At 47.0% G+C, this 288,358-nt stretch overlaps 2 protein-coding genes and 1 pseudogene across 3 annotated transcripts; 1 reads left to right on the top strand and 2 right to left on the bottom strand.

Moving 5' to 3' along the window:
* Positions 1-47,019: 47,019 nt before the first annotated feature.
* LOC306944279 (annexin A4-like) lies at positions 47,020-52,130 on the bottom strand (the record flags this gene model as incomplete). Its single annotated transcript, XM_079532763.1, is given in 9 exon segments — positions 47,020-47,076; positions 47,640-47,713; positions 48,201-48,321; positions 49,813-49,895; positions 49,898-49,925; positions 50,176-50,189; positions 50,192-50,269; positions 50,582-50,657; positions 51,792-52,130. Coding segments are annotated over 9 exon segments (870 nt in total).
* Positions 52,131-87,761: 35,631 nt separating this feature from the next.
* On the top strand, positions 87,762-90,763 carry LOC306944277 (T-cell-interacting, activating receptor on myeloid cells protein 1-like; the record flags this gene model as incomplete). Its single annotated transcript, XM_079532761.1, has 6 exons — positions 87,762-87,783; positions 88,012-88,288; positions 88,370-88,570; positions 89,828-90,093; positions 90,175-90,487; positions 90,619-90,763. The coding sequence occupies 6 exons, from the start codon at positions 87,762-87,764 to the stop codon at positions 90,761-90,763; spliced, it is 1,224 nt and encodes a 407-aa protein (XP_079388887.1).
* Positions 90,764-94,301: 3,538 nt separating this feature from the next.
* On the bottom strand, positions 94,302-278,587 carry LOC306944276 (osteoclast-associated immunoglobulin-like receptor; annotated as a pseudogene). Its single transcript has 5 exons — positions 278,566-278,587; positions 278,457-278,492; positions 278,060-278,338; positions 277,747-277,978; positions 94,302-94,395 (listed from the first exon to the last, which is right to left on the bottom strand). The product of its transcript is annotated as an osteoclast-associated immunoglobulin-like receptor (transcript).
* Positions 278,588-288,358: the final 9,771 nt, after the last annotated feature.

Below are 288,358 nucleotides of genomic sequence, written 5' to 3'. Positions count from 1 at the left end.
CCATTCCTGAGTTGGTTTCCTCAGCTTCACCACGGCCTAGGAGAATAAGCTTGTTGGACTAGACACTGTTCAGCTTTCAAACCCCATTATTTTAAATGAGATGCCACGCTCCAGGAAGCTGAGGTGCTGAGCTTCTTTTGAGTCAACTGGCTCGTAGCTACGGTGAGATATTTCCTTTATTGCAGTCTAAACGGAGTAGGATGGGCTGCTGCTTTCCTTCTGCAGTGCAGAGCAGCCCATCCATCCCAGCACCACCGCCAGTCGCCCACACGGCCCAGTGCTGGGGACGGCGGTTCCGCCGGTGCCGTGACTGGACTCAGCTGAAAGCCACTCCGCCCCACCCTGGCATGAAAAGCAGGAAAGTGGCGAGGCGTGCGGAGGGGGCGGGAGTGGAGGGGTTGGTCCAGATGTTGCTGTGTTCCCTTCAGTGGCCCAGGCCAAGCTCGCTGAGCTGCTCCTCCTTGGAGCAGGGGGAGCGGTGCAGGTGCGATGAGCTGGCCATGCACAGCACACCCTTTCCTTGCTTTTTGCCTCTCCGCCTTCCATGAGCAAACAGCATCTCCAATCTTTCCTTGCTCAACAACCACTCAGCTCAAAAAGAACTGGCAAGCTTGCTTTTAGAATTACTTTCTCTGTACGGCCTGATGCTGTAAAGCACGAGCTCTCCCAGCGATGACCTGCCTCTGACGTGCTCAGCCTGCAGGGAAAAGCTAATCCTCTGTGCCTGCAGGGAAAAGCTAATCCTCTGTGCCTGCAGGCTTTGCTCCCGTTCCCAGTGTAAGAGTCAGTTTAGAGCTCAGCTCAGCTTCACTAACAGCAGAAATCCAGCCTCTGCCAGCCGTGTTTTTCTCTCTCCCGAAACACTGGACTGCTGCAAGAAGCAACGTTTCAAAAGCTCCTTTACTGCACAAAAGCTAGGACATAAGAACAGATTTCCAGACCAGGCATACTTTTCAGGGAGGCACCAGACAAGTGGAGACAACGGAAAGCACTGGCAAGTCAAAGCTGTGTTCAGAGCTTGGATGCAAGATCTAACGTCAACTTTTCCCGCGCAGGTTAGCTACGGCGATGATAAATCATGGCCAAAAGCTTCCCTGCACCAGATCACCAAATCCAAGAGGTCAGGAGCTGCAGAGATGGAGATCCATCTCAGCCCAGGAATCCTTCCGTTCAGCTCACAGGCAGAAGGCAGTGGGGCTCTCACGTCGCTCTGCTCCCAGGCTGGCTCCCCAATACAGCGCAGAGACCGACTGGCATCATTTGCATTTCTCCTTTGCCTACTGGCAAGCACGCCCAGTGCAGGGCACGTCTCATCCCACCCTCAGTCCTTGTAAGAAACACCAGGGCAAATCCGCCTGCGCTAAGCACAGCCCTTCCTTCCACTGAGCAACAAAGAAACCGTTCTGCCCTTGCTCCTGACCCTTGTCCTACCTCCGCCTGCCCTCAGAGCACAGCCGTCTTCTCTTGTGGAGGGAAAGGGAGAGGAAAAGGGAGAGGAAAAAGGGAGAGGAAAAAGGGAAAGGGAAAAAGGGAAACAGGGAAAGGGATTTATGAATATGTCAAGCCTGAGTCATGGCAATCATAAGCCCTGTGCACATTCTACGTTTCTTACACCCTCCACCCTTCTCACAGCCATACACGGGGCTCTGGGGAGCCGACGTCTCCGCTGTTGGGGGTCCTGCTGCCGCCTCGCGGTCCCTTCAAGAGCCCCCAGCTACTGCCCTGAGCCCTCCAGTTCCCCCTGCTGCCCCTGGAAAACCTCAGGATGCCAGCAGCACCTCGTGCCTTAGGATGCCCGGTGGATTTCACAAGGATGCTCTCATCTCCCGCATTGTGGTCACTGGCAAAAACATCCAGCGGCGCTGACCAGAGCTCAGCGGTGACATGCAGGGAAACCTGCTGTGCTGCAGCGTGAGCCTCCGGTCCCGCTGCTGGGCACCGCCGGGTGCAGCCCGGCTCCGTCCTCTCCGCAGCTCCCTGCAGGGACTGATGGCCGTGCCCGGGATCCCCCCGAGCCTCCTCTTGCGCAGGCTGAGCTGCCCCAGCTCTCCCAGAATCCCACCCCAACCATTTCCCACGCGGCGTTGAGGAGGGGCAGGGATTTGGGGGGAAGGAACGGGGCTGGTGGTTGCAGTCCTATGACAGCGGTTTGTGCCGCCCCGTCCTTACCCGGCGGTGGGCACGGGGACGGGGACGGGGACGGGGGGGTCTTTAGAGCTGCAGAATTGACTGCACACAGAAGTGCTGAAAAACGAACGCTAAACATTTAATCATTGAACATACAGAGCAATAAACAGAGAAATGACCGTATTCCCAACCAGCTCCCACCCGAACAATCATCCCCCCTCACGGCTTCCCTCCTCGGGGCCAACACGAAGCGGCTCCACGTCGGCTTCACGCGGCTCCGGGAGCTCCGCACGGGGACACACAGACGGAAACCGGCACTTGGGGACTGCGGCTGCGGGGCAGCAGCTCAGCACAGCGCTGCCGATGATTGGAGCCGGCGAGAGCCGAAGGCTCTTGCGGACTCCGTGCCGGGCTCGAACGCGTCTCGATCCGTGCGGTCGCTCCCTCTCTTCCGGGGCTGCCCGGCTCAGCCAGGAGCCGCTCCCGGACACCGGCCGGGTCCCGCCGCTCGCGGTCAGCCGCCGCTTCTCGCAGCCCGGCGGCGCCCCGCCGCAACGACGGAGGACGGCTCGGTTCCGACGGGGGACGGACGGGGCCGGCGGCGGTGCCCCCGCGCCGCCTTCCCCTGACCGCCCGGCGTCCCCTTCCCTGAAGCTGCTCCGCCCATAAATGTTGGCAGGGGTCTAAAGCCACAGCCACCAGTCCTGCTAACGCAGGATTTGGTGGAAGAGGTGCAGCATTTGGCACTGGGGTGCAACTTCTCGTTGAAAGGGTGAAATCTTTGGGCCTTGGCTTCAGGCTTTTGCTAAAGGGGTTCAGCCTCTTGTTCCTGGGGTTATGCTGTTTGGCACCATTTGACCTTGGGCTTCTGCTTTTGGTTTTCATTTCTCCTGTCTTCCATCTCTATGCCTCTCCAGAGCCCCCCAGCAGAGACACTTTTTCTTTGCTGCAGCCTTCACGGACAAACTCCACTGGGCAGAAGAGATCTGTGCAGACACAGCAGCAGACGTCTGTGTGCAGAGGGGCGCTGCTCATCCCGTTTCTCTTCCCATCTACGTCTCGTCCCACTCGGTGCCTTTTGCGGGGCGGAATCTCTTTCCGTCTCCTGAGTCGTGCCTCCCCTGGTCAGCAAAGGGCCGCTACCGCAATGGAGTCATCCAAACTCAGAGGAATAATAGATGACCATTTATTGAGAGCTTTCTTAACAGCCAGCAACAACCAATTGGTGGTAACATTGGCCAATGGGCTGATTGCAATGAATAATATTAGATGTAACAATTGTAGGCAATGGCTGTGACAAAGAGCCAAAGAATACCAGATGACAAAAAGGCAGAAAAGGGGGAAAGAGGGACAGGCAGCAAAGCGCTCGTAGATCCAGCCACGTCCTGGTGTCAGGTGCGGATCTCCAGTGTGTGATGGGTCGTCGTCGGAGGTGGTGTTCAGCCGACAACGACTCACGACGACAGTAGAAGCTCACTGAGAAGTCCAAAGTGGTGGCACTCAGCCGCCTGTCAGCACTGCCCCACAGCTGTGCCTGTGCGCCCCGGGGGGCAGGAGCACAGGAGAGGCCCCTTCCATGGGGACAGAGCCCTCTCCCCGTGCCCCACCGCGCAGCCCCGAGCTGGGAGGGGCTACCGAGCCCGGCGGTCAGATGGGCAGCAGCCCATCACAGACCACACGCAGGGTGCTGCTCGCAAAGTACGCCAGGGAAGCGTACGTTGCCCGGGGCAGCACTCGAGGCAGGAGCCGATAGAAGAGCTCCTGGTCGAAGTGCTGGGCGTACAGCACTGCAGAGCCCAGCACAACAACGAGGAGCAGCTGGAGGCAGACCAGGATGAGGCAGATCGTCCTGCGGGGCAAAAGAGAAAGGGGGCCGGGAATGAGGCGTCCCCCCCCACGGCAGCACAGCCCCACACAGTGCCGAAGGGGCCGTTTGGGAGCCCCGCCGGCTGCAGTGGGGGTCCAGGCCATCAGCCCCCCGCCGGGAGCCCGGCTGCTGGCGGCTGGGCACGGGGCAACGAGGGGACACTCACTGCATCCAGAAGGCGAGCCCTCGTCTCCTCGCCCGCTCCTCCTTCTCCTGTAGGTGAACACGGGGCAGGGACGGTGGTCAGGCCCTGCTGCACAGCCGGGGCTCGTGCGGGACAGCAGGAGCCGGCAGCGCAGCAGCACAGCCCCGGTGCTGCAGGGAGCCCCGTCCCCGGGGAGACCCTTGTGGGTGGGGTGAGGGTGCGGTGGGCTCTGCCCCTTACCAGCTGTGCCTCCACCAGCTCCGGCAGCACAGCCCCAGGCACGGGGGCTGCCTCCAGCTCCATCTGATGCTGCTGCCTGTAGGGCACAAGGCTTGGTCGGAGGGTGCCGGCCTCTGTCACCGCGGGGGCTCCCCAGCGGTGTGTGCCCACCCCAGAGCTGGGATGGGGCTGCTCCGTCCCGCCACGTGCCGAACGGAACCCGAGCCCCAAGCCCAGCAGCGCTGCAGCCCCATTGCTGCCCCGGGTGCTGCAGAGACCCCGGGGTGCAGGCGTGGGCTGCAGGGCCCAGTCCCACTCACCAGGCACTCTCCACCTCCAGCTCCTCCAGCTCCTCTTGCAGGCGCTGTTTCTCCTGGCGCAGCACCTGGCAGACAAAAGCGTGAGCGCCGTGCCCGCTGCATCCCTCCTCCAGGTCCCCAGCCTGGGGGCGGGCAGCCCCGATCCCCTCGCCCCTCCACACTACCTCAATCTCCTCAGTCTCACCCTGCAGCTGCTTTTCCAGCTGGGCGACGAGCTGCTTCTCCTGCAAGACAACAGCTGGGCCATGTGGGATGGCTGTGCTGGGACCCGTGGACCCAAGGGGCCGGGACCGAGGTCCTCCTCACAGCCAGAGCCGTGAGGACGCCGAGCTGTGAGGACGAGCCCCCGCTCCACCCTACCTGCTCCAGCTCCTCTCGCCTAGCAGCCACTCTTTCATCCCGTACTTTCCGGCACTCCTGCGGGCAAGGAGGAGAGGCCATCAGGGCACCGGCGCTCCCACGGAGCTCCGTGCCGCCGTCCCCTCCCACCTCCTCCACCGGGGCGACCGGCGCCCGCAGGGCTGCAGCTGCAGCCCCGCACGGGGGGACTTCTCCCACCCCACGCCCCACGGCAGCACTGCTGAGCCCGCACACCCACACCGGCCCGTGCCGCTGCATCCGCTCACCTTCATCATCTGTTCCTTGGCCGCAGCTCTGTGGTTCTCCACAGCCCGCTCATGAGCCTGTGGGAGGAGAGAGGAGCGGCGCTGGCACCGAGGCGCTGCCGGCAGCTCTGCATCCCGCCGGAGGTGCCCGGCCCTCTGCTGCCGCGCCACGGGCAGGGCGCCCTCCAGCCGGCAGCTCGTCCCGCCGGCCCTTCTGTGCCCGCCCACCCAGAGCTCACCTGCATCAGCTCCTGCAGCAGCTTCACGCGCTGCAGCGCTGTTAAATTTCCGCTGGCAAACTGGGCCCGCATGGCTGCACCGCTCGCACAGCTGCTCGCAGACCTGCACACCCGCAGAATGGGGCCGGCAGGGTGAGCGCTGACCCACTGCCCCCGCCCCGCCCCGGGGCCTCTGTGAGCTCAGCACGGCATTGTGACATCACCAGCACAGGAGGGTCCTTGGAGATCATTAAGAACCACAGCATGGATGCGTTGGGAAAGTCCTGGAAGATCATAGAACCATAGGATGGTTTGTGTTGGGAGGGTCCTGGAAGATCATTAAGAACCACAGAATGGATGGCTTGTTTGGGATGGCCAGCGTTGGGAGTTCCTTGATGATCAAAGAACCGTAGATTGGTTTGTGTTGGAAGGGTCCTGGAAGATCAGAGAGGCACCGGATGGCATGGGTTGGGATGTTTCTTAGTGATCATTGAACTATAGAACGGTTTGTGCCGCAAGGGTCCTTGAAGATCACAGTTTGTTCTGTCTGCCGGAACATCTGCTCCCTCTGATGGGATTTCTGGAATCGGTTTAGAATTGACGTCCTCTTGTTGCAGATAAGATGGCAAAACGGATGCCTCAGCATGACGTAACATCAGTGGGAGCCGGTTTGGGCAAGCCCCCTTAAAAGGTTGGAAATTGACAGCGAGGATGACTATTAGCCTTCATCTCATGACCACCAGAGATGTGAATTATTTCTTGGAATTTCTGCCCATGTCCTTGGAATGTGATGGATACGTACATGCTACGCCTATAAATCTGCAGTCCCTGCTTCTCTGGCTGTGCGTGTTGGTGGAGCGATCCCACGCACCCGGCTGTAATAAAGGCATCACCTGCTTGACACAACACATGCCGTGTCCCATTCCTGAGTTGGTTTCCTCAGCTTCACCACGGCCTAAGAGAATAAGCTTGTTGGACTAGACACTGTTCAGCTTTCAAACCCCATTATTTTAAATGAGATGCCACGCTCCAGGAAGCTGAGGTGCTGAGCTTCTTTTGAGTCAACTGGCTCGTAGCTACGGTGAGATATTTCCTTTATTGCAGTCTAAACGGAGTAGGATGGGCTGCTGCTTTCCTTCTGCAGTGCAGAGCAGCCCATCCATCCCAGCACCACCGCCAGTCGCCCACACGGCCCAGTGCTGGGGACGGCGGTTCCGCCGGTGCCGTGACTGGACTCAGCTGAAAGCCACTCCGCCCCACCCTGGCATGAAAAGCAGGAAAGTGGCGAGGCGTGCGGAGGGGGCGGGAGTGGAGGGGTTGGTCCAGATGTTGCTGTGTTCCCTTCAGTGGCCCAGGCCAAGCTCGCTGAGCTGCTCCTCCTTGGAGCAGGGGGAGCGGTGCAGGTGCGATGAGCTGGCCATGCACAGCACACCCTTTCCTTGCTTTTTGCCTCTCCGCCTTCCATGAGCAAACAGCATCTCCAATCTTTCCTTGCTCAACAACCACTCAGCTCAAAAAGAACTGGCAAGCTTGCTTTTAGAATTACTTTCTCTGTACGGCCTGATGCTGTAAAGCACGAGCTCTCCCAGCGATGACCTGCCTCTGACGTGCTCAGCCTGCAGGGAAAAGCTAATCCTCTGTGCCTGCAGGGAAAAGCTAATCCTCTGTGCCTGCAGGCTTTGCTCCCGTTCCCAGTGTAAGAGTCAGTTTAGAGCTCAGCTCAGCTTCACTAACAGCAGAAATCCAGCCTCTGCCAGCCGTGTTTTTCTCTCTCCCGAAACACTGGACTGCTGCAAGAAGCAACGTTTCAAAAGCTCCTTTACTGCACAAAAGCTAGGACATAAGAACAGATTTCCAGACCAGGCATACTTTTCAGGGAGGCACCAGACAAGTGGAGACAACGGAAAGCACTGGCAAGTCAAAGCTGTGTTCAGAGCTTGGATGCAAGATCTAACGTCAACTTTTCCCACGCAGGTTAGCTACGGCGATGATAAATCATGGCCAAAAGCTTCCCTGCACCAGATCACCAAATCCAAGAGGTCAGGAGCTGCAGAGATGGAGATCCATCTCAGCCCAGGAATCCTTCCGTTCAGCTCACAGGCAGAAGGCAGTGGGGCTCTCACGTCGCTCTGCTCCCAGGCTGGCTCCCCAATACAGCGCAGAGACCGACTGGCATCATTTGCATTTCTCCTTTGCCTACTGGCAAGCACGCCCAGTGCAGGGCACGTCTCATCCCACCCTCAGTCCTTGTAAGAAACACCAGGGCAAATCCGCCTGCGCTAAGCACAGCCCTTCCTTCCACTGAGCAACAAAGAAACCGTTCTGCCCTTGCTCCTGACCCTTGTCCTACCTCCGCCTGCCCTCAGAGCACAGCCGTCTTCTCTTGTGGAGGGAAAGGGAGAGGAAAAGGGAGAGGAAAAAGGGAGAGGAAAAAGGGAAAGGGAAAAAGGGAAACAGGGAAAGGGATTTATGAATATGTCAAGCCTGAGTCATGGCAATCATAAGCCCTGTGCACATTCTACGTTTCTTACACCCTCCACCCTTCTCACAGCCATACACGGGGCTCTGGGGAGCCGACGTCTCCGCTGTTGGGGGTCCTGCTGCCGCCTCGCGGTCCCTTCAAGAGCCCCCAGCTACTGCCCTGAGCCCTCCAGTTCCCCCTGCTGCCCCTGGAAAACCTCAGGATGCCAGCAGCACCTCGTGCCTTAGGATGCCCGGTGGATTTCACAAGGATGCTCTCATCTCCCGCATTGTGGTCACTGGCAAAAACATCCAGCGGCGCTGACCAGAGCTCAGCGGTGACATGCAGGGAAACCTGCTGTGCTGCAGCGTGAGCCTCCGGTCCCGCTGCTGGGCACCGCCGGGTGCAGCCCGGCTCCGTCCTCTCCGCAGCTCCCTGCAGGGACTGATGGCCGTGCCCGGGATCCCCCCGAGCCTCCTCTTGCGCAGGCTGAGCTGCCCCAGCTCTCCCAGAATCCCACCCCAACCATTTCCCACGCGGCGTTGAGGAGGGGCAGGGATTTGGGGGGAAGGAACGGGGCTGGTGGTTGCAGTCCTATGACAGCGGTTTGTGCCGCCCCGTCCTTACCCGGCGGTGGGCACGGGGACGGGGACGGGGACGGGGGGGTCTTTAGAGCTGCAGAATTGACTGCACACAGAAGTGCTGAAAAACGAACGCTAAACATTTAATCATTGAACATACAGAGCAATAAACAGAGAAATGACCGTATTCCCAACCAGCTCCCACCCGAACAATCATCCCCCCTCACGGCTTCCCTCCTCGGGGCCAACACGAAGCGGCTCCACGTCGGCTTCACGCGGCTCCGGGAGCTCCGCACGGGGACACACAGACGGAAACCGGCACTTGGGGACTGCGGCTGCGGGGCAGCAGCTCAGCACAGCGCTGCCGATGATTGGAGCCGGCGAGAGCCGAAGGCTCTTGCGGACTCCGTGCCGGGCTCGAACGCGTCTCGATCCGTGCGGTCGCTCCCTCTCTTCCGGGGCTGCCCGGCTCAGCCAGGAGCCGCTCCCGGACACCGGCCGGGTCCCGCCGCTCGCGGTCAGCCGCCGCTTCTCGCAGCCCGGCGGCGCCCCGCCGCAACGACGGAGGACGGCTCGGTTCCGACGGGGGACGGACGGGGCCGGCGGCGGTGCCCCCGCGCCGCCTTCCCCTGACCGCCCGGCGTCCCCTTCCCTGAAGCTGCTCCGCCCATAAATGTTGGCAGGGGTCTAAAGCCACAGCCACCAGTCCTGCTAACGCAGGATTTGGTGGAAGAGGTGCAGCATTTGGCACTGGGGTGCAACTTCTCGTTGAAAGGGTGAAATCTTTGGGCCTTGGCTTCAGGCTTTTGCTAAAGGGGTTCAGCCTCTTGTTCCTGGGGTTATGCTGTTTGGCACCATTTGACCTTGGGCTTCTGCTTTTGGTTTTCATTTCTCCTGTCTTCCATCTCTATGCCTCTCCAGAGCCCCCCAGCAGAGACACTTTTTCTTTGCTGCAGCCTTCACGGACAAACTCCACTGGGCAGAAGAGATCTGTGCAGACACAGCAGCAGACGTCTGTGTGCAGAGGGGCGCTGCTCATCCCGTTTCTCTTCCCATCTACGTCTCGTCCCACTCGGTGCCTTTTGCGGGGCGGAATCTCTTTCCGTCTCCTGAGTCGTGCCTCCCCTGGTCAGCAAAGGGCCGCTACCGCAATGGAGTCATCCAAACTCAGAGGAATAATAGATGACCATTTATTGAGAGCTTTCTTAACAGCCAGCAACAACCAATTGGTGGTAACATTGGCCAATGGGCTGATTGCAATGAATAATATTAGATGTAACAATTGTAGGCAATGGCTGTGACAAAGAGCCAAAGAATACCAGATGACAAAAAGGCAGAAAAGGGGGAAAGAGGGACAGGCAGCAAAGCGCTCGTAGATCCAGCCACGTCCTGGTGTCAGGTGCGGATCTCCAGTGTGTGATGGGTCGTCGTCGGAGGTGGTGTTCAGCCGACAACGACTCACGACGACAGTAGAAGCTCACTGAGAAGTCCAAAGTGGTGGCACTCAGCCGCCTGTCAGCACTGCCCCACAGCTGTGCCTGTGCGCCCCGGGGGGCAGGAGCACAGGAGAGGCCCCTTCCATGGGGACAGAGCCCTCTCCCCGTGCCCCACCGCGCAGCCCCGAGCTGGGAGGGGCTACCGAGCCCGGCGGTCAGATGGGCAGCAGCCCATCACAGACCACACGCAGGGTGCTGCTCGCAAAGTACGCCAGGGAAGCGTACGTTGCCCGGGGCAGCACTCGAGGCAGGAGCCGATAGAAGAGCTCCTGGTCGAAGTGCTGGGCGTACAGCACTGCAGAGCCCAGCACAACAACGAGGAGCAGCTGGAGGCAGACCAGGATGAGGCAGATCGTCCTGCGGGGCAAAAGAGAAAGGGGGCCGGGAATGAGGCGTCCCCCCCCACGGCAGCACAGCCCCACACAGTGCCGAAGGGGCCGTTTGGGAGCCCCGCCGGCTGCAGTGGGGGTCCAGGCCATCAGCCCCCCGCCGGGAGCCCGGCTGCTGGCGGCTGGGCACGGGGCAACGAGGGGACACTCACTGCATCCAGAAGGCGAGCCCTCGTCTCCTCGCCCGCTCCTCCTTCTCCTGTAGGTGAACACGGGGCAGGGACGGTGGTCAGGCCCTGCTGCACAGCCGGGGCTCGTGCGGGACAGCAGGAGCCGGCAGCGCAGCAGCACAGCCCCGGTGCTGCAGGGAGCCCCGTCCCCGGGGAGACCCTTGTGGGTGGGGTGAGGGTGCGGTGGGCTCTGCCCCTTACCAGCTGTGCCTCCACCAGCTCCGGCAGCACAGCCCCAGGCACGGGGGCTGCCTCCAGCTCCATCTGATGCTGCTGCCTGTAGGGCACAAGGCTTGGTCGGAGGGTGCCGGCCTCTGTCACCGCGGGGGCTCCCCAGCGGTGTGTGCCCACCCCAGAGCTGGGATGGGGCTGCTCCGTCCCGCCACGTGCCGAACGGAACCCGAGCCCCAAGCCCAGCAGCGCTGCAGCCCCATTGCTGCCCCGGGTGCTGCAGAGACCCCGGGGTGCAGGCGTGGGCTGCAGGGCCCAGTCCCACTCACCAGGCACTCTCCACCTCCAGCTCCTCCAGCTCCTCTTGCAGGCGCTGTTTCTCCTGGCGCAGCACCTGGCAGACAAAAGCGTGAGCGCCGTGCCCGCTGCAGCCCTCCTCCAGGTCCCCAGCCTGGGGGCGGGCAGCCCCGATCCCCTCGCCCCTCCACACTACCTCAATCTCCTCAGTCTCACCCTGCAGCTGCTTTTCCAGCTGGGCGACGAGCTGCTTCTCCTGCAAGACAACAGCTGGGCCATGTGGGATGGCTGTGCTGGGACCCGTGGACCCAAGGGGCCGGGACCGAGGTCCTCCTCACAGCCAGAGCCGTGAGGACGCCGAGCTGTGAGGACGAGCCCCCGCTCCACCCTACCTGCTCCAGCTCCTCTCGCCTAGCAGCCACTCTTTCATCCCGTACTTTCCGGCACTCCTGCGGGCAAGGAGGAGAGGCCATCAGGGCACCGGCGCTCCCACGGAGCTCCGTGCCGCCGTCCCCTCCCACCTCCTCCACCGGGGCGACCGGCGCCCGCAGGGCTGCAGCTGCAGCCCCGCACGGGGGGACTTCTCCCACCCCACGCCCCACGGCAGCACTGCTGAGCCCGCACACCCACACCGGCCCGTGCCGCTGCATCCGCTCACCTTCATCATCTGTTCCTCGGCCGCAGCTCTGTGGTTCTCCACAGCCCGCTCATGAGCCTGTGGGAGGAGAGAGGAGCGGCGCTGGCACCGAGGCGCTGCCGGCAGCTCTGCATCCCGCCGGAGGTGCCCGGCCCTCTGCTGCCGCGCCACGGGCAGGGCGCCCTCCAGCCGGCAGCTCGTCCCGCCGGCCCTTCTGTGCCCGCCCACCCAGAGCTCACCTGCATCAGCTCCTGCAGCAGCTTCACGCGCTGCAGCGCTGTTAAATTTCCGCTGGCAAACTGGGCCCGCATGGCTGCACCGCTCGCACAGCTGCTCGCAGACCTGCACACCCGCAGAATGGGGCCGGCAGGGTGAGCGCTGACCCACTGCCCCCGCCCCGCCCCGGGGCCTCTGTGAGCTCAGCACGGCATTGTGACATCACCAGCACAGGAGGGTCCTTGGAGATCATTAAGAACCACAGCATGGATGCGTTGGGAAAGTCCTGGAAGATCATAGAACCATAGGATAGTTTGTGTTGGGAGGGTCCTGGAAGATCATTAAGAACCACAGAATGGATGGCTTGTTTGGGATGGCCAGCGTTGGGAGTTCCTTGATGATCAAAGAACCGTAGATTGGTTTGTGTTGGAAGGGTCCTGGAAGATCAGAGAGGCACCGGATGGCATGGGTTGGGATGTTTCTTAGTGATCATTGAACTATAGAACGGTTTGTGCCGCAAGGGTCCTTGAAGATCACAGTTTGTTCTGTCTGCCGGAACATCTGCTCCCTCTGATGGGATTTCTGGAATCGGTTTAGAATTGACGTCCTCTTGTTGCAGATAAGATGGCAAAACGGATGCCTCAGCATGACGTAACATCAGTGGGAGCCGGTTTGGGCAAGCCCCCTTAAAAGGTTGGAAATTGACAGCGAGGATGACTATTAGCCTTCATCTCATGACCACCAGAGATGTGAATTATTTCTTGGAATTTCTGCCCATGTCCTTGGAATGTGATGGATACGTACATGCTACGCCTATAAATCTGCAGTCCCTGCTTCTCTGGCTGTGCGTGTTGGTGGAGCGATCCCACGCACCCGGCTGTAATAAAGGCATCACCTGCTTGACACAACACATGCCGTGTCCCATTCCTGAGTTGGTTTCCTCAGCTTCACCACGGCCTAAGAGAATAAGCTTGTTGGACTAGACACTGTTCAGCTTTCAAACCCCATTATTTTAAATGAGATGCCACGCTCCAGGAAGCTGAGGTGCTGAGCTTCTTTTGAGTCAACTGGCTCGTAGCTACGGTGAGATATTTCCTTTATTGCAGTCTAAACGGAGTAGGATGGGCTGCTGCTTTCCTTCTGCAGTGCAGAGCAGCCCATCCATCCCAGCACCACCGCCAGTCGCCCACACGGCCCAGTGCTGGGGACGGCGGTTCCGCCGGTGCCGTGACTGGACTCAGCTGAAAGCCACTCCGCCCCACCCTGGCATGAAAAGCAGGAAAGTGGCGAGGCGTGCGGAGGGGGCGGGAGTGGAGGGGTTGGTCCAGATGTTGCTGTGTTCCCTTCAGTGGCCCAGGCCAAGCTCGCTGAGCTGCTCCTCCTTGGAGCAGGGGGAGCGGTGCAGGTGCGATGAGCTGGCCATGCACAGCACACCCTTTCCTTGCTTTTTGCCTCTCCGCCTTCCATGAGCAAACAGCATCTCCAATCTTTCCTTGCTCAACAACCACTCAGCTCAAAAAGAACTGGCAAGCTTGCTTTTAGAATTACTTTCTCTGTACGGCCTGATGCTGTAAAGCACGAGCTCTCCCAGCGATGACCTGCCTCTGACGTGCTCAGCCTGCAGGGAAAAGCTAATCCTCTGTGCCTGCAGGGAAAAGCTAATCCTCTGTGCCTGCAGGCTTTGCTCCCGTTCCCAGTGTAAGAGTCAGTTTAGAGCTCAGCTCAGCTTCACTAACAGCAGAAATCCAGCCTCTGCCAGCCGTGTTTTTCTCTCTCCCGAAACACTGGACTGCTGCAAGAAGCAACGTTTCAAAAGCTCCTTTACTGCACAAAAGCTAGGACATAAGAACAGATTTCCAGACCAGGCATACTTTTCAGGGAGGCACCAGACAAGTGGAGACAACGGAAAGCACTGGCAAGTCAAAGCTGTGTTCAGAGCTTGGATGCAAGATCTAACGTCAACTTTTCCCGCGCAGGTTAGCTACGGCGATGATAAATCATGGCCAAAAGCTTCCCTGCACCAGATCACCAAATCCAAGAGGTCAGGAGCTGCAGAGATGGAGATCCATCTCAGCCCAGGAATCCTTCCGTTCAGCTCACAGGCAGAAGGCAGTGGGGCTCTCACGTCGCTCTGCTCCCAGGCTGGCTCCCCAATACAGCGCAGAGACCGACTGGCATCATTTGCATTTCTCCTTTGCCTACTGGCAAGCACGCCCAGTGCAGGGCACGTCTCATCCCACCCTCAGTCCTTGTAAGAAACACCAGGGCAAATCCGCCTGCGCTAAGCACAGCCCTTCCTTCCACTGAGCAACAAAGAAACCGTTCTGCCCTTGCTCCTGACCCTTGTCCTACCTCCGCCTGCCCTCAGAGCACAGCCGTCTTCTCTTGTGGAGGGAAAGGGAGAGGAAAAGGGAGAGGAAAAAGGGAGAGGAAAAAGGGAAAGGGAAAAAGGGAAACAGGGAAAGGGATTTATGAATATGTCAAGCCTGAGTCATGGCAATCATAAGCCCTGTGCACATTCTACGTTTCTTACACCCTCCACCCTTCTCACAGCCATACACGGGGCTCTGGGGAGCCGACGTCTCCGCTGTTGGGGGTCCTGCTGCCGCCTCGCGGTCCCTTCAAGAGCCCCCAGCTACTGCCCTGAGCCCTCCAGTTCCCCCTGCTGCCCCTGGAAAACCTCAGGATGCCAGCAGCACCTCGTGCCTTAGGATGCCCGGTGGATTTCACAAGGATGCTCTCATCTCCCGCATTGTGGTCACTGGCAAAAACATCCAGCGGCGCTGACCAGAGCTCAGCGGTGACATGCAGGGAAACCTGCTGTGCTGCAGCGTGAGCCTCCGGTCCCGCTGCTGGGCACCGCCGGGTGCAGCCCGGCTCCGTCCTCTCCGCAGCTCCCTGCAGGGACTGATGGCCGTGCCCGGGATCCCCCCGAGCCTCCTCTTGCGCAGGCTGAGCTGCCCCAGCTCTCCCAGAATCCCACCCCAACCATTTCCCACGCGGCGTTGAGGAGGGGCAGGGATTTGGGGGGAAGGAACGGGGCTGGTGGTTGCAGTCCTATGACAGCGGTTTGTGCCGCCCCGTCCTTACCCGGCGGTGGGCACGGGGACGGGGACGGGGACGGGGGGGTCTTTAGAGCTGCAGAATTGACTGCACACAGAAGTGCTGAAAAACGAACGCTAAACATTTAATCATTGAACATACAGAGCAATAAACAGAGAAATGACCGTATTCCCAACCAGCTCCCACCCGAACAATCATCCCCCCTCACGGCTTCCCTCCTCGGGGCCAACACGAAGCGGCTCCACGTCGGCTTCACGCGGCTCCGGGAGCTCCGCACGGGGACACACAGACGGAAACCGGCACTTGGGGACTGCGGCTGCGGGGCAGCAGCTCAGCACAGCGCTGCCGATGATTGGAGCCGGCGAGAGCCGAAGGCTCTTGCGGACTCCGTGCCGGGCTCGAACGCGTCTCGATCCGTGCGGTCGCTCCCTCTCTTCCGGGGCTGCCCGGCTCAGCCAGGAGCCGCTCCCGGACACCGGCCGGGTCCCGCCGCTCGCGGTCAGCCGCCGCTTCTCGCAGCCCGGCGGCGCCCCGCCGCAACGACGGAGGACGGCTCGGTTCCGACGGGGGACGGACGGGGCCGGCGGCGGTGCCCCCGCGCCGCCTTCCCCTGACCGCCCGGCGTCCCCTTCCCTGAAGCTGCTCCGCCCATAAATGTTGGCAGGGGTCTAAAGCCACAGCCACCAGTCCTGCTAACGCAGGATTTGGTGGAAGAGGTGCAGCATTTGGCACTGGGGTGCAACTTCTCGTTGAAAGGGTGAAATCTTTGGGCCTTGGCTTCAGGCTTTTGCTAAAGGGGTTCAGCCTCTTGTTCCTGGGGTTATGCTGTTTGGCACCATTTGACCTTGGGCTTCTGCTTTTGGTTTTCATTTCTCCTGTCTTCCATCTCTATGCCTCTCCAGAGCCCCCCAGCAGAGACACTTTTTCTTTGCTGCAGCCTTCACGGACAAACTCCACTGGGCAGAAGAGATCTGTGCAGACACAGCAGCAGACGTCTGTGTGCAGAGGGGCGCTGCTCATCCCGTTTCTCTTCCCATCTACGTCTCGTCCCACTCGGTGCCTTTTGCGGGGCGGAATCTCTTTCCGTCTCCTGAGTCGTGCCTCCCCTGGTCAGCAAAGGGCCGCTACCGCAATGGAGTCATCCAAACTCAGAGGAATAATAGATGACCATTTATTGAGAGCTTTCTTAACAGCCAGCAACAACCAATTGGTGGTAACATTGGCCAATGGGCTGATTGCAATGAATAATATTAGATGTAACAATTGTAGGCAATGGCTGTGACAAAGAGCCAAAGAATACCAGATGACAAAAAGGCAGAAAAGGGGGAAAGAGGGACAGGCAGCAAAGCGCTCGTAGATCCAGCCACGTCCTGGTGTCAGGTGCGGATCTCCAGTGTGTGATGGGTCGTCGTCGGAGGTGGTGTTCAGCCGACAACGACTCACGACGACAGTAGAAGCTCACTGAGAAGTCCAAAGTGGTGGCACTCAGCCGCCTGTCAGCACTGCCCCACAGCTGTGCCTGTGCGCCCCGGGGGGCAGGAGCACAGGAGAGGCCCCTTCCATGGGGACAGAGCCCTCTCCCCGTGCCCCACCGCGCAGCCCCGAGCTGGGAGGGGCTACCGAGCCCGGCGGTCAGATGGGCAGCAGCCCATCACAGACCACACGCAGGGTGCTGCTCGCAAAGTACGCCAGGGAAGCGTACGTTGCCCGGGGCAGCACTCGAGGCAGGAGCCGATAGAAGAGCTCCTGGTCGAAGTGCTGGGCGTACAGCACTGCAGAGCCCAGCACAACAACGAGGAGCAGCTGGAGGCAGACCAGGATGAGGCAGATCGTCCTGCGGGGCAAAAGAGAAAGGGGGCCGGGAATGAGGCGTCCCCCCCCACGGCAGCACAGCCCCACACAGTGCCGAAGGGGCCGTTTGGGAGCCCCGCCGGCTGCAGTGGGGGTCCAGGCCATCAGCCCCCCGCCGGGAGCCCGGCTGCTGGCGGCTGGGCACGGGGCAACGAGGGGACACTCACTGCATCCAGAAGGCGAGCCCTCGTCTCCTCGCCCGCTCCTCCTTCTCCTGTAGGTGAACACGGGGCAGGGACGGTGGTCAGGCCCTGCTGCACAGCCGGGGCTCGTGCGGGACAGCAGGAGCCGGCAGCGCAGCAGCACAGCCCCGGTGCTGCAGGGAGCCCCGTCCCCGGGGAGACCCTTGTGGGTGGGGTGAGGGTGCGGTGGGCTCTGCCCCTTACCAGCTGTGCCTCCACCAGCTCCGGCAGCACAGCCCCAGGCACGGGGGCTGCCTCCAGCTCCATCTGATGCTGCTGCCTGTAGGGCACAAGGCTTGGTCGGAGGGTGCCGGCCTCTGTCACCGCGGGGGCTCCCCAGCAGTGTGTGCCCACCCCAGAGCTGGGATGGGGCTGCTCCGTCCCGCCACGTGCCGAACGGAACCCGAGCCCCAAGCCCAGCAGCGCTGCAGCCCCATTGCTGCCCCGGGTGCTGCAGAGACCCCGGGGTACTGTGTTCCAAGCAAAGAGGACTTGCCAGAGGCAGGACTTCAGCTATGGCAAGAGGTGGAGGTGCTGCGTTCTTTCAGCATGTGTCTCTTCAGGGCCAGAGCCGGTCTAGTGTGAGATTGAAATATGGCTAGCCGGGCCTGGAGAGAGAGGAGGTGACGTAGCCCAGGGTCATGCTTCTCCTTGTGTCTGACTGGAGGCTGAATGACTCATTGCTAAGCAGAAATCCTGGACACTGGGGTTTTGTTTTGGGCTGTGCTGATAAATGCAACTGAAATCCTTTTGTATTGAATAAAAACCAACCTTTTAAAAATGTTGCTGCCTCTTTCCGTAGCTAGTCAAAAAGTCCCTTGCTTGGGCTGGCAATTGTGGGGTGATGAACCGGTCAGCTCTCCGCTGAAATTATGCTGGTTTTCCTCTGTTTCCTTGTTGGTCTTCCCAACGGGTGGCCTTTCAGCCCATCTCTAACTGCTGGCGTCAGGCTGTGAGCATCCCTTTGCTCTCCAAGGACCGCTAGCAAAAGCACAAAGGAGGGGAAGCAGCCCAGGAGGAAGAAAGGCATTCCTGCACTCAGCCCCTTGACTTGCCTCTCTTCCCTGATGGCTTTTTAAGCCTTAGGCTGTACTGAGGGTTGCCATTTGCCCCAGGAAGCCCAGCTGCATGCGGCAGCCATGGCCTGCACGTCAGCCTGCCGATGAGGCATGAGGAGTTGAGGTGTGGGTGGGATGGTGTGAAGAGCAGCACTGGGAGTGGGGAGGAGGAGAGGTGCTGGAACAGCTGCCCAGAGAGGCTGTGGATGCCCCATCCATCCCTGGAGGTGTTCAAGGCCAGGTTGGATGGGGCCCTGGGCAGCCTGGGCTGCTATGAAATGTGGAGGTTTGGTGGCCCTGCGTGTGGCAGGGGGTTGGAGATTTGTCATCCTTGAGGTCCCTTCCAACTGTGGCCGTTCTGTGATTCTTGTGATCCTTTGCTGTTTCATGTTCCTGCTGCTGCTGCATAGGTTGATGTTGGTTTACTGTGTTTTCCTTGTTGTTTTTCTGTTGTTTCTGTCTTGATTTCCTGCTCCTTCTGCATTGCAATGCATTGGGTTTTTTTCCAGTTTTGTTGATTTTCTTTTCCCTTCTGTTTCTGTTCTTTGAAGTCCTTTTTCCTTTCCTAAGCACATTCCCTTCTGTTTGCGAGGATTTCAAGTGATTTAGCTTTGCTTTCCTTGGCTTTTTAGTACTTGCTCATTTATTTTTCCTGGATTTGCTTGGCTTTGGTTTGCTCTTTGGTTTTGCATTAGTATCTTGGCCCTGCATTGCTTTTAAATTTTCATTCTTTCTTTCCATTGCTATGCATTGGTGAGCGTTTTTATCAGTTTCCTTTGCTTGGATTCTTTGCTTTGGCATGATCGTGTATTGAATTCATCGGCTTTCCTCTTGTACCTCTCGACTTTGTTTTGCTTTGCTTTGTTTTCCTTCTTTGTTTTGTTTTGCCTTTTTGGTTTTCCTGCAGCAAGCCTTTTTGCTTTGCTTTCATTGTCTTTGTTTCCTATTTGTTGGTTGGTTGTCTTTCCTGCTCCTTTCTTTGCATGATCTTGTTCCTTGCTAGAAGCATTCTTTCACATTTCAGAGTATGTTTCTTGGCTTTGCTTTGCATCCAATCTCTGCACCACAACTCTATGTCAGACTTTATTTTGAGGTGGAGGAATGTACATAGGTCATAGACTTGTACAAGAAAAGCTATTGTACTGTGCCCAGGAGGAGATGAAAAAGAGCCCTGAGGAGCCAGGAGCACAAAGGCAGCGTGTTTCTGCAAAGGGCGCAGCGTAAGCACATGTGAACCTTGAAGGAGTGCTTTGTACCTCTCCAGGAACTGCTTTTGGGTGGGGAATTTTCTGGAGTTGTTTCCAGTTGTTGCTCGGAGGAGCTGAGGCTTTTCTCCTTGTATCTTTGCAGGAAAGCAGAGCAGAGGGAGCGTCTGTGGTGAGATGCTCAGGTGAAATTGCCTTCTCTGCACCAGCAGCCTGTTTGTGTCCATGTGATGCCCGGTGAGGAGAAGCCTGCAGTTCTGTGAGTAAGCCTGGCAAATGGAATAATGATTGTGGCCTTCTTGGCAAGTGTGTGAGGAGGGGTCTTTGGACAGGCTGCTTGTTGGTTGGTTGGTTTGTTGTTTTTGCAGGGAAATGCCATTTCAGTTGTAGGAATGGTTGGTTGGTGCTTGTTTGAAAAAGATTGGTCATCTAGACAAGCAGTGCTCTTGCACCAGAGAAGTGAGAAATCTCCTGTGCATCCAGTCTTCCCCACAAACCTTCCACTGCCTTTCCACAATGCCTCTAAATGCCTGTAGAAGTGGTGGGGAGATAGATGGGGAAGAGATGAGGTGCAGTTTCTGTGCATGCTCTGTGCACGGAGCAGGCGTCACCTACTGCGAGCTGGGAGCCCTGCAGAGCATCATGGATTTGCTTTCCTTCCTTGTTGGAGCACGGTGCTTTTGTAGGTGCTGTGTGCATCTGAAGTAACTGTGAACTGTGCTGAGACACCAGCTGTCCTAGAGAGAGCCCCAAGGTCCTTAGTTTAGTGAGGGCCTTTTTTCTCCATCTCTCAGTTGTTTTTTCTTCTTCTTTTCTCCCTGTTAGTGTGACATACCGGCCTGTCAGATAATTCAGCAGGGAGTGGTGCCTTCTTGCGAAGCTGTGGCAGGTGGGTGCATGCACTTCACTGGTGGTATGACAAAGCTCAGGTAAGAATACCTGAGTGTCTGAGAGCAGCACCCTGCTGGCAGAGCTCAGCATTTACAAAGGCCCTGTTGGCTTTTAAGAGTTTCCATTCAACCTCATCCGGCCATGCTATGGTTGGGCAACACTGCTTTCCTTCTTCCTTTAATCGCAGCAGAGCCCTGTGCAGCAATGACTGCAGAATGCTCAGGGAGAAATCCAGGGGCTCAGGCACTTGCTGTGATTCAGGGCTGCAAATGGCCTTTGCTCTACTGAATTTCAACAGACCATTCCTGCTGGTTTTTTTGGTTTTTTTTTTGAGAGTTTAAATTGATGTCAGGGATAGCAGAGCTAAGACTTCAGTGTGAAAACCAAGAATTTTGAAGCTGATGAGTTCTCACTGAATTGCTGGCATATTAACCATGCGTCACTCTTGAAGGCTGCCACTCGTGGAACGCAGAAGAAGACTCGGCACAAACCTTATGAATCTCACCTTCCCTTCCTCCTCCTTTTTATTAGTTATGAGCTATTTTGTTCAATTTGATGAATGCCCATAATTGCTGAAGTCAATGTGAAAACATGGTGTTACCATCTGTAATTCACATTTGTTCAGCAGCCAAAAGCTGAATCTTTGGCAGCTGGTGGCAGACAAATTTGACACCCTGCACCAGGGATGTCCGTGCGTCACGTGAGAGGTCCTCCCTGATCAGGCCCTTGTCCTCTTCTCGGGCAATTCCCTGTCTTTGCAGGTGACATTCACTCTCATTTGTTCCATCCAGATCCAGCTCCAGTTCACTCAGCCTCCAGAAATCTGCGAGCTACTGAGCAAGCAGAACCGGCTCCTTGAAATTCACCTTTGTGTGGGAACTGCTGAACCACGGCCTGAACCTCGATGGAGCACCTGAGGTAGCAATGCCTCAGCCAGGGAGCGCAGTGAAGGCGATTCGCTGTGCTGCTGGAAGGGGGGGAGCCTGGCTGCACCTCCCCCAGACCCAATAAGAGCTGACTGCCAGTGGGGAAGGGTCTCCTCTGCAGATCCCTCCTCTGGAGTTTCTAACGAGCCCAGGATATGGGTGAGCACCCCGTCTATTCTCTTTTGGTCTAACAGCTGCTTAGCTAAACTCTCTGCTATATTTCATAATTATAACATCTGTACATTCATTGATTGTACACTTGGTGAGCCAGGCAGGCCAAATATACTAAAATTTACATCATGTCCTTTCTGTGGAATTTCTATAAATGGGTCGGGGGGAGAACATCACCCCTTGGATAAAATGATCCCGGGCAGATCCCAGGGTTCCTGGGTTCTCCTTATTACCAATTAGCACCATAGTTGAGAAATGGGGTCCCCTGCACGCTATGGGGAACATTTCCCCATTCTGCATGATGAAACGCTTTCAAGGATTACAGAGAAATTCTAAGTACAAAAGAAAGGCAGTTAGCTGCCTCCAGATAAATGCTTTAAATCAAGCTGAGATAAGAGCTGACACCTTAGAAAGTGAAAATCAACTATCAAAAGACCATATTGAGAAACTGGAACAGGAACTTAATGTATTCATAGGCAAAAGACCAGCTTGACGTTCCCCAATAGGCCAGGTCTGCAGTATTTCAGTAGATAATAACCACAGCTCTGCAGGAATGGACCTGGCTAAACAGGAAAACAAAACCTCCAGGTCAGATTTAGAGGCTCCGCTTATGGCAGATTCCTTGAAACCCCGTCCCATTATAACCCAGAAGACAAAGTACAAGGCAGACCGGCGGGGTGCCCCCTGCCCAACAGCCCCCTGCCCAAACGCATTCACACGTGACGGCGAGGCCATGCACCAACAGAACTGATGGATGTGCTGCAGCACTTCGGCAGAGGACGAAAGAGTGTGCCCACGTGGTTTATGGATTATGGGATTCAGGGGCAGAAGGTGACATGGTGAATGGGCCAGAGGTATCAAAGCTGGCCACCATGATGGTAACCCTGCCCTCAGGCAGAGACTGTATGCTGCTGTTCATATAGCAGTGAGAACCAGTCGATAAAAGACTGGTGAATGGCAGCATCCACGTGGTTTGGCCAAACAAATCAGGCATTGCATTAAGCACAGGATTTGGTCCTCCATGGAGGACCTTCAGAATTACATTCATGAGCTGGGCGTAAGAGAAGTGATACAGGAGGACAGATATGGTGAAGTTTTCGGCAGGTCCCCAGGGGGTGCTTGTGTCCCCTCCGCATGATGGTGACACCTGACGCTGGCTGGTGGTGGCACAGAGTCCATCACTGTGCGTCCCTGTCCTCGTGGCAGACGATGGTGACAGCGCCAGAGGGCTCCGGTGTCAGCGGGTCCAGCTGTAGGCAGGGCTGGAGGGGTGAGAAAGGACAGCGAGACGCTCAGTGACAGCACGGGGACAACACGGGGCTGCCTGTGCCTGCCCCCATGTGGTGGTCAGAGCACAGGGAATGGTGTCACCTGAGAGATGGTGACACACAGGTGGTGGTGACACCGGATGACGGTAACAAGAGTGACAGCCAGGGATGGGGACACTGCGTCACGGCTGTTGCACATTGAGGTCATCCTGTGTCACGGTGTCACCTGAAGACAGTGACACTCACTGACACCCAACTACATCCAGGGAAGGTGACACTCAACGATGGTGATGCCAGCGACCCCATGTCACACCCGCACCAGACCCCACGTGTCCCCGACTGTCCCCAACCCCCTCCCTGCACCCCTCCTCGTCACCTTTTTAATGAGGATGGCACCGCGCTGCCCTGTGCCACCATGGCAGGGGGGACAGCGTGGGACAGTCATGAGCAGCCAGGGTAACAGCGTCCAGGAGCTGTAGGACGCTGATGGGGCTTCAAGGTTTACTGCTACGGCCCAGGTTCCACGGTGACAGTGAGAACTTCGGGGACAGGCGGTTTTCCCGGTGGTGGCACCGCCGGCGGTTGTCCCAGTGACACCTGGTGGCCCTGGAGGGAGTTGTTTCCGTGGGGCTTTGCACAGGGATTTGTGAGAAACATCCATTTCTGAAAGAAAGTGGCAAAAAGAACAACAACAAAAAAAGAACAAAAATGACGTAGTATTGATGTTAATGGAAACAGACATTTTTGGGAGCGATCCCAGGGGGACAAAGCAGAGTGATAACATGTTGCTGTGTGACGCTGTCCTCAAAATCCTCATTGGAGATCTCTGGAGGACTCCAGGAACCCCTGGGGACCCCCTGGACACCCCAAGACACCTCTGGGACATCTCCAGACCCTTCCAGAAGACAACAAGACCCTCTGAACCCACCTGAGGACCCCCCCAGATCCTACAGGATCATTTCGGGACACCTGCAGACCCTTCTGGATGAATCCAAGGACCCTCTGGATCAACATGAGGACCTCCTGGACCGTCCAAGTCCTCTCTGGGACATCCCCAGAGATGTCTGTGATGACTGGATGACTCCAGGACCACTCAGACCCACATGAGGACTCTCTGGACCCTAACAGACTCTACTGGGACAACTCCAGATCATCCCATTGGCTCCTCGGAGCTCCTGGGCCCATCCTGGGAGCTTCCAGATCCTTCAAGGGACTCCTGGAACCATCCTGGGGACCCCCTGGACACCCCCAAGATCCCTATGGGACATCTCCAGACCCTTCTGTATGACTCCAGGGGTGGACAGGGGGCTCGTGGGGAATCTATGGGGGAAAAGGTGTGAGTGGAGCTTCTGTGAGGTGGAAAGAGGGTCTGGAGGTGGAGAAAGGTTGGAAAGGGGAAACTGAGGAATTGGGGGGGGCTTCTATGGTGTGGAAAGGGGGTCTGAGGATGGAGAGAGGGGGTTGTGAGGGGGAAGAGAGGAGAACGAGGCTTCTGTGAGTGAAAAGGGGGCCTGGGGATGGAGGGGTACGTTGTGAAGGGGAACTTGAGGGGTTGGAAGGGGGAAAGGGGCTTTTGTAGGGCAGAAAGGGGGGTCAGGGAGTGGACAGGGAGTTGTGTGGGGGGAAAAAAGGGGTGAGTTGGGTCTCTACTGGGAGGAAAGGGGGTCTAGGAGTGGAGAGAGGGTGGAAGAGGAAATCTGGAGGGTTGTGGGGGGCTTCTGTGGGGTGGAAGGGGAGTCTGGGGGAGACCTTAGGGGAGTATTGGGGGGGAGAAGAGTGGGATGTCTATAAGGTCGAATAAGAGTCTGGGGGGAAACTTAGTGGGTTGTGAGGGGAAAAGGGGTAAACAGAGCCTCTACAATGCAGGAAGACATCTGGGGTTGGAGGGAGGGGGGGGAGGGAAGAGCCAGGGGTTGTGGGAGGCTTCTATTGGGCAGAAAAGGGGTCTGGCTGGGGGGATTGGAGCTCAAAATGGGGGAACTGACTCCAGGGGTCAGCGAGGAGCAAACAGGGGCGTACGGGAGACTCTAGGGGTCAGAAAAAGGGGCCAGGAGGTGGGGGGAGAAGGGAGGATACTGGACCCTGGGGGTCAAATAGAGGGGAATGGGGGGTGGTAGGAGACTAGGGATTAGAACGGGGGAATTGGAGTGGGGGCACTTGATGGGATGAGGGGATTCTGGGGGTCAGCTGGAGGGGACTGGAAATGGGGGAGGACTCTAAGGGACAGAATGGGGACACTTGTGATCAGAACGGGGCACTGGGGAGGGATGAGGCAGCGGGGGAGGACCCTGGGGATCATAATGGGGGAGGCACGGAGGGGAGGGGTGGAAGAGGACTGCAGTGATTAGAATGGGGGAACTGGAGGGGAGGGGGACGGGTGGGGAGGGTGTAATCCCGGGGGTCAAACAAAGGGACGGGGGGGGTGCGGGCGATCGGCGGCAGGGGGGGAGGGAGGGCAGCGAAACACACGGGGTGGGGGAGGCGGGGAGACGGGACAGCCGCCCTCGCCGAACGGAAGCCGCGAGCACCACAGAGACCCCGCGGGGCCGACGCAGAGCGGCAGCGGCCCCCCGGCACCTGAACCCCGGCGCCCCCCGGACGCCCTCCTGTAGAATCCGAGGCGCCGCTCGGAGCACCGGGCTGCCCCGCGCCGCTTCCGCATGGCCGCCTACCGGGTCGCACGGCGATGACGTCACTCGGCGGGGACGGCGCGTCGCTGTAGTGACGAAGAGGCGCTGAGGTGCTGTCGCCATGGAGACGCCTCCACGCATGCGCTGTCGGCTGCACGCGCTGCAGGGGCCCGCGGTGCGGGACGTGGGGTGCGGGGCACGGAGCTGGGGACCATCCCAGCCTTACGAGTGGCCTCTGCCAGACAGGGACAGACACGAGCGGTCCCTGCTGAGCGTGGGGACGAGGACACGGACACAGAGCGTGGCTTTGCTGAGGGCTTTATTGATCCCTGGAGGATGTCGGAGACCGTCAGGGTCTTCGTTTCCTTCAATGGACTCCATGGGTCAGCAGAGGATGTCAAAAACTGTCACTGACCGAGGAGAAGCCTCGTCCCAGCATGGTTTGTGCCCCAAGACTGGGCAGGAGAGGGGCTGGCAGCAGCCCAGGGCAGGACGTTGTCCCCTGGGGACAGCAGCCACAGCCCTTGTCCCATCTGCACAGTGACCCTGGGCCATCCCTAGGGCACCTCGGGACCCTTCTCCTCGGCACAGCCCCACAAAGTGTGAGGGAAGGTCTGGGGTGGCAATGGTCGCCCTGGAATGGGGCAGGGATGGTGCTCTCATCCCATCCATCCGCAGCGCTCGGGGCTCCAGAGATCCCCAGGGTCCCTCAGTGTCCCTGTTCCAGAGCCACCCTTATCACACAGACTTCTTCCTTATGTCCAATCTAAAGACTCTTTATGTCCTTCCTGATGTCCAGTCTAAAGGTGAAGAGGAAAGGTTGTGAGGGGGTTTCCCCAGTGAGAAGTACAATTTCAGAAAGGGACGCGTGCAGAGAACCCAGAGGGAAAGCAAGGAAACCTCACAATGACTGCTACAAAACCAGTGCTACAGAGAGAATTCACTGCCAGAAATAGCTGACAGTCCGGTGATAGAGATTCACAGCATTAGCTGCAAGGTTGTCTTTCAATTAAAAACAGTAATTAAAAATCATCTGATTTTTGATCTAACTATTATAATAATATTAGTAGGGGGCATTGCTAAATGGTGCTGCAGTCTCCTACTCGTAACATCCTTGCTATTTCATTCTGGGTGCCCTCACTGAGCAGCATCTACTGGAAGTTCTTCCCTGGTCAACTGGCTGCCGTAGTTTGAGCCCCGATGGCAACGACATGATGGCAGGCTTTGTTTTGCTGTTTTCTCTCCTCATCAGAATACTCTGACTTTTGAAGGAAGCAGCTCTCCTCCCTCCCTCCCCTCCCTCCCTGCCTTCCTGCCTTCCTCCTTTCCTCCCTTCCTCCTTCTCTCCCTCCCTTTCTCCTTCTCTCCCTCCCTCCCTCCTTCTCTCCCTCCCTCCCTCCCTCCCTCCCTCCTTTCCTTCCTTCCTCCTTCTCTCCCTCCCTCCCCCCCCCCCTCCCTCCCTCCTTCCCTTCCTCCTTTTCCTCCCTCTCTCCCTCCCTTTCTCCTTCTCTCCCTCCCTTCCTCCTTCTCTCCCTCCCTCCCTCCCTCCCTTCCTCCCTTCCTCCTTTCCTTCCTTCCTCCTTCTCATCCCTCCCTCCCTCCCTCCCTCCCTCCCTTCCTCCCTTCCTCCTTTCCTTCCTTCCTCCTTCTCTCCCTCCCTCCCTCCCTTCCTCCCTTCCTCCTTTCCTTCCTTCCTCCTTCTCCTCCTCCCTCCTTCCTTTCCCTTTCCCTTCCCCTTCCCCTTCCCCTTCCCCTTCCCCTTCCCCTTTCCTTTCTTTCCTCCCTTCCTCCCTTCCTTCCTTTTCCAGCTGACTGACGGCTGCTTTGTTTGTGGCCACAGCTCCTGAGGAGCGCTGAGAGGAAACAGGGGAATGTTGCACCCCCTGCAGGATCTTGAAAATCAGTGACGCAGGGCAGGTGCTGGAGAGGAGCTGCAGGGTGCAATGAAGGCAGCCGAGCTCTGTTTCTGGTAGCACGATGGACTGCGCCTCTGATAAGGCGACTGCAGTCACAGTGAGCAGTGGCAGCAGGCACACCAGGTTTGCAGCACTGCCTTCCATCTCTCTCCACTTTCAGATTCTCGATCCAGCCCACAGAGCCAAAAGAAATGGAGGGGGAAGAAAATGTGCTAATAGTTCTTGCTTGGTTCCTATTGCAGAGCAAACGATTGCCTGCTGCTCAGAGCAGGACGGCGCCTGCTGTCTGCTGAACCTTATGCAGGAGCACTGGTGCTTTTGCATCATGCACTCCCACCCTTGTCCCCTGCCCAAGACGGGACGTAGGGCACCCACAGCCTCTGGGCACCCTGGGCCAGGGCCTCGCTGCCTTTGGGAGAGGAATTTCCTCTGCACATCTACCTCAATTTCCACTCTTTGAGTTTAAAGCCATTGCCACTCATATTATCGCCGTCTGCCAATGCCAAGTGGCACACAAGGTCTGGCAGCGGGTCAGGTAATGACGCGACAACAGCACGTGGACAGCTGTGGTGTTATTTTCTGTTTATTGGTACTGAGGAGGCTGGTAATCTCAGGTACATGACAGCAGTGGTTCTGTGGATGTCCGATGGTGTCCCAAAGCCACTTTCTATTTAGCGGTGCAGCAGAGCATGGAAAACTCCAGTTGATGCCAGCAGTGGTTCTGTGGATATCAGTGTCTGTAAACCCACATGCTGGGGGTGCTCTCACCTCCTGATGGAGAGCGGAGAGGAGCGGTAGGGCAGATGCAGTGCTGGGGTGTGCTGGAGGCTGCTGGACCAGGTCTGTTTCCCCCTGGCAGTGGTATTCCACTTATCTAATGAAGCCCCTGAGCTAACACCCCGGGGGGGCCACTCCCACCGCCTGAAAGATGCTTGAGAGGAGGGAGAGGATGGTGCTCGGGGCGGCTGTGGGCTGCTGACCCGCTCACGCTTCCCCCAGGCCGCAGTTGTCAGTCTGTTGGATAATTCCCCCTGGCGAAGACCCTGGGGGGGCTGCTCCCACCTCCTAAAGGATGGTGGAGAGGAGGGGGAGGGCAGCAGGGAGGCCTGGGGAGACCTGGGGCGGCCAGGCCTGTCATGCTGGGGCAGCCACTGCCGTCCCTTGAAAAATGGTGGAGAGGAGCGGAAGGGCAGTGTGGATGCCTGAGGGGGCCACTCCCATCCCCTGAAGGATGGTGGAGGGGAACGGGAGGCTGGTGACGGTGCCTGGGGAGGCCGGGGGCTGCTGGGCCGGTCCTGCTTCCCCCTGGCAGCGGCTGTCCTGTCAGACTGTTTCCCCGAGCCTGCACTCTGCACAGATCGCCTCCATTCCCTGACAGGTGATGGAGGGAACGGGGATGGCAGAGGTGGCACTGGGGGGGGCTGGGGGCTGCCGGGCCTGGTCTGTTTCCCCCTGGCAGTTGTTTTCCAGGGGTGTGATGATGCCCCCGAGCTGACACCCTGGGGGCGCTGCTCCCACCTCCTAAAGGATGGTGGAGAGGAGGGGGAGGGCAGTGGGGGTGCCTGAGGGGGCCACTCCCGTCCCCTGAAGGATGGTGGTGGGGAACGGGAGGCTGGTGACGGTGCCTGGGGAGGCCGGGGGCTGCTGGGCCGGTCCTGCTTCCCCCTGGCAGCAGCTGTCCTGTCAGACTGTTTCTCCGAGCCTGCACTCTGCACAGATCGCCTCCATTCCCTGACAGGTGATGGAGGGAACGGGGATGGCAGAGGTGGCGCTGGGGGGGGCTGGGGGCTGCCGGGCCTGGTCTGCTTCCCCCTGGCAGTAGTTTTCCAGGGGTGTGATGATGCCCCCGAGCTGACACCCTGGGGGCACTGCTCCCACCTCCTAAAGGATGGTGGAGAGGAGGGCAGCGGCGGTGCTGGGGGGGGCTGGGGGCTGCCAGGCCTCTCAGACTTCCCCGAGGCAGCGGTTATCCAGGTGCTGGATGATGCCCGCGAGCCCACATGCTGAGGGGACCGCTCCAGTCCCCTGAAGGATGGTGGTGGGGGACGGGGGGGCGGTGTTGATGCCCGCTGCGGCCAGGGGCTGCTGGGCCTGTCGCTCATCTGCCGGGGAGCAATTGTTTCGCTGCTGGCCGATGACCGCAAGCCTCCACCCCGGGCGGGTTCCTTCTGTCCCTTGAAGGATGGTGGAGGAGGACGGGGGGGCGGCGTTGATGCCCGCTGCGGCCAGGGGCTGCTGGGCCTGTCGCTCATCTGCCAGGGAGCAATTGTTTCGCTGCTGGCCGATGACTGCAAGCCTCCACCCCGGGCGGGTTCCTTCTGTCCCTTGAAGGATGGTGGAGGAGGACGGGGGGGCGGTGTTGATGCCCGCTGTGGCCGGGGGCTGCTGGGCCTGTTGCTCATCCCCCACGATGCGGAGCCCGGGCTGGGGGGCGGCGGGGGTCGAGGCGGGGCTAGCTGAGCCCGGCGGCTGTTCAGCCTGGCAGGGGCCGCTCTGCTGGTGCCCTGCGGCTGGTGGGCAGGTTGTTCCCGCACAGATGGTTGGTGGTTTGTCCGTCCGTCGGGCCACTCGAGGTCAGCAGACTCCTCCTCTGACTGCGAGCTGTAGCTGCTGCTATCGTCCTGCGCTCCATCAGCTGCAGCGAGGCGCCTGCGGAGAGAGGAACGTGCTGAGGGCGCAGCAGAGCCCCTGCTCTCCTTCCTCAATGGCAAAGAGCCGCCCTCAGCTCTCAGCCCATCTCAGGCCCAGCACTAAGAACGGGCTGCAGGAATGGCCGCGCCATTCCAACATCTGACAGCACTGATCTCAGACCACGGTAGCCAACGGCTGACCGGCCTCTCTGTGCTGCTTTAACTAGAAATGCCTCCTGGCTCACGGCAGCCCTGCAGTAAGAGTTGGGCGGGATGGGGGTGGGGGTGAACAACAACTCACTGCTTTCTCTTCCTGCACCACCAGAAAAGAAGACAGCACAGAATCATCGCTAGCAACAGGGAAACCGGGACAGATACGGCAAGTTCCAGGTACAACTTCCTTGCATCTTTAACTTGCTCGGCGTTTGCACGTCCTTCATCATCCACACCTGGAAGAATAAAGTGGTTGTTGCTGTGTCTTGTGCCATACCGGCAATCTCGCAGGAGGTCTGACATGGCCACAAAATGCTCTTTTCATGTCGTAGGCCTCCTGGAACAAGTGAAAATCCTCAGGCTGCAATGCTTTCCCTGATTCCAGGGGAAGCAAAGGGAACTCCCAAAGGCGCACTCTGGAGAAGGGAACTCACATCAACGCACTCTGGAGCCTCTGTTCTGCCTCTCAGCTTTGTTTACACTGGCTCTGCCATGGTCCAAATGTTCCTGGGCCATGGATTTGCTCCTTCTTCTCCATCATGCTCTAAGACTTCTTTTGCGCTCACCCATCCTTGCCTCGTGAGGCTGGGTAGTGCTGCTGCAGGCACATTGTGACCGCTTGGGGCACGTTGTCTGACTAAAGAAAATTCCTTAGAGCAGAAGGAGAGCGTGTGAATCTCTTTAACCAATTGCTGCTATGAGTGACATGGACAAGAACAAGCCCTGAGCTCCCCTCTCTCACTGGGAACCCGCTCCTCGGAGGCAGAGTCAGGCCCTCTCCGCAGGCACCTGAACCTGCCTCTCCCTTTTTGCCTTTCTCCCGGCGTGGGCACAACTTGCATGCTCCTAGTTTCCTCCCCTTTATGAACTCCTGCCTGATTGTTGCTCACCCGGATTCTTCAGAAAAGAACCATGGATCCAGTTGTGTTGGGCTGCCTGGGGCTCTAACAGCACAGTGAAGAATGAGAGAAAGGCAAAGTCTCAGCATGGTGCAGGCAAAGAGGAGGCAGGACGGGAAGGCTCCCTCTATGCCCCATCTAGGAGCCAGTGCGTCCCTCTGGAGCTCAGTTTGCAGGAGGGATCCCACTGCGGGCTGCTGGTGTGCCACGTGCCTCAAGGGGGGCACAGCAAGCTCTGGAATGCAGGGACTGTGGGAGGGAGGTACGTCGGAAGGTCCTATTTCCTCTCCTCACCTGCTGAATGTGGTTCCCCTGGCCAAAGTTCCTAAATCCCTGGGAACTGAGTGTGATGGGAGGGGAGCAACCTCTGACCACGGCCACGGAGCTCTAGGAGGGGCTTTACCTGGAGCGCCAGTCGTGTGCTTGGCCACTGTTTCTCCCGGAGGGACGTGCGGCATGCGACGGCTGCCTCCCTGAAATGCATCCCTGTGCTCAGGCTCTCCGTCTGTCTCTTTAGAAAGGAGGTAAGAGAGTGGGGTTGTAAGTAACTGCTTCTCATCAGGAAGATGGTATCTGCAGGAGACACCAGTTCTCTACACACATCAGTAAAGTTCAGGAACAAAGCCTGGGCTTTTTGTGGTGCACCTCATTTCTATTCCAAACTGTGTGTCATTCTGTGAGACAAACTGAAGTGCTGCACACTTCCCAGTTTGCGAGCACAGACAGCAAGATCTGTCCTGCTGGGAGACAGCAGATTGCAGGCAGGCTTCTTGTGCGATTCTGGCAAGTTGCAAGATGATGCCACCAGCCAGTTCAGATCAGAGGGCTCTGATCCATCCTTTCCTGCTGTGCACATTACAGTTTCTCCCTTTATCTATCTAGAAACTCAGCTTCCCGAGTCTTTCAGTGAACAGAGAGACACACACACACCGTGTGCTGCCTTCTCCTTCATGATTTTCTTCAGGACATGGGAGAGCCTCTGCGGATATTCTCCAATTCTCGATGCCTCGTTCCATCTCTCAGGACCTTAACAGAAAGCACAAAAATACATTTCAGACAAACAAAGTATTGAACTGAATGGTCTTTTTGGTGAAGTCAATAAAGACAACAGCCACCCCTGGGACGCCTGTGGGGCTCCAGCACAGGAGGCAGCCAAGGATTCTTGCCCGGCCTTCCCTGGAGGCACTTCTGCACCCAAAGGGTGAGGAGAACTTTCCATCACATGCTGCAATCTACACAGCTGCGTAACAGAGTTATGCAAGTTGCAGAGGTGCCAGGTGGACAGCTGGTTGGCGCTCAGCAGCTTTCCGGATACTCTCTCTGGGTTGTGTGAAACAATCCTCAGAGACAGCATGGAAAAACATCTGGGTTTTCTTACTGGAGAGATCTCTGATGTACAGAGACGAAGCCAACAGGACACTGGGAGCACGCAGTACCCAAGAAACAGGGACTACCCAGGCTTCTCATAGAGTAGAAATCACCGGGCAGTGAAAAGCTGAACACTTCCTCAACTACCACAACCACATATGAGCAGAGAGCGTGAGATGAAGGCTGCTGACTCACCTCTGGCATCCAGCCCAGGCTCAGCAACAGGACTCCGCTCTGGTAATTCATCAAGAGGACCTGCAGGCACAGAGGTGATCAGACACAAGTGAGGACAGCTTCCACTGCACCTTGGGGCCTGGTTTTTCTGCAGTGACCTGCAAGGACTGGTGGCAGGTCAGGGAAAGACATGGCCCAAACGGCAAACGTAGAGCTTCTCTCCTCCAAAGAGTGGCAAGGGCTGCTTTCCCACTGAAATGGGAAGTTCTCCAAGTAAAGAAATACTCAGGACTGTTCTGTGTACAGAACAGGGCCTTTAAGGCACAAAGAGACTTGAAAGACCTTTGGAGGTTCCTGAATAAACTACGACAGCGCTAATTTTTCTGCCTTCAAGGAAACAGACACAACTTACCTCTGGGGTTCCCCTCAGGCACAAAAGCAGTGCCCACCCAATCATCTGGATAAGGAGCATCAGGGTCATCATCTAGAATCAAGAACAGATGAGACTCGTTCCCATTGCATGTCGAGATCTCCTTTTCCCCTAGTGACTGGGGAGGGGCCAGGTAACGGGATGGGAGACTCAGGCCGTGATCGCCAAGGCTGCAGAGTGGTCAGGGCAACCTGGAGCCTGGCTCTCAGCAGCTTTCCAAATGCTCTCTCCAGGCCACGTGCAACGCACCACTGGGACCACACGGAAGGGCACACAGCCCGTCAGGGTTTTCTTACTGGGAAATCACTGCTGTATCTCACACTAAAGCACCAGCGGAAATGATGCCTGTTTGTCGCTCTGGGCTCCGGCTGGCAGGCTCTGCTGGGGAGCTGGGATTTGTCTGCGGGAAGCACCAGGAAGCCAGAGCAGAAACGCTCCCGCTTTTCCCAGCACACATCTTCTGAGCTCCCCCAGGACACCCCAGGCGAAGAGCCGCTCAGCCAGCAGCAGAGCCACGGCCCGGCATGGCCTGCAGAGCATCGCTTCCTCATGCCCTCACCCGGCTCCTGCAGTGCCGCCCATCCCCCCCCCAACACCCCCACGGCAGGCAGCCCCGGGGCGGCGCGGCACACGCGGACAAGAGCCCAGATGTCTTGCCCTCGCCACCACTCGATTTCGGCCCCGTCTCTGTCCACCCACCTGCTGGTGCTCGCCACGGAGCAGCTCGAGTCTCCTGGGAACACATGGCCACCAGTAGGAGGAGGAGAGCAAGGCGGGTGGGGGCCGCGGCCCCCCACACTCGTGCCATGCTGCCACCACCAGCGCTGCAGCCAAGCGAGTGCCGCTGGCTGGCATGGAACGCCTGGGGCATGGGCTGAGCATTGTGAGCTCACGGCACGAGGCTGAGCATTGTGAGCTCACACGACGCACGGCTGTTCCGCCACCAGGGCCGGCTGCCCCTGGGCTCGCTGCCTGCGCCGCCGTGCTGGGGGAGGATTCCCAGCCATCCGAGGAGCAGTAGGAGGCCACTGATTGTCAGGTGGACGGCGCGGAAACACGGAGTGCTGGAACGGCTGGGTTGGGAAGAGACATTAAAAACACAGATGCTGTCAAAGGAGAAGGAAAATCACTGCAGTGGTGTTTGTGCTGCTTCGTGCAAATCAAGAGATTTACTTTGCTCTTTTAATGCCGAAACAGAAGCCTGTTTTTTAGCGTTATTTCCCCTTCAACCCTCCCCACCCCACCACTCTCCCCTCCCCTCGCCCCTGCCTCTCATTTTCTCCTTCCTCCTTCTCCCCTCCCCTTTCCCCCCTTTTCTCCCTTTCCCCTCCTCTTCCCCCTTGCCTTATGCCCAACTTCTCGTGCCCTTCAGGCTTTGCCTCCCCTTGCTGAGTGAGGCCATGCCCGGTAGATTCCCTTCAACCTCCTCTGCACTTTGCCTTCCTCCAAGAGATGCCTGCTTCTGGCCAACAATCCTGCCCCTGCCCAGCCCACAGCCCGCATCTCCTGGGGAGACGGCAAGGTGGCCTGCAGCTACCCACACCTCCTCCCGGGCACGGCTTCTCAGCTTGGCTTCAAGCCCACAGCCCAAAGCAGCTCTTCTTACCTTTGGGCCCAGCTTCTTCTCCTTCCGCGCAGCTCCTGTGGCAAGCCGGCGCTCAGCTCTTCCCCATTCCTCCATTCCTGCAAGGTTGCATTGTTTCATTCTTTGCCTTGCCTTGCTTTGCTGTGCTATGGTTAGCTTTCCTACTTGCTTTCTCTACATGCATTGCTTTTCACTTTTTATTCTCTTTTTTTTCCTCTTTCTTTCTACTTTCCTTACAACCCTCTCCGTTTTTTGTTGTTGTTGCTTGTTTGTTTCTTGGTTGGTTTTTCTTTTTTAGTCTTTTTATCTTTTCTCACTTTTTATTTTATTACTTTTTCCTCCAGCCACCTGAAGTTACTTTATATCCACCCATTGGCCCCCTTTATCCCCCTTATCCTTTCTATATCTGGGCCTTTACCTATGCCTCCTCTCCCCACATTACCCTATAGCCCCTCTGTAGCCCCATATTACCCTATACTTTACTAGAGCCTATGCAAGCCTCCTGTAGCTCCCCTACAGCCTTTTATAACCTCATATCTGCCTATGTCCCACCTGTACCCCTCCACAGACCCCTATTGCACCTGCTTCTCCATATCACACCTATAGCCCTCCCACTGCTCCCTCTAGCCCCATATCCCCTTCTAGCCCACCTATTCACCCCCTACAGACATCTATACAACCACCTCTAATATCCTCCCCGAGTCTCCTATATCCCTCCCAGCAGCTCTCCCCAGCCCCTGGAGCCCCTCCACAAACCCCCTCAATGCTCTCTATAGCACTGTGTCCCCCCTAACCTCTTCACAGCCCTCTGTTGCCCCAAATCCCCCTAGACCCACCCCTGGAGTCCCATATACCCCAATCCCCTATCATAGCCCACTCCAGCCCCGTGTGCCTCACACCCCAACAGCCTTCTGCAGCCCCCTGCCCCCCACAGCCCTCCCCAGCTCCCCACAGCTTCCTAGCCCCCCTCTATTTCCCCGTCAGCCCCCTCTATATCTCCCAGAGTTCCCCGGAGCCCCATATCGACCCTACATCCATCCCACATCCAAAGCCCATCCCATATATATCCCACTTCCCCACAGCCCATCCTGTCTCCATCCACATCCCCACATCCCCACATCCCATCCCCACATCCCAGCCCCGCTCCCAGCCCCTTACCCCACACGGAGGTGGCTGATGGCTGCGCAGGGTTCCTTCCCCGGCCCGGTGCCGCTCTCCGTCCCTCCCGGCTCCGGCGCCGCTGTACTCAGCACCGCTCCCATCGTACCGCGGTTCCGTCTCGCTGCTGCCCGGAGCTCCGGCGCGCAGCGGCTGTGGGACCGGCACTGCCTGATGGGAGAGCTGGCTGCCAACGGCCGTTCGCGCGCTGCGCCTCAGCCAATTGGAGCCGACGGCGCTGCCGTTGACCAATCAGAGGCACGAACGGGCCGGAACTGGTCCTGACCAATGAGAGCCCGGGGGCGGGACGGAGCTGCGGTGGGGGAGGGGCTCGGGGTGCTCCCTATTGCTATAGGGGGATGAGATGTGGGGTTGGGATCCGGATCAGGATTTGGGAGGAGGGATTGGGATTGACAGGTGCGAGATGGGCTTGGGGTGAGGGATTGGGAATGAGATTTGGAATGGGTGTTGGGATGCTGGATGTGGGGTTGGGAGGTTGGATGTGGGGTTGGGATGTGGGGTAGGGGATATGGATATGGGATGGATATGGGATGGGATATCGGGAAATGGGATCTATAAGGGATGGGCTCTGGTAGGGGATGAGCTTGGAACGGATGTGGCTTCATAGAACCACAGAATCACGGAACTGCTCAGGCTGGCAGATCAGTGCTGCCTCTGAACTCGGTGCCGTCTGTGAACGTAGCGAGGGCGCACTCAGTGCCCTGCTCAAGATCACTGATAACGGTGTTCAACAGGAGCGGCCCCAGTACCGAGCCCTGGGGGGCAGCACTCGTGAGAGGCTGCCCCCTGGAAAATCCTGCTCTGGGTGCGCAGAGTTGGCCGGGTCCTATCTGAAGACAAAACTGCCAGGAGCCAAACGGTGTGGGGGCAGAAGAGCCGTGACGTGGGAGGCATCTGATGCCTGTCTGTCCGTCTGCAAGGCAGGTCCAGCCACCCCTGCTTCCCCCCTCCGTGGGAACTGCCCCTGCTGCCGCTGCTGGAGTCTCTTCTGGCCACAGTGACTGATGCGATTGCGATTCCCCTCCATCCGCCCATGCCCTGCCTGCTGCCCATCCCCATGGCAATTCACGGCGCTGGGCAGCACAGGCGAGCTGTGTGAAATAGCATCCTGCTGCACAAAGGACTGCAGGGAGAGAGGAGGGCTGGGGCTGCTGGTGGCAGCTGAGGGACACCGTGGGCCATCCGTGGTGCCCCATCCTGCCCCAGAGGCAGGCGTTGGGAGCTGGGGGGCTGTGACACAGCACAAATGACTGCAGACAGAAGGACGTAGGAAAGGGAATGCAAAGCTTTTAATAACCTATCCGAGAACACAATGAGAAACAGAACCGACAGTAATCCTACAATTCCTGTCCCACCACAGCTGAGTGCCCAGACAACGTCCCATCCCACTGCAATGCGGACTTGGGAGGACTCGGCTCGGTTGTGGAGGGGAGGGATGGGGCCGCTGGCGGTGCCCCTGGAATGCTGCCACTGCTGCCTGGTGCTGCGGGCCGGCGAGGAGTGCAGGGTTACGGGTAGCCATACTGGTCGGCGATGGCCATGTCTATCTCCCGCTGCACCAGGAACTGCACGGGGCTGATCTTCATCTGCCGGGCCACCCGCTGCCACTCTTCCTGGGCCAGCTTCTTCATGTGCTCCTGCTCGGGCCGCTGCTCGACTGTGATGGGCAGCGACTCCTCCAGCGCTGTGGGTGCCGCACCACCACCTGCCCGGGGCCCCATGCAGGGCACAAAGTCCATGGGGCGCCATGGCTGAGGCTGTGGTTTGCGCTGCTGTGACAGTGGGTCCCTCTGCAGCGGTGAGCTCCTCCGCAAGGACAGGTGCGGGCAGCTCGGCGCCGTTTTCTTGGCAGTGCCCTCCTCTTGCGCCATGCTGCCTGGAGGTGCCGGTGCCACCTGGTCTGTGCTGCCAGGTTGGGGCCGGGGAGCAGCGGGGCCAGCACCGGCTGTAGGCTGGGGCTGCAGAGAGGGTGGCCGGCGCAGTGGGCCCACCGCAGTCACCCTCTGCCCCAGCGGGTGCACGGCCTGGATGTATTCACACAGGTGCACATGCAGTTCGCTGGCAGTGCCCGCTTGCCCGCTGCCGCTGGCTCCTGCGCCAGCCCCAGACAGCTTCCCTTGGCACGGGTGTTTGTGGCCTTTTCTCACTGTTCTTTCTCTCTGCGGTGGCAGCTTCCTTTTCTTGGCTGGGGCGCTGCTGGTGGGCTGCTCCTGCTGGGAGCTCTCCCCTTTCTGGGGGGTGCGGGCAGGCGCAGGGCGCTTGGCCCCCCTGCTTGGTGCTGCCCCTGTTCTTTTCTGCCTGAACCACCTGGGGCTGCCTTTGCTGCACCTCCTCGATGGGCTGTGCGCTTTGCGCTGAGGGAGGTGCGCTGACAGCCAGGATGGTCGGCTGTGGGCTGAGCTGGGCACTTGGTGGTGGCACGATGGGGCGCAGCTCTGACACCCCGCACTGCAGCTCAGGCAGGAACCCGGGGGATGGTGGAAGCCCTCAGAAAGGGTCGGTGGGCGTCCCAGAGGCAGCCTTTGTGCTGAGCTCTCTGCTGTCCCTGGGGTTGTCAGGGAGCTCAGCAATGAAGTATCCTCGGGCGGAGCTGCTGGGGTTCTCATGGGGGACCTCAACAGCTCTTGCCACGTCTGAAAATGCAAGAACATCCCCCAGGACGGTGATGATAACCTTCCCAAACCCACTTGGTGCAAACACGCGCCTGCAGCTCTGCAGACCCCAAACTCACCATTGATCCAAGAGAACAAACCCTGGATGTCCGTGATGTCCTCCGGCACATCCAAGCTGCTCGCCACTGCTGGGAAAAGCAAGAAAAAAAATCCCAAAGAGTCAATGCCAGCTCTCCCTTACCACATTCACAGCAAGGGATCTATTATAAATCAGGGCAGGAAAGGTAACTGTCAATCCCAGGGATTAAGACCATAAGCAACACGCAGCAGTGAGGACAGTCCCAGGAAAGAACAAGCAGAAAGCATAACTAGAAAGACAGTGCACCAAACCCAGATGCCTGCTGTGTGTCTGTACCTCTCTTGGGTGCTGTGCCACACTCCTGGCTTTCCACATGGCTGCGCTTCAGAGGAAGGCCACTGGCATCAGCTTCTGACAGAAAGGAGACAAGAAAGACATGAAGAGCATCTCTTTGGAGGAAGATTTGAGCACTGCCAACCACAAACTTCTGGTCTTCAAGAGCAGTTTTGTCAATTTGCCTTTCTGCTGCTGCAGCCCTGTGCCACTTCTGCAGTCAGCACAGAACTGCAGTCCTTTCCTCTCCCCTCTATCACACTCAGCCCTTCATGCAGCCCTGATTAGAGGCAGTACCCACACCACAGCTCATAAGAGCTTCTTACCTGTGGCGGCTTTCCTTTTCTTCCCTGTCAAATTCTGAATTAGTATGTAAAGAATAAAACTCCCTCGTCGGAGGAAGAAACAGAATATGCTGCTTGCTGGACACGAGAGGTCAGTCTGTTACTGGCAAAGAAAGATTCAGATCAGGAAGAAGAGGAATCAGGAAACAGAACTAATCAATGGGATCCCCTAGAGCACCTACCCCCTCCGTATGACCCTGGTGTAGTACAGGAGGCGTCAGGCACTTCCCCAGAAGAGCAAGAGAAATCTCATGGAGTCATTTCACAGGAAGGAGGGCACACTGGTCTCAGAAGAGAGTTAGAACAATGTAAGAGGGATATCAGAAACTTTCCTTTCCCTGACACCGACCACACTAACACCTCCATGTACCCCCTATGGGAGGTCCCACTGGGACTGGGGCAAATAGGTTCTGTAAACTCCCCACTCACTAGCGGAGAGGTCAGGAATTTTAAAAAGGAAATGAAATCCTTAATTGAGGATTCTATAGCAGTAACAGAACAGTAGGACCAATTTCTATGTCCTAACCTGTACTCATGGATGGAATTCATGTCCATCATGGGTATATTGTTTTCCGGAGAGGAAAGGGTTATGATCAGATGAGCTGCTATGCAAGAATGGGAAAAGAATAATCCCCCTGGACACCTTGGGATGATGCCTGCAGAACACAAATACCCACTGGAAGACCCTAATTGAGACTGTTATAATGCTCAACATTGGCAAAACATAGAGGACTTGCGAGATATAATAATGGCTGGAGTTAAGGAGGCAGAACCTCAGTCCCGGAATCTCACTAAGGCATTTGAGGTTCAGCAGAATAAGGATAAATCGCCTGGTGATTTTCTAGAAAGGCTTAGAGACAGGATGAAAATACTCAGGAATGAATCCTGAGGATCCTGTAGCCCAAGGGCTCCTTAAGGTGAATTTTGTCACTAAGGCATGGCCAGACATACAGAGAAAACTTCAGAAGACAGAAGGATGGAATACGAGGCCCCTGGAGGAGCTCTTACAAGAGGCTCAGAAGATATATGTTAGGATGGAAAACGGGGAAGAAAAACAGAAGGCTAAGTTGATGGTTTCCACAGTGGATCGTGTAGTGAAACAAAGATTGGATAACAGGGAAAGAAAAACTGAAGAGAGGTCGGGTCCTGGAGGATGGCAGAGAGGAGGAAAATTCCGAGGATATCGATCCAGACCTCAATCAGAGAATAGTGAAAGGAGGTGTTCCAAGTGTGGTAAGCTAGGACATATAAAGGAAAACAGAGTGGGAGAGAGGAGAAGATACAAGCTGCTTTAAATTCAGAATAGGGGTGTCAGGGGTCCTGAAAAATTGGTCCCACCAAGAGCCCTTGGTAAATATAAAGTGGGACTGAAGGGGAGGAGGTTGTATTTTTAGTCGATACTGGGGCAGCTCCATCTCTGCTAGCTTATAAAGTGTCAGGACTCGAATTAACAGATGAGACTCTAAGGATAACGGGGGTAGACAGGACTGGGATGACAGTGCCACCTTTTGAAAACACTGAACTGAGATTAGGGAATAGGACAATAACAGGACGGTTACTGCATGTGCCTGATGCAGAGACTGATTTGCTTTGGAGAGATCTTATGATGAAACTGGGAATGCAAATAGCAACCTGTCAGGAGGGAATTACAGTACCAATGAATGTGTTAACTGAGGCAGAGGAGAAAGAGATAGATCCTGTGGTCTGGGCAAAGGTGGGGTATGGGGGGGGGCTGAAAATAGCCCCTTTAAAAATAAAGTTGCAGGGAAAATATGAGACCATAAGACAGAAGCAATATCCACTTCCTTTTGAGGGACGTATCGAGCTTGAACCTGTGATACAAGGATTATTGAAAGATGGGTTGTTGGAACCATGCGTGACGCCCTTCAATTCCCCATTCTGCCAGTAAGGAAACCTCATGGCTCCCATCAACTGGTCCACGAGAAAAATTAATGAAATAGTACAAACGACATCCAGTGGTTCCAAACCCATGTACCTTGATGAATAAAATCCCAAATGAAGATAAATGCTTCAGCGTTAAAGACCTAAAAGACGCCTTTTAGTCTTGTCTCCTGGATCTGGAGAGCAGAGATATATTTGCCTTTGAGTGGGAAGATCCTGAGAGGGTGAAAATAACAGTATCAGTGGATGGTTCTGCCTCAGGGGTTTGCAGAATCACCGGATCTGTTTTGGAGCAAATATTGGAACACTTTCAGCCACCAGAGGGAGTACCACTCCTACAATATGTAGATGATCTCTTCTTGTCAGGACCAGAAAAAGCAGAGGTTAAAAAGTCTACCAATTAACTGCTAAATTTTGTAGGGAAACAGGGACTGAGAGCCTCAAAGAATAAACTACAGTATGTGGAAAGAGAATTTAAATATTTGGGACATGTAGTTTCTGAGGGAAAGCGTAGAATCACCCCAGAGAGAATTCAGGGAATCGTTGAACTACCCTTGCCCAGAACAAAGGGGGAACTGAGAAAATTCCTAGGGGTGGTGGGATACTGCAAGCTCTGGATAGAAGCATACACTCAGAAAACTAAAGGACTGTACCTTAAATTATTAGATGAGGAACCCAACATCCTTGAGTGGACTGCTGAGGAACAGGAATTAGTAGAGGAATTAAAATCCAACTACAGCCCCAGTCCTGGCTCTCCCTGCATTGAACAAACCTTTCCAGCTCTTTGTTAATATAGATCAAGGGGCAGCCCTGGGAGTGCTAACCCAAGAATGGGGAGGCAAATGTCAGCCTGTGGCACATCTGTCTAAGCTACTGGATCCAGTATCTCAGGGCTGGCCAGAATGTATTCAGGCAGCAGCAGCAACTGCCCTTCTGGTAGAAGAGAGCAGAAAACTGACCTTTGGGGGATGCTTGACAGCCACTACCCCACATCAAGTGAAGAATAATTTAATAATTTAACTGAGTATCAAATGAAAGTAAGATCTGATCTGCAAGATACCCCCCTTGAGGAAGGAAAGCTTTTATTTGTTGATGGGTCTTCAAGAGTGGTGCAAGAAAAGAGACACAACGGATGTGCTGTAGTAGAGGGAGCAAGAGGGGAGGTGAGGGAGATGGACTGGCTGCCTAATGACTGGTCAGCACAGACATGTGAATTATGTGCCCTGCACCGAGCACTTCATCTCCTGAAGGGAGGAGAATATTTACCAATTCAAAGTATGCATATGGAGTGGTACACACTTTTGGAAAAATTTGGGAGGAGCAAGAGTTAATCAACAGTAAAGGAAAGGAATTGGTCCGTGGAGAACGGACAAGTCTTAGAAAATTTACTACTACCCACTGAAATTGCAATAGTGCATGTCAGAGGTCACCAGAAGGGGAATTCAATCATTGCCCAAGGCAACCGAGCAGCAGATAAAACAGCCCGTGAGGCTGCTTTACAATCAACAATTACTATGAATTATCTTGTGCCCGAGGTACCACCTCTTCCCCCAAAACAAATATTCTGTAAAAAAGAAAAGGAAATCCTTAGGAACTGAGGGGCCACGGAGTCCGAGGATCATTTCACATGGGAGAGAATATTAAACAATACAGTGACAAGAGAAATTTTAATCATCCTGCATCAAGGCAGTCACTGGGGAGTGCAAGCCCTGTGTGATGCTGCGCTGCGAAAATACATAAGCATAGGGATATGTACTCTGAACAGGTCTGCAGGGGGTGTGTAGTGTGCCAGAAAGTGAATAATAAGGCTATCAGACACCAGCCTAAAGGGGGAAGAGAGTCAGGGATTCGACCACTCCAAAGTATTCAAGTAGATTTTATGGAACTCCTGAATGTAGGGAAAATCAAGGACTCATTAGTGTCTGTAGACCACTTAACTGGTGGGTAGAAGCATTTTTGTCAGTATCTGCCACTGCAAATACAGTAGCCAAGGTAATTTTGGAACACATAATCCCTAGATATGGAGTGGTAGAATATATTGATTCAGACCAAGGTAGTCATTTCACTTCACACACATTACAGAAATTAATGCACACTTCAGGGATTAAATGGGAATTTCATACCCCCGGCACCCATCATCATCAGGAAAAGTAGAAAGAATGAATCAGAGAATACAGAAACTCCTCACAAGTTGGTCATAGAGTCTCGACTCCATTGGACCAAATGCTTGCCTCTGGCACTTCTCTGAATCCGTACAGCACCAAGAAAGGCTTGTGGGGGTTTCCCCATATGAAATGTTATTTGGGTTACCATATCTGGGAAAGGAAAATGAGGTACCGCAGTTTGAAACTAAAGATGTGTTCCTTAAGAACCACAGACTCGGACTGTCTTCCTCACTATCATCTCTCAAAATCCCTCCCGCTGTGTATGGGAACTGTGGAGTCCCAGCCTGAGACACTGATTGAGCACCTGGGGAAAGGAGCTGGTCAGCCCTAGGAGCACAGCTATAGGCTTTTTAAATTCTCAGAGAGGGAAGATTTAGATGGGATGTCAGGAAGAAATTCTTGATCCCCAGTAGGTGGTGAGGCCCTCCAATGTGCCACCCAGAGAAGCCATGGATGCCCCATTCCTGGAGGTGCTGGAGACCAGGTTGGATGGGGCCCTGAGCACCTGATGGAAAGGGTGGCAGCCCTTTCCCCTGATGGAAAGGGTGGCAGAGAGCTGGACTGGGATAGTCTGTAAGGTCCCTTCAGAGCTCAGCCATTCTAAAGCTCTATGAGATAACTCTGACAGAAAGCAGATTTTGGCAGGCTTGGGAGTGCCAGATGCAAAGCTGAGGGTAGTAAAGCCATCTGTCTACGTACCCATGGTTTCCAGAGACCACTTGGGCATCCAGATGCCATTTTTCCATGATTTTCTCAATGGCGTGCTGTGTCAACTGCAGAATTTCCTGGCAACAAATAGGGAATGGAGAGACAGCAGTGAGCACAAATACTGGAGATCGGTGTGACTAGGGAGTCCTATCCAAGAGCTAAGGGAGGGCACCATGTCTTTCCAGAAATCCGGCAAGATCTTCCAGAAAGTGTGCCCCCATGAGCCACGGGACTCCAGAGACACAGCAAAGATGGACCTTGGGCTCTGCCTGACCCTCTTGCTGCCAGCCTTGTGCCATCTCCAGAACAGCCTGGACAGGCAGTCAGATCATGCCCTGAGCCAGCCAGGCCCTGCAGTGCTCCAGTTGCAGCTGGCCCGGAGAACAGCCCTTCCAGCTAAGAAGCCTGACCCACAAGCCTCTTGGAAGGGACCATGTCCGGCCTCCAAGCCAAGCCCAGCAGGTGCCTGTCGGGCCCAGCCCAGGGGGAATTCACAGTGCTGCACAGAGCACCCTGATCCCAGCTGCACTGTGCAGCCAGCACCAGCAGCAGCTCTCAGTGAGGGGAGCAGAGCGGCTGCAAGATACAAGAGAGGCTGAACCTGAGAGTCAAGTGTGGGGTGGGCAGCCAGAGCACAGAGCTGTCTCTGGAAAGGGCTGAGAGGAAACAGGGGAGCAGTACCATTACCTCTCTCTTCAATCCGTGGATCTTATTCTCTTGGAGGACATCAAACACTGATTCAAGAATGAGGTCCTTCCTGGCTGACAATTGAGTAGTTTTCACATTCAGCTCCTGCCTCTCCCCTCCGTCCAAACCGATGAGCTTCTGAAGGCAAAGCGAGTCTTCAGCACTGCCCACCCCACAGCTCAGAGCTCCAGTGCCATGAGGTGAAGGATCCTGGGGCGTTGTGCCCTTCCTTATCCCCCAGCCCCTTTTTCTCCTTTGCTTTGCCAAGGGCTGCCTTCCACCATACAGATGGGAGGCACAAGGTGTGCAAAGAGCATGCAGCCAGCTAAGGCCACACTACAGAGCCAGGGGTGCAGGGCAAGGAAGTGTTTTTACCCCAGAGATGGGAGCTCATGCACAACAGGTCCTGCTGACGCCATCTGGAAGAGAAAGGCATTCGATGGGAGGAATCACAAGGAACGTGGCCAGAGCTTCCAAAGGAGCTTCCCAGGGAACTGCTGGCAGAATTTCCTGCTGCTTCCCAACAGTTTGCAGAGCACCACTGCTCAAAGTTGTGCTCTTAAGCCCTTCCCGTGCTGCAGAGCATCTGCTACTTCTCTGTTTGCTTTCCCCTCCCCTCCAGATTCCCCAGTGCCATGGATGTGCTAAAGGCCCCTTCTTCCCACTGCTGTCTTCAGCTCGAGCTCTGAGGTGGGCACTGGGAAGATTCTTCCACTCCGAAGCCCATCCTGCTGCCAAGGCGACCCCCAGCCCGGTTCAAGGGAGTCCCCAGGTTGGTCCTGTGGCACCCTGGAAGGATCTGGAAGTTCCCATTGTGGGCCCAGGAGCTCTGAGGAGTCCCCAGACTGATCTGGAGATGTCCCAGTAGGGTCTGGTAGGGTCCAGGGAGTCCTCATGTGGGTCTGAGTGGTCCTACACTCATCCAGAAGGGTCAGGGGATGTTCCCAGAGGTGTCTTGAGGTGCTCGTGTGAGTCTGGGAGGTCTGGCCACCCGTCTCACCATCCGCTGTAACATGATCACAGCACTCTCATCAGTGCTTTGGACTCTCACCCACAAGACACACTTTGTCAACTGTGTCACCGAGGAATCATAAGAATTGGAATTGTTGGGGTTAGTTAATATGGACTATTGTTCGTACTCTAAAGAACCCATCCTTTGTTCAGTGTATTACTTTTAGTTTAGCTGCTTTTAGGATTGTTTTTGAACCATGCTTCTTTATCTATTAATAAAGAAGGGGGAAATGTGGGATAAAGAAAGTCATTATCTTGCTAACGAGTAAAAAAGCTCAGCAGTAACTTGAGCCAGATGTAAACACACATGAGGCACCTGTTTTCTACATGTAACCAGTTGTTGATGTGCAGGTATAAAAGGTTGTAAGCACTACAATAAAGGTATTTCGTCCTTCCATCTGCACCAGCAAGGGAGCCTGCGCCTCTCTTGCCACACCAGCAAGGGAGCTTGGAGTCCTCTTGCCACAGAGAAGAGAGGACAGAAGAAGAGGAGAGAAAAGATAGAGCAGAACAAAGAAAAAAAGAGAGGAGCTTGTAAGGGGGAAGAACAGAAAGGCGATGAACGAGAGGGGAAAAGAAAGAGAGCAGAATAGAAGATACAGGTGAGAAGAGCAGTTCTAAAAAGGACAAGAAAAAAAAAATAGAGGGCAGGGAGAACAGAGGGAACAGCAAAAGAGGGAAGGGCAGATGGAGGAAGAAAGGAAGGAATGGTGCAGAGAAAAGAGGGAGAAGAGTGTAGAAAAAAAGAAAGTAGAGGAGAGGAAGAGAGAAGGCCAGAGTAAACTGAGTTACTGAGAAAAGAAAAAAAAGTAATATGAATAATTTCTAAGTTCTATTAAAGTAAAATTCTTCTTAAGACAGATTTCTTTTTGCAGTGTTCATATCCTGGACAATTTAGGAATATTCAGATACATTTTCAGTACGTTTTTGTAAGGTCTGCTTCATCCCAGCTGCTCTGAAATACCCAGGAGTCAAGGGGGAGATCAGTCCTTAAAGGCACTCAGAAAATCCCACTTTTTGTGTTAACATCGACAAGTTTACCTTCATGAAGGAGTAGAGAGACTTCCCATACGTGGTCAGGAATCCTCTTCTGATATCCAGCACATCAATTCTGGAGCAGGACACCATCGCTCTGATCAGAGTGCTGCCGGCTACTCCCAGGCCCTGGAAAGCAAAGCAGCCACGCGCAGCCAACACAGAACTGCTGGAGAATCACCCACAGACACAAAGGTCTCAGTGCCCAGTCTTGTGCAGGAGCTGCTCTTAATTACAGCATTTTTGCATTAATGGAGCAATCCATTAGCAGCAGCTTGCTCCTAAGTATGACTGTTACCTGCTGTGCAGAAAAGCCTGAGCTTTCCTGGAAAAGCCAGTTTCCATCTGAGCTTCCATCTCATAGAATCATAGAATCACCAAGGTTGGAAAAGACCTAAGAGATCATCCAGTCCAACCGTTCACCTATTCCCAATAGCTCCCACTAAACCATGTCCCTCAGCACAACATCCAGCCTTTCCTTGAACACCCCCAGGCTGGAATCATCATGACTGCCATGATGCTGCTGACTCAAGCTTGAAAATGCAAGAAAGAAGCAAGCAATCTTACTCCATAATCTGTTTACCTTCATGGATTTACACAGTCTTTCAGCAAAGCACGCAGGCTCGTTTCGCACGCACTGTACTGTAAGGAGAGACAAGAACAAGAGAATTAAGGTCAGTAAAGCAGGAGGTTTTCCACAAAGCTGCAGCACTTCCTTGGTGCAGGTGTTTCTTCTGTCAAGAGGCAACGCCAGGTTAACAAACAGCAGCTGCAGGGCAGGCACCTAGTCAGTGATGTGCTGCGAGCTGATGTCTCTGTGCCTGCACACAGCAGGATTTGCATGAAGGCTTTCGTGCCTCCTGACAGCAAACCTCTGCTGCCAAAGCTCCCTTTGGGCAAGCACACCGTGCCATAATGCACAAAGCTTTCTCACCTGACTGGGTCTGCAAAGCACAGAATCATAGAATGGTTTGGGTTGGAGGGGACCCCTAAGATCCTTGAGTTCCAACCCCCTGCAACCTCAGGGACACCTCCCTCTACACCAGGGTGCTCCAAGTCCCACCCAGCCTGGTTTTGTGCCCACAGACAAAAACAAACCACTTCTGCCTCCTGAAACCATGTAACAGCCGCTCTAGGGCAGACACAGCACCTCTCATCGTTTCATTCCTTTGCAGACAATGTTTAAAAGCAGAGCGCTCGCGCACAGCCAGCAAAGCATCTTCCAGGTCTCCTGACATCTCAGATTTAATGCTGTCTGTTACATCCTTGTCAGCAATGCCTCATTACCATCAAAAACTAGGGGGAAGAATCCATGGGCAGAAAGTCAGAGAGATTCAAAGGACCACTTTGCAACAACAAGCTCCTCATGTACTGCATGAACATTCTATCATTCCTGCAGCACTGCCAGCTAAACCAGGATCGTCCCACGAAAGAATTCATCTCCATTGCTAACAGACTTACTAATTGCCTACCACAGCTATTACCATCTTCAAGACCTGCTACTTTGTGGTGCCAATCAAGTTTCTTAGCTCCTCTCCTCCCTGCCCCAATGGCAGTCACACTTCATGATCTTTGCTTTCCATGCTGGTACTTAGGTTTCTAAAGCCCCTTTCAGTCTCAGGAGGGAATAAAACAGCCCGAATGAAATGGATGCAATGGGGTTCTCTCCACGACACCTCCTGCAGAGGAGTTCACATCCAGTGAACACCTACAGAGCTCCTACAAAATCATCACACACAAAGAAGGAAGGAAAAGAAACCCAGGACACTGTGCAGGGGTGCTGCCTCTCAGCAGGTGATCCCTGTTCCGTGTACAGAGGACGGACATAAACTGCACCTCATCTGTTCCCCATTTCTTCTCCCCCACTCCTACAGGCACTGACAGACACTGTGGATGACAAAGTAAGGCTTATGGAGAAGACTGAAGTACAGGAGATCTTTAATTCCTCAGAGCTAGAGCACTGCTGGCCCGCACTTGTCCAGATCATGGATATTTCCCAACAAGCACCAACCAGGCATGGCAACCCACAACCAAAATGTCACTGCCCCTGCCAACCAACCAGCCTGTCTAGAGACTCTCATTAGAGACTTGCAAACAAGACTAGAACCATTACTCCCATTTCACAGGTTGGCTTCTCTTCGCCATGCATGCACAAGAATAGACTGGGAAGCACATTACTACACACCTGAGCATCCTGCTGAGCACATCCACAAACATTCCTTCATCTCTGTTTCCTGCAAAGACACAAGGATAGAAGACTCCGTTCACCAGAGCATCTACTGGAAGCAACTCCTGGGAATTCCTCATTCAGGATCAGCTGCTGGAGATGCATAATGGAGTCCTTCAAAGGGAAGACTAGCTCACTAACACAGCAAAACACAGCTCAGGTGTGCTTTGGGCTTCCTTCTAAAAACAAGCAGCAACCCACTTTACTGGGATGTTTAAAGAAGAGCCCACAGCACTCATGCACACCCAGAGTCAGAGTCCCCTCCCTGTAGAAGCTGGGCTTGAGGAGCAGCCATGGGACACACGGGGTGAGAAAAAGCCAGCCTGGAGCTCCTCACCACTGAGTGCAGAGCTGTGCCCACAGCTCTGAAGGTTCACCCCCTTTCCCCTCAGCTTGGCTCATTGTCGCGAGGGACAGGAGGACCCTTCAAAACATGGAAGATGTGTCAGATATGATGCCATCCTCAAGGGAGCAGCCAGATTCTAGCAAGAACACACACAGCATCCATTAGGAGCAGGGCCACCGCCTGGGTGCTGCCCACAACATTTGCCAGCCATAACCTGCTACGTGCAGAACTGGGCCCAGGGCTCTCAGCGTCACTGCAGCACTCCAGCCATTATTATCGGTGCTGCAGCCTCCAACTAAGAAGCACAGACAGGAAGAAACTGACAAGAGAGCCACACGTCCCACTGACAGACAGAATGCTCCTCCCTGTTTTATTTACACCAGTTCAGCTGCTGGTGAAATTCTAGTCTAGCTTCTCTCTGGACAAACAGCAACACCCAGGTTGGCCAGTCTGTCACACCTGAAAGCTCCCTAGACTCCTTCCTCTTCACATTTGCCTGCACACACACACACTGACTGTCAGACAGCAGGACAAGGCCTGGCCTGTCACACTACTAACAAAGCTCGTAGTTCTCCTTAATGCAACCAACTTCTTCATTGGTGCGAGAAGCCACAATTTCAACCAGGCAGCCTTCACCTGTTCCTGCTCCTTAGGGAATCACCAAGGCAAGATTTAAGATACCAGCAACTGCTTGTGACGTGCAACCAGGTATCTTCAAGAGTTAATAATAAATAAGAAGACATACATAACAAAGCAGCAAGCCCTTGGCCAGAACGTAAGCCATACGAAAGGAAGATTTCCAAACCTTCACAGCCCTCCTTAGTTCGTGCACACCATACATGGTGCTGGGAGTCATCATCCCAATGATCGCCCTTACAAAATTCCCCTCAGCTCTGACTTCAAGTCATCAATCCAATCCTAGAAAGCCAAGAGAGGAGAAAGGAGTTGGCAGAAAGTACGGCCTTTGAGGACAGAAGGAACTGAGCTGTTCACCACTTCTCTTCAGGCTCCAACCCTCCTTGCATTAACAACTGCTCTGAACTGAACGAGAACAAAACAACCTTGGTCAGGTAAAGTCTCTGCTGATCTTCCTCTTATGGAGACTGGGTCGTTTTTCGCTTTTCACCAAGTGACACAACCACATTCACACATCTCTGCAGACACCTACCCTGCCAGGAGTGTCTTATAGGTGATCAGAACTTGCTGACGTTGGCAAACATTGAATTTGGTCAAGACATTGATGATGGCATCTTCATCCATGCCTGCAAGAAACAAACGGAAGCTGGTCAGGCTGCTTGCACAAGAATCAGAAGTGCCCTCTACTCTTGTGCCACCTCCAGTCCCCTACACAGCCAGTTCTCAACAACTCCAGGACTACAGCTATGCACATAAAGCTGCCAGGACCACACCATGACATGAAGGGCAGTTCTGTTTCCACTTTCCAGTGATTTTTAGGGCAGTTGTGCAGCAGAGCATAGCAAGCAGCTATGCTTCCCTCTAACAAGCCACCAGAGCAGCCATTCCAAGTGCTGGGGAAAAAATAAAAGTTGACCTGTGGAGGAAGATCAGCTTACCAAATGCCTTCATGGCCTTCCTGAGTGCCTGTACTTCTTGCTTAGCGCTGAAACTTGAGATCCCCTTGATTGTTGTCTAAGGCCACAAGAAAAGGATTTAGCAAAGGCAGACTTGCACCAATGCACACATAGAGTTGAACTGAAAACAAAAAAACACCCAACATAAAAGATGTGAACACAGAGATGGTAAAACTCCACCCACACACGTGATGTGGTATCAGGCTTCAATCTCACGCAGCAGTCTACTCTAGTGGGACTTCCCAAGCACATCAGAAAGAAGCCACAGGGCACAACTACAAGGAGAACATTTCTCCACATTGCTGTCCATTAAGTATCTAGTTTCCAGTGAAACAGCTAGACCACCTGGTATCTGTGTTCAGGCCCACCAGGCTTTCTTCCTAGCAGTTCTCCATGTCAGTCATAAAGCAGCGTGCTCCCATCACAGCCCCACTCCTGACTTCTCTTGTAGCAGATTTATTCTGCACCATTACTTTTGTTCTGTGAGGCTGCACCTAGAGAACAGTGTCCAGGTCTAGGCTCCCAGGCTGGACATACTGTAAGGAGTCCAATGGAGGGCTACCAAGATGGTGCAGGGACTGAAACACCTCTTCCATGACAAGAGGCTGAGACAGAGGGGGCTGCTCAGCCTGAAGAAAGGGAGCTCAGAGGGATCCCACCCACGGCCATCAGTCCCTGCAGGGAGGGGCAGAGAGGACGGAGCCAGGCTGCATCCAGTGGAGCCCAGTGCCAGGACCAGAGGCTGCCACCAAACATCAGGAGCACTCCTGTGCTGTGTAAGCACTGGCACAGGCACCCAGAGAGGCTGCAGCCTCTCCTCTTGGAGATCTCCAAACCCATCTGGACGTGGTCCTGGGCAACACTTCAGGTGGCCCTGTTGGAGAAATACACAGGTTGGAAAAGTGACCTTAAAGATCACCGACTCCAACCACGACCTGACCATACTACCCCAACTAACAACCCTCCTCTAAATCACGGCCCTGAGCACCACATCCAAATGGTTTTTAAACACAGTCAGGGATGGTGACTCAACCCCCTCCCTGGGCATTGCAGTGCTTAACAACCCTTACCGCACAGAAGTTTGTCCTGATATCCAACCTCAACTTACCCCACGTCTGTGCGTCCTGTGGAACCCCACAGATGTGACAATGAGGTCTGGCTTCTAGGTGCTTCTCAAAGGAAACCAGCGCACGGCGTCAGGAGGGGAGGAGGAAGCAGCCGATCCTGCCACTGACACTGCCATCGCGCGTCCCTCCCCAGGACTCCCACATCTTCCAATCCCCAGGAAGAGGACCGCACGGAGCGCGGCGGAGAGGAGCGCGGCGGAGAGGAGCGCGGCGGAGAGGAGCGCGGCGGAGAGGAGGCGCGGTAGCGGGCGCGTACGCGGGCACGGGCGCGGTCTCGCTGCGGTCCTCCGCGTCCCCGCCATCCTCTTGCAGCAGCTCCAGCCGGGGTCCGGCCCTCCGGGGCCCCGGAAGCGGAGCGGGTGCACAGCGCGCGGCGGCGCAGCAGGCAGCCGGGACGGGAACATGCGGGACGGGCGCGGAGATGACGCAATGACGGTGCGACCGCGGAAGGAAAGGGCCACGCAAGGAGCGCCCGCCCAATTCCGAGGACCGACCACTGGGAGAGCGAAAGAGGTGGGGCCGAGTAGCCGTGATGGCGCTGGCGCGACGGCGGAGCCGCGGCGCGGAACTGCCCCGCCGCGCGTCCCCGGCTAACCGCGAGGTCCCCGCGAAGTGGACGCCGGGCGGTCAGGGGAAGGCGGCGCGGGGGCACCGCCGCCGGCCCCGTCCGTCCCCCGTCGGAACCGAGCCGTCCTCCGTCGTTGCGGCGGGGCGCCGCCGGGCTGCGAGAAGCGGCGGCTGACCGCGAGCGGCGGGACCCGGCCGGTGTCCGGGAGCGGCTCCTGGCTGAGCCGGGCAGCCCCGGAAGAGAGGGAGCGACCGCACGGATCGAGACGCGTTCGAGCCCGGCACGGAGTCCGCAAGAGCCTTCGGCTCTCGCCGGCTCCAATCATCGGCAGCGCTGTGCTGAGCTGCTGCCCCGCAGCCGCAGTCCCCAAGTGCCGGTTTCCGTCTGTGTGTCCCCGTGCGGAGCTCCCGGAGCCGCGTGAAGCCGACGTGGAGCCGCTTCGTGTTGGCCCCGAGGAGGGAAGCCGTGAGGGGGGATGATTGTTCGGGTGGGAGCTGGTTGGGAATACGGTCATTTCTCTGTTTATTGCTCTGTATGTTCAATGATTAAATGTTTAGCGTTCGTTTTTCAGCACTTCTGTGTGCAGTCAATTCTGCAGCTCTAAAGACCCCCCCGTCCCCGTCCCCGTCCCCGTGCCCACCGCCGGGTAAGGACGGGGCGGCACAAACCGCTGTCATAGGACTGCAACCACCAGCCCCGTTCCTTCCCCCCAAATCCCTGCCCCTCCTCAACGCCGCGTGGGAAATGGTTGGGGTGGGATTCTGGGAGAGCTGGGGCAGCTCAGCCTGCGCAAGAGGAGGCTCGGGGGGATCCCGGGCACGGCCATCAGTCCCTGCAGGGAGCTGCGGAGAGGACGGAGCCGGGCTGCACCCGGCGGTGCCCAGCAGCGGGACCGGAGGCTCACGCTGCAGCACAGCAGGTTTCCCTGCATGTCACCGCTGAGCTCTGGTCAGCGCCGCTGGATGTTTTTGCCAGTGACCACAATGCGGGAGATGAGAGCATCCTTGTGAAATCCACCGGGCATCCTAAGGCACGAGGTGCTGCTGGCATCCTGAGGTTTTCCAGGGGCAGCAGGGGGAACTGGAGGGCTCAGGGCAGTAGCTGGGGGCTCTTGAAGGGACCGCGAGGCGGCAGCAGGACCCCCAACAGCGGAGACGTCGGCTCCCCAGAGCCCCGTGTATGGCTGTGAGAAGGGTGGAGGGTGTAAGAAACGTAGAATGTGCACAGGGCTTATGATTGCCATGACTCAGGCTTGACATATTCATAAATCCCTTTCCCTGTTTCCCTTTTTCCCTTTCCCTTTTTCCTCTCCCTTTTTCCTCTCCCTTTTCCTCTCCCTTTCCCTCCACAAGAGAAGACGGCTGTGCTCTGAGGGCAGGCGGAGGTAGGACAAGGGTCAGGAGCAAGGGCAGAACGGTTTCTTTGTTGCTCAGTGGAAGGAAGGGCTGTGCTTAGCGCAGGCGGATTTGCCCTGGTGTTTCTTACAAGGACTGAGGGTGGGATGAGACGTGCCCTGCACTGGGCGTGCTTGCCAGTAGGCAAAGGAGAAATGCAAATGATGCCAGTCGGTCTCTGCGCTGTATTGGGGAGCCAGCCTGGGAGCAGAGCGACGTGAGAGCCCCACTGCCTTCTGCCTGTGAGCTGAACGGAAGGATTCCTGGGCTGAGATGGATCTCCATCTCTGCAGCTCCTGACCTCTTGGATTTGGTGATCTGGTGCAGGGAAGCTTTTGGCCATGATTTATCATCGCCGTAGCTAACCTGCGTGGGAAAAGTTGACGTTAGATCTTGCATCCAAGCTCTGAACACAGCTTTGACTTGCCAGTGCTTTCCGTTGTCTCCACTTGTCTGGTGCCTCCCTGAAAAGTATGCCTGGTCTGGAAATCTGTTCTTATGTCCTAGCTTTTGTGCAGTAAAGGAGCTTTTGAAACGTTGCTTCTTGCAGCAGTCCAGTGTTTCGGGAGAGAGAAAAACACGGCTGGCAGAGGCTGGATTTCTGCTGTTAGTGAAGCTGAGCTGAGCTCTAAACTGACTCTTACACTGGGAACGGGAGCAAAGCCTGCAGGCACAGAGGATTAGCTTTTCCCTGCAGGCACAGAGGATTAGCTTTTCCCTGCAGGCTGAGCACGTCAGAGGCAGGTCATCGCTGGGAGAGCTCGTGCTTTACAGCATCAGGCCGTACAGAGAAAGTAATTCTAAAAGCAAGCTTGCCAGTTCTTTTTGAGCTGAGTGGTTGTTGAGCAAGGAAAGATTGGAGATGCTGTTTGCTCATGGAAGGCGGAGAGGCAAAAAGCAAGGAAAGGGTGTGCTGTGCATGGCCAGCTCATCGCACCTGCACCGCTCCCCCTGCTCCAAGGAGGAGCAGCTCAGCGAGCTTGGCCTGGGCCACTGAAGGGAACACAGCAACATCTGGACCAACCCCTCCACTCCCGCCCCCTCCGCACGCCTCGCCACTTTCCTGCTTTTCATGCCAGGGTGGGGCGGAGTGGCTTTCAGCTGAGTCCAGTCACGGCACCGGCGGAACCGCCGTCCCCAGCACTGGGCCGTGTGGGCGACTGGCGGTGGTGCTGGGATGGATGGGCTGCTCTGCACTGCAGAAGGAAAGCAGCAGCCCATCCTACTCCGTTTAGACTGCAATAAAGGAAATATCTCACCGTAGCTACGAGCCAGTTGACTCAAAAGAAGCTCAGCACCTCAGCTTCCTGGAGCGTGGCATCTCATTTAAAATAATGGGGTTTGAAAGCTGAACAGTGTCTAGTCCAACAAGCTTATTCTCTTAGGCCGTGGTGAAGCTGAGGAAACCAACTCAGGAATGGGACACGGCATGTGTTGTGTCAAGCAGGTGATGCCTTTATTACAGCCGGGTGCGTGGGATCGCTCCACCAACACGCACAGCCAGAGAAGCAGGGACTGCAGATTTATAGGCGTAGCATGTACGTATCCATCACATTCCAAGGACATGGGCAGAAATTCCAAGAAATAATTCACATCTCTGGTGGTCATGAGATGAAGGCTAATAGTCATCCTCGCTGTCAATTTCCAACCTTTTAAGGGGGCTTGCCCAAACCGGCTCCCACTGATGTTACGTCATGCTGAGGCATCCGTTTTGCCATCTTATCTGCAACAAGAGGACGTCAATTCTAAACCGATTCCAGAAATCCCATCAGAGGGAGCAGATGTTCCGGCAGACAGAACAAACTGTGATCTTCAAGGACCCTTGCGGCACAAACCGTTCTATAGTTCAATGATCACTAAGAAACATCCCAACCCATGCCATCCGGTGCCTCTCTGATCTTCCAGGACCCTTCCAACACAAACCAATCTACGGTTCTTTGATCATCAAGGAACTCCCAACGCTGGCCATCCCAAACAAGCCATCCATTCTGTGGTTCTTAATGATCTTCCAGGACCCTCCCAACACAAACCATCCTATGGTTCTATGATCTTCCAGGACTTTCCCAACGCATCCATGCTGTGGTTCTTAATGATCTCCAAGGACCCTCCTGTGCTGGTGATGTCACAATGCCGTGCTGAGCTCACAGAGGCCCCGGGGCGGGGCGGGGGCAGTGGGTCAGCGCTCACCCTGCCGGCCCCATTCTGCGGGTGTGCAGGTCTGCGAGCAGCTGTGCGAGCGGTGCAGCCATGCGGGCCCAGTTTGCCAGCGGAAATTTAACAGCGCTGCAGCGCGTGAAGCTGCTGCAGGAGCTGATGCAGGTGAGCTCTGGGTGGGCGGGCACAGAAGGGCCGGCGGGACGAGCTGCCGGCTGGAGGGCGCCCTGCCCGTGGCGCGGCAGCAGAGGGCCGGGCACCTCCGGCGGGATGCAGAGCTGCCGGCAGCGCCTCGGTGCCAGCGCCGCTCCTCTCTCCTCCCACAGGCTCATGAGCGGGCTGTGGAGAACCACAGAGCTGCGGCCAAGGAACAGATGATGAAGGTGAGCGGATGCAGCGGCACGGGCCGGTGTGGGTGTGCGGGCTCAGCAGTGCTGCCGTGGGGCGTGGGGTGGGAGAAGTCCCCCCGTGCGGGGCTGCAGCTGCAGCCCTGCGGGCGCCGGTCGCCCCGGTGGAGGAGGTGGGAGGGGACGGCGGCACGGAGCTCCGTGGGAGCGCCGGTGCCCTGATGGCCTCTCCTCCTTGCCCGCAGGAGTGCCGGAAAGTACGGGATGAAAGAGTGGCTGCTAGGCGAGAGGAGCTGGAGCAGGTAGGGTGGAGCGGGGGCTCGTCCTCACAGCTCGGCGTCCTCACGGCTCTGGCTGTGAGGAGGACCTCGGTCCCGGCCCCTTGGGTCCACGGGTCCCAGCACAGCCATCCCACATGGCCCAGCTGTTGTCTTGCAGGAGAAGCAGCTCGTCGCCCAGCTGGAAAAGCAGCTGCAGGGTGAGACTGAGGAGATTGAGGTAGTGTGGAGGGGCGAGGGGATCGGGGCTGCCCGCCCCCAGGCTGGGGACCTGGAGGAGGGCTGCAGCGGGCACGGCGCTCACGCTTTTGTCTGCCAGGTGCTGCGCCAGGAGAAACAGCGCCTGCAAGAGGAGCTGGAGGAGCTGGAGGTGGAGAGTGCCTGGTGAGTGGGACTGGGCCCTGCAGCCCACGCCTGCACCCCGGGGTCTCTGCAGCACCCGGGGCAGCAATGGGGCTGCAGCGCTGCTGGGCTTGGGGCTCGGGTTCCGTTCGGCACGTGGCGGGACGGAGCAGCCCCATCCCAGCTCTGGGGTGGGCACACACCGCTGGGGAGCCCCCGCGGTGACAGAGGCCGGCACCCTCCGACCAAGCCTTGTGCCCTACAGGCAGCAGCATCAGATGGAGCTGGAGGCAGCCCCCGTGCCTGGGGCTGTGCTGCCGGAGCTGGTGGAGGCACAGCTGGTAAGGGGCAGAGCCCACCGCACCCTCACCCCACCCACAAGGGTCTCCCCGGGGACGGGGCTCCCTGCAGCACCGGGGCTGTGCTGCTGCGCTGCCGGCTCCTGCTGTCCCGCACGAGCCCCGGCTGTGCAGCAGGGCCTGACCACCGTCCCTGCCCCGTGTTCACCTACAGGAGAAGGAGGAGCGGGCGAGGAGACGAGGGCTCGCCTTCTGGATGCAGTGAGTGTCCCCTCGTTGCCCCGTGCCCAGCCGCCAGCAGCCGGGCTCCCGGCGGGGGGCTGATGGCCTGGACCCCCACTGCAGCCGGCGGGGCTCCCAAACGGCCCCTTCGGCACTGTGTGGGGCTGTGCTGCCGTGGGGGGGGACGCCTCATTCCCGGCCCCCTTTCTCTTTTGCCCCGCAGGACGATCTGCCTCATCCTGGTCTGCCTCCAGCTGCTCCTCGTTGTTGTGCTGGGCTCTGCAGTGCTGTACGCCCAGCACTTCGACCAGGAGCTCTTCTATCGGCTCCTGCCTCGAGTGCTGCCCCGGGCAACGTACGCTTCCCTGGCGTACTTTGCGAGCAGCACCCTGCGTGTGGTCTGTGATGGGCTGCTGCCCATCTGACCGCCGGGCTCGGTAGCCCCTCCCAGCTCGGGGCTGCGCGGTGGGGCACGGGGAGAGGGCTCTGTCCCCATGGAAGGGGCCTCTCCTGTGCTCCTGCCCCCCGGGGCGCACAGGCACAGCTGTGGGGCAGTGCTGACAGGCGGCTGAGTGCCACCACTTTGGACTTCTCAGTGAGCTTCTACTGTCGTCGTGAGTCGTTGTCGGCTGAACACCACCTCCGACGACGACCCATCACACACTGGAGATCCGCACCTGACACCAGGACGTGGCTGGATCTACGAGCGCTTTGCTGCCTGTCCCTCTTTCCCCCTTTTCTGCCTTTTTGTCATCTGGTATTCTTTGGCTCTTTGTCACAGCCATTGCCTACAATTGTTACATCTAATATTATTCATTGCAATCAGCCCATTGGCCAATGTTACCACCAATTGGTTGTTGCTGGCTGTTAAGAAAGCTCTCAATAAATGGTCATCTATTATTCCTCTGAGTTTGGATGACTCCATTGCGGTAGCGGCCCTTTGCTGACCAGGGGAGGCACGACTCAGGAGACGGAAAGAGATTCCGCCCCGCAAAAGGCACCGAGTGGGACGAGACGTAGATGGGAAGAGAAACGGGATGAGCAGCGCCCCTCTGCACACAGACGTCTGCTGCTGTGTCTGCACAGATCTCTTCTGCCCAGTGGAGTTTGTCCGTGAAGGCTGCAGCAAAGAAAAAGTGTCTCTGCTGGGGGGCTCTGGAGAGGCATAGAGATGGAAGACAGGAGAAATGAAAACCAAAAGCAGAAGCCCAAGGTCAAATGGTGCCAAACAGCATAACCCCAGGAACAAGAGGCTGAACCCCTTTAGCAAAAGCCTGAAGCCAAGGCCCAAAGATTTCACCCTTTCAACGAGAAGTTGCACCCCAGTGCAACGCCACTTTCCTGCTTTTCATGCCAGGGTGGGGCGGAGTGGCTTTCAGCTGAGTCCAGTCACGGCACCGGCGGAACCGCCGTCCCCAGCACTGGGCCGTGTGGGCGACTGGCGGTGGTGCTGGGATGGATGGGCTGCTCTGCACTGCAGAAGGAAAGCAGCAGCCCATCCTACTCCGTTTAGACTGCAATAAAGGAAATATCTCACCGTAGCTACGAGCCAGTTGACCCGTCGCGCCGGGAGACGTCACACCTCTGCACGCCCGTTACCTGGACTCGCCCTCGCGGAGGGCGGGCACCCCGCCTGACCCCGTTCATCCAATCGCCCCTCCGCCCAAGCTTTAAGTGACGGCCAGGGCAGCCAATTGCCTCCGCAGAGACGAAGCGGCGGACGAGGCTCTCCCAGAAGAAGGGGCGCGGCGTGCACATAGCAGGCGGCAGCGGCAGCCAACGAGATGACCGAACGGGCAGGGCTTGCCAATAGGAGAGGCGGGGTGCGGGGTGCGCAGGAGGCCGTGCGGGGCCGCAGCGCGCGCCTGGTGCGCGGTTGTCCGGTACGGCTGTGCGGGCCGGTGCTGAAGGCTGAGAAGGGCCCCGTGGTGAAAACGTGAGGAAAAGGCTTCGCAGGGATTAAGGATTGGGGAGAGGGGGGAGTTAGAGAAAGTTTGTAGAATCAAAAATGTTAAAAAAATAAGGGATGGCAGACACTGGGTCTGGGATAACGAGGGGATGAAGGCCGTAAAGAGAAGGGTTTGAGAACGGCCTGAGGACGCCTGGCAGCGAGGCGATTCGATGGCCGCAGGGCGAGCTGAAACGGGGCTGGAGGGGGCTGCCCCTCCCGCAGGGTCAGAAGTTAACAGGGAGAAAGACTGCGAGCCTTCGCGAGGAAGATGAGGATTCTTCAGCCCACGGCCGCCAGGAAGACCCTCACCACTCACTGCACGCGCGAGTGGGGGCCGCGTGCTGATGGGCTCAGAATGGAATGAATGTGATCTGAATTCCTGGGAACTCCTGATCACGTATTACTTCAGCCTCTACCTGGAGCACGCTTTTTCCTGACGCTGTGCGACTTAGGAGCAGCTCTCCCCCTTGCACCCAGCATTGCAGCCCTGATTAAACATACCTGCTTTTGTAATACTCTGTGGTCATAGGGTCTGATTCCACATATCAGTGCGCGCCGCTCCTCGGGGCAGCGCGTGCCAGGGCCCTCCTTGGGAAACATTTCTTCCTGCTATGGAACCCACCGAGCGCTCGGGCTGGCACTCTCCAAATAAACACGTGGTGCTGACAGACTTATTGCGGGCCAGGCGACGAATCCACTGCTGGGACGGCAATGCCTGTGAATGCTGAGGTGTCAGACAGCTGTCCTTAACTGCTGTGAGAAAAATGTTGTGCAAGTTGTAGGGCATTTTTGAGTTACGTTCTCACCTTGGCCTACGCAGCTGAATTCAGGTATGGTTTAGATTCTGAAGATCTATTCAAAAAGGGGATGTTCTTAAGAGCTAGCACAAAAAACACAGGAGGAAAAGAACATAATGAAGTTAATCTAGCTGTACGTTTCTTAGGGTCTCTCTCAGGTAGTGCGTCTGCAGTTACCAAAGAATGGGTGTGAGGGTTTTGTTATCTGGGGTATCTCTACAACTTTCTGAGGCTCCAGTCTGAAAAACAGACTAGCAAACAGGCTTTTACTTTTTCTCCCAGCTGCTTTGGTTAGAAGGTGCAGCTGGAGGCTGTAACCCTCAGTTGCTCGTTTCATTCAATGTGCAGCTTTTGTGGTGATGCTCGCAGAGAATGTATTGGTTTTTCTTTATTAAGTTCTCAACACTGGGAATTGGCTCAGGAAGTGGATTTGCTGTCTTTTCCTTTCCTGTGGGTTTGTTTTGTCTGTTTGTGGAGGGAAGGATGGTGGGCTGAGGGGAAGGAGGGAGGTTGCTTGTTGGATTGTTTTCCCTTGTTTTATCTGGGAACGTTCTCTTTGCATTGCAGGGTATTTTTAATTTTAGCCAGAAAGCTGTTTGTTTCCCTGCTGTGTGGTGGAGAAAACCAGGTGTAGATGGTTGTGCTAACTTGGTGTAGTGCTATGCATGTGAACAACAAAGGCAGCAAACCGGTTCTTCCAGAATGGCTGTGTGTAACTCAGCAGCTGATTGCTGTGAAGGATTCCCCTGTGCTCAGTGTGTGCAGTGCCAGCACAAGAGCCTCAGGGTGGGCGCTGCACCTGTTTGGGTGACAGGCAGGAAGTTTGCATCCCTGTATTGTCAGAGAGCTTTACTGAGTCTTTTTGCTCTAGTTGTTATTTTTTGTAAAGCATGAAAGCAGTCCTGTGGAAAGTGTGATAAATACCTTAAAGAAAAAGAAGGTTTAATTCAATAGGAAGCAGAAAGATCTAAGAGCAAGCAAAGTTGACTGCTAGGCACATGCAGAAATAAGCTACTGCCTGCTGCAGTTATTGCTGTTAGATCTGAAGTGCCTACTGAGGTTAGTGTGCTTTCCATGTTCTTTTTTGCTGGTTTTATTTTGTCCTTAAGTAGACACTTGATACCTTTCAGTTTGAGAAAATAGCATGAAGTACCTCCGTATTCTTATCCCACTGGAGATTGGTGTCTAAGCCAGCATTTCTTTGTGGATGGGAAAAGGGAAGTACTTTGTCACGCTGGCTTCTGAAAACGTGGCTTGGCAATTACTGTGCAGTTCTTAGTAGTCTTGTACTGTCTGTGCCGTAGTCCTGCAGAGAGGTGGCTTATACAGTGCCATTAAGATGAAGGCAAATGCCTTGATTTTCATTCTTCTGCTTGTCTCTGCATATGTAACAGCATTCAAAAAAATGGCTGTCACGTCGTCTGAACAGCTCAGAGCACCTGGGCAGCTCTTCCCGTTTCCATGTTACTTCAGACTGTCCTGAGGTCACGTTCCTACTTTCCTCTTTTCTGCTCACTCACACTAAAAAACCTCAGCAAACAGCTCTACCTCCTGTAGTCAATTATTCCTTAGGGAGAAGCCCTTCTGTGCTTTCTCTTGCTGGTCTCTTTACTCTGTCTGCCACAGAACTGATGTTTTAAGATGTGCTTTAGTATAGTTCGGTAATCTTCTATGGGTAGAATTTGTTTTGGAAACGTGGTTACTTTACGTTGGAAATAATTTTTGTATGTGACATTAATTTGCTCGGACTAGAAATCACAGCTATTTTTACTGAGATGCAATTATTTTCTTCTGATCTCTGTTCCATTTCATCTCAGCACACGCAGCGTAGTTTACTCAGCCAGGCTGGTTGTACTTGTGAGTGGACGGATGCTTAAAGGAGGTGGAAGCTCTGCAGCTCTGACAGATGGCCCAGGAAACCTTACTGTCATCAAAGCTGTGGTAATGTACATCAACAGAAGGGGAATAGACAAAGGAAATGTGCTGTTACAAAGAGCCAGCTTTGGTTTATGCCGTATCTGTGCGTATCCTGTACAGTGCTTTTGTAGCCGTGTTACCAAGACCAGAAGTCTTTTTTTCTACCTAAACTCATAAATGAACTTGAATTTGATTACACGCTGGAGGAGGAATTTGTGGGTTTTTTCTAACAGCAGTATTAAAAATACACAGAGTTTGTATAATAGCAATCATCACTGAGATAGTGGGATAAATAGTTGCGGGTTGATCCTGTGTTGCTTCTACATGTACAGGATGTTTTTCAAATGAAGATTGGCATCTGATAGATTCCAGCAATGTCTGTTCTTTCTGTTCCTTTCTTTATTCAGACACTTAATCGCTCTCAATCTGTCAGGCTTCCCCTGCCTCATTTCTGATCTTCGCCTCAGCGAGCAGCTTTCTACCTCAGAGTCTTTTGTAAGTATGCCTTGAATGCATTTGGTTGCTCTTGTAAATTGAGTTGCACTGCTTCTTGTGCATGCACGCAAATTATGACCAGATACCGAGAATTCAGAACTGCTCGCCTCCAGTGCTGGAGGCTCTGTGCCTGACAAAGTCTCAAACATCCTGCTTTTCTTCTTACCATACGACACAGTGGTACAATGAATTTGTAAGGTTGGTACCTCCCAGTCTATTTGGTTTATCCTTGGGGTTTATTCCAAGGCTGCGTGCTCTGACATGCTGCTATGGTTTGAGTGTCGGAAGTGGTCGTGACCTTTCTGCTGGCATCAGTTCCTTCCCAGGGAATAACTGCAGCTGACTGCAGTGTTGGTTTTGTTGTTCCATCCCCACAACAGATATTCTGAGAGTCTGTTTTTTTCTGTTCCTATTATTAGTATTACTGCATTATTAGGATGGTGGCTCATTGAGGTACGTAGATTGCTCTGAAAGGAATGCCTCCTATTTATTTCCACAGAAATGACAAGAGATACATAAAGTGAATTCTCAGCTCTCTCAACAAAACTCTGTTTTTCAACATGGTCACCACCATTAACTATCCTTTTCTTTTTTTTTCTTTTTTTTTTTTTTTTTTCCTTTCCCTCCAGTGTTGAGCCTGCGTGCTGTGCTTGTTTAAAAAGAAATAATAATTAAAATAAATTTGTTTGGCTGTCTGGGTGGCTCGCCCTGCATTGCTGTTGCCACTGCTGAAGCCTCACTGTGCTCACATCCACGTGTTGGGCTTCATAAATATTCTGCAGGCATTGATGGATGTCAGTGGGTGCGATTTTTTCAGTGTGGAGGAGTTCAGGGACACCCTGTGCTCCATGAGCACTTCCATGTCAGGTGCTGTGCTGTCGTTCTGGCCCTCTGCTGCCGTCTGCCGCATGGCTGCAAAATGTAACTGAATGCTGGCAGGAAGGTTCAACCTCTGCTGTCATCCCACCAGCGTCCACCTGTGATGTTGTGGGCCAGCTTTATAAAACAGGAGGCATTACTTTTGGATCAGCCTGTGTGCAATTATGAAAAATTAAGGTTTATAACGACTGGCTGAGTAAATTGGTGGCTGCTAATGAGATCCACAACTCTACAATAACAGTAGTTAGACACTGATAGTTTTTAAGGTCAGTTTAGATTATGTGGCTGTGTTCGGTTATTTTTTATTTAATGTTGTGTTTCATTGCAGTATTTCCTGAAAACTCCTCAGGTGTGGCACTCTGAATCTGCAAGCTCTGGTATTCTTGAGCAACTGCATCCTGTAGAAGTAAGTGGATTAGTTCTCATACTCAATTGTAAAACTGCTGTTAAGAATCGGTATTGCAAGAAAGAAGTCTTCTTTTGTTTTATAGTATGGAATTATAAAGTCAGAAGTAGAATCCTGTATGCGGAAGTAATGTAAGGTAAGTTGTACTCGTCCCTTCTGAGAGGAACTTTGGGGTCTTTGGTGTGCGTTCATAAAGTGCTGATTAGTCTGGTGATGCAGATTGTTTTGGAGGTCTCAAACACTGCAGCCTTTTAGCGTGACAAAGCAGCTCCATCTTCGGGCCCACCTTACTGCCTTTTCATCCTGTGCACTGAATTGCAATGGCATGTCAGTATCGGATCCCTCAGCACTGTGCTGAGCCTCACCTTACTCATACTCACCCATTGGACGTTACTCAGCTTTAGCAATCGTGTTTCTGCTACAGAAGGGCTTGCCGGATATCTGTAGTATTGATCTGGCCCGAAGGTGACAACCTTCCAACCTGCTGGTCTCTGCCCATGTTCTCTGTCACAACATCGGATGTGTGTGCTCGCTGGATGCACTGATAAGAAATGTTTTTGAGAAGAGAACCTCGTGCTTCCCAGAGCAGTAAGACTGTGAGGATTTGGGAGGCTCTTCACAAACCTGGTTAGAGTGTGCTTTCCCAGACGGCGTGCTGTTAAAACAGCCCTTCTCAAAAGCAGAGCGTTGTGCCTGGTGTGACTTAAATCCCACCCACAAAGGAGCATTCCCTGCAGTCTCTGATCTCAGGTGCATGTTTCCCCCACTGCTGGACTTTCATGCCTTCACTGTATGTGTTTGGCTCTCTTTATTAGCTCTGTTTGTTCTACTAGCTGTATGCAGCAAACGTATCGAGAGGTAATGAAAAGATCTTTGAAAATAGCTTGGAGATATTAACCTGAGGCAAGAAGGTGAATTTTACTGCCTTAAATTAGGCTTCAGAGGATGTCCTTGAACTCAGAAGCTTGGGCTTTGTTGTAGCCTGATATTTACTGCTGGAACTTTCTTTAACTCTAGGACTGGAGGGGGAGCTTTTCTTCACACCTTGCTGTGTATGAAACTTGAACTACACTCGAGAAGGGCAGAAATGTAGCTGACCAGAGCCTCCAACAGCTCAGCCTTTTCCTTCAAACTATGAAGAAGGCTTTAATATTCGTAAGTCAGAAATCTCGTATCAAAACTTAATTCTCGTATAGACACAGCCTTGCTCTGGGGGACCGTGGCAGGTGTGGTCTTTGAGTCATCATAGGTTAGGACACGTGAAGTAATCTGAACGTGTTTCAATTTCTGTGTATTTTTCCCCGTTTCTCTGATCATTTCTCTGTATTGCTGCATCTGGCAGGGATTGCTGTCCTGGCCCAGAGCTCTGTTCCCTCATGGGCTGCACTTGTTTTGCTATCCCACCATTTGGGTTGCACAGGCCATCCACGTCCAGTGTTCCCATCCTCCTGGGCCTCCACACACATGGCAGTTAGCAAGAAAGAGCAAAGTTGTTCAACCTTGTCCTAAAGTTATCAATCTGTTCATCCAAGCTGTGCCTTGGTCACAGTGGCAACGTGCCGTTAGCAACCAGTGCCATCACTGCATCACTGCACTCAGGTCACAAGCTCTGACAGCAGGCACTGGGGATAATTTCAGGTGAGGCCGTTCTTCACATCCAGGCACACAGATGGTATCTTTTTCCAAATGGACCGTGGTGGTAGGCGGGTAAATCCAGTCGTGCAGGATCTGCAAAATAAAATTATGTAGTACGTACATATTTCTCCAGAGCGGTGGTGATCTGAGGTGGGGCTCCGTTTCTCATAACTGTTTTTAAAACTGGCAATATCAGTAATTGTTCTGTTGTGAGTTGAATAATTAAATCTTGTTCACCGTTGCTGAACAGAATTTGATTTATCCTTGATAATCTACATCCATTACTCCTCTTGTGACATGAGTTTTCTTCCGCCAAAACCCAAGGGAACCTTTTTCTTTCCCTGTTTTTGCCAGAAGCTCCAATTGGCACGTGCCCCATTTACAGACATGTTTAACTCTGTTTCTGCTTTTTGCATGGGCCGTAAGTCTGAGGCCCTTTGAAGAGCCTTTGTTGCTAATTCAAAGGCAACCTGCGTTTCGTTTCCCCTCTCCAACTCTTCCTTGTCACTTTGTATATAAACGGGGTTAAAATTTGTCCTCGATATGGAACATGCTGTCTCCAAAAACCAAACAACCCAATACACTGCTGTGCCTCATTCTTATTACAGGGTACTGCAAAGTCTGAAATGTTGTGTCGAGTTTTGGGTAGTATTCCCCAATGCCCAAAATGCCTCTGAATTCCTAAAAATGTCACTGTTTGAGACTGCCCTTGAATTTTAGTGGGATGAATGCTGGCAGGAAGGTTCTACCTCTGCTGCCATCCCACCAGCGTCCACCTGTGATGTTGTGGGCCAGCTTTATAAAACAGGAGGCATTACTTTTGGATCAGCCTGTGTGCAATTATGAAAAATTAAGGTTTATAACAGCTGGCTGAGTAAATTGGTGGCTGCTAAAGAGATCCACAACTCTAAAATAACAGTGGTTAGACACTGATAGCTTTCAAGGCCAATTTAAATAATGTGGCTGTGTTGGGTTATTTATTTATTTGATGTTATCTTTCACTGTTGTATTTCCTGAAAACTCTCCAGGTGTGTCATTCCAGGCTTGATTTTGAGCGGATTTGTTTTCATGCTCCATTGTAAAATTGCTGTTAAGAATTGGTATTGCAAGAAATGATTCTTGAGGTCCCTTCCAACCCGGGCCATTCTGTGATCCTGTGACTAGGAAAGGCGTTACAACAGAGGTGTGATGATGGAAGGACTGGCACCATAGAGAGGTACTATGAAGGAAGGGAAGAAGATTGCTCACCCATATCAGAAGATTCCAGGTTCACAGGAAGAAGCATCACCAAGGAGGGATCTCCAGAAAGAGATCCTTCCCCAGCTGCAGTCAGCCCTTACATGAGGTCTGAGAGAGGTGCAGCCAGGCTCCAACCCTTCCTGTCACACAGCTGGATTGCCTTCACCTGTTGCTTCCAGGGCTGAGCAGCTCCTTTCCGCAGGTGCTGAACCAGTGGTTCAGGCTGGGACTCAACAGATTCCATGCATATGTGAAAGATTTCAGTTGTGTTTTTTTTTTTTTCTTGGAAGATTGAAAAAGCAAAAAAGTTCTCTGCCCTTGCTGCTGCCCTTTGTTTCCACCTCCACCTGCTCTCAGCGTGCAGCCAGGAGAGGAGGGGCACTCAGGAGCACAATGGGAGCCCTTCATATCTCCTCAGCTCCTGACTTCCAGCTCTGCAGAGACATTTCTTATCTCAGTGACAGCTGCTGCCCCCACAGCTCCCCTAACCTGGCCCTTGCGGGGCCCACCGCCCCTCTCTCCCCCCACGCACACAGATGGGCCCGCTAGGCACAGGCATTGCCGTCCCAGCAGTGGATTCGTCGCCTGGCCCGCAATAAGTCTGTCAGCACCACGTGTTTATTTGGAGAGTGCCAGCCCGAGCGCTCGGTGGGTTCCATAGCAGGAAGAAATGTTTCCCAAGGAGGGCCCTGGCACGCGCTGCCCCGAGGAGCGGCGCGCACTGATATGTGGAATCAGACCCTATGACCACAGAGTATTACAAAAGCAGGTATGTTTAATCAGGGCTGCAATGCTGGGTGCAAGGGGGAGAGCTGCTCCTAAGTCGCACAGCGTCAGGAAAAAGCGTGCTCCAGGTAGAGGCTGAAGTAATACGTGATCAGGAGTTCCCAGGAATTCAGATCACATTCATTCCATTCTGAGCCCATCAGCACGCGGCCCCCACTCGCGCGTGCAGTGAGTGGTGAGGGTCTTCCTGGCGGCCGTGGGCTGAAGAATCCTCATCTTCCTCGCGAAGGCTCGCAGTCTTTCTCCCTGTTAACTTCTGACCCTGCGGGAGGGGCAGCCCCCTCCAGCCCCGTTTCAGCTCGCCCTGCGGCCATCGAATCGCCTCGCTGCCAGGCGTCCTCAGGCCGTTCTCAAACCCTTCTCTTTACGGCCTTCATCCCCTCGTTATCCCAGACCCAGTGTCTGCCATCCCTTATTTTTTTAACATTTTTGATTCTACAAACTTTCTCTAACTCCCCCCTCTCCCCAATCCTTAATCCCTGCGAAGCCTTTTCCTCACGTTTTCACCACGGGGCCCTTCTCAGCCTTCAGCACCGGCCCGCACAGCCGTACCGGACAACCGCGCACCAGGCGCGCGCTGCGGCCCCGCACGGCCTCCTGCGCACCCCGCACCCCGCCTCTCCTATTGGCAAGCCCTGCCCGTTCGGTCATCTCGTTGGCTGCCGCTGCCGCCTGCTATGTGCACGCCGCGCCCCTTCTTCTGGGAGAGCCTCGTCCGCCGCTTCGTCTCTGCGGAGGCAATTGGCTGCCCTGGCCGTCACTTAAAGCTTGGGCGGAGGGGCGATTGGATGAACGGGGTCAGGCGGGGTGCCCGCCCTCCGCGAGGGCGAGTCCAGGTAACGGGCGTGCAGAGGCGTGACGCCACCCGGCGCGACGCGCAACGGCCGGGGTGAGCGTCACGTGACCCGGGGAGCCGGTGGTACGGGGCCGAGGAAACGCGGGTCCTCGTGGGGCTGGGCGGTGGGTCTTGTGCTGGAGATTGCAGAGCTGCTGCGCAGTAATGACATCACTGATGGAAGAGCAGAGTACTGGGTTGAGAAAGCTGCCAGGCTCTTCCCTGGGAATCCAGCTGCTTACAGACTGAAGGTAAATTCCAGCTTCTGACCTCTGTTCTGTGTCTAGAAGAAACTTTAGTTGCATCAAGTGATGGGAAAACAGTAGTAGTAATAGTATCCAAGAGGTCAAGATTAGATAGGTGATATTGCCTCTGTGTATAATCAATAGATATCAAGATGTTATAATCACAATATAATCGTATAATCAATAGATATCAAGATGTTATAATCACAATACAATCAAGAGAGTTAGACAAAGATCACAAAAAGAGAATAGGTGGAAGAGCTTACCCTTCGGCTGAGCTCACCAGAAGACACCAAGAGAGGTGATCTCCAGAAGAGATCCTTCCCCTCTGGTAGCCAGCTCTTCAATAGGTCTAGGAGGGGGGGAGCCTGGCTCCATCCCTTCCAGCAGCACAGGTGAATTGCCTTCACCTGTGCTCCTCTGGCTGACTCATGGCTCGCCTCAGGTGATTAATCAGAGGTTCAGGCCGTGATTCAGCAGTTCCCATACACTCTGTTATGTGACTACTCTGCTTTCTGGGTTTTTTTATTTGAGTTAAAAACTGTCAAGTATAGGAGATGCTCTTATTCCCTAATGCTGTGAAAGTGCTTTCAGTCATATGATCTCACTTTTGTACAGGCGTTAGTTTTCTGGAGCACAACAGCAATGAAATTGAAGTCTTGAGAGGCTTGTGCTTCGGGGTTTTTTTGTGTGGCTTTTTTTTTTTTTTTTTTTTCCCTCAGTCAAGCTGCTCTGTATTGAAGTGTGTCAAATCATCTGGTTCAAATTTGACAACTTAGCATCTACAAGATGCAAACTCTACAGTTTTTTGTTTTTTTTTTTTCCTTTTCTCACTTCTAAAATGCTTTCCAAACTCTCTGTAGCACCTTTGAGCTTTGCAGAGCAGTTTGAGTAATGTAGTCAGTAGTGGCGGTGAGAAAGCAGTCAGGTAATGTAGTTGCTGAAGAGGCTTTCGTGGAGAATGCAGTTTTAACATGTTGCCTTTGTATTTGATAGGAGCAGTTACTGGAGCGTCAAGGCGAAGATGACTGGAATCAGCTCTGTAATATGATTCAGACCGAGCTCTGTGCGAGACCAGACGATCCCTACCTTAACATCAGACTGGTTGCTCTCTACCGTTCAAATAACAGATTAAGAGATGCTGCGCTTCACTGTCAGGAGGCGGAGAAGAAAATACCTGTAGGCTCTAGCTTGGAATGGTGTTAGTGCGTCATAACGACGTTCGAGGTATTTAATCATGTTTTGGTCCTGTCCTAATCTGCCATGTCCTTGAAACTAGTGTTATTCTCTTAGTATCGTTACAATGATACAGCTAATTCTCAAGTGGCTTAACTCCTTCAAATGCAGCATCTGCTGAAACCCATGATTTGCTTAGGATTTTCTTAAGCCTTCCAGAGTTGAAAAATATGTTAATGTCTCACCTGGGGAACTGGATTACGTAGCAAGGTGTTCTGGAGAACCTCTTGCCTTCATGTAAGGATGGTGGTTTCTCATTCTCTGATGAACTTTGTTCTTTAGGAATACCTTGAATCAGTACGAGACTTGGAGTCTGATAAAAATAATTGGAGAGCTGTCAAGAAGGATCATCTGCTGGCCTATTCTAGCTTGGTTAAAAATACACTTGCTTCTAGAGATGTTTGAGAAAGCAGAGGGGCCCTTGAAAGGTATTGTTTTAACTGTTCTGTTTAAAAAAAAAAAAAAAAAATTGAATATTTTTTCTGGGTCACAGAACTTCTAGCAGGCATCATTTTCAGTGATTAGCCATTTTGTGGATGGGAGAGGAGTTCCTCTGTACTAATTGCAAAGAAAAAATGTTGCTAGGCGTGATCCCCAAGCTGTGTGTCTGAGCTACAGGCCTCAGAGAAGACTCGGTGATAGGGGTCTAGTATAAGTGGGAGGCCAGGACTTGGTTGAAAAGGAATCTTTCCTATGTTCCAGTTTTGATCGTGTGCTTCACTCTGTGAGACCGTGTGCGAATGGACCTGATGAGCTGTCTCGTACCTTCCTTGAAATGAAAGGACATTTCTACATACATGCTGGAACTTTCCTGCTGAAAATGGCACAGAACAGCGAGGCACGATGGAGAGATGCGTGTGAACTTGCAGCCTTGTGTTACCTGAAAAGTTTCCATGTAAGTCCCATATTCCAAAAACTAGCTGCTGTTTAAGGCTGTCTCCTCGCCAAATCTTACTCTTCCATACTTGTTTAAAAGATTTCAACGGGTGTGAAGAAAATCCCATCCGTTTCACTTGTCAGAAGTAAATGACTCTTAAGGGCTAACGAGTATATTTTCCGTAGTACGGCTGTTCCCTTCTCTGTAATGCAGCTAAATTAACTAATATTAAGGTTATTGATACGGGAGGGAGGGGAATGACCTGAGTAGCTCTCACATACTTATTGCACAGACAGCAGAGCTTGATCAAGCTTAATTCTTTGCTTTATGGAATACAATCAGTTTTCCTTTTGCACAAGTGCTTGCGTTCAAAACATCGCTTTCTCTTGTGCACTCTTACAGCTGTTTGCAATTATTCAGTTACTCACCTCATGTCCTTTCCTGAAAAGAAACAAGCTTGTTTCCTAACTTTTAAGACTAAATGAAGCGATTTGCTTTTTATTGTCAAGAAGCTGTAGCAATTCTTTTCTTTCTTCACCAGATTCCTAAACCAAAGTCAAAACTAACGAGAGGAGATCGTGCTGGGCAAGATACACTGGAAACGTTGGCCTGCGACCGAGAAAGCCAGTCTGGTAATAAAAAGTAATAATTACAAATGTTCCATAGTTCCGTTTTAATCTTATGAGCTGCTAATGTCAAGAGTTAAAGGCTTGTTAAAGAGCACGTTTGGTGTCTTGGAACACACCATAAAATGTTCTGCGTTTTGGCTGCGTATAAAATGCAGAACAGTGGTTTGATCCTGACACGTACTGGGCTTTTTCTTTTTGTCTCCAGGACGTTAAAATAGAATTTAACTTTCAGTGTCTCCTAGTCTGCTGGTTTCTGCCTACTAATACACTATTTGTAAGCTTTGCTAGTCCCAAGTGTAAAAGAAAATATTGCTCTTTCCTGTCACTTTTGTTCCCTTCTTTGTTCCAACAGGTTTTCTGCTTTTTTTTTTTTTTTTTTTTTTTTTTGGTAAAGGTGAGGTAGTCATTTTCAGTCTTCACTATCCTATGGGCTGGAGATGAAAACAAAGAAAACACTGGGCACACTGAATAGATGAGACTGACAGCTACTTATTTTGAAGACAACTGCAGCGCCCTTATAATAAAAATACACAGTAACTGTGGAGAACTGGATTTAAAAATGCCTTGGGACTGCTGTCAGGTCATATGCTAAAAGAGTGACTTAATTATAGGGAGAGTGTAAGTTAGAAATTTGTAAATATCATAAAGGGAAATCTTGATTCCCAGCCTGAAGCAGCAGGAACAACCTACTGCATCAAATATTGTTGTCCTTGTTTAAGTTGAGTGTTCTTATGTGACATTATGTTTTTCTAGGTCATAGGTTGCTGAACTTAAGCCATGGCAAGGAGGACTTCTTGAAATAAATTGTGGAATCTTTTGCAAACCAAAGTGGTTTATTTACATTGTTTGAAAGCCTCTTTGGGAGTGGAGCTTCTAAAGAGAGAGCTTTTCTCGGCACAGATGATGTGGGAGATGTCAGTCCCCAGGCACCAGAGCAAGGAGAACTGAGTAAATACGATATTGGTAAGAGATGCTACTTAAACTCTGCATACACGTGACTCTGTATTAGAGGTTCTTCTCCAAGTGCTTCATTTGCAACAAAAGACAAGTGTCTGTCATAGCTCTTCATCATTCCCCTAATGAGAGGGTGCTTTGCAAGAAGTTTCACATGCAGCTGCAGCTGCGAGGCAGTGTCATCATGCCAGGTTCTGAAGAATTTCTCCCATACTTCCTGCTTCCACACTGTTGTCTTCTGGTCTGTTCTGATTCATTTCCAGTTGAAGCTGCCTATTGAGCTTTTTGTGCTTGTACGCTGGTAAGTGCTGATAGGAAGCCTGTACTTATTTATGTGTAATCTATGAGCACAGGTTAGAGGCATAAAAATGAAATAATTCCGGGATGAGTTGTGAACTAATGAGATCTTCCCATTTTTTTAAGCTTAACTTGATGATGAAGTCTGGCTTTGAATTTGAGCATAACAAGAGTAGAATGCTAGTAGCCTCCTCCTTAGCTGTTAGTGGTCAGAAACATGTAGACTATTTAGTCTAAAACTGCCGACCAGAGTGCAAAGCAATAAAGCTTATGGCCCTTTCTCTGCATATGTGTTTTTTATATCTATACGTCTGTTTTATATATTAAATAGAAGTTTATGCTACTACGGCCTCTCTGAAGAAGTTTGTTCATCATGTTTTTAAATACATAACACGTAATTTAAAAAATGGTTTGTGCTTCTTGTTTGTAGGCCAAAGATTTTCCTTGTTAGAGAAGTGTGATGTTATCTCTATTTTTTGCTTTGTCAAAACTATTGATGAGTGTTAATGTGCTTTGGTTGTGCACTACTATGAAGTAGCTATTGCTTCTGCAGAAGTTATTAGTGTAATGTGAACAGGTGCAGAAATCACTTGAAGAAAGCGACATCTTACTTGAAAATTCTTAGTTCCAGCTTGTTAGACAGAGGCGAGCAGGTGGGAGGAGGTTGGTGGGGAAGTGCTTTGATGGGAGAAATATTCAGAGCTCGCTCCTCTTGCAGTGAAACCCAGCTCTGATCAGATGCAGGTCTTCTGAACTTGGCCGCAGACTCTAGCTTCTTACAACCCTTGTTATTGCACAGGTGCTGTTTGGATGCACAGCTGTAGCCTCCAGCACCTTGCTGGAGCCTGTTTTTCTCTGTGCTTTACAGGCAAGGCCATTTGTGGGCTAAAGACTATTAAGCAGGAAAAGTTTTGTTTATGGAAAGGCTTAAATTCTTTATAAAGGAATCCCAGCCTATACTGAAAATGTGGTGTGGCTCCACTAAGCAGAAATTGAAAATGCTTTCTCTGACTTGAGAGTGTTGCAGTGACTGATACACCGATGAGACACAGACAGCTCCTCTTCATTGCCAAATTCTCAGGGTTGCAGCTTGTCCTGTGTGATAGGAAAAAAGCCACCTTGCCATGCTTTATCCTAGGCAAGAACTGATAGCACAGTAAAACTGGAATTGTATCACATCAGTGCCCGAGTGATTTATTACGATCTAGGGCACTATGTCTCACCTTGGATGTACGAGTTCCAAGGAGAATTTTGGTTTTCACAAGGCGGCATTAAATGGCCAGGGATGGCAATGGGTACCAAAGGTGGCTGCCACGTGCTGCCATGAGGCAATGCAGGCAGTGACATCACTGCATGCCTTGTCCTGACTCATGTCTCAGCCTGGGGGAGTTACTCTAAGGAAGTCTCCTGCAGCTTTCCACTTACTGAATCAGTCTTCTGGGCAGCACTGGGATGGAAAATGATTGCTTCTGCTCCAGGCATCTAATGCAACCATGCAATGAATTTTCTTCTTTGCTCCCAGTCCAGAAAAGTCAACACAGCTCCACAGGATGCACTGAATAAATATTAATATTGCTGTCCTTACTCCCTGAGCTCATTTTTGCTCTTGGTGAATTGATTCTCATTTACTCTGTGAATACAAAGTGAGCAGTTTTGTTAAACCTCACAGTTGCTCTAACCTGCAGAGAAAAGCTTGGTGTCATCTATCTCATTCCCTGTTTTCCAAGACACACACAGATGATTTGCAGAGTTACTGGGCTTCAAACCAGGTGTCTGATAAACAATCTGCTTCTGAAATAGTGGAATGCAGCTGCTTTTGCATTCTCCAGCAGATTTCAATGTGCCTGTGGCAGTAGTAAAGATTAAATCATAAACAGCATCTGTACAAGATGCTCTTCTTCCTTCCTCATTTTGACAGACACTTGTCAGGAGCCACAGGAACGCGAATGTAGAGCACAGACACCCAGTTACCAAGCAGTGTTTCATTACCGTATGTTAATTACATTTTTGAGAAGTTCTAGGAAATCAGGAACATAAAACATGCAGGCATCTTCTTTCCATTGATCAGAGAACTGTGCAGCACAGCTGCAACTTCTCCCAAGTCTTTACTGCAGGAAAGATTCTGAAAAAAAAAAAAAAAAAAAAAAGCCTCTCCCTTTTCCTCAGGCTTTTTTTTCTTTTTCTTTTTCTTTTCTAAACATAAAAAGCAAATAAAAGCATAAAAAGAAGAGATTTCTGGGGATAGCTGGAATAAACTCTACTCAAGTTCAGCATTCAACACGATGTTTCTGTGTCTTAGGAGTAAATGAGAGGCAAGTTCCAGGCAAGGCCCAGCTGGCTAAGTGCAAGTTTTCTAGTATAGCTAGGAACTGGATTGGCTCTTTGGCTGCCAAGCCCACCTCCAGTAATTAGAAGCTGAATTAGAAGCTAATGGACTCTCTGCAATTCACTTCCAGTGCTCATTATCACTTTGATATTTTAAGTACTTGTAAAACTGATGAATCTGTACTTGTGATTTCTCTGAAGTGAGAAACTAAACCAAGTTCCAGATGAGTAGCTGGGTGATAATTATCTGTTAATGTTCTTCTACATGTTGATTTTGGTAATGGCTGTATTTTATTAAGGACTAATGAGTCATCTTCAGTGCTTCAAGTCCAGGTGACAAGGAAAAACCCAGCAAAGGACAGTTACAGCCCACGGCAGCAGCAGCAGCAGCAGCAGCAGCGCTGTGGGTGCAGTTCTGTTACCCAAAGCCTCCTGAGGAGATGACATTTGGAGATCAGCTGAGTGCTGTTTGTGGAGCAAGCTCCTCTCAGGAAAATTAAGGAAGCAGAAATGCAAATGCCCAGCACTCGGCTCCTGCAGGCATTTGGAACGCAGTCGGCTTTGCCATTTGTTTACATTTTCATTTTTTCAGGAAAGCGGTCACATTGGCAGTTTCTTGTGTAAGTCCAGAGGGCAATTTTGTATTTTTGTTGTATTCCCTTTGGAGCATGCTGATTGTTTGCCTCCCTGCAAGCTTTCCAGAGATCTCCCCTGAGGAGCTGCACCTGGCGTCTTATAACTGCAGTGCAATGGAGAGCACAGGATACTATGTAAGTATTCAGAACAAGTGAGCTTTCTGTGGACACGCTCAGGGTAGCAGTGGTTCCTGTTCTTCAGGCGGCCGCTCTTGACTCAGTGAATACCAATGCCCTCGTACGTTCACTTTTCTGTGCAGGGAGTAGAAAACAGCAGGAGCTGCTGGCCTGAAGGCTTTGCCATAACTGAGCAACCTGATGTGGCCATAGGTGACCCTGTTCACTGCAGGGGAGTTGGGTCAGATGGCTTTAAAGGTCCCTTCTGACTCAAGCAGGTCTATGATTCTCCCTGCCCCTTTCTGGTAACTGCGTGGCACAGGCCTCACCAATGATGCAGGTACAAAACGTATTACCCAAAGCAGGAGTTTCTGCTCATAAAGTGGGGCAAAACCTGAATTGTCCAGTCTGAAATTTCCTTGCAGTAGCTCAGATCACTCTTGTTCCCCCTTTTAAAGAAGGCAAAGGGGGGGGAAGGGGGGGAAAGGGACGCAAATAAGAAAAAAACAAAAGCCATGCTTAACAAAAGCACGTTTGTGTTTTCCCACGTTTAGATAAACGCTGTCCATCAGTATGTGCAACAATGGAGAAACAGGCTGCAGGAGCTGAAGGCTTTAAATGCCTGGAGAACAGCATCGATGGTAAGTGTTAAGGAAAGATCAAGTACTTCTGTTCCTGACATTGCTTTTCTCTTAAATATCGAGTGAAGGTTTTCTTAGGATTCCCATTTAGGCAGAGCTCAGGGTTCAGACTTCAGCACAGATGATTGTTCTGCACTCAGAGAGTAGACTGAGCCAAAGCAGATACAGATAGAGTCATGAAGCAAACTAGGACAAGGGAGAGGAGAATGAGAGCTCCAGGGGTTTTGGTGATTGCAATTACTTTTTGCCTGTCAGTCAACAGATTCCTGCTTCTAGGGTGTTTGCAGACAGTAGCCTGAGAGCGTTTTGTTTAAAGTAGCCATTGCTCGTGGCCAGCGTTTGGATCAGTTTCTCAGTTACATTCAGTTGGTCGGCACACGTGGGTTTTTGCTTTAAGCGTGGATTGAAAGACACTTGCCTGTGTTGGAATGTAGTTTTCACGGATGTATTTGGAAGTTTTTCAGCTACTTTGGAGAGAGAAAGTGGTCACTCCACCATTACCTTCTCTTGGATTGGGAGGACAGTAAGCCCCAAGCACTGGGTTCCCAAGTAAGTTTCTGCATAAGGAACCAGCAATTAAACAGGCGCTGATAAGCGTTCTTCTGCAGCACTGAAACGCAACAGTGTTTCAGTATGGCAGGTGCACCCATCCTGAGCCTTCCTATCCATTTCCTCACTGCAGGCTCTCCAGCCAACAGCAGCAGCGGTGCTGCCCGCTTGTCCTTGCAAATCCCAGCGTCTCATCTGGAAGTGCTCCAGCTGTGGGGAGCTCTGCTGCTGCCTCCAGTCCTCCTGCCCTCGGGGTGACGTCCTCCCACAGCTGTCCCCATCCTGTTGGGACTGGGGATTCTGCAGCTCCATCCGCAGCCCGCTCCTCACTTAACGCTCCTGGCACGGCCGCTGGCCATGGACTTCTGGGCTTCCGGGCCCTGCGAGCCCTGCTGTGGCAAATCCTTCCAGCACCGCTCCGCTTGCTGTCGCTGCTCCCAAGGCAGCTACAGAACCTTCTCACCCGGGTGCAAGCAGTGTTTTGGCCGCACCGACTGCCGGTGCCTCTGCACACAGCGCCGCGTCTGCGCCTCCTGCATCCACACGGCATCAGAGCAGGGCAGTTACACACACCGAGGAGGGAACTAACGGCCGGAGAGCTGGAGCAGTTCAGAGCCAAGAAGTTCACGCTAGGAAAGGTCCTTCTGAAGCCACCACCAGCAGACCTTTTGTATGATAAGGATTTAAGTTAATTCTGAAGTTATATGCCTTAATTAAATATAAATTAATACATTATATTATATTATTTACATATGCCTCAATTAAATATTGTTTCTATTTGTTTAGAAATAAATATACTATATTATTTACATATGTCTTAGTTAAATAGAAATAAATATATTTTATTATATTATTTACAAAATACATAAATAAAAGTTGTTCTGTGACTCTTCCAATAAACAATGTTGTGATGGAGCAGTGAGTTGGAATGCTTTTCTGTGACTTAAGTTCTCATTTAATCTCTTTAGTCTTTTGTATAATCAGTGATGATCCAGGTGTTATAAGTAAGAAACGTACAAGAGAGTTTGGCTAAGCAGGTTATTACACCAAAAAGAATAGGTAAAGGGCTTACCCTTATCCTGGGCTCACTGGAAAGCTCCAAAGGAGGGATCTCCAAAAGAGACCCTTCCCCACTGGCAGTCAGCTCTTCAATGGGGTCCAGGAGAGGCGCAGCCAGGCTCCATCCCTTCCAGCAGCACAGCGCATTGCCTTCACTGTGTTCCCAGGGCTGATCAGCGCTCGCCTCAGGTGATCGACCAGAGGTTCAGGCTGTGATTCAGCAGCTCCCATACAGTCTTCACAGTAAGATACCTTGTGGTATCAGCATTTCCACTGCACCGGTCCTAGGCTCATAGATCTTGAGCACTGGCCAAGCAGGTGGCTTCTGCCAAATGCTTCTCCCACGGCTTTAATGTTCCTTCCCCCATTGCCTTCAACTTCATTTTCAACAACCCGCTGTACTGTTGGATTTTACCAGCAGCTGGTGCACGCAAGGGAATGTGAGATAAGTCCACTCGATGCCAAGATCTTTGGCCCAAGTATTTGCAAGGGAACTTTAAAAATGGCGGGCCCCCATCTGACTCAATTCTCTCACTGTACAGAAGACCTAAAATATTCAATCCAGCAACTGTTTTGTGTGCACCTATCTATCTATCTATCTATCTATCTGCTACATCCCATTTCATCTTACCCATAAATCTTGTTAAGCACACACGTAGAAAGCAGGGTTGTTCAGCTGTGCCCTTCCCCAGGTCACTCTGCTCTCCTCAGACCCCCAGGTCTGTCCAAGAGGCATCTTTCATCAGCCCTGCCTAGAAAGTGCTGCCTGCTTTTGTAGCACAAATTGACTAGTTGATGGTGAACTCCTGACTTCCTCATGCCTGGAACAACTCCATGGGCCTCCTCAGCCATCTGCCCCAACCCTGGATGTTGTTTGTCTCCACAAACAGCACCCCTACCACCGCATGTTCTTTCCAGAGTTATGTTCCCCCATCTCTGACTAAGAGAGTGAATCTGCTCTGGATCTTCTCCAGGTCTTTGTCGACTGCAGCATGCACTACAGACCTCACATCAGGACATGTTCTGTAAACTCCTACTGCCAGTTTCCTTGTGGCAGATCCATCATTTTGCATCAAGGCCTTTAGTGCCGCCATTCCAGCATTGAAAAAGTGAACATTAGGGACAGGACGGCTGCTGGTAGGGAGAGGAAACGATGGATTCAGACTGCACAGAATAGTGACACAGACAGTGCCACGTAAGTGTCTTGGCTTTCGTCTTGGAATTCCTTCCTCTGCTTAAGCCTGTGGGGACGCCTTGAAGGCTGAGAGATGGGGGCAGGAAGGCAGCTGTGTTTCTCGGCACTTGTATCAAAGTGTGCCGCTCAGGCTGCAGCCAGCTTTCTGTAAGGGCTGCCTGCAGGCTGCTCCCGCTATGAGACTGCCGGTAGGCACAGCAGTAGGTACTTTCATCTCCATCCTGTGTGCTGTTAACTGAGAGAGTGCAGATTTTATTCTCACTTTTATAAGACAAATATCTGCTCCTATCGGATTCAAAATCATAGGAAACTTGTAATTCTGCTGTCACAGAAAGGAGCCGTTCAGGAGCTCTGGCAGGCAGCTGTCAGTACCAGGAGATGTAGGCATTCTGCAAGTCATCTATGCCCTCGGCTTTCTACTCAATATTCAGTTCTGGATCTCGTTCTGGTAACAGATGGTGGACTCTGTTGCAGCAGCACTTGTGCATGTCCGTGTATCAGAAGGAGAGAAAAGGCAGCAAGCACTGCCAGCCTGCTGCCTGCAGGTGCATGCAGGACAGCCTCCTGCTGCTGCTTCCCATGGGGAGGGGAATGGATGCAACCAGGCTTCAGCCAGGGCCAGAAGTGGCAGCAGCACCAGCAGCATTCTTCTCGTGGTGCCTGCTTGCCTGTGCCTCAAAGCCCCCAGCTCTGTGGCAGGGACAGGGGCTGTGCCTGAGGGCAGGATGCGACTCACTGGTGGCCACCCAGAGAGGGGCCCTGGGCAGCCAGCAGGTGATGCTGTGAGAAAGCAGCACAACAGAGGCACCTTATAGTCTGGGCCAAACAGTACAACAAACGCAACCATTCTAGAGCCACATAGGATGTGCCTAGAATAAAGATGCAGAGGGAAGGTCTTATCTGTTTGTTCGAATGGAAATGGAACAACAAAGTGCTCTTGTCTTCTGAGACCAGGAAACCAGAAATGTTGACAAGCCACAGAACGGCAGTACTAACCTTTTAACTCCAGTGCACTGCGAGATGTGATGGTGTGGAATACTGACCAAAAAACATAAAAGCAGGACAAGAGAGTGTCTCTTGAACCGAGGCTGCTTCCCGTGACGGAGTGCTGTGTAGCCATAGAGCCCCTTCACTAGTTGGGTGAGCACAGTTTTTCTTTCTATGATTACTGGTCTACCTGTGAATACTTGGCCTGCTATCTCCAAGAATCTGTCAGAAGCAGTTTTGCTACTTTGTGAGCAGGGCACCTACATTAACTTTATGTTGTGTGTTCAAAGCTGGCCTACAGTGCTAGTCTGCAGCCATATGCAAAGCACTACGAAATCATTAGGGAAAACTTGTGCCAAGACATCTGGAGGCACTTCTCCAGAAAATACAGGTGGGCAAAGCACTCTGCGTGTTATCTCTGCCTTTCATCTCTTACCCCGATTCCCTGAGAAGGAAACAAAGGTGCAGAGGCTGAAAGGGAAGCACAGGGCACTCTGGCAGTCCACCAGTAGGGATGCATGAGGGACCGTGGCTGTGCACTAACAAGCATTTCACATAGTTACATTTAGTACAGTTGGAGCAAAGGTTCACTCTAGCTTGAGTACATGGAAAACAGGATTTGCTTACAAGTCCTCCTAGGGTAGCCATAATGGCTGCAATCAAATAAATCAGCGATCTCTACTTGCTGCTGTCTTCCATCCCAAACATTTCACTGTGGGAGGCTAATCAGCTAAGACTACAGATGAGCCTTGAAGAAATTAGCTTAGGAGTTACTGTGCTGTGATCAAGTTACAAAACAAGAGGCTCTAATTCTTGGATTCAAAGTGCATGAAATTGCTATTCAGTGTGAAGAATGATCATTTAGTATACCAACCTACTTGCCTTTCATCTGTCTTCACCACTTTCACCACAAGGCGTACAGAAATGCCATTAGAAATTTACAGATTTCTCAGTTCATACTCAACCTCCTTTTGTAGGACAACAAATACTTAATTGCCACCTCTGGGTTAAGGTATATCGGGGTAGGAAGGGAAATGCTTGGGTATTTCTAATGAAACTTCAAATAGATGGGATTTCATTCACCTTCATAATTTGAAAACTTTCAGCAGAGTGAATAATTTCATCATGCTTTTTTCCTGACCAGGTTTTACTGGTAACATTTTCTCGAAACCAAGGTTTAAATAAAATGACTAAAAATTAATGTGTTTAAGGTTGAAGAAAATAAACAGAGAAAACTTCCGAGTTTACCACTGAGTCTTCTGTCAAGACTCACTGCGCTACGTGAGGTTATGAGCACTACACTATGGGTTATGAGCAAGCCCTTCCATGAGGCAAATACTGGGAGGAGGACTGTACCTCTCACACAAAGGAGTTACACCAAATTCCGGTATCTTCATTTTTCAAGGCAAGGGGGACACTAAGAACTGACATTTCCAGACCAAGTCAGGGAACCTACTGATTAAACACTAATGCAAACTGTCCCTTCTCTGCTATCATCAAGGAGGGACAGCTATATTAAAAGGAGAGCATAATTCTGTTGATTGATTTGTTGAGTTTCTCAAGGTTCTGACCTTACAGTTAGCAGTGAAATACTGAACTTTACTTGCAGTTGGTCCTGAGGTGAGAACAGAAAATACTAGATACAACAATTCAGTCATACTTAGCTTTGTACATGTGGAATTTTAATATATTCTTCGTATCCTTAAAAGATTTCTGTGTTCATGTGTATCTCCCACACACACATCTACTCAAAGAAACCTTGAAGAGCATCTGTTTAATCACTGATATTCTGGGTAAACTAGCCAGCTTCATATACATTCTTTTCTTACAGGCAGCATACAACCCACCGCTGACAGAAGAGTAGCTTCCCGCTGATGAACTGAATCACCTGGTTGCCTCATTGGTCCTAGTACAGATCTGTAATTATTATCGTTGGCAATCTAGTAACATTAGTCTAGAGACTAATTACGCAAACGTTAAACTTGGGGAATTGGATGTCATGGGGCTCTCTGACTTCACATCCACGATATACACCTTTTAAACATTTCTGAAGTGCTTTCTTTTATGAGCATTTGTCTGTTTCATCTTACAGGTGAGAAATCCAGATTTACCGTCAAATAGGTTCTCCTGCAGTGCACAGCTGTTCCTTGCACTGCCTTTTGGCCAGGATCTTGCATTCTCGGGGGACTCGGAGCAAAGTAATTTGTGTAAAACTAAGCAGATTAACATTTAACTCTCTTTCAGGCAAAGCCCCTGACCATGAGGCTTTCAGCTTTGCTCCTCTTGATGTTTCCTCACTATGAGCGTGAGACAACTCTACGCTGAGCAGTTCATCAGCAGGATCTGCCTGGGGTGGAAGACCCTTTCCCAGTTCAGGGCCTATTTGAAGCTGACCGCCGTTGCGGTGTCTGTCCCTGCTGGCTGGGAGAGCTGTGACTCAGGAGACAGACAGATTCAGCTCCCTCCAAACCCACTGGGAGGGACGGTGCACGTGTGCTCCCTGTGCCTGCACTCTCTGAGTCCTCACTGTGTCTGTGTGTCCTTATCACGTGCGCCACATCTGTCCCTGCAGCACTCACGTGTCCCCTTCCATGTGCGCATCTGCAGCTCCACATCCCAAACCAGCACCCGGCCCACAGTGGTTCAGGGGCAGAATTCCCAATTCTGGAGGGTTTTATCCCGCTTTCCTGGGTGAGAATTCTGATTCTGAAGTGTCAGATTCTGCTTCATGAGAGAGGATTCCTATTTCTGGAAGGTCTTACCCTTCCTCTGCCTCTGAAGGTTGTCATTCCTTCTTTTGGGGAGAACTTTCCATTCTGGAGAGTTTTAAGCTACGTTTGGTGGGAGATTTACCATTTCCAAAAGTTTTTACCATCATTTCTGGTAGAATTATCACTTGTGGATGTGTTTATCCAAACTTTTGGGGAAAACTGTCATTTGTGAAAGGTTTCATCCTGCTTCTGAGAGAGGAGTCCCACTTCTGGATGGTTTTATCCTCTTCTCATGGAGGGAGATTCCCATTCTGGAATATTTTATCCTGCCTTTTGGGGCAGAATCCCTATTTCTACAAAGCTCTGTGCTACTTTTTGCAGAGGATTTCCTCTTCTGGACAGTTTTACAGTGATGAGGAGCACTCCTGCTTCTGGAGGGTTTGATTCTCAATTTGAGGGTCGATTCCTGCTTCTGGGGGGGTTTTATCCAGGATTTTGATTTAAAAATTACCATCCTAGAGTATTTTTGCCTGCCTTTTGTGGTACAATTCCCAGTTCTCGAGTAGTTTGTCCATCCTTTGGGGGCCAGGATTCCCATTGCTGGAAGATTTTACCTTTCTTTTCTTCAGTTCAAGCAGAACCAGCCCTTACGCACAGGATTATGCTGACAGTGATGTTGCAAATCCTTTGATAATTTCGCAGCAGCCAGCGTTGACATCAGGGCTGAAGGACCGTGACACAGCTGTGAGGTCATCCCAGACATGTTTGCAGTTCTGTTTTTAATTACCACCAAGGTTGTTTCTCTGTCAGGACACAGCGTGCGCAGTGCTCACACCAGTCTGTGGGTTTAAAAAGCGGAGATTGGGTTGGGTTCGTTTATTTTTGGTGCTGGGGAAAATGCGTGTTGTTTTGGATCAGGACAGAGGGGTTGTGGGGTTTGCCAGCAAATGGGGGGAAAGAGGCAGTTTGTGTGTGGGAGGGCTGTGTGTGGGAGTAGCAGCAAGGGAAACGGCAGGAGAGCTGACTTCCCCCTTTTGGTGATGAAAGGGGAAATGCTGCAGTTTGTGAGCTCTGTTTTGTATTATGCCAAACAGACTGAACAGCCCAATGAAGCATTTTGGAAATCGCCTTTTATCAAAGCGAGCAAGTAAGCCAAACAGCGCTGGGCGGCCGGAGAGTCTCTGCTGCACCAGCGGCACGCGCTTTCCCCTTCCAGCTGACAGTCTGTACCCAGCTCACCACCCGGTGTTCGTGGCATCACGGCATCTCCTGCGCAGGCGCCATCCTGTTGTGAGGCAGCCATCCTTTGTCTTGTCAGACGGGGGCTGGCATCTTTGCAATACACCCGTTCGTGATCCTGCATCTCTGAAGCTGTGTGAGTCCTGGGGTCCGTACCTTAAAGGGCTGTGTTTGTTGGTGTCTCCAGATGCCTGTAGCAGGAACCTGGCCCCTGCTGTTGTTGCGGTTTTCTAGTGGTAAGCTCACAGATGATTTGATCAACGAACGACAGAACGACAGAAGGACAGAACGACAGCTGCCATTACAAGCTCGATGGAGAGTCTAAAAGCTGTCCACACAGTGTCGCTGAGATGCATTCCGTCCAGCAGTGGATTGGCTCTGCAGGGCTGTCAATGGTTCCTGCCAGGATGTCAGCCTTCCGTCAGCAGGGTGTTGAAGGTGGTGCCTCTCCTTCCGGGCCCTCAGCAGTGCTGCTCCCAACACGGTGCACGCTGGGTGGCTCTGAGCCCAACCCATTCTCAGTAGGGAAGGGCACCCAGGGCACCTCTTCAGCTCCTCACGAGCAGGGGAGCAGCCCAGCACTGGCGTTTCCCAGGCAGCCATGGCTTGTCCCTGCTCGGACCTCTCCCGGCATGGAGCCTTCCTGGGGTAGAGCTGAGAGGTCACCTCCGGACCTTCCCACGCTGAGGGGATCTGAGAGCTGCACCATGTGAGGACCACGTCCTGTTCATGGAGGGAGGGAAGGACCACGAGGACTGCGGTGCTGCCACGCAGCAGCAGCTCAGCACCACACAGCTTTTATTCTCACTGACCCCTCCCAGTGGGTCTGGGGACAGAACAAGAGAAAATGAGGAAGAATTCATCAGTGGAGATAAAATCTATGTACTGAGACCAAAAAGGGAGAGAGAAATAACAGGAATGATAATCAGATAGATGTATACATCAAAGCAAGTGATGCACAATGTTGTTGCTCAAACCCAAAGACCAGTGATAAAACCAGGACACAATGGGAGGCAGGGGATTTTGTGGGGGTCTACAGGGCATCTATAGGAGATGGAAGGGGAGGAAAGGGACGTTTTAGGAGATTTCCATAGGAGGAGTGTATTGAGACAGATAAGGGTGTTTCAGAGGAATGGCGGTGGTGTTTTGGAGTGGATTGGAGGGTATTTGGAAGACTCGAGGAGTGTTAAGATATTTGAGGGGATAAGGAAGGATTTTGGGGTAAGAGATGAGCATTCAGAGATTTGCTGTGACTGGGAACCATTAGGGATGCACCAGGGAGAATGTGGGGTTGTTAGATCAGGGGAGGTTGTCTGATCTGGGGTCAGAAGAGGACATCAGGGAGACCCAAGCAGGGAATGTGGCATCTGTCCCCTTCCATGCACATCAAAAACGAGGCACCAAGTGAGGTCCATCAGTGTGATCCCCCAGTGCACTTTGGTGTGAATAATGGGGGACTGGGGGGCAGTGGGGGAACTGGGGGGCCGGGAGCATGGGATGACAGCTGGCATCTTGGCGTAGGTCAGATCCTCACTGTCCCTGGGGGCACCTGGAGATAGAGGCAGTAATTAGGCAGTAATTGCAACCATGGAGGTCCTCAGGATGCTTTAGTTTGAGGTGGGGCTCTGGAGTGGGTATGTGAGGAAGGAAGGAAGGGGTGTCCATGAGGGTGGATCTGTAATTCTGGGGGAGGGGCTCAAATTTGGGTTCTACATGGGGGATATTTGGGATCCAGCTGTGGTTTCAGGGTGCTCATAGGGTCTGGATATATTTAGAGACTGGGGGGCCACAGGGCCTTTGTTTTGGGGTCCCCATAGGTTAGACACTGGGCTTCTCTATGAGTTCATTTGAGGTCCCTCTGCTAGAGCTGGAGGGGCCTAAGAGGTCTGGGGGGTGATTAAGGCTTGGAGGGCTTCTGTGGGTCTTGGGAAATGGATTTGAGGATTGGGGGTCCACAAAATGCAGACTGGGGATTCCCATGGTCTGGATACAGGTGGTGCAATGTCAGAGTAAGCTGCATGAAGCCGGAGTCATTTGGGGTCCCCATGGGGAAGGTTTGGGTTTCCATGGTGACGTCTGGTGCGGGCCCCAAGAGGGATGTTGGGATTTGGGGTCCACTGACTCAGGCACTTACTCAGGACTCACTCATTCTGGGGGTGAAGCCTGCATCAAAAAGGGGAGGGGGGATGTAGGGGGTTATGTGGGGGCCTCAAGGTGCAGTTGTGGGGTCTATACGGGATCTATGGGGGATGAAAGGATGGGTAGGGGATGCTTGTGGGGATGTGTAGGAGATGGAAAACTCCTTCCTCACCAAGGCTCTCATCTCTCCATGTCCAGGGGCTGCAGGAATCCAGGATGAAGTAGAGGCTCAGGCTGAAGATGAGGGCAGCCATGCAGAGTCCCTCACCACCATCACCACCAGGTTCCCACACCTCAGCACCTGTGAGATTGGGGTGTTTGGGTGTCCCCATCACAGGGCAGGGATGCAGTGACATTGCCACTCACAGGGGACACAGATGTGGGCATGCAGATGTGGGTCTCAGACTAATTCTCTTATGTGGCCCTCGGGGTGGTAGGAGCACCAATAGATGCCAGCATAGGCTGGGTTCTTCCCTAAGTGGATGAAGGTGGCTGTGGCCCACCAGTGGGATCCTGGAGCTGGACAGCGGCTGAGTGCTCAGCACTTTGCAGAAGTCATGTGGCACAAGAATCCTCATTCAATCTCTGGGTGGTTTTATTGGTCCCCGTTCTCACATGTGACGTGGGCTCAGGGAACTGCTGAGGGGCTGAAGTTATGACGTGTGCAGGGAGGAAAAGAGATGGGACTTGATCCTCTGGGAGAAGCTCAGAGCCACCCACTGTGTCAGTACCCTCACCTGTCAGCACCAGCTCCACGGGCTCACTTGGCTCTGATGTCCGCAGTGGCTCTGACACCTGGCACCGTCACTGATACGTCCCCGCGTCCTCCAGGTTGGTGACAGCAAAGGAGAACTCAGCTGTATCCTGCTCCTTGTCTTTCTCCTTGTCAGACCTAAGAGTTCCATTCAACCAGAGCTGGACCCAGGCAGCCATACGGGGCAGGTGGCAGCGCAGGGTGACAGTGTCCCCCAGGGACACCCCCTGGCTGGGGTGCAGCGACAGGGAGGGTCGGGGCACTGGGACAGGGGACAGCAGTCAGCCTCATCCCTGCACAACCTCCTGTGCCCCTCTGATGGATCCCGCGCTCCCCTCCGTTTTTCCATGCTCCCCCTGTCCCCATGCTCACGCTGCTGGGCCCTGCTCGCTGCCACCAGCCACCAACCTGCAAGGGACACGGTCCTGGTCCCACACAGGGCCACCAACCCCCGTGGCACCACGTCCCCATTGTCACTCACCCAGGAGGAGGGCCAGCGCCATTGGTGCCTTGAGGCAGGAGCAGCTTGAGCTGCTGCCAGCTGACAGCACTGCAGTCCCTTGGTGCCCAACGTGGGGCCCAAAGGATGCAGATCCTGACCACATGTGCTGTGTTTGGCATCCCACCACACGAGGCCACGTGCTGACAGAACTTTGGGGACAGTCTGTGACACTCGAGGGGTGATCACCTGCGAGGGAAACACAAACAGGGTCTGCGTGCAATGCTCTGTGTGTGTCAGCCAACTGGGCACAGAGCAGTGTCACCACCAACGGGGGAAATTTGTCACGAGGTGGTGACATCGTGTCATCCTGTCCCCAAGGGGAAATGAGATTGTTTCTCCGGCCACTTCCTGACCCCACTGCAGTCTCGCTGTCCCAAGCTGCTCCTGTCCCAAGGCACCAATGGCGCTGGCCCTCATCCTGGGTGAGTGACAATGGGGACGTGGAGCCACCGGGGTTGGTGGCCCTGTGTGAGACCAGGACCGTGCGTCCCTTGCAGATTGGTGGCTGGTGGCAGCGAGCAGGGCACAGCAACATGAGTATGAGGACAGGGTGAGAATGGGGCAGGAGGGAGGGGAGCGTGGTCAGGGGTCCATCAGAGGGGCACAGGAGGGTGTGCAGGGACAAGGCTGACTGCTGTCCCCTGTCCCAGTGCCCCCACCCTCTGTGTCGCTGCACCCCAGCCAGGGGGTGTCCCTGGGGGACACTGTCACCCTGCGCTGCCACCTGCCCCGGCCATCTGCCTGGGTCCAGCTCTGCCAGAACGGGCATTTGAGATCCAAAGAAGTCTCAGGCAGGGTGCAGTACACGGTTGACTTCCCCTTGGTTTGTGTAGAGAAGGAAGATGCAGAGAAGTATCAGTGCCAGTGCTGGGTGTTGGAGCCACCAGCGACATCGGAGACAGTGACCCGAGGAGCTGGTGGTAACAAGTGAGGGCACTGGGAAAATGAGTGTCCTTGTGCTGTTCTCCCCAAGGCCATGTCACACTGCTGTCTCCTCTCTGCACTCAGATCACGGGTACCCCCACCAGGCATTTCCCTCAGCCCTGAGGAACATGTGGAAATGGCGACCAATGCTGCCATCCACTGCTGGAACAAGAACTATGGGGCCGCCTTCCTCCTGCACAAGGATGGGTCTTCAACCCCCGTGCAGCACCAAGAACCCAGTGGTGGGGGCACAGCCACCTGCATCCTCTTTGGTGACCCCAGCAGGTGCTGGCACCTATAGGTGCTCCTACCACATCAGGGGTTGCTGCCTACAGTCCTCCCCCCTTGGGGTCAGCATGATGCTGGAGGTGATGCCCACACCTGCACTCAGGTAGGTGTCAGCACCCATTTGTTTGTCCTGCCGTCCGTCAATCCTTCGTGTCAGTGTCTCCACATCCCATCCCTGTGGATGTAGTGGTGGAGAATGGGGACACATAAACAGCCAGAACCCGCAGGTGGCAGGGAGGAGTTGGACAGGAACCTGGTGGTGGCGGTGGTGGCAGTGGTGGGGAGCTGTGATTGATGTCCCCATCGCACTCACAGTTATTCCCTCCTATGTTTGATGCAGGTGCAATCTCCGGAGGTCGTGAGGCAGTGCAGCACGGCACGAGGGCATTTGAGAAATGCACTGATGCAAAGCATCCCCACAGTGCTGGAAAAAGCAAAGAGGAAGCGTAAGGGAAAAGGGAGAGGGAAGAGGATGGGGAAGGGGAAGGGTTCTTCAGCCTCGTGTTGATGTTCAGATGTAACGAGATGGAGAAGGCGAGGGGCAGATTTACCCTCATCTCTTGATGCTGATTCCTCACAACTCCCTCTCATTCCCTCCCTGGGCTGCCGCACTCCTTCACCACATCCACCCCTCCAAGTCAGCAGCTGCTGTCTGAATCTGACGCCCTCTCACAGAAGCATCATGCAGATGGCTCTGCAAAGTGTGCTGAGCTCTCTCTGCCTGCCACCACCGCTTTCCCTTGAATTATAGCTCAGATTGCAAACTCTTAATCACCTCCCCTAGTGACACAGTTCCTCCCTCCTTTTATCTTTCTGCCTTGCTATCAGAGCAGCATCAAAAAGCCCGCAAACAATACGCTCTTCTTTACGAGCTCTACATCTATGTTCTATTGCCAGCTCCTGTATCTGTGGATCTAGAAAAGGGATCTGCAGACACTCCCTGTCCCCACTGCAGTCTCGCTGTCCCAAGCTGCTCCTGTCCCAAGGCACCAATGGCGCTGGCCCTCCTCCTGGGTGAGTGACAATGGGGACGTGGTGCCACGGGGGTGGGTGGCCCTGTGTGGGACCAGGACCATGTCCCTTGCAGGTTGGTGGCTGGTGGCAGTGAGCAGGGCAAAGCAAAGTGAATATGAGGACGGGGGAAGAATGGGGCCAGAGGGAGGGGAGCGTGGTCAGTGGGCCATCAGAGGGGCACAGGAGGGTGTGCAGGGAACAAGGCTGACTGCTGTCCCCTGTCCCAGTGCCCTGACCCTCCCTGTTGCTGCACCCTAGCCAGGGGTTAGAAGTGGGGGACAATGTCACCCTGCGGTGTCACCTGCCCCGGCCATCTGCCTGGGTCCGGCTCTGCCAGGAAGGAGGTTTCACCCCCTGCGTGAAGAAGTGCAATGTTCAGGACATGGCCGTGTTCTCCTTTGCTATCACAACGTGGGTGCACACAGGGACGTATCGTTGCCAGTACCGGCTGTCTGAGCCAGCAGAGACATCAGAGATGAGTGACCCTGTGGAGCTGGTAGTTACAGGTGAGTGCACTGGGGTCAGAGGGAGGCCCTGAGCTGTCCTCACAGGCCCAAGTCCCATCCATTTTCTCTCCCATCATGCAGATCACTGTTTCCCCCCACCTGGCATTTCCATGAGCCACAAGAGACCTGTGGGGATGGGGACCAACATCACCATCCGATGCAGGAACATGTACCAAGGGGCCACCTTCCTGCACAAGGATGGGCACTCGGCCCCTGTCCAGCAGCAGGACCCTGATGGTGGGGGCACGGCCACCTTCACCCTCTTTGGGCTGACTCCAGCTGACACCGGCACCTATAGGTGCTCCTACCACCCCAAAGGCTTCCCCTTTCTGTCCTCCCCCCTTGGGGGCAGCGTGACACTGGAGGTGGCACCCACACCTGCACCCCCAGCTAGGTCCGAGATCCACAACTGGGTGTCCCCAGCTTCATCCACGCTTGACAGTGTCACTGCATCCTCTTCCTACGCAGGTGGTGGCTGGAGCTGGGAACAGCCAAACGCCCAAACCACACAGCACCCAATGGGAGAGAGTCCCATGGGAACCTGGTGGTGGCGGTGTTGCGGGTCTGTGCTGCTGCTCTCGTCTTCGGCCTCGGCGTCTTCTTCATCCTCAGTGCCCGTGACCTCTGGATATGGAGAGATGGGAGCCCGGCTGGGGAAAAAGTTCAATAGATTTCATCTCTGATTCTGATCCCAAACGCCTCCTACCCGTGCTTTGATCCCATATACACACCCTCACGTCTCCCCCACCTTCTCTTCGATCCTCTATCAATCCCCATTACTCTCCCCTGCTGCCAGTTCCATCTTCTATTCATCCCCACTCCACATAACTCCCACCCAGCTCCACTTTCAGTTTGGATGCAGGTGCCCACCCCCATATCCCCAAGGCCATGCAGTTCCAGGTCAGTGTCTGGGTCCAGGGACCCTCCATCCCAACCTTCCCCTTGGATCCCCCTCAAATCCTATCAGAGAACCTTAATGCCTGCCTATGTGGACCCCAACGTAGCCCAGTTCTTGTGGCTTCTCTAACAGTATGTTCACATCCCAATTAGAAACAAGATTTATGGAACCCAACACTGCACAATGGGGAACTCACCAAAGCAAATATTCACTCCAAAGACCTCATGGGCACACCAAACCTAGCAATGAGACCCTCAAACTACATCTGATGTCTGATGTCTGATCCATAGGAAACCCAATCTACGCTACCTACAGGCCTCCAAACCCCGCATCCTGAACACCTTCAAACAGACTAAAGGGACCCCCAAAAAAGAACCCATGGGGATCCCCATTTGATGAACCCCAAATATACATACACCAAACCCCCTGAACTCATCTTTTTCAACACCCGTATGTGTCCCCCACTCAACCAGACTGAGGACCCCCATGGTGGCTCCCCACTCTTCCTTTTGTAGCTCAGCTGCCCCTCAGTGAAAGGAAGGTCTGACATACATCGAGCTGTGACGCCAAGCCCCATTATCTGCATCGAGGTGAGTGCTGGGGGATTCTGCTGATGCCTCCCACAGTGCCTCATTGTTACGGTGCACTGTCCCCACAGATGCCACATCTCCTGCTTGGGGCTCCATGGAGCTCTGTTCACCCTGCAGACTCCCCAAATCCCCACATTCTATCGCTCTCCAATTCTCACTGGTGCACCACAAATACTTCCCAATCACTCAAAACCCCCTTTACTCATTTCTTGCCCCAAGCCCCTCCTGATCTCCCCCAGTGATTCTAACTCACACTGGCACCCCTCATTCTCACTGGTGAATCCCAAATTCCTTCCCAATCCCGCCAAGTCCTTGAGTGCTCATCTCTAACACCATAATCCTTCCTTAACCCCCCTCCAATAACTTAACATTTTATCAGATCCCCAAATCCACCTCCAAACCCCACCTCCATTCCTTTAGAAAGCCCAATTCTTCCCACTCCACACCACAACACCACCACTACCACTGTGAGACTTTCAGAACTGTGTCAGTCCAGTGCCCCTTATACATCCCCCATAGTTTCCCCTGCTCCACATTCCATCCCCCATACATCACCAGGATGCAGGGGATGTGGGGGGACTTGAGACATGAGGGGATGTGTGGGGACACAGGGACATGTGGGGACATGGGGGGACATGGGGTGGTGGTGTGGGGTCAGAACTGCAGAGGTGAGATGAGGTGACACGTAGAGGTGACACAGGAAGGTGGCAGGCCGTGCCAGGAGGTGCTGGTGCCATTTGAGCAGCACTGCAGGGCAGATGAGCAGCACCAGCCCAACCTGGGGGTGATGGTGACACTCCAGGATGTGGAGATGCTATTGGTTTTCAAGCAGGAGTTCGTTATCTATACACAATACTGCACTTGTTTGTTTTTGTTTTAGTTGGTTTTTTTTTAAGTCAGTGATAGTATGCAGCCTGATCCCATGTCTTTGAAAAGTGCAGTTTAAGGATTGTCAGCTGAGAACAGCAGCAGAACATGGGGTCGTCACAGGGGGAAGGCACAGGGAAGGAAGCGAGGAAAGAAAGGAGAAAGCCTGAAAAAGGAATGGGGAAGGCACAGGGCGAAGGAAAGGGCAAGACATGGGAATGAGGGGGAAAAGGACAGAATAGCTGTAGAGCAGCCTAAAAAGCAGCAAGAAGCTCTGGGAGGACTGTCAAGTGCCAGATTCTGTATCAGGTGTGTATCTGTGTGCATACGTTGCCATTACCTGCTTTGGTCAGGGTTCTTGTCAGTTCTGAGCTCCTGCAGTGGGAAGAGCTCGAGCAACTGGTGCAGTCGCTGCAGACCTGTGCGATGGGGGAGTGCTTGATAAGGACAGCCCTGCAGCCCTCAGCTGGACAAACTTGCTCCGTGTGCCCAGACTGGGAGCTGCACAGTGCCCGGCCGCACTTCTCCAGCTCAGAGCCCGCTGCCTGCAGCTGCATCTTTGCTTCCTTCCCTCCTGCCCAGAGCCTTGAGGGTGCTCCCACAGTCCCCTGCCCACCCCCAAAATGTCAGAGAAGACAGCTGGCAGCGACCTGCAGGAATCCCAGCACCCTGTTTTCCTTCTGCCTGCAGCTCTCTCCTCCTCTGCCACACAGGGCTCCAGCCTGCAAAATGCAAATGGTCGGGGGGAAAGGGAGTGCTGGCAGGAGCGACTGCTGCAGCTGGCTGGGGAGGGTCTGCATACCCTGTGCCCTTCTGGGCTATTTGTCCAGCTGCAGGAAGACCAGGGTAGGGCAGCTGAGAAGCTGCCCCCATCAGAGGGGGAAACAAGCTGTCCTTCCACAGAGACATTCCTCTCCCAGACAGATGCACCCACACAACTCTCGGGCCATCTTGCCAATGGCAGCTGTGACACATCAATTCTTTCTAGGCAGGTGAATTAATGTTTTTCCATCTGTAAACTTAGGGGGAGAACTGCAGTTTTTGTTAATCTTTGTAGGAACACTGTCATGCTCCACACAGAACTCAAAACTGCAGCTTTGTGCTAGATCTGGCTGCTTAGACTTGCTAGGACCTAAAACTTCCCATTTTATGGCATGAAAAGAACAAAAAGCCAAAAATGAAACCCGCACGGAAAGAAAGGCTTTTGAAGAAAAATACGTGGAAGTATAAACAAGACAGAGGCTGAGTGAACATTCATATGGCCCTGCACTTTCTGCCAATGGGCTCTAATCCCATTATCGTTAAATTTGCTGGGCAGTTGCATTTTGGTATTTGAACATTTAGAAACAGTGCAACAGACGCTGGCAAAAAGAAAGAAGAAAAAAAGAAAAAAAACTCTTTTTTTTTTTTTTTTAAAGCTATTTATATGCACTTGGCACAGCTCTCCTGGATTTGGAGTAGTTTCCCTCTTTCTTCTTCGTCTTTCCCCCCACAACCCCTCCACTTCTAACTTCGTGCTCCTCTCCCATCCTCACAGCACACACACCGGATCGCCAGGCACTGCGCAGCCGCTCCCCCAGTCCCGTCGGAAAAGTTCTTTCCGCGGTCTCTGCCGCCACCTCCTGGCCAATGCGCGGAACGGCCGCTGCGTCCCGCAAGCACCAGAACGCATGCGCGCACAAAATGCGGAAGTGCCGTTCTAACCGCTCTACTCAGCTAATCCGCCGCCTCTCTATGGTCATCAGTCCTCCAGGTAATAGCGAACATAGCGGCGAACAGCCCCGGCCCGGCAGGTGATTTCGCATGATTAGTTTCGAGTACTCACCTACGCGTGCGTTGTTTTCGACTCCTCATTACGCGTGCGAGGGGCGCAGAGGCCGCTGGGAGCCACAATAGTCTGTTCCCGAGGCAGGCTCCAGGAATCGACTGCTCGCCTGCACCTCGAGGCTTTGTAGATTTGAATGCTAGTTATGAGTGTCCTGGCGCATGCGTTCTGTTGCCTCGAGGACTAACCATAACAAAGCTCGGCGGATTTGCTGCACAGAGCGAGGAACACCACCGCCGCGTGCCTGTGCGCATGCGCCCTGGTGCCTGCGGCGCCAAACAAACACGGCCGCAATTCCACCTATTGGCCACGAGGGGGCACCGGAGACCGCGGAAACAACAACGACTGGCTCGACGCGCAGCCGCGCCGCAGCTTCTGGCGCTCTTCTCCCTGCCGCGATGGCAGAGGAAAAACGCAGTTCGATGGGGGTTGAGGGAGGAGAAAATGACGTCAATTGGAAAAAGACGAAGAAAACCAAGGAAAACTTCTCTACACCCAGCAAACCTCTGCTAAGCACGTAAGAATATTATATCTTAATTTTTTACGTCTCACTTTTTATTACTCATGTAATATTATTATATCTTAATTTTATCAGTCTCACTTTTTTTTTTTTTAACCAACTGTCACTGGAGCACTGTCAGTAGATGTACCAGAAATATTGACAAGGGTTAAAGAAAATTGTTCTAATGTTGTTTTGGTTTTTTTCTACTTCACATAAATCAGGAGAATTACTTGTTTTTCAATGCTACCAAAGGAGCCATTTCTTCACTGATATTGAAATTCATTATGAATGCCTCTAACAAAAATGATTAGTTGAGCCATTGTATTTAACATGAGCATTTTCACCCACAGCCAAAGCGTAGGAATTGATATTAGCAGTTTAACTCTCCAAATTTTGTTCAAAAGACTTTCATATTTCTTCAGTTCAGCTGGCTACAGTCTTGTGAGACAAACTCACAATCAGAAAGTGGTTTTGATTTTTTTGCCATCAGATTTGCTGCCACATTATCAAGTTTTATTAAGGATTCCCTTTGAGTTTTAACTTGGTTCAAAGTTATTTGTTAAGGTGACAGGCTATTTCCAGTTGTGCTGTTTTGTTTTTACAAAGCATTTCTTGATGTGCAGCACATTTTGCAATGTGTTTCTGCCTATAATATTGTTTCAGGATATGTTTGCATCGGAGAGACAGGGTGTCTCAGGAGCAGAGGCAAGTGAACTACACAGTCAGAGCAGCACAGAGTTACGAGTTTTATTTGGCATGTGCACACACACAGGTATCCATTTTTGATAGCCCCAGAAGATGGCAAGCAGAAACTCCCTAAGCAAGTGCAATAGGAGCACTAGTAAGCTAAACCAGAATCTCTCTAAGCAAGCACAATATTACTTACTGACCTTGAGAGAGGGATGAAATTCTGGGAAGGAGTCTGCCTGCAGTGCTTTCAAAACATATCAGCAGGGCATTCCCTGCTTCAAAGTGCATCTTTCTCCTCCACTGCAGCCTCCCTCCTGCTTTTACTCTCTTCAGAGTCTGCAGCATTTTTTTCCACCTGCATGCTGTATCCATGCGACCAACACATGATACAGAGCCCAAGTGGAACACCTGCTTGCAAAACAAATCCTTGTAAAACAAGATAAGTTAGCAAGGTTTCTCCCTAATTAAAAATCAGTAAAATAAGATGAAAGGAACATATACTTGCATCTACAGCCTTTAAAACTGTCAGAATACTTTGTTCCATCCCAGGATCATTCTCCTGTTGGGCCTCTAGACTCTTTACAAATTCATATATTTTCAAATTGTAATCTTCGAAAGCTGACACCATTTTCTTGCAAAGCATTAAGCATGGGGCCATGCTATTTGTCTGCACTGCACTACACCCTCCCTGTGCCCCTTGGCCAGGCTGGGCTGCTCCAGGAGGCAGATGATGTGGCAGGGTGAGCAGGTGGAAGTGTGAGCTGAGCTGGGCTGGGCTGCGTGTGTCCTGTGGGTTTCAGGTAGGACAAGCCTAGAATCTTAGTAGAACTGGTTTTTAGCCTTACCAAATAAAAACCAAACCAAACAAAAGAAAAAAACAACTTGTTATGTTATGTTTATGGTAGTTATAAAAAGTTAAAAGCCTTGTGATACAGAAATGCACAACATACTGTGAACAGGAAAAGAATGAGATACAGTTCAATCAGAGAAGGACATTAAAGTAGCAGAAATAGTGAAAGAAACCACCTCCTTCCTTACCTTCCTCTATAGAAAAATTAGACTGCCTTGAGGAAGGTACAAAACAGATAATCTTGCTCCTTACAACTTTTAGTAACAAATAGTGCAATTTGCAGTTGCCTTTTCATACTTCTCCAATTTACATGCAACCCTAGCATACTGCTGACTGTCATGCCCTGACACACATAACACAGGCTGCTCTAATCCAGTTCAGGATATGCAAAAAATGGCAGAGCTCACAGCCCTGAAATTAAGAAGAAATCACTCACCCCTTCCTGAGGGCCAATACTCACCCACACTCTCTGGAAGGCATTCATTCTGCAAGTAGAGGTGGCTGCCAGCCCTTAAACGTGGCCAGGACCCCCCGCCACCCCCCCCCCCAAAAAAAAAAAAAAAAAAAAAAAAAAAAAAAAAAAAAAGTTCACAGCCCTGAAATAAAGAAGGGACCACTCATTCCATTTCAAAGACAAACACTCACCCCACACAATAAAGAAAATAACCACCAGGTAGAGATGCTGCCCTTATGGCTGCCAGACCTTAAATGTGGTCACAAACTCCCCTCCCCCCAAAAAAGGTGATCTCACAGCTGCGAAATAAAGAAGGAATCAGTTACCCCCATTCCAAGGGCCAGAGCTCACCACACACACCACAGGAGTCAGGCTCTGAGAAGAAATACTGCCCTTATGGCTGCTAGACCTTAAAACCTTAGATTTGGTCAGAATCCCCCCCAAAAAGGAGAGAGATCACAGCCCCAAAATAAATTAAAAAAAAAATTACTCACCCCAATTCCAAGGACTAGAGCTCATCCCACACTCCTAAGGAAGCCTTCAAGTAAAGATGGTGCCCTTACAACTGCCAGCCCTTCAATGTGGACAGGATATCCCCCCCAAAAAAAGTGCATCGCTGCCCTGAGATAAGGAAGTAATCCCTCACCCCATTCCAAGGACCAATACTCACTCGTGCTCCAAAGAAAACAGCCTCCAGGTTGTTTTCACCCCTCCATGCCCTTCTACATGGTCAGGATCTCCCCCTCCTCAAAAAACAAACAAACAAACAAACAGGGAGAAGCTCACAGCCCTAACATAAAGAAAGGATCCCCCACCCCAAAAGAGACAGTCTCCAAGAAGAGATGCTGCCACAATGCTTTCCAGCCCTTAAATGTGGTCAGGGAGGGGTGGAGCCAGGCTGAGCCCCATCCCATCCCAGGTGAACTGCTCCCACCAGTGCTTGCAAGGCTACACCCCTCACCAAGTGCTCAATCACTGTTTTAGGTTGTGACCTCACAGTTCCCATACAGCCATGAAACAACAGAAAAAAGAACACATCACCCCGTGGTCACTGTGCATCACCCCATGTTGCATTGCGGGTGCTTTCAATGTCCCCCCACCCACCCCAATGTCCCAGTGCTCCATCTCCACTCCCACCCCCACGTCCCCATGCCCACCTCTGTGCCCCCAGTGTCCCCATTCCCTCCATCCCATCCCCAGTGCCCCTACAGTCACCTCCCCAGTGTCCCCAAACCCACACCGTGACCTCATGCCCTCCTCCCAGTGCCTCCCAGTGTTCATCCACCCACCCCCCACATCCCCATGGTCCTTTCTGTGCCCCCAATGTCCCCACGCCTTCCTCACCATCCCTAGTGCCCCCCCGTCCACACTGTCCCCACATCCACTCCCAATATCCCCATGGTCCTCTTTGTGTTCCCAATGTCCCCACACCCACCTCTACCCCCTTCCTGTCCCCATTGCCCCCTGCCCACCCCCACCCCTCAAGGGCAGGGGGGTCTGGCAGGGAGTACATCTTCCGGGCAGAGAATGATTCCCATCCTGAGACATGCTGCATCCTCATCATCGTCACTGACTGCGATGCCACCCACAGCAGCACCGTGCGCACAGTTGAGGAGTGTGGCATCATGCGCTACATCATTGGGGTACAGCCCACACTGCACCATGGGGCCATGCAGGGACCACCGTGTCTTGAGAGACTGCCATCCAGGAGCATTAAAGAGGTTTAAATCCCTTAATGTTCAGTGCTTTAAAAACTATTTTATGATAAGGCAATTAAAAATGACCTGCTGCAGAAAGTAACAGGATCCCAGAGCGTATTACAGGTATGGCTCAGCAGAAAATGAGCACTATGTCCAATTTCCCCCCTTGGCCTCCGCTTATCTCATAAAAACTGTAACTTTCAAAAAATAAAGGAAGCAACCCAGATCTCTGCTGGGTTGAAGGATGATGTTTTGTTGCAGGGTGGAAAGTTGCAAGTTCTGAGAAAACAATGACTGTTGAAAGGGGTCCGTTCATGGTGCAGGAAATCTGAGTTCTGGAGCTGTGTGTGCATGTGTGTTCTCACTTCACAACTGCTTCCAGATAATGGGGCTACCAACTCAGGCAGGAACGGTAGGGCTGTCATCCTTAGTCTAAAGTTCAGATCTTCTTTCTGCCTTGTTGTAGTTCATTTGGTGGTGCAGAGTCCGGTTGGAGGCCTGTAACTAGCGGTGTTCCTCAGGGGTCTGTGCTGGGTCCGGTCTTGTTCAGCATCTTCATCAATGACCTTGATGAGGGGATAATGGCCACCCTCAGCAAGTTTGCTGATGATATGAAGTTGGGAGGATTGGCTGACACGCCTGAAGGCTGTGTTGCCATTCAGCAAGACCTGGATAGGCTGGAGAGCTGGGCAGAAAAAAAACGGATGAGGTTTAACAAAAGCAAGTGTAGAGTCTTGCATCTGGGGAGGAATAATTGCATGCACCAGTACAGGTTGGGGGATGACCTGCTGGAGGGGAGCTCTGCGGAAAGGGACCTGGGTGTCCTGGTGGATGACAGGTTGGCCATGAGCCAGCAGTGTGTCCTCGTGGCCAAAAAGGCCAATGGCATCCTGGGGTGCATTAAAAAGAGCGTGGCCAGCAGGTCGAGGGAGGTGATCCTCCCCCTCTACTCTGCCCTGGTAAGACCTCATCTGGAGCACTGCGTCCAGTTCTGGGCTCCCCAGTACAAAAAAGACAAGGATCTCTTGGAAAGAGTCCAGCGGAGGGCCACGAAGATGGTGAAGGGCCTGGAGCATCTCTCCTATGAGGAAAGGCTGAGTGAACTGGGTCTGTTCAGCCTTGAGAAAAGAAGACTGAGAGGGGACCTGATCCAGGTCTATAAATATCTAAGGTGCGGGGGGCAGAATGGCGAGGCCGGACTCTTTTCAGTGGTGAGTGGAGACAGGACAAGGTGAAACGGCTGGTAACTGCAGCATAGGAAGTTCTGCACAAACATGCGCAAGAACTTCTTTACAGTGAGGGTGACGGAGCACTGGAACAGGCTGCCCAGGGAGGTGGTGGAGTCTCCTTCTCTGGAGATGTTCAAGACCTGCCTGGATGCCTACCTGTGCGACCTGGTGTAGGGAACCTGCTTTGGCAGGGGGGTTGGACTCGATGATCTCTGGAGGTCCCTTCCAACCCCTACAATTCTGTGATTCTGTGATTCTGTGATTTGAGGTGTTTGTAGCAATGCTCGTGGCGTTCTCTGTTTGGCTGCAACTCTGACTAAATGGAATAGAATGATGAAGGAAAAGACAGAAGCTGGTATTCTCTGGGCAAATTTGCGTGCCAAATCCACCTTTAGCAGAAGAAAGATGTGGTTTTTCAGAACTCAGGAGAGCTGTACCCGCACATACTACAGGCATATATTTGATGAGCTTGCATTCCCCTTCTGTTGAATCAAAAACCTGGGCTAAGAAGGAATGTTCCATGTAGGGAGAAGAAGATGATAGAACGTGTTCCTTTCAAGGCTCGCGTGGGAAATGTCAGGTATAGTGCTGAAGGCACCATTCAGCCACGGGCCTTTTTTGCCAAAAAAGTAACAAGACAGGCAGCACTGCAGAACTGAGTATTCTCCATGGATTTACTCATCGCCTGAACTAGACTGTGGCAATTGTCTTTGTGATCATCAGCATATAGTTAAAAGGGAGCAGCTGACAAAGGTAAGGGCATACCAGTGAGTCTTTCCATTTTGAAAGATTTTCATGTAGTCCTTGCTCATCTCTAAGTACTGAAGATTTATCAGAGTCACAGATTCCATGTGTCTTTCATCATCACCATGGAATATTATTCCAAAAGCTGTTAAGCTATTGCAAATGACCTTATCTGAGCCATGCTCTTTTTTCTGTTTTAACTTGAAATGCTTGTTATGTATTCATTTCATGTATCTCTTATTTTTGCCTTGCCTCAAGCTGGAAGTCACTCTAAGAAAGCCATCTAAAAAATTCCCTATTTAGTATGTGTGTACATCTCAGTGTGAATTGTAGTGTATGCTATCTTTGCTTCATGCTGTACTCCGTAATGTGGCAGTATGGCTGTACTCTTTCCAAAGCAGCATGCCTTTTCAGGAAGCAGTTCACCTCCAGCTGAAGTTGTTCCTGTGTTATTGAACTGTAAGGGGGATAAGAAATGCCACGTGGAAGAAGCAGCTGTGCTGGCTGCTTCTCCTCTGTTGTCTGGGGGAACATCTGATAAGGTGCCCATCTTGTACCTATCTGTGGCTCCAGTGGAATGTGTGGCAAGGCAGAAGCGAAAGACTAGAACTTGGCAGCTGGGAAAAAGCCTACAAAATAAGGCAGTTACACACAGATTGAGATAAAAGTGACAGATGTGAATGATGAAGAAGTCCATGTAATATCTGACCTTCTTCCTCAGAGCAGAGATTCACTGTCAGACAGGCTGCTTCAGACATTGATCTCATCACACAGCTGAAGCAATGACAGCGTTTGCTTACTGCTTAAAGGGAGACCTCCAGGGTAAATGCACAAACAGGTGTACAAGAAGAGTTAGCAGTTGTCACTCTTCCCAAATGCACTGTGATATGGGATGTGTTCAAGGTAGCAGACTTGCTGGAGGGGCAGATTTACTTGCAGCTTTATAGGAGACCTGAGATATCAGTGCAGAACTTCACGATAAAACACCGTTAGTAAAATCTATTGAAGAGGTGAATCCTCCTAGTTTCTGATTTCCATGAAGTTTGTGACTCCCTAATCATGAAATTAAAATTTGTATTATTGAAAATCATATGTTTGGTTATTTTGATCCAGCTGGACTTTAGTTTTAATATTTGCCTTCCTGCCTATCGGGGAACTTGAGTAATTTTAACCTGCTATGATATTGTGCAGCTCCTCCCTTTGACAGAGTGGTGTAGGCTGTTATCAGCTTGGCTGAGGGAGCTGGGATTGTTCGATCTGCTGAAGAGGAGGCTCAGGGGAGACCTTACAGCTCTCTCTAACTACCTGAAGGGAAGTTGCAGTGAGCTGGACTCGGCCTCTTCTCCCATGTAAGCAGTGAGACGACCAGAGGAAATGGCCTCAAGCTGCACCAGGGGAGATTCACGTTGGACGTTAGGAAATACTGCTGCTCTGAAAGAGTGGTCAGGCACTGGAATGGGCTTCCCAGGAGGTGCTGGAGTCACCGACCCTGGAGGCATTCACGGAATGTTTCAAGGATTTGGTGTTGAGGGACGTGGTTTAGTGAGAACTGTTGGTGATGATCTTGCAGGTCTTTTCCAACCTCGGTGATTCTCTGACAGCAGGAGAAACAGTTATTGCGTATACTTTTTTCTATTCTACGTCACTTTGTATTTGGGCTGCTGCTTGGGATCTGCTCAGGAACACCGATTATCTTAGATACTTTTGATCTGTAAAGATGAAAATGAGAATGAAGATGGGGTGGATTTTAATATCAGCTATTGGGTGAATACCAAGGATGTAAAAGGGGATTTGAAATATTTGATGGATTGAGATAAAAAAGACCTAGTGGAGATTGTAGGGATTGAACTGTCTTTCCTTCTTCATGTATCAAATTGGAAAGTGCTCTTCAATATCAGGCGAAGGTGACAAATTTCAATTCAATCATATCTTTACAGATTTTTTTTCTGTTCTCATAAAAACGTTGTACAGAAGACTGCAATATTGAAGAGGAAGAGTGAGATACAATTTCCAGTCAACTACTTTCCTGAACATAGGTGTCCTTCTGTCGGTGTCCATATGGGAGCTAGGAACTTGACTCAGGTCCCCACATAAAGGCACCTGATGAAAGTTGAGGTGCTGCAGGGTGCTCCTTGCTTCCTGCTGCTGGTACCGACAAGTCCGGGTGTCTCTGGAGCTGCCTGTCCTATTCAGCAGTCCTGTATGTCCTGAACTGCTGCACAGTTCTGTGCACTTTTAAGGCCGTGCTGTTGGATAAGGTGATGAGAGCACTTGACCAGTATAGGACAATACAGGAACACAGGATTCAGCCTTGTCTTGAGGCTTTGGAGAGAAGAAATAAAAGTCAGCTTCAAATAGGCCCAGAACTGGGAAAGGGTCTTCCACCCCAGGCAGATCCTGCTGATGAACTGCTCAGTGTAGAGTTGTCTCACGCTCATAGTGAGGAAACATCAAGAGGAGCAAAGCTGAAAGCCTCATGGTCAGGGGCTTTGCCTGAAAGAGAGTTAAATGTTAATCTGGTTAATCTGCTTAGTTTTACACAAATTACTTTGCTCCGAGTCCCCCGAGAATGCAAGATCCTGGCCAGAAGGCAGTGCAAGGAACAGCTGTGCACTGCAGGAGAACCTATTTGACAGTAAATCTGGATTTCTCACCTGTAAGATGAAACAGACAAATGCTCATAAAAGAAAGCACTTCAGAAATGTTTAAAAGGTGTATATCGTGGATGTGAAGTCAGAGAGCCCCATGACATCCAATTCCCCAAGTTTGTTTGCGTAATTAGTCTCTAGACTAATGTTACTAGATTGCCAACGATAATAATTACAGATCTGTACTAGGACCAATGAGGCAACCAGGTGATTCAGTTCATCAGCTGGAAGCTACTCTTCTGTCAGCGGTGGGTTGTATGCTGCCTGTAAGAAAAGAATGTATATGAAGCTGGCTAGTTTACCCAGAATATCAGTGATTAAACAGATGCTCTTCAAGGTTTCTTTGAGTAGATGTGTGTGTGGGAGATACACATGAACACAGAAATCTTTTAAGGATACGAAGAATATATTAAAATTCCACATGTACAAAGCTAAGTATGACTGAATTGTTGTATCTAGTATTTTCTGTTCTCACCTCAGGACCAACTGCAAGTTGAGTTCAGTATTTCACTGCTAACTGTAAGGTCAGAACCTTGAGAAACAGATGAGGACTCAACAAATCAATCAACAGAATTATGCTCTCCTTTTAATATAGCTGTCCCTCCTTGATGATAGCAGAGAAGGGACAGTTTGCATTAGTGTTTAATCAGTAGGTTCCCTGACTTGGTCTGGAAATGTCAGTTCTTAGTGTCCCCCTTGCCTTGAAAAATGAAGATACCGGAATTTGGTGTAACTCCTTTGTGTGAGAGGTACAGTCCTCCTCCCAGTATTTGCCTCATGGAAGGGCTTGCTCATAACCCAGAGTGTAGTGCTCATAACCTCACGTAGCGCAGTGAGTCTTGACAGAAGACTCAGTGGTAAACTCGGAAGTTTTCTCTGTTTATTTTCTTCAACCTTAAACACATTAATTTTTAGTCATTTTATTTAAACCTTGGTTTCGAGAAAATGTTACCAGTAAAACCTGGTCAGGAAAAAAGCATGATGAAATTATTCACTCTGCTGAAAGTTTTCAAATTATGAAGGTGAATGAAATCCCATCTGTTTGAAGTTTCATTAGAAATACCCAAGCATTTCCCTTCCTACCCCGATATACCTTAACCCAGAGGTGGCAATTAAGTATTTGTTGTCCTACAAAAGGAGGTTGAGTATGAACGGAGAAATCGGTCAATTTCTAATGGCATTTCTGTACGCCTTGTGGTGAAAGTGGTGAAGACAGATGAAAGGCAAGTAGGTTGGTATATGAAATGATCATTCTTCACCCTGAATAGCAATTTCATGCACTTTGAATCCAAGAATTAGAGCCTCTTGTTTTGTAACTTGATCACAGCACAGTAACTCCTAAGCTAATTTCTTCAAGGCTCATCTGTAGTCTTAGCTGATTAGCCTCCCACAGTGAAATGTTTGGGATGGAAGACAGCAGCAAGTAGAGATCGCTGATTTATTTGATTGCAGCCATTATGGCTACCCTAGGAGGACTTGTAAGCAAATCCTGTTTTCCATGTACTCAAGCTAGAGTGAACCTTTGCTCCAACTGTACCAAATGTAACTATGTGAAATGCTTGTTAGTGTCTCAGTAGTAAGGGTGAGCACTCTATTCAGAGTCACTGCAGTCAAAGACTTGCAGGTAGTTTTCAGAGTTCAAGACAAGTGGCTCTGTGGGCATGCTGCACAGCCACGGTCCCTCATGCATCCCTACTGGTGGTCTGCCAGAGTGCCCTGTGCTTCCCTTTCAGCCTCTGCACCTTTGTTTCCTTCTCAGGGAATCGGGGTAAGAGATGAAAGGCAGAGATAACACGCAGAGTGCTTTGCCCACCTGTATTTTCTGGAGAAGTGCCTTCAGATGTCTTGGCACAAGTTTTCCCTAATGATTTCGGGCTTACAAAATAGGGCTTCATAGTCCTGGATATTGCAAGCATTAGATCCATATGGGTTGAACTCCCTAAGAAAGTCACATAAGCAGAAGCACACACGAAAATAGAACTTATTTTAGTTCAAACTCTGGTACATAAATACAGGAAGGTTTTATGGTTGTTAGGATCTTATGCTTTCATGACACTACAAAACGTCATAGGAAATCAGCAAAATCGTAGCAGTTTTCATTAACAGATTCTTACTAAAAAAAAAAAAAAAAAAAAAAAAAAGGGAGGGGGGTGGGGACTTTAAAGTAGGATAGAACAGAACACTACAAAAGGAAACTTGTGAAGATACATCAGCTTTGTGAGAACCTGTAATAAACAATGTGGATTGCTCATATCTGAGTCCATACAAGGACCCAGTCGGACCGAGAGTGCTGGAAGGAAGCTCGTGCTGCACAGAAGCTGCAAGGAAGTTCAGGCTGCAAAAAGTGCTGCGCTGAAAGAAGCAACCCCGTGCGGAGTCCTGCTTTTCTCTGGATAAGGAACAGCTCCAAGGTGGATGGAATGTACTCAGGGGTCTCCTGAGGGGTTTTTGCAGGGTAGATACAGAATTTGTTAAAATTAGGACTAGTTTGGCTCATTGCCTTTTTGTGGGTTTCGATTTGTGTTTCACACTTGTTGCAGTGTATAGAAAAATGATACAGGATGCTATGAACCGTGCCTTCTTTGTTAATAAGGAAGGGGGAGATGTGGGGGAAGATGTAACTGTGAGCAAGTCAGCCAAGAGTCTATCAGACTCCTTGATAGAGCCTATCACCGTGAAACCTTGGGAGTCTGGAGTGTAAGACTGAGAGCAAATGGGCTCTGTTTGTGTCTAAGGGCAAACAGGAGGTTGTGTCTGTATGCACTGTTAACCTTATCACACTTAAGAAACCTTTCATCCTTTATCACTATTGTTTGGGAGAAGCTGGGCCAATTAACTGAGGAGGGGGACAGCACTTTCCTGCTTATAAGTGAATGGTACATGAGATGTGTGTTGAACACCATAAAGCAGAACTATTCGGAGAACGATTCTGATGCGACAAGAAACCGTGCGAGCTCTCTAACTCGGCTGAGCGCCGACAATTGGCGCCCGAACAGGGACCCCAAGCCGGGCCCGACTTGAAGACTGACCGCTCCGGAGCACGCTGAGAAAAGCGTGGCAGGTGCCGAGAAAAACACGGAGCACGCTGAGAGAAGCGTGGCACACGCTGAGAAAGGGCGCAGAACACGCTGAGAAGCACGGCAGACGCGGAGAGAAGTGCCACAACCTGAGGATTCATCGCCCCGACAGCTCGGAGTGCCTTTCTCCGGACCGTTGCCGTGGGGATTCATGTGAGCTCCGAACAAAAGAACGTCCGAGTTACTTTGCAGATTGTTCTGAAAAAATGGGAAAAGACGGTGCCCGCTGCCGTTTTACAGCAGGTGCTGCTCTGGGCTGCCAAGAGTGACCCCTCGATCGCAAATCAGACCATTTACGACCCCGAAGGAGGGGACCGGGTCGGGGTGAAGCTATGGGACGCTGCTGCTGCGGGTGGTAAGACAGCGTTCGGGGAGCTGCAGACTCGGAGAAAGCTCTTTGAAGCGCTAAAGAGTCACTGAAGATCGCAGTCCGACAGCCCCAGTCTGCCTGAGGGCGAGGGAGAGGCTGGTTGCTCTGCAGATCAGCCCACGATACCATCGGCTGCCCGGCCGCCGCCGTCGGGTGGGATTTTCACTGCCGGAATCAGGTGAACGGGAATGCTCATTTCCCACTGATGACATGGGGGAGAGGAAGAATCTTGGGGATATCCTGTACTGGTTATTGTCACTGTCTTTGTGATTGGTAAATGCTTATGGCAATGAAAGTGTAAATGTAAATGGCAGATGGAAATGTAATGGTTAATGGTATACGGAGGTGGAATTGTTAACAGTGCACAGAAGTGTGAATGTTAGTGCTGTATGGAAGTGCAAACATCAGTGCTGCATGGAAGTGGAATTAGGAACGGTACATGGAAGCGTAACTGAGGGTACAAATAGTGGAACTGTGAAAAACGAAACAACGAAGACCAAAATCAGCACAAAGTTTAAAGAAGAGCAGCGGGTTAAAATATTCAAGTCTGTGATCTGCTCCAGCCAAAGCAGATCAGTGCCGGCAAGAGAACGCATCCCCACACTGCTCCTCCCCCCGCTGGTAACCAGAACGCAAACGAGGCGTTAATGGCGAGTGGGGACGAAAACAAAAGACTGGAAGCGAGAAGAGCCTTGATCTGCAGAGATGTAGGAAACTCGGTATCCCAGTGTCAGCACGGGAAGCCTGAGGAGGGAGGAGCTGAGAGAAGGGCTCTAGGACCCAGAGATCTCCGCAGGAAGAGCTGGGAGGGGGGGCTGGCAGGGCCCAGGAGGGTTCTGCCCTCACTGAACAGAAGAGCAGCTTGTGCCAAAAGCGGCGCTGCGTCTGGTAACAGATGCGATAGCAGTGAAGGGTGGAGAAAATGAAGCTGAGGAAGGAATGACAGCAAGGTGTGGAATTCGTAGCAAACGCTGAAGCAAAATGTGGTGTTCTTACTGCAGTAAGTGATGAGTTTGTAACCAGACGGGAAACCACTGGCAAAAGTGAGGAGGTTTGCTTTGTTAAACGTTTGCAATCTAGTATAGGAAAACAGGTAGGCATACACAGATTGTTGTACGTGCCAAATTAATCCAAACCTTGACTAGGCATGATTTACTAAAACAACAGTGCCACAGCCCATATACAAAGGTCTGGGCTCTCAGCTGCAGAGGGCAGCAGTAACCTTCCCACTGAAATGTGGCAGGTCTCCCAGTAAAGAAATACTCATGGCTGGACTGTGCATGCGTATTATAAGTGCAGTGCAACGGAGAGCACAGGATACTATGTAAGTATTCAGAACAAGTGAGCTTTCTGTGGACACGCTCAGGGTAGCAGTGGTTCCTGTTCTTCAGGCGGCCGCTCTTGACTCAGTGAATACCAATGCCCTCGTACGTTCACTTTTCTGTGCAGGGAGTAGAAAACAGCAGGAGCTGCTGGCCTGAAGGCTTTGCCATAACTGAGCAACCTGATGTGGCCATAGGTGACCCTGTTCACTGCAGGGGAGTTGGGTCAGATGGCTTTAAAGGTCCCTTCTGACTCAAGCAGGTCTATGATTCTCCCTGCCCCTTTCTGGTAACTGCGTGGCACAGGCCTCACCAATGATGCAGGTACAAAACGTATTACCCAAAGCAGGAGTTTCTGCTCATAAAGTGGGGCAAAACCTGAATTGTCCAGTCTGAAATTTCCTTGCAGTAGCTCAGATCACTCTTGTTCGAGTGTCTCGTACTGATTCAAGGTATTCCTAAAGAACAAAGTTCATTAGAGAATGAGAAACCACCATCCTTACATGAAGGCAAGAGGTTCTCCAGAACACCTTGCTACATAATCCAGTTCCCCAGGTGAGACATGAGCTACTATGAAGTAGCTATTGCTTCTGCAGAAGTTATTAGTGTAATGTGAACAGGTGCAGAAATCACTTGAAGAAAGCGACATCTTACTTGAAAATTCTTAGTTCCAGCTTGTTAGACAGAGGCGAGCAGGTGGGAGGAGGTTGGTGGGGAAGTGCTTTGATGGGAGAAATATTCAGAGCTCGCTCCTCTTGCAGTGAAACCCAGCTCTGATCAGATGCAGGTCTTCTGAACTTGGCCGCAGACTCTAGCTTCTTACAACCCTTGTTATTGCACAGGTGCTGTTTGGATGCACAGCTGTAGCCTCCAGCACCTTGCTGGAGCCTGTTTTTCTCTGTGCTTTACAGGCAAGGCCATTTGTGGGCTAAAGACTATTAAGCAGGAAAAGTTTTGTTTATGGAAAGGCTTAAATTCTTTATAAAGGAATCCCAGCCTATACTGAAAATGTGGTGTGGCTCCACTAAGCAGAAATTGAAAATGCTTTCTCTGACTTGAGAGTGTTGCAGTGACTGATACACCGATGAGACACAGACAGCTCCTCTTCATTGCCAAATTCTCAGGGTTGCAGCTTGTCCTGTGTGATAGGAAAAAAGCCACCTTGCCATGCTTTATCCTAGGCAAGAACTGATAGCACAGTAAAACTGGAATTGTATCACATCAGTGCCCGAGTGATTTATTACGATCTAGGGCACTATGTCTCACCTTGGATGTACGAGTTCCAAGGAGAATTTTGGTTTTCACAAGGCGGCATTAAATGGCCAGGGATGGCAATGGGTACCAAAGGTGGCTGCCACGTGCTGCCATGAGGCAATGCAGGCAGTGACATCACTGCATGCCTTGTCCTGACTCATGTCTCAGCCTGGGGGAGTTACTCTAAGGAAGTCTCCTGCAGCTTTCCACTTACTGAATCAGTCTTCTGGGCAGCACTGGGATGGAAAATGATTGCTTCTGCTCCAGGCATCTAATGCAACCATGCAATGAATTTTCTTCTTTGCTCCCAGTCCAGAAAAGTCAACACAGCTCCACAGGATGCACTGAATAAATATTAATATTGCTGTCCTTACTCCCTGAGCTCATTTTTGCTCTTGGTGAATTGATTCTCATTTACTCTGTGAATACAAAGTGAGCAGTTTTGTTAAACCTCACAGTTGCTCTAACCTGCAGAGAAAAGCTTGGTGTCATCTATCTCATTCCCTGTTTTCCAAGACACACACAGATGATTTGCAGAGTTACTGGGCTTCAAACCAGGTGTCTGATAAACAATCTGCTTCTGAAATAGTGGAATGCAGCTGCTTTTGCATTCTCCAGCAGATTTCAATGTGCCTGTGGCAGTAGTAAAGATTAAATCATAAACAGCATCTGTACAAGATGCTCTTCTTCCTTCCTCATTTTGACAGACACTTGTCAGGAGCCACAGGAACGCGAATGTAGAGCACAGACACCCAGTTACCAAGCAGTGTTTCATTACCGTATGTGAATTACATTTTTGAGAAGTTCTAGGAAATCAGGAACATAAAACATGCAGGCATCTTCTTTCCATTGATCAGAGAACTGTGCAGCACAGCTGCAACTTCTCCCAAGTCTTTACTGCAGGAAAGATTCTGAAAAAAAAAAAAAAAGCCTCTCCCTTTTCCTCAGGCTTTTTTTTCTTTTTTTTTCTTTTTCTTTTCTAAACATAAAAAGCAAATAAAAGCATAAAAAGAAGAGATTTCTGGGGATAGCTGGAATAAACTCTACTCAAGTTCAGCATTCAACACGATGTTTCTGTGTCTTAGGAGTAAATGAGAGGCAAGTTCCAGGCAAGGCCCAGCTGGCTAAGTGCAAGTTTTCTAGTATAGCTAGGAACTGGATTGGCTCTTTGGCTGCCAAGCCCACCTCCAGTAATTAGAAGCTGAATTAGAAGCTAATTGACTCTCTGCAATTCACTTCCAGTGCTCATTATCACTTTGATATTTTAAGTACTTGTAAAACTGATGAATCTGTACTTGTGATTTCTCTGAAGTGAGAAACTAAACCAAGTTCCAGATGAGTAGCTGGGTGATAATTATCTGTTAATGTTCTTCTACATGTTGATTTTGGTGATGGCTGTATTTTATTAAGGACTAATGAGTCATCTTCAGTGCTTCAAGTCCAGGTGACAAGGAAAAACCCAGCAAAGGACAGTTACAGCCCACGGCGGCAGCAGCAGCAGCAGCAGCGCTGTGGGTGCAGTTCTGTTACCCAAAGCCTCCTGAGGAGATGACATTTGGAGATCAGCTGAGTGCTGTTTGTGGAGCAAGCTCCTCTCAGGAAAATTAAGGAAGCAGAAATGCAAATGCCCAGCACTCGGCTCCTGCAGGCATTTGGAACGCAGTCGGCTTTGCCGTTTGTTTGCATTTTCATTTTTTCAGGAAAGCGGTTGCATTGGCAGTTTCTTGTGTAAGTCCAGAGGGCAATTTTGTATTTTTGTTGTATTCCCTTTGGAGCATGCTGATTGTTTGCCTCCCTGCAAGCTTTCCAGAGATCTCCCCTGAGGAGCTGCACCTGGCGTATTATGACTGCAGTGCAATGGAGAGCACAGGATACTATGTAAGTATTCAGAACAAGTGAGCTTTCTGTGGACACGCTCAGGGTAGCAGTGGTTCCTGTTCTTCAGGCGGCCGCTCTTGACTCAGTGAATACCAATGCCCTCGTACGTTCACTTTTCTGTGCAGGGAGTAGAAAACAGCAGGAGCTGCTGGCCTGAAGGCTTTGCCATAACTGAGCAACCTGATGTGGCCATAGGTGACCCTGTTCACTGCAGGGGAGTTGGGTCAGATGGCTTTAAAGGTCCCTTCTGACTCAAGCAGGTCTATGATTCTCCCTGCCCCTTTCTGGTAACTGCGTGGCACAGGCCTCACCAATGATGCAGGTACAAAACGTATTACCCAAAGCAGGAGTTTCTGCTCATAAAGTGGGGCAAAACCTGAATTGTCCAGTCTGAAATTTCCTTGCAGTAGCTCAGATCACTCTTGTTCCCCCTTTTAAAGAAGGCAAAGGGGGGGGAAGGGGGGGAAAGGGACGCAAATAAGAAAAAAACAAAAGCCATGCTTAACAAAAGCATGTTTGTGTTTTCCCACGTTTAGATAAACGCTGTCCATCAGTATGTGCAACAATGGAGAAACAGGCTGCAGGAGCTGAAGGCTTTAAATGCCTGGAGAACAGCATCGATGGTAAGTGTTAAGGAAAGATCAAGTACTTCTGTTCCTGACATTGCTTTTCTCTTAAATATCGAGTGAAGGTTTTCTTAGGATTCCCATTTAGGCAGAGCTCAGGGTTCAGACTTCAGCACAGATGATTGTTCTGCACTCAGAGAGTAGACTGAGCCAAAGCAGATACAGATAGAGTCATGAAGCAAACTAGGACAAGGGAGAGGAGAATGAGAGCTCCAGGGGTTTTGGTGATTGCAATTACTTTTTGCCTGTCAGTCAACAGATTCCTGCTTCTAGGGTGTTTGCAGACAGTAGCCTGAGAGCGTTTTGTTTAAAGTAGCCATTGCTCGTGGCCAGCGTTTGGATCAGTTTCTCAGTTACATTCAGTTGGTCGGCACACGTGGGTTTTTGCTTTAAGCGTGGATTGAAAGACACTTGCCTGTGTTGGAATGTAGTTTTCACGGATGTATTTGGAAGTTTTTCAGCTACTTTGGAGAGAGAAAGTGGTCACTCCACCATTACCTTCTCTTGGATTGGGAGGACAGTAAGCCCCAAGCACTGGGTTCCCAAGTAAGTTTCTGCATAAGGAACCAGCAATTAAACAGGCGCTGATAAGCGTTCTTCTGCAGCACTGAAACGCAACAGTGTTTCAGTATGGCAGGTGCACCCATCCTGAGCCTTCCTATCCATTTCCTCACTGCAGGCTCTCCAGCCAACAGCAGCAGCGGTGCTGCCCGCTTGTCCTTGCAAATCCCAGCGTCTCATCTGGAAGTGCTCCAGCTGTGGGGAGCTCTGCTGCTGCCTCCAGTCCTCCTGCCCTCGGGGTGACGTCCTCCCACAGCTGTCCCCATCCTGTTGGGACTGGGGATTCTGCAGCTCCATCCGCAGCCCGCTCCTCACTTAACGCTCCTGGCACGGCCGCTGGCCATGGACTTCTGGGCTTCCGGGCCCTGCGAGCCCTGCTGCGGCAAATCCTTCCAGCACCGCTCCGCTTGCTGTCGCTGCTCCCAAGGCAGCTACAGAACCTTCTCACCCAGGTGCAAGCAGTGCTTTGGCCGCACCGACTGCCGGTGCCTCTGCACACAGCGCCGCGTCTGCGCCTCCTGCATCCACACGGCATCAGAGCAGGGCAGTTACACACACCGAGGAGGGAACTAACGGCCGGAGAGCTGGAGCAGTTCAGAGCCAAGAAGTTCACGCTAGGAAAGGTCCTTCTGAAGCCACCACCAGCAGACCTTTTGTATGATAAGGATTTAAGTTAATTCTGAAGTTATATGCCTTAATTAAATATAAATTAATACATTATATTATATTATTTACATATGCCTCAATTAAATAGAAATAAATATACTATATTATTTACATATGTCTTAGTTAAATAGAAATAAATATATTTTATTATATTATTTACAAAATACATAAATAAAAGTTGTTCTGTGACTCTTCCAATAAACAATGTTGTGATGGAGCAGTGAGTTGGAATGCTTTTCTGTGACTTAAGTTCTCATTTAATCTCTTTAGTCTTTTGTATAATCAGTGATGATCCAGGTGTTATAAGTAAGAAACGTACAAGAGAGTTTGGCTAAGCAGGTTATTACACCAAAAAGAATAGGTAAAGGGCTTACCCTTATCCTGGGCTCACTGGAAAGCTCCAAAGGAGGGATCTCCAAAAGAGACCCTTCCCCACTGGCAGTCAGCTCTTCAATGGGGTCCAGGAGAGGCGCAGCCAGGCTCCATCCCTTCCAGCAGCACAGCGCATTGCCTTCACTGTGTTCCCAGGGCTGATCAGCGCTCGCCTCAGGTGATCGACCAGAGGTTCAGGCTGTGATTCAGCAGCTCCCATACAGTCTTCACAGTAAGATACCTTGTGGTATCAGCATTTCCACTGCACCGGTCCTAGGCTCATAGATCTTGAGCACTGGCCAAGCAGGTGGCTTCTGCCAAATGCTTCTCCCACGGCTTTAATGTTCCTTCCCCCATTGCCTTCAACTTCATTTTCAACAACCCGCTGTACTGTTGGATTTTACCAGCAGCTGGTGCACGCAAGGGAATGTGAGATAAGTCCACTCGATGCCAAGATCTTTGGCCCAAGTATTTGCAAGGGAACTTTAAAAATGGCGGGCCCCCATCTGACTCAATTCTCTCACTGTACAGAAGACCTAAAATATTCAATCCAGCAACTGTTTTGTGTGCACCTATCTATCTATCTATCTATCTATCTGCTACATCCCATTTCATCTTACCCATAAATCTTGTTAAGCACACACGTAGAAAGCAGGGTTGTTCAGCTGTGCCCTTCCCCAGGTCACTCTGCTCTCCTCAGACCCCCAGGTCTGTCCAAGAGGCATCTTTCATCAGCCCTGCCTAGAAAGTGCTGCCTGCTTTTGTAGCACAAATTGACTAGTTGATGGTGAACTCCTGACTTCCTCATGCCTGGAACAACTCCATGGGCCTCCTCAGCCATCTGCCCCAACCCTGGATGTTGTTTGTCTCCACAAACAGCACCCCTACCACCGCATGTTCTTTCCAGAGTTATGTTCCCCCATCTCTGACTAAGAGAGTGAATCTGCTCTGGATCTTCTCCAGGTCTTTGTCGACTGCAGCATGCACTACAGACCTCACATCAGGACATGTTCTGTAAACTCCTACTGCCAGTTTCCTTGTGGCAGATCCATCATTTTGCATCAAGGCCTTTAGTGCCGCCATTCCAGCATTGAAAAAGTGAACATTAGGGACAGGACGGCTGCTGGTAGGGAGAGGAAACGATGGATTCAGACTGCACAGAATAGTGACACAGACAGTGCCACGTAAGTGTCTTGGCTTTCGTCTTGGAATTCCTTCCTCTGCTTAAGCCTGTGGGGACGCCTTGAAGGCTGAGAGATGGGGGCAGGAAGGCAGCTGTGTTTCTCGGCACTTGTATCAAAGTGTGCCGCTCAGGCTGCAGCCAGCTTTCTGTAAGGGCTGCCTGCAGGCTGCTCCCGCTATGAGACTGCCGGTAGGCACAGCAGTAGGTACTTTCATCTCCATCCTGTGTGCTGTTAACTGAGAGAGTGCAGATTTTATTCTCACTTTTATAAGACAAATATCTGCTCCTATCGGATTCAAAATCATAGGAAACTTGTAATTCTGCTGTCACAGAAAGGAGCCGTTCAGGAGCTCTGGCAGGCAGCTGTCAGTACCAGGAGATGTAGGCATTCTGCAAGTCATCTATGCCCTCGGCTTTCTACTCAATATTCAGTTCTGGATCTCGTTCTGGTAACAGATGGTGGACTCTGTTGCAGCAGCACTTGTGCATGTCCGTGTATCAGAAGGAGAGAAAAGGCAGCAAGCACTGCCAGCCTGCTGCCTGCAGGTGCATGCAGGACAGCCTCCTGCTGCTGCTTCCCATGGGGAGGGGAATGGATGCAACCAGGCTTCAGCCAGGGCCAGAAGTGGCAGCAGCACCAGCAGCATTCTTCTCGTGGTGCCTGCTTGCCTGTGCCTCAAAGCCCCCAGCTCTGTGGCAGGGACAGGGGCTGTGCCTGAGGGCAGGATGCGACTCACTGGTGGCCACCCAGAGAGGGGCCCTGGGCAGCCAGCAGGTGATGCTGTGAGAAAGCAGCACAACAGAGGCACCTTATAGTCTGGGCCAAACAGTACAACAAACGCAACCATTCTAGAGCCACATAGGATGTGCCTAGAATAAAGATGCAGAGGGAAGGTCTTATCTGTTTGTTCGAATGGAAATGGAACAACAAAGTGCTCTTGTCTTCTGAGACCAGGAAACCAGAAATGTTGACAAGCCACAGAACGGCAGTACTAACCTTTTAACTCCAGTGCACTGCGAGATGTGATGGTGTGGAATACTGACCAAAAAACATAAAAGCAGGACAAGAGAGTGTCTCTTGAACCGAGGCTGCTTCCCGTGACGGAGTGCTGTGTAGCCATAGAGCCCCTTCACTAGTTGGGTGAGCACAGTTTTTCTTTCTATGATTACTGGTCTACCTGTGAATACTTGGCCTGCTATCTCCAAGAATCTGTCAGAAGCAGTTTTGCTACTTTGTGAGCAGGGCACCTACATTAACTTTATGTTGTGTGTTCAAAGCTGGCCTACAGTGCTAGTCTGCAGCCATATGCAAAGCACTACGAAATCATTAGGGAAAACTTGTGCCAAGACATCTGGAGGCACTTCTCCAGAAAATACAGGTGGGCAAAGCACTCTGCGTGTTATCTCTGCCTTTCATCTCTTACCCCGATTCCCTGAGAAGGAAACAAAGGTGCAGAGGCTGAAAGGGAAGCACAGGGCACTCTGGCAGTCCACCAGTAGGGATGCATGAGGGACCGTGGCTGTGCACTAACAAGCATTTCACATAGTTACATTTAGTACAGTTGGAGCAAAGGTTCACTCTAGCTTGAGTACATGGAAAACAGGATTTGCTTACAAGTCCTCCTAGGGTAGCCATAATGGCTGCAATCAAATAAATCAGCGATCTCTACTTGCTGCTGTCTTCCATCCCAAACATTTCACTGTGGGAGGCTAATCAGCTAAGACTACAGATGAGCCTTGAAGAAATTAGCTTAGGAGTTACTGTGCTGTGATCAAGTTACAAAACAAGAGGCTCTAATTCTTGGATTCAAAGTGCATGAAATTGCTATTCAGGGTGAAGAATGATCATTTCATATACCAACCTACTTGCCTTTCATCTGTCTTCACCACTTTCACCACAAGGCGTACAGAAATGCCATTAGAAATTGACCGATTTCTCCGTTCATACTCAACCTCCTTTTGTAGGACAACAAATACTTAATTGCCACCTCTGGGTTAAGGTATATCGGGGTAGGAAGGGAAATGCTTGGGTATTTCTAATGAAACTTCAAATAGATGGGATTTCATTCACCTTCATAATTTGAAAACTTTCAGCAGAGTGAATAATTTCATCATGCTTTTTTCCTGACCAGGTTTTACTGGTAACATTTTCTCGAAACCAAGGTTTAAATAAAATGACTAAAAATTAATGTGTTTAAGGTTGAAGAAAATAAACAGAGAAAACTTCCGAGTTTACCACTGAGTCTTCTGTCAAGACTCACTGCGCTACGTGAGGTTATGAGCACTACACTCTGGGTTATGAGCAAGCCCTTCCATGAGGCAAATACTGGGAGGAGGACTGTACCTCTCACACAAAGGAGTTACACCAAATTCCAGTATCTTCATTTTTCAAGGCAAGGGGGACTAAGAACTGACATTTCCAGACCAAGTCAGGGAACCTACTGATTAAACACTAATGCAAACTGTCCCTTCTCTGCTATCATCAAGGAGGGACAGCTATATTAAAAGGAGAGCATAATGCTGTTGATTGATTTGTTGAGTCCTCATCTGTTTCTCAAGGTTCTGACCTTACAGTTAGCAGTGAAATACTGAACTCAACTTGCAGTTGGTCCTGATGTGAGAACAGAAAATACTAGATACAACAATTCAGTCATACTTAGCTTTGTACATGTGGAATTTTAATATATTCTTCGTATCCTTAAAAGATTTCTGTGTTCATGTGTATCTCCCACACACACATCTACTCAAAGAAACCTTGAAGAGCATCTGTTTAATCACTGATATTCTGGGTAAACTAGCCAGCTTCATATACATTCTTTTCTTACAGGCAGCATACAACCCACCGCTGACAGAAGAGTAGCTTCCAGCTGATGAACTGAATCACCTGGTTGCCTCATTGGTCCTAGTACAGATCTGTAATTATTATCGTTGGCAATCTAGTAACATTAGTCTAGAGACTAATTACGCAAACAAACTTGGGGAATTGGATGTCATGGGGCTCTCTGACTTCACATCCACGATATACACCTTTTAAACATTTCTGAAGTGCTTTCTTTTATGAGCATTTGTCTGTTTCATCTTACAGGTGAGAAATCCAGATTTACTGTCAAATAGGTTCTCCTGCAGTGCACAGCTGTTCCTTGCACTGCCTTTTGGCCAGGATCTTGCATTCTCGGGGGACTCGGAGCAAAGTAATTTGTGTAAAACTAAGCAGATTAACATTTAACTCTCTTTCAGGCAAAGCCCCTGACCATGAGGCTTTCAGCTTTGCTCTTCTTGATGTTTCCTCACTATGAGCGTGAGACAACTCTACACTGAGCAGTTCATCAGCAGGATCTGCCTGGGGTGGAAGACCCTTTCCCAGTTCTGGGCCTATTTGAAGCTGACTTTTATTTCTTCTCTCCAAAGCCTCAAGACAAGACTGAATCCTGTGTTCCTGTATTGTCCTATACTGGTCAAGTGCTCTCATCACCTTATCCAACAGCACGGCCTTAAAAGTGCACAGAACTGTGCAGCAGTTCAGGACATACAGGACTGCTGAATAGGACAGGCAGCTCCAGAGACACCCGGACTTGTCGGTACCAGCAGCAGGAAGCAAGGAGCACCCTGCAGCACCTCAACTTTCATCAGGTGCCTTTATGTGGGGACCTGAGTCAAGTTCCTAGCTCCCATATGGACACCGACAGAAGGACACCTATGTTCAGGAAAGTAGTTGACTGGAAATTGTATCTCACTCTTCCTCTTCAATATTGCAGTCTTCTGTACAACGTTTTTATGAGAACAGAAAAAAAATCTGTAAAGATATGATTGAATTGAAATTTGTCACCTTCGCCTGATATTGAAGAGCACTTTCCAATTTGATACATGAAGAAGGAAAGACAGTTCAATCCCTACAATCTCCACTAGGTCTTTTTTATCTCAATCCATCAAATATTTCAAATCCCCTTTTACATCCTTGGTATTCACCCAATAGCTGATATTAAAATCCACCCCATCTTCATTCTCATTTTCATCTTTACAGATCAAAAGTATCTAAGATAATCGGTGTTCCTGAGCAGATCCCAAGCAGCAGCCCAAATACAAAGTGACGTAGAATAGAAAAAAGTATACGCAATAACTGTTTCTCCTGCTGTCAGAGAATCACCGAGGTTGGAAAAGACCTGCAAGATCATCACCAACAGTTCTCACTAAACCACGTCCCTCAACACCAAATCCTTGAAACATTCCGTGAATGCCTCCAGGGTCGGTGACTCCAGCACCTCCTGGGAAGCCCATTCCAGTGCCTGACCACTCTTTCAGAGCAGCAGTATTTCCTAACGTCCAACGTGAATCTCCCCTGGTGCAGCTTGAGGCCATTTCCTCTGGTCGTCTTACTGCTTACATGGGAGAAGAGGCCGAGTCCAGCTCACTGCAACTTCCCTTCAGGTAGTTAGAGAGAGCTGTAAGGTCTCCCCTGAGCCTCCTCTTCAGCAGATCGAACAATCCCGGCTCCCTCAGCCAAGCTGATAACAGCCTACACCACTCTGTCAAAGGGAGGAGCTGCACAACATCATAGCAGGTTAAAATTACTCAAGTTCCCCGATAGGCAGGAAGGTAAATATTAAAACTAAAGTCCAGCTGGATCAAAATAACCAAACATATGATTTTCAATAATACAAATCTTAATTTCATGATTAGGGAGTCACAAACTTCATGGAAATCAGAAACTAGGAGGATTCACCTCTTCAATAGATTTTACTAACGGTGTTTTATCGTGAAGTTCTGCACTGATATCTCAGGTCTCCTATAAAGCTGCAAGTAAATCTGCCCCTCCAGCAAGTCTGCTACCTTGAACACATCCCATATCACAGTGCATTTGGGAAGAGTGACAACTGCTAACTCTTCTTGTACACCTGTTTGTGCATTTACCCTGGAGGTCTCCCTTTAAGCAGTAAGCAAACGCTGTCATTGCTTCAGCTGTGTGATGAGATCAATGTCTGAAGCAGCCTGTCTGACAGTGAATCTCTGCTCTGAGGAAGAAGGTCAGATATTACATGGACTTCTTCATCATTCACATCTGTCACTTTTATCTCAATCTGTGTGTAACTGCCTTATTTTGTAGGCTTTTTCCCAGCTGCCAAGTTCTAGTCTTTCGCTTCTGCCTTGCCACACATTCCACTGGAGCCACAGATAGGTACAAGATGGGCACCTTATCAGATGTTCCCCCAGACAACAGAGGAGAAGCAGCCAGCACAGCTGCTTCTTCCACGTGGCATTTCTTATCCCCCTTACAGTTCAATAACACAGGAACAACTTCAGCTGGAGGTGAACTGCTTTCTGAAAAGGCATGCTGCTTTGGAAAGAGTACAGCCATACTGCCACATTACGGAGTACAGCATGAAGCAAAGATAGCATACACTACAATTCACACTGAGATGTACACACATACTAAATAGGGAATTTTTTAGATGGCTTTCTTAGAGTGACTTCCAGCTTGAGGCAAGGCAAAAATAAGAGATACATGAAATGAATACATAACAAGCATTTCAAGTTAAAACAGAAAAAAGAGCATGGCTCAGATAAGGTCATTTGCAATAGCTTAACAGCTTTTGGAATAATATTCCATGGTGATGATGAAAGACAGATGGAATCTGTGACTCTGATAAATCTTCAGTACTTAGAGATGAGCAAGGACTACATGAAAATCTTTCAAAATGGAAAGACTCACTGGTATGCCCTTACCTTTGTCAGCTGCTCCCTTTTAACTATATGCTGATGATCATAAAGACAATTGCCACAGTCTGTTTCAGGCGATGAGTAAATCCATGGAGAATACTCAGTTCTGCAGCGCTGCCTGTCTTGTTACTTTTTTGGCAAAAAAGGCCCGTGGCTGAATGGTGCCTTCAGAAAGACCTGACATTTCCCACGCGAGCCTTGAAAGGAACGCGTTCTATCATCTTCTTCTCCCTACATGGAACATTCCTTCTTAGCCCAGGTTTTTGATTCAACAGAAGGGGAATGCAAGCTCATCAAATATATGCCTGTAGTATGTGCGGGTACAGCTCTCCTGAGTTCTGAAAAACCACATCTTTCTTCTGCTAAAGGTGGATTTGGCACGCAAATTTGCCCAGAGAATACCAGCTTCTGTCTTTTCCTTCACCATTCTATTCCATTTAGTCAGAGTTGCAGCCAAACAGAGAACGCCACGAGCATTGCTACAAACACCTCAAATGAACTGTAACAAGGCAGAAAGAAGATCTGAACTTTAGACTAAGGATGACAGCCCTAACGTTCCTGCCTGAGTTGGTAGCCCCATTATCTGGAAGCAGTTGTGAAGTGAGAACACACATGCACACACAGCTCCAGAAATCAGATTTCCTGCACCATGAACGGACCCCTTTCAACAGTCATTGTTTTCTCAGAACTTGCAACTTTCCACCCCCATGACAGTAGCAAATGTGACATTTTCCAACAAAAATATGATAGTTCCTCCCAGAAATACCAGCTTACTCGCAAATATGTGATCTTTTCTGCCTAAAAAAGACAGTTTCTCCAGGAAACACAGTTCTCTCACAGACAGAGGAACTTTCTCCCCCAAGATAAGACATTTTCTCCCAGAAATACCAGTTCTCTTAGAATCACCTCCCGTTTTCTACCAAAAATACGACTTCACACTCCTCAATATGACACTTATTCCCAGAAATAGGGCATTTTATCACAGAAATACCAGTTTCTCCCCCCAAAATACGACCACATTTTCTCTCAGAAACAAGACATTTTCTCCCAGGAATACCAGTACCCTTAGAAATACCTCACATTTCATCCCAAGAGCGCTACTTTACACTCCTCAATATCATGTTTACTCCCATCAAAATGACATTTGACATCAGATACTCCAGTTTTCTAACAAAGATGGGACATCTTCCCCCGGAAATACCAGCTTATCTTTTAAAATGCGGCATTTTCTCCCCCAAATCCCAGCTTGCTCACAAATAGATGTCATTTTCCAACAAAGCATGCTGGCTTCTCCCAGAAATTGCAGTTTTCTGAGAAATACCTTCCGTTTTCTCTCAAAAGTACTACTTTACACTCCTGAAGAGGACATTTTCTCCCATAGAGACCCTATTTTCTCCCCAAAGGACCGGTTTGCACTCCAAAAAGAAGACAGTTGCTCTCAAATAGAAGACATTCCTTCCCAGAATTTCCCCCTTTTCTCCAACAAGGAGGTTATTTTCTCACAGAAATACCACGTTTCAGTTGGAAAGCTGACCTTTTCTTCCAAAACTAGGAGATTTGCTCCCAGAAATACCCATTTTCTTACAACTACCACAGGTTTTCTCCCCAAAATATCAGAGGACAAGACCAAATTTTGCACTTGCAACCAAGAATAGGACATTAGGACATCACAGAAATACTACTCTTCTCCCACATATAGGAGATTGTCTCCGAACTGGATGGCGTTTTTGGTAAGAAATACCACTTTTCTTCCCTGAATAGGACATTCTCTCCCAGAAAAAGAGAGGACTCTTAGAAATACCTCCCATTTCCTCCCAAACAGACTGCATTACACTCCTCATCATGACACTCACTCCCAGACTTTTGGCATTTTATCACAGAAATACCATTTGTACCCGAAATATGTGGCATTTTCCCTCATGAAACACCAGTTTTCTCACAAATGCGTGGCACTTTCTTTCTTTGGTGTGTGCACAGTGCCTGGTCCCCCCCACAGTTTCTTGCCCAGAGCTGTCCGTGACATCTCTGTCTTGCCACTGATGGAGTCACACTGTGGTTCTGAGCTCTTCACGATTTTCTCAACTCTTGTTTTGGATGATCACATGCAGCACAGGAGGCTCCATGCCCTCCATGCCCTCCATGCCCTCCATGCCTGCCCTGCCCCATTCTCCTGGTGAATTCTACACATTCACCCTAGCCTTCCTTTGACTGCATATGTATTTCTACAAGCCCCTCCTGTCTTTGATATTCTGCCTGGGCAGATTCCGCTGTGGTTGTGCTGTAGTCTTTCTAAATGCACCTCGGCAGGTACACATAGCAGGACAATATCCAATAGCTGCAATTATACATTAGGTGTCAGAGCAGGAGCTTGTTTCAAGCCAGGTAAAGAAAAAGCAAGCACTATTGGCTTGGTGATTAGACAATTGCTGTCAACAGCTAAAGGAGCTCAAATAAGTCTCCAGGCAGGCCTAAGCAAGCTCAGAGCCATGTGTTGCTGGCATATTAGAAAGCTGTAGCCTGTGACAAGAAACTGCAACGCCTTGGTTACTGGCTTGTCTAGCCACCATGAGTCCCACTCTGGTGGAATTCACTACAAAAGACAAAGATGAGATTTGGCTGAATTTCCTGGGGTGAAACCAACCAGTAGGATAGCCCAGGTTATTCTTTCATCACAGTAGAGACGAGATGAAATGGTGTGGGCACTGCCATCACCCCTGCTCGAGACCATGCAGAAGGCAGGCGTCTTGTAAGCTATGTGGCACTAAGGACACACTTGTAAGCTATGTGGCACTAATGAGAGGCATAATGGCAATTTGTAGTCCAGTGTCTTTTTTAATCTGGACAAAAATTCATAACTGATGAGCATTATGTTTGATCCAAATAATTCTGGAATACCAAAATTTTATATTTATTCATACGTTGTACAAGAGCTGCACTGAAATTAAGGCCTCCTGTTCTATTATGTTTGCTCATGGTATCAGAAGTGGGTGTTTCTGGTTCGGCGGTAGAAGTGGAACCTTTCTGTTCTGATTTCATTACACTTTGTGGCCATCTTGATGGCAGCAGAGGTGCAAGTCTGACAAAGAGGTGCGTGACGTGGAAGTCTCTATGAAGCAAAGGTTTGGATTGGAATTCCACAGCATGGAAAAAATGGCATCCATTAATATTCCTCAACACTTGCTGAATATGGTTTATGGAGACCAAACAGTGGATGTGAGCACACGGAGTGCATTTCAACAGTGGCAACAGCAATGTGAAAAGCAAGCCACGTTCGGGATGGCCATGCGCAGCTGTCACACCGTGAAATAAAGAGTGTCTCAAGCAGCTCGTCTGCACAAATTGGCTGATGACAGTGACTACGTTGGAAAAAAAAAGGCTTTGTAGCTGAGAATTTTCTCGATCAAACTGTGTTATTGTGCCCTTTGTATCAGTTTTCGTTTCCATGGAAAGAAATAAATAGGGACCATTACTTTGAGATGATCCATGTGTCTGATTCCAGGTTTCTAGTTTAATCACAGTGCAGTTTTATGCCGTATTGATTTCTTTGCTCTGCAGTTTATGATGATGCTTTTCACAGAATTCCTAGAGGGGCCTGAATAATTCCCAGGCAAGTATATAAAGACACAAAGATAGTAGACATTAGAGAGTCCCAAGATCATTCAAGAGGGACTAAGGAGGTGATTGTCTGCCTGGTGAGGCCACAGCATGAGCTGTGTGTTCAGTTTTGGGCCACTCACTCCAAGAAAGACCTTGAGGCCATGGAATGTGTCCGGAGAGGGGCAACGAAAGTGGAGAATGGTCTGGAATGCAAGTCTTTTGGGGAGCGGCTGAGGGAGCTAGGATTGTTGAGTCTGGAGAAGATAAGGCTCCAAGGGAGACCTTATCACTCTCTGCAACTCCCTGAAACACGTTTGAGGTGTGGTGAAGGTCAGCTTCTTCTCCCAGGGACCAGTGATAGGAAAGGAGGTGATGGCTCTTAGGTGTTTCTAGGTGAAATATCTTCAGGCTGACTCTGATTTCATTGGTTTTCTTTTTCTTTTGTACATCATCTGCCCACGTGGCCTGCATTTTATTTCATCTTGCCACCTATCCGTGTGATGTAGAGTGTGGTCTCTCTTTTTCTACCACCGATAGGTACACCTCTCTGCCATTTATCTTGGATGAGAAGCAAACTCATACCTACCCGTTTCGATAATGTTCCCTAGTCCTTGGCTGTCTTTTATGCTCACAATGGCTTATTCCTTTGAAAACCTCAAAGCCATTGCCTTCACCAAATCTCTTTCAGAAACTAGCAATCTGATTTTGGTGCCGTGAACCTTGGTTGACGGAACTCCTAGAGCATTTGGCGGTGGCACATACATCACGATCGTGTTTCTGTTTCAACGTGGTTTATCTGTAGTTAGGAGTGTTTACGCTTGCACCTGAAGTGCCTAGGAAAAAAAAGCACGTGTTGAGAAAGGTAAAGGTAAGCAAGAGTAGGGAACTTGTTTTCCTTTCTATCCTCCGGATCACACGCATTTCTCAGCTCTATTGTCTCTATAATCTGGAGATCGCTACTCTTCATGGCTTTGGGGAGTTTTTAAAAAACAGTTTTGAATCATCACTTCGTAATGCAAATGGAGATCTAAAAAAACTCCTTTAATAGTCTTAGTGAAACTTCAGCCGGAAGGGGTATCCTCAAGGCTAAATTGAAGATTCTGAAGTGGAAGATGAGTACCTGATGAGTATGTTTCACTTCACCGTATCACGCCATGCTCCGCCATGCCAAGCAGCAGCAGATGAAATAGGAAGCCTTTTGTCTGGCTTTGTCCTCTGAAACCAGAGTTACTGTCCACTCAGTAGACTCAGTAGACTCTGAACTACTGTTGTTAGGAAGAAAGGAGTATGTTGAAAGAGTTGTTCTGAAAAGTTTTCAAATGAAGCCTAAGAATTGTCTTCAAATTTCTGGATGTTGTTGCCAAGGAGAGGAAAATGTTTTCTTTCCTAGCTCTCTCCCCCTTTCCATTTTGCTTTTCAAACCTGAAAGACTTTGGTTTACCTTCCATTCCAATTTCACTAAAATTCCGTCTACTAAAAACAACTTCTGCAATATCCTGAGCGTGAAAAGAAATCAAGCGATGTAAAATACATGCCTTCAGAACCCTCTTTTCTCTGACAGAGAACGAATCTTTCTTTCCCAAGTGAATTTGAAAGCTACTGTATATCAGGTACACGAAACTGCTCACTGCTTGGATATCTTTCATAGAAAAAGGAATCTTTAAAAGACACCCATTCATCCGTGGTAAGGACAGTAGAGGTTGGAAAAGAATGAAAAGCAAGTTAGAGCAAAATAAATCTAAAACAATGAAACAAATGGAAAAGATAATAGCCATGCAAGTGAACAGGGCACGCGAAGAAATAATGAATCCAAATAATTCTCCCTGAGCAAAGCTGACGGTGGGATATGACCTTCTAGAATGAAAAGATGTGCTCAATTGTTTTAATGAAAGGTAAAGAAGAATATGCAGCAAAAATAATCATAGTAATTAGACATGTCAGAAACATAGCCTACAAGCAAAGTCTGGAAGTTACAGGCATGGGAATGCGAAAGGGTTGTATGTGAGCAGTCATCACATAAGTAGTAGGATGTAAAAAGCAAGAAAAAACATCTTGCCATGAGTTAAACTTAGAATATCCGGAGTGCCTGACAATGCTAAAAGGTTAAAAAAAGCTGCAATAGAGCACTCCGTGTTTCTTAGTGGTTGCTGGGTTTATCTTTTTACATATCTATTCATTTCACATAAGAAGCAGCACAACTAGAGTGGTTTTAAAGCAGGAAATTGAAGCAAAACTGTCTGATCTCAGGTTTTAGCATACTGTGTATTCTATTTAGAAAAGTCTGATGAGCAGATTAACATCTGTTTAATGCATGTAAAATGCAGTTTTACTCAACACATAGTAAAAGAATAGCTCAACATTCCTACCTCTGATGAAGATAGGGTATCTTGGAATCGCTAGGTATGAACAGTATGCGTATGGTGAAATTTCTCTAGTATAGACTTAGGTTTTACTTCTGCGTCCCATTACTCTGCTTACCATAAAGAAACACTGTTCAGATAAGTAGCAGCCCTAATATTCTGACCACTTTAGAATAGTCAGAATTTTTTAATCACCGGACAGTAACTCACTTCATCTTTGACAAGATACACCGGCAGTAGGCTCACAGAAGTATGAGACTCGGTGAGCGTATTGATTGGAAGACATTTGTTTATTCTGAAAACCACATTGGCTTTTGCTGAGAAAGTGCAAACTAAGGATCAAATGCTTTCTACAAGAAATGAGGATCAGGAAAGTTTATAAGAGGACTTAGGAAATCGTACCCTTTCTTTTACCATCAGTATCGAAGTAGGAACGGCATTAACAGTCAATGGCAGTGTTGTTTTTTCCCTCTCATTCATTAGTGTTCTTGGTGACTTTCTCCTCTACGTAATTTGCAGCCTTAATTAAAAGAAAACAAAACAGAAAGAAAACCCTCTAGTTTGCAGAATAAAAGAAGATCTGTTCACTTACTTACTTAGCACACTAAAATCAAGAATTTCAAGACTTCCATTATTGCAGGCGGAAGCTTATTAGAATGTGTTTTTGTTTCTTGGAGTTCCTTCACTGCAATAGAATTCAAAACCCATGCTGCGGCACTGCACTATTGTTCACTGCAAGAAAGTAGTTTGCTCTGCCTCAGAGGCGGTGCGTTTCTCTGTTGCATTTGCTCTGGGTATATACAACGCTTGTTTAAGTCCTTGAAATGTCTCCGAAAGAGATGGATTTCCATGCATCTCCAGTAAATCTGGCTAGAACGATGTAATTCTCTCCCTTATGCAGCAAGCCAACGTTTCCATTAGAACTTTCGTAGGCTCATTTGACTAGCAGGTAATGATGGACATAGTATCTAATCACAAGCATGGAGATAGACGCAGATATTTGTTTCAGATCCTCAGATTAGCATCATTTTGCTTCGAGTTTTATTTCGAGCTTGAGATCACTCTTTTCGCCTGAAGCGCTTTTACCAGATGTACCTCTGCCAGAAATACAGGGCAGGTGATGCCTCACGTTGCGGGTTAAGGAATGGCACGACTGGCTCTCACGGCTGGAAACCGGCATTCGCGCTGAATCGCTCCGGAGCGTTTGCACTCGCTTGCCCGAGAAATCGCGCTTGTGCCCGGTTGCCGCTTCCAGCGCTCAGCCGCGGTCTCGTTTTGTTCGCTCGCCGCGAAAGAGCGACTGCCGGCGGTTGCTTTTCGCCGAGTCGCCGGCTCTTCTCCGCGCATCGGAAAGGAGCGCTTTGGACTTCGCCCGGCGTACGTCTATGCACGATGCACTGCGCCTGGCTCGGAATGCGGTGTCCGTGCCTCTCCTTCGAGCGACAGTTCGTGGCAGTGTGCTTCTCCGTGGCTCCACTTCTGCGTTCCTGACGAAGAGTGGAAGGGAGCACTTTCCCTAAAGAGGCAGCTGGGCGTTCGTGGAGCGACAGATGTAGTGCTCCCAGGGAGCACATTCGAAAAAGGCGAGAGGGATCCTTCCAGCACTGCGCAGAGAAAAGCCCCCTTCGGAGGGACCGCGGCACGCTGAATTGGCCCCTTCTCGGCATCGGAACGACACGACTTGGCTCTCACGTCTCGTACCGGCATTCGCTCGGAATCGCTCCGGAGCGTTTGCACTCGCTGCCCGAGAAATCGCGCTTCTCCCCGGATGCCGCTTCCAGCGCTCAGCCGCGGTCTGCTCAGAAATATCACTGTCCTTAGAAATACTTCACGTTTTCTCCATCAAATACATTACAATACAGAATGTGTCATTTTCAATATTAATTAGGACATTTTGCTCTGTACGTTGTTCCGATGCCGAGAAAGGCGAATTCAGCGTGCCGCGGTCCCTCCGAAGGCAGCGAGTGCAAACGCTCCGGGGAGAATATATCACATCATTGGGAGAAACTGCTATACATCTGAGAGAAAACGTCAAGTCCTTGGGAGACTTCCCGATGTGCGGAGAAGAGCCCGCAACTCGGAGAAAAGCTGCCGGGGACAGTCGCCCTTTCTCGGCGACGGAGGAACACGACAGCGCGGCTGGAGGCTGAAAGCGGCATTCGGCGATAAGCGCGACTTCTCGGGCAGCAACGGCAATCGCTCCGGAGCGCTTCACCGCGAGTGCCACTTCCGAGCCGTGAGAGCGAAGTCGTGCCGGTCTGAAGCCGAGAACGTCCGAATTCAGCCTGCTGCCGTTCCTCCGGAGGGGCTTATTTTCGCCGCAGTCTCTGGGCTGGAAGAGCCCAGAGAGGGCTCCGCCCCATTGGAATGAAAGTAATCTTACATTACTGAGAAAGAGGGAGCAATTTCTGGTTGCATAGACGAAGGATGGGAATTTGGGAAGTCTACCCTAGCAGTTCCTTTGGTTAAATTACAGCTAGGGGAGCAGGATAAAGAAGTTTACCTTTCGTGGATACGGGTGCCTCTTCCTGCCCGTAGATGATTTTGTAACAACAGAAGCAGCTAATGCCAATAAAAAAAACAAACAAACTAACAAATACACAAGCAAGCAAACAAATAAATGAATAGCTTACTTTTTGGGATTAATTGAATATGGCCTGAGAAAACAAGAAGGAATAAATATATTCTTGTACATGCCAGGTTACTCTGGCAAGAAATTAAATACAACTGAAATGAAGGATCAAAGAATATTAACTGAATGAGAATTGTAAATCTCCCTTTAACACAAACAGGGAAAACCAAGGTTACAACCCCAGAGACAAAAGAGCAATATTCCATCAAAAACCTCTGGCAAACACCTGGAGAACTCCTTCAAAATTGCAACTGCCTCCCTGGAATCAGACACTGATGCATTGTTTCTCAAAAGCAAGGTCCACATTCCCGCTAGTGTTATGCTTTCTCATTTTATGTTTTAGTCATACGTTACAAAGAAGCTTTGTTACTCGTATATACTGAGGACACGTTATCTTCAGCCCAAGACAAGGACTCTTCAGCTAATGCCACCCAGGCAAGCCGGATGATTGGTGATGCTGAGAAGGCTCAGGAACATTCTTTCTTGAAACAGGCCAAAGTCCATTCCAAGTTCAAACCTTGGCAAAATGCAAGCTTCGTATTTATTTACACAATAATACTATTGGACTATGGATCAACGAAATAAATGAGTCCCATTCTTGCAAAACCTGTTGCTGGTTCCATTGCACTCTTCTGGAAATCTGCACAGACAGAAATGAAATTCAGGAAGATTCCTGTGTTGCATGCAGGAGATGGTCGCTACAGTGATCGTGGGAGAGAGCTGTCGTTAGAAAACTGTCATGTGAATTCACAAAGCATATCAAGAACGAGACAGCACCAAAGCTGAGAAACAAGGGTGTTTTTTCCTAAGACAGATAAGATTGCAAGAGAAGATGCTGCTTTCCACAAAGCATCGCATTTTTTTATTTTTTTATTTTTAATATTTCAATTAGTAAGCAGAAGTGGATATATCCACAGCCCATAACAATTCATGGAATTCCTTTGTTGTTCTTTCATGCCCCTACAAGGCTTGGCAAAGATGCCCAATGCATAATCAAATGTGGAAAAGCTGCAGTTAGGTTTGTCACAGGAAGCAAGCTTCTGAAGTCCCTGCAACAGGATAGTACATAAGTGCCGTTTCCAGTTCTTTAAAGACAGCAGTTGTCAAGTGAACTAAGGAGATAGGAGCTCCTAAAAAGTCTGCCAATGTGAAAATGAAGTTCCTTACTGATCGTATCTGAGCTACTACCTCTAAAAACCACCACTAACCGGCAGATTACATTGTGGGAAAGGGGTTACAGCCATCAGAACAATCAGAACAGCCTTCGTGTCTTTTATGCCCTATCAGCCAACGCTTCTCTCTCCCTGCCCTGGTTCCCCATTGGCTGAGTACTGCAGGCTCACCAATTTCCCAACATTCCACTAAACATACAGGTACTGGCTAAAGATGAACGGTTGCTAGCTAAGTGTATATTGCTAATTCTCACATTTGCTCATTCTGCACTAGGCCACAATTCCTGGACACCTGCTGTCCTGGGATAGAGGTAAGTTGGGAGGAAAAATGTAGGGGAGCATCACTTGCATTCCTCCTAATATAAAGGAGGGGCAGTTTGACCTCCTGTCAGAGGCCCCTTCAGTTGTTCTTTTGCTGAGGGCCTCTTGGCAAAACAGAATAGCCTATAATACAAAAGTTACAATTTTGGTACTTCTGAAGTATTTCATCTTATCTACTAAGTGTGCATAAATGTGGAATAATAAGCCACTTTCTTCCAGAGAGGCTGTGCACGCCCCGTCCCTGGAGGTGTTCAAGGCCAGGTTGGATGGGGCCCTGCGCAGCCTGCGCTGGTATTAAATGTGGTGGTTAGTGGCCCTGCATGTGGCAGGGGGTTTGGAGATTCATGAAGCTTGAGGTCCCTTCCAACCCTGGCCATTCTGTGATTCTGTGATTCTGTGACTCCTCCGGCTGCTATTACTGGTGAGGAGAGCAGCTCTGTTTCCTGGGCTGTTGGCTGTGGTCCTGGCCCCAGAGGCATGCATTATATAGAGCGCAAGGTTCTGTTCTGTTCTATTTTGGGCCCAAACTTTTGTTACTTGCATTCTCTATAAGTGTTGACATGGTGACAGTGTCAAGCTCTTTACCAATCTATTGGCCTTTCTGGTTTGAGCAAGAAATTGCATTTCTAACTTCAGCTCTGAGAAAAGGGCAAAAATTCATTTGGGATTCTTACTACCTTGTACTGTAAATCTCTGAATTCTGTATGGATGGGGCCTTATAAATATTTCTATAATTAGTCAAAGCACAGTAAAGCATATAGTTTTTTTTTCCTACAGGTTAAATACTGCTGATTAGCTGCTTACTTTTTAGAAAGTTCTCTGTCCTTAGTATTTACACAAGTCTTTTTCTGACCTGCTGTAAGCCCGTTAGTCCAAACCAGATAAGGAGTCTCATTTTAGAGCTGGAGATAGTGTAACACTGTTACTAGTTGACACTTGCTATTTCCTTGCATTCCAGGATTACGTAATAGACAAAAGAACTGCCTCCTAGAAGAGAATGACTTCTGAATTATAATGCAGTAGTGATCTTGTTTTTGGTGTTATTATTGCATAGGTATATCTGCCTTTGCACTGTTAGTTCTAGAAGATACTGTCTACAGGTATTGCTGACAATTCTCTTCCCCATCACTCTGTATGTCTCGTTGTCTTTTTCGTAGTTTCCATTGTGTGGTTTTTTTTCTTGTTCTTCGTTTCTTTTTTCTTTCTTTTTTTGTTTTTGTTTTTATTTTTGTTTGTCTGTCTATCTGTATGGCTGTTGCTTTAGTTTTTCTTTGTTTGTTTGTTTGTTTGTTTGTTTGTGTGTGTGTGTGGGGGGGGGGGAGACAGGGGGTTTTGGGAGGGCTGAGTTGGTTGTTTTAGCTTGGTTGTTCTGTTTGTCTGTCTGCTTCCAAGTGACTCCAGTATATGTCCATCTCAGAAATCTGTTTGTATTATGATCTTTAATGCAAATATGAAAAACATTGACTACAGACACCCTTTCACTGATATTCTGATACTTCACTCAACTAAGGAAACCTCATTATTCTTCAACAGGTCATCTACAAACTGATTAGTAGAGAAGAAGCCACTAGGAGTAACAAACAATTAAGAGGCCACGGCCACCTGAGGGAAACCTCATGGTGTTTTGTTTTGGCCAAGGAAAACCAGTTGATTATTTTCAGAACTTGCATAAATTAAAAACATCAATTAATAAAAATGATAATAAAAAAATAGTAATAATAATTACATAAAAGTAAGAAAAGACCATTCAAGCTGCATGAAAATAAAATCATGGATTCTCACTACCACTGTTGCTGTATTTGTTTATAAAGCCAAGATCATGGCCTCAATCTACTGTGTAAAACTGCATAACTTGACATGCTGTCTTCCTCTAAAGAGGGATTAAAAACACAAATGAAATCTTAGAATCCATTTGAAAATCAATTTTACTTTATTTCCCTGAACTTCAATAATATAGTGACACCCAACCTTCACTTAAAAGGATGAGTAACGTGAGCAAACGTGGATTAATAACTGGTATAACTAAGTGTTATTATTCTATAGACCTCAAAGGTGCCTGCCTTCTGAATATCACCAGATTTTACAAAAGATCATTCAGATCCACGCTTTAAACGTATGCTATCAAAATAAGCTCAACTAGCTTACAGAAATGACTAGGCAGTTTCACTTTCGATAGATATGATTTAAAATGATACCTTTGAAGTAGTGACCAAGCTCGGTGTGGCTCCCATCATTTCTAGCCTCGCTATATTAACTACATCTCAAGAATAAGGATTGCGCTCTTATGGAAAAAATAGGTAGTGAATGTCAGTCTTACTGAGAAGACTAACGGTCATCACTTGATCTAAAAATAATAAAACACGGATCACACAAATATACGTTTTCTTGTCTGGAAAAAAGCAAGAATTTTCAGAAGGAGCATGAAATCACAAGCAGCATGGATGTTCGGATTTTGTATATTCGAAGGCAAAAAAAGAATTCTCCTAGAAAATATCCATAGAAAATACGTAATCCTGTATCGCCTTTGGAGAAACTGCATGTATGCAAGAGCAGTTGGTGAATCAGATGCTAGGGGAGTACTGCTTTGTCTTATCCACAAGTCAGTTCTTTCCACTTAAACACAACAACTTATGAACAGAATTAGGTAATGTTGGAGGAAGATCAAAGCACTGGATTCAGTACCAAAAAACATTCAATGCTGCCAAACTCTTTTAAAACAGCTCAAAGGAAAATATTTGATTTTACTGTACATCAGAAATACTTGAAGGAAAGATATCTTTATACTCTAGGTCATCAAAAGCCCAAAAGGTAATGCTAACTCCCAGTGCTACTGATGATACAAAAAATGAAAAATTGTCTTTTAATGCAAATATGAATTACATATTTTTTCTGAGATATCAAAGGAAGAGAAAGAGGCTGGAGGGTCACCTTAGATAGTCAACCTGTCTCCGATATTGTGAGCTCCTCCATCAAGACAAAAAAGAAGGGCTGTTGCTCTAGGTGACAACCTTCCGAGGCAAAAAGAGGGCCTGAGATGTAAACCAGATCCAACACATAGGGAAGCCTTTGGTTTCCCTGGAGAACGGGTAAGAGACATTATTAGAAATCTCACAAGCCTAGTACAGTCACCTGATTATCCTTTTGTGTGTGTGTGTGTGTATTGGCAGTACTTGTCAAATTCACAGAGGTCAGGCAATGTAAACCGAAGTAGGCAGAGGCTTTGGAAGTAAGGAAAAAGTGCTGATACCTTGTACAATTCGGAGATAACTACTTTGTTCCTACACTATCCCGATAACCATTATTGTGCTAGGATGTAGCTGTCAACTGAACTCTGCACCCCTTTGTGGCCGTGTCTATTAGCACGGATGAGTCTGCCCAGTGTCGTCATGGCTAGCGAAATTGGGCCACATCAGTTTTCTGCAATGAGGAACTATAAAAATGAGCACGGGATAATGAAGGTAAAGCTTATGAATTATTGGAAGGTCTTCTTAAATGAAAAAGAGATAATGACTGAAAAATAGATTTCAGATTTTTCTAAGGAAGTGCAGAATAGGTAGAACATTATTTAAGCATACTGAAACACAACCATTTGAAATCTCCTTTGAATTTCAGAATCGCATGCCTTGTGTGCATTTTATCCTTCACAGAGATCAGCTATGTGTTGGAGCTGTGTTCGCCTGTCACTGACCTGGTAGGAAGTTCCTATATGTGAAGTCTGAAAAACGCTGAAAAATAGATCGTGGGGAATACCACTATGACTCACTTTTCAAATAGAAATATGTCATTGCTACAACTGGATCATTATCCTCTTCAATAAATTAAAAACAAAACAAAACAACAAAAAACAACATTTTGAAAACTCTTTTCCTCTCTGCCAAATTTGACTGAAAGGGGCCTAGAATTTCAAAGAGATATGATGCCAAGTGTCAGTGACGCCCCCTGCCATTGTAGAAGTTAAGTTCTGCAACCAACTGAGAGCAACAGAGTAATGTTAATCAAATCCAGACTGATCGGTGTCTTTTTTCCGTCTGCCTTCCTTTTCCAAGACTCACAAACTGCATTTCAGGTATTGCTGTCAAGAGTGACAAAAGTTACGCTTTTAAGAAAAGAGTTATCTGCTCATGGGTAAGGTATTCTGCCATGTATTCATGTAGATTTGTACTGGCAGGGTCTGTCCTTCCATCTGCAATATAAAGGAGTTCATTCTTCTCTCAAACAAATTCCATTGTATGTACTTTGATGAAGCAGGTAAAATAAAATTTGTCTATTTTTTCTGCCAGCTCTCTGAGGTGGCGTATTAAAAGGTGTTGCTTCTCCTCACAGACGCTGAATCGATCACATGGATTTCTCCATTTTGCTGCTGAGAGGTTACAGATCAGTAGCACTATGCTGCTTACTGATGTCGGAGTATCAAACCCTCATTTCAGAAGACTTCTGACAACACAGCATTAGTATACAGCTCCCAGAAAGCTGAAATAACTCAGTACTCGGTAGTGTATCACACATGCTTGTCTTTCCAAGTCAAAGAAATAATGTGTGTGCATCTGAAAGCCAAGCAGAAGCTTAGTTACATATGTTTTCTTGGGACGAATCTACTTTCAGTTATTTTAACATGCTTAATAGAACGGTTTCATGTATATATATGTTTCATGCATATTGCCATGTTTCCATAGAATAATCAGGCTATAATTGCTGCGCCTGGAGTGTTTGCTGATTTTATTTCTTGCTGGGATGAATCTCAGCTGTATTCACTCCTCTCTCTGCCTTATTCTCAGATTTGGTCATTTCCTCCTCCTTTTTTTGGTTTCTTTTCCCATGCATTTATGAAAGTGCAAACTTTTCCACGCAGTCCTTTCCTTCCTCTGGTGTCCAGACAGTACTACTACCTCGTCTTCACACTGAGCTGATGAGATCTATTGCCACCCTGATTCAATCTGATCACGTAGTCAAGAACTTCCTTGTTGCTTATGTAATTTTTAAAACTTCCCCAACTATGCTTTTGAAGTGTTTCAGTCTCGTGAGGTTACTTCTGCAAGATCAAGGTTCTCAGAATTCTTTTATGCCTCTTCATTATGAATAAAGAGTATTTTCATCTGTAAACTGCATACATGCTCAGATTGCTAAGTAAACATACTACAGCAAACGGCAAGAAGGCTAAGCCTGTAAAATCCCCTTCATTGGCTGTGGTTTGTGACTTTGGTCTTGTATTTTCTGAGTTTTGTAGGACTTGCGTCTAACCCTCTCACCCTGTGTCGTTCATTCAGATGCTGTACAGGTCAGAGCACAAGTCTGCATCTGTACGTTTGAGATTTACTGCAGTTTGAGTCTAGCTTTAATACATTGCTTCCTTGTGTGAAGACTGATTCAACCTTAATGTGACTGTTAAACTGCAGTAGATAGAGACCGTGACTACAGCTTGCCCAGCCCTGAGCTTGGCCGTCACGAGCACTTAGGCACTACTCCTGGAAAGCTGCTGAGTATAAACTTAGCCTGAGAAGATAGATCGGCTGAATTGTCTAATTTGTAACAGATGGACTTGCTGAAACACAGAAGTCTTTGTTATTCTATGGAAAAGGCCATTCAAAACTGAGGCAGATGTATGAAACGGAAAAATACGTAAGATTTTCTTTGGCTGTGGGCCACTCAGAACAACTTAGCAATTACAGTTGGTATGTAAGTAATGTGAAATCAGATGAATTTTTTTTTTTCTGAATCTGAAGTTTCCAAAGCTTCAGAGATGACACAGATGAAATAGAATTAGAAAAAATGCTTTATGTAAGCAAGAGTGAATTTGGTATTCCAAGCACTGTCATTCATAGTGGAAAATTCTTGGTGCTCGTGTACCTTAGATATCTACTGGGGTACTTCCAGATACATGCACTTAGGTACAAGGCATAGTATCTGCAAACTAATGAAGATCACTTAGTTCAGGCACTGAAACCTAGCAAAAAGCTATTAAATAAACCTGAATAAAATAGATTAACTCCACAGTGATCAACTGTTAGGATTCTAACAGGCTTTTATAACAAGTCTTTGTCTTGGATGCAGGAAATACCTTTGGAAAAGACAGATGGGAGGCTATCTGACTGATTTGTGAGAACAGTCAAAATGTGCTATGAGAAGGGATTTCCTCCCGTGTGACCCGCTGCACTGATGTCCAAGCTGCAGCTCATTTCAGAAGTGTTGCTGAGCTCCTTAATGGTGCTTTGGGACAGCTTTTCCTTATCTGAAACCACTCCTTAATGATACCAAGGGTCTAACTAACTCGCATTGCTTTCAAATACCTGCATACTGAACAAACTCAATTACATGAACTTGATTGCTCTTCATTCTTTAGAGATAATTTGATAGGAAAATCTTGGAGTCAGCTAAAAGGATCCCATTCACCCCTGTGAGCGTAGGTGTTGCTATCCACGTTTCTTAGATAACGACAGATTTCTGTGAATTGCAGTTATTCAGGATAGGACAGCTATTACACTCCCCAGACTGGCTCCTATTGCATTGTAGACCTCAGTGTTTTTGCAACATGGTGTGTACCGCTGCTGACAGCACTTTGCTATATTCAAGATGAACCTTCTTTTGAGTGCAGTGATACCATGGTTTTCATATTGCTTTACCCCAGTCTATGCACATCTGATTGCTGTTGTGGGCCTTTCCCTGTACAGGTTTGATTTCACACACCTGTATCTACCTGTATTACATTGTACAAAACCTTTTGCTTGGAGAGTAATAAATGACTTTACCCCGGAAAGAACAGAAATATTCCTTCCTTCCTTCCTTTCTTCCCTCCTTCCTTCCTTCCTCCCTCACTTACTGCTTTGGCTTATTATTGAAATGCAGATCTCCTAGAGGTCTTCTTTCAAGTGTTTCAAATATTCTCTACAATACTTGTCATTAATTGATGGTATTGCTTTTTTGCCCACATTCTATTTATTAGATGGAGCTGGCCTCAGTATGAGCCTTGAGAGATTGCCATCCAGGAGCATTAAAGAGGTTTAAATCCCTTAATGTTCAGTGCTTCAAAAAGTATTTTATGATAAGGCAATTAAAAATGACCTGCTGCAGAAGGTAACAGGATCCCAGAGTGCGTTACAGGTATGGCTCAGCAGAAAATGAGCACTATGTCCAATTTCTCCCCTTGGCATCTGCTTATCTCATAACAACTGTCACTTTCAAAAAATAAAGGAAGCAACCCAGATCTCTGCTGGGTTGAAGGATGATGTTTTGTTGCAGCGTGGAAAGTTGCAAGTTCTGAGAAAACAATGACCGTTGAAAGGGGTCCGTTCATGGTGCAGGAAATCTGATTTCTGGAGCTGTGTGTGCATGTGTGTTCTCACTTCACAACTGCTTCCAGATAATGGGGCTACCAACTCAGGCAGGAACGGTAGGGCTGTCATCCTTAGTCTAAAGTTCAGATCTTCTTTCTGCCTTGTTACAGTTCATTTGAGGTGTTTGTAGCAATGCTCGTGGCGTTCTCTGTTTGGCTGCAACTCTGACTAAATGGAATAGAATGATGAAGGAAAAGACAGAAGCTGGTATTCTCTGGGCAAATTTGCGTGCCAAATCCACCTTTAGCAGAAGAAAGATGTGGTTTTTCAGAACTCAGGAGAGCTGTACCCGCACATACTGCAGGCATATATTTGATGAGCTTGCATTCCCCTTCTGTTGAATCAAAAACCTGGGCTAAGAAGGAATGTTCCATGTAGGGAGAAGAAGATGATAGAACGTGTTCCTTTCAAGGCTCGAGTGGGAAATGTCAGGTATAGTGCTGAAGGCACCATTCAGCCATGGGCCTTTTTTGCCAAAAAAGTAACAAGACAGGCAGCGCTGCAGAACTGAGTATTCTCCATGGATTTACTCATCGCCTGAAACAGACTGTGGCAATTGTCTTTATGATCATCAGCATATAGTTAAAAGGGAGCAGCTGACAAAGGTAAGGGCATACCAGTGAGTCTTTCCATTTTGAAAGATTTTCATGTAGTCCTTGCTCATCTCTAAGTACTGAAGATTTATCAGAGTCACGGATTCCATCTGTCTTTCATCATCACCATGGAATATTATTCCAAAAGCTGTTAAGCTATTGCAAATGACCTTATCTGAGCCATGCTCTTTTTTCTGTTTTAACTTGAAATGCTTGTTATGTATTCATTTCATGTATCTCTTATTTTTGCCTTGCCTCAAGCTGGAAGTCACTCTAAGAAAGCCATCTAAAAAATTCCCTATTTAGTATGTGTGTACATCTCAGTGTGAATTGTAGTGTATGCTATCTTTGGTTCATGCTGTACTCCGTAATGTGGCAGTATGGCTGTACTCTTTCCAAAGCAGCATGCCTTTTCAGGAAGCAGTTCACCTCCAGCTGAAGTTGTTCCTGTGTTATTGAACTGTAAGGGGGATAAGAAATGCCACGTGGAAGAAGCAGCTGTGCTGGCTGCTTCTCCTCTGTTGTCTGGGGGAACATCTGATAAGGTGCCCATCTTGTACCTATCTGTGGCTCCAGTGGAATGTGTGGCAAGGCAGAAGCGAAAGACTAGAACTTGGCAGCTGGGAAAAAAAGCCTACAAAATAAGGCAGTTACACACAGATTGAGATAAAAGTGACAGATATGAATGATGAAGAAGTCCGTGTAATATCTGACCTTCTTCCTCAGAGCAGAGATTCACTGTCAGACAGGCTGCTTCAGACATTGATCTCATCACACAGCTGAAGCAATGACAGCGTTTGCTTACTGCTTAAAGGGAGACCTCCAGGGTAAATGCACAAACAGGTGTACAAGAAGAGTTAGCAGTTGTCACTCTTCCCAAATGCACTGTGATATGGGATGTGTTCAAGGTAGCAGACTTGCTGGAGGGGCAGATTTACTTGCAGCTTTATAGGAGACCTGAGATATCAGTGCAGAACTTTACGATAAAACACCGTTAGTAAAATCTATTGAAGAGGTGAATCCTCCTAGTTTCTGATTTCCATGAAGTTTGTGACTCCCTAATAAAGAAACTAAAATTTGTATTATTGAAAATCATATGTTTGGTTATTTTGATCCAGCTGGACTTTAGTTTTAATATTTGCCTTCCTGCCTATCGGGGAACTTGAGTAATTTTAACCTGCTATGATATTGTGCAGCTCCTCCCTTTGACAGAGTGGTGTAGGCTGTTATCAGCTTGGCTGAGGGAGCCGGGATTGTTCGATCTGCTGAAGAGGAGGCTCAGGGGAGACCTTACAGCTCTCTCTAACTACCTGAAGGGAAGTTGCAGTGAGCTGGACTCGGCCTCTTCTCCCATGTAAGCAGTGAGACGACCAGAGGAAATGGCCTCTAGCTGCACCAGGGGAGATTCACGTTGGACGTTAGGAAATACTGCTGCTCTGAAAGAGTGGTCAGGCACTGGAATGGGCTTCCCAGGAGGTGCTGGAGTCACCGACCCTGGAGGCATTCAAGGAATGTTTCAAGGATTTTGTGTTGAGGGACGTGGTTTAGTGAGAACTGTTGGTGATGATCTTGCAGGTCTTTTCCAACCTCGGTGATTCTCTGATAGCAGGAGAAACAGTTATTGCCTATACTTTTTTCTATTCTACGTCACTTTGTATTTGGGCTGCTGCTTGGGATCTGCTCAGGAACACCGATTATCTTAGATACTTTTGATCTGTAAAGATGAAAATGAGAATGAAGATGGGGTGGATTTTAATATCAGCTATTGGGTGAATACCAAGGATGTAAAAGGGGATTTGAAATATTTGATGGATTGAGATAAAAAAGACCTAGTGGAGATTGTAGGGATTGAACTGTCTTTCCTTCTTCATGTATCAAATTGGAAAGTGCTCTTCAATATCAGGCGAAGGTGACAAATTTCAATTCAATCATATCTCTACAGATTTTTTTCTGTTCTCATAAAAACGTTGTACAGAAGACTGCAATGTTGAAGAGGAAGAGTGAGATTCAATTTCCAGCCACCTACTTTCCTGAACATAGGTGTCCTTCTGTCGGTGTCCACATGGGAGCTAGGAACTTGACTCAGGTCCCCACATAAAGGCACCTGATGAAAGTTGAGGTGCTGCAGGGTGCTCCTTGCTTCCTGCTGCTGGTGCAGACAAGTCCGGGTGTCTCTGGAGCTGCCTGTCCCATTCAGCAGTCCTGTATGTCCTGAACTGCTGCACAGTTCTGTGCCCTTTTAAGGCCGTGCTGTTGGATAAGGTGATGAGAGCACTTGACCAGTATAGGACAACACAGGAACACAGGATTCAGCCTTGTCTTGAGGCTTTGGAGAGAAGAAATAAAAGTCAGCATCAAATAGGCCCAGAACTGGGAAAGGGTCTTCCACCCCAGGCAGATCCTGCTGATGAACTGCACAGCGCAGAGTTGTCTCACGCTCATAGTGAGGAAACATCAAGAGGAGCAAAGCTGAAAGCTTATTAAAATTCCACATGTACAAAGCTAAGTATGACTGAATTGTTGTATCTAGTATTTTCTGTTCTCACCTCAGGACCAACTGCAAGTTGAGTTCAGTATTTCACTGCTAACTGTAAGGTCAGAACCTTGAGAAACAGATGAGGACTCAACAAATCAATCAACAGAATTATGCTCTCCTTTTAATATAGCTGTCCCTCCTTGATGATAGCAGAGAAGGGACAGTTTGCATTAGTGTTTAATCAGTAGGTTCCCTGACTTGGTCTGGAAATGTCAGTTCTTAGTGTCCCCCTTGCCTTGGAAAATGAAGATACTGGAATTTGGTGTAACTCCTTTGTGTGAGAGGTACAGTCCTCCTCCCGGTATTTGCCTCATGGAAGGGCTTGCTCATAACCCAGAGTGTAGTGCTCATAACCTCACGTAGCGCAGTGAGTCTTGACAGAGGACTCAGTGGTAAACTCAGAAGTTTTCTCTGTTTATTTTCTTCAACCTTAAACACATTAATTTTTAGTCATTTTATTTAAACCTTGGTTTCGAGAAAATGTTACCAGTAAAACCTGGTCAGGAAAAAAGCATGATGAAATTATTCACTCTGCTGAAAGTTTTCAAATTATGAAGGTGAATGAAATCCCATCTATTTGAAGTTTCATTAGAAATACCCAAGCATTTCCCTTCCTACCCCGATATACCTTAACCCAGAGGTGGCAATTAAGTATTTGTTGTCCTACAAAAGGAGGTTGAGTATGAACGGAGAAATCGGTCAATTTCTAATGGCATTTCTGTACGCCTTGTGGTGAAAGTGGTGAAGACAGATGAAAGGCAAGTAGGTTGGTATATGAAATGATCATTCTTCACCCTGAATAGCAATTTCATGCACTTTGAATCCAAGAATTAGAGCCTCTTGTTTTGTAACTTGATCACAGCACAGTAACTCCTAAGCTAATTTCTTCAAGGCTCATCTGTAGTCTCAGCTGATTAGCCTCCCACAGTGAAATGTTTGGGATGGAAGACAGCAGCAAGTAGAGATCGCTGATTTATTTGATTGCAGCCATTATGGCTACCCTAGGAGGACTTGGGAGCAAATCCTGTTTTCCATGTACTCAAGCTAGAGTGAACCTTTGCTCCAACTGTACCAAATGTAACTATGTGAAATGCTTGTTAGTGTCTCAGTAGTAAGGGTGAGCGCTCTATTCAGAGTCACTGCAGTCAAAGACTTGCAGGTAGTTTTCAGAGTTCAAGACAAGTGGCTCTGTGGGCATGCTGCCCAGCCACGGTCCCTCATGCATCCCTACTGGTGGACTGCCAGAGTGCCCTGTGCTTCCCTTTCAGCCTCTGCACCTTTGTTTCCTTCTCAGGGAATCGGGGTAAGAGATGAAAGGCAGAGATAACACGCAGAGTGCTTTGCCCACCTGTATTTTCTGGAGAAGTGCCTTCAGATGTCTTGGCACAAGTTTTCCCTAATGATTTCGGGCTTACAAAATAGGGCTTCATAGTCCTGGATATTGCAAGCATTAGATCCATATGGGTTGAACTCCCTAAGAAAGTCACATAAGCAGAAGCACACACGAAAATAGAACTTATTTTAGTTCAAACTCTGGTACATAAATACAGGAAGGTTTTATGGTTGTTAGGATCTTATGCTTTCATGACACTACAAAACGTCATAGGAAATCAGCAAAATCGTAGCAGTTTTCATTAACAGATTCTTACTAAAAAAAAAAAAAAAAAAAAAGGGAGGGGGGTGGGGACTTTAAAGTAGGATAGAACAGAACACTACAAAAGGAAACTTGTGAAGGTACATCAGCTTTGTGAGAACCTGTAATAAACAATGTGGATTGCTCATATCTGAGTCCATACAAGGACCCAGTCGGACCGAGAGTGCTGGAAGGAAGCTCGTGCTGCACAGAAGCTGCAAGGAAGTTCAGGCTGCAAAAAGTGCTGCGCTGAAAGAAGCAACCCCGTGCGGAGTCCTGCTTTTCTCTGGATAAGGAACAGCTCCAAGGTGGATGGAATGTACTCAGGGGTCTCCTGAGGGGTTTTTGCAGGGTAGATACAGAATTTGTTAAAATTAGGACTAGTTTGGCTCATTGCCTTTTTGTGGGTTTCGATTTGTGTTTCACACTTGTTGCAGTGTATAGAAAAATGATACAGGATGCTATGAACCGTGCCTTCTTTGTTAATAAGGAAGGGGGAGATGTGGGGGAAGATGTAACTGTGAGCAAGTCAGCCAAGAGTCTATCAGACTCCTTGATAGAGCCTATCACCGTGAAACCTTGGGAGTCTGGAGTGTAAGACTGAGAGCAAATGGGCTCTGTTTGTGTCTAAGGGCAAACAGGAGGTTGTGTCTGTATGCACTGTTAACCTTATCACACTTAAGAAACCTTTCATCCTTTATCACTATTGTTTGGGAGAAGCTGGGCCAATTAACTGAGGAGGGGGACAGCACTTTCCTGCTTATAAGTGAATGGTACATGAGATGTGTGTTGAACACCATAAAGCAGAACTATTCGGAGAACGATTCTGATGCGACAAGAAACCGTGCGAGCTCTCTAACTCGGCTGAGCGCCGACAATTGGCGCCCGAACAGGGACCTCAAGCCGGGCCCGACTTGAAGACTGACCGCTCCGGAGCACGCTGAGAAAAGCGTGGCAGGTGCCGAGAAAAACACGGAGCACGCTGAGAGAAGCGTGGCGCTGAGAGAAGCGTGGCACACGCTGAGAAAGGGCGCAGAACACGCTGAGAAGCACGGCAGACGCGGAGAGAAGTGCCACAACCTGAGGATTCATCGCCCCGACAGCTCGGAGTGCCTTTCTCCGGACCGTTGCCGTGGGGATTCATGTGAGCTCCGAACAAAAGAACGTCCGAGTTACTTTGCAGATTGTTCTGAAAAAATGGGAAAAGACGGTGCCCGCTGCCGTTTTACAGCAGGTGCTGCTCTGGGCTGCCAAGAGTGACCCCTCGATCGCAAATCAGACCATTTACGACCCCGAAGGAGGGGACCGGGTCGGGGTGAAGCTATGGGACGCTGCTGCTGCGGGTGGTAAGACAGCGTTCGGGGAGCTGCAGACTCGGAGAAAGCTCTTTGAAGCGCTAAAGAGTCACTGAAGATCGCAGTCCGACAGCCCCAGTCTGCCTGAGGGCGAGGGAGAGGCTGGTTGCTCTGCAGATCAGCCCACGATACCATCGGCTGCCCGGCCGCCGCCGTCGGGTGGGATTTTCACTGCCGGAATCAGGTGAACGGGAATGCTCATTTCCCACTGATGACATGGGGGAGAGGAAGAATCTTGGGGATATCCTGTACTGGTTATTGTCACTGTCTTTGTGATTGGTAAATGCTTATGGCAATGAAAGTGTAAATGTAAATGGCAGATGGAAATGTAATGGTTAATGGTATACGGAGGTGGAATTGTTAACAGTGCACAGAAGTGTGAATGTTAGTGCTGTATGGAAGTGCAAACATCAGTGCTGCATGGAAGTGGAATTAGGAACGGTACATGGAAGCGTAACTGAGGGTACAAATAGTGGAACTGTGAAAAACGAAACAACGAAGACCAAAATCAGCACAAAGTTTAAAGAAGAGCAGCGGGTTAAAATATTCAAGTCTGTGATCTGCTCCAGCCAAAGCAGATCAGTGCCGGCAAGAGAACGCATCCCCACACTGCTCCTCCCCCCGCTGGTAACCAGAACGCAAACGAGGCGTTAATGGCGAGTGGGGACGAAAACAAAAGACTGGAAGCGAGAAGAGCCTTGATCTGCAGAGATGTAGGAAACTCGGTATCCCAGTGTCAGCACGGGAAGCCTGAGGAGGGAGGAGCTGAGAGAAGGGCTCTAGGACCCAGAGATCTCCGCAGGAAGAGCTGGGAGGGGGGGCTGGCAGGGCCCAGGAGGGTTCTGCCCTCACTGAACAGAAGAGCAGCTTGTGCCAAAAGCGGCGCTGCGTCTGGTAACAGATGCGATAGCAGTGAAGGGTGGAGAAAATGAAGCTGAGGAAGGAATGACAGCAAGGTGTGGAATTCGTAGCAAACGCTGAAGCAAAATGTGGTGTTCTTACTGCAGTAAGTGATGAGTTTGTAACCAGACGGGAAACCACTGGCAAAAGTGAGGAGGTTTGCTTTGTTAAACGTTTGCAATCTAGTATAGGAAAACAGGTAGGCATACACAGATTGTTGTACGTGCCAAATTAATCCAAACCTTGACTAGGCATGATTTACTAAAACAACAGTGCCACAGCCCATATACAAAGGTCTGGGCTCTCAGCTGCAGAGGGCAGCAGTAACCTTCCCACTGAAATGTGGCAGGTCTCCCAGTAAAGAAATACTCATGGCTGGACTGTGCATGCGTATTATAAGTGCAGTGCAACGGAGAGCACAGGATACTATGTAAGTATTCAGAACAAGTGAGCTTTCTGTGGACACGCTCAGGGTAGCAGTGGTTCCTGTTCTTCAGGCGGCCGCTCTTGACTCAGTGAATACCAATGCCCCAGTAACAACAGAGGTCTGTCTCTTCAATGGTTTGTATCATATCTGATCATAAATTGATAATCATAAATTAAATAAAATATCTCCATGGCTTTACCTTCTCCAATCAAAACGGAAAGGACTCATAGCCCCTTACAGTGAGGATTATCTAGTTAGGTTTTATACACCAAGTGCTCGGGAAAACTGTAGCAATTACTAACAGTACAAAAAGAAATTTGAGATAATCATAGCTGGCTAATACATTGTAGCTATGTAAAGAATGGAGGAGAGGCAGAATTCAGAAAGTTTTCAGAAATAGTTCAAAGACGTTAAAAAAGGTGAATTCCTGTATGACTGCAATGCACCCTGAGCCTTCTGAGTCCATAGGATGGCACTGTGTAGGCCTCTCATGCTGCTGCTGAGACCTTCAGCTCCAATTCTATCTGATCCAGACTGAATCTTCCTCGTTCATTTGTCAGTCCATCACCAAGAAAAAGCCCAGTCCCTCTCCTCTGCAAGCAGATGCAACAAGGGAACCCCAGGTTATGAAGGCAATATTTACATCCAGATGAAGTTTCTCACTTTTACTTAGGGCCAGCCTGACTTCCTTGCTGGCATCCCAGTCGTCCCACTGCCAAGGCCCGTCACCTCTTCTGGAAAACGCAAGTGCAGCAGTGCTTCTTCCTTGGCAGGGGACAGGTAACAGGAGGAGGCCCCTGGCCTCACCCCATGATTAAACAGTTTTGAGAGAAAGTGTGTGTGCTCATCCACTAGAAAAGGAGGCTGTTTGCATAAGGGGCTTCTCAAATAAAGCTTATGTACAGTTCTTTGAGTGCTTTGAAAATTCAGGCTGTTTACAATGATTCTGATTTTGTAAGAATCAATTATTACAGAGTCTACACTTCCTGAACAATTGAACTAACATTGTATCCCTAATAAACATAAATGTAATTTTAATCAATACACGTGTTGTATGTTTACACAATCCCAGCTCACCTTTCTGAAACATTCTTTGGACTTTTCTGATCACAAGAGTATTGCACTGAGTGCAGGTGTCCAGTTGTGGAAAGGCCTGCCATAATGCTGATGTGTGGTGTGAAACTGGGGTGCTAGACACAACTAGTTCCAGCCCACTGCTACTCCCTCCTACTGCCCCACAGGACCCATTAGCCAAAGGGCAGGCAGCTCAGAGGGAGTGGAGCTCAGAAGAAAGATCCCAGAAAAGAGTGGGAACACCTTGGAAGAAGGTCATGGAGAAGGTGCTATGTGCCCCCAGCAACGCTCACCCCGCAGCTCCTGAAGAGCGTATGCTGGATCAGGGAGAGGTGTGAGGAGGAAGGGAGAGCGGAGAGGAGCTACTCTGCGACAGATGAAGGAGTCAGAAACGGAGGGGTGAGGAAGACCTGCTGAGCAGGGCATGGGATGAATAAATGAAATTTATTTTCCCTAAGTTAAATTTGTTTGACTTCTGAGGTAATATTCCCATGGGCTTTCCCCTCTCTCTCTGGCTTTCTGTGCAGGGGGAGTGAGAGAGAGGCTGAGTGAGTGTCTGGTGGCCATAAAATCAACACACCAAATACACTGTGGCAAAAGCAATATAAAATCAATATACGTAGATTGACAAGTTACAGTCTCAGCACCTTGATTATTAGGAAGTCAGGTAGATCTTGATGCGTTATACAATAGATGTTCTTATTGATGGTGTCGATTGCCTAAGCAAATTATGCCTTTGAAGTGAAAATTGTACAGCAGATTCCATGTGTATGTATGAGGTCTGCTTCAACAGTAACGTCTCCTATGTGATTATATTCGTCCACAAGATCAGAGGCCAACGCTGGTGGTGTGACAATAGAGGATGAACCTTCTCAACAGTATTCCACTACACGTATATTACATACCTGTATACATACATACGTATATACAGGCGTATTAGTGTTTAGTGTATTTAGCTAACATTTTGACAGTTACCTGCTTTATTCTTTTTTTTTTCTTTTTTTTTTTTTTCAGTTTCATACCACACATCAGCATTATTTCTCCAAAGGTGATAAAGGATTACATATTTTCTATGGATATTTTCTTTGAGAATTCTTTTTTTGCCTTCGAATATACAAAATCCGAACATCCATGCTGCTTGTGATTTCATGCTCCTTCTGAAAATCTTGCTTTTTTCCAGACAAGAAAACGTATATTTGTGTGATCCGTGTTTTATTGTTTTTAGATCAAGTGATGACCGTTAGTCTTCTCAGTAAGACTGACACTCACTACCTATTTTTTCCATAAGAGCGCAATCCTTATTCTTGAGATGTAGTTAATATAGCGAGGCTAGAAATGATGGGAGCCACACCGAGCTTGGTCACTACTTCAAAGGTATCATTTTAAATCATATCTATCGAAAGTGAAACTGCCTAGTCATTTCTGTAAGCTAGTTGAGCTTATTTTGATAGCATACGTTTAAAGCGTGGATCTGAATGATCTTTTGTAAAATCTGGTGATATTCAGAAGGCAGACACCTTTGAGGTCTATAGAATAATAACACTTAGTTATACCAGTTATTAATGCACGTTTGCTCACGTTACTTTTAAGTTACTTTTAAGTGAAGGTTGGGTGTCACTATATTATTGAAGTTCAGGGAAATAAAGTAAAATTGATTTTCAAATGGATTCTAAGATTTCATTTGTGTTTTTAATCCCTCTTTAGAGGAAGACAGCATGTCAAGTTATGCAGTTTTACACAGTAGATTGAGGCCATGATCTTGGCTTTATAAACAAATACAGCAACAGTGGTAGTGAGAATCCATGATTTTATTTTCATGCAGCTTGAATGGTCTTTTCTTACTTTTATGTAATTATTATTACTATTTTTTTATTATCATTTTTATTAATTGATGTTTTTAATTTACGCAAGTTCTGAAAATAATCAACTGGTTTTCCTTGGCCAAAACAAAACACCATGAGGTTTCCCTCAGGTGGCCGTGGCCTCTTAATTGTTTGTTACTCCTAGTGGCTTCTTCTCTACTAATCAGTTTGTAGATGACCTGTTGAAGAATAATGAGGTTTCCTTAGTTGAGTGAAGTATCAGAATATCAGTGAAAGGGTGTCTGTAGTCAATGTTTTTCATATTTGCATTAAAGATCATAATACAAACAGATTTCTGAGATGGACATATACTGGAGTCACTTGGAAGCAGACAGACAAACAGAACAACCAAGCTAAAACAACCAACTCAGCCCTCCCAAAACCCCCTGTCTCCCCCCCCCCCCCACACACACACAAACAAACAAACAAACAAACAAAGAAAGAAAAACTAAAGCAACAGCCATACAGATAGACAGACAAACAAAAATAAAAACAAAAACAAAAAAAGAAAGAAAAAAGAAACGAAGAACAAGAAAAAAAAACACACAATGGAAACTACGAAAAAGACAATGAGAGATACAGAGTGATGGGGAAGAGAATTGTCAGCAATACCTGTAGACAGTATCTTCTAGAACTAACAGTGCAAAGGCAGATATACCTATGCAATAATAACACCAAAAACAAGATCACTATTGCATTATAATTCAGAAGTCATTCTCTTCTAGGAGGCAGTTCTTTTGTCTATTATGTAATCCTAGAATGCAAGGAAATAGCAAGTATCAACTAGTAACAGTGTTACACTATCTCCAGCTCTAAAATGAGACTCCTTATCGGGTTTGGACTAACGGGCTTACAGCAGGTCAGAAAAAGACTTGTGTAAATACTAAGGACAGAGAACTTTCTAAAAAGTAAGCAGCTAATCAGCAGTATTTAACCTGTAGGAAAAAAAAACTATATGCTTTACTGTGCTTTGACTAATTATAGAAATATTTATAAGGCCCCATCCATACAGAATTCAGAGATTTACAGTACAAGGTAGTAAGAATCCCAAATGAATTTTTGCCCTTTTCTCAGAGCTGAAGTTAGAAATGCAATTTCTTGCTCAAACCAGAAAGGCCAATAGATTGGTAAAGAGCTTGACACTGTCACCATGTCAACACTTATAGAGAATGCAAGTAACAAAAGTTTGGGCCCAAAATAGAACAGAACAGAACCTTGCGCTCTATATAATGCATGCCTCTGGGGCCAGGACCACATCCATCAGCCCAGGAAACAGAGCTGCTCTCCTCACCAGTAATAGCAGCCGGAGGAGTCACAGAATCACAGAATCACAGAATGGCCAGGGTTGGAAGGGACCTCAAGCTTCATGAATCTCCAAACCCCCTGCCACATGCAGGGCCACTAACCACCACATTTAATACCAGCGCAGGCTGCGCAGGGCCCCATCCAACCTGGCCTTGAACACCTCCAGGGACGGGGCGTGCACAGCCTCTCTGGAAGAAAGTGGCTTATTATTCCACATTTATGCACACTTAGTAGATAAGATGAAATACTTCAGAAGTACCAAAATTGTAACTTTTGTATTATAGGCTATTCTGTTTTGCCAAGAGGCCCTCAGCAAAAGAACAACTTAAGGGGCCTCTGACAGGAGGTCAAACTGCCCCTCCTTTATATTGGGAGGAATGCAAGTGATGCTCCCCTACATTTTTCCTCCCAACTTACCTCTATCCCAGGACAGCAGGTGTCCAGGAATTGTGGCCTAGTGCAGAATGAGCAAATGTGAGAATTAGCAATATACACTTAGCTAGCAACCGTTCATCTTTAGCCAGTACCTGTATGTTTAGTGGAATGTTGGGAAATTGGTGAGCCTGCAGTACTCAGCCAGTGGGGAACCAGGGCAGGGAGAGAGAAGCGTTGGCTGATAGGGCATAAAAGACACGAAGGCTGTTCTGATTGTTCTGATGGCTGTAACCCCTTTCCCACAATGTAATCTGCCAGGTAGTGGTGGTTTTTAGAGGTAGTAGCTCAGATACGATCAGTAAGGAACTTCATTTTCACATTGGCAGACTATTTAGGAGCTCCTATCTCCTTAGTTCACTTGACAACTGCTGTCTTTAAAGAACTGGAAACGGCACTTATGTACTATCCTGTTGCAGGGACTTCAGAAGCTTGCTTCCTGTGACAAACCTAACTGCAGCTTTTCCACATTTGATTATGCATTGGGCATCTTTGCCAAGCCTTGTAGGGGTATGAAAGAACAACAAAGGAATTCCATGAATTGTTATGGGCTGTGGATATATCCACTTCTGCTTACTAATTAAATAAATAAATAAATAAATAATAAAAAAATGCGATACTTTGTGGAAAGCAGCATCTTCTCTTGCAATCTTATCTGTCTTAGGAAAAAACACCCTTGTTTCTCAGCTTTGGTGCTGTCTCGTTCTTGATATGCTTTGTGAATTCACATGACAGTTTTCTAACGACAGCTCTCTCCCACGATCACTGCAGCGACCATCTCCTGCATGCAACACAGGAATCTTCCTGAATTTCATTTCTGTCTGTGCAGATTTCCAGAAGAGTGCAATGGAACCAGCAACAGGTTTTGCAAGAATGGGACTCATTTATTTCGTTGATCCATAGTCCAATAGTATTATTGTGTAAATAAATACGAAGCTTGCATTTTGCCAAGGTTTGAACTTGGAATGGACTTTGGCCTGTTTCAAGAAAGAATGTTCCTGAGCCTTCTCAGCATCACCAATCATCCGGCTTGCCTGGGTGGCATTAGCTGAAGAGTCATTGTCTTGGGCTGAAGATAACGTGTCCTCAGTATATACGAGTAACAAAGCTTCTTTGTAACGTATGACTAAAACATAAAATGAGAAAGCGTAACACTAGCGGGAATGTGGACCTTGCTTTTGAGAAACAATGCATCAGTGTCTGATTCCAGAGAAGCAGTTGCAATTTTGAAGGAGTTCTCCAGGTGTTTGCCAGAGGTTTTTGATGGAATATTGCTCTTTTGTCTCTGGGGTTGTAACCTTGGTTTTCCCTGTTTGTGTTAAAGGGAGATTTACAATTCTCATTCAGTTAATATTCTTTGATCCTTCATTTCAGTTGTATTTAATTTCTTGCCAGAGTAACCTGGCATGTACAAGAATATATTTATTCCTTCTTGTTTTCTCAGGCCATATTCAATTAATCCCAAAAAGTAAGCTATTCATTTATTTGTTTGCTTGCTTGTGTATTTGTTAGTTTGTTTGTTTTTTTTATTGGCATTAGCTGCTTCTGTTGTTACAAAATCATCTACGGGCAGGAAGAGGCACCCGTATCCACGAAAGGTAAACTTCTTTATCCTGCTCCCCTAGCTGTAATTTAACCAAAGGAACTGCTAGGGTAGACTTCCCAAATTCCCATCCTTCGTCTATGCAACCAGAAATTGCTCCCTCTTTCTCAGTAATGTAAGATTACTTTCATTCCAATGGGGCGGAGCCCTCTCTGGGCTCTTCCAGCCCAGAGACTGCGGCGAAAATAAGCCCCTCCGGAGGAACGGCAGCAGGCTGAATTCGGACGTTCTCGGCTTCAGAACGGCACGACTTCGCTCTCACGGCTCGGAAGTGGCACTCGCGGTGAAGCGCTCCGGAGCGATTGCCGTTGCTGCCCGAGAAGTCGCGCTTATCGCCGAATGCCGCTTTCAGCCTCCAGCCGCGCTGTCGTGTTCCTCCGTCGCCGAGAAAGGGCGACTGTCCCCGGCAGCTTTTCTCCGAGTTGCGGGCTCTTCTCCGCACATCGGGAAGTCTCCCAAGGACTTGACGTTTTCTCTCAGATGTATAGCAGTTTCTCCCAATGATGTGATATATTCCCCCGGAATTACCTGCTTAGTTATAAAAATACGGCCTTTCTTCCCCAAATACCAGCTTATTCACTTCTATTTTCAGCCTATTTAGTTTTGAAGCCTAGTCTCAAATTTCTTTATCAGAAATGAAAGCAAGGGTGTGTATTTTGCACTGCTCACTGGACTCTGTTTAGCCAGCATATCAAAACACATGAAAGCATTTTCCATAAGTTCAAGTTGCCATAATTGAAGTTTCATTCCTTTTTTTTTCGTTTTGTTTTGGTTTGAAACAGCACAGATCAGGTGATTTCTCATCTTGAAGATGCATGTTCAGCTCATTTAAATGAGCAGTCAAATCCCACAAAAAAACTAGCTATGAAAGCCATTTCTCATCTTCACCTTTAAAACCAATGCTTCTTTTGGATTCCATAAATGACTTGATTTCATTTCGCAAATCATCACATCCTCTTAGCATTTTATCCCAACTCAGCCACCTTCCTTCGGAAAAGTAAATGATGCCCCCATAATCAGCATCTATACTTCTCATGAATTCCTGTAATTAGCAACTATTCAGTCCATTGGACATAATGATGTTCAGTGCGGCTCCTCCGAGAGGGGGTTATTTTCTCGGCAGTCCAGAAAGGATCTCTCCCGACTTCTTCGAATGTGCTCCCTGGGAGCACAGCATCTGTCGCTCCTCGAATCTCCAGCTGCCTCTTTCAGAGAGGCTTTTCTCTTCTACCCTTGTGGTCACAGAACATAGAAGTGGAGCCACAGAGACCACACTTTGTGGCTCGAAATGAAGGCACGGACACAACATTCAGAGCCAGGCGTAGTGCCTTCTGCATATATGTACACTCGGCGACGTCCAAACCGCTCCTTTCCGATGTGCGGAGAGGAGCCCGCAACTCGGAGAAAAGCTGCCGGGGACAGTCGCCCTTTCTCGGCGACGGAGGAACACGACAGCGCGGCTGGAGGCTGAAAGCGGCATTCGGCGATAAGCGCGACTTCTCGGGCAGCAACGGCAATCGCTCCGGAGCGCTTCACCGCGAGTGCCACTTCCGAGCCGTGAGAGCGAAGTCGTGCCGGTCTGAAGCCGAGAACGTCCGAATTCAGCCTGCTGCCGTTCCTCCGGAGGGGCTTATTTTCGCCGCAGTCTCTGGGCTGGAAGAGCCCAGAGAGGGCTCCGCCCCATTGGAATGAAAGTAATCTTACATTACTGAGAAAGAGGGAGCAATTTCTGGTTGCATAGACGAAGGATGGGAATTTGGGAAGTCTACCCTAGCAGTTCCTTTGGTTAAATTACAGCTAGGGGAGCAGGATAAAGAAGTTTACCTTTCGTGGATACGGGTGCCTCTTCCTGCCCGTAGATGATTTTGTAACAACAGAAGCAGCTAATGCCAATAAAAAAAACAAACAAACTAACAAATACACAAGCAAGCAAACAAATAAATGAATAGCTTACTTTTTGGGATTAATTGAATATGGCCTGAGAAAACAAGAAGGAATAAATATATTCTTGTACATGCCAGGTTACTCTGGCAAGAAATTAAATACAACTGAAATGAAGGATCAAAGAATATTAACTGAATGAGAATTGTAAATCTCCCTTTAACACAAACAGGGAAAACCAAGGTTACAACCCCAGAGACAAAAGAGCAATATTCCATCAAAAACCTCTGGCAAACACCTGGAGAACTCCTTCAAAATTGCAACTGCTTCTCTGGAATCAGACACTGATGCATTGTTTCTCAAAAGCAAGGTCCACATTCCCGCTAGTGTTACGCTTTCTCATTTTATGTTTTAGTCATACGTTACAAAGAAGCTTTGTTACTCGTATATACTGAGGACACGTTATCTTCAGCCCAAGACAATGACTCTTCAGCTAATGCCACCCAGGCAAGCCGGATGATTGGTGATGCTGAGAAGGCTCAGGAACATTCTTTCTTGAAACAGGCCAAAGTCCATTCCAAGTTCAAACCTTGGCAAAATGCAAGCTTCGTATTTATTTACACAATAATACTATTGGACTATGGATCAACGAAATAAATGAGTCCCATTCTTGCAAAACCTGTTGCTGGTTCCATTGCACTCTTCTGGAAATCTGCACAGACAGAAATGAAATTCAGGAAGATTCCTGTGTTGCATGCAGGAGATGGTCGCTGCAGTGATCGTGGGAGAGAGCTGTCGTTAGAAAACTGTCATGTGAATTCACAAAGCATATCAAGAACGAGACAGCACCAAAGCTGAGAAACAAGGGTGTTTTTTCCTAAGACAGATAAGATTGCAAGAGAAGATGCTGCTTTCCACAAAGCATCGCATTTTTTTATTATTTATTTATTTATTTATTTAATTAGTAAGCAGAAGTGGATATATCCACAGCCCATAACAATTCATGGAATTCCTTTGTTGTTCTTTCATACCCCTACAAGGCTTGGCAAAGATGCCCAATGCATAATCAAATGTGGAAAAGCTGCAGTTAGGTTTGTCACAGGAAGCAAGCTTCTGAAGTCCCTGCAATAGGATAGTACGTAAGTGCTGTTTCCAGTTACAAAGAGAATCCCAGCAAGAATTGTTAGGACCAATAAATGACAATAGATGGCAGCAGAGACCATGAAATACTCATCTTGCTGCTTCTCACTGCAGAAACGGCATTTCATTCGCACGGTAAGTCCGATACTTTTAGAGAACTACTTAAAGAGACGGTCGGCCTGTTGGATTCAGAATATGAGAATATAACCCCCCGAGCCTAGCCCTATCTGCACTCCCATAGATATGGGCACTCTTCATGCATATTTATGATGAGCCAGAACTCACCTTCTCTTCTCTCCTGCACTGCTGAGCTAATTGTAATCTTAATTGAGTGATGTATGTTGCAAAACACTAGGCAAATGTAACCTACGAAGCACCAGAAGAGAGCTAGACGAGTTTCTGTCCCCTTCAAAACTCCTTCGGCATGAACATATTGTCATAACATAGAACATATGTTATAACATAGATGTTATGGAATATTGCTTTGGCCAGTTTAATTATGATTACATGCTGCACTGAATTTGTGATTTCCACTCTGTTATACTGGTATCTCCAGAGCCCTTTTCTTGTGGTGTCTTTTCAATTTTCTTCAAGAATCACTCTTTGTGTATATACGCTCTAGTGAACTAGGGCATCAACTGGGATCGGCAGCACTAGATATAGAAATTCGTTGTCGAAGTTTCCTTGCATTGTAACTTCAAATACTCAGGTAATTGTAATGGTATCTTGGTAAGCGTTGGAAACATCCAAATAATTTTCTGGGACGGTAGCTCTGATCAAGCAGATTTTATTTGCAATTGCAATAGTGGGCCTCCAGCAGGCAGAGGAGTTGCTAAGTTGGGATAAAATGCTAAGAAGATGTTATGATTTGCCAAATGAAATCAAATCATTGATGGAATCAAAAAGAAATATTGTTCCTCAAGGTGAAGATGAGACATGGCTTACCTAGTTAGCCGCATTACCTTTTTGGCAGTAGGTACATATGTGAACAACCTGTTTTCAAAGATGCATCACAGACACCTGGAGAACTCCTTCAAAATTGCAACTGCTTCTCTGGAATCAGACACTGATGCATTGTTTCTCAAAAGCAAGGTCCACATTCCCACTAGTGTTACGCTTTCTCATTTTATGTTTTAGTCATACGTTACAAAGAAGCTTTGTTACTCGTATATACTGAGGACACGTTATCTTCAGCCCAAGACAATGACTCTTCAGCTAATGCCACCCAGGCAAGCCGGATGATTGGTGATGCTGAGAAGGCTCAGGAACATTCTTTCTTGAAACAGGCCAAAGTCCATTCCAAGTTCAAACCTTGGCAAAATGCAAGCTTCGTATTTATTTACACAATAATACTATTGGACTATGGATCAACGAAATAAATGAGTCCCATTCTTGCAAAACCTGTTGCTGGTTCCATTGCACTCTTCTGGAAATCTGCACAGACAGAAATGAAATTCAGGAAGATTCCTGTGTTGCATGCAGGAGATGGTCGCTGCAGTGATCGTGGGAGAGAGCTGTCGTTAGAAAACTGTCATGTGAATTCACAAAGCATATCAAGAACGAGACAGCACCAAAGCTGAGAAACAAGGGTGTTTTTTCCTAAGACAGATAAGATTGCAAGAGAAGATGCTGCTTTCCACAAAGCATCGCATTTTTTTATTATTTATTTATTTATTTATTTAATTAGTAAGCAGAAGTGGATATATCCACAGCCCATAACAATTCATGGAATTCCTTTGTTGTTCTTTCATGCCCCTACAAGGCTTGGCAAAGATGCCCAATGCATAATCAAATGTGGAAAAGCTGCAGTTAGGTTTGTCACAGGAAGCAAGCTTCTGAAGTCCCTGCAACAGGATAGTACATAAGTGCCGTTTCCAGTTCTTTAAAGACAGCAGTTGTCAAGTGAACTAAGGAGATAGGAGCTCCTAAAAAGTCTGCCAATGTGAAAATGAAGTTCCTTACTGATCGTATCTGAGCTACTACCTCTAAAAACCACCACTACCTGGCAGATTACATTGTGGGAAAGGGGTTACAGCCATCAGAACAATCAGAACAGCCTTCGTGTCTTTTATGCCCTATCAGCCAACGCTTCTCTCTCCCTGCCCTGGTTCCCCACTGGCTGAGTACTGCAGGCTCACCAATTTCCCAACATTCCACTAAACATACAGGTACTGGCTAAAGATGAACGGTTGCTAGCTAAGTGTATATTGCTAATTCTCACATTTGCTCATTCTGCACTAGGCCACAATTCCTGGACACCTGCTGTCCTGGGATAGAGGTAAGTTGGGAGGAAAAATGTAGGGGAGCATCACTTGCATTCCTCCTAATATAAAGGAGGGGCAGTTTGACCTCCTGTCAGAGGCCCCTTCAGTTGTTCTTTTGCTGAGGGCCTCTTGGCAAAACAGAATAGCCTATAATACAAAAGTTACAATTTTGGTACTTCTGAAGTATTTCATCTTATCTACTAAGTGTGCATAAATGTGGAATAATAAGCCACTTTCTTCCAGAGAGGCTGTGCACGCCCCGTCCCTGGAGGTGTTCAAGGCCAGGTTGGATGGGGCCCTGCGCAGCCTGCGCTGGTATTAAATGTGGTGGTTAGTGGCCCTGCATGTGGCAGGGGGTTTGGAGATTCATGAAGCTTGAGGTCCCTTCCAACCCTGGCCATTCTGTGATTCTGTGATTCTGTGACTCCTCCGGCTGCTATTACTGGTGAGGAGAGCAGCTCTGTTTCCTGGGCTGTTGGCTGTGGTCCTGGCCCCAGAGGCATGCATTATATAGAGCGCAAGGTTCTGTTCTGTTCTATTTTGGGCCCAAACTTTTGTTACTTGCATTCTCTATAAGTGTTGACATGGTGACAGTGTCAAGCTCTTTACCAATCTATTGGCCTTTCTGGTTTGAGCAAGAAATTGCATTTCTAACTTCAGCTCTGAGAAAAGGGCAAAAATTCATTTGGGATTCTTACTACCTTGTACTGTAAATCTCTGAATTCTGTATGGATGGGGCCTTATAAATATTTCTATAATTAGTCAAAGCACAGTAAAGCATATAGTTTTTTTTTCCTACAGGTTAAATACTGCTGATTAGCTGCTTACTTTTTAGAAAGTTCTCTGTCCTTAGTATTTACACAAGTCTTTTTCTGACCTGCTGTAAGCCCGTTAGTCCAAACCAGATAAGGAGTCTCATTTTAGAGCTGGAGATAGTGTAACACTGTTACTAGTTGATACTTGCTATTTCCTTGCATTCCAGGATTACGTAATAGACAAAAGAACTGCCTCCTAGAAGAGAATGACTTCTGAATTATAATGCAGTAGTGATCTTGTTTTTGGTGTTATTATTGCATAGGTATATCTGCCTTTGCACTGTTAGTTCTAGAAGATACTGTCTACAGGTATTGCTGACAATTCTCTTCCCCATCACTCTGTATCTCTCATTGTCTTTTTCGTAGTTTCCATTGTGTGTTTTTTTTTCTTGTTCTTCGTTTCTTTTTTCTTTCTTTTTTTGTTTTTGTTTTTATTTTTGTTTGTCTGTCTATCTGTATGGCTGTTGCTTTAGTTTTTCTTTCTTTGTTTGTTTGTTTGTTTGTTTGTGTGTGTGTGTGGGGGGGGGGGAGACAGGGGGTTTTGGGAGGGCTGAGTTGGTTGTTTTAGCTTGGTTGTTCTGTTTGTCTGTCTGCTTCCAAGTGACTCCAGTATATGTCCATCTCAGAAATCTGTTTGTATTATGATCTTTAATGCAAATATGAAAAACATTGACTACAGACACCCTTTCACTGATATTCTGATACTTCACTCAACTAAGGAAACCTCATTATTCTTCAACAGGTCATCTACAAACTGATTAGTAGAGAAGAAGCCACTAGGAGTAACAAACAATTAAGAGGCCACGGCCACCTGAGGGAAACCTCATGGTGTTTTGTTTTGGCCAAGGAAAACCAGTTGATTATTTTCAGAACTTGCGTAAATTAAAAACATCAATTAATAAAAATGATAATAAAAAAATAGTAATAATAATTACATAAAAGTAAGAAAAGACCATTCAAGCTGCATGAAAATAAAATCATGGATTCTCACTACCACTGTTGCTGTATTTGTTTATAAAGCCAAGATCATGGCCTCAATCTACTGTGTAAAACTGCATAACTTGACATGCTGTCTTCCTCTAAAGAGGGATTAAAAACACAAATGAAATCTTAGAATCCATTTGAAAATCAATTTTACTTTATTTCCCTGAACTTCAATAATATAGTGACACCCAACCTTCACTTAAAAGGATGAGTAACGTGAGCAAACGTGGATTAATAACTGGTATAACTAAGTGTTATTATTCTATAGACCTCAAAGGTGCCTGCCTTCTGAATATCACCAGATTTTACAAAAGATCATTCAGATCCACGCTTTAAACGTATGCTATCAAAATAAGCTCAACTAGCTTACAGAAATGACTAGGCAGTTTCACTTTCGATAGATATGATTTAAAATGATACCTTTGAAGTAGTGACCAAGCTCGGTGTGGCTCCCATCATTTCTAGCCTCGCTATATTAACTACATCTCAAGAATAAGGATTGCGCTCTTATGGAAAAAATAGGTAGTGAATGTCAGTCTTACTGAGAAGACTAACGGTCATCACTTGATCTAAAAATAATAAAACACGGATCACACAAATATACGTTTTCTTGTCTGGAAAAAAGCAAGAATTTTCAGAAGGAGCATGAAATCACAAGCAGCATGGATGTTCGGATTTTGTATATTCGAAGGCAAAAAAAGAATTCTCCTAGAAAATATCCATAGAAAATACGTAATCCTGTATCGCCTTTGGAGAAACTGCATGTATGCAAGAGCAGTTGGTGAATCAGATGCTAGGGGAGTACTGCTTTGTCTTATCCACAAGTCAGTTCTTTCCACTTAAACACAACAACTTATGAACAGAATTAGGTAATGTTGGAGGAAGATCAAAGCACTGGATTCAGTACCAAAAAACATTCAATGCTGCCAAACTCTTTTAAAACAGCTCAAAGGAAAATATTTGATTTTACTGTACATCAGAAATACTTGAAGGAAAGATATCTTTATACTCTAGGTCATCAAAAGCCCAAAAGGTAATGCTAACTCCCAGTGCTACTGATGATACAAAAAATGAAAAATTGTCTTTTAATGCAAATATGAATTACATATTTTTTCTGAGATATCAAAGGAAGAGAAAGAGGCTGGAGGGTCACCTTAGATAGTCAACCTGTCTCCGATATTGTGAGCTCCTCCATCAAGACAAAAAAGAAGGGCTGTTGCTCTAGGTGACAACCTTCCGAGGCAAAAAGAGGGCCTGAGATGTAAACCAGATCCAACACATAGGGAAGCCTTTGGTTTCCCTGGAGAACGGGTAAGAGACATTATTAGAAATCTCACAAGCCTAGTACAGTCACCTGATTATCCTTTTGTGTGTGTGTGTGTGTATTGGCAGTACTTGTCAAATTCACAGAGGTCAGGCAATGTAAACCGAAGTAGGCAGAGGCTTTGGAAGTAAGGAAAAAGTGCTGATACCTTGTACAATTCGGAGATAACTACTTTGTTCCTACACTATCCCGATAACCATTATTGTGCTAGGATGTAGCTGTCAACTGAACTCTGCACCCCTTTGTGGCCGTGTCTATTAGCACGGATGAGTCTGCCCAGTGTCGTCATGGCTAGCGAAATTGGGCCACATCAGTTTTCTGCAATGAGGAACTATAAAAATGAGCACGGGATAATGAAGGTAAAGCTTATGAATTATTGGAAGGTCTTCTTAAATGAAAAAGAGATAATTACTGAAAAATAGATTTCAGATTTTTCTAAGGAAGTGCAGAATAGGTAGAACATTATTTAAGCATACTGAAACACAACCATTTGAAATCTCCTTTGAATTTCAGAATCGCATGCCTTGTGTGCATTTTATCCTTCACAGAGATCAGCTATGTGTTGGAGCTGTGTTCGCCTGTCACTGACCTGGTAGGAAGTTCCTATATGTGAAGTCTGAAAAACGCTGAAAAATAGATCGTGGGGAATACCACTATGACTCACTTTTCAAATAGAAATATGTCATTGCTACAACTGGATCATTATCCTCTTCAATAAATTAAAAACAAAACAAAACAACAAAAAACAACATTTTGAAAACTCTTTTCCTCTCTGCCAAATTTGACTGAAAGGGGCCTAGAATTTCAAAGAGATATGATGCCAAGTGTCAGTGACGCCCCCTGTCATTGTAGAAGTTAAGTTCTGCAACCAACTGAGAGCAACAGAGTAATGTTAATCAAATCCAGACTGATCGGTGTCTTTTTTCCGTCTGCCTTCCTTTTCCAAGACTCACAAACTGCATTTCAGGTATTGCTGTCAAGAGTGACAAAAGTTACGCTTTTAAGAAAAGAGTTATCTGCTCATGGGTAAGGTATTCTGCCATGTATTCATGTAGATTTGTACTGGCAGGGTCTGTCCTTCCATCTGCAATATAAAGGAGTTCATTCTTCTCTCAAACAAATTCCATTGTATGTACTTTGATGAAGCAGGTAAAATAAAATTTGTCTATTTTTTCTGCCAGCTCTCTGAGGTGGCGTATTAAAAGGTGTTGCTTCTCCTCACAGACGCTGAATCGATCACATGGATTTCTCCATTTTGCTGCTGAGAGGTTACAGATCAGTAGCACTATGCTGCTTACTGATGTCGGAGTATCAAACCCTCATTTCAGAAGACTTCTGACAACACAGCATTAGTATACAGCTCCCAGAAAGCTGAAATAACTCAGTACTCGGTAGTGTATCACACATGCTTGTCTTTCCAAGTCAAAGAAATAATGTGTGTGCATCTGAAAGCCAAGCAGAAGCTTAGTTACATATGTTTTCTTGGGACGAATCTACTTTCAGTTATTTTAACATGCTTAATAGAACGGTTTCATGTATATATATGTTTCATGCATATTGCCATGTTTCCATAGAATAATCAGGCTATAATTGCTGCGCCTGGAGTGTTTGCTGATTTTATTTCTTGCTGGGATGAATCTCAGCTGTATTCACTCCTCTCTCTGCCTTATTCTCAGATTTGGTCATTTCCTCCTCCTTTTTTTGGTTTCTTTTCCCATGCATTTATGAAAGTGCAAACTTTTCCACGCAGTCCTTTCCTTCCTCTGGTGTCCAGACAGTACTACTACCTCGTCTTCACACTGAGCTGATGAGATCTATTGCCACCCTGATTCAATCTGATCACGTAGTCAAGAACTTCCTTGTTGCTTATGTAATTTTTAAAACTTCCCCAACTATGCTTTTGAAGTGTTTCAGTCTCGTGAGGTTACTTCTGCAAGATCAAGGTTCTCAGAATTCTTTTATGCCTCTTCATTATGAATAAAAAGAGTATTTTCATCTGTAAACTGCATACATGCTCAGATTGCTAAGTAAACATACTACAGCAAACGGCAAGAAGGCTAAGCCTGTAAAATCCCCTTCATTGGCTGTGGTTTGTGACTTTGGTCTTGTATTTTCTGAGTTTTGTAGGACTTGCGTCTAACCCTCTCACCCTGTGTCGTTCATTCAGATGCTGTACAGGTCAGAGCACAAGTCTGCATCTGTACGTTTGAGATTTACTGCAGTTTGAGTCTAGCTTTAATACATTGCTTCCTTGTGTGAAGACTGATTCAACCTTAATGTGACTGTTAAACTGCAGTAGATAGAGACCGTGACTACAGCTTGCCCAGCCCTGAGCTTGGCCGTCACGAGCACTTAGGCACTACTCCTGGAAAGCTGCTGAGTATAAACTTAGCCTGAGAAGATAGATCGGCTGAATTGTCTAATTTGTAACAGATGGACTTGCTGAAACACAGAAGTCTTTGTTATTCTATGGAAAAGGCCATTCAAAACTGAGGCAGATGTATGAAACGGAAAAATACGTAAGATTTTCTTTGGCTGTGGGCCACTCAGAACAACTTAGCAATTACAGTTGGTATGTAAGTAATGTGAAATCAGATGAATTTTTTTTTTTCTGAATCTGAAGTTTCCAAAGCTTCAGAGATGACACAGATGAAATAGAATTAGAAAAAATGCTTTATGTAAGCAAGAGTGAATTTGGTATTCCAAGCACTGTCATTCATAGTGGAAAATTCTTGGTGCTCGTGTACCTTAGATATCTACTGGGGTACTTCCAGATACATGCACTTAGGTACAAGGCATAGTATCTGCAAACTAATGAAGATCACTTAGTTCAGGCACTGAAACCTAGCAAAAAGCTATTAAATAAACCTGAATAAAATAGATTAACTCCACAGTGATCAACTGTTAGGATTCTAACAGGCTTTTATAACAAGTCTTTGTCTTGGATGCAGGAAATACCTTTGGAAAAGACAGATGGGAGGCTATCTGACTGATTTGTGAGAACAGTCAAAATGTGCTATGAGAAGGGATTTCCTCCCGTGTGACCCGCTGCACTGATGTCCAAGCTGCAGCTCATTTCAGAAGTGTTGCTGAGCTCCTTAATGGTGCTTTGGGACAGCTTTTCCTTATCTGAAACCACTCCTTAATGATACCAAGGGTCTAACTAACTCGCATTGCTTTCAAATACCTGCATACTGAACAAACTCAATTACATGAACTTGATTGCTCTTCATTCTTTAGAGATAATTTGATAGGAAAATCTTGGAGTCAGCTAAAAGGATCCCATTCACCCCTGTGAGCGTAGGTGTTGCTATCCACGTTTCTTAGATAACGACAGATTTCTGTGAATTGCAGTTATTCAGGATAGGACAGCTATTACACTCCCCAGACTGGCTCCTATTGCATTGTAGACCTCAGTGTTTTTGCAACATGGTGTGTACCGCTGCTGACAGCACTTTGCTATATTCAAGATGAACCTTCTTTTGAGTGCAGTGATACCATGGTTTTCATATTGCTTTACCCCAGTCTATGCACATCTGATTGCTGTTGTGGGCCTTTCCCTGTACAGGTTTGATTTCACACACCTGTATCTACCTGTATTACATTGTACAAAACCTTTTGCTTGGAGAGTAATAAATGACTTTACCCCGGAAAGAACAGAAATATTCCTTCCTTCCTTCCTTTCTTCCCTCCTTCCTTCCTTCCTCCCTCACTTACTGCTTTGGCTTATTATTGAAATGCAGATCTCCTAGAGGTCTTCTTTCAAGTGTTTCAAATATTCTCTACAATACTTGTCATTAATTGATGGTATTGCTTTTTTGCCCACATTCTATTTATTAGATGGAGCTGGCCTCAGTATGAGCCTTGAGAGATTGCCATCCAGGAGCATTAAAGAGGTTTAAATCCCTTAATGTTCAGTGCTTCAAAAAGTATTTTATGATAAGGCAATTAAAAATGACCTGCTGCAGAAGGTAACAGGATCCCAGAGTGCGTTACAGGTATGGCTCAGCAGAAAATGAGCACTATGTCCAATTTCTCCCCTTGGCCTCTGCTTATCTCATAACAACTGTCACTTTCAAAAAATAAAGGAAGCAACCCAGATCTCTGCTGGGTTGAAGGATGATGTTTTGTTGCAGCGTGGAAAGTTGCAAGTTCTGAGAAAACAATGACCGTTGAAAGGGGTCCGTTCATGGTGCAGGAAATCTGATTTCTGGAGCTGTGTGTGCATGTGTGTTCTCACTTCACAACTGCTTCCAGATAATGGGGCTACCAACTCAGGCAGGAACGGTAGGGCTGTCATCCTTAGTCTAAAGTTCAGATCTTCTTTCTGCCTTGTTACAGTTCATTTGAGGTGTTTGTAGCAATGCTCGTGGCGTTCTCTGTTTGGCTGCAACTCTGACTAAATGGAATAGAATGATGAAGGAAAAGACAGAAGCTGGTATTCTCTGGGCAAATTTGCGTGCCAAATCCACCTTTAGCAGAAGAAAGATGTGGTTTTTCAGAACTCAGGAGAGCTGTACCCGCACATACTGCAGGCATATATTTGATGAGCTTGCATTCCCCTTCTGTTGAATCAAAAACCTGGGCTAAGAAGGAATGTTCCATGTAGGGAGAAGAAGATGATAGAACGTGTTCCTTTCAAGGCTCGAGTGGGAAATGTCAGGTATAGTGCTGAAGGCACCATTCAGCCACGGGCCTTTTTTGCCAAAAAAGTAACAAGACAGGCAGCGCTGCAGAACTGAGTATTCTCCATGGATTTACTCATCGCCTGAAACAGACTGTGGCAATTGTCTTTATGATCATCAGCATATAGTTAAAAGGGAGCAGCTGACAAAGGTAAGGGCATACCAGTGAGTCTTTCCATTTTGAAAGATTTTCATGTAGTCCTTGCTCATCTCTAAGTACTGAAGATTTATCAGAGTCACGGATTCCATCTGTCTTTCATCATCACCATGGAATATTATTCCAAAAGCTGTTAAGCTATTGCAAATGACCTTATCTGAGCCATGCTCTTTTTTCTGTTTTAACTTGAAATGCTTGTTATGTATTCATTTCATGTATCTCTTATTTTTGCCTTGCCTCAAGCTGGAAGTCACTCTAAGAAAGCCATCTAAAAAATTCCCTATTTAGTATGTGTGTACATCTCAGTGTGAATTGTAGTGTATGCTATCTTTGCTTCATGCTGTACTCCGTAATGTGGCAGTATGGCTGTACTCTTTCCAAAGCAGCATGCCTTTTCAGGAAGCAGTTCACCTCCAGCTGAAGTTGTTCCTGTGTTATTGAACTGTAAGGGGGATAAGAAATGCCACGTGGAAGAAGCAGCTGTGCTGGCTGCTTCTCCTCTGTTGTCTGGGGGAACATCTGATAAGGTGCCCATCTTGTACCTATCTGTGGCTCCAGTGGAATGTGTGGCAAGGCAGAAGCGAAAGACTAGAACTTGGCAGCTGGGAAAAAAAGCCTACAAAATAAGGCAGTTACACACAGATTGAGATAAAAGTGACAGATATGAATGATGAAGAAGTCCGTGTAATATCTGACCTTCTTCCTCAGAGCAGAGATTCACTGTCAGACAGGCTGCTTCAGACATTGATCTCATCACACAGCTGAAGCAATGACAGCGTTTGCTTACTGCTTAAAGGGAGACCTCCAGGGTAAATGCACAAACAGGTGTACAAGAAGAGTTAGCAGTTGTCACTCTTCCCAAATGCACTGTGATATGGGATGTGTTCAAGGTAGCAGACTTGCTGGAGGGGCAGATTTACTTGCAGCTTTATAGGAGACCTGAGATATCAGTGCAGAACTTTACGATAAAACACCGTTAGTAAAATCTATTGAAGAGGTGAATCCTCCTAGTTTCTGATTTCCTTGAAGTTTGTGACTCCCTAATAAAGAAACTAAAATTTGTATTATTGAAAATCATATGTTTGGTTATTTTGATCCAGCTGGACTTTAGTTTTAATATTTGCCTTCCTGCCTATCGGGGAACTTGAGTAATTTTAACCTGCTATGATATTGTGCAGCTCCTCCCTTTGACAGAGTGGTGTAGGCTGTTATCAGCTTGGCTGAGGGAGCCGGGATTGTTCGATCTGCTGAAGAGGAGGCTCAGGGGAGACCTTACAGCTCTCTCTAACTACCTGAAGGGAAGTTGCAGTGAGCTGGACTCGGCCTCTTCTCCCATGTAAGCAGTGAGACGACCAGAGGAAATGGCCTCTAGCTGCACCAGGGGAGATTCACGTTGGACGTTAGGAAATACTGCTGCTCGGAAAGAGTGGTCAGGCACTGGAATGGGCTTCCCAGGAGGTGCTGGAGTCACCGACCCTGGAGGCATTCAAGGAATGTTTCAAGGATTTTGTGTTGAGGGACGTGGTTTAGTGAGAACTGTTGGTGATGATCTTGCAGGTCTTTTCCAACCTCGGTGATTCTCTGATAGCAGGAGAAACAGTTATTGCCTATACTTTTTTCTATTCTACGTCACTTTGTATTTGGGCTGCTGCTTGGGATCTGCTCAGGAACACCGATTATCTTAGATACTTTTGATCTGTAAAGATGAAAATGAGAATGAAGATGGGGTGGATTTTAATATCAGCTATTGGGTGAATACCAAGGATGTAAAAGGGGATTTGAAATATTTGATGGATTGAGATAAAAAAGACCTAGTGGAGATTGTAGGGATTGAACTGTCTTTCATTCTTCATGTATCAAATTGGAAAGTGCTCTTCAATATCAGGCGAAGGTGACAAATTTCAATTCAATCATATCTCTACAGATTTTTTTCTGTTCTCATAAAAACGTTGTACAGAAGACTGCAATGTTGAAGAGGAAGAGTGAGATTCAATTTCCAGCCACCTACTTTCCTGAACATAGGTGTCCTTCTGTCGGTGTCCACATGGGAGCTAGGAACTTGACTCAGGTCCCCACATAAAGGCACCTGATGAAAGTTGAGGTGCTGCAGGGTGCTCCTTGCTTCCTGCTGCTGGTGCAGACAAGTCCGGGTGTCTCTGGAGCTGCCTGTCCCATTCAGCAGTCCTGTATGTCCTGAACTGCTGCACAGTTCTGTGCCCTTTTAAGGCCGTGCTGTTGGATAAGGTGATGAGAGCACTTGACCAGTATAGGACAACACAGGAACACAGGATTCAGCCTTGTCTTGAGGCTTTGGAGAGAAGAAATAAAAGTCAGCATCAAATAGGCCCAGAACTGGGAAAGGGTCTTCCACCCCAGGCAGATCCTGCTGATGAACTGCACAGCGCAGAGTTGTCTCACGCTCATAGTGAGGAAACATCAAGAGGAGCAAAGCTGAAAGCTTATTAAAATTCCACATGTACAAAGCTAAGTATGACTGAATTGTTGTATCTAGTATTTTCTGTTCTCACCTCAGGACCAACTGCAAGTTGAGTTCAGTATTTCACTGCTAACTGTAAGGTCAGAACCTTGAGAAACAGATGAGGACTCAACAAATCAATCAACAGAATTATGCTCTCCTTTTAATATAGCTGTCCCTCCTTGATGATAGCAGAGAAGGGACAGTTTGCATTAGTGTTTAATCAGTAGGTTCCCTGACTTGGTCTGGAAATGTCAGTTCTTAGTGTCCCCCTTGCCTTGGAAAATGAAGATACTGGAATTTGGTGTAACTCCTTTGTGTGAGAGGTACAGTCCTCCTCCCGGTATTTGCCTCATGGAAGGGCTTGCTCATAACCCAGAGTGTAGTGCTCATAACCTCACGTAGCGCAGTGAGTCTTGACAGAGGACTCAGTGGTAAACTCAGAAGTTTTCTCTGTTTATTTTCTTCAACCTTAAACACATTAATTTTTAGTCATTTTATTTAAACCTTGGTTTCGAGAAAATGTTACCAGTAAAACCTGGTCAGGAAAAAAGCATGATGAAATTATTCACTCTGCTGAAAGTTTTCAAATTATGAAGGTGAATGAAATCCCATCTGTTTGAAGTTTCATTAGAAATACCCAAGCATTTCCCTTCCTACCCCGATATACCTTAACCCAGAGGTGGCAATTAAGTATTTGTTGTCCTACAAAAGGAGGTTGAGTATGAACTGAGAAATCGGTCAATTTCTAATGGCATTTCTGTACGCCTTGTGGTGAAAGTGGTGAAGACAGATGAAAGGCAAGTAGGTTGGTATATGAAATGATCATTCTTCACCCTGAATAGCAATTTCATGCACTTTGAATCCAAGAATTAGAGCCTCTTGTTTTGTAACTTGATCACAGCACAGTAACTCCTAAGCTAATTTCTTCAAGGCTCATCTGTAGTCTCAGCTGATTAGCCTCCCGCAGTGAAATGTTTGGGATGGAAGACAGCAGCAAGTAGAGATCGCTGATTTATTTGATTGCAGCCATTATGGCTACCCTAGGAGGACTTGGGAGCAAATCCTGTTTTCCATGTACTCAAGCTAGAGTGAACCTTTGCTCCAACTGTACCAAATGTAACTATGTGAAATGCTTGTTAGTGTCTCAGTAGTAAGGGTGAGCGCTCTATTCAGAGTCACTGCAGTCAAAGACTTGCAGGTAGTTTTCAGAGTTCAAGACAAGTGGCTCTGTGGGCATGCTGCACAGCCACGGTCCCTCATGCATCCCTACTGGTGGACTGCCAGAGTGCCCTGTGCTTCCCTTTCAGCCTCTGCACCTTTGTTTCCTTCTCAGGGAATCGGGGTAAGAGATGAAAGGCAGAGATAACACGCAGAGTGCTTTGCCCACCTGTATTTTCTGGAGAAGTGCCTTCAGATGTCTTGGCACAAGTTTTCCCTAATGATTTCGGGCTTACAAAATAGGGCTTCATAGTCCTGGATATTGCAAGCATTAGATCCATATGGGTTGAACTCCCTAAGAAAGTCACATAAGCAGAAGCACACACGAAAATAGAACTTATTTTAGTTCAAACTCTGGTACATAAATACAGGAAGGTTTTATGGTTGTTAGGATCTTATGCTTTCATGACACTACAAAACGTCATAGGAAATCAGCAAAATCGTAGCAGTTTTCATTAACAGATTCTTACTAAAAAAAAAAAAAAAAAAAGGGAGGGGGGTGGGGACTTTAAAGTAGGATAGAACAGAACACTACAAAAGGAAACTTGTGAAGGTACATCAGCTTTGTGAGAACCTGTAATAAACAATGTGGATTGCTCATATCTGAGTCCATACAAGGACCCAGTCGGACCGAGAGTGCTGGAAGGAAGCTCGTGCTGCACAGAAGCTGCAAGGAAGTTCAGGCTGCAAAAAGTGCTGCGCTGAAAGAAGCAACCCCGTGCGGAGTCCTGCTTTTCTCTGGATAAGGAACAGCTCCAAGGTGGATGGAATGTACTCAGGGGTCTCCTGAGGGGTTTTTGCAGGGTAGATACAGAATTTGTTAAAATTAGGACTAGTTTGGCTCATTGCCTTTTTGTGGGTTTCGATTTGTGTTTCACACTTGTTGCAGTGTATAGAAAAATGATACAGGATGCTACGAACCGTGCCTTCTTTGTTAATAAGGAAGGGGGAGATGTGGGGGAAGATGTAACTGTGAGCAAGTCAGCCAAGAGTCTATCAGACTCCTTGATAGAGCCTATCACCGTGAAACCTTGGGAGTCTGGAGTGTAAGACTGAGAGCAAATGGGCTCTGTTTGTGTCTAAGGGCAAACAGGAGGTTGTGTCTGTATGCACTGTTAACCTTATCACACTTAAGAAACCTTTCATCCTTTATCACTATTGTTTGGGAGAAGCTGGGCCAATTAACTGAGGAGGGGGACAGCACTTTCCTGCTTATAAGTGAATGGTACATGAGATGTGTGTTGAACACCATAAAGCAGAACTATTCGGAGAACGATTCTGATGCGACAAGAAACCGTGCGAGCTCTCTAACTCGGCTGAGCGCCGACAATTGGCGCCCGAACAGGGACCCCAAGCCGGGCCCGACTTGAAGACTGACCGCTCCGGAGCACGCTGAGAAAAGCGTGGCAGGTGCCGAGAAAAACACGGAGCACGCTGAGAGAAGCGTGGCGCTGAGAGAAGCGTGGCACACGCTGAGAAAGGGCGCAGAACACGCTGAGAAGCACGGCAGACGCGGAGAGAAGTGCCACAACCTGAGGATTCATCGCCCCGACAGCTCGGAGTGCCTTTCTCCGGACCGTTGCCGTGGGGATTCATGTGAGCTCCGAACAAAAGAACGTCCGAGTTACTTTGCAGATTGTTCTGAAAAAATGGGAAAAGACGGTGCCCGCTGCCGTTTTACAGCAGGTGCTGCTCTGGGCTGCCAAGAGTGACCCCTCGATCGCAAATCAGACCATTTACGACCCCGAAGGAGGGGACCGGGTCGGGGTGAAGCTATGGGACGCTGCTGCTGCGGGTGGTAAGACAGCGTTCGGGGAGCTGCAGACTCGGAGAAAGCTCTTTGAAGCGCTAAAGAGTCACTGAAGATCGCAGTCCGACAGCCCCAGTCTGCCTGAGGGCGAGGGAGAGGCTGGTTGCTCTGCAGATCAGCCCACGATACCATCGGCTGCCCGGCCGCCGCCGTCGGGTGGGATTTTCACTGCCGGAATCAGGTGAACGGGAATGCTCATTTCCCACTGATGACATGGGGGAGAGGAAGAATCTTGGGGATATCCTGTACTGGTTATTGTCACTGTCTTTGTGATTGGTAAATGCTTATGGCAATGAAAGTGTAAATGTAAATGGCAGATGGAAATGTAATGGTTAATGGTATACGGAGGTGGAATTGTTAACAGTGCACAGAAGTGTGAATGTTAGTGCTGTATGGAAGTGCAAACATCAGTGCTGCATGGAAGTGGAATTAGGAACGGTACATGGAAGCGTAACTGAGGGTACAAATAGTGGAACTGTGAAAAACGAAACAACGAAGACCAAAATCAGCACAAAGTTTAAAGAAGAGCAGCGGGTTAAAATATTCAAGTCTGTGATCTGCTCCAGCCAAAGCAGATCAGTGCCGGCAAGAGAACGCATCCCCACACTGCTCCTCCCCCCGCTGGTAACCAGAACGCAAACGAGGCGTTAATGGCGAGTGGGGACGAAAACAAAAGACTGGAAGCGAGAAGAGCCTTGATCTGCAGAGATGTAGGAAACTCGGTATCCCAGTGTCAGCACGGGAAGCCTGAGGAGGGAGGAGCTGAGAGAAGGGCTCTAGGACCCAGAGATCTCCGCAGGAAGAGCTGGGAGGGGGGGCTGGCAGGGCCCAGGAGGGTTCTGCCCTCACTGAACAGAAGAGCAGCTTGTGCCAAAAGCGGCGCTGCGTCTGGTAACAGATGCGATAGCAGTGAAGGGTGGAGAAAATGAAGCTGAGGAAGGAATGACAGCAAGGTGTGGAATTCGTAGCAAACGCTGAAGCAAAATGTGGTGTTCTTACTGCAGTAAGTGATGAGTTTGTAACCAGACGGGAAACCACTGGCAAAAGTGAGGAGGTTTGCTTTGTTAAACGTTTGCAATCTAGTATAGGAAAACAGGTAGGCATACACAGATTGTTGTACGTGCCAAATTAATCCAAACCTTGACTAGGCATGATTTACTAAAACAACAGTGCCACAGCCCATATACAAAGGTCTGGGCTCTCAGCTGCAGAGGGCAGCAGTAACCTTCCCACTGAAATGTGGCAGGTCTCCCAGTAAAGAAATACTCATGGCTGGACTGTGCATGCGTATTATAAGTGCAGTGCAACGGAGAGCACAGGATACTATGTAAGTATTCAGAACAAGTGAGCTTTCTGTGGACACGCTCAGGGTAGCAGTGGTTCCTGTTCTTCAGGCGGCCGCTCTTGACTCAGTGAATACCAATGCCCCAGTAACAACAGAGGTCTGTCTCTTCAATGGTTTGTATCATATCTGATCATAAATTGATAATCATAAATTAAATAAAATATCTCCATGGCTTTACCTTCTCCAATCAAAACGGAAAGGACTCATAGCCCCTTACAGTGAGGATTATCTAGTTAGGTTTTATACACCAAGTGCTCGGGAAAACTGTAGCAATTACTAACAGTACAAAAAGAAATCTGAGATAATCATAGCTGGCTAATACATTGTAGCTATGTAAAGAATGGAGGAGAGGCAGAATTCAGAAAGTTTTCAGAAATAGTTCAAAGACGTTAAAAAAGGTGAATTCCTGTATGACTGCAATGCACCCTGAGCCTTCTGAGTCCATAGGATGGCACTGTGTAGGCCTCTCATGCTGCTGCTGAGACCTTCAGCTCCAATTCTATCTGATCCAGACTGAATCTTCCTCGTTCATTTGTCAGTCCATCACCAAGAAAAAGCCCAGTCCCTCTCCTCTGCAAGCAGATGCAACAAGGGAACCCCAGGTTATGAAGGCAATATTTACATCCAGATGAAGTTTCTCACTTTTACTTAGGGCCAGCCTGACTTCCTTGCTGGCATCCCAGTCGTCCCACTGCCAAGGCCCGTCACCTCTTCTGGAAAACGCAAGTGCAGCAGTGCTTCTTCCTTGGCAGGGGACAGGTAACAGGAGGAGGCCCCTGGCCTCACCCCATGATTAAACAGTTTTGAGAGAAAGTGTGTGTGCTCATCCACTAGAAAAGGAGGCTGTTTGCATAAGGGGCTTCTCAAATAAAGCTTATGTACAGTTCTTTGAGTGCTTTGAAAATTCAGGCTGTTTACAATGATTCTGATTTTGTAAGAATCAATTATTACAGAGTCTACACTTCCTGAACAATTGAACTAACATTGTATCCCTAATAAACATAAATGTAATTTTAATCAATACACGTGTTGTATGTTTACACAATCCCAGCTCACCTTTCTGAAACATTCTTTGGACTTTTCTGATCACAAGAGTATTGCACTGAGTGCAGGTGTCCAGTTGTGGAAAGGCCTGCCATAATGCTGATGTGTGGTGTGAAACTGGGGTGCTAGACACAACTAGTTCCAGCCCACTGCTACTCCCTCCTACTGCCCCACAGGACCCATTAGCCAAAGGGCAGGCAGCTCAGAGGGAGTGGAGCTCAGAAGAAAGATCCCAGAAAAGAGTGGGAACACCTTGGAAGAAGGTCATGGAGAAGGTGCTATGTGCCCCCAGCAACGCTCACCCCGCAGCTCCTGAAGAGCGTATGCTGGATCAGGGAGAGGTGTGAGGAGGAAGGGAGAGCGGAGAGGAGCTACTCTGCGACAGATGAAGGAGTCAGAAACGGAGGGGTGAGGAAGACCTGCTGAGCAGGGCATGGGATGAATAAATGAAATTTATTTTCCCTAAGTTAAATTTGTTTGACTTCTGAGGTAATATTCCCATGGGCTTTCCCCTCTCTCTCTGGCTTTCTGTGCAGGGGGAGTGAGAGAGAGGCTGAGTGAGTGTCTGGTGGCCATAAAATCAACACACCAAATACACTGTGGCAAAAGCAATATAAAATCAATATACGTAGATTGACAAGTTACAGTCTCAGCACCTTGATTATTAGGAAGTCAGGTAGATCTTGATGCATTATACAATAGATGTTCTTATTGATGGTGTCGATTGCCTAAGCAAATTATGCCTTTGAAGTGAAAATTGTACAGCTGATTCCATGTGTATGTATGAGGTCTGCTTCAACAGTAACGTCTCCTATGTGATTATATTCGCCCACAAGATCAGAGGCCAACGCTGGTGGTGTGACAATAGAGGATGTACCTTCTCAACAGTATTCCACTACACGTATATTACATACCTGTATACATACATACGTATATACAGGCGTATTAGTGTTTAGTGTATTTAGCTAACATTTTGACAGTTACCTGCTTTATTCTTTTTTTTTTCTTTTTTTTTTTTTTCAGTTTCATACCACACATCAGCATTATTTCTCCAAAGGTGATAAAGGATTACATATTTTCTATGGATATTTTCTTTGAGAATTCTTTTTTTGCCTTCGAATATACAAAATCCGAACATCCATGCTGCTTGTGATTTCATGCTCCTTCTGAAAATCTTGCTTTTTTCCAGACAAGAAAACGTATATTTGTGTGATCCGTGTTTTATTGTTTTTAGATCAAGTGATGACCGTTAGTCTTCTCAGTAAGACTGACACTCACTACCTATTTTTTCCATAAGAGCGCAATCCTTATTCTTGAGATGTAGTTAATATAGCGAGGCTAGAAATGATGGGAGCCACACCGAGCTTGGTCACTACTTCAAAGGTATCATTTTAAATCATATCTATCGAAAGTGAAACTGCCTAGTCATTTCTGTAAGCTAGTTGAGCTTATTTTGATAGCATACGTTTAAAGCGTGGATCTGAATGATCTTTTGTAAAATCTGGTGATATTCAGAAGGCAGACACCTTTGAGGTCTATAGAATAATAACACTTAGTTATACCAGTTATTAATGCACGTTTGCTCACGTTACTTTTAAGTTACTTTTAAGTGAAGGTTGGGTGTCACTATATTATTGAAGTTCAGGGAAATAAAGTAAAATTGATTTTCAAATGGATTCTAAGATTTCATTTGTGTTTTTAATCCCTCTTTAGAGGAAGACAGCATGTCAAGTTATGCAGTTTTACACAGTAGATTGAGGCCATGATCTTGGCTTTATAAACAAATACAGCAACAGTGGTAGTGAGAATCCATGATTTTATTTTCATGCAGCTTGAATGGTCTTTTCTTACTTTTATGTAATTATTGTTACTATTTATTTGTATCATTTTTATTAATTGATGTTTTTAATTTATGCAAGTTCTGAAAATAATCAACTGGTTTTCCTTGGCCAAAACAAAACACCATGAGGTTTCCCTCAGGTGGCCGTGGCCTCTTAATTGTTTGTTACTCCTAGTGGCTTCTTCTCTACTAATCAGTTTGTAGATGACCTGTTGAAGAATAATGAGGTTTCCTTAGTTGAGTGAAGTATCAGAATATCAGTGAAAGGGTGTCTGTAGTCAATGTTTTTCATATTTGCATTAAAGATCATAATACAAACAGATTTCTGAGATGGACATATACTGGAGTCACTTGGAAGCAGACAGACAAACAGAACAACCAAGCTAAAACAACCAACTCAGCCCTCCCAAAACCCCCTGTCTCCCCCCCCCCCCACACACACACACAAACAAACAAACAAACAAACAAAGAAAGAAAAACTAAAGCAACAGCCATACAGATAGACAGACAAACAAAAATAAAAACAAAAACAAAAAAAGAAAGAAAAAAGAAACGAAGAACAAGAAAAAAAAACACACAATGGAAACTACGAAAAAGACAATGAGACATACAGAGTGATGGGGAAGAGAATTGTCAGCAATACCTGTAGACAGTATCTTCTAGAACTAACAGTGCAAAGGCAGATATACCTATGCAATAATAACACCAAAAACAAGATCACTATTGCATTATAATTCAGAAGTCATTCTCTTCTAGGAGGCAGTTCTTTTGTCTATTATGTAATCCTAGAATGCAAGGAAATAGCAAGTATCAACTAGTAACAGTGTTACACTATCTCCAGCTCTAAAATGAGACTCCTTATCGGGTTTGGACTAACGGGCTTACAGCAGGTCAGAAAAAGACTTGTGTAAATACTAAGGACAGAGAACTTTCTAAAAAGTAAGCAGCTAATCAGCAGTATTTAACCTGTAGGAAAAAAAAACTATATGCTTTACTGTGCTTTGACTAATTATAGAAATATTTATAAGGCCCCATCCATACAGAATTCAGAGATATACAGTACAAGGTAGTAAGAATCCCAAATGAATTTTTGCCCTTTTCTCAGAGCTGAAGTTAGAAATGCAATTTCTTGCTCAAACCAGAAAGGCCAATAGATTGGTAAAGAGCTTGACACTGTCACCATGTCAACACTTATAGAGAATGCAAGTAACAAAAGTTTGGGCCCAAAATAGAACAGAACAGAACCTTGCGCTCTATATAATGCATGCCTCTGGGGCCAGGACCACATCCATCAGCCCAGGAAACAGAGCTGCTCTCCTCACCAGTAATAGCAGCCGGAGGAGTCACAGAATCACAGAATCACAGAATGGCCAGGGTTGGAAGGGACCTCAAGCTTCATGAATCTCCAAACCCCCTGCCACATGCAGGGCCACTAACCACCACATTTAATACCAGCGCAGGCTGCGCAGGGCCCCATCCAACCTGGCCTTGAACACCTCCAGGGACGGGGCGTGCACAGCCTCTCTGGAAGAAAGTGGCTTATTATTCCACATTTATGCACACTTAGTAGATAAGATGAAATACTTCAGAAGTACCAAAATTGTAACTTTTGTATTATAGGCTATTCTGTTTTGCCAAGAGGCCCTCAGCAAAAGAACAACTTAAGGGGCCTCTGACAGGAGGTCAAACTGCCCCTCCTTTATATTGGGAGGAATGCAAGTGATGCTCCCCTACATTTTTCCTCCCAACTTACCTCTATCCCAGGACAGCAGGTGTCCAGGAATTGTGGCCTAGTGCAGAATGAGCAAATGTGAGAATTAGCAATATACACTTAGCTAGCAACCGTTCATCTTTAGCCAGTACCTGTATGTTTAGTGGAATGTTGGGAAATTGGTGAGCCTGCAGTACTCAGCCAGTGGGGAACCAGGGCAGGGAGAGAGAAGCGTTGGCTGATAGGGCATAAAAGACACGAAGGCTGTTCTGATTGTTCTGATGGCTGTAACCCCTTTCCCACAATGTAATCTGCCAGGTAGTGGTGGTTTTTAGAGGTAGTAGCTCAGATACGATCAGTAAGGAACTTCATTTTCACATTGGCAGACTATTTAGGAGCTCCTATCTCCTTAGTTCACTTGACAACTGCTGTCTTTAAAGAACTGGAAACGGCACTTATGTACTATCCTGTTGCAGGGACTTCAGAAGCTTGCTTCCTGTGACAAACCTAACTGCAGCTTTTCCACATTTGATTATGCATTGGGCATCTTTGCCAAGCCTTGTAGGGGTATGAAAGAACAACAAAGGAATTCCATGAATTGTTATGGGCTGTGGATATATCCACTTCTGCTTACTAATTAAATAAATAAATAAATAAATAATAAAAAAATGCGATACTTTGTGGAAAGCAGCATCTTCTCTTGCAATCTTATCTGTCTTAGGAAAAAACACCCTTGTTTCTCAGCTTTGGTGCTGTCTCGTTCTTGATATGCTTTGTGAATTCACATGACAGTTTTCTAACGACAGCTCTCTCCCACGATCACTGCAGCGACCATCTCCTGCATGCAACACAGGAATCTTCCTGAATTTCATTTCTGTCTGTGCAGATTTCCAGAAGAGTGCAATGGAACCAGCAACAGGTTTTGCAAGAATGGGACTCATTTATTTCGTTGATCCATAGTCCAATAGTATTATTGTGTAAATAAATACGAAGCTTGCATTTTGCCAAGGTTTGAACTTGGAATGGACTTTGGCCTGTTTCAAGAAAGAATGTTCCTGAGCCTTCTCAGCATCACCAATCATCCGGCTTGCCTGGGTGGCATTAGCTGAAGAGTCATTGTCTTGGGCTGAAGATAACGTGTCCTCAGTATATACGAGTAACAAAGCTTCTTTGTAACGTATGACTAAAACATAAAATGAGAAAGCGTAACACTAGCGGGAATGTGGACCTTGCTTTTGAGAAACAATGCATCAGTGTCTGATTCCAGAGAAGCAGTTGCAATTTTGAAGGAGTTCTCCAGGTGTTTGCCAGAGGTTTTTGATGGAATATTGCTCTTTTGTCTCTGGGGTTGTAACCTTGGTTTTCCCTGTTTGTGTTAAAGGGAGATTTACAATTCTCATTCAGTTAATATTCTTTGATCCTTCATTTCAGTTGTATTTAATTTCTTGCCAGAGTAACCTGGCATGTACAAGAATATATTTATTCCTTCTTGTTTTCTCAGGCCATATTCAATTAATCCCAAAAAGTAAGCTATTCATTTATTTGTTTGCTTGCTTGTGTATTTGTTAGTTTGTTTGTTTTTTTTATTGGCATTAGCTGCTTCTGTTGTTACAAAATCATCTACGGGCAGGAAGAGGCACCCGTATCCACGAAAGGTAAACTTCTTTATCCTGCTCCCCTAGCTGTAATTTAACCAAAGGAACTGCTAGGGTAGACTTCCCAAATTCCCATCCTTCGTCTATGCAACCAGAAATTGCTCCCTCTTTCTCAGTAATGTAAGATTACTTTCATTCCAATGGGGCGGAGCCCTCTCTGGGCTCTTCCAGCCCAGAGACTGCGGCGAAAATAAGCCCCTCCGGAGGAACGGCAGCAGGCTGAATTCGGACGTTCTCGGCTTCAGACCGGCACGACTTCGCTCTCACGGCTCGGAAGTGGCACTCGCGGTGAAGCGCTCCGGAGCGATTGCCGTTGCTGCCCGAGAAGTCGCGCTTATCGCCGAATGCCGCTTTCAGCCTCCAGCCGCGCTGTCGTGTTCCTCCGTCGCCGAGAAAGGGCGACTGTCCCCGGCAGCTTTTCTCCGAGTTGCGGGCTCTTCTCCGCACATCGGGAAGTCTCCCAAGGACTTGACGTTTTCTCTCAGATGTATAGCAGTTTCTCCCAATGATGTGATATATTCCCCCGGAATTACCTGCTTAGTTATAAAAATACGGCCTTTCTTCCCCAAATACCAGCTTATTCACTTCTATTTTCAGCCTATTTAGTTTTGAAGCCTAGTCTCAAATTTCTTTATCAGAAATGAAAGCAAGGGTGTGTATTTTGCACTGCTCACTGGACTCTGTTTAGCCAGCATATCAAAACACATGAAAGCATTTTCCATAAGTTCAAGTTGCCATAATTGAAGTTTCATTCCTTTTTTTTTCGTTTTGTTTTGGTTTGAAACAGCACAGATCAGGTGATTTCTCATCTTGAAGATGCATGTTCAGCTCATTTAAATGAGCAGTCAAATCCCACAAAAAAACTAGCTATGAAAGCCATTTCTCATCTTCACCTTTAAAACCAATGCTTCTTTTGGATTCCATAAATGACTTGATTTCATTTCGCAAATCATCACATCCTCTTAGCATTTTATCCCAACTCAGCCACCTTCCTTCGGAAAAGTAAATGATGCCCCCATAATCAGCATCTATACTTCTCATGAATTCCTGTAATTAGCAACTATTCAGTCCATTGGACATAATGATGTTCAGTGCGGCTCCTCCGAGAGGGGGTTATTTTCTCGGCAGTCCAGAAAGGATCTCTCCCGACTTCTTCGAATGTGCTCCCTGGGAGCACAGCATCTGTCGCTCCTCGAATCTCCAGCTGCCTCTTTCAGAGAGGCTTTTCTCTTCTACCCTTGTGGTCACAGAACACAGAAGTGGAGCCACAGAGACCACACTTTGTGGCTCGAAATGAAGGCACGGACACAACATTCAGAGCCAGGCGTAGTGCCTTCTGCATATATGTACACTCGGCGACGTCCAAACCGCTCCTTTCCGATGTGCGGAGAGGAGCCCGCAACTCGGAGAAAAGCTGCCGGGGACAGTCGCCCTTTCTCGGCGACGGAGGAACACGACAGCGCGGCTGGAGGCTGAAAGCGGCATTCGGCGATAAGCGCGACTTCTCGGGCAGCAACGGCAATCGCTCCGGAGCGCTTCACCGCGAGTGCCACTTCCGAGCCGTGAGAGCGAAGTCGTGCCGTTCTGAAGCCGAGAACGTCCGAATTCAGCCTGCTGCCGTTCCTCCGGAGGGGCTTATTTTCGCCGCAGTCTCTGGGCTGGAAGAGCCCAGAGAGGGCTCCGCCCCATTGGAATGAAAGTAATCTTACATTACTGAGAAAGAGGGAGCAATTTCTGGTTGCATAGACGAAGGATGGGAATTTGGGAAGTCTACCCTAGCAGTTCCTTTGGTTAAATTACAGCTAGGGGAGCAGGATAAAGAAGTTTACCTTTCGTGGATACGGGTGCCTCTTCCTGCCCGTAGATGATTTTGTAACAACAGAAGCAGCTAATGCCAATAAAAAAAACAAACAAACTAACAAATACACAAGCAAGCAAACAAATAAATGAATAGCTTACTTTTTGGGATTAATTGAATATGGCCTGAGAAAACAAGAAGGAATAAATATATTCTTGTACATGCCAGGTTACTCTGGCAAGAAATTAAATACAACTGAAATGAAGGATCAAAGAATATTAACTGAATGAGAATTGTAAATCTCCCTTTAACACAAACAGGGAAAACCAAGGTTACAACCCCAGAGACAAAAGAGCAATATTCCATCAAAAACCTCTGGCAAACACCTGGAGAACTCCTTCAAAATTGCAACTGCTTCTCTGGAATCAGACACTGATGCATTGTTTCTCAAAAGCAAGGTCCACATTCCCACTAGTGTTACGCTTTCTCATTTTATGTTTTAGTCATACGTTACAAAGAAGCTTTGTTACTCGTATATACTGAGGACACGTTATCTTCAGCCCAAGACAATGACTCTTCAGCTAATGCCACCCAGGCAAGCCGGATGATTGGTGATGCTGAGAAGGCTCAGGAACATTCTTTCTTGAAACAGGCCAAAGTCCATTCCAAGTTCAAACCTTGGCAAAATGCAAGCTTCGTATTTATTTACACAATAATACTATTGGACTATGGATCAACGAAATAAATGAGTCCCATTCTTGCAAAACCTGTTGCTGGTTCCATTGCACTCTTCTGGAAATCTGCACAGACAGAAATGAAATTCAGGAAGATTCCTGTGTTGCATGCAGGAGATGGTCGCTGCAGTGATCGTGGGAGAGAGCTGTCGTTAGAAAACTGTCATGTGAATTCACAAAGCATATCAAGAACGAGACAGCACCAAAGCTGAGAAACAAGGGTGTTTTTTCCTAAGACAGATAAGATTGCAAGAGAAGATGCTGCTTTCCACAAAGCATCGCATTTTTTTATTTTTTATTTATTTATTTATTTAATTAGTAAGCAGAAGTGGATATATCCACAGCCCATAACAATTCATGGAATTCCTTTGTTGTTCTTTCATACCCCTACAAGGCTTGGCAAAGATGCCCAATGCATAATCAAATGTGGAAAAGCTGCAGTTAGGTTTGTCACAGGAAGCAAGCTTCTGAAGTCCCTGCAATAGGATAGTACGTAAGTGCTGTTTCCAGTTACAAAGAGAATCCCAGCAAGAATTGTTAGGACCAATAAATGACAATAGATGGCAGCAGAGACCATGAAATACTCATCTTGCTGCTTCTCACTGCAGAAACGGCATTTCATTCGCACGGTAAGTCCGATACTTTTAGAGAACTACTTAAAGAGACGGTCGGCCTGTTGGATTCAGAATATGAGAATATAACCCCCCGAGCCTAGCCCTATCTGCACTCCCATAGATATGGGCACTCTTCATGCATATTTATGATGAGCCAGAACTCACCTTCTCTTCTCTCCTGCACTGCTGAGCTAATTGTAATCTTAATTGAGTGATGTATGTTGCAAAACACTAGGCAAATGTAACCTACGAAGCACCAGAAGAGAGCTAGACGAGTTTCTGTCCCCTTCAAAACTCCTTCGGCATGAACATATTGTCATAACATAGAACATATGTTATAACATAGATGTTATGGAATATTGCTTTGGCCAGTTTAATTATGATTACATGCTGCACTGAATTTGTGATTTCCACTCTGTTATACTGGTATCTCCAGAGCCCTTTTCTTGTGGTGTCTTTTCAATTTTCTTCAAGAATCACTCTTTGTGTATATACGCTCTAGTGAACTAGGGCATCAACTGGGATCGGCAGCACTAGATATAGAAATTCGTTGTCGAAGTTTCCTTGCATTGTAACTTCAAATACTCAGGTAATTGTAATGGTATCTTGGTAAGCGTTGGAAACATCCAAATAATTTTCTGGGACGGTAGCTCTGATCAAGCAGATTTTATTTGCAATTGCAATAGTGGGCCTCCAGCAGGCAGAGGAGTTGCTAAGTTGGGATAAAATGCTAAGAAGATGTTATGATTTGCCAAATGAAATCAAATCATTGATGGAATCAAAAAGAAATATTGTTCCTCAAGGTGAAGATGAGACATGGCTTACCTAGTTAGCCGCATTACCTTTTTGGCAGTAGGTACATATGTGAACAACCTGTTTTCAAAGATGCATCACAGACACCTGGAGAACTCCTTCAAAATTGCAACTGCTTCTCTGGAATCAGACACTGATGCATTGTTTCTCAAAAGCAAGGTCCACATTCCCACTAGTGTTACGCTTTCTCATTTTATGTTTTAGTCATACGTTACAAAGAAGCTTTGTTACTCGTATATACTGAGGACACGTTATCTTCAGCCCAAGACAATGACTCTTCAGCTAATGCCACCCAGGCAAGCCGGATGATTGGTGATGCTGAGAAGGCTCAGGAACATTCTTTCTTGAAACAGGCCAAAGTCCATTCCAAGTTCAAACCTTGGCAAAATGCAAGCTTCGTATTTATTTACACAATAATACTATTGGACTATGGATCAACGAAATAAATGAGTCCCATTCTTGCAAAACCTGTTGCTGGTTCCATTGCACTCTTCTGGAAATCTGCACAGACAGAAATGAAATTCAGGAAGATTCCTGTGTTGCATGCAGGAGATGGTCGCTGCAGTGATCGTGGGAGAGAGCTGTCGTTAGAAAACTGTCATGTGAATTCACAAAGCATATCAAGAACGAGACAGCACCAAAGCTGAGAAACAAGGGTGTTTTTTCCTAAGACAGATAAGATTGCAAGAGAAGATGCTGCTTTCCACAAAGCATCGCATTTTTTTATTATTTATTTATTTATTTATTTAATTAGTAAGCAGAAGTGGATATATCCACAGCCCATAACAATTCATGGAATTCCTTTGTTGTTCTTTCATGCCCCTACAAGGCTTGGCAAAGATGCCCAATGCATAATCAAATGTGGAAAAGCTGCAGTTAGGTTTGTCACAGGAAGCAAGCTTCTGAAGTCCCTGCAACAGGATAGTACATAAGTGCCGTTTCCAGTTCTTTAAAGACAGCAGTTGTCAAGTGAACTAAGGAGATAGGAGCTCCTAAAAAGTCTGCCAATGTGAAAATGAAGTTCCTTACTGATCGTATCTGAGCTACTACCTCTAAAAACCACCACTAACCGGCAGATTACATTGTGGGAAAGGGGTTACAGCCATCAGAACTATCAGAACAGCCTTCGTGTCTTTTATGCCCTATCAGCCAACGCTTCTCTCTCCCTGCCCTGGTTCCCCACTGGCTGAGTACTGCAGGCTCACCAATTTCCCAACATTCCACTAAACATACAGGTACTGGCTAAAGATGAACGGTTGCTAGCTAAGTGTATATTGCTAATTCTCACGTTTGCTCATTCTGCACTAGGCCACAATTCCTGGACACCTGCTGTCCTGGGATAGAGGTAAGTTGGGAGGAAAAATGTAGGGGAGCATCACTTGCATTCCTCCTAATATAAAGGAGGGGCAGTTTGACCTCCTGTCAGAGGCCCCTTCAGTTGTTCTTTTGCTGAGGGCCTCTTGGCAAAACAGAATAGCCTATAATACAAAAGTTACAATTTTGGTACTTCTGAAGTATTTCATCTTATCTACTAAGTGTGCATAAATGTGGAATAATAAGCCACTTTCTTCCAGAGAGGCTGTGCACGCCCTGTCCCTGGAGGTGTTCAAGGCCAGGTTGGATGGGGCCCTGCGCAGCCTGCGCTGGTATTAAATGTGGTGGTTAGTGGCCCTGCATGTGGCAGGGGGTTTGGAGATTCATGAAGCTTGAGGTCCCTTCCAACCCTGGCCATTCTGTGATTCTGTGATTCTGTGACTCCTCCGGCTGCTATTACTGGTGAGGAGAGCAGCTCTGTTTCCTGGGCTGATGGATGTGGTCCTGGCCCCAGAGGCATGCATTATATAGAGCGCAAGGTTCTGTTCTGTTCTATTTTGGGCCCAAACTTTTGTTACTTGCATTCTCTATAAGTGTTGACATGGTGACAGTGTCAAGCTCTTTACCAATCTATTGGCCTTTCTGGTTTGAGCAAGAAATTGCATTTCTAACTTCAGCTCTGAGAAAAGGGCAAAAATTCATTTGGGATTCTTACTACCTTGTACTGTAAATCTCTGAATTCTGTATGGATGGGGCCTTATAAATATTTCTATAATTAGTCAAAGCACAGTAAAGCATATAGTTTTTTTTTCCTACAGGTTTAATACTGCTGATTAGCTGCTTACTTTTTAGAAAGTTCTCTGTCCTTAGTATTTACACAAGTCTTTTTCTGACCTGCTGTAAGCCCGTTAGTCCAAACCAGATAAGGAGTCTCATTTTAGAGCTGGAGATAGTGTAACACTGTTACTAGTTGATACTTGCTATTTCCTTGCATTCCAGGATTACATAATAGACAAAAGAACTGCCTCCTAGAAGAGAATGACTTCTGAATTATAATGCAGTAGTGATCTTGTTTTTGGTGTTATTATTGCATAGGTATATCTGCCTTTGCACTGTTAGTTCTAGAAGATACTGTCTACAGGTATTGCTGACAATTCTCTTCCCCATCACTCTGTATCTCTCATTGTCTTTTTCGTAGTTTCCATTGTGTGTTTTTTTTTCTTGTTCTTCGTTTCTTTTTTCTTTCTTTTTTTGTTTTTGTTTTTATTTTTGTTTGTCTGTCTATCTGTATGGCTGTTGCTTTAGTTTTTCTTTCTTTGTTTGTTTGTTTGTTTGTTTGTGTGTGTGTGTGGGGGGGGGGAGACAGGGGGTTTTGGGAGGGCTGAGTTGGTTGTTTTAGCTTGGTTGTTCTGTTTGTCTGTCTGCTTCCAAGTGACTCCAGTATATGTCCATCTCAGAAATCTGTTTGTATTATGATCTTTAATGCAAATATGAAAAACATTGACTACAGACACCCTTTCACTGATATTCTGATACTTCACTCAACTAAGGAAACCTCATTATTCTTCAACAGGTCATCTACAAACTGATTAGTAGAGAAGAAGCCACTAGGAGTAACAAACAATTAAGAGGCCACGGCCACCTGAGGGAAACCTCATGGTGTTTTGTTTTGGCCAAGGAAAACCAGTTGATTATTTTCAGAACTTGCATAAATTAAAAACATCAATTAATAAAAATGATACAAATAAATAGTAACAATAATTACATAAAAGTAAGAAAAGACCATTCAAGCTGCATGAAAATAAAATCATGGATTCTCACTACCACTGTTGCTGTATTTGTTTATAAAGCCAAGATCATGGCCTCAATCTACTGTGTAAAACTGCATAACTTGACATGCTGTCTTCCTCTAAAGAGGGATTAAAAACACAAATGAAATCTTAGAATCCATTTGAAAATCAATTTTACTTTATTTCCCTGAACTTCAATAATATAGTGACACCCAACCTTCACTTAAAAGTAACTTAAAAGTAACGTGAGCAAACGTGCATTAATAACTGGTATAACTAAGTGTTATTATTCTATAGACCTCAAAGGTGTCTGCCTTCTGAATATCACCAGATTTTACAAAAGATCATTCAGATCCACGCTTTAAACGTATGCTATCAAAATAAGCTCAACTAGCTTACAGAAATGACTAGGCAGTTTCACTTTCGATAGATATGATTTAAAATGATACCTTTGAAGTAGTGACCAAGCTCGGTGTGGCTCCCATCATTTCTAGCCTCGCTATATTAACTACATCTCAAGAATAAGGATTGCGCTCTTATGGAAAAAATAGGTAGTGAATGTCAGTCTTACTGAGAAGACTAACGGTCATCACTTGATCTAAAAATAATAAAACACGGATCACACAAATATACGTTTTCTTGTCTGGAAAAAAGCAAGAATTTTCAGAAGGAGCATGAAATCACAAGCAGCATGGATGTTCGGATTTTGTATATTCGAAGGCAAAAAAAGAATTCTCCTAGAAAATATCCATAGAAAATACGTAATCCTGTATCGCCTTTGGAGAAACTGCATGTATGCAAGAGCAGTTGGTGAATCAGATGCTAGGGGAGTACTGCTTTGTCTTATCCACAAGTCAGTTCTTTCCACTTAAACACAACAACTTATGAACAGAATTAGGTAATGTTGGAGGAAGATCAAAGCACTGGATTCAGTACCAAAAAACATTCAATGCTGCCAAACTCTTTTAAAACAGCTCAAAGGAAAATATTTGATTTTACTGTACATCAGAAATACTTGAAGGAAAGATATCTTTATACTCTAGGTCATCAAAAGCCCAAAAGGTAATGCTAACTCCCAGTGCTACTGATGATACAAAAAATGAAAAATTGTCTTTTAATGCAAATATGAATTACATATTTTTTCTGAGATATCAAAGGAAGAGAAAGAGGCTGGAGGGTCACCTTAGATAGTCAACCTGTCTCCGATATTGTGAGCTCCTCCATCAAGACAAAAAAGAAGGGCTGTTGCTCTAGGTGACAACCTTCCGAGGCAAAAAGAGGGCCTGAGATGTAAACCAGATCCAACACATAGGGAAGCCTTTGGTTTCCCTGGAGAACGGGTAAGAGACATTATTAGAAATCTCACAAGCCTAGTACAGTCACCTGATTATCCTTTTGTGTGTGTGTGTGTGTATTGGCAGTACTTGTCAAATTCACAGAGGTCAGGCAATGTAAACCGAAGTAGGCAGAGGCTTTGGAAGTAAGGAAAAAGTGCTGATACCTTGTACAATTCGGAGATAACTACTTTGTTCCTACACTATCCCGATAACCATTATTGTGCTAGGATGTAGCTGTCAGCTGAACTCTGCACCCCTTTGTGGCCGTGTCTATTAGCACGGATGAGTCTGCCCAGTGTCGTCATGGCTAGCGAAATTGGGCCACATCAGTTTTCTGCAATGAGGAACTATAAAAATGAGCACGGGATAATGAAGGTAAAGCTTATGAATTATTGGAAGGTCTTCTTAAATGAAAAAGAGATAATGACTGAAAAATAGATTTCAGATTTTTCTAAGGAAGTGCAGAATAGGTAGAACATTATTTAAGCATACTGAAACACAACCATTTGAAATCTCCTTTGAATTTCAGAATCGCATGCCTTGTGTGCATTTTATCCTTCACAGAGATCAGCTATGTGTTGGAGCTGTGTTCGCCTGTCACTGACCTGGTAGGAAGTTCCTATATGTGAAGTCTGAAAAACGCTGAAAAATAGATCGTGGGGAATACCACTATGACTCACTTTTCAAATAGAAATATGTCATTGCTACAACTGGATCATTATCCTCTTCAATAAATTAAAAACAAAACAAAACAACAAAAAACAACATTTTGAAAACTCTTTTCCTCTCTGCCAAATTTGACTGAAAGGGGCCTAGAATTTCAAAGAGATATGATGCCAAGTGTCAGTGACGCCCCCTGCCATTGTAGAAGTTAAGTTCTGCAACCAACTGAGAGCAACAGAGTAATGTTAATCAAATCCAGACTGATCGGTGTCTTTTTTCCGTCTGCCTTCCTTTTCCAAGACTCACAAACTGCATTTCAGGTATTGCTGTCAAGAGTGACAAAAGTTACGCTTTTAAGAAAAGAGTTATCTGCTCATGGGTAAGGTATTCTGCCATGTATTCATGTAGATTTGTACTGGCAGGGTCTGTCCTTCCATCTGCAATATAAAGGAGTTCATTCTTCTCTCAAACAAATTCCATTGTATGTACTTTGATGAAGCAGGTAAAATAAAATTTGTCTATTTTTTCTGCCAGCTCTCTGAGGTGGCGTATTAAAAGGTGTTGCTTCTCCTCACAGACGCTGAATCGATCACATGGATTTCTCCATTTTGCTGCTGAGAGGTTACAGATCAGTAGCACTATGCTGCTTACTGATGTCGGAGTATCAAACCCTCATTTCAGAAGACTTCTGACAACACAGCATTAGTATACAGCTCCCAGAAAGCTGAAATAACTCAGTACTCGGTAGTGTATCACACATGCTTGTCTTTCCAAGTCAAAGAAATAATGTGTGTGCATCTGAAAGCCAAGCAGAAGCTTAGTTACATATGTTTTCTTGGGACGAATCTACTTTCAGTTATTTTAACATGCTTAATAGAACGGTTTCATGTATATATATGTTTCATGCATATTGCCATGTTTCCATAGAATAATCAGGCTATAATTGCTGCGCCTGGAGTGTTTGCTGATTTTATTTCTTGCTGGGATGAATCTCAGCTGTATTCACTCCTCTCTCTGCCTTATTCTCAGATTTGGTCATTTCCTCCTCCTTTTTTTGGTTTCTTTTCCCATGCATTTATGAAAGTGCAAACTTTTCCACGCAGTCCTTTCCTTCCTCTGGTGTCCAGACAGTACTACTACCTCGTCTTCACACTGAGCTGATGAGATCTATTGCCACCCTGATTCAATCTGATCACGTAGTCAAGAACTTCCTTGTTGCTTATGTAATTTTTAAAACTTCCCCAACTATGCTTTTGAAGTGTTTCAGTCTCGTGAGGTTACTTCTGCAAGATCAAGGTTCTCAGAATTCTTTTATGCCTCTTCATTATGAATAAAGAGTATTTTCATCTGTAAACTGCATACATGCTCAGATTGCTAAGTAAACATACTACAGCAAACGGCAAGAAGGCTAAGCCTGTAAAATCCCCTTCATTGGCTGTGGTTTGTGACTTTGGTCTTGTATTTTCTGAGTTTTGTAGGACTTGCGTCTAACCCTCTCACCCTGTGTCGTTCATTCAGATGCTGTACAGGTCAGAGCACAAGTCTGCATCTGTACGTTTGAGATTTACTGCAGTTTGAGTCTAGCTTTAATACATTGCTTCCTTGTGTGAAGACTGATTCAACCTTAATGTGACTGTTAAACTGCAGTAGATAGAGACCGTGACTACAGCTTGCCCAGCCCTGAGCTTGGCCGTCACGAGCACTTAGGCACTACTCCTGGAAAGCTGCTGAGTATAAACTTAGCCTGAGAAGATAGATCGGCTGAATTGTCTAATTTGTAACAGATGGACTTGCTGAAACACAGAAGTCTTTGTTATTCTATGGAAAAGGCCATTCAAAACTGAGGCAGATGTATGAAACGGAAAAATACGTAAGATTTTCTTTGGCTGTGGGCCACTCAGAACAACTTAGCAATTACAGTTGGTATGTAAGTAATGTGAAATCAGATGAATTTTTTTTTTTCTGAATCTGAAGTTTCCAAAGCTTCAGAGATGACACAGATGAAATAGAATTAGAAAAAATGCTTTATGTAAGCAAGAGTGAATTTGGTATTCCAAGCACTGTCATTCATAGTGGAAAATTCTTGGTGCTCGTGTACCTTAGATATCTACTGGGGTACTTCCAGATACATGCACTTAGGTACAAGGCATAGTATCTGCAAACTAATGAAGATCACTTAGTTCAGGCACTGAAACCTAGCAAAAAGCTATTAAATAAACCTGAATAAAATAGATTAACTCCACAGTGATCAACTGTTAGGATTCTAACAGGCTTTTATAACAAGTCTTTGTCTTGGATGCAGGAAATACCTTTGGAAAAGACAGATGGGAGGCTATCTGACTGATTTGTGAGAACAGTCAAAATGTGCTATGAGAAGGGATTTCCTCCCGTGTGACCCGCTGCACTGATGTCCAAGCTGCAGCTCATTTCAGAAGTGTTGCTGAGCTCCTTAATGGTGCTTTGGGACAGCTTTTCCTTATCTGAAACCACTCCTTAATGATACCAAGGGTCTAACTAACTCGCATTGCTTTCAAATACCTGCATACTGAACAAACTCAATTACATGAACTTGATTGCTCTTCATTCTTTAGAGATAATTTGATAGGAAAATCTTGGAGTCAGCTAAAAGGATCCCATTCACCCCTGTGAGCGTAGGTGTTGCTATCCACGTTTCTTAGATAACGACAGATTTCTGTGAATTGCAGTTATTCAGGATAGGACAGCTATTACACTCCCCAGACTGGCTCCTATTGCATTGTAGACCTCAGTGTTTTTGCAACATGGTGTGTACCGCTGCTGACAGCACTTTGCTATATTCAAGATGAACCTTCTTTTGAGTGCAGTGATACCATGGTTTTCATATTGCTTTACCCCAGTCTATGCACATCTGATTGCTGTTGTGGGCCTTTCCCTGTACAGGTTTGATTTCACACACCTGTATCTACCTGTATTACATTGTACAAAACCTTTTGCTTGGAGAGTAATAAATGACTTTACCCCGGAAAGAACAGAAATATTCCTTCCTTCCTTCCTTTCTTCCCTCCTTCCTTCCTTCCTCCCTCACTTACTGCTTTGGCTTATTATTGAAATGCAGATCTCCTAGAGGTCTTCTTTCAAGTGTTTCAAATATTCTCTACAATACTTGTCATTAATTGATGGTATTGCTTTTTTGCCCACATTCTATTTATTAGATGGAGCTGGCCTCAGTATGAGCCTTGAGAGATTGCCATCCAGGAGCATTAAAGAGGTTTAAATCCCTTAATGTTCAGTGCTTCAAAAAGTATTTTATGATAAGGCAATTAAAAATGACCTGCTGCAGAAGGTAACAGGATCCCAGAGTGCGTTACAGGTATGGCTCAGCAGAAAATGAGCACTATGTCCAATTTCTCCCCTTGGCATCTGCTTATCTCATAACAACTGTCACTTTCAAAAAATAAAGGAAGCAACCCAGATCTCTGCTGGGTTGAAGGATGATGTTTTGTTGCAGCGTGGAAAGTTGCAAGTTCTGAGAAAACAATGACCGTTGAAAGGGGTCCGTTCATGGTGCAGGAAATCTGATTTCTGGAGCTGTGTGTGCATGTGTGTTCTCACTTCACAACTGCTTCCAGATAATGGGGCTACCAACTCAGGCAGGAACGGTAGGGCTGTCATCCTTAGTCTAAAGTTCAGATCTTCTTTCTGCCTTGTTACAGTTCATTTGAGGTGTTTGTAGCAATGCTCGTGGCGTTCTCTGTTTGGCTGCAACTCTGACTAAATGGAATAGAATGATGAAGGAAAAGACAGAAGCTGGTATTCTCTGGGCAAATTTGCGTGCCAAATCCACCTTTAGCAGAAGAAAGATGTGGTTTTTCAGAACTCAGGAGAGCTGTACCCGCACATACTACAGGCATATATTTGATGAGCTTGCATTCCCCTTCTGTTGAATCAAAAACCTGGGCTAAGAAGGAATGTTCCATGTAGGGAGAAGAAGATGATAGAACGCGTTCCTTTCAAGGCTCGCGTGGGAAATGTCAGGTATAGTGCTGAAGGCACCATTCAGCCACGGGCCTTTTTTGCCAAAAAAGTAACAAGACAGGCAGCACTGCAGAACTGAGTATTCTCCATGGATTTACTCATCGCCTGAACTAGACTGTGGCAATTGTCTTTGTGATCATCAGCATATAGTTAAAAGGGAGCAGCTGACAAAGGTAAGGGCATACCAGTGAGTCTTTCCATTTTGAAAGATTTTCATGTAGTCCTTGCTCATCTCTAAGTACTGAAGATTTATCAGAGTCACAGATTCCATCTGTCTTTCATCATCACCATGGAATATTATTCCAAAAGCTGTTAAGCTATTGCAAATGACCTTATCTGAGCCATGCTCTTTTTTCTGTTTTAACTTGAAATGCTTGTTATGTATTCATTTCATGTATCTCTTATTTTTGCCTTGCCTCAAGCTGGAAGTCACTCTAAGAAAGCCATCTAAAAAATTCCCTATTTAGTATGTGTGTACATCTCAGTGTGAATTGTAGTGTATGCTATCTTTGCTTCATGCTGTACTCCGTAATGTGGCAGTATGGCTGTACTCTTTCCAAAGCAGCATGCCTTTTCAGGAAGCAGTTCACCTCCAGCTGAAGTTGTTCCTGTGTTATTGAACTGTAAGGGGGATAAGAAATGCCACGTGGAAGAAGCAGCTGTGCTGGCTGCTTCTCCTCTGTTGTCTGGGGGAACATCTGATAAGGTGCCCATCTTGTACCTATCTGTGGCTCCAGTGTGTGGCAATGTGTGGCAATGTGGCAATGTGTGGCAAGGCAGAAGCGAAAGACTTGAACGTGGCAGCTGGGAAAAAGCCTACAAAATAAGGCAGTTACGCACAGATTGAGATAAAAGTGACAGATGTGAATGATGAAGAAGTCCGTGTAATATCTGACCTTCCTCAGAGCAGAGATTCACTGTCAGACAGGACGCTTCAGACATTGATCTCATCACACAGGTGAAGCAATGACAGCGTTTGCTTACTGCTTAAAGGGAGACCTCCAGGGTAAATGCACAAACAGGTGTACAAGAAGAGTTAGCAGTTGTCACTCTTCCCAAACGCACTGTGATATGGGATGTGTTCAAGGTAGCAGACTTGCTGGAGGGGCAGATTTACTTGCAGCTTTATAGGAGACCTGAGATATCAGTGCAGAACTTCATGATAAAACACCGTTAGTAAAATCTATTGAAGAGGTGAATCCTCCTAGTTTCTGATTTCCATGAAGTTTGTGACTCCCTAATCATGAAACTAAAATTTGTATTATTGAAAATCATATGTTTGGTTATTTTGATCCAGCTGGACTTTAGTTTTAATATTTGCCTTCCTGCCTATCGGGGAACTTGAGTAATTTTAACCTGCTATGATATTGTGCAGCTCCTCCCTTTGACAGAGAGATGTAGGCTGTTATCAGCTTGGCTGAGGGAGCCGGGATTGTTCGATCTGCTGAAGAGGAGGCTCAGGGGAGACCTTACAGCTCTCTCTAACTACCTGAAGGGAAGTTGCAGAGAGCTGGACTCGGCCTCTTCTCCCATGTAAGCAGTGAGACGACCAGAGGAAATGGCCTCAAGCTGCACCAGGGGAGATTCACGTTGGACGTTAGGAAATACTGCTGCTCTGAAAGAGTGGTCAGGCACTGGAATGGGCTTCCCAGGAGGTGCTGGAGTCACCGACCCTGGAGGCATTCAAGGAATGTTTCAAGGATTTTGTGTTGAGGGACGTGGTTTAGGGAGAACTGTTGGTGATGATCTTGCAGGTCTTTTCCAACCTCGGTGATTCTCTGATAGCAGGAGAACAGTTATTGCCTATACTTTTTTCTATTCTACGTCACTTTGTATTTGGGCTGCTGCTTGAGATCTGCTCAGGAACACCGATTATCTTAGATACTTTTGATCTGTGAAGATGAAAATGAGAATGAAGATGGGGTGGATTTTAATATCAGCTATTGGGTGAATACCAAGGATGTAAAAGGGGATTTGAAATATTTGATGGATTGAGATAAAAAAGACCTAGTGGAGATTGTAGGGATTGAACTGTCTTTCCTTCTTCATGTATCAAATTGGAAAGTGCTCTTCAATATCAGGCAAAGGTGACAAATTTCAATTCAATCATATCTCTACAGATTTTTTTCTGTTCTCATAAAAACGTTGTACAGAAGACTGCAATATTGAAGAGGAAGAGTGAGATTCAATTTCCAGCCACCTACTTTCCTGAACATAGGTGTCCTTCTGTCGGTGTCCACATGGGAGCTAGGAACTTGACTCAGGTCCCCACATAAAGGCACCTGATGAAAGTTGAGGTGCTGCAGGGTGCTCCTTGCTTTCTGCTGCTGGTGCAGACAAGTCCGGGTGTCTCTGGAGCTGCCTGTCCCATTCAGCAGTCCTGTATGTCCTGAACTGCTGCACAATTCTGTGCCCTTTTAAGGCCGTGCTGTTGGATAAGGTGATGAGAGCACTTGACCAGTATAGGACAATACAGGAACACAGGATTCAGTCTTGTCTTGAGGCTTTGGAGAGAAGATATAAAAGTCAGCTTCAAATAGGCCCAGAACTGGGAAAGGGTCTTCCACCCCAGGCAGATCCTGCTGATGAACTGCACAGCGCAGAGTTGTCTCATGCTCATAGTGAAGAAACATCAAGAGGAGCAAAGCTGAAAGCTTATTAAAATTCCACATGTACAAAGCTAACTATGACTGAATTGTTGTATCTAGTATTTTCTGTTCTCACCTCAGGACCAACTGCAAGTAGAGTTCAGTATTTCACTGCTAACTGTAAGGTCAGAACCTTGAGAAACAGATGAGGACTCAACAAATCAATCAACAGAATTATGCTCTCCTTTTAATATAGCTGTCCCTCCTTGATGATAGCAGAGAAGGGACAGTTTGCATTAGTGTTTAATCAGTAGGTTCCCTGACTTGGTCTGGAAATGTCAGTTCTTAGTGTCCCCCTTGCCTTGAAAAATGAAGATACTGGAATTTGGTGTAACTCCTTTGTGTGAGAGGTACAGTCCTCCTCCCGGTATTTGCCTCATGGAAGGGCTTGCTCATAACCCAGAGTGTAGTGCTCATAACCTCACGTAGCGCAGTGAGTCTTGACAGAAGACTCAGTGGTAAACTCGGAAGTTTTCTCTGTTTATTTTCTTCAACCTTAAACACATTAATTTTTAGTCATTTTATTTAAACCTTGGTTTCGAGAAAATGTTACCAGTAAAACCTGGTCAGGAAAAAAGCATGATGAAATTATTCACTCTGCTGAAAGTTTTCAAATTATGAAGGTGAATGAAATCCCATCTATTTGAAGTTTCATTAGAAATACCCAAGCATTTCCCTTCCTACCCCGATATACCTTAACCCAGAGGTGGCAATTAAGTATTTGTTGTCCTACAAAAGGAGGTTGAGTATGAACTGAGAAATCGGTCAATTTCTAATGGCATTTCTGTACGCCTTGTGGTGAAAGTGGTGAAGACAGATGAAAGGCAAGTAGGTTGGTATACGAAATGATCATTCTTCACCCTGAATAGCAATTTCATGCACTTTGAATCCAAGAATTAGAGCCTCTTGTTTTGTAACTTGATCACAGCACAGTAACTCCTAAGCTAATTTCTTCAAGGCTCATCTGTAGTCTCAGCTGATTAGCCTCCCGCAGTGAAATGTTTGGGATGGAAGACAGCAGCAAGTAGAGATCGCTGATTTATTTGATTGCAGCCATTATGGCTACCCTAGGAGGACTTGGGAGCAAATCCTGTTTTCCATGTACTCAAGCTAGAGTGAACCTTTGCTCCAACTGTACCAAATGTAACTATGTGAAATGCTTGTTAGTGTCTCAGTAGTAAGGGTGAGCACTCTATTCAGAGTCACTGCAGTCAAAGACTTGCAGGTAGTTTTCAGAGTTCAAGACAAGTGGCTCTGTGGGCATGCTGCCCAGCCACGGTCCCTCATGCATCCCTACTGGTGGACTGCCAGAGTGCCCTGTGCTTCCCTTTCAGCCTCTGCACCTTTGTTTCCTTCTCAGGGAATCGGGGTAAGAGATGAAAGGCAGAGATAACACGCAGAGTGCTTTGCCCACCTGTATTTTCTGGAGAAGTGCCTTCAGATGTCTTGGCACAAGTTTTCCCTAATGATTTCGGGCTTACAAAATAGGGCTTCGTAGTCCTGGATATTGCAAGCATTAGATCCATATGGGTTGAACTCCCTAAGAAAGTCACATAAGCAGAAGCACACACGAAAATAGAACTTATTTTAGTTCAAACTCTGGTACATAAATACAGGAAGGTTTTATGGTTGTTAGGATCTTATGCTTTCATGACACTACAAAACATCATAGGAAATCAGCAAAATCGTAGCAGTTTTCATTAACAGATTCTTACTAAAAAAAAAAAAAAAAAAAAAAAGGGAGGGGGGTGGGGACTTTAAAGTAGGATAGAACAGAACACTACAAAAGGAAACTTGTGAAGGTACATCAGCTTTGTGAGAACCTGTAATAAACAATGTGGATTGCTCATATCTGAGTCCATACAAGGACCCAGTCGGACCGAGAGTGCTGGAAGGAAGCTCGTGCTGCACAGAAGCTGCAAGGAAGTTCAGGCTGCAAAAAGTGCTGCGCTGAAAGAAGCAACCCCGTGCGGAGTCCTGCTTTTCTCTGGATAAGGAACAGCTCCAAGGTGGATGGAATGTACTCAGGGGTCTCCTGAGGGGTTTTTGCAGGGTAGATACAGAATTTGTTAAAATTAGGACTAGTTTGGCTCATTGCCTTTTTGTGGGTTTCGATTTGTGTTTCACACTTGTTGCAGTGTATAGAAAAATGATACAGGATGCTATGAACCGTGCCTTCTTTGTTAATAAGGAAGGGGGAGATGTGGGGGAAGATGTAACTGTGAGCAAGTCAGCCAAGAGTCTATCAGACTCCTTGATAGAGCCTATCACCGTGAAACCTTGGGAGTCTGGAGTGTAAGACTGAGAGCAAATGGGCTCTGTTTGTGTCTAAGGGCAAACAGGAGGTTGTGTCTGTATGCACTGTTAACCTTATCACACTTAAGAAACCTTTCATCCTTTATCACTATTGTTTGGGAGAAGCTGGGCCAATTAACTGAGGAGGGGGACAGCACTTTCCTGCTTATAAGTGAATGGTACATGAGATGTGTGTTGAACACCATAAAGCAGAACTATTCGGAGAACGATTCTGATGCGACAAGAAACCGTGCGAGCTCTCTAACTCGGCTGAGCGCCGACAATTGGCGCCCGAACAGGGACCCCAAGCCGGGCCCGACTTGAAGACTGACCGCTCCGGAGCACGCTGAGAAAAGCGTGGCAGGTGCCAAGAAAAACACGGAGCACGCTGAGAGAAGCGTGGCGCTGAGAGAAGCGTGGCACACGCTGAGAAAGGGCGCAGAACACGCTGAGAAGCACGGCAGACGCGGAGAGAAGTGCCACAACCTGAGGATTCATCGCCCCGACAGCTCGGAGTGCCTTTCTCCGGACCGTTGCCGTGGGGATTCATGTGAGCTCCGAACAAAAGAACGTCCGAGTTACTTTGCAGATTGTTCTGAAAAAATGGGAAAAGACGGTGCCCGCTGCCGTTTTACAGCAGGTGCTGCTCTGGGCTGCCAAGAGTGACCCCTCGATCGCAAATCAGACCATTTACGACCCCGAAGGAGGGGACCGGGTCGGGGTGAAGCTATGGGACGCTGCTGCTGCGGGTGGTAAGACAGCGTTCGGGGAGCTGCAGACTCGGAGAAAGCTCTTTGAAGCGCTAAAGAGTCACTGAAGATCGCAGTCCGACAGCCCCAGTCTGCCTGAGGGCGAGGGAGAGGCTGGTTGCTCTGCAGATCAGCCCACGATACCATCGGCTGCCCGGCCGCCGCCGTCGGGTGGGATTTTCACTGCCGGAATCAGGTGAACGGGAATGCTCATTTCCCACTGATGACATGGGGGAGAGGAAGAATCTTGGGGATATCCTGTACTGGTTATTGTCACTGTCTTTGTGATTGGTAAATGCTTATGGCAATGAAAGTGTAAATGTAAATGGCAGATGGAAATGTAATGGTTAATGGTATACGGAGGTGGAATTGCTAACAGTGCACAGAAGTGTGAATGTTAGTGCTGTATGGAAGTGCAAACATCAGTGCTGCATGGAAGTGGAATTAGGAACGGTACATGGAAGCGTAACTGAGGGTACAAATAGTGGAACTGTGAAAAACGAAACAACGAAGACAAAAATCAGCACAAAGTTTAAAGAAGAGCAGCGGGTTAAAATATTCAAGTCTGTGATCTGCTCCAGCCAAAGCAGATCAGTGCCGGCAAGAGAACGCATCCCCACACTGCTCCTCCCCCCGCTGGTAACCAGAACGCAAACGAGGCGTTAATGGCGAGTGGGGACGAAAACAAAAGACTGGAAGCGAGAAGAGCCTTGATCTGCAGAGATGTAGGAAACTCGGTATCCCAGTGTCAGCACGGGAAGCCTGAGGAGGGAGGAGCTGAGAGAAGGGCTCTAGGACCCAGAGATCTCCGCAGGAAGAGCTGGGAGGGGGGGCTGGCAGGGCCCAGGAGGGTTCTGCCCTCACTGAACAGAAGAGCAGCTTGTGCCAAAAGCGGCGCTGCGTCTGGTAACAGATGCGATAGCAGTGAAGGGTGGAGAAAATGAAGCTGAGGAAGGAATGACAGCAAGGTGTGGAATTCGTAGCAAACGCTGAAGCAAAATGTGGTGTTCTTACTGCAGTAAGTGATGAGTTTGTAACCAGACGGGAAACCACTGGCAAAAGTGAGGAGGTTTGCTTTGTTAAACGTTTGCAATCTAGTATAGGAAAACAGGTAGGCATACACAGATTGTTGTACGTGCCAAATTAATCCAAACCTTGACTAGGCATGATTTACTAAAACAACAGTGCCACAGCCCATATACAAAGGTCTGGGCTCTCAGCTGCAGAGGGCAGCAGTAACCTTCCCACTGAAATGTGGCAGGTCTCCCAGTAAAGAAATACTCATGGCTGGACTGTGCATGCGTATTATAAGTGCAGTGCAACGGAGAGCACAGGATACTATGTAAGTATTCAGAACAAGTGAGCTTTCTGTGGACACGCTCAGGGTAGCAGTGGTTCCTGTTCTTCAGGCGGCCGCTCTTGACTCAGTGAATACCAATGCCCTCGTACGTTCACTTTTCTGTGCAGGGAGTAGAAAACAGCAGGAGCTGCTGGCCTGAAGGCTTTGCCATAACTGAGCAACCTGATGTGGCCATAGGTGACCCTGTTCACTGCAGGGGAGTTGGGTCAGATGGCTTTAAAGGTCCCTTCTGACTCAAGCAGGTCTATGATTCTCCCTGCCCCTTTCTGGTAACTGCGTGGCACAGGCCTCACCAATGGTGCAGGTACAAAACGTATTACCCAAAGCAGGAGTTTCTGCTCATAAAGTGGGGCAAAACCTGAATTGTCCAGTCTGAAATTTCCTTGCAGTAGCTCAGATCACTCTTGTTCGAGTGTCTCGTACTGATTCAAGGTATTCCTAAAGAACAAAGTTCATTAGAGAATGAGAAACCACCATCCTTACATGAAGGCAAGAGGTTCTCCAGAACACCTTGCTACATAATCCAGTTCCCCAGGTGAGACATGAGCTACTATGAAGTAGCTATTGCTTCTGCAGAAGTTATTAGTGTAATGTGAACAGGTGCAGAAATCACTTGAAGAAAGCGACATCTTACTTGAAAATTCTTAGTTCCAGCTTGTTAGACAGAGGCGAGCAGGTGGGAGGAGGTTGGTGGGGAAGTGCTTTGATGGGAGAAATATTCAGAGCTCGCTCCTCTTGCAGTGAAACCCAGCTCTGATCAGATGCAGGTCTTCTGAACTTGGCCGCAGACTCTAGCTTCTTACAACCCTTGTTATTGCACAGGTGCTGTTTGGATGCACAGCTGTAGCCTCCAGCACCTTGCTGGAGCCTGTTTTTCTCTGTGCTTTACAGGCAAGGCCATTTGTGGGCTAAAGACTATTAAGCAGGAAAAGTTTTGTTTATGGAAAGGCTTAAATTCTTTATAAAGGAATCCCAGCCTATACTGAAAATGTGGTGTGGCTGCACTAAGCAGAAATTGAAAATGCTTTCTCTGACTTGAGAGTGTTGCAGTGACTGATACACCGATGAGACACAGACAGCTCCTCTTCATTGCCAAATTCTCAGGGTTGCAGCTTGTCCTGTGTGATAGGAAAAAAGCCACCTTGCCATGCTTTATCCTAGGCAAGAACTGATAGCACAGTAAAACTGGAATTGTATCACATCAGTGCCCGAGTGATTTATTACGATCTAGGGCACTATGTCTCACCTTGGATGTACGAGTTCCAAGGAGAATTTTGGTTTTCACAAGGCGGCATTAAATGGCCAGGGATGGCAATGGGTACCAAAGGTGGCTGCCACGTGCTGCCATGAGGCAATGCAGGCAGTGACATCACTGCATGCCTTGTCCTGACTCATGTCTCAGCCTGGGGGAGTTACTCTAAGGAAGTCTCCTGCAGCTTTCCACTTACTGAATCAGTCTTCTGGGCAGCACTGGGATGGAAAATGATTGCTTCTGCTCCAGGCATCTAATGCAACCATGCAATGAATTTTCTTCTTTGCTCCCAGTCCAGAAAAGTCAACACAGCTCCACAGGATGCACTGAATAAATATTAATATTGCTGTCCTTACTCCCTGAGCTCATTTTTGCTCTTGGTGAATTGATTCTCATTTACTCTGTGAATACAAAGTGAGCAGTTTTGTTAAACCTCACAGTTGCTCTAACCTGCAGAGAAAAGCTTGGTGTCATCTATCTCATTCCCTGTTTTCCAAGACACACACAGATGATTTGCAGAGTTACTGGGCTTCAAACCAGGTGTCTGATAAACAATCTGCTTCTGAAATAGTGGAATGCAGCTGCTTTTGCATTCTCCAGCAGATTTCAATGTGCCTGTGGCAGTAGTAAAGATTAAATCATAAACAGCATCTGTACAAGATGCTCTTCTTCCTTCCTCATTTTGACAGACACTTGTCAGGAGCCACAGGAACGCGAATGTAGAGCACAGACACCCAGTTACCAAGCAGTGTTTCATTACCGTATGTGAATTACATTTTTGAGAAGTTCTAGGAAATCAGGAACATAAAACATGCAGGCATCTTCTTTCCATTGATCAGAGAACTGTGCAGCACAGCTGCAACTTCTCCCAAGTCTTTACTGCAGGAAAGATTCTGAAAAAAAAAAAAAAAAAGCCTCTCCCTTTTCCTCAGGCTTTTTTTTCTTTTTTTTTCTTTTTCTTTTCTAAACATAAAAAGCAAATAAAAGCATAAAAAGAAGAGATTTCTGGGGATAGCTGGAATAAACTCTACTCAAGTTCAGCATTCAACACGATGTTTCTGTGTCTTAGGAGTAAATGAGAGGCAAGTTCCAGGCAAGGCCCAGCTGGCTAAGTGCAAGTTTTCTAGTATAGCTAGGAACTGGATTGGCTCTTTGGCTGCCAAGCCCACCTCCAGTAATTAGAAGCTGAATTAGAAGCTAATTGACTCTCCGCAATTCACTTCCAGTGCTCATTATCACTTTGATATTTTAAGTACTTGTAAAACTGATGAATCTGTACTTGTGATTTCTCTGAAGTGAGAAACTAAACCAAGTTCCAGAGGAGTAGCTGGGTGATAATTATCTGTTAATGTTCTTCTACATGTTGATTTTGGTGATGGCTGTATTTTATTAAGGACTAATGAGTCATCTTCAGTGCTTCAAGTCCAGGTGACAAGGAAAAACCCAGCAAAGGACAGTTACAGCCCACGGCAGCAGCAGCAGCAGCAGCAGCAGCGCTGTGGGTGCAGTTCTGTTACCCAAAGCCTCCTGAGGAGATGACATTTGGAGATCAGCTGAGTGCTGTTTGTGGAGCAAGCTCCTCTCAGGAAAATTAAGGAAGCAGAAATGCAAATGCCCAGCACTCGGCTCCTGCAGGCATTTGGAACGCAGTCGGCTTTGCCGTTTGTTTGCATTTTCATTTTTTCAGGAAAGCGGTCGCATTGGCAGTTTCTTGTGTAAGTCCAGAGGGCAATTTTGTATTTTTGTTGTATTCCCTTTGGAGCATGCTGATTGTTTGCCTCCCTGCAAGCTTTCCAGAGATCTCCCCTGAGGAGCTGCACCTGGAGTATTATGACTGCAGTGCAATGGAGAGCACAGGATACTATGTAAGTATTCAGAACAAGTGAGCTTTCTGTGGACACGCTCAGGGTAGCAGTGGTTCCTGTTCTTCAGGCGGCCGCTCTTGACTCAGTGAATACCAATGCCCTCGTACGTTCACTTTTCTGTGCAGGGAGTAGAAAACAGCAGGAGCTGCTGGCCTGAAGGCTTTGCCATAACTGAGCAACCTGATGTGGCCATAGGTGACCCTGTTCACTGCAGGGGAGTTGGGTCAGATGGCTTTAAAGGTCCCTTCTGACTCAAGCAGGTCTATGATTCTCCCTGCCCCTTTCTGGTAACTGCGTGGCACAGGCCTCACCAATGATGCAGGTACAAAACGTATTACCCAAAGCAGGAGTTTCTGCTCATAAAGTGGGGCAAAACCTGAATTGTCCAGTCTGAAATTTCCTTGCAGTAGCTCAGATCACTCTTGTTCGAGTGTCTCGTACTGATTCAAGGTATTCCTAAAGAACAAAGTTCATTAGAGAATGAGAAACCACCATCCTTACATGAAGGCAAGAGGTTCTCCAGAACACCTTGCTACATAATCCAGTTCCCCAGGTGAGACATGAGCTACTATGAAGTAGCTATTGCTTCTGCAGAAGTTATTAGTGTAATGTGAACAGGTGCAGAAATCACTTGAAGAAAGCGACATCTTACTTGAAAATTCTTAGTTCCAGCTTGTTAGACAGAGGCGAGCAGGTGGGAGGAGGTTGGTGGGGAAGTGCTTTGATGGGAGAAATATTCAGAGCTCGCTCCTCTTGCAGTGAAACCCAGCTCTGATCAGATGCAGGTCTTCTGAACTTGGCCACAGACTCTAGCTTCTTACAACCCTTGTTATTGCACAGGTGCTGTTTGGATGCACAGCTGTAGCCTCCAGCACCTTGCTGGAGCCTGTTTTTCTCTGTGCTTTACAGGCAAGGCCATTTGTGGGCTAAAGACTATTAAGCAGGAAAAGTTTTGTTTATGGAAAGGCTTAAATTCTTTATAAAGGAATCCCAGCCTATACTGAAAATGTGGTGTGGCTGCACTAAGCAGAAATTGAAAATGCTTTCTCTGACTTGAGAGTGTTGCAGTGACTGATACACCGATGAGACACAGACAGCTCCTCTTCATTGCCAAATTCTCAGGGTTGCAGCTTGTCCTGTGTGATAGGAAAAAAGCCACCTTGCCATGCTTTATCCTAGGCAAGAACTGATAGCACAGTAAAACTGGAATTGTATCACATCAGTGCCCGAGTGATTTATTACGATCTAGGGCACTATGTCTCACCTTGGATGTACGAGTTCCAAGGAGAATTTTGGTTTTCACAAGGCGGCATTAAATGGCCAGGGATGGCAATGGGTACCAAAGGTGGCTGCCACGTGCTGCCATGAGGCAATGCAGGCAGTGACATCACTGCATGCCTTGTCCTGACTCATGTCTCAGCCTGGGGGAGTTACTCTAAGGAAGTCTCCTGCAGCTTTCCACTTACTGAATCAGTCTTCTGGGCAGCACTGGGATGGAAAATGATTGCTTCTGCTCCAGGCATCTAATGCAACCATGCAATGAATTTTCTTCTTTGCTCCCAGTCCAGAAAAGTCAACACAGCTCCACAGGATGCACTGAATAAATATTAATATTGCTGTCCTTACTCCCTGAGCTCATTTTTGCTCTTGGTGAATTGATTCTCATTTACTCTGTGAATACAAAGTGAGCAGTTTTGTTAAACCTCACAGTTGCTCTAACCTGCAGAGAAAAGCTTGGTGTCATCTATCTCATTCCCTGTTTTCCAAGACACACACAGATGATTTGCAGAGTTACTGGGCTTCAAACCAGGTGTCTGATAAACAATCTGCTTCTGAAATAGTGGAATGCAGCTGCTTTTGCATTCTCCAGCAGATTTCAATGTGCCTGTGGCAGTAGTAAAGATTAAATCATAAACAGCATCTGTACAAGATGCTCTTCTTCCTTCCTCATTTTGACAGACACTTGTCAGGAGCCACAGGAACGCGAATGTAGAGCACAGACACCCAGTTACCAAGCAGTGTTTCATTACCGTATGTGAATTACATTTTTGAGAAGTTCTAGGAAATCAGGAACATAAAACATGCAGGCATCTTCTTTCCATTGATCAGAGAACTGTGCAGCACAGCTGCAACTTCTCCCAAGTCTTTACTGCAGGAAAGATTCTGAAAAAAAAAAAAAAAAGCCTCTCCCTTTTCCTCAGGCTTTTTTTTCTTTTTTTTTCTTTTTCTTTTCTAAACATAAAAAGCAAATAAAAGCATAAAAAGAAGAGATTTCTGGGGATAGCTGGAATAAACTCTACTCAAGTTCAGCATTCAACACGATGTTTCTGTGTCTTAGGAGTAAATGAGAGGCAAGTTCCAGGCAAGGCCCAGCTGGCTAAGTGCAAGTTTTCTAGTATAGCTAGGAACTGGATTGGCTCTTTGGCTGCCAAGCCCACCTCCAGTAATTAGAAGCTGAATTAGAAGCTAATGGACTCTCCGCAATTCACTTCCAGTGCTCATTATCACTTTGATATTTTAAGTACTTGTAAAACTGATGAATCTGTACTTGTGATTTCTCTGAAGTGAGAAACTAAACCAAGTTCCAGAGGTAGTAGCTGGGTGATAATTATCTGTTAATGTTCTTCTACATGTTGATTTTGGTGATGGCTGTATTTTATTAAGGACTAATGAGTCATCTTCAGTGCTTCAAGTCCAGGTGACAAGGAAAAACCCAGCAAAGGACAGTTACAGCCCACGGCAGCAGCAGCAGCAGCAGCAGCAGCGCTGTGGGTGCAGTTCTGTTACCCAAAGCCTCCTGAGGAGATGACATTTGGAGATCAGCTGAGTGCTGTTTGTGGAGCAAGCTCCTCTCAGGAAAATTAAGGAAGCAGAAATGCAAATGCCCAGCACTCGGCTCCTGCAGGCATTTGGAACGCAGTCGGCTTTGCCGTTTGTTTGCATTTTCATTTTTTCAGGAAAGCGGTTGCATTGGCAGTTTCTTGTGTAAGTCCAGAGGGCAATTTTGTATTTTTGTTGTATTCCCTTTGGAGCATGCTGATTGTTTGCCTCCCTGCAAGCTTTCCAGAGATCTCCCCTGAGGAGCTGCACCTGGCGTATTATGACTGCAGTGCAATGGAGAGCACAGGATACTATGTAAGTATTCAGAACAAGTGAGCTTTCTGTGGACACGCTCAGGGTAGCAGTGGTTCCTGTTCTTCAGGCGGCCGCTCTTGACTCAGTGAATACCAATGCCCTCGTACGTTCACTTTTCTGTGCAGGGAGTAGAAAACAGCAGGAGCTGCTGGCCTGAAGGCTTTGCCATAACTGAGCAACCTGATGTGGCCATAGGTGACCCTGTTCACTGCAGGGGAGTTGGGTCAGATGGCTTTAAAGGTCCCTTCTGACTCAAGCAGGTCTATGATTCTCCCTGCCCCTTTCTGGTAACTGCGTGGCACAGGCCTCACCAATGATGCAGGTACAAAACGTATTACCCAAAGCAGGAGTTTCTGCTCATAAAGTGGGGCAAAACCTGAATTGTCCAGTCTGAAATTTCCTTGCAGTAGCTCAGATCACTCTTGTTCGAGTGTCTCGTACTGATTCAAGGTATTCCTAAAGAACAAAGTTCATTAGAGAATGAGAAACCACCATCCTTACATGAAGGCAAGAGGTTCTCCAGAACACCTTGCTACATAATCCAGTTCCCCAGGTGAGACATGAGCTACTATGAAGTAGCTATTGCTTCTGCAGAAGTTATTAGTGTAATGTGAACAGGTGCAGAAATCACTTGAAGAAAGCGACATCTTACTTGAAAATTCTTAGTTCCAGCTTGTTAGACAGAGGCGAGCAGGTGGGAGGAGGTTGGTGGGGAAGTGCTTTGATGGGAGAAATATTCAGAGCTCGCTCCTCTTGCAGTGAAACCCAGCTCTGATCAGATGCAGGTCTTCTGAACTTGGCCGCAGACTCTAGCTTCTTACAACCCTTGTTATTGCACAGGTGCTGTTTGGATGCACAGCTGTAGCCTCCAGCACCTTGCTGGAGCCTGTTTTTCTCTGTGCTTTACAGGCAAGGCCATTTGTGGGCTAAAGACTATTAAGCAGGAAAAGTTTTGTTTATGGAAAGGCTTAAATTCTTTATAAAGGAATCCCAGCCTATACTGAAAATGTGGTGTGGCTGCACTAAGCAGAAATTGAAAATGCTTTCTCTGACTTGAGAGTGTTGCAGTGACTGATACACCGATGAGACACAGACAGCTCCTCTTCATTGCCAAATTCTCAGGGTTGCAGCTTGTCCTGTGTGATAGGAAAAAAGCCACCTTGCCATGCTTTATCCTAGGCAAGAACTGATAGCACAGTAAAACTGGAATTGTATCACATCAGTGCCCGAGTGATTTATTACGATCTAGGGCACTATGTCTCACCTTGGATGTACGAGTTCCAAGGAGAATTTTGGTTTTCACAAGGCGGCATTAAATGGCCAGGGATGGCAATGGGTACCAAAGGTGGCTGCCACGTGCTGCCATGAGGCAATGCAGGCAGTGACATCACTGCATGCCTTGTCCTGACTCATGTCTCAGCCTGGGGGAGTTACTCTAAGGAAGTCTCCTGCAGCTTTCCACTTACTGAATCAGTCTTCTGGGCAGCACTGGGATGGAAAATGATTGCTTCTGCTCCAGGCATCTAATGCAACCATGCAATGAATTTTCTTCTTTGCTCCCAGTCCAGAAAAGTCAACACAGCTCCACAGGATGCACTGAATAAATATTAATATTGCTGTCCTTACTCCCTGAGCTCATTTTTGCTCTTGGTGAATTGATTCTCATTTACTCTGTGAATACAAAGTGAGCAGTTTTGTTAAACCTCACAGTTGCTCTAACCTGCAGAGAAAAGCTTGGTGTCATCTATCTCATTCCCTGTTTTCCAAGACACACACAGATGATTTGCAGAGTTACTGGGCTTCAAACCAGGTGTCTGATAAACAATCTGCTTCTGAAATAGTGGAATGCAGCTGCTTTTGCATTCTCCAGCAGATTTCAATGTGCCTGTGGCAGTAGTAAAGATTAAATCATAAACAGCATCTGTACAAGATGCTCTTCTTCCTTCCTCATTTTGACAGACACTTGTCAGGAGCCACAGGAACGCGAATGTAGAGCACAGACACCCAGTTACCAAGCAGTGTTTCATTACCGTATGTGAATTACATTTTTGAGAAGTTCTAGGAAATCAGGAACATAAAACATGCAGGCATCTTCTTTCCATTGATCAGAGAACTGTGCAGCACAGCTGCAACTTCTCCCAAGTCTTTACTGCAGGAAAGATTCTGAAAAAAAAAAAAAAAAAGCCTCTCCCTTTTCCTCAGGCTTTTTTTCTTTTTTTTTCTTTTTCTTTTCTAAACATAAAAAGCAAATAAAAGCATAAAAAGAAGAGATTTCTGGGGATAGCTGGAATAAACTCTACTCAAGTTCAGCATTCAACACGATGTTTCTGTGTCTTAGGAGTAAATGAGAGGCAAGTTCCAGGCAAGGCCCAGCTGGCTAAGTGCAAGTTTTCTAGTATAGCTAGGAACTGGATTGGCTCTTTGGCTGCCAAGCCCACCTCCAGTAATTAGAAGCTGAATTAGAAGCTAATTGACTCTCCGCAATTCACTTCCAGTGCTCATTATCACTTTGATATTTTAAGTACTTGTAAAACTGATGAATCTGTACTTGTGATTTCTCTGAAGTGAGAAACTAAACCAAGTTCCAGAGGAGTAGCTGGGTGATAATTATCTGTTAATGTTCTTCTACATGTTGATTTTGGTGATGGCTGTATTTTATTAAGGACTAATGAGTCATCTTCAGTGCTTCAAGTCCAGGTGACAAGGAAAAACCCAGCAAAGGACAGTTACAGCCCACGGCAGCAGCAGCAGCAGCAGCAGCAGCAGCGCTGTGGGTGCAGTTCTGTTACCCAAAGCCTCCTGAGGAGATGACATTTGGAGATCAGCTGAGTGCTGTTTGTGGAGCAAGCTCCTCTCAGGAAAATTAAGGAAGCAGAAATGCAAATGCCCAGCACTCGGCTCCTGCAGGCATTTGGAACGCAGTCGGCTTTGCCGTTTGTTTGCATTTTCATTTTTTCAGGAAAGCGGTTGCATTGGCAGTTTCTTGTGTAAGTCCAGAGGGCAATTTTGTATTTTTGTTGTATTCCCTTTGGAGCATGCTGATTGTTTGCCTCCCTGCAAGCTTTCCAGAGATCTCCCCTGAGGAGCTGCACCTGGCGTATTATGACTGCAGTGCAATGGAGAGCACAGGATACTATGTAAGTATTCAGAACAAGTGAGCTTTCTGTGGACACGCTCAGGGTAGCAGTGGTTCCTGTTCTTCAGGCGGCCGCTCTTGACTCAGTGAATACCAATGCCCTCGTACGTTCACTTTTCTGTGCAGGGAGTAGAAAACAGCAGGAGCTGCTGGCCTGAAGGCTTTGCCATAACTGAGCAACCTGATGTGGCCATAGGTGACCCTGTTCACTGCAGGGGAGTTGGGTCAGATGGCTTTAAAGGTCCCTTCTGACTCAAGCAGGTCTATGATTCTCCCTGCCCCTTTCTGGTAACTGCGTGGCACAGGCCTCACCAATGATGCAGGTACAAAACGTATTACCCAAAGCAGGAGTTTCTGCTCATAAAGTGGGGCAAAACCTGAATTGTCCAGTCTGAAATTTCCTTGCAGTAGCTCAGATCACTCTTGTTCGAGTGTCTCGTACTGATTCAAGGTATTCCTAAAGAACAAAGTTCATTAGAGAATGAGAAACCACCATCCTTACATGAAGGCAAGAGGTTCTCCAGAACACCTTGCTACATAATCCAGTTCCCCAGGTGAGACATGAGCTACTATGAAGTAGCTATTGCTTCTGCAGAAGTTATTAGTGTAATGTGAACAGGTGCAGAAATCACTTGAAGAAAGCGACATCTTACTTGAAAATTCTTAGTTCCAGCTTGTTAGACAGAGGCGAGCAGGTGGGAGGAGGTTGGTGGGGAAGTGCTTTGATGGGAGAAATATTCAGAGCTCGCTCCTCTTGCAGTGAAACCCAGCTCTGATCAGATGCAGGTCTTCTGAACTTGGCCGCAGACTCTAGCTTCTTACAACCCTTGTTATTGCACAGGTGCTGTTTGGATGCACAGCTGTAGCCTCCAGCACCTTGCTGGAGCCTGTTTTTCTCTGTGCTTTACAGGCAAGGCCATTTGTGGGCTAAAGACTATTAAGCAGGAAAAGTTTTGTTTATGGAAAGGCTTAAATTCTTTATAAAGGAATCCCAGCCTATACTGAAAATGTGGTGTGGCTGCACTAAGCAGAAATTGAAAATGCTTTCTCTGACTTGAGAGTGTTGCAGTGACTGATACACCGATGAGACACAGACAGCTCCTCTTCATTGCCAAATTCTCAGGGTTGCAGCTTGTCCTGTGTGATAGGAAAAAAGCCACCTTGCCATGCTTTATCCTAGGCAAGAACTGATAGCACAGTAAAACTGGAATTGTATCACATCAGTGCCCGAGTGATTTATTACGATCTAGGGCACTATGTCTCACCTTGGATGTACGAGTTCCAAGGAGAATTTTGGTTTTCACAAGGCGGCATTAAATGGCCAGGGATGGCAATGGGTACCAAAGGTGGCTGCCACGTGCTGCCATGAGGCAATGCAGGCAGTGACATCACTGCATGCCTTGTCCTGACTCATGTCTCAGCCTGGGGGAGTTACTCTAAGGAAGTCTCCTGCAGCTTTCCACTTACTGAATCAGTCTTCTGGGCAGCACTGGGATGGAAAATGATTGCTTCTGCTCCAGGCATCTAATGCAACCATGCAATGAATTTTCTTCTTTGCTCCCAGTCCAGAAAAGTCAACACAGCTCCACAGGATGCACTGAATAAATATTAATATTGCTGTCCTTACTCCCTGAGCTCATTTTTGCTCTTGGTGAATTGATTCTCATTTACTCTGTGAATACAAAGTGAGCAGTTTTGTTAAACCTCACAGTTGCTCTAACCTGCAGAGAAAAGCTTGGTGTCATCTATCTCATTCCCTGTTTTCCAAGACACACACAGATGATTTGCAGAGTTACTGGGCTTCAAACCAGGTGTCTGATAAACAATCTGCTTCTGAAATAGTGGAATGCAGCTGCTTTTGCATTCTCCAGCAGATTTCAATGTGCCTGTGGCAGTAGTAAAGATTAAATCATAAACAGCATCTGTACAAGATGCTCTTCTTCCTTCCTCATTTTGACAGACACTTGTCAGGAGCCACAGGAACGCGAATGTAGAGCACAGACACCCAGTTACCAAGCAGTGTTTCATTACCGTATGTGAATTACATTTTTGAGAAGTTCTAGGAAATCAGGAACATAAAACATGCAGGCATCTTCTTTCCATTGATCAGAGAACTGTGCAGCACAGCTGCAACTTCTCCCAAGTCTTTACTGCAGGAAAGATTCTGAAAAAAAAAAAAAAAAAGCCTCTCCCTTTTCCTCAGGCTTTTTTTCTTTTTTTTTCTTTTTCTTTTCTAAACATAAAAAGCAAATAAAAGCATAAAAAGAAGAGATTTCTGGGGATAGCTGGAATAAACTCTACTCAAGTTCAGCATTCAACACGATGTTTCTGTGTCTTAGGAGTAAATGAGAGGCAAGTTCCAGGCAAGGCCCAGCTGGCTAAGTGCAAGTTTTCTAGTATAGCTAGGAACTGGATTGGCTCTTTGGCTGCCAAGCCCACCTCCAGTAATTAGAAGCTGAATTAGAAGCTAATTGACTCTCCGCAATTCACTTCCAGTGCTCATTATCACTTTGATATTTTAAGTACTTGTAAAACTGATGAATCTGTACTTGTGATTTCTCTGAAGTGAGAAACTAAACCAAGTTCCAGAGGAGTAGCTGGGTGATAATTATCTGTTAATGTTCTTCTACATGTTGATTTTGGTGATGGCTGTATTTTATTAAGGACTAATGAGTCATCTTCAGTGCTTCAAGTCCAGGTGACAAGGAAAAACCCAGCAAAGGACAGTTACAGCCCACGGCAGCAGCAGCAGCAGCAGCAGCAGCGCTGTGGGTGCAGTTCTGTTACCCAAAGCCTCCTGAGGAGATGACATTTGGAGATCAGCTGAGTGCTGTTTGTGGAGCAAGCTCCTCTCAGGAAAATTAAGGAAGCAGAAATGCAAATGCCCAGCACTCGGCTCCTGCAGGCATTTGGAACGCAGTCGGCTTTGCCGTTTGTTTGCATTTTCATTTTTTCAGGAAAGCGGTTGCATTGGCAGTTTCTTGTGTAAGTCCAGAGGGCAATTTTGTATTTTTGTTGTATTCCCTTTGGAGCATGCTGATTGTTTGCCTCCCTGCAAGCTTTCCAGAGATCTCCCCTGAGGAGCTGCACCTGGCGTATTATGACTGCAGTGCAATGGAGAGCACAGGATACTATGTAAGTATTCAGAACAAGTGAGCTTTCTGTGGACACGCTCAGGGTAGCAGTGGTTCCTGTTCTTCAGGCGGCCGCTCTTGACTCAGTGAATACCAATGCCCTCGTACGTTCACTTTTCTGTGCAGGGAGTAGAAAACAGCAGGAGCTGCTGGCCTGAAGGCTTTGCCATAACTGAGCAACCTGATGTGGCCATAGGTGACCCTGTTCACTGCAGGGGAGTTGGGTCAGATGGCTTTAAAGGTCCCTTCTGACTCAAGCAGGTCTATGATTCTCCCTGCCCCTTTCTGGTAACTGCGAGGCACAGGCCTCACCAATGATGCAGGTACAAAACGTATTACCCAAAGCAGGAGTTTCTGCTCATAAAGTGGGGCAAAACCTGAATTGTCCAGTCTGAAATTTCCTTGCAGTAGCTCAGATCACTCTTGTTCCCCCTTTTAAAGAAGGCAAAGGGGGGGGAAAGAGGGGGAAAGGGACGCAAATAAGAAAAAAACAAAAGCCATGCTTAACAAAAGCACGTTTGTGTTTTCCCACGTTTAGATAAACGCTGTCCATCAGTATGTGCAACAATGGAGAAACAGGCTGCAGGAGCTGAAGGCTTTAAATGCCTGGAGAACAGCATCGATGGTAAGTGTTAAGGAAAGATCAAGTACTTCTGTTCCTGACATTGCTTTTCTCTTAAATATCGAGTGAAGGTTTTCTTAGGATTCCCATTTAGGCAGAGCTCAGGGTTCAGACTTCAGCACAGATGATTGTTCTGCCCTCAGAGAGTAGACTGAGCCAAAGCAGATACAGATAGAGTCATGAAGCAAACTAGGACAAGGGAGAGGAGAATGAGAGCTCCAGGGGTTTTGGTGATTGCAATTACTTTTTGCCTGTCAGTCAACAGATTCCTGCTTCTAGGGTGTTTGCAGACAGTAGCCTGAGAGCGTTTTGTTTAAAGTAGCCATTGCTCGTGGCCAGCGTTTGGATCAGTTTCTCAGTTACATTCAGTTGGTCGGCACACGTGGGTTTTTGCTTTAAGCGTGGATTGAAAGACACTTGCCTGTGTTGGAATGTAGTTTTCACGGATGTATTTGGAAGTTTTTCAGCTCCTTTGGAGAGGGAAACTTAGTGGAGCCACACCACATTTTCAGTATAGGCTGGGATTCCTTTATAAAGAATTTAAGCCTTTCCATAAACAAAACTTTTCCTGCTTAATAGTCTTTAGCCCACAAATGGCCTTGCCTGTAAAGCACAGGGAAAAACAGGCTCCAGCAAGGTGCTGGAGGCTACAGCTGTGCATCCAAACAGCACCTGTGCAATAACAAGGGTTGTAAGAAGCTAGAGTCTGTGGCCAAGTTCAGAAGACCTGCATCTGATCAGAGCTGGGTTTCACTGCAAGAGGAGCGAGCTCTGAATATTTCTCCCATCAAAGCACTTCCCCACCAACCTCCTCCCACCTGCTCGCCTCTGTCTAACAAGCTGGAACTAAGAATTTTCAAGTAAGATGTCGCTTTCTTCAAGTGATTTCTGCACCTGTTCACATTACACTAATAACTTCTGCAGAAGCAATAGCTACTTCATAGTAGCTCATGTCTCACCTGGGGAACTGGATTATGTAGCAAGGTGTTCTGGAGAACCTCTTGCCTTCATGTAAGGATGGTGATTTCTCATTCTCTAATGAACTTTGTTCTTTAGGAATACCTTGAATCAGTACGAGACACTCGAACAAGAGTGATCTGAGCTACTGCAAGGAAATTTCAGACTGGACAATTCAGGTTTTGCCCCACTTTATGAGCAGAAACTCCTGCTTTGGGTAATACGTTTTGTACCTGCACCATTGGTGAGGCCTGTGCCACGCAGTTACCAGAAAGGGGCAGGGAGAATCATAGACCTGCTTGAGTCAGAAGGGACCTTTAAAGCCATCTGACCCAACTCCCCTGCAGTGAACAGGGTCACCTATGGCCACATCAGGTTGCTCAGTTATGGCAAAGCCTTCAGGCCAGCAGCTCCTGCTGTTTTCTACTCCCTGCACAGAAAAGTGAACGTACGAGGGCATTGGTATTCACTGAGTCAAGAGCGGCCGCCTGAAGAACAGGAACCACTGCTACCCTGAGCGTGTCCACAGAAAGCTCACTTGTTCTGAATACTTACATAGTATCCTGTGCTCTCCATTGCACTGCACTTATAATACGCATGCACAGTCCAGCCATGAGTATTTCTTTACTGGGAGACCTGCCACATTTCAGTGGGAAGGTTACTGCTGCCCTCTGCAGCTGAGAGCCCAGACCTTTGTATATGGGCTGTGGCACTGTTGTTTTAGTAAATCATGCCTAGTCAAGGTTTGGATTAATTTGGCACGTACAACAATCTGTGTATGCCTACCTGTTTTCCTATACTAGATTGCAAACGTTTAACAAAGCAAACCTCCTCACTTTTGCCAGTGGTTTCCCGTCTGGTTACAAACTCATCACTTACTGCAGTAAGAACACCACATTTTGCTTCAGCGTTTGCTACGAATTCCACACCTTGCTGTCATTCCTTCCTCAGCTTCATTTTCTCCACCCTTCACTGCTATCGCATCTGTTACCAGACGCAGCGCCGCTTTTGGCACAAGCTGCTCTTCTGTTCAGTGAGGGCAGAACCCTCCTGGGCCCTGCCAGCCCCCCCTCCCAGCTCTTCCTGCGGAGATCTCTGGGTCCTAGAGCCCTTCTCTCAGCTCCTCCCTCCTCAGGCTTCCCGTGCTGACACTGGGATACCGAGTTTCCTACATCTCTGCAGATCAAGGCTCTTCTCGCTTCCAGTCTTTTGTTTTCGTCCCCACTCGCCATTAACGCCTCGTTTGCGTTCTGGTTACCAGCGGGGGGAGGAGCAGTGTGGGGATGCGTTCTCTTGCCGGCACTGATCTGCTTTGGCTGGAGCAGATCACAGACTTGAATATTTTAACCCGCTGCTCTTCTTTAAACTTTGTGCTGATTTTTGTCTTCGTTGTTTCGTTTTTCACAGTTCCACTATTTGTACCCTCAGTTACGCTTCCATGTACCGTTCCTAATTCCACTTCCATGCAGCACTGATGTTTGCACTTCCATACAGCACTAACATTCACACTTCTGTGCACTGTTAACAATTCCACCTCCGTATACCATTAACCATTACATTTCCATCTGCCATTTACATTTACACTTTCATTGCCATAAGCATTTACCAATCACAAAGACAGTGACAATAACCAGTACAGGATATCCCCAAGATTCTTCCTCTCCCCCATGTCATCAGTGGGAAATGAGCATTCCCGTTCACCTGATTCCGGCAGTGAAAATCCCACCCGACGGCGGCGGCCGGGCAGCCGATGGTATCGTGGGCTGATCTGCAGAGCAACCAGCCTCTCCCTCGCCCTCAGGCAGACTGGGGCTGTCGGACTGCGATCTTCAGTGACTCTTTAGCGCTTCAAAGAGCTTTCTCCGAGTCTGCAGCTCCCCGAACGCTGTCTTACCACCCGCAGCAGCAGCGTCCCATAGCTTCACCCCGACCCGGTCCCCTCCTTCGGGGTCGTAAATGGTCTGATTTGCGATCGAGGGGTCACTCTTGGCAGCCCAGAGCAGCACCTGCTGTAAAACGGCAGCGGGCACCGTCTTTTCCCATTTTTTCAGAACAATCTGCAAAGTAACTCGGACGTTCTTTTGTTCGGAGCTCACATGAATCCCCACGGCAACGGTCCGGAGAAAGGCACTCCGAGCGGTCGGGGCGATGAATCCTCAGGTTGTGGCACTTCTCTCCGCGTCTGCCGTGCTTCTCAGCGTGTTCTGCGCCCTTTCTCAGCGTGTGCCACGCTTCTCTCAGCGCCACGCTTCTCTCAGCGTGCTCCGTGTTTTTCTCGGCACCTGCCACGCTTTTCTCAGCGTGCTCCGGAGCGGTCAGTCTTCAAGTCGGGCCCGGCTTGGGGTCCCTGTTCGGGCGCCAATTGTCGGCGCTCAGCCGAGTTAGAGAGCTCGCACGGTTTCTTGTCGCATCAGAATCGTTCTCCGAATAGTTCTGCTTTATGGTGTTCAACACACATCTCATGTACCATTCACTTATAAGCAGGAAAGTGCTGTCCCCCTCCTCAGTTAATTGGCCCAGCTTCTCCCAAACAATAGTGATAAAGGATGAAAGGTTTCTTAAGTGTGATAAGGTTAACAGTGCATACAGACACAACCTCCTGTTTGCCCTTAGACACAAACAGAGCCCATTTGCTCTCAGTCTTACACTCCAGACTCCCAAGGTTTCACGGTGATAGGCTCTATCAAGGAGTCTGATAGACTCTTGGCTGACTTGCTCACAGTTACATCTTCCCCCACATCTCCCCCTTCCTTATTAACAAAGAAGGCACGGTTCGTAGCATCCTGTATCATTTTTCTATACACTGCAACAAGTGTGAAACACAAATCGAAACCCACAAAAAGGCAATGAGCCAAACTAGTCCTAATTTTAACAAATTCTGTATCTACCCTGCAAAAACCCCTCAGGAGACCCCTGAGTACATTCCATCCACCTTGGAGCTGTTCCTTATCCAGAGAAAAGCAGGACTCCGCACGGGGTTGCTTCTTTCAGCGCAGCACTTTTTGCAGCCTGAACTTCCTTGCAGCTTCTGTGCAGCACGAGCTTCCTTCCAGCACTCTCGGTCCGACTGGGTCCTTGTATGGACTCAGATATGAGCAATCCACATTGTTTATTACAGGTTCTCACAAAGCTGATGTATCTCCACAAGTTTCCTTTTGTAGTGTTCTGTTCTATCCTACTTTAAAGTCCCCACCCCCCTCCCTTTTTTTTTTTTTTTTTTTTTTTTTAGTAAGAATCTGTTAATGAAAACTGCTACGATTTTGCTGATTTCCTATGACGTTTTGTAGTGTCATGAAAGCATAAGATCCTAACAACCATAAAACCTTCCTGTATTTATGTACCAGAGTTTGAACTAAAATAAGTTCTATTTTCGTGTGTGCTTCTGCTTATGTGACTTTCTTAGGGAGTTCAACCCATATGGATCTAATGCTTGCAATATCCAGGACTACGAAGCCCTATTTTGTAAGCCCGAAATCATTAGGGAAAACTTGTGCCAAGACATCTGAAGGCACTTCTCCAGAAAATACAGGTGGGCAAAGCACTCTGCGTGTTATCTCTGCCTTTCATCTCTTACCCCGATTCCCTGAGAAGGAAACAAAGGTGCAGAGGCTGAAAGGGAAGCACAGGGCACTCTGGCAGTCCACCAGTAGGGATGCATGAGGGACCGTGGCTGGGCAGCATGCCCACAGAGCCACTTGTCTTGAACTCTGAAAACTACCTGCAAGTCTTTGACTGCAGTGACTCTGAATAGAGTGCTCACCCTTACTACTGAGACACTAACAAGCATTTCACATAGTTACATTTGGTACAGCTGGAGCAAAGGTTCACTCTAGCTTGAGTACATGGAAAACAGGATTTGCTCCCAAGTCCTCCTAGGGTAGCCATAATGGCTGCAATCAAATAAATCAGCGATCTCTACTTGCTGCTGTCTTCCATCCCAAACATTTCACTGTGGGAGGCTAATCAGCTAAGACTACAGATGAGCCTTGAAGAAATTAGCTTAGGAGTTACTGTGCTGTGATCAAGTTACAAAACAAGAGGCTCTAATTCTTGGATTCAAAGTGCATGAAATTGCTATTCAGGGTGAAGAATGATCATTTCGTATACCAACCTACTTGCCTTTCATCTGTCTTCACCACTTTCACCACAAGGCGTACAGAAATGCCATTAGAAATTGACCGATTTCTCAGTTCATACTCAACCTCCTTTTGTAGGACAACAAATACTTAATTGCCACCTCTGGGTTAAGGTATATCGGGGTAGGAAGGGAAATGCTTGGGTATTTCTAATGAAACTTCAAACAGATGGGATTTCATTCACCTTCGTAATTTGAAAACTTTCAGCAGAGTGAATAATTTCATCATGCTTTTTTCCTGACCAGGTTTTACTGGTAACATTTTCTCGAAACCAAGGTTTAAATAAAATGACTAAAAATTAATGTGTTTAAGGTTGAAGAAAATAAACAGAGAAAACTTCCGAGTTTACCACTGAGTCTTCTGTCAAGACTCACTGCGCTACGTGAGGTTATGAGCACTACACTCTGGGTTATGAGCAAGCCCTTCCATGAGGCAAATACCGGGAGGAGGACTGTACCTCTCACACAAAGGAGTTACACCAAATTCCAGTATCTTCATTTTTCAAGGCAAGGGGGACACTAAGAACTGACATTTCCAGACCAAGTCAGGGAACCTACTGATTAAACACTAATGCAAACTGTCCCTTCTCTGCTATCATCAAGGAGGGACAGCTATATTAAAAGGAGAGCATAATTCTGTTGATTGATTTGTTGAGTCCTCATCTGTTTCTCAAGGTTCTGACCTTACAGTTAGCAGTGAAATACTGAACTCAACTTGCAGTTGGTCCTGAGGTGAGAACAGAAAATACTAGATACAACAATTCAGTCATAGTTAGCTTTGTACATGTGGAATTTTAATATATTCTTCATATCCTTAAAAGATTTCTGTGTTCATGTGTATCTCCCACTCACACATCCACTCAAAGAAACCTTGAAGAGCATCTGTTTAATCACTGATATTCTGGGTAAACTAGCCAGCTTCATATACATTCTTTTCTTATAGGCAGCATACAACCCACCACTGACAGAAGAGTAGCTTCCCGCTGATGAACTGAATCACCTGGTTGCCTCATTGGTCCTAGTACAGATCTGTAATTATTATCGTTGGCATTCTAGTAACATTAGTCTAGAGACTAATTACGCAAATGTTAAACTTGGAGAATTGGATGTCATGGGGCTCTCTGACTTCACATCCACGATATACACCTTTTAAACATTTCTGAAGTGCTTTCTTTTATGAGCATTTGTCTGTTTCATCTTACAGGTGAGAAGTCCAGATTTACCGTCAAATAGGTTCTCCTGCATTGCACAGCTGTTCCTTGCACTGCCTTTTGGCCAGCATCTTGCATTCTCGGGGGACTCGGAGCAAAGTAATTTGTGTAAAACTAAGCAGATTAACATTTAACTCTCTTTCAGGCAAAGCCCCTGACCATGAGGCTTTCAGCTTTGCTCCTGATGATGTTTCCTCACTATGAGCGTGAGACAACTCTGCGCTGAGCAGTTCATCAGCAGGATCTGCCTGGGGTGGAAGACCCTTTCCCAGTTCTGGGCCTATTTGAAGCTGACTTTTATTTCTTCTCTCCAAAGCCTCAAGACAAGGCTGAATCCTGTGTTCCTGTATTGTCCTATACTGGTCAAGTGCTCTCATCACCTTATCCAACAGCACGGCCTTAAAAGGGCACAGAACTGTGCAGCAGTTCAGGACATACAGGACTGCTGAATGGGACAGGCAGCTCCAGAGACACCCGGACTTGTCGGTACCAGCAGCAGGAAGCAAGGAGCACCCTGCAGCCCCTCAACTTTCATCAGGTGCCTTTATGTGGGGACCTGAGTCAAGTTCCTAGCTCCCATGTGGACACCGACAGAAGGACACCTATGTTCAGGAAAGTAGGTGGCTGGAAATTGAATCTCACTCTTCCTCTTCAATATTGCAGTCTTCTGTACAACGTTTTTATGAGAACAGAAAAAAAATCTGTAAAGATATGATTGAATTGAAATTTGTCACCTTCGCCTGATATTGAAGAGCACTTTCCAATTTGATACATGAAGAAGGAAAGACAGTTCAATCCCTACAATCTCCACTAGGTCTTTTTTATCTCAATCCATCAAATATTTCAAATCCCCTTTTACATCCTTGGTATTCACCCAATAGCTGATATTAAAATCCACCCCATCTTCATTCTCATTTTCATCTTCACAGATCAAAAGTATCTAAGATAATCGGTGTTCCTGAGCAGATCCCAAGCAGCAGCCCAAATACAAAGTGACGTAGAATAGAAAAAAGTATAGGCAATAACTGTTTCTCCTGCTATCAGAGAATCACCGAGGTTGGAAAAGTCCTGCAAGATCATCACCAACAGTTCTCACTAAACCACGTCCCTCAACACAAAATCCTTGAAACATTCCTTGAATGCCTCCAGGGTCGGTGACTCCACCACCTCCTGGGAAGCCCATTCCAGTGCCTGACCACTCTTTCAGAGCAGCAGTATTTCCTAACGTCCAACGTGAATCTCCCCTGGTGCAGCTTGAGGCCATTTCCTCTGGTCGTCTCACTGCTTACATGGGAGAAGAGGCCGAGTCCAGCTCACTGCAACTTCCCTTCAGGTAGTTAGAGAGAGCTGTAAGGTCTCCCCTGAGCCTCCTCTTCAGCAGATCGAGCAATCCCGGCTCCCTCAGCCAAGCTGATAACAGCCTACACCACTCTGTCAAAGGGAGGAGCTGCACAATATCATAGCAGGTTAAAATTACTCAAGTTCCCCGATAGGCAGGAAGGCAAATATTAAAACTAAAGTCCAGCTGGATCAAAATAACCAAACATATGATTTTCAATAATACAAATTTTAATTTCTTGATTAGGGAGTCACAAACTTCATGGAAATCAGAAACTAGGAGGATTCACCTCTTCAATAGATTTTACTAACGGTGTTTTATCATGAAGTTCTGCACTGATATCTCAGGTCTCCTATAAAGCTGCAAGTAAATCTGCCCCTCCAGCAAGTCTGCTACCTTGAACACATCCCATATCACAGTGCGTTTGGGAAGAGTGACAACTGCTAACTCTTCTTGTACACCTGTTTGTGCATTTACCCTGGAGGTCTCCCTTTAAGCAGTAAGCAAACGCTGTCATTGCTACACCTGTGTGATGAGATCAATGTCTGAAGCGGCCTGTCTGACAGTGAATCTCTGCTCAGAGGAAGGTCCGATATTACACGGACTTCTTCATCATTCACATCTGTCACTTTTATCTCAATCTGTGCGTAACTGCCTTATTTTGTAGGCTTTTTTCCCAGTTGCCAAGTTCAAGTCTTTTGCTTCTGCCTTGCCACACATTCCACTGGAGCCACAGATAGGTACAAGATGGGCACCTTATCAGATGTTCCCCCAGACAACCCCAGTGATAGGAAAGGAGGTGATGGCTCTTAGGTGTTTCTAGGTGAAATATCTTCAGGCTGACTCTGATTTCATTGGTTTTCTTTTTCTTTTGTACATCATCTGCCCACGTGGCCTGCATTTTATTTCATCTTGCCACCTATCCGTGTGATGTAGAGTGTGGTCTCTCTTTTTCTACCACCGATAGGTACACCTCTCTGCCATTTATCTTGGATGAGAAGCAAACTCATACCTACCCGTTTCGATAATGTTCCCTAGTCCTTGGCTGTCTTTTATGCTCACAATGGCCTATTCCTTTGAAAACCTCAAAGCCATTGCCTTCACCAAATCTCTTTCAGAAACTAGCAATCTGATTTTGGTGCCGTGAACCTTGGTTGACGGAACTCCTAGAGCATTTGGCGGTGGAACATACATCACGATCGTGTTTCTGTTTCAACGTGGTTTATCTGTAGTTAGGAGTGTTTACGCTTGCACCTGAAGTGCCTAGGAAAAAAAAGCACGTGTTGGGAAAGGTAAAGGTAAGCAAGAGTAGGGAACTTGTTTTCCTTTCTATCCTCCGGATCACACGCATTTCTCAGCTCTATTGTCTCTATAATCTGGAGATCGCTACTCTTCATGGCTTTGGGGAGTTTTTAAAAAACAGTTTTGAATCATCACTTCGTAATGCAAATGGAGATCTAAAAAAACTCCTTTAATAGTGTTAGTGAAACTTCAGCCGGAAGGGGTATCCTCAAGGCTAAATTGAAGATTCTGAAGTGGAAGATGAGTACCTGATGAGTATGTTTCACTTCACCGTATCACGCCATGCTCCGCCATGCCAAGCAGCAGCAGATGAAATAGGAAGCCTTTTGTCTGGCTTTGTCCTCTGAAATCAGAGTTACTGTCCACTCAGTAGACTCTGAACTACTGTTGTTAGGAAGAAAGGAGTATGTTGAAAGAGTTGTTCTGAAAAGTTTTCAAATGAAGCCTAAGAATTGTCTTCAAATTTCTGGATGTTGCCAAGGAGAGGAAAATGTTTTCTTTCCTAGCTCTCTCCCCTTTTCCATTTTGCTTTTTAAACCTGAAAGACTTTGGTTTACCTTCCATTCCAATTTCACTAAAATTCCGTCCACTAAAAACAACTTCTGCAATATCCTGAGCGTGAAAAGAAATCAAGCGATGTAAAATACATGCCTTCAGAACCCTCTTTTCTCTGACAGAGAACGAATCTTTCTTTCCCAAGTGAATTTGAAAGCTACTGTATATCAGGTACACGAAACTGCTCACTGCTTGGATATCTTTCATAGAAAAAGGAATCTTTAAAAGACACCCATTCATCCGTGGTAAGGACAGTAGAGGTTGGAAAAGAATGAAAAGCAAGTTAGAGCAAAATAAATCTAAAACAATGAAACAAATGGAAAAGATAATAGCCATGCAAGTGAACAGGGCACGCGAAGAAATAATGAATCCAAATAATTCTCCCTGAGCAAAGCTGACGGTGGGATATGACCTTCTAGAATGAAAAGATGTGCTCAATTGTTTTAATGAAAGGTAAAGAAGAATATGCAGCAAAAATAATCATAGTAATTAGACATGTCAGAAACATAGCCTACAAGCAAAGTCTGGAAGTTACAGGCATGGGAATGCGAAAGGGTTGTATGTGAGCAGTCATCACATAAGTAGTAGGATGTAAAAAGCAAGAAAAAACATCTTGCCATGAGTTAAACTTAGAATATCCGGAGTGCCTGACAATGCTAAAAGGTTAAAAAAAGCTGCAATAGAGCACTCCGTGTTTCTTAGTGGTTGCTGGGTTTATCTTTTTACATATCTATTCATTTCACATAAGAAGCAGCACAACTAGAGTGGTTTTAAAGCAGGAAATTGAAGCAAAACTGTCTGATCTCAGGTTTTAGCATACTGTGTATTCTATTTAGAAAAGTCTGATGAGCAGATTAACATCTGTTTAATGCATGTAAAATGCAGTTTTACTCAACACATAGTAAAAGAAAAGCTCAACATTCCTACCTCTGATGAAGATAGGGTATCTTGGAATCGCTAGGTATGAACAGTATGCGTATGGTGAAATTTCTCTAGTATAGACTTAGGTTTTACTTCTGCGTCCCATTACTCTGCTTACCATAAAGAAACACTGTTCAGATAAGTAGCAGCCCTAATATTCTGACCACTTTAGAATAGTCAGAATTTTTAAATCGCCGGACAGTAACTCACTTCATCTTTGACAAGATACACCGGCAGTAGGCTCACAGAAGTATGAGACTCGGTGAGCGTATTGATTGGAAGACATTTGTTTATTCTGAAAACCACATTGGCTTTTGCTGAGAAAGTGCAAACTAAGGATCAAATGCTTTCTACAAGAAATGAGGATCAGGAAAGTTTATAAGAGGACTTAGGAAATCGTACCCTTTCTTTTACCATCAGTATCGAAGTAGGAACGGCATTAACAGTCAATGGCAGTGTTGTTTTTTCCCTCTCATTCATTAGTGTTCTTGGTGACTTTCTCCTCTACGTAATTTGCAGCCTTAATTAAAAGAAAACAAAACAGAAAGAAAACCCTCTAGTTTGCAGAATAAAAGAAGATCTGTTCACTTACTTACTTAGCACACTAAAATCAAGAATTTCAAGACTTCCATTATTGCAGGCGGAAGCTTATTAGAATGTGTTTTTGTTTCTTGGAGTTCCTTCACTGAAATAGAATTCAAAACCCATGCTGCGGCACTGCACTATTGTTCACTGCAAGAAAGTAGTTTGCTCTGCCTCAGAGGCGGTGCGTTTCTCTGTTGCATTTGCTCTGGGTATATACAACGCTTGTTTAAGTCCTTGAAATGTCTCCGAAAGAGATGGATTTCCATGCATCTCCAGTAAATCTGGCTAGAACGATGTAATTCTCTCCCTTATGCAGCAAGCCAACGTTTCCATTAGAACTTTCGTAGGCTCATTTGACTAGCAGGTAATGATGGACATAGTATCTAATCACAAGCATGGAGATAGACGCAGATATTTGTTTCAGATCCTCAGATTAGCATCATTTTGCTTCAAGTTTTATTTCGAGCTTGAGATCACTCTTTTCGCCTGAAGCGCTTTTACCAGATGTACCTCTGCCAGAAATACAGGGCAGGTGATGCCTCACGTTGCGGGTTAAGGAATGGCACGACTTGGCTCTCACGGCTGGAAACCGGCATTCGCGCTGAATCGCTCCGGAGCGTTTGCACTCGCTTGCCCGAGAAATCGCGCTTGTGCCCGGTTGCCGCTTCCAGCGCTCAGCCGCGGTCTCGTTTTGTTCGCTCGCCGCGAAAGAGCGACTGCCGGCGGTTGCTTTTCGCCGAGTCGCCGGCTCTTCTCCGCGCATCGGAAAGGAGCGCTTTGGACTTCGCCCGGCGTACGTCTATGCACGATGCACTGCGCCTGGCTCGGAATGCGGTGTCCGTGCCTCTCCTTCGAGCGACAGTTCGTGGCAGTGTGCTTCTCCGTGGCTCCACTTCTGCGTTCCTGACGAAGAGTGGAAGGGAGCACTTTCCCTAAAGAGGCAGCTGGGCGTTCGTGGAGCGACAGATGTAGTGCTCCCAGGGAGCACATTCGAAAAAGGCGAGAGGGATCCTTCCAGCACTGCGCAGAGAAAAGCCCCCTTCGGAGGGACCGCGGCGCGCTGAATTGGCCCCTTCTCGGCATCGGAACGACACGACTTGGCTCTCACGTCTCGAACCGGCATTCGCTCGGAATCGCTCCGGAGCGTTTGCACTCGCTGCCCGAGAAATCGCGCTTCTCCCCGGATGCCGCTTCCAGCGCTCAGCCGCGGTCTGCTCAGAAATATCACTGTCCTTAGAAATACTTCACGTTTTCTCCATCAAATACATTACCATACAGAATGTGTCATTTTCAATATTAATTAGGACATTTTGCTCTGTACGTTGTTCCGATGCCGAGAAAGGCGAATTCAGCGTGCCGCGGTCCCTCCGAAGGCAGCGAGTGCAAACGCTCCGGAGCGATTCCGAGCGAATGCCGGTTCGAGACGTGAGAGCCAAGTCGTGTCGTTCCGATGCCGAGAAGGGGCCAATTCAGCGTGCCGCGGTCCCTCCGAAGGGGGCTTTTCTCTGCGCAGTGCTGGAAGGATCCCTCTCGCCTTTTTCGAATGTGCTCCCTGGGAGCACTACATCTGTCGCTCCACGAACGCCCAGCTGCCTCTTTAGGGAAAGTGCTCCCTTCCACTCTTCGTCAGGAACGCAGAAGTGGAGCCACGGAGAAGCACACTGCCACGAACTGTCGCTCGAAGGAGAGGCACGGACACCGCATTCCGAGCCAGGCGCAGTGCATCGTGCATAGACGTACGCCGGGCGAAGTCCAAAGCGCTCCTTTCCGATGCGCGGAGAAGAGCCGGCGACTCGGCGAAAAGCAACCGCCGGCAGTCGCTCTTTCGCGGCGAGCGAACAAAACGAGACCGCGGCTGAGCGCTGGAAGCGGCAACCGGGCACAAGCGCGATTTCTCGGGCAAGCGAGTGCAAACGCTCCGGAGCGATTCAGCGCGAATGCCGGTTTCCAGCCGTGAGAGCCAAGTCGTGCCATTCCTTAACCCGCAACGTGAGGCATCACCTGCCCTGTATTTCTGGCAGAGGTACATCTGGTAAAAGCGCTTCAGGCGAAAAGAGTGATCTCAAGCTCGAAATAAAACTTGAAGCAAAATGATGCTAATCTGAGGATCTGAAACAAATATCTGCGTCTATCTCCATGCTTGTGATTAGATACTATGTCCATCATTACCTGCTAGTCAAATGAGCCTACGAAAGTTCTAATGGAAACGTTGGCTTGCTGCATAAGGGAGAGAATTACATCGTTCTAGCCAGATTTACTGGAGATGCATGGAAATCCATCTCTTTCGGAGACATTTCAAGGACTTAAACAAGCGTTGTATATACCCAGAGCAAATGCAACAGAGAAACGCACCGCCTCTGAGGCAGAGCAAACTACTTTCTTGCAGTGAACAATAGTGCAGTGCCGCAGCATGGGTTTTGAATTCTATTTCAGTGAAGGAACTCCAAGAAACAAAAACACATTCTAATAAGCTTCCGCCTGCAATAATGGAAGTCTTGAAATTCTTGATTTTAGTGTGCTAAGTAAGTAAGTGAACAGATCTTCTTTTATTCTGCAAACTAGAGGGTTTTCTTTCTGTTTTGTTTTCTTTTAATTAAGGCTGCAAATTACGTAGAGGAGAAAGTCACCAAGAACACTAATGAATGAGAGGGAAAAAACAACACTGCCATTGACTGTTAATGCCGTTCCTACTTCGATACTGATGGTAAAAGAAAGGGTACGATTTCCTAAGTCCTCTTATAAACTTTCCTGATCCTCATTTCTTGTAGAAAGCATTTGATCCTTAGTTTGCACTTTCTCAGCAAAAGCCAATGTGGTTTTCAGAATAAACAAATGTCTTCCAATCAATACGCTCACCGAGTCTCATACTTCTGTGAGCCTACTGCCGGTGTATCTTGTCAAAGATGAAGTGAGTTACTGTCCGGCGATTTAAAAATTCTGACTATTCTAAAGTGGTCAGAATATTAGGGCTGCTACTTATCTGAACAGTGTTTCTTTATGGTAAGCAGAGTAATGGGACGCAGAAGTAAAACCTAAGTCTATACTAGAGAAATTTCACCATACGCATACTGTTCATACCTAGCGATTCCAAGATACCCTATCTTCATCAGAGGTAGGAATGTTGAGCTTTTCTTTTACTATGTGTTGAGTAAAACTGCATTTTACATGCATTAAACAGATGTTAATCTGCTCATCAGACTTTTCTAAATAGAATACACAGTATGCTAAAACCTGAGATCAGACAGTTTTGCTTCAATTTCCTGCTTTAAAACCACTCTAGTTGTGCTGCTTCTTATGTGAAATGAATAGATATGTAAAAAGATAAACCCAGCAACCACTAAGAAACACGGAGTGCTCTATTGCAGCTTTTTTTAACCTTTTAGCATTGTCAGGCACTCCGGATATTCTAAGTTTAACTCATGGCAAGATGTTTTTTCTTGCTTTTTACATCCTACTACTTATGTGATGACTGCTCACATACAACCCTTTCGCATTCCCATGCCTGTAACTTCCAGACTTTGCTTGTAGGCTATGTTTCTGACATGTCTAATTACTATGATTATTTTTGCTGCATATTCTTCTTTACCTTTCATTAAAACAATTGAGCACATCTTTTCATTCTAGAAGGTCATATCCCACCGTCAGCTTTGCTCAGGGAGAATTATTTGGATTCATTATTTCTTCGCGTGCCCTGTTCACTTGCATGGCTATTATCTTTTCCATTTGTTTCATTGTTTTAGATTTATTTTGCTCTAACTTGCTTTTCATTCTTTTCCAACCTCTACTGTCCTTACCACGGATGAATGGGTGTCTTTTAAAGATTCCTTTTTCTATGAAAGATATCCAAGCAGTGAGCAGTTTCGTGTACCTGATATACAGTAGCTTTCAAATTCACTTGGGAAAGAAAGATTCATTCTCTGTCAGAGAAAAGAGGGTTCTGAAGGCATGTATTTTACATCGCTTGATTTCTTTTCACGCTCAGGATATTGCAGAAGTTGTTTTTAGTAGACGGAATTTTAGTGAAATTGGAATGGAAGGTAAACCAAAGTCTTTCAGGTTTAAAAAGCAAAATGGAAAAGGGGAGAGAGCTAGGAAAGAAAACATTTTCCTCTCCTTGGCAACATCCAGAAATTTGAAGACAATTCTTAGGCTTCATTTGAAAACTTTTCAGAACAACTCTTTCAACATACTCCTTTCTTCCTAACAACAGTAGTTCAGAGTCTACTGAGTGGACAGTAACTCTGATTTCAGAGGACAAAGCCAGACAAAAGGCTTCCTATTTCATCTGCTGCTGCTTGGCATGGCGGAGCATGGCGTGATACGGTGAAGTGAAACATACTCATCAGGTACTCATCTTCCACTTCAGAATCTTCAATTTAGCCTTGAGGATACCCCTTCCGGCTGAAGTTTCACTAACACTATTAAAGGAGTTTTTTTAGATCTCCATTTGCATTACGAAGTGATGATTCAAAACTGTTTTTTAAAAACTCCCCAAAGCCATGAAGAGTAGCGATCTCCAGATTATAGAGACAATAGAGCTGAGAAATGCGTGTGATCCGGAGGATAGAAAGGAAAACAAGTTCCCTACTCTTGCTTACCTTTACCTTTCCCAACACGTGCTTTTTTTTCCTAGGCACTTCAGGTGCAAGCGTAAACACTCCTAACTACAGATAAACCACGTTGAAACAGAAACACGATCGTGATGTATGTTCCACCGCCAAATGCTCTAGGAGTTCCGTCAACCAAGGTTCACGGCACCAAAATCAGATTGCTAGTTTCTGAAAGAGATTTGGTGAAGGCAATGGCTTTGAGGTTTTCAAAGGAATAGGCCATTGTGAGCATAAAAGACAGCCAAGGACTAGGGAACATTATCGAAACGGGTAGGTATGAGTTTGCTTCTCATCCAAGATAAATGGCAGAGAGGTGTACCTATCGGTGGTAGAAAAAGAGAGACCACACTCTACATCACACGGATAGGTGGCAAGATGAAATAAAATGCAGGCCACGTGGGCAGATGATGTACAAAAGAAAAAGAAAACCAATGAAATCAGAGTCAGCCTGAAGATATTTCACCTAGAAACACCTAAGAGCCATCACCTCCTTTCCTACCACTGGTCCCTGGGAGAAGAAGCTGACCTTCACCACACCTTTCAGGGAGTTCAGGGAGATCAGGGTGTTTCAGGGAGTTGCAGAGAGTGATAAGGTCTCCCTTGGAGCCTTATCTTCTCCAGACTCAACAATCCTAGCTCCCTCAGCCGCTCCCCAAAATACTTGCATTCCAGACCATTCTCCACTTTCGTTGCCCCTCTCCGGACACATGCCATGGCCTCAAGGTCTTTCTTGGAGTGAGTGGCCCAAAACTGAACACACAGCTCATGCTGTGGCCTCACCAGGAAGACAATCACCTCCTTAGTCCCTCTTGAATGATCTTGGGACTCTCTAATGTCTACTATCTTTGTGTCTTTATATACTTGCCTGGGAATTATTCAGGCCCCTCTAGGAATTCTGTGAAAAGCATCATCATAAACTGCAGAGCAAAGAAATCAATACGGCATAAAACAGCACTGTGATTAAACTAGAAACCTGGAATCAGACACATGGATCATCTCAAAGCAACATACATCACTCAATTAAGATTGCAATTAGCTCAGCAGTGCAGGAGAAAAGAGAAGGTGAGTTCTGGCTCATCATAAATATGCATGAAGAGTGCCCATATCTATGGGAGTGCAGATAGGGCTAGGCTCGGGGGGTTATATTCTCATATTCTGAATCCAACAGGCCGACCGTCTCTTTAAGTAGTTCTCTAAAAGTATCGGACTTACCGTGCGAATGAAATGCCGTTTCTGCAGTGAGAAGCAGCAAGATGAGTATTTCATGGTCTCTGCTGCCATCTATTGTCATTTATTGGTCCTAACAATTCTTGCTGGGATTCTCTTTGTAACTGGAAACAGTACTTACGTACTATCCTGTTGCAGGGACTTCAGAAGCTTGCTTCCTGTGACAAACCTAACTGCAGCTTTTCCACATTTGATAATGTACTGGGCATCTTTGCCAAGCCTTGTAGGGGTATGAAAGAACAACAAAGGAATTCCATGAATTGTTATGGGCTGTGGATATATCCACTTCTGCTTACTAATTAAATAAAAAAATAAAAAAATAAAAAAATAAATTCCATGCTTTGTGGAAAGCAGCATCTTCTCTTGCAATCTTATCTGTCTTAGGAAAAAACACCCTTGTTTCTCAGCTTTGGTGCTGTCTCGTTCTTGATATGCTTTGTGAATTCACATGACAGTTTTCTAACGACAGCTCTCTCCCACGATCACTGCAGCGACCATCTCCTGCATGCAACACAGGAATCTTCCTGAATTTCATTTCTGTCTGTGCAGATGTCCAGAAGAGTGCAATGGAACCAGCAACAGGTTTTGCAAGAATGGGACTCATTTATTTCGTTGATCCATAGTCCAATAGTATTATTGTGTAAATAAATACGAAGCTTGCATTTTGCCAAGGTTTGAACTTGGAATGGACTTTGGCCTGTTTCAAGAAAGAATGTTCCTGAGCCTTCTCAGCATCACCAATCATCCGGCTTGCCTGGGTGGCATTAGCTGAAGAGTCATTGTCTTGGGCTGAAGATAACGTGTCCTCAGTATATACGAGTAACAAAGCTTCTTTGTAACGTATGACTAAAACATAAAATGAGAAAGCGTAACACTAATGGGAATGTGGACCTTGCTTTTGAGAAACAATGCATCAGTGTCTGATTCCAGAGAAGCAGTTGCAATTTTGAAGGAGTTCTCCAGGTGTTTGCCAGAGGTTTTTGATGGAATATTGCTCTTTTGTCTCTGGGGTTGTAACCTTGGTTTTCCCTGTTTGTGTTAAAGGGAGATTTACAATTCTCATTCAGTTAATATTCTTTGATCCTTCATTTCAGTTGTATTTAATTTCTTGCCAGAGTAACCTGGCATGTACAAGAATATATTTATTCCTTCTTGTTTTCTCAGGCCATATTCAATTAATCCCAAAAAGTAAGCTATTCATTTATTTGTTTGCTTGCTTGTGTATTTGTTAGTTTGTTTGTTTTTTTTATTGGCATTAGCTGCTTCTGTTGTTACAAAATCATCTACGGGCAGGAAGAGGCACCCGTATCCACGAAAGGTAAACTTCTTTATCCTGCTCCCCTAGCTGTAATTTAACCAAAGGAACTGCTAGGGTAGACTTCCCAAATTCCCATCCTTCGTCTATGCAACCAGAAATTGCTCCCTCTTTCTCAGTAATGTAAGATTACTTTCATTCCAATGGGGCGGAGCCCTCTCTGGGCTCTTCCAGCCCAGAGACTGCGGCGAAAATAAGCCCCTCCGGAGGAACGGCAGCAGGCTGAATTCGGACGTTCTCGGCTTCAGACCGGCACGACTTCGCTCTCACGGCTCGGAAGTGGCACTCGCGGTGAAGCGCTCCGGAGCGATTGCCGTTGCTGCCCGAGAAGTCGCGCTTATCGCCGAATGCCGCTTTCAGCCTCCAGCCGCGCTGTCGTGTTCCTCCGTCGCCGAGAAAGGGCGACTGTCCCCGGCAGCTTTTCTCCGAGTTGCGGGCTCCTCTCCGCACATCGGGAAGTCTCCCAAGGACTTGACGTTTTCTCTCAGATGTATAGCAGTTTCTCCCAATGATGTGATATATTCCCCCGGAATTACCTGCTTAGTTGTAAAAATACGGCCTTTCTTCCCCAAATACCAGCTTATTCACTTCTATTTTCAGCCTATTTAGTTTTGAAGCCTAGTCTCAAATTTCTTTATCAGAAATGAAAGCAAGGGTGTGTATTTTGCACTGCTCACTGGACTCTGTTTAGCCAGCATATCAAAACACATGAAAGCATTTTCCATAAGTTCAACTTGCCATAATTCAAGTTCCACTCTTTTTTTTTTCGTTTTGTTTTGGTTTGAAACAGCACAGATCAGGTGATTTCTCATCTTGAAGATGCATGTTCAGCTCATTTAAATGAGCAGTCAAATCCCACAAAAAAACTAGCTATGAAAGCCATTTCTCATCTTCACCTTTAAAACCAATGCTTCTTTTGGATTCCATAAATGACTTGATTTCATTTCGCAAATCATCACATCCTCTTAGCATTTTATCCCAACTCAGCCACCTTCCTTCGGAAAAGTAAATGATGCCCCCATAATCAGCATCTATACTTCTCATGAATTCCTGTAATTAGCAACTATTCAGTCCATTGGACATAATGATGTTCAGTGCGGCTCCTCCGAGAGGGGGTTATTTTCTCGGCAGTCCAGAAAGGATCTCTCCCGACTTCTTCGAATGTGCTCCCTGGGAGCACAGCATCTGTCGCTCCTCGAATCTCCAGCTGCCTCTTTCAGAGAGGCTTTTCTCTTCTACCCTTGTGGTCACAGAACACAGAAGTGGAGCCACAGAGACCACACTTTGTGGCTCGAAATGAAGGCACGGACACAACATTCAGAGCCAGGCGTAGTGCCTTCTGCATATATGTACACTCGGCGACGTCCAAACCGCTCCTTTCCGATGTGCGGAGAGGAGCCCGCAACTCGGAGAAACGCTGCCGGGGACAGTCGCCCTTTCTCGGCGACGGAGGAACACGACAGCGCGGCTGGAGGCTGAAAGCGGCATTCGGCGATAAGCGCGACTTCTCGGGCAGCAACGGCAATCGCTCCGGAGCGCTTCACCGCGAGTGCCACTTCCGAGCCGTGAGAGCGAAGTCGTGCCGGTCTGAAGCCGAGAACGTCCGAATTCAGCCTGCTGCCGTTCCTCCGGAGGGGCTTATTTTCGCCGCAGTCTCTGGGCTGGAAGAGCCCAGAGAGGGCTCCGCCCCATTGGAATGAAAGTAATCTTACATTACTGAGAAAGAGGGAGCAATTTCTGGTTGCATAGACGAAGGATGGGAATTTGGGAAGTCTACCCTAGCAGTTCCTTTGGTTAAATTACAGCTAGGGGAGCAGGATAAAGAAGTTTACCTTTCGTGGATACGGGTGCCTCTTCCTGCCCGTAGATGATTTTGTAACAACAGAAGCAGCTAATGCCAATAAAAAAAACAAACTAACTAACAAATACACAAACAAGCAAACAAATAAATGAATAGCTTACTTTTTGGGATTAATTGAATATGGCCTGAGAAAACAAGAAGGAATAAATATATTCTTGTACATGCCAGGTTACTCTGGCAAGAAATTAAAGACAACGGAAATGAAGGATCAAAGAATATTAACTGAATGAGAATTGTAAATCTCCCTTTAACACAAACAGGGAAAACCAAGGTTACAACCCCAGAGACAAAAGAGCAATATTCCATCAGAAACCTCTGGCAAACACCTGGAGAACTCCTTCAAAATTGCAACTGCTTCCCTGGAATCAGACACTGATGCATTGTTTCTCAAAAGCAAGGTCCACATTCCCGCTAGTGTTATGCTTTCTCATTTTATGTTTTAGTCATACGTTACAAAGAAGCTTTGTTACTCATATATACTGAGGACACGTTATGTTCAGCCCAAGACAATGACTCTTCAGCTAATGCCACCCAGGCAAGCCGGATGATTGGTGATGCTGAGAAGGCTCAGGAACATTCTTTCTTGAAACAGGCCAAAGTCCATTCCAAGTTCAAACCTTGGCAAAATGCAAGCTTCGTATTTATTTACACAATAATACTATTGGACTATGGATCAACGAAATAAATGAGTCCCATTCTTGCAAAACCTGTTGCTGGTTCCATTGCACTCTTCTGGAAATCTGCACAGACAGAAATGAAATTCAGGAAGATTCCTGTGTTGCATGCAGGAGATGGTCGCTGCAGTGATCGTGGGAGAGAGCTGTCGTTAGAAAACTGTCATGTGAATTCACAAAGCATATCAAGAACGAGACAGCACCAAAGCTGAGAAACAAGGGTGTTTTTTCCTAAGACAGATAAGATTGCAAGAGGAGATGCTGCTTTCCACAAAGCATCGCATTTTTTTATTTTTTTATTTTTAATATTTCAATTAGTAAGCAGAAGTGGATATATCCACAGCCCGTAACAATTCATGGAATTCCTTTGTTGTTCTTTCATACCCCTACAAGGCTTGGCAAAGATGCCCAATGCATAATCAAACGTGGAAAAGCTGCAGTTAGGTTTGTCACAGGAAGCAAGCTTCTGAAGTCCCTGCAACAGGATAGTACATAAGTGCCGTTTCCAGTTCTTTAAAGACAGCAGTTGTCAAGTGAACTAAGGAGATAGGAGCTCCTAAAAAGTCTGCCAATGTGAAAATGAAGTTCCTTACTGATCGTATCTGAGCTACTACCTCTAAAAACCACCACTACCTGGTAGATTACATTGTGGGAAAGGGGTTACAGCCATCAGAACAATCAGAACAGCCTTCGTGTCTTTTATGCCCTATCAGCCAACGCTTCTCTCTCCCTGCCCTGGTTCCCCATTGGCTGAGTACTGCAGGCTCACCAATTTCCCAACATTCCACTAAACATACAGATACTGGCTAAAGATGAACGGTTGCTAGCTAAGCGTATATTGCTAATTCTCACATTTGCTCATTCTGCACTAGGCCACAATTCCTGGACACCTGCTGTCCTGGGATAGAGGTAAGTTGGGAGGAAAAATGTAGGGGAGCATCACTTGCATTCCTCCTAATATAAAGGAGGGGCAGTTTGACCTCCTGTCAGAGGCCCCTTAAGTTGTTCTTTTGCTGAGGGCCTCTTGGCAAAACAGAATAGCCTATAACACAAAAGTTACAATTTTGGTACTTCTGAAGTATTTCATCTTATCTACTAAGTGTGCATAAATGTGGAATAATAAGCCACTTTCTTCCAGAGAGGCTGTGCACGCCCCGTCCCTGGAGGTGTTCAAGGCCAGGTTGGATGGGGCCCTGCGCAGCCTGCGCTGGTATTAAATGTGGTGGTTAGTGGCCCTGCATGTGGCAGGGGGTTTGGAGATTCATGAAGCTTGAGGTCCCTTCCAACCCTGGCCATTCTGTGATTCTGTGATTCTGTGACTCCTCCGGCTGCTATTACTGGTGAGGAGAGCAGCTCTGTTTCCTGGGCTGTTGGCTGTGTTCCTGGCCCCAGAGGCATGCATTATATAGAGCGCAAGGTTCTGTTCTGTTCTATTTTGGGCCCAAACTTTTGTTACTTGCATTCTCTATAAGTGTTGACATGGTGACAGTGTCAAGCTCTTTACCAATCTATTGGCCTTTCTGGTTTGAGCAAGAAATTGCATTTCTAACTTCAGCTCTGAGAAAAGGGCAAAAATTCATTTGGGATTCTTACTACCTTGTACTGTAAATCTCTGAATTCTGTATGGATGGGGCCTTATAAATATTTCTATAATTAGTCAAAGCACAGTAAAGCATATAGTTTTTTTTTCCTACAGGTTTAATACTGCTGATTAGCTGCTTACTTTTTAGAAAGTTCTCTGTCCTTAGTATTTACACAAGTCTTTTTCTGACCTGCTGTAAGCCCGTTAGTCCAAACCAGATAAGGAGTCTCATTTTAGAGCTGGAGATAGTGTAACACTGTTACTAGTTGATACTTGCTATTTCCTTGCATTCTAGGATTACGTAATAGACAAAAGAACTGCCTCCTAGAAGAGAATGACTTCTGAATTATAATGCAGTAGTGATCTTGTTTTTGGTGTTATTATTGCATAGGTATATCTGCCTTTGCACTGTTAGTTCTAGAAGATACTGTCTACAGGTATTGCTGACAATTCTCTTCCCCATCACTCTGTATGTCTCATTGTCTTTTTCGTAGTTTCCATTGTGTGTTTTTTTTTCTTGTTCTTCGTTTCTTTTTTCTTTCTTTTTTTGTTTTTGTTTTTATTTTTGTTTGTCTGTCTATCTGTATGGCTGTTGCTTTCGTTTTTCTTTCTTTGTTTGTTTGTTTGTTTGTTTGTGTGTGTGTGGGGGGGGGGGAGACAGGGGGTTTTGGGAGGGCTGAGTTGGTTGTTTTAGCTTGGTTGTTCTGTTTGTCTGTCTGCTTCCAAGTGACTCCAGTATATGTCCATCTCAGAAATCTGTTTGTATTATGATCTTTAATGCAAATATGAAAAACATTGACTACAGACACCCTTTCACTGATATTCTGATACTTCACTCAACTAAGGAAACCTCATTATTCTTCAACAGGTCATCTACAAACTGATTAGTAGAGAAGAAGCCACTAGGAGTAACAAACAATTAAGAGGCCACGGCCACCTGAGGGAAACCTCATGGTGTTTTGCTTTGGCCAAGGAAAACCAGTTGATTATTTTCAGAACTTGCATAAATTAAAAACATCAATTAATAAAAATGATACAAATAAATAGTAACAATAATTACATAAAAGTAAGAAAAGACCATTCAAGCTGCATGAAAATAAAATCATGGATTCTCACTACCGCTGTTGCTGTATTTGTTTATAAAGCCAAGATCATGGCCTCAATCTACTGTGTAAAACTGCATAACTTGACATGCTGTCTTCCTCTAAAGAGGGATTAAAAACACAAATGAAATCTTAGAATCCATTTGAAAATCAATTTTACTTTATTTCCCTGAACTTCAATAATATAGTGACACCCAACCTTCACTTAAAAGTAACTTAAAAGTAACGTGAGCAAACGTGGATTAATAACTGGTATAACTAAGTGTTATTATTCTATAGACCTCAAAGGTGTCTGCCTTCTGAATATCACCAGATTTTACAAAAGATCATTCAGATCCACGCTTTAAACGTATGCTATCAAAATAAGCTCAACTAGCTTACAGAAATGACTAGGCAGTTTCACTTTCAATAGATATGATTTAAAATGATACCTTTGAAGTAGTGACCAAGCTCGGTGTGGCTCCCATCATTTCTAGCCTCGCTATATTAACTACATCTCAAGAATAAGGATTGCGCTCTTATGGAAAAAATAGGTAGTGAATGTCAGTCTTACTGAGAAGACTAACGGTCATCACTTGATCTAAAAATAATAAAACACGGATCACACAAATATACGTTTTCTTGTCTGGAAAAAAGCAAGAATTTTCAGAAGGAGCATGAAATCACAAGCAGCATGGATGTTCAGATTTTCTATATTTGAAGGCAAAAAAAGAATTCTCAAAGAAAATATCCATAGAAAATACGTAATCCTGTATCGCCTTTGGAGAAACTGCATGTATGCAAGAGCAGTTGGTGAATCAGATGCTAGGGGACTACTGCTTTGTCTTATCCACAAGTCAGTTCTTTCCACTTAAACACAACAACTTATGAACAGAATTAGGTAATGTTGGAGGAAGATCAAAGCACTGGATTCAGTACCAAAAAACATTCAATGCTGCCAAACTCTTTTAAAACAGCTCAAAGGAAAATATTTGATTTTACTGTACATCAGAAATACTTGAAGGAAAGATATCTTTATACTCTAGGTCATCAAAAGCCCAAAAGGTAATGCTAACTCCCAGTGCTACTGATGATACAAAAAATGAAAAATTGTCTTTTAATGCAAATATGAATTACATATTTTTTCTGAGATATCAAAGGAAGAGAAAGAGGCTGGAGGGTCACCTTAGATAGTCAACCTGTCTCCGATATTGTGAGCTCCTCCATCAAGACAAAAAAGAAGGGCTGTTGCTCTAGGTGACAACCTTCCGAGGCAAAAAGAGGGCCTGAGATGTAAACCAGATCCAACACATAGGGAAGCCTTTGGTTTCCCTGGAGAACGGGTAAGAGACATTATAAGAAATCTCACAAGCCTAGTACAGTCACCTGATTATCCTTTTGTGTGTGTGTGTGTGTATTGGCAGTACTTGTCAAATTCACAGAGGTCAGGCAATGTAAACCGAAGTAGGCAGAGGCTTTGGAAGTAAGGAAAAAGTGCTGATACCTTGTACAATTCGGAGATAACTACTTTGTTCCTACACTATCCCGATAACCATTATTGTGCTAGGATGTAGCTGTCAACTGAACTCTGCACCCCTTTGTGGCCGTGTCTATTAGCACGGATGAGTCTGCCCAGTGTTGTCATGGCTAGCAAAATTGGGCCACATCAGTTTTCTGCAATGAGGAACTATAAAAATGAGCACGGGATAATGAAGGTAAAGCTTATGAATTATTGGAAGGTCTTCTTAAATGAAAAAGAGATAATTACTGAAAAATAGATTTCAGATTTTTCTAAGGAAGTGCAGAATAGGTAGAACATTATTTAAGCATACTGAAATACAACCATTTGAAATCTCCTTTGAATTTCAGAATCGCATGCCTTGTGTGCATTTTATCCTTCACAGAGATCACCTATGTGTTGGAGCTGTGTTCGCCTGTCACTGACCTGGTAGGAAGTTCCTATATGTGAAGTCTGAAAAACGCTGAAAAATAGATCGTGGGGAATACCACTATGACTCACTTTTCAAATAGAAATATGTCATTGCTACAACTGGATCATTATCCTCTTCAATAAATTAAAAACAAAACAAAACAAAAAAAAACAACATTTTGAAAACTCTTTTCCTCTCTGCCAAATTTGACTGAAAGGGGCCTAGAATTTCAAAGAGATATGATGCCAAGTGTCAGTGACGCCCCCTGTCATTGTAGAAGTTAAGTTCTGCAACCAACTGAGAGCAACAGAGTAATGTTAATCAAATCCAGACTAACCGGTGCCTTTTTTCCGTCTGCCTTCCTTTTCCAAGACTCACAAACTGCATTTCAGGTATTGCTGTCAAGAGTGACAAAAGTTGCGCTTTTAAGAAAAGAGTTATCTGCTCATGGGTAAGGTATTCTGCCATGTATTCATGTAGATTTGTACTGGCAGGGTCTGTCCTTCCATCTGCAATATAAAGGAGTTCATTCTTCTCTCAAACAAATTCCATTGTATGTACTTTGATGAAGCAGGTAAAATAAAATTTGTCTATTTTTTCTGCCAGCTCTCTGAGGTGGCGTATTAAAAGGTGTTGCTTCTCCTCACAGACGCTGAATCGATCACATGGATTTCTCCATTTTGCTGCTGAGAGGTTACAGATCAGTAGCACTATGCTGCTTACTGATGTCGGAGTATCAAACCCTCATTTCAGAAGACTTCTGACAACACAGCATTAGGCACAGGAGTCAGAAACGGAGGGGTGAGGACAATATAGCATTGTGTACAGCTCCCAGAAAGCTGAAATAACTCAGTACTCGGTAGAGTATCACACATGCTTGTCTTTCCAAGTCAAAGAAATAATGTGTGTGCATCTTAAAGCCAAGCAGAAGCTTAGTTACATATGTTTTCTTGGGACAAATCTACTTTCAGTTATTTTAACATGCTTAATAGAACGGTTTCATGTATATATATGTTTCATGCATATTGCCATGTTTCCATAGAATAATCAGGCTATAATTGCAGCGCCTGGAGTGTTTGCTGATTTTATCATGAAATATCTTGCATTTTACTCACGTTTTTACCTTTCACTCCTGTTAACATGCAACATCATCTAGTAACAACATTCATGTAGACAAGTGATTACATTATGGGTTAAACAACCGTTGGATAAAAAGCTATCAGACATTCCCATTACTATGTGCTCCAAATACTTTGAGAATAACTGAAAATTCATGAAGAAAAAAAATGGCTGGTGGCTGAGAAAGGTTAAAGATACATGGTGCTGTATGTCCCCTAACGACACAGCAAATTGAATACAAAGAAAGATACTGAGCAGGCTCCCACCTAGCATCTGCACAGTAAGCTACAGAGTAAAAAGCCAGTCAACATCTTCATGCCACTCTCTGGTAAGAAGAATAACCTCCAAAACAACTTCATTGAAAATCTTTTAACTTGCACTAAGAGAAACCTTTTATTAAACTGTTTTGAGAGAAAGTGTGTGTGCTCATCCACTAGAAAAGGAGGCTGTTTGCATAAGGGGCTTCTCAAATAAAGCTTATGTACAGTTCAATGAGTGCTTTGAAAATTCAGGCTGTTTACAATGATTCTGATTTTGTAAGAATCAATTATTACAGAGTCTACACTTCCTGAACAATTGAACTAACATCGTATCCCTAATAAACATAAATGTAATTTTAATCAATACACGTGTTGTATGTTTACACAATCCCAACTCACCTTTCTGAAACATTCTTTGGACTTTTCTGATCACAAGAGTATTGCACTGAGTGCAGGTGTCCAGTTGTGGAAAGGCCTGCCATAATGCTGATGTGTGGTGTGAAACTGGGGTGCTAGACACAACTAGTTCCAGCCCACTGCTACTCCCTCCTACTGCCCCACAGGACCCATTAGCCAAAGGGCAGGCAGCTCAGAGGGAGTGGAGCTCAGAAGAAAGATCCCAGAAAAGAGTGGGAACACCTTGGAAGAAGGTCATGGAGAAGGTGCTATGTGCCCCCAGCAACGCTCACCCCGCAGCTCCTGAAGAGCGTATGCTGGATCAGGGAGAGGTGTGAGGAGGAAGGGAGAGCAGAGAGGAGCTACTCTGCGACAGATGAAGGAGTCAGAAACGGAGGGGTGAGGAAGACCTGCTGAGCAGGGCATGGGATGAATAAATGAAATTTATTTTCCCTAAGTTAAATTTGTTTGACTTCTGAGGTAATATTCCCATGGGCTTTCCCCTCTCTCTCTGGCTTTCTGTGCAGGGGGAGTGAGAGAGAGGCTGAGTGAGTGTCTGGTGGCCATAAAATCAACACACCAAATACACTGTGGCAAAAGCAATATAAAATCAATATACATAGATTGACAAGTTACAGTCTCAGCACCTTGATTATTAGGAAGTCAGGTAGATCTTAGGGCATTATACAACAGATGTTCTTATTGATGGTGTCGATTGCGTGAGCAAATTATGCCTTTGAAGTGAAAATTGTACAGCTGATTCCATGTGTATGTATGAGGTCTGCTTCAACAGTAACGTCTCCTATGTGATTATATTCGTCCACAAGATCAGAGGCCGACGCTGGTGGTGTGACAATAGAGGATGAACCTTCTCAACAGTATTCCACTACACGTATATTACATACCTGTATATAAACATACGTATATACAGGCGTATTAGTGTTTAGTGTATTTAGCTAACATTTTGACAGTTACCTGCTTTTTTTTCTACCCCCCCCCCCCCCCCCCAAGACTATTTTTATGATTTTCCAGGATCAAAGAACATCTATAACAATTAATTTTCCATAGATCATTTCTTCTTTTTTTCATAATGTTGCGTTCCCTTACTTTCTGGCTCTGAACTTTGCTTCTACAATGCAAAGCTTTTCCAGCCACCACATGCATACAGCCAAGACATTTTAGTGTGAATTAGATACTCAGGCATACACAACCTGTAACCCACACGCTACGTGTATCCCAACTCAACTTGCACCCCCTACAGCTGTATCTATCATGGTAGCAGCTCGACCCTGATGAGTGGCCAGGCCCAGCCCAGAGTCACAGCAAGGTTGGCAGAACAGCATTGACAAATAAAGCAACAGAACTGAGAAAAGGCTGCCACCTGAAGAAAATATTTTAAACAAAGTCACATGGCAAAAGAATGTAATGACAGTGCTCTCTAATAGGATATAAGCGCCACAGCAGGTAACCATACAAGACCATACGGCCATACCTAACAGGTAACCATACATAACCTACAAGAACCATAGCAGCAGGTAACAAAGACAAATTAGCTCACCCCTTCCAGAAACTAGTAACAACTCAAAAGAAGAGCAAACTCAGAGAGATACTGCTCCCTCTGCTGCTAACACTTAAATAAAAGCACCTTTTCCAATCATTGCTTGCACCTGAGCTCCCTGGGATAGCCTTGACCTCTCAACTAACGTTCAATCATTGGTTCAGGCTGTAAAGGGATGGAGTGCAGCAGAGTTGCCAGGTCACAGCCTGAACCAAAGAGTGAGTAGGTCAGGGGTAAACTCCTGCTGTTTGGGAAACATGAAGTACAACGTGCATCGTGATGCAGGTACAGTACCTATCAATGATGTGATTGACAGGCGATTGTTGCAAGGTGATTGTTGGCGGTCTTCTTATGGTTCTGTTGGAACAGTACTTGATGTTCCTTCTGGAGGCTTATCTTCTTCAGTTTGGGTTTGGGTTCACTGGTTCCCAGAATTTCAGCACTCCACCACCTGGTGTCATGGCATACCCTCGTAGACACCGAAGCACACTGAGGTGTTGATGCTCCTACCAGTGGTCCTGTGGACTTTGCAGCCTCAAGGGGAGTAGTACAGATGTTTAAAAGGTATCAGGAGTGGTGGGTCTGCCTTCAGTGGTAGGATACAGGCTGCGTTTTCGTCTTGAGTCAAACAGCTCCACTTGTGCTGGGGCATGTCCTGGCCTTTGGTACAACATCCTTTGTCCTGTATTTACCTTCGAAGGTCAATATTAATTATTCTGCCATACATCCCCCATTTCGGAACTGCAAGCAGCTTTCGTGTCTTCTCTATGTGAGAAGTTAGTCCAGAAAAAGGTTTTAACTCACCCTACGAATCCTGCCATGGGGCTGTTCTGCCAGTCATACAAAGAAAATTGTCTTTCTTCTCTGCAGAGTACAATGAACTTTTCATCTTCTCACTTCACAGTTGTATCTTTTAAAGAATAAAAGTAAATATAAAATTAGCGAGGATTCAGTAACAGTAGGTCAGCTATAAATACTTGTAAATGGGAAACATACAGTGAGCATCTTTGGAATTATGACGTTACAGCATTCTGATTTTAGGAAAGTTACAATTAAGCTCCGTTTCAATACAACCAACTCTATATTACAAACTCAACAAAAAGGTACGGAGGAGCAGAAGTCCTACTCAGTGCACTTAGTGCCTTTTACACGGTCATTCAGATACAGCATGGTCACAGCTCTGGCCTGGTTCGACCTGGATCCTTGACTAAATGGCACAGGGGGACCCATGGACCCACGCCCTGTGATGGGTCTAAAAACAAAACAGCGGCAACGAGCTAAGGGAGAAAATTAATTTACTAGATATTATAGCACAATGTGAGAGAATGCAATATAGCACAATACAATTGGAATTGTAGCTAATAAATCAAACAAACAGGAGAGAGATTGTCCAAAACTGAAGGCCTTACTCTAATGTGGAAGGTGGGACAGCTAGGGAGCATACACTGCAGAGCCAAGCAGAAATAGAAGTCTCATGACTCCCAGTTTTCTCTTCCCTTCTAAACAGAAAACGGAAATGGAACAGTGAAGTATTCACAGAATCAGTGATTCTGTGATTCCAACTGAAATTCTCTGAAATTACTCCTTTTGTACCTTTGGATGCCCCCAGATCAAATCACTAGGAATCACACCGTTTCTTTCCCCAATAGGACATAAGAATCTAACTCCTAGAGAGCTGTATTTTTCAAGACTGTTGTGTTGTAAGCAATTACGCATCTTCATTTTTTATGTGAAGCTATATTCATTCAACCTGGAGTTTACTTTTACTTCATTCAACCTGGAGTTTACTTTTAAGTAGTTTAGACCACGCTTCAGAACTTAATCACATGAGTGGCTCCACCCTCACCTAAAGGTAATGCTGCTTTTCCTGAATGCTATCTGATTTGGCCCTGAGAGCTCCCAGGCTACACCTGCTCACTAACTGAAGCTACAGTAGCAAAAATGATTTCCTGAGTGGTTCAGAGTTGCTCACTTGCATCAGCCCAAGACATTTCCAAACCAAACCCTCCAAGTGGGTTGAGAGGGTATGGTCTGTCTCCTCTGGTTCCTGACTATTGAGCCCCACCATGTCAGAACATACAGCACGTCAAAAAGTCTGTGCAATGCTCAAAAGTGAGATGGGGAGAAGCTAGGTTGGCACGATGAGATATTCTGCACAGCCCTTACTAAGCTGATGCTCAGATAAATCCCTGCTGTCCAGTGTAAACTCCTTTACCTTCTACCTCCAATTACCTCGTCTAATGATCCTCCAGCAAGATGAGCTATATCCACTATGCCCTATCCCATATTCTTCAGGTGCCCTCTGTGCTCTGTCTGAAGCCAGCTCTGCAGGTGGCACTGTGTCCTGCCTGTTGGTAAGTTCACATGTTCTCCTTTCGCTACCATGACATTGCTACCCAAAGCTTGCACAGTTCCTAAAAGAAAAACAAAAGAACAGAAATGTTCTCCAGAAAATAAGACCGCTTCTGTTAGCTTGGGCTCCTGTAAGGGCCAGTCACTGAAGAAAGCTGTTGTAGTTTGGCCAGGTTTGGTGATAGGGAGCTAAGGCATCTACGGACTGAGAAGAGAAAAGGGTGGGGGAAGTTAGGCCTAGGCAAGAAAACCAGCAGCAGTGAACTAAGGGAAAAACTGAATTTACAAAATATAGCAGCGGAATGTACGATAATAGAATATGATGGGATTTGAAGCTCATCAATAAAATAGGAGAGAGTTTACAAAACTGCATTCCTTACTCTAATGCTACAGGTGAGACAGCCAGGAGCACAGACAGCAAAGAGAGACAGTCTTGAGACTATGGGAGCTAAGTAAACATACTACAGCAAACGGCAAGAAGGCTAAGCCTGTAAAATCCCCTTCATTGGCTGTGGTTTGTGACTTTGGTCTTGTATTTTCTGAGTTTTGTAGGACTTGCGTCTAACCCTCTCACCCTGTGTCGTTCATTCAGATGCTGTACAGGTCAGAGCACAAGTCTGCATCTGTACGTTTGAGATTTACTGCAGTTTGAGTCTAGCTTTAATACATTGCTTCCTTGTGTGAAGACTGATTCAACCTTAATGTGACTGTTAAACTGCAGGAGATAGAGACCGTGACTACAGCTTGCCCAGCCCTGAGCTTGGCCGTCACGAGCACTTAGGCACTACTCCTGGAAAGCTGCTGAGTATAAACTTAGCCTGAGAAGATAGATCGGCTGAATTGTCTAATTTGTAACAGATGGACTTGCTGAAACACAGAAGTCTTTGTTATTCTATGGAAAAGGCCATTCAAAACTGAGGCAGATGTATGAAACGGAAAAATACGTAAGATTTTCTTTGGCTGTGGGCCACTCAGAACAACTTAGCAATTACAGTTGGTATGTAAGTAATGTGAAATCAGATGAATTTTTTTTTTCTGAATCTGAAGTTTCCAAAGCTTCAGAGATGACACAGATGAAATAGAATTAGAAAAAATGCTTTATGTAAGCAAGAGTGAATTTGGTATTCCAAGCACTGTCATTCATAGTGGAAAATTCTTGGTGCTCGTGTACCTTAGGTATCTACTGGGGTACTTCCAGATACATGCACTTAGGTACAAGGCATAGTATCTGCAAACTATGAAGATCACTTAGTTCAGGCACTGAAACCTAGCAAAAAGCTATTAAATAAACCTGAATAAAATAGATTAACTCCACAGTGATCAACTGTTAAGATTCTAACAGGCTTTTATAACAAGTCTTTGTCTTGGATGCAGAAAATACCTTTGGAAAAGACAGATGGGAGGCTATCTGACTGATTTGTGAGAACAGTCAAAATGTGCTATGAGAAGGGATTTCCTCCCGTGTGACCCGCTGCACTGATGTCCAAGCTGCAGCTCATTTCAGAAGTGTTGCTGAGCTCCTTAATGGTGCTTTGGGACAGCTTTTCCTTATCTGAAACCACTCCTTAATGATACCAAGGGTCTAACTAACTCGCATTGCTGTCAAATACCTGCATACTGAACAAACTCAATTACATGAACTTGATTGCTCTTCATTCTTTAGAGATAATTTGATAGGAAAATCTTGGAGTCAGCTAAAAGGATCCCATTCACCCCTGTGAGCGTAGGTGTTGCTATCCACGTTTCTTAGAGAACGACAGATTTCTGTGAATTGCAGTTATTCAGGATAGGACAGCTATTACACTCCCCAGACTGGCTCCTATTGCATTGTAGACCTCAGTGTTTTTGCAACATTGTGTGTACCGCTGCTGACAGCACTTTGCTATATTCAAGATGAACCTTCTTTTGAGTGCAGTGATACCATGGTTTTCATATTGCTTTACCCCAGTCTATGCACATCTGATTGCTGTTGTGGGCCTTTCCCTGTACAGGTTTGATTTCACACACCTGTATCTACCTGTATGACATTGTACAAAACCTTTTGCTTGGAGAGTAATAAATGACTTTACCCCGGAAAGAACAGAAATATTCCTTCCTTCCTTCCTTCCTTCCTTCCTTCCTTCCTTCCTTCCTTCCTTCCTTCCTTCCTTCCTTCCTTCCTTCCTTCCTTCCTTCCTTCCTTCCTTCCTTCCTTCCTTCCTTCCTTCCTTCCTTCCTTCCTTCCTTCCTTCCTTCCTTCCTTCCTTCCTTCCTTCCTTCCTTCCTTCCTTCCTTCCTTCCTTCCTTCCTTCCTTCCTTCCTTCCTTCCTTCCTTCCTTCCTTCCTTCCTTCCTTCCTTCCTTCCTTCCTTCCTTCCTTCCTTCCTTCCTTCCTTCCTTCCTTCCTTCCTTCCCTCCTTCCTTCCTTCCTTCCCTCCTTCCCTCCTTCCCTCCTTCCTTCCTTCCTTCCTCCCTCACTTACTGCTTTGGCTTATTATTGAAATGCAGATCTCCTAGAGGTCTTCTTTCAAATGTTTCAAATATTCTCTACAATACTTGTCATTAATTTATGGTATTGCCTTTTTGCCCACATTCTATTTATTAGATGGAGCTGGCCTCAGTATGAGCCTTGAGAGATCGCCATCCAGGAGCATTAAAGAGGTTTAAATCCCTTAATGTTCAGTGCTTCAAAAAGTATTTTATGATAAGGCAATTAAAAATGACCTGCTGCAGAAGGTAACAGGATCCCAGAGTGCGTTACAGGTATGGCTCAGCAGAAAATGAGCACTATGTCCAATTTCTCCCCTTGGCCTCTGCTTATCTCATAACAACTGTCACTTTCAAAAAATAAAGGAAGCAACCCAGATCTCTGCTGGGTTGAAGGATGATGTTTTGTTGCAGCGTGGAAAGTTGCAAGTTCTGAGAAAACAATGACCGTTGAAAGGGGTCCGTTCATGGTGCAGGAAATCTGATTTCTGGAGCTGTGTGTGCATGTGTGTTCTCACTTCACAACTGCTTCCAGATAATGGGGCTACCAACTCAGGCAGGAACGGTAGGGCTGTCATCCTTAGTCTAAAGTTCAGATCTTCTTTCTGCCTTGTTACAGTTCATTTGAGGTGTTTGTAGCAATGCTTGTGGCGTTCTCTGTTTGGCTGCAACTCTGACTAAATGGAATAGAATGGTGAAGGAAAAGACAGAAGCTGGTATTCTCTGGGCAAATTTGCGTGCCAAATCCACCTTTAGCAGAAGAAAGATGTGGTTTTTCAGAACTCAGGAGAGCTGTACCCGCAAACACTACAGGCATATTTGATGAGCTTGCATTCCCCTTCTGTTGAATCAAAAACCTGGGCTAAGAAGGAATGTTCCATGTAGGGAGAAGAAGATGATAGAACGTGTTCCTTTCAAGGCTCGCGTGGGAAATGTCAGGTATAGTGCTGAAGGCACCATTCAGCCACGGGCCTTTTTTGCCAAAAAAGTAACAAGACAGGCAGCACTGCAGAACTGAGTATTCTCCATGGATTTACTCATCGCCTGAAACAGACTGTGGCAATTGTCTTTGTGATCATCAGCATATAGTTAAAAGGGAGCAGCTGACAAAGGTAAGGGCATACCAGTGAGTCTTTCCATTTTGAAAGATTTTCATGTAGTCCTTGCTCATCTCTAAGTACTGAAGATTTATCAGAGTCACAGATTCCATCTGTCTTTCATCATCACCATGGAATATTATTCCAAAAGCTGTTAAGCTATTGCAAATGACCTTATCTGAGCCATGCTCTTTTTTCTGTTTTAACTTGAAATGCTTGTTATGTATTCATTTCATGTATCTCTTATTTTTGCCTTGCCTCAAGCTGGAAGTCACTCTAAGAAAGCCATCTAAAAAATTCCCTATTTAGTATGTGTGTACATCTCAGTGTGAATTGTAGTGTATGCTATCTTTGGTTCATGCTGTACTCCGTAATGTGGCAGTATGGCTGTACTCTTTCCAAAGCAGCATGCCTTTTCAGGAAGCAGTTCACCTCCAGCTGAAGTTGTTCCTGTGTTATTGAACTGTAAGGGGGATAAGAAATGCCACGTGGAAGAAGCAGCTGTGCTGGCTGCTTCTCCTCTGTTGTCTGGGGGAACATCTGATAAGGTGCCCATCTTGTACCTATCTGTGGCTCCAGTGGAATGTGTGGCAAGGCAGAAGCGAAAGACTTGAACTTGGCAGCTGGGAAAAAGCCTACAAAATAAGGCAGTTACGCACAGATTGAGATAAAAGTGACAGATGTGAATGATGAAGAAGTCCGTGTAATATCGGACCTTCTTCCTCAGAGCAGAGATTCACTGTCAGACAGGCCGCTTCAGACATTGATCTCATCACACAGGTGAAGCAATGACAGCGTTTGCTTACTGCTTAAAGGGAGACCTCCAGGGTAAATGCACAAACAGGTGTACAAGAAGAGTTAGCAGTTGTCACTCTTCCCAAACGCACTGTGATATGGGATGTGTTCAAGGTAGCAGACTTGCTGGAGGGGCAGATTTACTTGCAGCTTTATAGGAGACCTGAGATATCAGTGCAGAACTTTACGATAAAACACCGTTAGTAAAATCTATTGAAGAGGTGAATCCTCCTAGTTTCTGATTTCCATGAAGTTTGTGACTCCCTAATCATGAAATTAAAATTTGTATTATTGAAAATCATATGTTTGGTTATTTTGATCCAGCTGGACTTTAGTTTTAATATTTGCCTTCCTGCCTATCGGGGAACTTGAGTAATTTTAACCTGCTATGATATTGTGCAGCTCCTCCCTTTGACAGAGTGGTGTAGGCTGTTATCAGCTTGGCTGAGGGAGCCGGGATTGCTCGATCTGCTGAAGAGGAGGCTCAGGGGAGACCTTACAGCTCTCTCTAACTACCTGAAGGGAAGTTGCAGAGAGCTGGACTCGGCCTCTTCTCCCATGTAAGCAGTGAGACGACCAGAGGAAATGGCCTCAAGCTGCACCAGGGGAGATTCACATTGGACGTTAGGAAATACTGCTGCTCTGAAAGAGTGGTCAGGCACTGGAATGGGCTTCCCAGGAGGTGGTGGAGTCACCGACCCTGGAGGCATTCAAGGAATGTTTCAAGGATTTTGTGTTGAGGGACGTGGTTTAGGGAGAACTGTTGGTGATGATCTTGCAGGACTTTTCCAACCTCGGTGATTCTCTGATAGCAGGAGAAACAGTTATTGCCTATACTTTTTTCTATTCTACGTCACTTTGTATTTGGGCTGCTGCTTGGGATCTGCTCAGGAACACCGATTATCTTAGATACTTTTGATCTGTAAAGATGAAAATGAGAATGAAGGTGGGGTGGATTTTAATATCAGCTATTGGGTGAATACCAAGGATGTAAAAGGGGATTTGAAATATTTGATGGATTGAGATAAAAAAGACCTAGTGGAGATTGTAGGGATTGAACTGTCTTTCCTTCTTCATGTATCAAATTGGAAAGTGCTCTTCAATATCAGGCGAAGGTGACAAATTTCAATTCAATCATATCTCTACAGATTTTTTTCTGTTCTCATAAAAACGTTGTACAGAAGACTGCAATATTGAAGAGGAAGAGTGAGATTCAATTTCCAGCCACCTACTTTCCTGAACATAGGTGTCCTTACGTTGGTGTCCACATGGGAGCTAGGAACTTGACTCAAGTCCCCACATAAAGGCACCTGATGAAAGTTGAGGGGCTGCAGGGTGCTCCTTGCTTCCTGCTGCTGGTACCGACAAGTCCGGGTGTCTCTGGAGCTGCCTGTCCCATTCAGCAGTCCTGTATGTCCTGAACTGCTGCACAGTTCTGTGCCCTTTTAAGGCCGTGCTGTTGGATAAGGTGATGAGAGCACTTGACCAGTATAGGACAATACAGGAACACAGGATTCAGCCTTGTCTTGAGACTTTGGAGAGAAGAAATAAAAGTCAGCTTCAAATAGGCCCAGAACTGGGAAAGGGTCTTCCACCCCAGGCAGATCCTGCTGATGAACTGCACAGCGCAGAGTTGTCTCACGCTCATAGTGAGGAAACATCAAGAGGAGCAAAGCTGAAAGCCTCATGGTCAGGGGCATTGCCTGAAAGAGAGTTAAATGTTTATCTGGTTAATCTGCTTAGTTTTACACAAATTACTTTGCTCCGAGTCCCCCGAGAATGCAAGATCCTGGCCAAAAGGCAGTGCAAGGAACAGCTGTGCACTGTAGTGGAACCTATTTGACAGTAAATCTGGACTTCTCACCTGTAAGATGAAACAGACAAATGCTCATAAAAGAAAGCACTTCAGAAATGTTTAAAAGGTGTATATCGTGGATGTGAAGTCAGAGAGCTCCATGACATCCAATTCTCCAAGTTTAACTTTTGCGTAATCAGTCTCTAGACTAATGTTACTAGAATGCCAACGATAATAATTACAGATCTGTACTAGGACCAATGAGGCAACCAGGTGATTCAGTTCATCAGCGGGAAGCTACTCTTCTGTCAGCGGTGGGTTGTATGCTGCCTGTAAGAAAAGAATGTATATGAAGCTGGCTAGTTTACCCAGAATATCAGTGATTAAACAGATGCTCTTCAAGGTTTCTTTGAGTGGATGTGTGAGTGGGAGATACACATGAACACAGAAATCTTTTAAGGATACGAAGAATATATTAAAATTCCACATGTACAAAGCTAACTATGACTGAATTGTTGTATCTAGTATTTCCTGTTCTCACCTCAGGACCAACTGCAAGTAGAGTTCAGTATTTCACTGCTAACTGTAAGGTCAGAACCTTGAGAAACAGATGAGGACTCAACAAATCAATCAACAGAATTATGCTCTCCTTTTAATATAGCTGTCCCTCCTTGATGATAGCAGAGAAGGGACAGTTTGCATTAGTGTTTAATCAGTAGGTTCCCTGACTTGGTCTGGAAATGTCAGTTCTTAGTGTCCCCCTTGCCTTGAAAAATGAAGATACCGGAATTTGGTGTAACTCCTTTGTGTGAGAGGTACAGTCCTCCTCCCAGTATTTGCCTCATGGAAGGGCTTGCTCATAACCCAGAGTGTAGTGCTCATAACCTCACGTAGCGCAGTGAGTCTTGACAGAAGACTCAGTGGTAAACTCGGAAGTTTTCTCTGTTTATTTTCTTCAACCTTAAACACATTAATTTTTAGTCATTTTATTTAAACCTTGGTTTCGAGAAAATGTTACCAGTAAAACCTGGTCAGGAAAAAAGCATGATGAAATTATTCACTCTGCTGAAAGTTTTCAAATTACGAAGGTGAATGAAATCCCATCTATTTGAAGTTTCATTAGAAATACCCAAGCATTTCCCTTCCTACCCCGATATACCTTAACCCAGAGGTGGCAATTAAGTATTTGTTGTCCTACAAAAGGAGGTTGAGTATGAACTGAGAAATCGGTCAATTTCTAATGGCATTTCTGTACGCCTTGTGGTGAAAGTGGTGAAGACAGATGAAAGGCAAGTAGGTTGGTATACGAAATGATCATTCTTCACCCTGAATAGCAATTTCATGCACTTTGAATCCAAGAATTAGAGCCTCTTGTTTTGTAACTTGATCACAGCACAGTAACTCCTAAGCTAATTTCTTCAAGGCTCATCTGTAGTCTTAGCTGATTAGCCTCCCACAGTGAAATGTTTGGGATGGAAGACAGCAGCAAGTAGAGATCGCTGATTTATTTGATTGCAGCCATTATGGCTACCCTAGGAGGACTTGGGAGCAAATCCTGTTTTCCATGTACTCAAGCTAGAGTGAACCTTTGCTCCAGCTGTACCAAATGTAACTATGTGAAATGCTTGTTAGTGTCTCAGTAGTAAGGGTGAGCGCTCTATTCAGAGTCACTGCAGTCAAAGACTTGCAGGTAGTTTTCAGAGTTCAAGACAAGTGGCTCTGTGGGCATGCTGCCCAGCCACGGTCCCTCATGCATCCCTACTGGTGGACTGCCAGAGTGCCCTGTGCTTCCCTTTCAGCCTCTGCACCTTTGTTTCCTTCTCAGGGAATCGGGGTAAGAGATGAAAGGCAGAGATAACACGCAGAGTGCTTTGCCCACCTGTATTTTCTGGAGAAGTGCCTTCAGATGTCTTGGCACAAGTTTTCCCTAATGACTTCGGGCTTACAAAATAGGGCTTCATAGTCCTGGATATTGCAAGCATTAGATCCATATGGGTTGAACTCCCTAAGAAAGTCACACAAGCAGAAGCACACACGAAAATAGAACTTATTTTAGTTCAAACTCTGGTACATAAATACAGGAAGGTTTTATGGTTGTTAGGATCTTATGCTTTCATGACACTACAAAACGTCATAGGAAATCAGCAAAATCGTAGCAGTTTTCATTAACAGATTCTTACTAAAAAAAAAAAAAAAAAAAAAGGGAGGGGGGTGGGGACTTTAAAGTAGGATAGAACAGAACACTACAAAAGGAAACTTGTGAAGGTACATCAGCTTTGTGAGAACCTGTAATAAACAATGTGGATTGCTCATATCTGAGTCCATACAAGGACCCAGTCGGACCGAGAGTGCTGGAAGGAAGCTCGTGCTGCACAGAAGCTGCAAGGAAGTTCAGGCTGCAAAAAGTGCTGCGCTGAAAGAAGCAACCCCGTGCGGAGTCCTGCTTTTCTCTGGATAAGGAACAGCTCCAAGGTGGATGGAATGTACTCAGGGGTCTCCTGAGGGGTTTTTGCAGGTTTTTTTCTGTATTTAACAAATACAGAATTTGTTAAAATTAGGACTAGTTTGGCTCATTGCCTTTTTGTGGGTTTCGATTTGTGTTTCACACTTGTTGCAGTGTATAGAAAAATGATACAGGATGCTATGAACCGTGCCTTCTTTGTTAATAAGGAAGGGGGAGATGTGGGGGAAGATGTAACTGTGAGCAAGTCAGCCAAGAGTCTATCAGACTCCTTGATAGAGCCTATCACCGTGAAACCTTGGGAGTCTGGAGTGTAAGACTGAGAGCAAATGGGCTCTGTTTGTGTCTAAGGGCAAAACAGGAGGTTGTGTCTGTATGCACTGTTAACCTTATCACACTTAAGAAACCTTTCATCCTTTATCACTATTGTTTGGGAGAAGCTGGGCCAATTAACTGAGGAGGGGGACAGCACTTTCCTGCTTATAAGTGAATGGTACATGAGATGTGTGTTGAACACCATAAAGCAGAACTATTCGGAGAACGATTCTGATGCGACAAGAAACCGTGCGAGCTCTCTAACTCGGCTGAGCGCCGACAATTGGCGCCCGAACAGGGACCCCAAGCCGGGCCCGACTTGAAGACTGACCGCTCCGGAGCACGCTGAGAAAAGCGTGGCAGGTGCCGAGAAAAACACGGAGCACGCTGAGAGAAGCGTGGCGCTGAGAGAAGCGTGGCACACGCTGAGAAAGGGCGCAGAACACGCTGAGAAGCACGGCAGACGCGGAGAGAAGTGCCACAACCTGAGGATTCATCGCCCCGACCGCTCGGAGTGCCTTTCTCCGGACCGTTGCCGTGGGGATTCATGTGAGCTCCGAACAAAAGAACGTCCGAGTTACTTTGCAGATTGTTCTGAAAAAATGGGAAAAGACGGTGCCCGCTGCCGTTTTACAGCAGGTGCTGCTCTGGGCTGCCAAGAGTGACCCCTCGATCGCAAATCAGACCATTTACGACCCCGAAGGAGGGGACCGGGTCGGGGTGAAGCTATGGGACGCTGCTGCTGCGGGTGGTAAGACAGCGTTCGGGGAGCTGCAGACTCGGAGAAAGCTCTTTGAAGCGCTAAAGAGTCACTGAAGATCGCAGTCCGACAGCCCCAGTCTGCCTGAGGGCGAGGGAGAGGCTGGTTGCTCTGCAGATCAGCCCACGATACCATCGGCTGCCCGGCCGCCGCCGTCGGGTGGGATTTTCACTGCCGGAATCAGGTGAACGGGAATGCTCATTTCCCACTGATGACATGGGGGAGAGGAAGAATCTTGGGGATATCCTGTACTGGTTATTGTCACTGTCTTTGTGATTGGTAAATGCTTATGGCAATGAAAGTGTAAATGTAAATGGCAGATGGAAATGTAATGGTTAATGGTATACGGAGGTGGAATTGCTAACAGTGCACAGAAGTGTGAATGTTAGTGCTGTATGGAAGTGCAAACATCAGTGCTGCATGGAAGTGGAATTAGGAACGGTACATGGAAGCGTAACTGAGGGTACAAATAGTGGAACTGTGAAAAACGAAACAACGAAGACCAAAATCAGCACAAAGTTTAAAGAAGAGCAGCGGGTTAAAATATTCAAGTCTGTGATCTGCTCCAGCCAAAGCAGATCAGTGCCGGCAAGAGAACGCATCCCCACACTGCTCCTCCCCCCGCTGGTAACCAGAACGCAAACGAGGCGTTAATGGCGAGTGGGGACGAAAACAAAAGACTGGAAGCGAGAAGAGCCTTGATCTGCAGAGATGTAGGAAACTCGGTATCCCAGTGTCAGCACGGGAAGCCTGAGGAGGGAGGAGCTGAGAGAAGGGCTCTAGGACCCAGAGATCTCCGCAGGAAGAGCTGGGAGGGGGGGCTGGCAGGGCCCAGGAGGGTTCTGCCCTCACTGAACAGAAGAGCAGCTTGTGCCAAAAGCGGCGCTGCGTCTGGTAACAGATGCGATAGCAGTGAAGGGTGGAGAAAATGAAGCTGAGGAAGGAATGACAGCAAGGTGTGGAATTCGTAGCAAACGCTGAAGCAAAATGTGGTGTTCTTACTGCAGTAAGTGATGAGTTTGTAACCAGACGGGAAACCACTGGCAAAAGTGAGGAGGTTTGCTTTGTTAAACGTTTGCAATCTAGTATAGGAAAACAGGTAGGCATACACAGATTGTTGTACGTGCCAAATTAATCCAAACCTTGACTAGGCATGATTTACTAAAACAACAGTGCCACAGCCCATATACAAAGGTCTGGGCTCTCAGCTGCAGAGGGCAGCAGTAACCTTCCCACTGAAATGTGGCAGGTCTCCCAGTAAAGAAATACTCATGGCTGGACTGTGCATGCGTATTATAAGTGCAGTGCAACGGAGAGCACAGGATACTATGTAAGTATTCAGAACAAGTGAGCTTTCTGTGGACACGCTCAGGGTAGCAGTGGTTCCTGTTCTTCAGGCGGCCGCTCTTGACTCAGTGAATACCAATGCCCTCGTACGTTCACTTTTCTGTGCAGGGAGTAGAAAACAGCAGGAGCTGCTGGCCTGAAGGCTTTGCCATAACTGAGCAACCTGATGTGGCCATAGGTGACCCTGTTCACTGCAGGGGAGTTGGGTCAGATGGCTTTAAAGGTCCCTTCTGACTCAAGCAGGTCTATGATTCTCCCTGCCCCTTTCTGGTAACTGCGTGGCACAGGCCTCACCAATGATGCAGGTACAAAACGTATTACCCAAAGCAGGAGATTCTGCTCATAAAGTGGGGCAAAACCTGAATTGTCCAGTCTGAAATTTCCTTGCAGTAGCTCAGATCACTCTTGTTCGAGTGTCTCGTACTGATTCAAGGTATTCCTAAAGAACAAAGTTCATTAGAGAATGAGAAATCACCATCCTTACATGAAGGCAAGAGGTTCTCCAGAACACCTTGCTACATAATCCAGTTCCCCAGGTGAGACATGAGCTACTATGAAGTAGCTATTGCTTCTGCAGAAGTTATTAGTGTAATGTGAACAGGTGCAGAAATCACTTGAAGAAAGCGACATCTTACTTGAAAATTCTTAGTTCCAGCTTGTTAGACAGAGGCGAGCAGGTGGGAGGAGGTTGGTGGGGAAGTGCTTTGATGGGAGAAATATTCAGAGCTCGCTCCTCTTGCAGTGAAACCCAGCTCTGATCAGATGCAGGTCTTCTGAACTTGGCCGCAGACTCTAGCTTCTTACAACCCTTGTTATTGCACAGGTGCTGTTTGGATGCACAGCTGTAGTCTCCAGCACCTTGCTGGAGCCTGTTTTTCTCTGTGCTTTACAGGCAAGGCCATTTGTGGGCTAAAGACTATTAAGCAGGAAAAGTTTTGTTTATGGAAAGGCTTAAATTCTTTATAAAGGAATCCCAGCCTATACTGAAAATGTGGTGTGGCTCCACTAAGCAGAAATTGAAAATGCTTTCTCTGACTTGAGAGTGTTGCAGTGACTGATACACCGATGAGACACAGACAGCTCCTCTTCATTGCCAAATTCTCAGGGTTGCAGCTTGTCCTGTGTGATAGGAAAAAAGCCACCTTGCCATGCTTTATCCTAGGCAAGAACTGATAGCACAGTAAAACTGGAATTGTATCACATCAGTGCCCGAGTGATTTATTACGATCTAGGGCACTATGTCTCACCTTGGATGTACGAGTTCCAAGGAGAATTTTGGTTTTCACAAGGCGGCATTAAATGGCCAGGGATGGCAATGGGTACCAAAGGTGGCTGCCACGTGCTGCCATGAGGCAATGCAGGCAGTGACATCACTGCATGCCTTGTCCTGACTCATGTCTCAGCCTGGGGGAGTTACTCTAAGGAAGTCTCCTGCAGCTTTCCACTTACTGAATCAGTCTTCTGGGCAGCACTGGGATGGAAAATGATTGCTTCTGCTCCAGGCATCTAATGCAACCATGCAATGAATTTTCTTCTTTGCTCCCAGTCCAGAAAAGTCAACACAGCTCCACAGGATGCACTGAATAAATATTAATATTGCTGTCCTTACTCCCTGAGCTCATTTTTGCTCTTGGTGAACTGATTCTCATTTACTCTGTGAATACAAAGTGAGCAGTTTTGTTAAACCTCACAGTTGCTCTAACCTGCAGAGAAAAGCTTGGTGTCATCTATCTCATTCCCTGTTTTCCAAGACACACGCAGATGATTTGCAGAGTTACTGGGCTTCAAACCAGGTGTCTGATAAACAATCTGCTTCTAAAATAGTGGAATGCAGCTGCTTTTGCATTCTCAAGCAGATTTCAATGTGCCTGTGGCAGAAGTAAATATTAAATCATAAACAGCATCTGTACAAGATGCTCTTCTTCCTTCCTCATTTTGACAGACACTTGTCAGGAGCCACAGGAACGCGAATGTAGAGCACAGACACCCAGTTACCAAGCAGTGTTTCATTACCGTATGTGAATTACATTTTTGAGAAGTTCTAGGAAATCAGGAACATAAAACATGCAGGCATCTTCTTTCCATTGATCAGAGAACTGTGCAGCACAGCTGCAACTTCTCCCAAGTCTTTACTGCAGGAAAGATTCTGAAAAAAAAAAAAAAAAGCCTCTCCCTTTTCCTCAGGCTTTTTTTTCTTTTTTTTTCTTTTTCTTTTCTAAACATAAAAAGCAAATAAAAGCATAAAAAGAAGAGATTTCTGGGGATAGCTGGAATAAACTCTACTCAAGTTCAGCATTCAACACGATGTTTCTGTGTCTTAGGAGTAAATGAGAGGCAAGTTCCAGGCAAGGCCCAGCTGGCTAAGTGCAAGTTTTCTAGTATAGCTAGGAACTGGATTGGCTCTTTGGCTGCCAAGCCCACCTCCAGTAATTAGAAGCTGAATTAGAAGCTAATGGACTCTCCGCAATTCACTTCCAGTGCTCATTATCACTTTGATATTTTAAGTACTTGTAAAACTGATGAATCTGTACTTGTGATTTCTCTGAAGTGAGAAACTAAACCAAGTTCCAGAGGAGTAGCTGGGTGATAATTATCTGTTAATGTTCTTCTACATGTTGATTTTGGTGATGGCTGTATTTTATTAAGGACTAATGAGTCATCTTCAGTGCTTCAAGTCCAGGTGACAAGGAAAAACCCAGCAAAGGACAGTTACAGCCCACGGCAGCAGCAGCAGCAGCAGCAGCAGCAGCGCTGTGGGTGCAGTTCTGTTACCCAAAGCCTCCTGAGGAGATGACATTTGGAGATCAGCTGAGTGCTGTTTGTGGAGCAAGCTCCTCTCAGGAAAATTAAGGAAGCAGAAATGCAAATGCCCAGCACTCGGCTCCTGCAGGCATTTGGAACGCAGTCGGATTTGCCATTTGTTTACATTTTCATTTTTTCAGGAAAGCGGTCGCATTGGCAGTTTTTGTATTTTTGTTGTATTCCCTTTGGAGCATGCTGATTGTTTGCCTCCCTGCAAGCTTTCCAGAGATCTCCCCTGAGGAGCTGCACCTGGCGTATTATAACTGCAGTGCAATGGAGAGCACAGGATACTATGTAAGTATTCAGAACAAGTGAGCTTTCTGTGGACACGCTCAGGGTAGCAGTGGTTCCTGTTCTTCAGGCGGCCGCTCTTGACTCAGTGAATACCAATGCCCTCGTACGTTCACTTTTCTGTGCAGGGAGTAGAAAACAGCAGGAGCTGCTGGCCTGAAGGCTTTGCCATAACTGAGCAACCTGATGTGGCCATAGGTGACCCTGTTCACTGCAGGGGAGTTGGGTCAGATGGCTTTAAAGGTCCCTTCTGACTCAAGCAGGTCTATGATTCTCCCTGCCCCTTTCTGGTAACTGCGTGGCACAGGCCTCACCAATGATGCAGGTACAAAACGTATTACCCAAAGCAGGAGTTTCTGCTCATAAAGTGGGGCAAAACCTGAATTGTCCAGTCTGAAATTTCCTTGCAGTAGCTCAGATCACTCTTGTTCCCCCTTTTAAAGAAGGCAAAGGGGGGGGGGGAAGGGGGGGAAAGGGACGCAAATAAGAAAAAAACAAAAGCCATGCTTAACAAAAGCACGTTTGTGTTTTCCCACGTTTAGATAAACGCTGTCCATCAGTATGTGCAACAATGGAGAAACAGGCTGCAGGAGCTGAAGGCTTTAAATGCCTGGAGAACAGCATCGATGGTAAGTGTTAAGGAAAGATCAAGTACTTCTGTTCCTGACATTGCTTTTCTCTTAAATATCGAGTGAAGGTTTTCTTAGGAGTCCCATTTAGGCAGAGCTCAGGGTTCAGACTTCAGCACAGATGATTGTTCTGCCCTCAGAGAGTAGACTGAGCCAAAGCAGATACAGATAGAGTCATGAAGCAAACTAGGACAAGGGAGAGGAGAATGAGAGCTCCAGGGGTTTTGGTGATTGCAATTACTTTTTGCCTGTCAGTCAACAGATTCCTGCTTCTAGGGTGTTTGCAGACAGTAGCCTGAGAGCGTTTTGTTTAAAGTAGCCATTGCTCGTGGCCAGCGTTTGGATCAGTTTCTCAGTTACATTCAGTTGGTCGGCACACGTGGGTTTTTGCTTTAAGCGTGGATTGAAAGACACTTGCCTGTGTTGGAATGTAGTTTTCACGGATGTATTTGGAAGTTTTTCAGCTCCTTTGGAGAGGGAAACTTAGTGGAGCCACACCACATTTTCAGTATAGGCTGGGATTCCTTTATAAAGAATTTAAGCCTTTCCATAAACAAAACTTTTCCTGCTTAATAGTCTTTAGCCCACAAATGGCCTTGCCTGTAAAGCACAGAGAAAAACAGGCTCCAGCAAGGTGCTGGAGACTACAGCTGTGCATCCAAACAGCACCTGTGCAATAACAAGGGTTGTAAGAAGCTAGAGTCTGTGGCCAAGTTCAGAAGACCTGCATCTGATCAGAGCTGGGTTTCACTGCAAGAGGAGCGAGCTCTGAATATTTCTCCCATCAAAGCACTTCCCCACCAACCTCCTCCCACCTGCTCGCCTCTGTCTAACAAGCTGGAACTAAGAATTTTCAAGTAAGATGTCGCTTTCTTCAAGTGATTTCTGCACCTGTTCACATTACACTAATAACTTCTGCAGAAGCAATAGCTACTTCATAGTAGCTCATGTCTCACCTGGGGAACTGGATTATGTAGCAAGGTGTTCTGGAGAACCTCTTGCCTTCATGTAAGGATGGTGGTTTCTCATTTTCTAATGAACTTTGTTCTTTAGGAATACCTTGAATCAGTACGAGACACTCGAACAAGAGTGATCTGAGCTACTGCAAGGAAATTTCAGACTGGACAATTCAGGTTTTGCCCCACTTTATGAGCAGAATCTCCTGCTTTGGGTAATACGTTTTGTACCTGCATCATTGGTGAGGCCTGTGCCACGCAGTTACCAGAAAGGGGCAGGGAGAATCATAGACCTGCTTGAGTCAGAAGGGACCTTTAAAGCCATCTGACCCAACTCCCCTGCAGTGAACAGGGTCACCTATGGCCACATCAGGTTGCTCAGTTATGGCAAAGCCTTCAGGCCAGCAGCTCCTGCTGTTTTCTACTCCCTGCACAGAAAAGTGAACGTACGAGGGCATTGGTATTCACTGAGTCAAGAGCGGCCGCCTGAAGAACAGGAACCACTGCTACCCTGAGCGTGTCCACAGAAAGCTCACTTGTTCTGAATACTTACATAGTATCCTGTGCTCTCCGTTGCACTGCACTTATAATACGCATGCACAGTCCAGCCATGAGTATTTCTTTACTGGGAGACCTGCCACATTTCAGTGGGAAGGTTACTGCTGCCCTCTGCAGCTGAGAGCCCAGACCTTTGTATATGGGCTGTGGCACTGTTGTTTTAGTAAATCATGCCTAGTCAAGGTTTGGATTAATTTGGCACGTACAACAATCTGTGTATGCCTACCTGTTTTCCTATACTAGATTGCAAACGTTTAACAAAGCAAACCTCCTCACTTTTGCCAGTGGTTTCCCGTCTGGTTACAAACTCATCACTTACTGCAGTAAGAACACCACATTTTGCTTCAGCGTTTGCTACGAATTCCACACCTTGCTGTCATTCCTTCCTCAGCTTCATTTTCTCCACCCTTCACTGCTATCGCATCTGTTACCAGACGCAGCGCCGCTTTTGGCACAAGCTGCTCTTCTGTTCAGTGAGGGCAGAACCCTCCTGGGCCCTGCCAGCCCCCCCTCCCAGCTCTTCCTGCGGAGATCTCTGGGTCCTAGAGCCCTTCTCTCAGCTCCTCCCTCCTCAGGCTTCCCGTGCTGACACTGGGATACCGAGTTTCCTACATCTCTGCAGATCAAGGCTCTTCTCGCTTCCAGTCTTTTGTTTTCGTCCCCACTCGCCATTAACGCCTCGTTTGCGTTCTGGTTACCAGCGGGGGGAGGAGCAGTGTGGGGATGCGTTCTCTTGCCGGCACTGATCTGCTTTGGCTGGAGCAGATCACAGACTTGAATATTTTAACCCGCTGCTCTTCTTTAAACTTTGTGCTGATTTTTGTCTTCGTTGTTTCGTTTTTCACAGTTCCACTATTTGTACCCTCAGTTACGCTTCCATGTACCGTTCCTAATTCCACTTCCATGCAGCACTGATGTTTGCACTTCCATACAGCACTAACATTCACACTTCTGTGCACTGTTAGCAATTCCACCTCCGTATACCATTAACCATTACATTTCCATCTGCCATTTACATTTACACTTTCATTGCCATAAGCATTTACCAATCACAAAGACAGTGACAATAACCAGTACAGGATATCCCCAAGATTCTTCCTCTCCCCCATGTCATCAGTGGGAAATGAGCATTCCCGTTCACCTGATTCCGGCAGTGAAAATCCCACCCGACGGCGGCGGCCGGGCAGCCGATGGTATCGTGGGCTGATCTGCAGAGCAACCAGCCTCTCCCTCGCCCTCAGGCAGACTGGGGCTGTCGGACTGCGATCTTCAGTGACTCTTTAGCGCTTCAAAGAGCTTTCTCCGAGTCTGCAGCTCCCCGAACGCTGTCTTACCACCCGCAGCAGCAGCGTCCCATAGCTTCACCCCGACCCGGTCCCCTCCTTCGGGGTCGTAAATGGTCTGATTTGCGATCGAGGGGTCACTCTTGGCAGCCCAGAGCAGCACCTGCTGTAAAACGGCAGCGGGCACCGTCTTTTCCCATTTTTTCAGAACAATCTGCAAAGTAACTCGGACGTTCTTTTGTTCGGAGCTCACATGAATCCCCACGGCAACGGTCCGGAGAAAGGCACTCCGAGCTGTCGGGGCGATGAATCCTCAGGTTGTGGCACTTCTCTCCGCGTCTGCCGTGCTTCTCAGCGTGTTCTGCGCCCTTTCTCAGCGTGTGCCACGCTTCTCTCAGCGTGCTCCGTGTTTTTCTCGGCACCTGCCACGCTTTTCTCAGCGTGCTCCGGAGCGGTCAGTCTTCAAGTCGGGCCCGGCTTGGGGTCCCTGTTCGGGTGCCAATTGTCGGCGCTCAGCCGAGTTAGAGAGCTCGCACGGTTTCTTGTCGCATCAGAATCGTTCTCCGAATAGTTCTGCTTTATGGTGTTCAACACACATCTCATGTACCATTCACTTATAAGCAGGAAAGTGCTGTCCCCCTCCTCAGTTAATTGGCCCAGCTTCTCCCAAACAATAGTGATAAAGGATGAAAGGTTTCTTAAGTGTGATAAGGTTAACAGTGCATACAGACACAACCTCCTGTTTTGCCCTTAGACACAAACAGAGCCCATTTGCTCTCAGTCTTACACTCCAGACTCCCAAGGTTTCACGGTGATAGGCTCTATCAAGGAGTCTGATAGACTCTTGGCTGACTTGCTCACAGTTACATCTTCCCCCACATCTCCCCCTTCCTTATTAACAAAGAAGGCACGGTTCATAGCATCCTGTATCATTTTTCTATACACTGCAACAAGTGTGAAACACAAATCGAAACCCACAAAAAGGCAATGAGCCAAACTAGTCCTAATTTTAACAAATTCTGTATTTGTTAAATACAGAAAAAAACCTGCAAAAACCCCTCAGGAGACCCCTGAGTACATTCCATCCACCTTGGAGCTGTTCCTTATCCAGAGAAAAGCAGGACTCCGCACGGGGTTGCTTCTTTCAGCGCAGCACTTTTTGCAGCCTGAACTTCCTTGCAGCTTCTGTGCAGCACGAGCTTCCTTCCAGCACTCTCGGTCCGACTGGGTCCTTGTATGGACTCAGATATGAGCAATCCACATTGTTTATTACAGGTTCTCACAAAGCTGATGTACCTTCACAAGTTTCCTTTTGTAGTGTTCTGTTCTATCCTACTTTAAAGTCCCCACCCCCCTCCCTTTTTTTTTTTTTTTTTTTTTTTTAGTAAGAATCTGTTAATGAAAACTGCTACGATTTTGCTGATTTCCTATGACGTTTTGTAGTGTCATGAAAGCATAAGATCCTAACAACCATAAAACCTTCCTGTATTTATGTACCAGAGTTTGAACTAAAATAAGTTCTATTTTCGTGTGTGCTTCTGCTTGTGTGACTTTCTTAGGGAGTTCAACCCATATGGATCTAATGCTTGCAATATCCAGGACTATGAAGCCCTATTTTGTAAGCCCGAAGTCATTAGGGAAAACTTGTGCCAAGACATCTGAAGGCACTTCTCCAGAAAATACAGGTGGGCAAAGCACTCTGCGTGTTATCTCTGCCTTTCATCTCTTACCCCGATTCCCTGAGAAGGAAACAAAGGTGCAGAGGCTGAAAGGGAAGCACAGGGCACTCTGGCAGTCCACCAGTAGGGATGCATGAGGGACCGTGGCTGGGCAGCATGCCCACAGAGCCACTTGTCTTGAACTCTGAAAACTACCTGCAAGTCTTTGACTGCAGTGACTCTGAATAGAGCGCTCACCCTTACTACTGAGACACTAACAAGCATTTCACATAGTTACATTTGGTACAGTTGGAGCAAAGGTTCACTCCAGCTTGAGTACATGGAAAACAGGATTTGCTTACAAGTCCTCCTAGGGTAGCCATAATGGCTGCAATCAAATAAATCAGCGATCTCTACTTGCTGCTGTCTTCCATCCCAAACATTTCACTGTGGGAGGCTAATCAGCTAAGACTACAGATGAGCCTTGAAGAAATTAGCTTAGGAGTTACTGTGCTGTGATCAAGTTACAAAACAAGAGGCTCTAATTCTTGGATTCAAAGTGCATGAAATTGCTATTCAGGGTGAAGAATGATCATTTCGTATACCAACCTACTTGCCTTTCATCTGTCTTCACCACTTTCACCACAAGGCGTACAGAAATGCCATTAGAAATTGACCGATTTCTCAGTTCATACTCAACCTCCTTTTGTAGGACAACAAATACTTAATTGCCACCTCTGGGTTAAGGTATATCGGGGTAGGAAGGGAAATGCTTGGGTATTTCTAATGAAACTTCAAATAGATGGGATTTCATTCACCTTCGTAATTTGAAAACTTTCAGCAGAGTGAATAATTTCATCATGCTTTTTTCCTGACCAGGTTTTACTGGTAACATTTTCTTGAAACCAAGGTTTAAATAAAATGACTAAAAATTAATGTGTTTAAGGTTGAAGAAAATAAACAGAGAAAACTTCCGAGTTTACCACTGAGTCTTCTGTCAAGACTCACTGCGCTACGTGAGGTTATGAGCACTACACTCTGGGTTATGAGCAAGCCCTTCCATGAGGCAAATACCGGGAGGAGGACTGTACCTCTCACACAAAGGAGTTACACCAAATTCCAGTATCTTCATTTTTCAAGGCAAGGGGGACACTAAGAACTGACATTTCCAGACCAAGTCAGGGAACCTACTGATTAAACACTAATGCAAACTGTCCCTTCTCTGCTATCATCAAGGAGGGACAGCTATATTAAAAGGAGAGCATAATTCTGTTGATTGATTTGTTGAGTCCTCATCTGTTTCTCAAGGTTCTGACCTTACAGTTAGCAGTGAAATACTGAACTCTACTTGCAGTTGGTCCTGAGGTGAGAACAGAAAATACTAGATGCAACAATTCAGTCATAGTTAGCTTTGTACATGTGGAATTTTAATATATTCTTCATATCCTTAAAAGATTTCTGTGTTCATGTGTATCTCCCACACACACATCTACTCAAAGAAACCTTGAAGAGCATCTGTTTAATCACTGATATTCTGGGTAAACTAGCCAGCTTCATATACATTCTTTTCTTATAGGCAGCATACAACCCACCGCTGACAGAAGAGTAGCTTCCCGCTGATGAACTGAATCACCTGGTTGCCTCATTGGTCCTAGTACAGATCTGTAATTATTATCGTTGGCATTCTAGTAACATTAGTCTAGAGACTAATTACGCAAATGTTAAACTTGGAGAATTGGATGTCATGGGGCTCTCTGACTTCACATCCACGATATACACCTTTTAAACATTTCTGAAGTGCTTTCTTTTATGAGCATTTGTCTGTTTCATCTTACAGGTGAGAAGTCCAGATTTACCGTCAAATAGGTTCTCCTGCAGTGCACAGCTGTTCCTTGCACTGCCTTTTGGCCAGCATCTTGCATTCTCGGGGGACTCGGAGCAAAGTAATTTGTGTAAAACTAAGCAGATTAACATTTAACTCTCTTTCAGGCAAAGCCCCTGACCATGAGGCTTTCAGCTTTGCTCCACTTGATGTTTCCTCACTATGAGCGTGAGACAACTCTGCGCTGAGCAGTTCATCAGCAGGATCTGCCTGGGGTGGAAGACCCTTTCCCAGTTCTGGGCCTATTTGAAGCTGACTTTTATTTCTTCTCTCCAAAGTCTCAAGACAAGGCTGAATCCTGTGTTCCTGTATTGTCCTATACTGGTCAAGTGCTCTCATCACCTTATCCAACAGCACGGCCTTAAAAGGGCACAGAACTGTGCAGCAGTTCAGGACATACAGGACTGCTGAATGGGACAGGCAGCTCCAGAGACACCCGGACTTGTCGGTACCAGCAGCAGGAAGCAAGGAGCACCCTGCAGCCCCTCAACTTTCATCAGGTGCCTTTATGTGGGGACCTGAGTCAAGTTCCTAGCTCCCATGTGGACACCAACGTAAGGACACCTATGTTCAGGAAAGTAGGTGGCTGGAAATTGAATCTCACTCTTCCTCTTCAATATTGCAGTCTTCTGTACAACGTTTTTATGAGAACAGAAAAAAAATCTGTAGAGATATGATTGAATTGAAATTTGTCACCTTTGCCTGATATTGAAGAGCACTTTCCAATTTGATACATGAAGAAGGAAAAACAGTTCAATCCCTACAATCTCCACTAGGTCTTTTTTATCTCAATCCATCAAATATTTCAAATCCCCTTTTACATCCTTGGTATTCACCCAATAGCTGATATTAAAATCCACCCCACCTTCATTCTCATTTTCATCTTTACAGATCAAAAGTATCTAAGATAATCGGTGTTCCTGAGCAGATCCCAAGCAGCAGCCCAAATACAAAGTGACGTAGAATAGAAAAAAGTATAGGCAATAACTGTTTCTTCTGCTATCAGAGAATCACCGAGGTTGGAAAAGACCTGCAAGATCATCACCAACAGTTCTCCCTAAACCACGTCCCTCAACACAAAATCCTTGAAACATTCCTTGAATGCCTCCAGGGTCGGTGACTCCAGCACCTCCTGGGAAGCCCATTCCAGTGCCTGACCACTCTTTCAGAGCAGCAGTATTTCCTAACGTCCAACGTGAATCTCCCCTGGTGCAGCTAGAGGCCATTTCCTCTGGTCGTCTCACTGCTTACATGGGAGAAGAGGCCGAGTCCAGCTCACTGCAACTTCCCTTCAGGTAGTTAGAGAGAGCTGTAAGGTCTCCCCTGAGCCTCCTCTTCAGCAGATCGAGCAATCCCATCTCCCTCAGCCAAGCTGATAACAGCCTACACCACTCTGTCAAAGGGAGGAGCTGCACAATATCATAGCAGGTTAAAATTACTCAAGTTCCCCGATAGGCAGGAAGGCAAATATTAAAACTAAAGTCCAGCTGGATCAAAATAACCAAACATATGATTTTCAATAATACAAATTTTAATTTCATGATTAGGGAGTCACAAACTTCATGGAAATCAGAAACTAGGAGGATTCACCTCTTCAATAGATTTTACTAACGGTGTTTTATCATGAAGTTCTGCACTGATATCTCAGGTCTCCTATAAAGCTGCAAGTAAATCTGCCCCTCCAGCAAGTCTGCTACCTTGAACACATCCCATATCACAGTGCATTTGGGAAGAGTGACAACTGCTAACTCTTCTTGTACACCTGTAATCAAACGCTGTCATTGCTTCAGTTGTGTGATGAGATCAGTGTCTGAAGCAGCCTGTCTGACAGTGAATCTCTGCTCTGAGGAAGAAGGTCAGATATTACATAGACTTCTTCATCATTCACATCTGTCGCTTTTATCTCAATCTGTGCGTAACTGCCTTATTTTGTAGGCTTTTTTCCCAGCTGCCAAGTTCAAGTCTTTCGCTTCTGCCTTGCCACACATTCCACTGGAGCCACAGATAGGTACAAGATGGGCACCTTATCAGATGTTCCCCCAGACAACCCCAGTGATAGGAAAGGAGGTGATGGCTCTTAGGTGTTTCTAGGTGAAATATCTTCAGGCTGACTCTGATTTCATTGGTTTTCTTTTTCTTTTGTACATCATCTGCCCACGTGGCCTGCATTTTATTTCATCTTGCCACCTATCCGTGTGATGTAGAGTGTGGTCTCTCTTTTTCTACCACCGATAGGTACACCTCTCTGCCATTTATCTTGGATGAGAAGCAAACTCATACCTACCCGTTTCGATAATGTTCCCTAGTCCTTGGCTGTCTTTTATGCTCACAATGGCCTATTCCTTTGAAAACCTCAAAGCCATTGCCTTCACCAAATCTCTTTCAGAAACTAGCAATCTGATTTTGGTGCCGTGAACCTTGGTTGACGGAACTCCTAGAGCATTTGGCGGTGGAACATACATCACGATCGTGTTTCTGTTTCAACGTGGTTTATCTGTAGTTAGGAGTGTTTACGCTTGCACCTGAAGTGCCTAGGAAAAAAAAGCACGTGTTGGGAAAGGTAAAGGTAAGCAAGAGTAGGGAACTTGTTTTCCTTTCTATCCTCCGGATCACACGCATTTCTCAGCTCTATTGTCTCTATAATCTGGAGATCGCTACTCTTCATGGCTTTGGGGAGTTTTTAAAAAACAGTTTTGAATCATCACTTCGTAATGCAAATGGAGATCTAAAAAAACTCCTTTAATAGTGTTAGTGAAACTTCAGCCGGAAGGGGTATCCTCAAGGCTAAATTGAAGATTCTGAAGTGGAAGATGAGTACCTGATGAGTATGTTTCACTTCACCGTATCACGCCATGCTCCGCCATGCCAAGCAGCAGCAGATGAAATAGGAAGCCTTTTGTCTGGCTTTGTCCTCTGAAATCAGAGTTACTGTCCACTCAGTAGACTCTGAACTACTGTTGTTAGGAAGAAAGGAGTATGTTGAAAGAGTTGTTCTGAAAAGTTTTCAAATGAAGCCTAAGAATTGTCTTCAAATTTCTGGATGTTGCCAAGGAGAGGAAAATGTTTTCTTTCCTAGCTCTCTCCCCTTTTCCATTTTGCTTTTTAAACCTGAAAGACTTTGGTTTACCTTCCATTCCAATTTCACTAAAATTCCGTCCACTAAAAACAACTTCTGCAATATCCTGAGCGTGAAAAGAAATCAAGCGATGTAAAATACATGCCTTCAGAACCCTCTTTTCTCTGACAGAGAACGAATCTTTCTTTCCCAAGTGAATTTGAAAGCTACTGTATATCAGGTACACGAAACTGCTCACTGCTTGGATATCTTTCATAGAAAAAGGAATCTTTAAAAGACACCCATTCATCCGTGGTAAGGACAGTAGAGGTTGGAAAAGAATGAAAAGCAAGTTAGAGCAAAATAAATCTAAAACAATGAAACAAATGGAAAAGATAATAGCCATGCAAGTGAACAGGGCACGCGAAGAAATAATGAATCCAAATAATTCTCCCTGAGCAAAGCTGACGGTGGGATATGACCTTCTAGAATGAAAAGATGTGCTCAATTGTTTTAATGAAAGGTAAAGAAGAATATGCAGCAAAAATAATCATAGTAATTAGACATGTCAGAAACATAGCCTACAAGCAAAGTCTGGAAGTTACAGGCATGGGAATGCGAAAGGGTTGTATGTGAGCAGTCATCACATAAGTAGTAGGATGTAAAAAGCAAGAAAAAACATCTTGCCATGAGTTAAACTTAGAATATCCGGAGTGCCTGACAATGCTAAAAGGTTAAAAAAAGCTGCAATAGAGCACTCCGTGTTTCTTAGTGGTTGCTGGGTTTATCTTTTTACATATCTATTCATTTCACATAAGAAGCAGCACAACTAGAGTGGTTTTAAAGCAGGAAATTGAAGCAAAACTGTCTGATCTCGGGTTTTAGCATACTGTGTATTCTATTTAGAAAAGTCTGATGAGCAGATTAACATCTGTTTAATGCATGTAAAATGCAGTTTTACTCAACACATAGTAAAAGAAAAGCTCAACATTCCTACCTCTGATGAAGATAGGGTATCTTGGAATCGCTAGGTATGAACAGTATGCGTATGGTGAAATTTCTCTAGTATAGACTTAGGTTTTACTTCTGCGTCCCATTACTCTGCTTACCATAAAGAAACACTGTTCAGATAAGTAGCAGCCCTAATATTCTGACCACTTTAGAATAGTCAGAATTTTTAAATCGCCGGACAGTAACTCACTTCATCTTTGACAAGATACACCGGCAGTAGGCTCACAGAAGTATGAGACTCGGTGAGCGTATTGATTGGAAGACATTTGTTTATTCTGAAAACCACATTGGCTTTTGCTGAGAAAGTGCAAACTAAGGATCAAATGCTTTCTACAAGAAATGAGGATCAGGAAAGTTTATAAGAGGACTTAGGAAATCGTACCCTTTCTTTTACCATCAGTATCGAAGTAGGAACGGCATTAACAGTCAATGGCAGTGTTGTTTTTTCCCTCTCATTCATTAGTGTTCTTGGTGACTTTCTCCTCTACGTAATTTGCAGCCTTAATTAAAAGAAAACAAAACAGAAAGAAAACCCTCTAGTTTGCAGAATAAAAGAAGATCTGTTCACTTACTTACTTAGCACACTAAAATCAAGAATTTCAAGACTTCCATTATTGCAGGCGGAAGCTTATTAGAATGTGTTTTTGTTTCTTGGAGTTCCTTCACTGAAATAGAATTCAAAACCCATGCTGCGGCACTGCACTATTGTTCACTGCAAGAAAGTAGTTTGCTCTGCCTCAGAGGCGGTGCGTTTCTCTGTTGCATTTGCTCTGGGTATATACAACGCTTGTTTAAGTCCTTGAAATGTCTCCGAAAGAGATGGATTTCCATGCATCTCCAGTAAATCTGGCTAGAACGATGTAATTCTCTCCCTTATGCAGCAAGCCAACGTTTCCATTAGAACTTTCGTAGGCTCATTTGACTAGCAGGTAATGATGGACATAGTATCTAATCACAAGCATGGAGATAGACGCAGATATTTGTTTCAGATCCTCAGATTAGCATCATTTTGCTTCGAGTTTTATTTCGAGCTTGAGATCACTCTTTTCGCCTGAAGCGCTTTTACCAGATGTACCTCTGCCAGAAATACAGGGCAGGTGATGCCTCACGTTGCGGGTTAAAGAATGGCACGACTTGGCTCTCACGGCTGGAAACCGGCATTCGCGCTGAATCGCTCCGGAGCGTTTGCACTCGCTTGCCCGAGAAATCGCGCTTGTGCCCGGTTGCCGCTTCCAGCGCTCAGCCGCGGTCTCGTTTTGTTCGCTCGCCGCGAAAGAGCGACTGCCGGCGGTTGCTTTTCGCCGAGTCGCCGGCTCTTCTCCGCGCATCGGAAAGGAGCGCTTTGGACTTCGCCCGGCGTACGTCTATGCACGATGCACTGCGCCTGGCTCGGAATGCGGTGTCCGTGCCTCTCCTTCGAGCGACAGTTCGTGGCAGTGTGCTTCTCCGTGGCTCCACTTCTGCGTTCCTGACGAAGAGTGGAAGGGAGCACTTTCCCTAAAGAGGCAGCTGGGCGTTCGTGGAGCGACAGATGTAGTGCTCCCAGGGAGCACATTCGAAAAAGGCGAGAGGGATCCTTCCAGCACTGCGCAGAGAAAAGCCCCCTTCGGAGGGACCGCGGCACGCTGAATTGGCCCCTTCTCGGCATCGGAACGGCGTACAGAGCAAAATGTCCTAATTAATATGGAAAATGACACATTCTGTATTGTAATGTATTTGATGGAGAAAACGTGAATTATTTCTAGGGAAAGTGATATTTCTGAGCAGACCGCGGCTGAGCGCTGGAAGCGGCATCCGGGGAGAAGCGCGATTTCTCGGGCAGCGAGTGCAAACGCTCCGGAGCGATTCCGAGCGTATGCCGGTTCGAGACGTGAGAGCCAAGTCGTGTCGTTCCAGTTCCAGCTGCCTCTTTCAGAGAGGCTTTTCTCTTCTACCCTTGTGGTCACAGAACACAGAAGTGGAGCCACAGAGACCACACTTTGTGGCTCGAAATGAAGGCACGGACACAACATTCAGAGCCAGGCGTAGTGCCTTCTGCATATATGTACACTCGGCGACGTCCAAACCGCTCCTTTCCGATGTGCGGAGAGGAGCCCGCAACTCGGAGAAAAGCTGCCGGGGACAGTCGCCCTTTCTCGGCGACGGAGGAACACGACAGCGCGGCTGGAGGCTGAAAGCGGCATTCGGCGATAAGCGCGACTTCTCGGGCAGCAACGGCAATCGCTCCGGAGCGCTTCACCGCGAGTGCCACTTCCGAGCCGTGAGAGCGAAGTCGTGCCGGTCTGAAGCCGAGAACGTCCGAATTCAGCCTGCTGCCGTTCCTCCGGAGGGGCTTATTTTCGCCGCAGTCTCTGGGCTGGAAGAGCCCAGAGAGGGCTCCGCCCCATTGGAATGAAAGTAGTCTTACATTACTGAGAAAGAGGGAGCAATTTCTGGTTGCATAGACGAAGGATGGGAATTTGGGAAGTCTACCCTAGCAGTTCCTTTGGTTAAATTACAGCTAGGGGAGCAGGATAAAGAAGTTTACCTTTCGTGGATACGGGTGCCTCTTCCTGCCCGTAGATGATTTTGTAACAACAGAAGCAGCTAATGCCAATAAAAAAAACAAACTAACTAACAAATACACAAACAAGCAAACAAATAAATGAATAGCTTACTTTTTGGGATTAATTGAATATGGCCTGAGAAAACAAGAAGGAATAAATATATTCTTGTACATGCCTGGTTACTCTGGCAAGAAATTAAATACAACTGAAATGAAGGATCAAAGAATATTAACTGAATGAGAATTGTAAATCTCCCTTTAACACAAACAGGGAAAAACAAGGTTATAACCCCACAGACAAAAGAGCAGTATTCCATCAAAAACCTCTGGCAAACACCTGGAGAACTCCTTCAAAATTGCAACTGCTTCCCTGGAATCAGACACTGATGCATTGTTTCTCAAAAGCAAGGTCCACATTCCCACTACTGTTACGCTTTCTCATTTTATGTTTTAGTCATACGTTACAAAGAAGCTTTGTTACTCATATATACTGAGGACACGTTATCTTCAGCCCAAGACAATGACTCTTCAGCTAATGCCACCCAGGCAAGCCGGATGATTGGTGATGCTGAGAAGGCTCAGGAACATTCTTTCTTGAAACAGGCCAAAGTCCATTCCAAGTTCAAACCTTGGCAAAATGCAAGCTTCGTATTTATTTACACAATAATACTATTGGACTATGGATCAACGAAATAAATAAGTCCCATTCTTGCAAAACCTGTTGCTGGTTCCATTGCACTCTTCTGGACATCTGCACAGACAGAAATGAAATTCAGGAAGATTCCTGTGTTGCATGCAGGAGATGGTCGCTGCAGTGATCGTGGGAGAGAGCTGTCGTTAGAAAACTGTCATGTGAATTCACAAAGCATATCAAGAACGAGACAGCACCAAAGCTGAGAAACAAGGGTGTTTTTTCCTAAGACAGATAAGATTGCAAGAGAAGATGCTGCTTTCCACAAAGCATCGCATTTTTTTATTTTTTTATTTTTAATATTTCAATTAGTAAGCAGAAGTGGATATATCCACAGCCCATAACAATTCATGGAATTCCTTTGTTGTTCTTTCATACCCCTACAAGGCTTGGCAAAGATGCCCAGTACATTATCAAATGTGGAAAAGCTGCAGTTAGGTTTGTCACAGGAAGCAAGCTTCTGAAGTCCCTGCAACAGGATAGTACATAAGTGCCGTTTCCAGTTCTTTAAAGACAGCAGTTGTCAAGTGAACTAAGGAGATAGGAGCTCCTAAAAAGTCTGCCAATGTGAAATTGAAGTTCCTTACTGATCGTATCTGAGCTACTACCTCTAAAAACCACCACTACCTGGCAGATTACATTGTGGGAAAGGGGTTACAGCCATCAGAACAATCAGAACAGCCTTCGTGTCTTTTATGCCCTATCAGCCAACGCTTCTCTCTCCCTGCCCTGGTTCCCCACTGGCTGAGTACTGCAGGCTCACCAATTTCCCAACATTCCACTAAACATACAGGTACTGGCTAAAGATGAACGGTTGCTAGCTAAGCGTATATTGCTAATTCTCACATTTGCTCATTCTGCACTAGGCCACAATTCCTGGACACCTGCTGTCCTGGGATAGAGGTAAGTTGGGAGGAAAAATGTAGGGGAGCATCACTTGCATTCCTCCTAATATAAAGGAGGGGCAGTTTGACCTCCTGTCAGAGGCCCCTTAAGTTGTTCTTTTGCTGAGGGCCTCTTGGCAAAACAGAATAGCCTATAATACAAAAGTTACAATTTTGGTACTTCTGAAGTATTTCATCTTATCTACTAAGTGTGCATAAATGTGGAATAATAAGCCACTTTCTTCCAGAGAGGCTGTGCACGCCCCGTCCCTGGAGGTGTTCAAGGCCAGGTTGGATGGGGCCCTGCGCAGCCTGCGCTGGTATTAAATGTGGTGGTTAGTGGCCCTGCATGTGGCAGGGGGTTTGGAGATTCATGAAGCTTGAGGTCCCTTCCAACCCTGGCCATTCTGTGATTCTGTGATTCTGTGACTCCTCCGGCTGCTATTACTGGTGAGGAGAGCAGCTCTGTTTCCTGGGCTGTTGGCTGTGGTCCTGGCCCCAGAGGCATGCATTATATAGAGCGCAAGGTTCTGTTCTGTTCTATTTTGGGCCCAAACTTTTGTTACTTGCATTCTCTATAAGTGTTGACATGGTGACCGTGTCAAGCTCTTTACCAATCTATTGGCCTTTCTGGTTTGAGCAAGAAATTGCATTTCTAACTTCAGCTCTGAGAAAAGGGCAAAAATTCATTTGGGATTCTTACTACCTTGTACTGTAAATCTCTGAATTCTGTATGGATGGGGCCTTATAAATATTTCTATAATTAGTCAAAGCACAGTAAAGCATATAGTTTTTTTTTCCTACAGGTTAAATACTGCTGATTAGCTGCTTACTTTTTAGAAAGTTCTCTGTCCTTAGTATTTACACAAGTCTTTTTCTGACCTGCTGTAAGCCCGTTAGTCCAAACCAGATAAGGAGTCTCATTTTAGAGCTGGAGATAGTGTAACACTGTTACTAGTTGACACTTGCTATTTCCTTGCATTCCAGGATTACGTAATAGACAAAAGAACTGCCTCCTAGAAGAGAATGACTTCTGAATTATAATGCAGTAGTGATCTTGTTTTTGGTGTTATTATTGCATAGGTATATCTGCCTTTGCACTGTTAGTTCTAGAAGATACTGTCTACAGGTATTGCTGACAATTCTCTTCCCCATCACTCTGTATCTCTCGTTGTCTTTTTCGTAGTTTCCATTGTGTGTTTTTTTTTCTTGTTCTTCTTTTCTTTTTTCTTTCTTTTTTTGTTTTTGTTTTTATTTTTGTTTGTCTGTCTATCTGTATGGCTGTTGCTTTCGTTTTTCTTTGTTTGCTTGTTTGTTTGTTTGTTTGTGTGTGTGGGGGGGGGGGGGAGGGGGGAGACAGGGGGTTTTGGGAGGGCTGAGTTGGTTGTTTTAGCTTGGTTGTTCTGTTTGTCTGTCTGCTTCCAAGTGACTCCAGTATATGTCCATCTCAGAAATCTGTTTGTATTATGATCTTTAATGCAAATATGAAAAACATTGACTACAGACACCCTTTCACTGATATTCTGATACTTCACTCAACTAAGGAAACCTCATTATTCTTCAACAGGTCATCTACAAACTGATTAGTAGAGAAGAAGCCACTAGGAGTAACAAACAATTAAGAGGCCACGGCCACCTGAGGGAAACCTCATGGTGTTTTGTTTTGGCCAAGGAAAACCAGTTGATTATTTTCAGAACTTGCATAAATTAAAAACATCAATTAATAAAAATGATACAAATAAATAGTAATAATAATTACATAAAAGTAAGAAAAGACCATTCAAGCTGCATGAAAATAAAATCATGGATTCTCACTACCATTGTTGCTGTATTTGTTTATAAAGTCAAGATCATGGCCTCAATCTACTGTGTAAAACTGCATAACTTGACATGCTGTCTTCCTCTAAAGGGGGATTAAAAACACAAATGAAATCTTAGAATCCATTTGAAAATCAATTTTACTTTATTTCCCTGAACTTCAATAATATAGTGACACCCAACCTTCACTTAAAAGTAACTTAAAAGTAACGTGAGCAAACGTGGATTAATAACTGGTATAACTAAGTGTTATTATTCTATAGACCTCAAAGGTGTCTGCCTTCTGAATATCACCAGATTTTACAAAAGATCATTCAGATCCACGCTTTAAACGTATGCTATCAAAATAAGCTCAACTAGCTTACAGAAATGACTAGGCAGTTTCACTTTCGATAGATATGATTTAAAATGATACCTTTGAAGTAGTGACCAAGCTCGGTGTGGCTTCCATCATTTCTAGCCTCGCTATATTAACTACATCTCAAGAATAAGGATTGCGCTCTTATGGAAAAAATAGGTAGTGAATGTCAGTCTTACTGAGAAGACTAACGGTCATCACTTGATCTAAAAATAATAAAACACGGATCACACAAATATACGTTTTCTTGTCTGGAAAAAAGCAAGATTTTCAGAAGGAGCATGAAATCACAAGCAGCATGGATGTTCGGATTTTGTATATTCGAAGGCAAAAAAAGAATTCTCAAAGAAAATATCCATAGAAAATATGTAATCCTTTATCACCTTTGGAGAAATAATGCTGATGTGTGGTATGAAACTGAAAAAAAAAAAAAAGAAAAAAAAAGAAAAAAGCAGGTAACTGTCAAAATGTTAGCTAAATACACTAAACACTAATACGCCTGTATATACGTATGTATGTATACAGGTATGTAATATACGTGTAGTGGAATACTGTTGAGAAGGTTCATCCTCTATTGTCACACCACCAGCGTCGGCCTCTGATCTTGTGGACGAATATAATCACATAGGAGACGTTACTGTTGAAGCAGACCTCATACGTACACATGGAATCTGCTGTACAATTTTCACTTCAAAGGCATAATTTGCTCACGCAATCGACACCATCAATAAGAACATCTATTGTATAATGCATCAAGATCTACCTGACTTCCTAATAATCAAGGTGCTGAGACTGTAACTTGTCAATCCATGTATATTGATTTTCTATTGCTTTTGCCACAGTGTATTTGGTGTGTTGATTTTATGGCCACCAGACACTCACTCAGCCTCTCTCTCACTCCCCCTGCACAGAAAGCCAGAGAGAGAGGGGAAAGCCCATGGGAATATTACCTCAGAAGTCAAACAAATTTAACTTAGGGAAAATAAATTTCATTTATTCATCCCATGCCCTGCTCAGCAGGTCTTCCTCACCCCTCCGTTTCTGACTCCTTCATCTGTCGCAGAGTAGCTCCTCTCCGCTCTCCCTTCCTCCTCACACCTCTCCCTGATCCAGCATACGCTCTTCAGGAGCTGCAGGGTGAGCGTTGCTGGGGGCACATAGCACCTTCTCCATGACCTTCTTCCAAGGTGTTCCCACTCTTTTCTGGGATCTTTCTTCTGAGCTCCACTCCCTCTGAGCTGCCTGCCCTTTGGCTAATGGGTCCTGTGGGGCAGTAGGAGGGAGTAGCAGTGGGCTGGAACTAGTTGTGTCTAGCACCCCAGTTTCACACCACACATCAGCATTATGGCAGGCCTTTCCACAACTGGACACCTGCACTCAGTGCAATACTCTTGTGATCAGAAAAGTCCAAAGAATGTTTCAGAAAGGTGAGTTGGGATTGTGTAAACATACAACACGTGTATTGATTAAAATTACATTTATGTTTATTAGGGATACAATGTTAGTTCAATTGTTCAGGAAGTGTAGACTCTGTAATAATTGATTCTTACAAAATCAGAATCATTGTAAACAGCCTGAATTTTCAAAGCACTCATTGAACTGTACATAAGCTTTATTTGAGAAGCCCCTTATGCAAACAGCCTCCTTTTCTAGTGGATGAGCACACACACTTTCTCTCAAAACTGTTTAATCATGGGGTGAGGCCAGGGGCCTCCTCCTGTTACCTGTCCCCTGTCAAGGAAGAAGCACTGCTGCACTTGCGTTTTCCAGAAGAGGTGACGGGCCTTGGCAGTGGGACGACTGGGATGCCAGCAAGGAAGTCAGGCTGGCCCTAAGTAAAAGTGAGAAACTTCATCTGGATGTAAATATTGCCTTCATAACCTGGGGTTCCCTTGTTGCATCTGCTTGCAGAGGAGAGGGACTGGGCTTTTTCTTGGTGATGGACTGACAAATGAACGAGGAAGATTCAGTCTGGATCAGATAGAATTGGAGCTGAAGGTCTCAGCAGCAGCATGAGAGGCCTACACAGTGCCATCCTATGGACTCAGAAGGCTCAGGGTGCATTGCAGTCATACAGGAATTCACCTTTTTTAACGTCTTTGAACTATTTCTGAAAACTTTCTGAATTCTGCCTCTCCTCCATTCTTTACATAGCTACAATGTATTAGCCAGCCATGATTATCTCAAATTTCTTTTTGTACTGTTAGTAATTGCTACAGTTTTCCCGAGCACTTGGTGTATAAAACCTAACTAGATAATCCTCACTGTAAGGGGCTATGAGTCCTTTCCGTTTTGATTGGAGAAGGTAAAGCCATGGAGATATTTTATTTAATTTATGATTATCAATTTATGATCAGATATGATACAAGCTATGGAACTCTTACAAAGCTTTGCTTTCTGTGCTTTGATTGCTTTTTGCAGATTTGCCAAAACTCTCTGTCCTTATTACTCTAGTTGTTCAACTGTAAAATATCAAAAGGATATGATACCATAGGAGTAGAAATTATCCCACAAACTAAAACAAGTGCACCAACTTGAAGTGCAATTTCTTGCTCAAACCAGAAAGGCCAATAGATTGGTAAAGAGCTTGACACTGTCACCATGTCAACACTTATAGAGAATGCAAGTAACAAAAGTTTGGGCCCAAAATAGAACAGAACAGAACCTTGCGCTCTATATAATGCATGCCTCTGGGGCCAGGACCACAGCCAACAGCCCAGGAAACAGAGCTGCTCTCCTCACCAGTAATAGCAGCCGGAGGAGTCACAGAATCACAGAATCACAGAATGGCCAGGGTTGGAAGGGACCTCAAGCTTCATGAATCTCCAAACCCCCTGCCACATGCAGGGCCACTAACCACCACATTTAATACCAGCGCAGGCTGCGCAGGGCCCCATCCAACCTGGCCTTGAACACCTCCAGGGACGGGGCGTGCACAGCCTCTCTGGAAGAAAGTGGCTTATTATTCCACATTTATGCACACTTAGTAGATAAGATGAAATACTCCAGAAGTACCAAAATTGTAACTTTTGTATTATAGGCTATTCTGTTTTGCCAAGAGGCCCTCAGCAAAAGAACAACTGAAGGGGCCTCTGACAGGAGGTCAAACTGCCCCTCCTTTATATTAGGAGGAATGCAAGTGATGCTCCCCTACATTTTTCCTCCCAACTTACCTCTACCCCAGGACAGCAGGTGTCCAGGAATTGTGGCCTAGTACAGAATGAGCAAATGTGAGAATTAGCAATATACGCTTAGCTAGCAACAGTTCATCTTTAGCCAGTATCTGTATGTTTAGTGGAATGTTGGGAAATTGGTGAGCCTGCAGTACTCAGCCAGTGGGGAACCAGGGCAGGGAGAGAGAAGCGTTGGCTGATAGGGCATAAAAGACACGAAGGCTGTTCTGATAGTTCTGATGGCTGTAACCCCTTTCCCACAATGTAATCTGCCAGGTAGTGGTGGTTTTTAGAGGTAGTAGCTCAGATACGATCAGTAAGGAACTTCATTTTCACATTGGCAGACTTTTTAGGAGCTCCTATCTCCTTAGTTCACTTGACAACTGCTGTCTTTAAAGAACTGGAAACGGCACTTATGTACTATCCTGTTGCAGGGACTTCAGAAGCTTGCTTCCTGTGACAAACCTAACTGCAGCTTTTCCACGTTTGATTATGCATTGGGCATCTTTGCCAAGCCTTGTAGGGGTATGAAAGAACAACAAAGGAATTCCATGAATTGTTATGGGCTGTGGATATATCCACTTCTGCTTACTAATTGAAATATTAAAAATAAAAAAATAAAAAAATGCGATGCTTTGTGGAAAGCAGCATCTTCTCTTGCAATCTTATCTGTCTTAGGAAAAAACACCCTTGTTTCTCAGCTTTGGTGCTGTCTCGTTCTTGATATGCTTTGTGAATTCACATGACAGTTTTCTAACGACAGCTCTCTCCCACGATCACTGCAGCGACCATCTCCTGCATGCAACACAGGAATCTTCCTGAATTTCATTTCTGTCTGTGCAGATGTCCAGAAGAGTGCAATGGAACCAGCAACAGGTTTTGCAAGAATGGGACTTATTTATTTCGTTGATCCATAGTCCAATAGTATTATTGTGTAAATAAATACGAAGCTTGCATTTTGCCAAGGTTTGAACTTGGAATGGACTTTGGCCTGTTTCAAGAAAGAATGTTCCTGAGCCTTCTCAGCATCACCAATCATCCGGCTTGCCTGGGTGGCATTAGCTGAAGAGTCATTGTCTTGGGCTGAAGATAACGTGTCCTCAGTATATATGAGTAACAAAGCTTCTTTGTAACGTATGACTAAAACATAAAATGAGAAAGCATAACACTAGTGGGAATGTGGACCTTGCTTTTGAGAAACAATGCATCAGTGTCTGATTCCAGAGAAGCAGTTGCAATTTTGAAGGAGTTCTCCAGGTGTCTGTGAGAGGTGTACATGTGGTAGGAGCACCTATAGGTGCCGGTGTCAGCTGGAGTCAGCCCAAAGAGGGTGAAGGTGGCCGTGCCCCCACCATCAGGGTCCTGCTGCTGGACAGGGGCCGAGTGCCCATCCTTGTGCAGGAAGGTGGCCCCTTGGTACATGTTCCTGCATCGGATGGTGATGTTGGTCCCCATCCCCACACGTCTCTTGTGGCTCATGGAAATGCCAGGTGGGGGGAAGCAGTGATCTGCATGATGGGAGAGAAAATGGATGGGACTTGGGCCTGTGAGGACAGCTCAGGGCCTCCCTCTGACCCCAGTGCACTCACCTGTAACTACCAGCTCCACAGGGTCACTCATCTCTGATGTCTCTGCTGGCTCAGACAGCCGGTACTGGCAACGATACGTCCCTGTGTGCACCCACGTTGTGATAGCAAAGCAGAACACGGCCATGTCCTGAACATTGCACTTCTTCACGCAGGGGGTGAAACCTCCTTCCTGGCAGAGCCGGACCCAGGCAGATGGCCGGGGCAGGTGACACCGCAGGGTGACATTGTCCCCCACTTCTAACCCCTGGCTAGGGTGCAGCAACAGGGAGGGTCAGGGCACTGGGACAGGGGACAGCAGTCAGCCTTGTTCCCTGCACACCCTCCTGTGCCCCTCTGATGGCCCACTGACCACGCTCCCCTCCCTCTGGCCCCATTCTTCCCCCGTCCTCATATTCACTTTGCTTTGCCCTGCTCACTGCCACCAGCCACCAACCTGCAAGGGACATGGTCCTGGTCCCACACAGGGCCACCCACCCCCGTGGCACCACGTCCCCATTGTCACTCACCCAGGAGGAGGGCCAGCGCCATTGGTGCCTTGGGACAGGAGCAGCTTGGGACAGCGAGACTGCAGTGGGGACAGGGAGTGTCTGCAGATCCCTTTTCTAGATCCACAGATACAGGAGCTGGCAATAGAACATAGATGTAGAGCTCGTAAAGAAGAGCGTATTGTTTGCGGGCTTTTTGATGCTGCTCTGATAGCAAGGCAGAAAGATAAAAGGAGGGAGGAACTGTGTCACTAGGGGAGGTGATTAAGAGTTTGCAATCTGAGCTATAATTCAAGGGAAAGCGGTGGTGGCAGGCAGAGAGAGCTCAGCACACTTTGCAGAGCCATCTGCATGATGCTTCTGTGAGAGGGCGTCAGATTCAGACAGCAGCTGCTGACTTGGAGGGGTGGATGTGGTGAAGGAGTGCGGCAGCCCAGGGAGGGAATGAGAGGGAGTTGTGAGGAATCAGCATCAAGAGATGAGGGTAAATCTGCCCCTCGCCTTCTCCATCTCGTTACATCTGAACATCAACACGAGGCTGAAGAACCCTTCCCCTTCCCCATCCTCTTCCCTCTCTCTTTTCCCTTACGCTTCCTCTTTGCTTTTTCCAGCACTGTGGGGATGCTTTGCATCAGTGCATTTCTCAAATGCCCTCGTGCCCTGCTGCACTGCCTCACGACCTCCGGAGATTGCACCTGCATCAAACATAGGAGGGAATAACTGTGAGTGCGATGGGGACATCAATCACAGCTCCCCACCACTGCCACCACCGCCACCACCAGGTTCCTGTCCAACTCCTCCCTGCCACCTGCGGGTTCTGGCTGTTTACGTGTCCCCATTCTCCACCACTACATCCACAGGGATGGGATGTGAAGACACTGACACGAAGGATTGACGGACGGCAGGACAAACAAATGGGTGCTGACACCTACCTGAGTGCAGGTGTGGGCATCACCTCCAGCATCATGCTGACCCCAAGGGGGGAGGACTGTAGGCAGCAACCCCTGATGTGGTAGGAGCACCTATAGGTGCCAGCACCTGCTGGGGTCACCAAAGAGGATGCAGGTGGCTGTGCCCCCACCACTGGGTTCTTGGTGCTGCACGGGGGTTGAAGACCCATCCTTGTGCAGGAGGAAGGCGGCCCCATAGTTCTTGTTCCAGCAGTGGATGGCAGCATTGGTCGCCATTTCCACATGTTCCTCAGGGCTGAGGGAAATGCCTGGTGGGGGTACCCGTGATCTGAGTGCAGAGAGGAGACAGCAGTGTGACATGGCCTTGGGGAGAACAGCACAAGGACACTCATTTTCCCAGTGCCCTCACTTGTTACCACCAGCTCCTCGGGTCACTGTCTCCGATGTCGCTGGTGGCTCCAACACCCAGCACAGGCACTGATACTTCTCTGCATCTTCCTTCTCTACACAAACCAAGGGGAAATCAACCGTGTACTGCACCCTGCCTGAGACTTCTTTGGATCTCAAATGCCCGTTCTGGCACACAGATCTCTGGAGGTCCCTTCCAACCCCTACACTTCTGTGATTCTGTGATTCTGTGATTTGAGGTGTTTGTAGCAATGCTCGTGGCGTTCTCTGTTTGGCTGCAACTCTGACTAAATGGAATAGAATGGTGAAGGAAAAGACAGAAGCTGGTATTCTCTGGGCAAATTTGCGTGCCAAATCCACCTTTAGCAGAAGAAAGATGTGGTTTTTCAGAACTCAGGAGAGCTGTACCCGCACATACTACAGGCATATATTTGATGAGCTTGCATTCCCCTTCTGTTGAATCAAAAACCTGGGCTAAGAAGGAATGTTCCATGTAGGGAGAAGAAGATGATAGAACGTGTTCCTTTCAAGGCTCGCGTGGGAAATGTCAGGTATAGTGCTGAAGGCACCATTCAGCCACGGGCCTTTTTTGCCAAAAAAGTAACAAGACAGGCAGCACTGCAGAACTGAGTATTCTCCATGGATTTACTCATCGCCTGAAACAGACTGTGGCAATTGTCTTTGTGATCATCAGCATATAGTTAAAAGGGAGCAGCTGACAAAGGTAAGGGCATACCAGTGAGTCTTTCCATTTTGAAAGATTTTCATGTAGTCCTTGCTCATCTCTAAGTACTGAAGATTTATCAGAGTCACAGATTCCATCTGTCTTTCATCACCACCATGGAATATTATTCCAAAAGCTGTTAAGCTATTGCAAATGACCTTATCTGAGCCATGCTCTTTTTTCTGTTTTAACTTGAAATGCTTGTTATGTATTCATTTCATGTATCTCTTATTTTTGCCTTGCCTCAAGCTGGAAGTCACTCTAAGAAAGCCATCTAAAAAATTCCCTATTTAGTATGTGTGTACATCTCAGTGTGAATTGTAGTGTATGCTATCTTTGGTTCATGCTGTACTCCGTAATATGGCAGTATGGCTGTACTCTTTCCAAAGCAGCATGCCTTTTCAGAAAGCAGTTCACCTCCAGCTGAAGTTGTTCCTGTGTTATTGAACTGTAAGGGGGATAAGAAATGCCACGTGGAAGAAGCAGCTGTGCTGGCTGCTTCTCCTCTGTTGTCTGGGGGAACATCTGATAAGGTGCCCATCTTGTACCTGTCTGTGGCTCCAGTGTGTGGCAATGTGTGGCAATGTGGCAATGTGTGGCAAGGCAGAAGCGAAAGACTTGAACTTGGCAGCTGGGAAAAAGCCTACAAAATAAGGCAGTTACACACAGATTGAGATAAAAGTGACAGATGTGAATGATGAAGAAGTCCGTGTAATATCTGACCTTCTTCCTCAAAGCAGAGATTCACTGTCAGACAGGCTGCTTCAGACATTGATCTCATCACACAGGTGAAGCAATGACAGCGTTTGCTTTCTGCTTAAAGGGAAACCTCCAGGGTAAATGCACAAACAGGTGTACAAGAAGAGTTAGCAGTTGTCACTCTTCCCAAACGCACTGTGATATGGGATGTGTTCAAGGTAGCAGACTTGCTGGAGGGGCAGATTTACTTGCAGCTTTATAGGAGACCTGAGATATCAGTGCAGAACTTTACGATAAAACACCGTTAGTAAAATCTATTGAAGAGGTGAATCCTCCTAGTTTCTGATTTCCATGAAGTTTGTGACTCCCTAATCATGAAATTAAAATTTGTATTATTGAAAATCATATGTTTGGTTATTTTGATCCAGCTGGACTTTAGTTTTAATATTTGCCTTCCTGCCTATCGGGGAACTTGAGTAATTTTAACCTGCTATGATATTGTGCAGCTCCTCCCTTTGACAGAGTGGTGTAGGCTGTTATCAGCTTGGCTGAGGGAGCCGGGATTGTTCGATCTGCTGAAGAGGAGGCTCAGGGGAGACCTTACAGCTCTCTCTAACTACCTGAAGGGAAGTTGCAGTGAGCTGGACTTGGCCTCTTCTCCCATGTAAGCAGTGAGACGACCAGAGGAAATGGCCTCTAGCTGCACCAGGGGAGATTCACGTTGGACGTTAGGAAATACTGCTGCTCTGAAAGAGTGGTCAGGCACTGGAATGGGCTTCCCAGGAGGTGCTGGAGTCACCGACCCTGGAGGCATTCAAGGAATGTTTCAAGGATTTTGTGTTGAGGGACGTGGTTTAGTGAGAACTGTTGGTGATGATCTTGCAGGTCTTTTCCAACCTCGGTGATTCTCTGATAGCAGGAGAAACAGTTATTGCCTATACTTTTTTCTATTCTACGTCACTTTGTATTTGGGCTGCTGCTTGGGATCTGCTCAGGAACACCGATTATCTTAGATTCTTTTGATCTGTGAAGATGAAAATGAGAATGAAGATGGGGTGGATTTTAATATCAGCTATTGGGTGAATACCAAGGATGTAAAAGGGGATTTGAAATATTTGATGGATTGAGATAAAAAAGACCTAGTGGAGATTGTAGGGATTGAACTGTCTTTCCTTCTTCATGTATCAAATTGGAAAGTGCTCTTCAATATCAGGCAAAGGTGACAAATTTCAATTCAATCATATCTCTACAGATTTTTTTTCTGTTCTCATAAAAACTTTGTACAGAAGACTGCAATATTGAAGAGGAAGAGTGAGATTCAATTTCCAGCCACCTACTTTCCTGAACATAGGTGTCCTTACGTTGGTGTCCACATGGGAGCTAGGAACTTGACTCAGGTCCCCACATAAAGGCACCTGATGAAAGTTGAGGTGCTGCAGGGTGCTCCTTGCTTCCTGCTGCTGGTACCGACAAGTCCGGGTGTCTCTGGAGCTGCCTGTCCCATTCAGCAGTCCTGTATGTCCTGAACTGCTGCACAGTTCTGTGCCCTTTTAAGGCCGTGCTGTTGGATAAGGTGATGAGAGCACTTGACCAGTATAGGACAATACAGGAACACAGGATTCAGCCTTGTCTTGAGACTTTGGAGAGAAGAAATAAAAGTCAGCTTCAAATAGGCCCAGAACTGGGAAAGGGTCTTCCACCCCAGGCAGATCCTGCTGATGAACTGCACAGCGCAGAGTTGTCTCACGCTCATAGTGAGGAAACATCAAGAGGAGCAAAGCTGAAAGCTTATTAAAATTCCACATGTACAAATCTAAGTATGACTGAATTGTTGTATCTAGTATTTTCTGTTCTCACCTCAGGACCAACTGCAAGTAGAGTTCAGTATTTCACTGCTAACTGTAAGGTCAGAACCTTGAGAAACAGATGAGGACTCAACAAATCAATCAACAGAATTATGCTCTCCTTTTAATATAGCTGTCCCTCCTTGATGATAGCAGAGAAGGGACAGTTTGCATTAGTGTTTAATCAGTAGGTTCCCTGACTTGGTCTGGAAATGTCAGTTCTTAGTGTCCCCCTTGCCTTGAAAAATGAAGATACTGGAATTTGGTGTAACTCCTTTGTGTGAGAGGTACAGTCCTCCTCCCGGTATTTGCCTCATGGAAGGGCTTGCTCATAACCCAGAGTGTAGTGCTCATAACCTCACGTAGCGCAGTGAGTCTTGACAGAAGACTCAGTGGTAAACTCGGAAGTTTTCTCTGTTTATTTTCTTCAACCTTAAACACATTAATTTTTAGTCATTTTATTTAAACCTTGGTTTCGAGAAAATGTTACCAGTAAAACCTGGTCAGGAAAAAAGCATGATGAAATTATTCACTCTGCTGAAAGTTTTCAAATTACGAAGGTGAATGAAATCCCATCTATTTGAAGTTTCATTAGAAATACCCAAGCATTTCCCTTCCTACCCCGATATACCTTAACCCAGAGGTGGCAATTAAGTATTTGTTGTCCTACAAAAGGAGGTTGAGTATGAACGGAGAAATCGGTCAATTTCTAATGGCATTTCTGTACGCCTTGTGGTGAAAGTGGTGAAGACAGATGAAAGGCAAGTAGGTTGGTATACGAAATGATCATTCTTCACCCTGAATAGCAATTTCATGCACTTTGAATCCAAGAATTAGAGCCTCTTGTTTTGTAACTTGATCACAGCACAGTAACTCCTAAGCTAATTTCTTCAAGGCTCATCTGTAGTCTTAGCTGATTAGCCTCCCACAGTGAAATGTTTGGGATGGAAGACAGCAGCAAGTAGAGATCGCTGATTTATTTGATTGCAGCCATTATGGCTACCCTAGGAGGACTTGGGAGCAAATCCTGTTTTCCATGTACTCAAGCTAGAGTGAACCTTTGCTCCAACTGTACCAAATGTAACTATGTGAAATGCTTGTTAGTGTCTCAGTAGTAAGGGTGAGCGCTCTATTCAGAGTCACTGCAGTCAAAGACTTGCAGGTAGTTTTCAGAGTTCAAGACAAGTGGCTCTGTGGGCATGCTGCCCAGCCACGGTCCCTCATGCATCCCTACTGGTGGACTGCCAGAGTGCCCTGTGCTTCCCTTTCAGCCTCTGCACCTTTGTTTCCTTCTCAGGGAATCGGGGTAAGAGATGAAAGGCAGAGATAACACGCAGAGTGCTTTGCCCACCTGTATTTTCTGGAGAAGTGCCTTCAGATGTCTTGGCACAAGTTTTCCCTAATGATTTCGGGCTTACAAAATAGGGCTTCATAGTCCTGGATATTGCAAGCATTAGATCCATATGGGTTGAACTCCCTAAGAAAGTCACATAAGCAGAAGCACACACGAGAATAGAACTTATTTTAGTTCAAACTCTGGTACATAAATACAGGAAGGTTTTATGGTTGTTAGGATCTTATGCTTTCATGACACTACAAAACGTCATAGGAAATCAGCAAAATCGTAGCAGTTTTCATTAACAGATTCTTACTTAAAAAAAAAAAAAAAAAAAGGGAGGGGGGTGGGGACTTTAAAGTAGGATAGAACAGAACACTACAGAAGGAAACTTGTGAAGGTACATCAGCTTTGTGAGAACCTGTAATAAACAATGTGGATTGCTCATATCTGAGTCCATACAAGGACCCAGTCGGACCGAGAGTGCTGGAAGGAAGCTCGTGCTGCACAGAAGCTGCAAGGAAGTTCAGGCTGCAAAAAGTGCTGCGCTGAAAGAAGCAACCCCGTGTGGAGTCCTGCTTTTCTCTGGATAAGGAACAGCTCCAAGGTGGATGGAATGTACTCAGGGGTCTCCTGAGGGGTTTTTGCAGGGTAGATACAGAATTTGTTAAAATTAGGACTAGTTTGGCTTATTGCCTTTTTGTGGGTTTCGATTTGTGTTTCACACTTGTTGCAGTGTATAGAAAAATGATACAGGATGCTATGAACCGTGCCTTCTTTGTTAATAAGGAAGGGGGAGATGTGGGGGAAGATGTAACTGTGAGCAAGTCAGCCAAGAGTCTATCAGACTCCTTGATAGAGCCTATCACCGTGAAACCTTGGGAGTCTGGAGTGTAAGACTGAGAGCAAATGGGCTCTGTTTGTGTCTAAGGGCAAACAGGAGGTTGTGTCTGTATGCACTGTTAACCTTATCACACTTAAGAAACCTTTCATCCTTTATCACTATTGTTTGGGAGAAGCTGGGCCAATTAACTGAGGAGGGGGACAGCACTTTCCTGCTTATAAGTGAATGGTACATGAGATGTGTGTTGAACACCATAAAGCAGAACTATTCGGAGAACGATTCTGATGCGACAAGAAACCGTGCGAGCTCTCTAACTCGGCTGAGCGCCGACAATTGGCACCCGAACAGGGACCCCAAGCCGGGCCCGACTCGAAGACTGACCGCTCCGGAGCACGCTGAGAAAAGCGTGGCAGGTGCCGAGAAAAACACGGAGCACGCTGAGAGAAGCGTGGCGCTGAGAGAAGCGTGGCACACGCTGAGAAAGGGCGCAGAACACGCTGAGAAGCACGGCAGACGCGGAGAGAGGTGCCACAACCTGAGGATTCATCGCCCCGACAGCTCGGAGTGCCTTTCTCCGGACCGTTGCCGTGGGGATTCATGTGAGCTCCGAACAAAAGAACGTCCGAGTTACTTTGCAGATTGTTCTGAAAAAATGGGAAAAGACGGTGCCCGCTGCCGTTTTACAGCAGGTGCTGCTCTGGGCTGCCAAGAGTGACCCCTCGATCGCAAATCAGACCATTTACGACCCCGAAGGAGGGGACCGGGTCGGGGTGAAGCTATGGGACGCTGCTGCTGCGGGTGGTAAGACAGCGTTCGGGGAGCTGCAGACTCGGAGAAAGCTCTTTGAAGCGCTAAAGAGTCACTGAAGATCGCAGTCCGACAGCCCCAGTCTGCCTGAGGGCGAGGGAGAGGCTGGTTGCTCTGCAGATCAGCCCACGATACCGTCGGCTGCCCGGCCGCCGCCGTCGGGTGGGATTTTCACTGCCGGAATCAGGTGAACGGGAATGCTCATTTCCCACTGATGACATGGGGGAGAGGAAGAATCTTGGGGATATCCTGTACTGGTTATTGTCACTGTCTTTGTGATTGGTAAATGCTTATGGCAATGAAAGTGTAAATGTAAATGGCAGATGGAAATGTAATGGTTAATGGTATACGGAGGTGGAATTGCTAACAGTGCACAGAAGTGTGAATGTTAGTGCTGTATGGAAGTGCAAACATCAGTGCTGCATGGAAGTGGAATTAGGAACGGTACATGGAAGCGTAACTGAGGGTACAAATAGTGGAACTGTGAAAAACGAAACAACGAAGACCAAAATCAGCACAAAGTTTAAAGAAGAGCAGCGGGTTAAAATATTCAAGTCTGTGATCTGCTCCAGCCAAAGCAGATCAGTGCCGGCAAGAGAACGCATCCCCACACTGCTCCTCCCCCCGCTGGTAACCAGAACGCAAACGAGGCGTTAATGGCGAGTGGGGACGAAAACAAAAGACTGGAAGCGAGAAGAGCCTTGATCTGCAGAGATGTAGGAAACTCGGTATCCCAGTGTCAGCACGGGAAGCCTGAGGAGGGAGGAGCTGAGAGAAGGGCTCTAGGACCCAGAGATCTCCGCAGGAAGAGCTGGGAGGGGGGGCTGGCAGGGCCCAGGAGGGTTCTGCCCTCACTGAACAGAAGAGCAGCTTGTGCCAAAAGCGGCGCTGCGTCTGGTAACAGATGCGATAGCAGTGAAGGGTGGAGAAAATGAAGCTGAGGAAGGAATGACAGCAAGGTGTGGAATTCGTAGCAAACGCTGAAGCAAAATGTGGTGTTCTTACTGCAGTAAGTGATGAGTTTGTAACCAGACGGGAAACCACTGGCAAAAGTGAGGAGGTTTGCTTTGTTAAACGTTTGCAATCTAGTATAGGAAAACAGGTAGGCATACACAGATTGTTGTACGTGCCAAATTAATCCAAACCTTGACTAGGCATGATTTACTAAAACAACAGTGCCACAGCCCATATACAAAGGTCTGGGCTCTCAGCTGCAGAGGGCAGCAGTAACCTTCCCACTGAAACGTGGCAGGTCTCCCAGTAAAGAAATACTCATGGCTGGACTGTGCATGCGTATTATAAGTGCAGTGCAATGGAGAGCACAGGATACTATGTAAGTATTCAGAACAAGTGAGCTTTCTGTGGACACGCTCAGGGTAGCAGTGGTTCCTGTTCTTCAGGCGGCCGCTCTTGACTCAGTGAATACCAATGCCCCAGTAACAACAGAGGTCTGTCTCTTCAATGGTTTGTATCATATCTGATCATAAATTGATAATCATAAATTAAATAAAATATCTCCATGGCTTTACCTTCTCCAATCAAAACGGAAAGGACTCATAGCCCCTTACAGTGAGGATTATCTAGTTAGGTTTTATACACCAAGTGCTCGGGAAAACTGTAGCAATTACTAACAGTACAAAAAGAAATTTGAGATAATCATAGCTGGCTAATACATTGTAGCTATGTAAAGAATGGAGGAGAGGCAGAATTCAGAAAGTTTTCAGAAATAGTTCAAAGACGTTAAAAAAGGTGAATTCCTGTATGACTGCAATGCACCCTGAGCCTTCTGAGTCCATAGGATGGCACTGTGTAGGCCTCTCATGCTGCTGCTGAGACCTTCAGCTCCAATTCTATCTGATCCAGACTGAATCTTCCTCGTTCATTTGTCAGTCCATCACCAAGAAAAAGCCCAGTCCCTCTCCTCTGCAAGCAGATGCAACAAGGGAACCCCAGGTTATGAAGGCAATATTTACATCCAGATGAAGTTTCTCACTTTTACTTAGGGCCAGCCTGACTTCCTTGCTGGCATCCCAGTCGTCCCACTGCCAAGGCCCGTCACCTCTTCTGGAAAACGCAAGTGCAGCAGTGCTTCTTCCTTGACAGGGGACAGGTAACAGGAGGAGGCCCCTGGCCTCACCCCATGATTAAACAGTTTTGAGAGAAAGTGTGTGTGCTCATCCACTAGAAAAGGAGGCTGTTTGCATAAGGGGCTTCTCAAATAAAGCTTATGTACAGTTCAAT

Source organism: Tetrao urogallus (assembly GCF_951394365.1).
Source record: "Tetrao urogallus genome assembly, chromosome: 2".
Classification (NCBI taxonomy): domain Eukaryota; kingdom Metazoa; phylum Chordata; class Aves; order Galliformes; family Phasianidae; genus Tetrao; species Tetrao urogallus.
The sequence above is the reverse complement of the archived record's forward strand: the minus strand, read 5'-3'. Positions and strand labels throughout refer to the sequence as shown.